Source organism: Mustelus asterias, chromosome 11, assembly GCF_964213995.1.
Source record: "Mustelus asterias chromosome 11, sMusAst1.hap1.1, whole genome shotgun sequence".
NCBI classification, from domain to species: domain Eukaryota; kingdom Metazoa; phylum Chordata; class Chondrichthyes; order Carcharhiniformes; family Triakidae; genus Mustelus; species Mustelus asterias.
The window spans coordinates 92617962-92864205 of NC_135811.1; the positions used below are offsets into that span (position 1 = coordinate 92617962).

The window sequence follows — 246244 nt, forward strand, 5'->3', positions numbered from 1 at the left end:
ATCAGGCCATTGAGATTGGCCTATTGGAATATGAAGTCTGTGATTAAGGAGTCAATTGATGGGCCACTCGGGGAGTCTTTTCCTATTATGTAACCGGGGAGTGTCAGTTCCTCTGAAGGTAGACTGCTGACTGATAGCACTCTGTGTACTGCTGTCGGGATTGTAAATAAAGGGATTTTGGTGAAGGGACTTCTGCCTCCAGCGATTATTTCAATCTCTCATTTAGCGTCTTTTTCCTTGCCACTTAAATTCATATTAAAATTAGGAATATCAATAAAAGTGCTGGGTAGATCTTATGGTTGAGCAGGGGATTGTGATCAGAGGTTTGAATTCCAACAGAGGAACCTGATTACATATGACCGTACCAACTGGGAGCAGGAGTAGGCCACTCGGCCCCTTGAACCTACTCTGCCATTCAACAAGATCATGGCTGATCTGCTTGTAACTTCAACCCTACATTTATATCTATCCCCAATAACCTTCCAGCTGCTTTTAAATCAAGAATCTATCCAGTCCAGCCTTAAAAATATTCAAAGATTCTGCTTCCACTGCCTTTTGAGGAAGAGAGTTCCAGAGACCCACCACCCTCTGAGGGAAATAATATTCTCTTAAAGGAGTGACCCCTTATTTTTCAAACATTATCCCTAGTTCTAGATTCACCAACAAGAGGAAACATCTTCTCCACATCCACCCTGTCAGTAGCCCTCAGGGTTGCCTCTTACTCTTCTAAACTCTAACAGATACAAACCTAACCTCTCCAACCTTTTCTCAGAAGGTAATCTACCCATTCCTGGTATTAGTCCAGTAAACCTTCTTTGAACAGCTTCTAATGCATTTACATCTTTCCTTAAATAAGGAGACCAATGCTGTACGCAGGCGGCACAGTGGTTAGCACTGCTGCCTCACAGTTCCAGGGACCTTGGTTCGATTCCCGGCTTGGGTCACTGTCTGTGCAGAGTTTGCACATTCTCCCCGTGTCTACATGGGTTTTCTCCAGGTGCTCCAGTTTCCTCCCACAGTCTGAAAGAAGTGCTGGTTAGGTGCATTGGCCTTGCTAAATTCTCCCTCGGTGTACTCGAACAGGCGCCAGAGTGTGACAAGTAGGGGGTTGTCACAGTAACTTCATTGCAGTGTTCATGTAAGCCTACTTGTGACTAATAAATAAACTTTACTTTAAAAGTACTCCAGATGCATAGAATCATAGAAATCCTACAGTGCAAAAGGAGGCCATTTGCTCCATCGAGTTTGCACCAACCACAATTTCACCCAGGCTCTATCCCTGTAACCCCACATATTTAGAAATCATAGAAACCCTACAGTGCAGAAGGAGGCCATTCGGCCCATCGAGTCTGCACCGACCACAATCCCACCCAGGCCCTACCCCCACATTTACCTGCTAATCCCTCTAACCTACGTATCTCAGGACTCTAAGGGGCAATTGTTAACCTGGCCAATCAACCTAACCCACACATCTTTGGACTGTGGGAGGAAACCGGAGCACCCGGAGGAAACCCATGCAGACACGAGGAGAATGTGCAAACTCCACACAGACAGTGACCCAAGCTGGGAATCGAACCCAGGTCCCTGGAGCTGTGAAGCAGCAGTGCTAACCACTGTGTTACCCTACTAATCACCCTGACACAAAGGGGCAATTTAACATGGCCAATCCACCTAACCCACACATCTTTAGACTGCGTGAGGACACCGGAACACCTGGAGGAAACCCACACAGAGACAGGGAGAACATGCAAACTCCACACAACCACCCGAGGCCAGAATTGAACCTGGGTTCCTGACGCTGTGAGGCAGCAGTGCTAACCACTGCGCCACCGTGTCACCCCCAGAGCAGCCTGCTTCAAGGTGTATCGAGTAAATGCACATTTTAGTATGTGTACTCAACAAATTGTAAGGAGTTCCCTTGTCACAATATCACAAGTAGCGCATAGTAAAAGGAGACATCAACATTGCCTCCTGCTAATATATGATGGTGACAAGTTGAGGCTTGCACATCGAATGGATTGTCATTCTTCTCTCAATAGAAGAATGATTTATAAATTGTGTTTCTCCACCTTCAATTTTATTTTGTCAGATTAGAATTGTATTTTAGTTTCCCGAGGGAACTAAATAGCCACGGGTTAGATTATGAAGTAAAGTGAAATGTCAAGTCCCCAGTACAATCACTGCTCAAAAAATAAGTAATCATAGAGAAATAGTAGGAATTCAATTATCACAATCAACAACTTTCACCTAAAGAAGTTGGAGCATGCGAATATATAATGTCTCATTACATCCTCTGGACATCCCAAATGCTTCAGCCAATTAATTATTTTTAATATTGTTATGGTTCAGGTTGGAAACTCCAAAGTGTTTCATGAAGCCCGCCTGAATCATAAGTTTTACATTTTGAATTTGGCTAGGATAAGCATGAAATGTTTCACTTCAGGTATGATTCAAGTGACCCACTAGGGAGCTTTTTATCAAACAAAATTTATTTAAGAATATAGTTAACACGTATAGTAAGAAAATTAGCAAGAACTTTTATCAATTACAAACAATTATGATAATGCATAACCCTCAACAAAGATCTCTACAATGTTCCAATCAAACCAATCCCATAGACAAAAGACCCTTTAAACAGGTTCAATACAGCAAAGTCTACTGCTCATATGATAATCTTCTCCTCCCAACAGTGACATCACCTAAGGCTGAGAGCATGAATTTAAAACAACTCTTAGAGGTACATCAACACCACAATATGAAGTCCTTGTGTCGGCATTCACAGCAGTACAGCAGCTTCAGAAAAACAATGTGTTACTACCACACCTACAAATGGCAGACTGCTCTGTTGATGTAGGGTGGAATTCTCCCCAAAAAATTTTAAGTGCTGAATTCACGTAAAAACTGGAGTAAATCCCACGTTTTTCAAGCGGGATTTTCAAAATGAATCTCCCACACTCTGTGCACTGCAAAGTGCGCTAGCGTGAATCGCAATGAAAAGCTGGAGGCAGTGCCTATTCCCGCTGGAGAGGCCAGCAGCATAGCGCTGAGCGGGCCACAGCGCATGTGGTGCTCTGTCAGCACTGAGATCGGCGCATGTGCAGTAGCCTCGCACTGACAGCCTTCCAATTGCTGGCCAGCACAATTGCAGCCCTGCATCACTGGCCGTGCAACCCCCCATGCCCCAATCGCTGGCATGCTGGCCAGCCCTGACCCCCCCTCCCACCCACCTCGATCTCACCCCCACCCCGGCAGTCCCAATCTCTCGATTCACTCCCCCTCCCCCCCACAGCAGTTCCAACCCCCCTGGCAGGTCAACCCCCCAGCCCCCACCCCAATGGCCAGCATCGATCAGTCTCCTCCCTCCCTCTGCTCGTGATTCCAACTGCAGAATGGCAATAGGCCCCCCCGCCAAGCTCACCCCATAGACCCCATCCCCCCAAAAGGCCCTGTCCTCTCTAGCCCCAGTCCCTTGGCACTGCCCAATCCCTGGTGGGTAGTGCCAAGGTGCCCCCTGGGCATTGCCACTTTGCCCCTTGGGCAGTGCTAATGGGCTAGGCTGTCACTGCCAGGCTGGCAATACCCAAGGGGCACCCCCCCCTTACTCCTAACCTCCAAGTGGGCCTCCATGGCCCCTCTTCACTCCAACGGGGTCTGGTCACCAGTTCCCCATTAGTGGGGAGCTATTGTAAACCCCGCTGGAGTGAACCATTCCTGGCGGGGTTGGTAGAGGTGGCAGGGAGGCTAGCAGATCAGGAGACTTCCCTGAAACCACCAGATTACTGCTAAAACTGTTAAAACCTTACTCAACCTATCAATTTAGTGCACTTCTGTTAAAGAAAGTTGTGTCTAAAGTACTGCAATGTCCTGGGGTTCACTTATACCACTGCACCTCTCTGTCCCTGTTTCCTAAGTTGCTCCTTATAACCCACCTCTTTGACTCAAGGTGGGATTTTCCGGCCCTTTCCAGTCTCGCCAAAGCTGACCCCCCTGTGGTGGGTTCCCCGGCGATGGAGCAGGCGAGCCGTACAAAATGCTAGACCTCAGCAGGACTGGAATATCCCATCAGTGGCCAACGGCAAGCCACCTCCACCAGAAAACATGCCTCAGGGGCCGGAAAATCCCGTCCTATGTTTTGGTTATATCTGTCCGAATATCTTCCTGTGCAGCTCAGTGTCAAATCTTCATCGAATCATAGAATCCCTGCAGTGCAGAAGGAGTGATGATGTGGAGATGCCGGCATTGGACTGGGGTGGGCACAGTAAGAAGTCTCACAACACTAGGTTAAAGTCCAAAAGGCTTATTTGGTAGCAAGAGCTTTCGGAGCGCTGCCCCTTCAACAGGAGAATGGAGGATTGGGTTCACAAACAGGACATATATAGACACAGACTCAAGTTACAAGATAATGGTTGGAATGCGAGTAATCAATTCTTTACAGGTGCAGACAATGCGAGTGGAGAGAGGGTTAAGCACAGGTTAAAGAGATATGGATTGTCTCAAGCCAGGACAGTTAGTGAGATTTTGCAAGCCCAGGCAAGCCGTGGGGGTTACAGATAGTGTGACATGAACCCAAGATCCCGGTTGAGGCCGTCCTTATGCATGCTAACTTGGCTATCAGTTTCTGCTCGTCGATTCTGCATTGTTGTGTGTCTTGAAGGCCGCCTTGGAGAACGCTTACCTGAAGATCAGAGGCTGAATGCCCGTGACTGCTGGAGTGTTCCCCGACAGGAAGAGAACACTCCTGCCTGGTGATTGTCAATCGGTGTTCATTCATCCGTTGTCATAGCGTTTGCATGGCCTCATCAATGTACCATGCCTCGGGACTTCCTTTCCTGCAGCTTGTCAGGTAGAGAACATTGGCCGAGTCACAAGAGTACACACCATGTACCTGGTGGATGGTGTTCTCACATGAGATGATGGCATCCGTGTCGAGGGTCCAGCATGTCTTGCAGAGGTTGCTGTGGCAGGGTTGTGTGGTGTCGTGGTGTCGTGGTCACTGTTCTCCTTGAAAATTGGGTAGTTTGTTGCGGACAATGGTCTGTTTGAGGTTGCACAGTTGTTTGAAGGCAAGTAGTCAGGGTGTGGGGATGGAACTTATTGATGTCATCATATAGTTGTTTCAGTGATTTTTCGCTGTGAGTCCAAAGGAAGAAAATGTCATCGATGTATCTAGTGTATAGTGTCAGTTGAAAGTCCTGTGCGGTGAAGAAGTCTTGTTTGAACCTGTGCATGAAGATATTGGCATATTAAGGTGCAAATTTGGTCACCATGGCTGTTCTATGTGTCTGGATGAACAACTGGTTGTTGAAGATGAAGACGTTGTGGTCCAGGATGAAGCGGATGAGTTGTAGAATTGCATCAGGAGATTGGCAGTTGTCGGAGTTGAGTACTGAGGCAGTTGCAGCACTGCTGAGATCGTGGGGGATGCTGGTGTAGAGTGGCGAGTCATCCATTGCGAAGAGGAGTGCTCCTGGTACAACTGCTCCATGGGTGCTGAGTTTCTGGAAGAAGTAGTGTTGCGACAGATGCCAACATCTCACCATAGACTACTCTCCAGAATCAGTTGCCTTCTTTGACACACGCAGCTCCATCAAGAACGGCCACCTCAGCACTTCACTGTACCGCAAGCCTCATGATGCTCCACTTCTCCAGCTTCCACCCTAAACACGTTAAAGAAGTCATCCCCCACGGACAAACCCTCCGCATAACACAGGATCTGCTCAGATGACGAGGATCGCAACAAACATCTCAGACGCTGAAAGATGTCCTCATAAGAACAGGATGTCGCACTCGACTCATCGATCGACAGTTCCGACGCGCCACAGCGAAAAACTGCACTGACTTCCTCAGAAGACAAACACAGGACACGACTGACAGAGTACCCTTCGTTGTCCAGTGCTTCCCCGGAGCAGAGAAGCTATGACATCTTCTCCAGAGCCTTCAACATGTCATCGATGAAGACGAACATCTCACCAAGGCCATCCCCACACCCCCATTACTTGCCTACTTGACTTCTGGTCAAAACAGAATCACAGAATCACAGAATGCTACAGTGCAGAAGCAGCCCTTCAGCCCATCAAATCCTCACTGATGTGTGAAAGCTCCTGACCTGCCCACCTAATCCCACTTGCCAGCACTTGGCCCATAGCCTTGAATGCTATGGCGTGCCAAGTACTCATCCAGGCACTTTTTAAAGGATGTGAGGCAACCCGCCTCCACCACCCTCCCAGGCAGCGCATTCCAGACTCCCACCATCCTCTGGGCAAAACGTTTTTCCTCAAATCCCCCCTAAACCTCCATCCTTCACTTTTAACTTGTGTCCCCTCATAACTGACCATTGAACTAAAGGGAACAGGTGCTCCCTGTCCACCCTGTCCATGCCCCTCATAATCTTGTGCAGTTCCATCAGGTCGCCTCTCAGTCTTCTCTGCTCCCAACGAAAACAACCCAAGCCTACGCAACCTCCCTTCATAACTTAAATGTTCCCTCCCAGGTTTTAAAGAGCAACTTCTAGATACAAGGAAATAATGATGAAGCTTTACCTTTGTTTATCTTCAGTCAAAGTCAAACTGTTCTATGTAACCTACACGCATTGGTATTTTTGGCCACCTTTAAATAAAATGAAACCTATTTCTTTTTTGAATCAGACTAAAACAGTGTGAATATTATGCAGCTTTTGGCTTATACTTCGTAGCATTCACATGCATAATGAAAGATAACATAATGCCAATAAGATGGCTGCAACATCAGCCAAAATAATTGAAAGAACAATCGCGACTTTGCAGGCAATCATCCACACTGTTCTAATCTTTCCTGTATTCTCTTTGATGCTGGGCCACCGTTTGGACCCATCTGTCAATTGGCACAAATATTGCTTTTCACTACACGTGTAGGCAACAGCTGGACAATGCTACTCGCTGAGAAAAAAGAGATGGTATGCTCTGGAGACTTAAGGCTGTTGGAAAATAGTGACATGCCCTGCTATGATCTCTGAAAATGTGAGTGGACTAGATAAGTGCACATTTTCTTTTCTTTGTTCTTTCATGCTATGTGAGTGTCACCGGCAAAGCCAGCATTTGTTACCCATCCCTAATTGCCCTTGAACTGGATATTTCAGACTCAAACACCTTGGTGTGGCCCACAGTCACATGTAGGCCAGACCAGGGAAAGACAGCAGATTTCCGAACAAGCCTCCCATCCGTTGACTCTGTCTACACTTCCCGCTGCCTCGGCAAAGCAGCCGGCATAATTAAGGACCCGACGCACCCCCGTCATTCTCTCTTCCACCTTCTTCCTTCGGGAAAAATATACAAGAACAGTTTTTTCCCTGCTGCTGTCAGACTTTTGAATGGACTTACCTTGCGTTAAGTTGATCTTTCTCCACACTCTAGCTATGACTGTAACACTACATTCTGCACTCTCTCGTTTCCTTCTCTATGAACAGTATGTTTTGTCTGTATAGCGCGCAAGAAACAATACTTTTCACTGTCTGATAATACATGTGACAATAATAAATCAAATCAAATCAAAATCAAAAACATTGGCAGAACAGGTGGTTCTTTACGACAATTGTGAGCCCAGCTTTACATTTCAGACTTATGAATTGAATTAAAATTCTACCAACTGCTATGGTGGGATTTGAATCCATATTCCCAGAGCTTTAGCCTGGGCTTCTGATTACTAGTTCAGTGAAATCGCCACTATTCCAACATCTCCCCTATAAGTATTACAAGGATTCATCCTGGATTGAACAGACAGGCCAGGTCACCACCCATTGAATATAATTTTGTTTTTAATTCACCAGGATGATTTTTTTTCCATTATTTATTATTTCATTGAATGTGGATGTAGTTGACTAGGCCAGGATTTATTGCCCATCCCTTGTTGCCCTTGAGGTGATGAGCTGCCTTCTTGAACCGCAGCTGTCCATCTGGTGTAGGTACAACCACAGTGCTGGTAGAAATCCCATGTGATCAGGTGGAAAGTATAATTGGGCAGGGTGTAGAACTAACACTGCACCAGATGGGTGAGTCAGACTAAACTGGGGATAGTAGTGAGTTAAAATACAGGTGGGAGAATAATACTCTGTTAGAACTCCACCAGAATCTTTCTTGGGACCTTCCACTGGGTAATCGAGGCACTCAATTGGATCAGGGAAAGCCTCAATTCTGTAGGCAAACCTTTTTTATTCATTTGTGGGACATGTGTGTCTTTGGCTGGCTAGCATTTATTGCCCATCCCTAGTTGCTCTTGGCTAGGCATAGAGGACATGACATTTTGACTACATACTGGGTCCTGCCTTATACATTCCAGTTAATGAAACCTATCATAGAATAGAATCATAGAATCCCTACAGTGCAGAAGGAGGCCATTCGACCCATCGAGTCTGCACTGACCACAATTCCGCCCAGGCCTTATTCCCATAACCCCACACATTTACCCTGTTAATCCCCTGACACTATGGGGGCAATTTAGCATGGCCAACCAACCTAACCCGCACATCTTTGGACTATGGGAGGAAACCGGAGCACCCGGAGGAAACCCACGCAGACACGACGAGAATGTGCAAACTCCACACAGACAGTGACCCAATCCAGGAACTGAACCCGGGTTCCTGGCGCTGTGTGGCAGCAGTGCTGACCACTGTGCCACCGTGCCGTCCCACCTGGTCGGACAATCTTTCAAAATGAGTGAAAGGAAGAAGTAAAAAAAGAGACATGCTGTTGAAGATTTTCATTTTGCACTCATCAGAACAGACACAAAAATGGCAAATTTCAAAGAGGAGCAATAACTTATACTGCATGAGAAAGGGATGCTGATTGGTTAGCACATCAACTCTGACTAGTCGAGGCATTGCCATGGAGAATACGCCAGGTGTAAGATTTTGATAATACTGCTATTTTGTAGGGGTCATTGTTGGTCTGAAGTAACATCTGTGGATTTTATTTTTAGCAGCTAGTTAAATAGTTCAGTTTGAATTTCTGCTAGTTGGGACACGTTACAGGATGCCAGCTGTTGCTTCTGAGAAATTACAGTAAATGAACTTATGACTTTATATTACCCAGAAATCTGGGTTCAAGCAGTACCATGTTGTTTGAATGATATTGTGGGAAATTAAGAGTCTTTTTGTCAGCTTTGAATCAATAGCTGAAAAGTAACTTACTTCAGATGACAATTTCATTTTCCGATTGGTGAGATTTTGCGCACTGTGTTCACAGCAGATGAGGGAACAAAATTGTCCCCATTGTTTGTGTCTAAAGGAAATGTGTAATTTGTTCATGGTGGAATGTAAACTCTGACAGCCCAGGGAACAAGGGGTAGACCTTTTTTCAGTCCATAGGACTCTAGTTACAGAAATGGGGTAAAACCAGATCAACTGCACCCTAAGACAATGGAAGGGGTGAAGTTGGGCTATTTCCAAAGAAGGGATTCTGGAAGAAAAAGAAATGGGGCTAAAAGTTGGAAGATCAGAGTCTTTGTTGTCACGGTTTTACCATGGCATCTGCACTGTGATTCTTCTGACACCGTTCAACATCACTTCAGAGACAGAGGCCGGACTTTTACCGCCTCGCCCGCCCTGGAACTGGGGTGGGTGAAGCTCACAGAATGGAATTCTCCGTTGGCCTCAGGTGGGATTTTACAAGCCTCGCCCAAGCGAGGTCATAAAATCCCAGCCAGAAAGAGAGAAATGCACTGTCTGATGCTGGCAAAGCTTGAGGAATCCTAGGAACTTGAGGAATGAGAGACTTCCATGTTATCTTCACTGTTGCTTGTTAAGTACATGTAAATTCTTACTTAATAAATTCTATTCAATTAATAAATATTAATTACTTGTACCTTGTTGGGTCAGGCACAACTGATAACCCTCGTGTGAGAAATTAAGAATTCAGAACTTGGAGATTTCTGCCCCAATTTCCGTTATCATGACACAAGCAACTAAAAGTTAAATTCATTAAAGGTACTAAAATTACTTCTGTGGAGCCAGGAGAAGCAAGAATATTCCTCCAGCCTCAAGAAGAATAATGTGCGTTGTCTCCACCATGTCCATGATTATTGTACTGGCCTGAAGCTGGAGGGCTGCTGTGAGGCACTTATTCCTGTGCCTGCTATGTGTGTAGCAATGAGGCCTGGTCACCAAGGTGGGAAATTTTTCTCTGAGTTATTCTAAATCATTTAGTTCTTTTGACTACCTTTTTTCCCATTCATTCACAGGACGTGGCCATCGCTGGCTAGGCCAGCATTTATTGTCAATCCCTTGTTGCCCTTAATAAAGCTATTTTCTTGAACTGTTGTAGTGCATGTGTTGTATGTACACCCACAGTGCTGTTAGGGTGGAGTAATCACTCATTTTCAATATCAGTTTCTCTCATAATCTTAGCTTTCCATCGCTTTCCAATGGTTAATTTCTTCCCTCCCATCATTTTGCAATGCCAGTGGATGAGTCATTTGTGCTGCTAGTGAATTTATTATAAATATTTCCAACACTCTCGCAGTGAATAACAAAGGAATGACTAGATTTAATATATTTTCTCATAACTTTGTGTACGGCTACCCATCTTTAATAGCTCTACTATATTACAAACTCATTGCAGACTGATTAAAACTGTTTACTCTGTGGCTAGGATTCCCCAGCCTCTCCCGCAGCTGGGATTCTCCTGCCCCACTGCGGTGAATGGAGATTTTGCTGAGCATCAAAATCTCCGTTCTTGCTGGCAGCGGCTGCGGGGCGTGGACAGCTGAAGAATTCGGGCCTGTATCTCAGGGGTCGCACAATGGTGCAGTGGGTAGCTTTGATGCCTCACTGTGCCAGGGACCTGAGTTCGATTTCTGGCTTGGGTCACTGTCTGTGTGGAGTCTGCACGTTCTCCCTGTGTCTGCGTGAGTTTCCTCCGGGTGCTCTGGTTTCCTCCCACACTACAAAGATATGCGGGTTAGGTGGATTGGCCATGATAAATTGCCCCTTAGTGTCAGGAGGTCTAGCAGGGTAAATACATGGGGTAACAGGGATAGGGCTTGGGTGGGATTGTTGTCAGTGCAAGCTTGATGGGTCAAATGGCCTCCTTCTGTACTGTAGGGATTCTATGATTTCTAACCAATTGTTTAATTATGAAATGAATATAGCAATTAATAACATAGTCAAACTAACATATTAACACAGTGCGATTTGAAATAAAGGAATGCATATAAAACATTTTGATTTACAATCAATCTGTAATTTAAACATATATTTTGATTGGTGAAAATGCAGCGCCAATGCAAGTGAAATTTCGTGAAGCTGCAAAGTTGCAACTTATGCGAGAACTCGTGATTTGGATATTCTCTACTGCGTAATAGCAGCTGCAACACCAGCAAAAGCCAAGGGAAAGTCTGAACTGATACTGAACCACAGTGCAACACAATAACAGCTTATTCCACTCCATTTATTCTGAATGCTCTCTTCCAAAATGTAGAGCTCTGGGAGACTAACTTCGATAGCCCGTGAAATTTGCCTCACCATGACCAATTATTCCGCGCCCGTTTATGACAATGCAGGAAGTCTGCCAACTTCATGTTGCCAGCTGATTTGAATGATTTCAGCATTCAGGCAGCACTAACCGTGATGTCTGTGGCAGAATTTTTTTGTATTCATTTGTGGGACATGGGCGTCGGTGGCTGGCCAGTATTTATTGTCCATCTCCAGTTGCCTGAGGGCAGTTGAGAGTCAACCACATTTCTGTGGCTCTGGAGTCATGTGTAGGCCAGACCAGGTAAGGATGGCAGATTTCTTTCCCTAAAAGGCATTAGTGAACCAGATGGTCTTTCCGACAATCGGCGATGGTTTCATGGTCATCAGCAGATTCTTAATTCCAGATATTTTCCTCTTGTATTCAAATTCCACCAGCTGACGTGGCAGGATTCGAACCCCGGTCCCCAGAACATTAGCTGAGTTTCTGGATTAATAGTCTAGCGATAATGCCACTAGGCCATCATCTCCCCATGCCTTCCCACAATACATAAGACCATAAGACCATAAGATGTAGGAGCAGAATTAGACCACTCGGCCCATCGAATCTGCTCCGCCATTCAAACATGGCTGATATTTTTCTCATCCCCATTCTCCTGCCTTTTACCCATAACCCCTGATCCCCTTATTAATCAAGAACCTATCTATCTCTGTCTTAAAGACACTCAATGACCTGGCCTCCACAGCCTTCTGCGGCAAAGAGTTCCGCAGATTCATCACTCTCTGGCTGAAGAAATTCCTCCTCATTTCTGTTTTAAAGGATCGTCCCTTTAGCCTGAGGTTGTGCCCTCTGGTTCTAGTTTTTCCTACTAGTGGAAACATCCTCTCCACGTCCACTCTATCCAGGCCTCACAGTATCCTATAAGTTTCAATAAGATTCCCCCTCATCCTTCTAAACTCCAACAAGTACAGACCCACAGTGCTCAACCGTTCCTCATACGACAAGTTCTTCATTCCAGGGATCATTCTTGTGAACCTCCTCTGGACCCTTTTCAAGGCCAGCACATCCTTCCTTAGATACAGGGCCCAAAACTGCTCACAATATTCCAAATGGGGTCTGACCAGAGCCTTATACAGCCTCAGAAGTACATCCCTGCTCTTGTATTCTAGCCCTCTCGACATGAATGCTAACATTGCATTTGCCTTCCTAACTGATGACTGAACCTGCACGTTAACCTTATGAGAATCTTGAACAAGGATTCCCAAGTCTTTTTGTGTTTCTGATTTCCTAAGCATTTCCCCATTTAGAAAATAGCCTGTGCCTCCATTCCTCCTTCCAAAATGCATAACCTCACACTTTTCCACATTGTATTCCATCAACAAGTGGCCAACATCGTGAGCGATTCACACCACTTAAAGGTATCTTGCCCCATTTAAAAGAAGAGTGTATTATGGGAGGAGCAAGTACTGGTAGTTGTTGGAGGAAGTCAACCTGACTTGGGGAAACATTGAAGAATGGCACAACAGTGAGTCGGCACCAAGGTTTTCAGAGGCATCAATGATGGTCTTGATAGATTAAGTTTAAGTTTATTTATTAGTGTCACAAGTAGGCTCACATTAAAATTGCAATGCAGTTACTGTAAAAATGATAGAGGTCATGGAGAACCTCCATATTCAGTTTTAGTACTTCTTTGCAAAGAAGGAAAGGATCCCTAATGAGGTTTTAATTCTTCAGAAACAGTGGAAGCACATAGCTGTGGAGATCAATGCCAGGATTCAAACCCTAAGGATGGCACGGTGGTTAGCACTTCTGCCTCACAGCACCAGGGACCCGGATTCAATTCTAGCCTTGGGTGACTCCGAGTTGAGTTTGCACATTCTCCCCGTGTCTGCGTGGGTTTCCTCCGGGTGCTCTGGTTTCCTCCCACACTCCAAAGATGTGCAGGTTAGGTGGATTGGCCATGCTAAATTGCCCCTTAGTGTCCAAAGATGTATAGGTTAGATGGATTAACCATGGGAACTGTGTAGGGTTACGGGGATAGGATGGGGGAGAGGGCTTGTGTAAGATACTCTGTCAGAGAGTCAGTGTAGACTAGATGGGCTGAATGGCCTCTTCTGCACTGCAGCGATTCTACGATTCTATGACCTGGATGCAGTGCTGTAAGAAGTTCAATGACATCACACAATGACATCAGTGTATACATTTTCAAATAGCATAGTTAAAGGGTGGTAGAAGTGAGGAAGAATTACTTCACTCAAAGGGTCATGAATCTGTGGAATTCTCTGCCCAGATTGCTGTGGACACCGGAACACTTAACAAACTTAGAGAGGAGATAGATAGGTTTTTAATTAGTAGAGAGATGAAGGGTTATGGAAGCGGGCAGAAAGAGATCAATCATGATCGTACTGAATGCCGCAGCAGGCTCAAGGTGTTGAATTGCCTACTCCTGCTCCAGGTTCTAATGTTCTTATGTTCTTTATCCTGCCAACTGCACCATTCACTTCAGATACAGCTCAATTCACGACTTACCTGCCTATAATCTCTATTAATTGCAACTCACACCTGACGTTTGTAGTCTCCGCTGCACCCTTAAGTAATAGTGTCACCCCTACATCTTACAGCTTGTGCACAGTTAACCATTCATCCAGCCAAACAGATTCCCCAAGCTCACTGACACACCTTTCCCCCTCTTATAGAGTAAAATGAAGCACCACTGGTAGGGCCAGGAGTTACCCGGAAAGGTGCCAAGTGCCCCTCCTGGTTTTAACAAGACTAATTGCCCATTGTGGAGAGGGGAGACAGCATGCCTGGACCACAAACTTGCATCAGGCAAAAAGGTCAACACCGCTGCAGGGTCAGCAAACTGGCACCCTGGCCAGCCTTGTAATTTTCAGGCCCCGTACACCTCCATCTCCAACATCAGCGGGCCCAGAAATTCAGCCAAATGAATCTAATTTCTCTCCTTTAATGTACAACCAACTCCTTGTTCAGTAAACCTTGTCACCTCTTGTATAGTGATGAGGGAAGTAATAGATATGAGTCAAGCTACCTCGGTAGTTTGTTATGTTCACTTGTGTAAGCGAATTCAAGTCATAGAGGATCCGTCAGCAAGGGCGGCACGGTGGCACAGTGGTTAGCACTGCTGCCTCACAGCGCCAGGGACCCGGGTTCGATTCCCGGCTTGGGTCACTCTCTGTGTGGAGTTTGCATGTTCTCAACGTGTCTGTGTGGGTTTCCTTCGGGTGCTCCGGTTTCCTCCCACAGTCCAAAGATGTGCAGGTTAGATGAATTGGCCATGCTAAATTGCTGCTTAGTGTCAGGGGGACTCACTAGGGTAAATGCATGGGGTTATGGGGATAAGGCCTGGGTGGAATTGTGGTTGGTGCAGACTCAATGGGCTGAATAGCATCTTTCTGCACTGTAGGGATTCTATTCTATGATTCTATTGCATAACTTGTTCTGAAGTGAATAATGCGGGTTAATGAATTTCTTTCAGTTCTAGCACCTGTTTGTAAATAAGAAAAGGATTCCTCATGAATCCTTGTGGCGCCCTAGTTGCCACACTCCGGCACCTGTTCGGATACACTGAGGGAGAATTTAACAATGCACCTAACCAGCACGTCTTTTGGACTATGGGAGGAAACCGGAGCTCCCAGAGGAAACCCACGCAGACACGGGGACCACCCAAGCTGGGAATCGAATCCGGGTCCCCGGCATTGTGGGGCAGCAGTGCCCCATGTCAAATCAACTAATACTGATCACCAACCTGCCTCATCCAAACTGGCACCTATCACTAACTCATACCTTGATTTCTGCCTCTGGTACAATATGCTCCTTTGAACATCTCACCTTGTTCCATTCCTCTCAGCTTCTATAAATCCCACTGAAGGCCTACCCAAAGTTTCTAACTGAGGTCGTTCCTTTCTTACCTTTCTAATCTCAATCTGAATTTCCCTCCACCTCCTTTGTTCTGACATCACTGTGATCACCTGCTGAATGGGCTGTTGGATCGTGAAGTCTCCACAAGTTCTTCAAATTCATGGTTTATCTTTGCTGAATTATGGCCGTTCACACACTGATTGAAAACTGGACTGAAACTACCCATGTTCATTTAAAGGAGGACTGGAGATTGCCATAAAAACCCATCTGGTTCACCGATGTCCTTGAGGGAAGGAAATCTGTCTGGCCTGGTCTACATGTGACTCCAGACCTTCAACAGTGTGGTTAACTCTGAACTGCACCCTGAAATGTCTCAGCAAGTCTTTCAATTCAAAGGCAATTATATATGGGCAACAAATGCAAGCCATTTAATTCAAGGGCGACAAATGCCTTGTCAGTGATGCCCACATCCCAAGAAAGAATTTTAAAGAAAAGGTGGAGGACATGATCATTAAGTCACTCAGGGTTAGGGTCTATGGCGGTGGGGGGGCGGTGGGGGGGGGGGGCAGGGATAATTTCCCAACATACTGTATGGAGTCCCTCAACAAGATATATTCAGCTCTTTCCATCATATTGACATTCTAATGGTGATAAAATGGGAACGCAAGCATTTGTAAAAATAGAACAGTATAAGATTCTCCCAAAAGAACTTCGTGATGCAAAGGATAATGAGCAAACGTACACCCAAAGAGAAGGAGAGAAAGAGATCTTCTGACATACGTGAGCCTGGGGACAGTAAATGTCAGGATAAGTGGTGGTAATGATGATTGTCCTGTGCCCAGGAGAAGCAGTTCAATTCCTTTTCAATGCCTTAAATCAGGACATTTCCTCTGGAGGGGGTGGGGTGTGATTGTGAGGAAACAACTCCTGGACTTACTCTTTGTTCTGGATCCCTGCCGATAACAAGAACTGAGCTGAACAAAGATTTGTTCTATACTTTTGACGAAAGCAGGCAATGGCCGAGTGGTATTGTTGCGAGACTTTGATTCATTGTCATCACGAACTTCATGGGATTATGGATTGAAACCCTCAGCATAACATTCAAAAGCGTTGGCATGAAAACAATGAGAGCTCGATGAGTTATTTGGCAAAAAGGATTTTCTTGCAGACCCTACCTTCCCTCGTCATTCTCCAGCGTACCTCCAACCAGCAACCCCCCCACCCCACCCACCCCCCACCATTGCCTCCCAGCCCCTTCCTGGCAAATTCCAACCCAGTATTTTTATTTTCCCAATGGTTAATTATGAAATAAGTTCCCATGGCTTCCTCTCCACTAGATGTGGTCCCAACAGTGGCCAAAGCTCTCAGTGGGATGCTGAGACTTCTGAACTATCAGCCCTCTGATGGGTCAGCAGCTTCTGGGAGTTGGTTTGATTGAATGGGACAAAATGCAACCCAGAGTTTCCACTAATAGCTGAGGTGGAATTGATTGAAGTGACTCTGGAGTCACATGTAGGCCAAACCAGATAATGCAGAAACTCAGCTAATGTTCTGGGAACCCAGGTTCGAATCCCACCACGGCAGATAGTAGAATTTGAATTCATTAAAAAAAATCTGGAATTAAGAATCTACTGATGACCATGAAACCATTATCAATTGTTGGAAAAACCCATCTGGTTCACTGATATCCTTTAGGGAAGGAAATCTGCCGTCCTTACCTGATCTGGCCTACATGTGACTCCAGAGTCACTGCAATCAACTCCACTTCAGCTCTTAGTGGGAACTCCGAGTTGCATTTTGTTCCATTCATTCAAAGGGCAAGTACCAAGAACCCAGGAGCTTCTGACCAATCAGAGGGCTGCTAGTTCAGAAGTCTCAGCATCCCACTGAGAGCTTTGGCCACTGTTGGGACCACATCTGGAGGAGAGGAAGCCATGGGAACTTATTTCATAATTACCCATTGGGAAAATAAAAATACTGGGCTGGATTTTGCCAGTCCTCTGGAAGGGAGTGGAAGGCAATGGGGGGTTGGGAGGGAGGTACGCTGGAGAATGACAAGGGAAGGTAGGGTCTAGAGTTCCAGAGTGGCATGGTAACACAGTGTTAGCACTGCTGCCTCACAGCGCCAGGGATCCGGTTTCGATTCCCGGCTTGGGTCACTGTCTGTGCGGCGTTTGTATGTTCTCCCTGTGTCTGCATGAGTTTCCTCTGGGTGCTCTGGTTTCCTCCCACAGTCCAAAAGATGTGCTGGTTAGGTGCATTAGCCCTGCTAAATTCCCCCTCAGTGAAACTGAACAGGCGCCAGAGTGTGGCGACTAGGGGGATTTTCACAGTAACTTCAATGTAAGCCTATTTGTGAATGAACTTAAACTAGTTTATTCAAAATACATGTAAAATTCCAATATACATTGGTTGCTCTGAAGCTCCTTATTTGCCTGAATCTCGGCATCAGAAAGTTAGAGTGTAAAATGTATGGTGTAAGCGGAATTAAGGTAGCTGGAAATAAATCTGTTTAACTCGGCCCTTTGTTTATTTATGGAGCTGCCATTTTTAATGTAATTTTATGCATGAAGTAGTGTATCAAACTTGAAATGATGGTAAATAAAATCCGACAGTCCTTGTTTCCTGAGACCCTGGAAGAGTAACCTTCAGGCTATGGAAGATAATGAGTTTACCACCCAGCTGTAATCACAGAAGTGTCGGAGTTGTTCACATCTTTCACTCTTTGGCAGAAAGAAGCGAGCAGAGAACCATGCTTATTTTTGTCAAGGTTCCCTCAGGTTTGAACTCAAACTGTGAAACACTCAGCCAGCCAGAGAGTTCAACTGCAAGAAAATTCTTCCACTTTGCCAAATAACTCATCGCACTCATTGTTTCCGTGCCAACGCTTTAGTCTTTTGAATGTTATGCTGAGGGTTTCAATCCATAATCTCATGAAGTTCGTGATGACAATTAATCAAAATGACCTTTCCCTCTGGAGATTGCTGTAAACAAAAGAAAAAGCAAGTCATCCTTTCGGGAATTACACTTATCAGAAAAATTCCGGGTTTTTTTGCCTATCTAACTGACTGGACCTCGAGGTACTTTATGGGGATATATTTCATGGAAACCATGTGATTAAATGGACATAAAGTAATGAATCACAACAGGGGAGGCAATGGCCCAGTGGTATTATCGCTAGGTTATTAATCCGGAAACTCAGCTAACGTTCTGGGGACCTGGGTTCGAATCCTGCCACAGCAGATGGTGGAATTTGAATTCAATTAAATGAAATCTGAAATTAAGAATCTACTGATGACCATGAAACCATTGTCGATTGTCGGAAAAACCCATCTGGTTCACTAATGACCTTCAGGGAAGGAAATCTGCCATCCTTACCTGGTCTGGCCTACATGTGACTCCAGAGCTGCAGCAATGTGGTTGGCTCAATGGCTTTCTGAAATGGCAATTCAAGGGCAATTAAGGATGGTCAATAAATGCTGGCCAACCAACGACGCCCATGTCCCATGAATGAATAAAAAGGGTGACCTTGTAAAAGGGCAGCAAAATGTGTTTCTTATTTGGCAGTGATCTCAGTCTCCTTAAAGAAAGTCCTCAGGGCAGCGGAACGACTTTCCCCATATGTGGTGTAATCAGAAACCTTGGGCAGGATTCGAGAAACCCATGGTGGTGATTTGGCACCGATGGAGGATTTCGCCCAGTGGTTAAGTTTCTTCCTGCCGGCAGAAACTTCCAGTCCCGCTGACAGTGCACCCCTACGTGGGTTCCCCGGGGGTGGGGGGGGGGGGGGTGGTTTCAATGGGAAATCCTATTGACAGCGGCGGGACCAGAAGATCCCATCTCTGGCCAATGACTGCTTCCCACCGCCGAGAAACACGCTGCAGTGGGGGTGGGGTGGCGGAGGGGGAAGGGGGTGGTGAGGGGGGGGGTTGGCGAGGGGGGGGGTGGCGAGGGGGGGGGTGGCGAGGGGGGGGGGAGCGCAGAAAATCCTGCGCAGGGAAACTAGGAGCAGGAGTAGGCCATTCGGCCCATTAAGCATGCTCCACTATTCAATGTGTTTATGGCTGATCCTATATGTTAGCGTCATCTCTCCCCATACCTCGTCATGCCTTTTGTGTCTAGAAATCTATTTATTTATCTCTTAAACACATCCGGTGATTTGGCTTCCACAGCATTATGTGGTAGCAAATTCCTCAGGTTCACCAGCCTCTGAGTGAAGAGGTGTTTCCTCATCTCAGTCCTAAATGGCCTACCCCATATCCTGAGCCCATGGCTCTTTGTTCTGGAGTCCCCCAGCCAGAGAAACAGCATCCTTGCATCCATCCAGATAGATTGGGGAATGTTAATATAAAGGGTCCTGGGTGTCCTTGTCCACTGGCCATTGAAAGCCAAGCTGCAGGTGCATCCAGCCATGTCAGAATTTTATATGTTTCAATGAGATCCTCTCTCATTCTTCTAAACTCCTGTGAATACCGACCTAGTTGACCCAATCTCTCCTCATACAACAATCCTGCCAGGAGTCAGTCTGGGGTGCATTTGCTGCACTCACTCTCTAGAAAGTATATATTTTCCTATGTAAGGAGACCAAAACTGCACATAATACTCCAGGTGTGGTCTCGCCAAGGCCCTGTACAGCTGCAGTAAGACATCCTTGATCCAATGCTCAAATCTTCTTGCACTGAAAGCCAACATACCATTTGACTTCCTCACTGCTTGCTGCACCTGCAGGTTGACTTTCAATGGCCAATGTACAAGGACACCCAGGACCGTGTAAATATTAACATTCCCCAATCTATCACCATTTAAACAATACTCTGCCATTCTGTTTTTGCCATGTAATTAATCATACCATTTAAAAAGGAAAATTGACTAAACCCTTGACATATTAGAAGGTTCACCATGACTAATCCATCTAACCTACACATCTTGGGACACTGAGGGCCAATTTACCATGGCCAATCCACTTAACCTGCACATCTTTGGGAGGAAACTGAAGCACCTAGAGGAAACCCATTCAGACATGGGGAGAATGTGCAAACTCCACACAGACAGTCACCTGAGGCCAGAATTGAATCAGGGTCCCTGGAGTTGTGAGGCAGCAGTGCTAACCACTGTGCCACCCACTGTGCCACCATTCTGCCCATCACTAATAGGTTTGTAATCATGATGTTTTCTTGCCAGAGTCCTTCGACTTTCAGATGTAGAATTAGCTGTTTTAACTAAAACAATTTAATAGAGTCAGAAAAAGGCAGTTATTCCAGAAGTGTTTCCCCCCAAAAAACACTTGTATGACCAGGTGACATTGTATACCAGATCATACTCAAAATGCGTGCATTTTCCATTAAAAGTTACACAAGATTACAAATGATGATCTTACCCGACTCCTTATTCAGTGGCATACCATGCATGTACAAGGACATGTTCAAAAGATCAAAGCTTGATTTTCCAGTAAGTTCTCTTTTATTATTGGCTGATTATTTACCCACTGTCGCAAAGTTGCTGCCATGCATTAATATATTAGAGAGCAACACTTTCACTAAACTTGCTGTGCAACGTGGATTATTGAAGAGTTGGTGATATTATCATTTTAGGTGTGATATAATCCAATTTCGACGAAGTTCTGTCATCAGTTCTTGAAAGATTACTGATCATTTCTCATTTTGTCCATCTATTTGCCTTATTACAACACAAGACAACTTATCACTTCCAGCATCAATATCACTGAAGATTGTGTTTTTCTGAGGAGCAAGGCTGATTCTGCCAACTCCTTCTTTCCGTTGAGATAAAAATAGTTGAAGGTGATTTTTTTTGTAAAATGAGATGAAGACTAACTAAATAACATATAAACAACTAAAACACAGGTGTAACAGGGACAGCAGGTTGTTAAAAAGAGTATGGTACACTGGCATTCATTGGCTACGTTATTCACCTAATTAAACTGCTTAGAACTATTAAACCTGTGTGGATATTTAATTTTAGTCCCATTCCAACAAACATTCCAGTGGACTATCTTTATTTCCAGATAGCCCATGGTGCTGTTTTGACTATGGGCCAATTTAATAGTGAAAGAACTTCATTGCTGTTGTCTGCTTCCACATTTAATGAATCTTTGAAAACATGGGATCCCTTGGTCTTCTTCTCTAGTTTTCTTCTGAGTTGTATTTTTAAAGTTATTTATAAATAACATCAGGGCAGCCATCTTTGTTGCATTTCTGTGTAAAGGTGTTGAGAGAAGACGTTTTGTCTTGTAGACTTGTTTCCCAATATACTCTCTGCTTATCATTTTCAAAAGCTTTAAACATATCTTTTTAAATATTACTTTAAAGTGTTATATTTTTCCAATAAATTTCAAAGTGTAAAACTAATTTTTTGTTCCCCTGTAACAACTTTGTCAAGAATGAAGGAACAATGCTCACACATCGAAGGCGATGGCCTAGTGGTATTATCACTCGACTATTAATCGAGAAACTCAGCTTATGTTCTGGGGACCCAGGTTCAAATCCTGCCAAGGCAGATGGTGGAATTTGAATTCAATTAAGAATATTTGGAATTAAGAATCAACTGATGACTATGAAATCAGTGTCAAAGAATAAAGAAAATTACAGCACAGGAACAGGCCCTCCAAGCCTCCACCGACCATGCTGCCCAACTGAACTAAAACCCCCTATCCTTCCGGCGTCCATATCCTTCTATTCCCATCCTATCCATGTATTTGTCCAGATGCCCTTCAAAAATCATAATTGTCAGTAAAACCAGCCTGGTTCACTAATGTCCATTAGGGAAGGAAATCTGCCATCCTTACCTGATCTGGTCTGCATGTGACTCCAGAGCCACAGCAATGTGGTTGACTCTCAACTGCCCTCCAAAGGCAACGAGGGCTGTGCAATAAATGCTGGCCAGCCAGCGATGCCCAAGTCCCACAATAAAATAAATAAATAACTCTACATCAGCGAAGGATGGGAATTAATCTTGTGACTCTCAATATTGGAATACAGGTAAGTGCCTATTTTACTCGAATACAAAAAATACTGAGGTTAGAGGATGCCTTATTAAGCAAAGATTTTATAATTCTTTCTGACCACTGCAAGAAACTTATATATAAATGAAATAAAGCTGTGATAAATAAAGTCACAAGTAAATTCATTGGAATATATTGATTTACCTTTCTTAAAGGTATCTAATTTGTTTTTATTAATTCGTGGGACATGGGCGTTGCTGGCTGGCCAGTATTTATTGCCCATCCCCAGTTGCCCGAGGGCACTTCAGCCCTTTTGTTTCGAGTGAAATTAATTGCTGCCTAAACATGTACATACTCAATGATGCAGTGAGGCATCTCTTGAGATATAACATCAGCCACCAACTCTCTTCCACTTCTAATTTTTCATACCAGCCCTGTTCAAGCGAATGTTTCTGATGAATTTATTCAAATATCTATCCATTTTGCTAAAGGGGCCATCTGCTTTCTTCTCTAAGCCTTTCGAAAATCTGTTCCAGGGACTGATCTTGATGTTTGATGCACTGCCAAATTTCTCTTTCAGTTTTAACCAGAGGCAGGAATATTAAATTAAGGCTAGGTTTACCTTGTATCGCCTTCTTATTCTTCACTGGAGAGGCGATGGCTTAGTGACATTATCACTAGACTATTAATCCAGAAACTCAGTTAATGTTCTGAGGACCCAGGTTCGAATCCTGCCACGGCAGCTGGTGGAATTTGAATTCAATAAAAAATATCTGGGGTTAAGAGTCTATTGATGACCGTGAAACCATTGTCAATTGTTGGACAAACCCATCTGGTTCACGAATGTCCTTTAGGGAACAAAATCTGCCGTTCTTACCTGGTCTGGCCTCTATGTGACTCCAGACCCACAGCAATGTGGTTGGCTTTCAACTACCATCGGGCAACTAGGGATGGGCAATAACTGCTGGTCTGCCAGCGACACCCAGGTCCCACAAATTAATTTTTAAAAATCATAGCATCATAGGAAGCTGGCTAGCTATAAACATGCCCTTTTCAACCCTCCTAATCCTACATGAATAGGGGGAGGCATGGTGGCACAACTCCGGGGACCTGGGTTCAATTCCAGCCTTGGGTGACTGTCTGTGTGGAGTTTGCACGTTCTCCCTGTGTCTGCGTCGGTTTCATCCGGGTGCTCCGGTTTCCTCCCGCAGTCCAAAGATGAGCAGGCTAGGTTGATTGGCCATGCTAAATTGCCCCTTACTGTCATGGAGATTAGCAGGGTAAATACTTGGAGTTACATGGATAGAGCCTGGGTGGGATGGTTGTCAGTGCAGGCTGGATGGACCGATTGGCCTCTTCCTGCATCATAGAAATCATAGAAACCCTACAGTGCAGAAGGAGGCCATTCGGCCCATTGAGTCTGCACCGACCACAATCCCACCCAGGCTCCACCCCCACATATTTACCCGCTAATCACTCTAACCTACGCATCTCAGGACTCTAAGGGGCAATTTTTAACCTGGCCAATCAACCTAACCCGCACATCTTTGGACTGTGGGAGGAAACCGGAGCACCCGGAGAAAACCCACGCAGACACGAGGAGAATGTGCAAACTCCACACAGACAGTGACCCGAGCCGGGAATCGAACCCAGGACCCTGGAGCTGTGAAGCAGCAGTGCTAACCACTGTGCTACCTGTGCATCGTAGGGATTCTATGATTCTAACCTTCAATGGGCTGTTTGACTATTATAGCAAGCGTCAATGTTTTATTAGATTTCAGTGTGAAATATAAATGTTTCCTTATCAATTCATTTCTGACAATGTTTCAATTGGCTAATTGGTTTCAATCAAGTGCAGTACATAGAACCACAGGATGGAGTTTGTTATTAGATGCTGAACTCTGCAGTGACATTGATTTAAAAGTTAACATGGACACTTCTTTTCATTCTATCGGAGACCATAATGAACGAGACTAGTTAAATTAAGCACATCACCATAAACAATATGGCCTGGTTATGAAAAGACACTGGGCTGTACATTGCTACCATTATTGCAAACAGAGTTTGGTGCTACCTGCATCACCACAAATGTGTGCAGGTTATACCATCTTCCACGTGCCTTATCTAATCTTTTGCCCCTAAGGATTTGAATATGGAGAGTGACAGAAGTTGGGAGAGAGAGAGAAGCTGAAGTGATGGGAGGAGATAAACATAGAAACATAGAAACTAGAAGCAGGTGTAGGCCATTTGGCCCTTCGAGCCTGCTCCGCCGTTCATTTTGATCATAGCTGATCATCAAATTCAATATCCTGATCCCCCTTCCCTCCCATATCCCTTGATCCCTTTAGCCCCAAGAGTATTATCTAATTTCTTCTTGAAATCAGTCAATGATTTGGCCTCAATTACTTTCTGTGGTGACAAATTCCACAGATTCACCACGCTCTGGGTGAAGAAATTTCTCCTCATCTCATTTCTAAAAGGTTTATCCCTTATCCTTAAATTATGACCCCTAATTCTTGACTCCCCCTCCATCAGGAACATTTTTTCTGAATCTATCCTGTTTAATCCTGTTAGAATTGTATAAGTTTCTATGAGATCCCCTCTCACTCTTCTAAACTCCAGTGAATATAATCCTAATAGCCTTAGTCTCTCCTCATATGACAGACCTGCCATCCCAGGAATCAGACAGCATGAAGAACAAGAGATTCACCAGAAAATGTAGACAGAAATGAGACAGACAATAGGGAAGGAATCATAAATGACGGAATGCAAGCATTCCAGATTGAGGGTTGGACTTTGCGTTCATCTTGTTTCTAAAGGCAATTTGATCAGATGTGGGTCACTTACCCGTTGATGAAAGGATCGAAACCATTGCACTAAAGAATTGTGCCACCCCCCACCCCAGTAAATGTCCGCCAAGATCAAAGTTGACCCAGAAATGGCCACACTACTCCAGCTGGGACCTAACCAACACTTTACAAAAGTTCAGAATAGCCTTCATGACATCAGTATTTACAGATGTTTTGTTTACAGTCCAGTGATGTGCAAGTTAGGTGAATTGACCATGCTAGATTGCCTCTTAGTGTCCCAAGATGTGTAAGTTGGGGGGATTAGCCGGGTAAATACATGCGGTTACAGGGATAGCACCTGGGTAAGATGTTCTGTAGGAGAGTCGGTGCAGATCTGATGAGCCAAATGGCTTCCCTCTGCACTATAGGGATTCGATGATTCCATGATACATCAGTGAGTGTGTCAATACTTCATATGGGGTGCCATTCTCTGGCTTCGCCTCACTGTTCTCCGGCGTGGATCCTCTGGTTCTGCTGCTGTCAAAGGGAATTCTCATTGGTGCCTCCCACGCCATTGAGAAACCCATGGTGGGGGTGCACTGTCGACAGGATCAGAGAATCCTGCCGTTGTGAACAGCCAGAGAATTCTGGCCATGGTTTCAATACAAAAGTTAGATGGCTGGTGTTGCTAGGAGATCAGGTGATTAGGCTTCATGACTTTTCAGAGATCATAGCTACAAACAAAGCACACTTAACGTTATCAGAAAGGAGGCTACATACATAGAAATCATAGAAATCCTACAGTGCAGAAGGAGGCCATTCGGCCCATCGAGTCTGCACCGACCACAATCCCACCCAGGCCCTACTCCCACATATTTACCCACTAATCCCTCTAACCTACGCATCTCAGGACTCTAAGGGGCAATTTTTAACCTGGCCAATCAACCTAACCCGCACATCTTTGGACTGTGGGAGGAAACCGGAGCACCCGGAGGGGACCCACGCAGACACGAGGAGAATGTGCAAACTCCACACAGACAGTGACCCGAGCCGGGAATTGAACCCGGGACCCTGGAGCTGTGAAGCAGCAGTGCTAACCACTGTGCTACCGTGCTGTGGAATTCTAAAGTAATGGATTCATTATTTTGTAGCCAAAATGCACAGCGGGATTCCTAATTCAGGTTGCCTGATTTCACCAAGGACAGTCATTCATGTCAGAAAAATTATTTTCCTCTCACTTTCTCTACCTGCGGCACGGTGGCACGGTGGTTAGCACCGCTGCCTCACAGTGCCAGGGACCCGGATTCGATTCCCGACTTGGGTAACTCTCTGTGCGGGATCTGCATGTTCTCCCCGTGTCTGCGTGGGTTTCCTCCGGGTGCTCCGGTCTCCTCCCACAGTGCGAAAGACATGCTGGTTAGATGCATTGGCTATGCTAAATTCTCCCTCAGTGTACTCGAACAGGTGCCCGAGTGTGGCGACTAGGGGATTTTCACAGTAACTTCACTGCAGCGTTAATGTAAGCCTACTTGTGGCACTAATAAATAAAGTTGAAACTTGCAGTGCAGGATCAGAGTTCACTGCATTTGCGACTCTCTTCTCCAACTTGCAGATAGACGGCCTTCCCTATGGAAAACCTGAGGCTGAATTTTCTGGCCCCTCCCGCCGGTGGGATCTTCTGGTCCCACCAATGGCAAGCCCCCTGTGGGGGTTTCCCTGGCAACGTGGCCAGTGAACATCACAAAGCTCCATTTCCTAAAGTTTATTTATTAGTCACACATAGGCTTACATTAACGCTGCGATTAAGTTACTGTGAAAATCCCTGAGTCACCACATTCCGACACCTGTTCAGGTACACTGAGGCAGAATTTAGCAAGGCCAATGCACCTAACCTGCACATCTTTCAGACTCTGGGAGGAAACTGGAGGCCCCGGAGGTAACCCAAGCAGATACGGGGAGAATGTGCAAACTCCACACAGAGAGTGACCCAAGCCAGGAATTGAACCTGGATCCCTAGCGCTGTGAGGCAGCAGTGCTAATCACTGTGCCATCGTGCTGCCCCCATGTCGGTGGGACTGGAAGATCCCGCCTCCGGCCAACAATGGCGAGCTGCCTCCACTGCCGGAAAAGATGCCACGGGGGGTGGGGGGGCAGGGGGGGTAAAGATGCCACGGGGGGTGGTGGGGGGGGGGGTGGCGGGGGGGGGAATGGGGGATCGGGGGGAGAATCACACCTTAGACAGTGAATATTTTTCAGCTGTTTGTTTACCGTGTGCATCACAGCTGAACCTAATCTGACTTGCATCCACACAAATGTCTTGGAGAATGGTACAGAAAACAGAAGGCGGCTATTCTGCCCACATTACCAGTGTCAGTTCTTTGAAACTAGAACAAGGTGGTATAGCCTCAAAATAAGGGGGGGGGGGGCAGATTTAGGACTGAGTTGAGGAGGAACTTCTTCACACAAAGGGTTGTGAATCTGTGGAATTCCGTGCCTAGTGAAGCAGTTGAGGCTACCACCTGTGGTGGTGAGTGGGAAAGTGAATTGCGTGGAGGATGCGGAAAGTCTGCAGAGAGATTTGGATAGGCTAAGTGAGTGGGCGAGGATCTGGCAAATGGAGTATAACGTTGACAAGTGTGAGGTTATCCACTTTGGAAGGAATAATAGTAAAATGGACTATTATTTAAATGGTGAAAAATTACAACATGCTACTGTGCAGAGGGACCTGGGGGTCCTTGTGCATGAATCGTAAAAACTCAGTTTGCAGGTGCAGCAGGTGATCAAGAAGGCAAATGGAACGTTGGCCTTTATCGCGAGAGGGATGGAGTATAAAAGCAGGAAGGTCATGCTGCAATTGTACAAGGTACTGGTGAGGCCGCAACTGGAGTACTGTGTGCAATTTTGGTCCCCTTATTTGCGGAAGAATGTATTGGCCTTGGAGGGAGTACAGAGAAGGTTCACCAGGTTGATACTGGAGATGAGGGGGTTAGCATATGAGGAGAGATTGAGTAGATTGGGCCTGTACTCGTTGGAGTTTAGAAGGCTGAGGGGAGATCTTACAGAGATATATAAGATAATGAAGGGGCTAGACAGGGTAGAGGCAGATTCTTTCCACTTAGAAAGGAAACAAGAACTAGAGGACACAACCTCAAAATAAGGGGGAGTCAGTTTAGGACAGAGTTGAGGAGGAACTTCTTCTCTCAGAGGGTAGTGAATCTCTGGAATTCTCTGCCCATTGAAGCAGTGGAGGCTACCTCGTTAAATATGTTTAAGTCACAGGTAGATAGATTTCTGATCAATAAGGGAATTAAAGGTTATGGGGAGTGGGCGGGTAAGTGGAACTAAACCACTATCAGATCAGCCATGATCTTATTGAATAGGGGGGCAGGCTCGAGGAGCGAGATGGCCTACTCCTGCTCCTAGTTCTTATGTACCTCATTGAATGTTTTTAAGGCAAGGATAGATCAATTTTTGAACAGTAAAGGAATTAAGGGTTATGGCAAGCGGGCGGGTAAGTGGAGCTGAGTCCACGAAAAGATCAGCCATGATCTTATTGAATGGCGGAGCAGGCTCAAGGGGCCAGATGGCCTACTCCTGCTCCTGGTTCTTATGTTTTTATGAAAGAGCTATCCAATTAATCCGTCTTGCCTGCTCCTTCCAAATTCTCCCTTTCAAGTAATTATCCAATTCTCTTTTGACCATTATTTAATCTGCTTCCACCATACTTACAGACACTGCCTGCATGATCATAACAACTCATTCCTTAAAAACCATTATCCTCATGTCACCTCTGGTTCTTACTTATAACCAGAGTCCTCTTCTTACTGACCATCCTACCCCTGAAAACTGTCCCTCCTTTGTTATTCAAAACCCTTCCTGATTTTGCAAACCACCATCAAATCTCTCCTTAACCTTCTCTGCATTACTGCTTCTTTTCCACAGAGACTCAAAGTGCGGAATTTTCCCGTCCCACCCGCCACGGGAATCGTAGCGGGTTGGACAGGACCATGCAAATGTCCATTGACCTCAGGCAGGATTTTCCGGTTTTGGGGGCGAGCGCAGCCGGAAAATCCCACCCAAAGTCTTTCATCTCCGGTGCCATTTAAATAACTCACCTCTCTAAGAATCTGACATCCTTCATAAAGTGTGGAGCCCAGAAATAGCCATAATGCCCCAACTGGAGCCAAACCAGAGCTTTCCAAAAGTTCAGAATAACCTTCATGGATATTTGGTTATTACAGCAAGCATCAATGTTTTATTAGATTTCAGTGTGAAATATAGATGTTCCCTTATCAATCATTACTGATAATGTTTCAATTAGCTGATTGGGTTAAGCCAAAGTGCCGTAGCAAGACCCACAAGATGGAGTTTGTTATTAGAGGCTAAGCTCTTGATTTTAAACCTTAACATAGACATTTCCTTTCATTCCATAAAGAGTCTTGGACATTACCTTAAACAATATGGCCTGAACATTAAAAAGGTGGAGTTTTGCACTGGAAATCAGAAGTTTTAATTCCACAACCTATCTCTTTTATAGCCATGATGTGGAGATGCCGGCGTTGGACTGGGCTGGGCACAGTAAGAAGTCTCACAACACCAGGTTAAAGTCCAACAGGTTTCACTCACCTGATGAAGGAGCAGCGCTCCAAAAGCTCGTGATTCCAAATAAACCTGTTGGACTTTAACCTGGTGTTGTGAGATTTCTTACAGTGTCTTTTGTGGTTGACCATTTTCTCAGCCACAAGGCAGCTTTGTTAACAGCCTGGCTTGCAAGTTGAGTGGGGAAGACTCCAAAGCAGGTCACCGGACTGGATAGGTCAGATTCATGGTTCGCGTTGGGGGCTGCGAGGGAAGGGTACTACTGGAGCTGAGGGTGGGAAACCCATTCGCAATGAAGGGGGGTCACTTCTCTGTCCCAATAAATCTTTGCATGGGAGTGAAGGGGGGTGTATCTGATGGAATGGGAGTCACTTGTCAGGCCACGAGCTGGGGGTGGAAAACACTCTTGCTAATCCTAGCCCATAAGCAACCCTCGAACATGCCCTCACCTCCTTTTAGTTGTGCAGTTCCCAAGTTCAGCCATAGAGTCATAGAGGTTTATAGCATGGAAACAGGGGCTTCAGTCCAACTTGTCCATGCCACCCAGTTTTTACCACTAAGCTAGTCCCAATTGCCCATGTTTGGCGCATATCCCTCTATATCCATCTTACCCACGTAACTGTCTAAATGCTTTTTAAAAGACAAAATTGTACCCGCCTTTACTACTGCCTCTGTCAACTCGTTTCAGACACTCACCACCCTCTGTGTGAAAAGAATTGTCCCTCTGGACCCTTTTGTATCTCTCCCCTCTCACCTTAAACCTATGCCCTCTAGTTTTAGACCCCCTCCCTTTGGTGGCCAAGCCAACCTGCCTCATGGGACCACCCCTTCCACCCCACCATGCTTGCATTCTGTTGAAACTGGAATGGGGCAGGTTTGAGGCTGTATTTGCTTGGGTTTCACATTTATATTAACTGATATGGCTTCAACACATCCATTTTTGGATGTTAAACATCACCCCTAGGAGTTATTGTGCAGAGACTGGTTGTTTTATTTTCTCCTCCTTAGCCCAGCTGCACTAATGTCAACTTGATGCTCTGACTGCTACCCAGTTGATGGACTAACTCATTCCAGAATACATACTGATCCTAGCCCCTCCCTGGTCAGTACAACTGACTGATAATAGACTGTGAATGAATCAATGGAGTACACAAGGAGCTCCAGCAAGGGGCTTTACTCAGGTCTTTCAAAAGTTAATATGAAGCTAAATTGCTTCATGTGAGTTTAACTGGGCCTTTCTAGAAACACAAGAAATGCCCTTTCTGTTTTTATTTTGAGGTGATCTGAGTAATCCAACATGTTCAACACGTGTCTTTACATTTACCCTTCAACTAAGTAACCAAAACATTATAGTCACCTAGTTATGCAAATCAAAGTCCGCATTAATTGAGAATTTATACCCTTAAACAGTCCATTGTGGTTAAGGTCTTAAGTCTCTGATTTTTACAGATATTTAAAAAGAAACATGCTGCTTTTGATATTGTCTGCTTCTAAGTGAAGCGCCCTGAATTCATTTTCCTCAGTTTGGCAGGCAAATTGTCCACTATTCGTGTTCCTGTGGGTTGCAGGCCTTGTTCCCTCTGTGGCAGGTCTCCTGTTGACTGAGTGATGGATTCCGAATTGACTTTGAAACTCTTCAATGGGAGTCTTTCCTCAACACCAAAATTGCTGGGGTTAGAACTTAACTTCTGCAGTTTTAGAGGGAGATCTCCAGTGCTGCAGGTTTTCTCTCCTATATCGGCGGTCATCCTCAGGACTTTCCTCTGCAGTTCTTCTTTGCCTGTGTTCATCTTCTGATACTTGGCTGGTAACTTGCTGCCCTTTTCCTCCAGGGAGTCGAGGCAGTCCAAGGAGAAGATTCTTTCCCGTCTGTTCTTGCTGTTGCTAATGCAGGGTGTGGCGCAGAAGGATGTAAGTGACAGCTTCTCATCCTGTTCCTTCACACTGTAGGGAGACGTGGGCACCTCAAACGTGGAATGGAATTGGGAATAATCAACACGGAAAAAGCCTTCTTCGAGTGACATGACTGGAAGGAACCGATGGCCCCAAAGAACTTCATCTTCTGTGTATGAGGTCCTGGCTTGACATGTCATTCCTGCAAGGCAAAGTAACAGAATTAAAGCCTTTTAAAGATATATAAAGTTTGCAAAATTAGCTCATTATTTCAATTATAATAATTAGAAAAAATGCTAATGTAAAATGCATTTGAAAATCATAAGTGTCAAGATAATTATTTTAGTTGAACATAAATGAATGAAATTGTCTTGTTTTTGCGTCCATTATCAGAACAAATTTTTGACAAAAACTTTTTTTATTTGTTCATGGGCTGGGTCAACATTTATTGCCCATCCCTGAGAGCATTTAAGAGTCAACTACATTGCTGTGGCTCTGGAGTCACAGGCAGGCCAGACTGGGTCAGGACGGCAGATTTCCTTCCCTAAAGGACATTAGTGAACCAGATGGGTTTTGCCGACAATCGATAATGGTTTCATGGTCATCTTAGACTTATTTAACTCCAAACTTTTTTTATTGAATTCAATTTTTACCATCTGCCCTGGTGGGATTCAAATCCGTGTCCCCAGAGCATTATCCTGGGTCCCTGGATTACTAGTCCAGCAATTAGGACGGCATGGTGGCACAATGGTTAGCACTGCCGCCTCATAGTGCCAGGGACCTGGACTCAATTTTGGCCTTGGGTCATTGTCTGTGTGGAGTTTGCATTTTCTCCCCGTGTCTGCGTGGGTTTCCTCCGGGTGCTCAGGGTTCCTCCCACAGTCCAAAGAGAGCACTACTACACAAATGTTAGATGGATTGGCCATGCTAAATTGCTGCTTAGTGTCAGTGGCATTAGCAGGGTAAATACATGGGGGTTAGTTGAGATTGCTGTCGGTGCAGACTCAATGGGCCAAATGGCTTCCTTCTGTACTGTTAGGACGCTATGCTCATACAATGCCACCATGCTACCGCCAGCCTGTGCCTGTGAAGAAGTTAATTCTTCAAACATAATAAATGATCAGATGCAGTTCTTAACTTATAAATATATCTTAATTTGCAAGAGGATACCATGCTTTAACTTCAATTCTGCTTGAATTAAGTATTTTACAGATTACATATAAGACAACTGATGAGAGACTTGTAAGTGCATGCACTATATTCACTGGAGAACAAATCCAAATGGAATGGTTGAAATTATGAAGGGATTTGAGGGAGTAAATAGCAAACTGATGATAACTGCCTGCAGATATTTCAGTAATAGTGAGGCATAAACTCAGGATTAGAACTAAAAGCGTAGGAGGGAGATTTAAAGCCACTTTTACAACGTTGAATAGAATATGGAATGCAAGACCACAATGTACTATTGAAACCAATTCAATCATAATACTTAAAAGGAAATTGGATAGATGCTTGAAGAAGGAAAAAGGTTCAGGAAAAGAGCAAAATAAACACTAAACAAACATCTATTTTTTAGCTCATCATTAACACTGAGTAAAGCGTGCTGATCAATGCTATTTATTTCTTTGTGACACAAATAAGATCATAAGATATAGGAGCAGAATTAGGCCATTCGGCCCATTGAGTCTGCTCTGCCATTTAATCAGGGCTGTTAAGTTTCTCAACCCCATTCTCCCGCTTTTTCCCCGCAACCCTTGATCCCCTGACCAATCAAGAACCTATCTATCTCTCTCTTAAATACACTCAATGACCTGGCCTCCACAGCCTTCTGTGGCAATGAATTCCATAGATTCACCATCCTCTGGCTAAAAAAAATTCTCCTCATCTTGGTTCTAAAGGATCATCCCTTTACTCTGAGGCTGTGCCCTTTTCTAGTCTCACCCACTAATGGAAACATCTTCCCCACATCCACTCTATCCAGGCCTTTTAATGTTCTGTAAGTTTCAATGAGATCCCCGCTCATCCTTCTAAACTCCATTGAATACAGACCCAGAGTCCACAGATTCAAATATGAGATTTGGCCACAATTTCACATTTCCTTTGGGGCAAGCTTTCCATTTGGGTGAGGCCATTGAAGGGAAATGACTCTTAGGGGGTGGAATCAGTCATCAAAGGAATCCAACCATTCCTTGGCTAATCATTTGATTGAGTCCAATTGTTGAAGAGAGGTGCACCCCCAAAGTGAATGCTTATGAAAAGTTTTCAACTCGGAAGATATTCAGGAGTTCAATCCTTGCCATCCTGACTTAAAATGAATCGCTGCTCCTTCACTGTCAGTGGGTCAAACTCCTGGAATTCCCTCCCTAACAGCACTTCAGGCACTGCAGCAGTTCAAGAAGCAAATTGTGGGACATGGGCATCGCTGGCTGGCCAGCAGTTATTACCCATCCCTAGTTGTCCTTGAACTGGGTGGCTTGCTAGGCCATTTCCGAGGGCAGCTGAGAGTCAACCACGTTGCTGTGGCTCTGGAGTCACATGTAGGTCAGACTAGGTGAGGACAAGAGATTTCCTTCCCAATAGGACATTATATCATAGAATCCTGCAGTGCAGGAGTAGGCTAATTGGCCCATCGAGTCTGCATGTTCCACAATCCCACCCAGTCCCTATTCCCATAACCCCATGCATTTACCCTACCCCCTAAGGGCTAACACTAAGGGGCAATTGAGCATGGCCAATCCACCTAACCCGCACATCTTTGGACTGTGGGAGAAAACCGGAGCACCCGGAGGAAACCCACACAGATGTGGGGAGAATGTGCAAACTCCACACAGACAGTGACCCAAGCCAGGAATCGAACCCACTTTGAGGCAGCAATGCTAACCATTCTGCCACTGTGCCACTGAACCAGGTGGGTTTTTCCAAAAGTCGACAATGGTTTCATGGTCACCAGTAGATTCTTAATTCCAGATTCTTTTTTATTGAATTCAATTTCCACCATCCGCTGTGGCAGGATTTGAACCCGGGTCCCCAGAACATTAGCTGAGTTTCTGGATTAATAGTCCAGCGAAAATACCACTAGGCCATTGCCTCCTTCAAGTGAATCTAGGGATGGCAGTAAATATGCATATCCAGCCAGCAATGCCCACATCCAGAAAATGAAATCAGTAAATCATTTGCGCATCAGGTATCAGCCATCACTCAATAGATTCACGCTTGCGTGAGTCAGAAGGTTGTGAGTTCAAGACATACATGAGCACACAACTCTGCCACTCTACTACAGTACTGAGGTAGTGTGGAATGGTCAGAGGATGATCTTTTGGATGGGACTCATTTGTACTCAGAATTATTTTTATTCATTCATGGGGTGTGGGTGTCGCTGGCTAGACCAGCGTTTATTGCCCATCCTTGAGAGCATTTAAGAGTCAACCAGATTGCTGTAGGTCTGGGGTCACATGTAGGCCGGACCATGTAAGGACAGCAGATTTCCTTCCCTAAAGGACATTAGTGAACCAGATGGGTTTTGACAATGGTTTCATGGTCATCATTAGACTTGAAACTCCAGATTTTTTGTTTATTGAACCCAAATTTCAGCATCTGCCATGGTGGGATTCGAACTTGCGTCCCCAGAGCATTACCCCAGGTCTCTGGATTACTAGTCCAATAACAATACCACTACGGCACTGCCTCTCCTAAAGTAGGTCTAACTTAGTAAAACATCCCAAGGTGTTAGGCATTAAGGCAGCACGGTGGCACAGTGGTGCCTCACAGCTCCAGGGACCTGGGTTCAATTCCCGGCTTGGGTCACTATCTGTGTGGAGTTTGCGCATTCTCCCCATATCTGGGTGGGTTTCCTCCCACACTCCAAAGAAGTTTTCCGGTTAGGGTGATTGGCCATGCTAAATTGCCCCTTAGCATCCCGGGATGTGTAGGTTAGAGGGATTAGCGAGATGTGGGGTTACGGGAATAGGCCCTGTGTGGGATTGTTGTCGATGCAGGCTCGATGGGCCGAATGGCCTCCTTCTGCACTGTAGGGATCCTACGATTGCATAGGAGCATTATCAAACAAAACTTGACACTGTCACTTACATCTGTCAAAAGATCCCCCGACACTACTTCAAGAGACAGCAGGCAAGTTTTTCCCAGTGCCCAGGTCAATATGTCTCTCTCAACCAACATCATAAAACAAATGTAGGTTTTCTGGCCATCATCACGCTGCTGTCCTCACCTCCCCTGTCCTCAAATTGGCTGCAGCACTTCAGACACACAACTGTGATTTTACTTCAGCGATATAGTGCTTTGCAATGTTCTATGGTCATGAAGGGCATGGCATGAATAAGCTGAGGAAAAAAAATAAACTGACAAGTGGGGGGAAAAGAACTGCAGTGGTGAAAAGTGGATTGAGAGTTCTTTCCGAGTACAACCGCACAGAACATGGATAAGTCTCGGACATAGTTTCAAAGGCGTAATAAGATTATTACTCTCAGCTCTGTTGATGGTTTAACATGTCGTTCGCCTTTTCAGATGCTGAGGCCTGCTGTGCATTTGTCTTCTGTTTGTATTCAGGGAGATTACCTTTCCAGTGTGAATTACAGTATGAGTCAAACCTCTCTAGAAATGCACAATGAAGCAGTTATTTGCGGATTCTTTCCATAAAGCGTTTGACAAGGCTATCAGTAACTATTTATAAGCTTTCCATTTGTACATAAAGTATGCATGGGGAAGCCAGAACAAACAGCAGGAGAACAAGCAAAATCAGAAAGAAAGCTTTAACAAAGTTGGGTGGCACAGTGGTTAGTTAGCACTGCTGCCTCACAGCTCCAGGGACCTGGGTTCGATTCCCGGCTTGGGTCACTGTCTGTGGGGAGTCTGCAAGCTCTCCCCGTGTCTGTGTGGGTTTCCTCCAAGCGCTCCTGTTTCCTCACACAGTCCGAACGATGTGCTGCTTAGGTGCATTGGCCATGCTAAATTCTCCCGAACAGGCGCCGGAGTGTGGCGACTAGGGGATTTTCACAGTAACTTCATTGCAGTGTTAATGTAAGCCTACTTGTGACAAATGAATAAAATAAATGGAGGTGCCTTATCTCCAATGTTGTTAAAATTTAAATTAAAATATGTGTTTTGCAGTCAAGCAATCACTGCGTGTTTGAATACATGCACGTACATGTGTGTGCATATGTGCGTGTGTGTGCATGTGGTGGTGGTGGGAGGACAGGGGTGAGAGGCGGTGGTAATAGTGGAGTTGGGGAGGGGAGGATTCTCTATAGGGCAGCCTGAGACTTCTGCAGCACCCAGGCAGACATTATCTTCAATTTGCCTGGAGCGCTTAACCCCTGGTCTGCCACTGGAAGGCCACTGAAAGGCACCCAGACAGGTCACCACCAATCAGGACATAGGAACAGAGGGATTAGGCAGAAATATCCCTTCGAGCCTGCTCTGCCATTCAATCAGATCATGACTGATCTCTCCCTGGTCTCAAATCCACCTCCCCACTTGTTCCCCATATCCCTCTTTCCCTTTTTATATTAGAAATATATCTATCTCCTTCTTGAAATCATTCAACGATTCATACTCCACCGCGCTATGGGGCAGCGAGTTCCACAAATTCACCACCCTCTGCGAGAAGTAGTTCCTTCTCATCTCAGTTTTAAATCTACCGCCTCTCAACCTATACCTGTGACCTCTTTTTCTAGATTTCCCCATCAGAGGAAACATTTGGTCTACATTTATTTTATCAATCCCTTTTAAAATTTTATATACCTGAATCAGATCCCCACTCATCCTTCTAAACTCCAGCGAGTACAAGCCTGGAACCTGGAGGCCAACTGGAAACTTCAAGACATGGCCATATAAGGGTGGCATGGTGGCACAGTAGTTAGCATTGCTGTCTCACAGTGCCAGGGACCCGGGTTCAATTCCAGCCTCGGGTCACTGTCTGTGTGGAGTTTGCACGTTCTCCCCATGTCTGTGTGGGTTTTCTCCAGGTGCTCCAGTTTCCTCCGACAGTCCAAAGATGTGCGGGTTAGGTTGATTGGCCATGCTAAATTGACCGTAGTGTCAGGGGGATTAGCAGGGTAAATATGTGCGATTACGGGAATAGGGCCTGGGTGGGATTGTGCTCAGTGCAGACTCGATGGGCCAAATGGCCTCCTTCAGCACTGTAAGGATTCTATGGTTCTATCATAATGAACTAAGAAATGGGGTGAAGCCCTGTTATGCATCCAATCCGCACCCCTCCCCTCGCAACCAGCCCCAACTTCCCTCAAAATAGTTTCGGTGTGAGATGGAGCTGGGGAACTGGTACTCCAGCCAGTGGGGCTATTTTTGTAGCTCCTCTCCACCTTGGATCCTGGTCCTGTTGGGAACCACAAATCAAGTCCATGGAGTAATACAGCACGGAAGCTGGTTTGACCCATTGTTCCTTGAGTTGGCTACTCTATTAATCTCACTTCACTGCACTTGCCCTCAACCCTCCATTATGTTCTCACAATATCAATCCAACATTTCTTTGAAAATTACATTCTGCATCCACACCTTTTCAAACAGCTCGTTCCAGATTGTGACAACTCACTGAGTAAAGAAAATCCGCTTCTCTCCTCTGATATTTTTGCCAATGATGTTAAATTTGTCTCTTCTAGTTACCAACCCAGTGGAAACAGTTTCTCAGTGTCTACTTGATCAAAACCCCTCGTAATTTTGAATACCTCTAATAAACCTCCTGTTAATCTTCTCTGCTCCAAGGAGAACAATCCCAGTTTTTATAGACTCTCTGGATAACTGAAATCGCGCAAACCCGGTCATTCAATAAACCTCCTCTGCATCTTCCCCCAAGCCCTGGGTAGCTGATCAAAGTTCCACAGTAGCTGACTGGTCTCCTCTACCTTGCTCAAGTCCTTGTGCAGTTGAGTTTGTAGGCTGTTCCATCAAGTGGAGCATCATAGTTGAGTGTGAATGGTGTTGTACGTACACCTTCCGCCAGGACAGTAGGCTCTTGGCTCAATCCCATAAACCAACACCTCCCCCCCCCACCCCCCAGCCACTGCCCCCCCCCCCCACCCTTTAATCCAACACCAATGTATGCAGTACATCCATTCTTGACCAACTGCGGTCAGTGATTTCTATGGTCCGGTAGGATGGCAGATAGTGCATTGGGCACGCACACTGGGCGCCATTGATTTGAGGGTGGCATGGTGGCACAGCGGTTAGCACTGCTGCCTCTCAACGCCAGTGACCCAGGTTCAATTCCGGCCTCGGGTGACTGTGTGGAGTCTGCACGTTCTCCTCGTATCTGCGTGGGTTTCCTCCAGGTGCTCCGGTTTCCTCCCACAGTCCAAAGGTGTGTGGGTTCGGTTGATTGTTGATAAAATTGCCCCTTAGTGTCAGGGGAATTAGCAGGGTAATGGTTACAGGGATAGGGCCTGGGTGGGATTGTTGGCAATGTTGGCATTGTTGGCAGTGCAGGCTCGATGGGCTGATTGGCCTCCTTCTGCACTGTGGGAATTCTATGATTCTATGAAAGTGTAGAGTACGGAACTGGACAGTTTACTCCAACTCAGGCCTAATCTTGAATTATAAAGGTTTAGTACAACTTCCTTGCCTTCTCTTAGAGTTGTCCAGAGTCAGATATCTGGATAATATTCACTCAGGTGGAGGGCAAGTCGATGCAAGAACACATTGAGTGGCTTTTACCGGCCGTTCACGCTGATGGGGTTCTCTGGTCCTGTTGCACTGAACGGGGATTTGGCAGAGCGCCAAATTCTCCGTTCTTGCTTGGAATGGTAGTGGGGCGTGAACGGTTGGTAAGATCGTGCCCATGATGTATAAGTTGCCATGGAAGCTAAGTAAAGTGAGGCATTTGAAAATTGTATTGGACATAAGCTGCTAAAAGGGTTAAAATAAACCACAGGGAAAAAAAGCTCTTACGTGTAGTTAAAATTTGAATGTATTCTCTATTCATGTACAAATCTATTGTTAAAGATCCAAAAGATAGCTTTGAACTGAACAAAATTATGCTAACGTTTGCAAACAGCCAGATTTTGCAGAGAGGTGGTAATCAAAATCGCTGCTGTGCTCATGGTGCAATCAAAATTAATGACAGCAGGATCACCCAAAACCAAATTAAAATCCTCGTAATTGGAGCAGCTTCAACCTGGCTTCATCGTCGAACTTTGTTAAAATACTGTAGCACACATTTCCAGATTGGACCTCCTCACCCAACACTAATCACCCCCTTTCCTGTCAACTCAAATCTGCACTTAATTCTCGTCCTGCCCGAGACCTCCCAATGTAGGTATGTATGTATACACATACATCATCTTTAACGCTACCCACCAACTTCCTACTGCTGAAGCAGTGGACGTTCTAACGCTGCAGCTTCCTCCATAAGCTGCATCAGTGGTCAATTTACTGTCAGCAGCTGCCTCACGGACTGGTCATGACAGCTTTGAGATGAAGCGCTCTGCTGTGACCAGTGAAATGGCAAATAATTGATTAAATCAGTCCAGAGAGAATGGGAACTTGCAAATGATAAAACTGCCCGCAATAATCATTAATTCACATCTCGCCACTAAAAGAAGCACATTTGCTGCTCACTGGTCATAATATGGAGACCAGGAATGTCCATGGGCATCTTTCAGTGTACTCAGCAACTGAGTCACAAGGAAAGATTAAAAATCTTCCGCTCTTCAGCCTGGAAAGGAGGTGAATGATAGAGCATCTTTTCGAGCTACCTGAGATACTAAACGGAATTGATACTTGAGTGTTGCTGAAAAAGAGACATGCTATCAAATTATTTCATCTTGTACTCATCAGGATAGCTCATCAGAAATTGTCTGCTGTAACAGGGGAACAACAATTTATACTGCATGAGAAGAGAGTGTTGATTGGTTGGTGTGGTGTCTGGCCCCTTAAAGGGGCGATCTCCTGAAAAGGTCACGTGACCCAGGTTGACCAATCGGGAACCGAGTCGGGGCTTCACTCCCACTTGTCTGGGCTTGTCCCAGCAATTAGATCCCAGAGTCATGTCCGGAAATATTGGATCTACATCACCCTGTAAATAGTTGTTGTTTGTTAATGACCATCTGTAGTCTGTTCTTAACCGGTGGAGCCTAGTTATTACGATTGGCAAGTGGACTGTGGTGGAGGTGTTACCATGGAGAATGCAGCGTGGACTAATTAATTTCCCAGCTTTGTTCAAATTCAAACTGGTCAGGTTGACTCTGATTGGGGAAAGCATTGCTCTGGGGGATGATAGTTCCCTAAGCTTTTAAATAAACAGAGCAAAGGGAAATTATGAACGAAATCTCGCGCAAACTATAAAAATGGATAGCAAAAGGATTATGTACATGTATAAAAAGGTAGAGAGTAGCTAAAGTCAATGTTGGTCCCTTAGAAGATGAGACTGGGGAACACAGAAATGGCAGAGACACTATTTTGCCTTGGTTTTCACGATGGAGGACACTAGAATCATCCCAATAGGAAGAGATAATGCAGAGATTGTTAAAAAGGAGGATCAATCGTCATCACAAGGAATGACGTACTGAGCAAACAATTGGGAATAAAGGCAGACATGTCCCGAAGGTCTGACGGCCTACATCCTAGGATGTAAAGGAAGTGGCAGCAAAGATAATGGAGGCATTGGTTATAATATTCCAATATTCCCTGGATTCTGGAGATTGGAGAGTTTAAATGTTCCCTTTTTTGGACCGGAAAGGTTGAATGGTATTGTATTAATAATTAACTTGCTGTTAAAAATGTACTTATGCTGTTAAAGTCCAACTCTAATTTTCTGCAGCAATTTTGCCCATTAAAATTTGCCCAATTTTAATGGGCAAATATTGCACAAGTCTAACAAGGTGGTGGCACAGTGGCTAGCACTGCTGCCTCACAGCGCCAGGGACTCAGGTTCAATTCCGTGGCTTGGGTCACTGTCTGTGTGGAGTTTGCATGTTCTCCCTGTGTCAGCGTGGGTTTCCTCCGGGTGGTCTGGTTTCCTCCCACAGTCCAAAGACGTGCTGGTTAGGTGCATTGGCCATGTTAAATTCTCCCTCAGTGTACCCGAATAGGTGCCGGAGTGTGACGACGAGGGGATTTTCACAATAACTTCATTGCAGTGTTAATGTAAACCTACTTGTGACATGAATAAATAAAATAGAAATAAATAAAATAAGTTCTTAAAAATAATGGAGGGACTAAGGGCAAGATGCAGTTTGTGTCATGCAAACTGCATAAATCGATCATGAGCTATGGCTCAGAAGGTAACAATCTTGCCAGGGCCAGAATGTTTAGTGTCCAAGTCCTACTCCAGAGCTTGAGCACAAAAGTAAAGGCTGATACCCCAACGCAATACTGAGGGAGTGCTGCATTGTCGGAGGTGCTATATTTCAGATGGGACATTAAATCTGCCTGCTCAGGTGGATGTAAAAGATCCCATGGCACTATTTTGAAGAAGAGTATGGGTGTTATCCCTCGTGTCCATGCCATTTTAAAGAAGAGTATGGGTGTTATCCCTCGTGTCCATGCTAATACTTATCCCTTGACATCAGAAAGGGGTCATTTATCGCATTCCTGTTTACTGTGCTCAAATTGGCTACCGCATTTCTACATTACAACTGTACTCCAAAAGTATTTCACTAGCAGTATTGTGCTTTCGAACCTCTGGACATTGTGGAAACGTTATATAAATGGAAGTCTTCGTTTCTTAATCACTGAATTTTCTGGCTGATTTGCGCATGAAAACAAACTGTCTGAATAATATTGAAAGAATGCAGAGTGGTGGAAGCTTGCATTCAAATCACAGAGTCTTTGCAGTGCAGAAGGAGGCCATTCAGCCCATCCAGTCTGCAATGAAAGACACCTCCAATTGTGAGCTCTTGTGCATTTTTGATTTACATTGCTTCACAGTCGGTTGCGCCTTCAATGCCTCGGGCTAAACTCGAATTTCCTCTGCCTCTCTACTTCTTTAAGGCGCTCCATAAAAGCTTTTCCTCATTTGTCCTATTTTTTCATGTGGATCAGCATCAAAGTTTGTTGGATACCAGCTCTGTGAAACACCTTGAGACCTTTTGACTACGTTAAACATGTTAAATAAATGCAAGTCCTTCTTGTTGCAAATGCATACATATTCCAATAATACTTTCTTTGAACTGACTGCAAAATCTGATGGGATGAAAAGTGAAAATAGTTTGATTACCCACAACCAAGTTTAGTTGGAGACTTGTACAATCTGTTGGCAGCACAATACCACTGGGCATAAAATTGCCTCTGACCTAAGTTATAAAGATATTAGTCGGGATTCTCCCAAAAAAGAACTAAGTGCCCAACGGGTGGGCAAACGGAAGATTTTCCCACTTGTTTTTTGGGCATACTTAGCTGAATAAATCTCCGGCACTCTGTGAACCACAGAGTGCCTCAGGGAGATTCACGCTGGTAAGTGGGGGCCGGGACCTCATCCTGCTGGAAAGGCCAAAATCAGCGCGTGCATTGCAGAGTGTGCAGCATGTTCTCCCCCAACCATCACTGATCAGCCTCCCAGTAGGTTCTGCCCCAAGTAGATCCCGCCCCCTCTGGCCCTGCCCACTTGGCATTGCCCATTGGGCAGGCTGCCAGGCTGGCAGTGCCAGGGTGCCCAATGGGCAGTGCCAGGGTGTCAGGCTGGCAGTGCAGGGTTTCCATTGGGCAGTGCCAGGGTGCCTAGTGGGCAATGCCAGGGTGCCAGGTTGGCAGTGCCAGTGTGCCCACCGGGCACTGCTAGGCTGTCATACTTGCAGTGCCAGGGTGCCCAGTGGGCAGTGCTAGGGTGCCAGGTTCACACAGCCAGGCTGGCACTGTCCAAGAGGCACCTCCTGCCTCCGACCCCCGGGGGGCTTCAATGCCCTGTCATTGAGGCCCCCTTTGGTGGGGGCCAGTTGTAAACCCCGGCCCAGGACAGTAATCATATGGAAATGATAATTTCCATATGGTAATCAGCCCTGAGCCGATTTCTAGTGCGGGGCTTATTATGTGAAAAAGAAAATGTCTGAGAGATTAATGTTTGGCCGGATGCCAGTCCTGAGTCCCGCTATAGGCCGCTGCTGATGTCTGCCGGCCCGCTGGGCTACTCAAGCAACGCAGTGGGTTTGGAGAATCCCAGCCATTGGGTGTTGGAAATGAAAGTGAAAATGTATCACTGAGGCAACATGGGAACCTATTCTGATGCTAATATAAAATCTATTTGTTGAGTTTTCTTCTCTTTATTGTGTTAGGCCTGATACGCTCAATGGGAAGTCCAAATATATTGAAAAATATTCTAATTCCCAGCAACACACTATATCTCCATGAGCACAATTCATTCCAAATAAATTACTTTGTGGCACTCCAATCTGTACCTATATTTAATTTAACCATTGTTATTACTTATGCTGCATGCAGGTAAAAGAGCATTACAGGTTCAAAAGACATATTTCAGGGATAAGAGGCCATGTAGGCCATCTAAACATCCAGGACATTATCTTCAATCACAGGATCTAATTGTATTCCGAATTAGCCAATTATTTTGTCTTTATTAAATTACTTGGTCGATTATTCATGGAGGAGAGAAGTATTTCTGGATATCTATTCTAACTATATATGTTTCACTAATTTCCAGTAAAGTTCTCCAATCCTGATTTCTTGGTGTATTTTGTGTCATGCCCAGTAAAGTCGGGCCACATTCAAAACCTTAAACATGGACTGTGATCAGTACAGAATTTTCAGGAACTACCTGTTCCTTCAGAAATGAACATCAAAAGGTTGCTAAGATGGCTATCAAGGTTCTTTGCATTGATTCGGAAATATCTCAAGTTTCCAGAAAGTTCCAAACTGAATGACCATGGGTGAAATGTCACCCTAGTATGAACAAAAATTAAGACAAAACCCACTTGTGGAATTTGCACTTCCCATTGTTTGTGGACTTATCCAAAATTCAAAATTTATGGGGTCCTGGAATAACTGTCTCCGAGCTCAATACTTAACAAAAGATAACTGCAGAAACCAGTTAATCACACGTAGTCATGAACGGCCTCCATCCAGCTCTCACTTTGTAGCAATGGCTAATTATTTCAATTCATTATGGGTGGGCAATAGACGTATTGATCAAGTGGTCAACTGATTGAAACTGTCTTCAAAAAACCAATCTTATTTACTTCAAGCAGCAGGGAGAAACCAATCAGTCTGCAAAGCTGACAGCAAGGAACAGCAGCAAAGGCAGCAACATATACGCCTTAAAATTGGAGACTGCAATAATGTAAGAGCTCCCAGCTTGTTCCTTTTCAAGTCCACTTACAATGGAACCAACTTATCAATAAGAGGACAAGTAACTAACTTCGTGACGAACCGAAAACCCATCTCTTTTCAAGCAAATCTTACAATAATCTTGATATATGACTCTGACTATTGATTAGACTAGACTACCTTTCAAATGTCAAAACACCTTCTTCACCTGGCTTACAACACATGCTTTTTCCTAAGACAAGCCAAACACATGAATTATGAATTATTTTGTTTATAGCTTGTAAAAGCACATCGTTCTCTTTAACTGTATTTTGTCTGGTGCTGGGTCTGTGTGTGTGTGTGTGTGTGTATATATGTGTGTTTGTGTATGTGTCTGCGTGTGTGTTTTGTGTGCTTGTGTGTTCGTGTGTGTGTGTGTGCCAAGCGAATGACGTGGCATTGCACTTCCAGGGTGAATGTATGAATAAATAATCCTCTGCATTTCAACCCACAAAAGCCTGCTGCTGGTTCTTCAAATTGACCACACACTCAGGAGTTAAGAAACACACATTTTCACTTTCCAAAACAAACTGATTACGGACAAGGAAAGGGAATTGGGGTTTTCAGTTCTCTCTCATTTCTGTCTGTAACATTTGAAACATTGAGGGGAATTTTCCCATCCTGCCCACCATGGGAATCGCAGCAGGCAGGGGGCAGACCATGCAAAGATCTGTTGACCTCTGGCGGGATTTTCCAGTTTTGGGGTGAGCGTGGGTGGAAAATCCCGCCCATTGTGTTTACTTTATATATACCGTTTGTATGGTTAAATACGTTCTTTCTAGACTGTAAAGTTTAAGGATCTATGTATGGATGATATTGGAATAGTGTAGATTAGAGGGGCTTTAGATTGGTACCACTGGTCGGCACAACATCGAGGGCCGAAGGACCTGTACTGCGCTGTAATGTTCTATGTTCTAATAAATAACCTGTCCTCTATTATATGATAGTACCAGGTACATCAGATCTCATGCTGCGTGACATTAGTGAATGACAGCTTAATGCATTCCTTTGAACTCATAATTTCCGCTATTTAAGTCATAATTACAAGGCTGGCTTCTGACTAAATGTAAGATTTTAGCACAGTACTCTACGAATCATTGAGAATACAATTTGCTTCTGATGTGTAAAAATAATGCATCAGTTAGGTGTCAGGGTTTTAGACTGAGTGCATCATCTTCAACTCCATTACAGACCTACAGCTAACGTTTATTAAGTGCCCGAGTACATGTTGTACCATTTATCACTGCCATATTTCAGAATAAAAAGTTCCCACCATTAACTTCTGGAGCTGTCATACAACGTGATAAATGAGATTTACACCAAGCTGGTGGGAAAGCATAAGAAAAAGAAAATCCCACCTCAAGCATCAGAGTGATTTGTTTTAATAGCGCTCAGTGCCGGAGACTAATCTGGGCAGCCGACACTACACAATTTCTGGGAAACTGTGTTCATATTAAAACTTTATAAGCCTTTGCAGACTGTGTGAACTAATGGGCTGAATTTTAATATTTTTAAATGCTTGCAGCAGGAGGAGGCTGGCAGTGTGTCGGGAGCCGTCAGCTTTTCCCTGACTTTTTAAACTGAGCAACAACATTAGTATTCCACTTCTGGCTTCCTGGCCGATTAAAGTGCGCAGGAGTGATCATGACCTGCCCCCAGCCGTTGAAGCTTCACTATTTACGAGCATTCTGCAAGGATCGGAATGCTACCATCGTGAAGAGCGACACAGCCACTTTGAGTGATTGAGCCTCCACAAAGGAAAAGCTACTTTAAGATTAGGGTGGCACGGTGGCACAGTGGGTAACATTGCTGCCTCACAGCACCAGGGACCAATTCCGGCCTCGGGTGACTGTCTGTGTGGAGTTTGCACGTCCTCCCCGTGTCTGCGTGGGTTTTCTCCGGCTGCTCCGGTTTCCTCCCACACTCCAAAGATGTGCAGGTTAGGTGGATTAGCCATGCTAAATTGCCCCTTAGGGCCCGATTTTACCAAAAATTCAAAAGTCAGGCGTTGGGCCTTTAACGCGATCTGCACCTGAATCCGAGCAGAAAATATTTCAAAATATATATTTCCCCCATCCATATTTTGAAATATTTTCCCAAATTTTTGACTGTCAGGTTTTTAGTTCCTGTGATTATAATTTTGGCATTATCTTCCAAAGGGAATTCCTCTAATTTTGTGCAATGTTCAGATGAAAACAAGGTGAAAGAAAGGATCCAAGGCTGCTCCAGAGGCAGATTAGCTGCACCCAATGTTGCCCATACAAATCACATTCATAAGTAGGGGCACATCTGCCATGGAATGTGAGAGAAGAATTGCCAATACAAACTTCTTTTCACTATGGTTGATTTCCCAGATTTAGCAATCTCCTTGAATCTTATTTCCAACCAAGTTCCACCACGGGGACAATTCTTCCAAGTTCACCACATGCTTCTGAACATTTGAGCACCTGGCTCATGGCAACAGGGACATCAACAATCCAGTTACAGATCACAAATGTATTATACAGGTCACTAATTGATCACTAGGACACTGTAGTTTAATTACCTTTCCCATAGATAATTAGGCAGCACAAAGAAGATGCTACATTATTTTCAGTTTGCAAGATTCTCCCAAGTCCATCCTCCTCCTCCATCCACCCCCCCTCTCTGCTCTCTCTGCTGTTTTTCTCTTTTGCGCCCGGGCGCGCTGCTTCAGATTTTTTTCGAACTGCGCATGTGCAGTGCAGAGCTCCAATCGTTCCGGCAGCGCTAAGCCCCGTCCACTGCGCGGATCGGACTGGAGCCAGCAAAAAGCGTATGGGCGCACTGCAAAGAGGATTCCGGGCTCGGATCTGCATTACGCCCGGATCCGGCCCTTAGACTCCAAATTTTAAAATCGGACCCTTAGTGTCAGGGAGATTAGCAGGGCAAATAGGTGGGGTTACAGGGATAGGGCCTGGATGGGATTGTTGTCAGTACAGGCTCGATGGCGGCACGGTAGCACAGTGGTTAGCACTGCTGCTTCACAGCTCCAGGGTCCCGAGTTCGATTCCCGGCTCGGGTCACTGTCTGTGTGGAGTTTGCACATTCTCCTCGTGTTTGCGTGGGTTTCCTCCGGGTGCTCCGGTTTCCTCCCACAGTCCAAAGTCCAAAGATGTGCGGGTTAGGTTGATTGGCCGGGTTAAAATTGCCCCTGAGATGCATAGGTTAGAGGGATTAGCGGGTAAATATGTGGGGGTAGGGCCTGGGTGGGATTGTGGTCGGTGCAGACTCGATGGGCCGAATGGCCTCCTTCTGCACTGTAGGGTTTCTATGATTTCTTCTATGATGGGTCAAATGGCCCCCTTCTGCTCTGTAGGAATTCTATAATCCTCAGGTGTATCCCTGTTTCCAGCAGACAGGAAGAAGAAGCTGCCTCAATGGTTAGAAGTGGCAGACGAAGTGAGAAACAGGAGCGTGGTGCCCCACTCCTTACACAGTGCCACTAGGGGTTCATTGACCTCATAAGATCAAAATTGCTGCACTCATTGTGTTTACTTTTTTAGAGTCATTTATGACACAAAAGGAGGCCATTCATCCATTGAGTCTATGCCAGCTCCCTGTAGAGCAATCCAATCATTCCATAAGACCATAAGACATAGGAGCAGGAGTAGGCCACTCGGCCCATCGAGTCTGCTCCGTCATTCAATCATGGCTGTTATTTTTCTCATCCCTATTCTCCTGCCTTTTACCCATAACCCTTGATCCCCTTATTAATCAAGAACCTATCCATCTCTGTCTTAAAGACCTGGCCTCCACAGCCTTCTGCGGCAAAGAGTTCTGCAGATTCATCACTCTCTGGCTGAAGAAGTTCCTCCTCATCTCTGTTTTAAAGGATCATCTCTTTAGCCTGAGATTGTGCCCAACTTCCTTGGACAGGAAAAGTGACAACACTTGCCACATTCAATTGCCAACTAACACGCTTTGACATCCCCAGCTCTCTGCTGTACAACTCTCCTCAGACAAACACCTTACAGGGGCACCCAAGCTTCAGAAAGTATCTTCTCTTATCCCCATCTGACCAGCCATCACATCCATCACTCACAGTGATTCTCCATGACTGCATCCTTTCATCCTCTCAACACATTCCATTTGTCATACGCATAACTAAAGAGATCATTGACTACCAGAGAGAGGAAGGGAACCAGCTGTGACCCTTTAGTCATCAGGACCATGACAACTGCAAGGTTGTCCGTAATCAGTTTGTTTTGGAAAATGAAGATGTGTTTTTCTGACTATGCCAGCAAGTCCATGTGTTTGCACTGATGGTCTGCGCCACCCATCTGTATGACTGGACAGCTCGAACTGATTTTATTTAGGTTGGAAACGAGTATTGATACGCTTATGTTGTATTTAACATGTGTTCAGACTTGCAAAAGTTCAAGATTAAACAAGCAATTGACAACAATCGATGGCTTCATTATATCCCTCATATTAAGCAAGGAACTTGTGCTCATCCATGCAGGCATCAACAGTTACCTCACTGACTTGATAAGGCAAGAATTTATCCCTGCCAGGCACCCCATGAGTGACTTAGTTCAGGAACCAATACTCCCATTACCTCCTATTGTTCCAATAGGATAATCATTTCTGACATATGACATTTTGACTAACAGAATGGAATTTTACCAGCACGTCCGCCCGAGGTTCGTACGATTCCGCCCGAGGCCAACGGAGAATGCTGTTCTCTGATCCTCTGTGCCGGTAAACTTTGGTCACAGTGTAGTTTTCAGGAACCAATTTCAAATATACAAATTACGAGGCAGCACGGTAACACAGTGGTTAGCACTGCTGCTTCACAGCGCCAGGGACCCGGGTTCGATTACCGGCTTGGGTCACTGTCTGTGTGGAGTTTGCACGTTCTGCCCGTGTCTGTGTGGGTCCCCTCCGGGTGCTCGGGTTTCCTCCCACATTCTGAAAGACGTGCTGGTTAGGGTGAATTCACCCGAACAGGTGCCGGAGTGTGGCGACTAGGGGAATTTCACAGTAACTTCATTGCAGTGTTAATGTAAGCCTTACTTGTGACTAATATATAAACTTTTAGGAGCAAGAGTAGGCCTGGTGACCCCCCCCTTGAACCTGCTCCGCTATTCAACAAGATCATGGCTAATCTGATCGTAACTTCAACCCCACATTCTTGCCCACCCCCAATCACCTTTCAACCTCCTGTCAATCCAGAATCTATCTCACTCTGCCTTAAAAATATTCAAAGAATCTGCTTAAACTGCCTTTGGAGAAAGAGTTCCAGGATGCAAAATCCTCTAAGGAAGAAAATTCTCTTCATTTGCATCTTAAATGGGTGACCCCTTGTTTTTAAACAGTGACCCCTACTTCTAGGTTCTCCCACAAGAGGAAACATTCTTTCCACATCCACCCTGTCAATACCCCTCAGGGTCTTCAAGTTTTTGATCAAGCCGCCTCTTATTCTTCTAAACTCTAATGGGTACCAAACTAACCACTCCATCCTTTCCTCACAATACAATGTACCCATTCCTGGGATTACTCTAGTAAACCTTCTCTAAATTTACATAAGGAGATCAATATTGTCCACAGTACTCCAGATATGGGGGCGGGGGAGGGCGATTCTCCCAGTGCAACGGGCCAGAGACTCAAGCGGAAGCCATTTAGCAGGCCCCCCATTGGGCGCTATGGTCTCCACAAGTCTCCGGCTGCCGGATTTCCAGCGCCGTCAGCTCCATGCCAGAAATCGGCATGGAGCTGTATACTTTATTCTAATGGGCATTAGCATATAATTAGCGGGCCCAGGGCTGAAGTCTCCGGACCCGCTAGCATCTCCCCCCCGCCAGGTGTGTTTCACTCCAGTGGGGTTTACAATAGCTTCCCACTTGCGGGGAGCTGGTGGCCCAACCCTGCTGGAGTGAAGTGGGGGGGGGGGCCATCGAGGCCCCCCAGAGGGTTGGAGGCAAGAGGCTGCCCCCAGGACATAGACAGCCTGGCAGCACCAGCCTGGTCCCCGGCACTGCACAAGGGGCAAAGTGGCAATGCCCAGGGGGCATTTTGGCACTGCTCAATGGACATTGGGCAGTGCAAAGGAGGTGGGGCCTAATGGGGATGGGGCTTAATGAGGGCCTGGCATCTGGTGGGTGATCAGTGGGTCGGGTGGTTCCGCTGCCACTCACTCTGCACTCAGCAGTGACAGAGGGAGGGAGGACAGCGATTGTGGCTGATCAACAGGGTTGGGGGGTAGCCTGTCCGGGAGGGGAGGGGGGGGCGCTGCAGGGAAGGGGGGGACATTGAGGTTGCAGGTGGAATCGGGAGAGTGGGACTGCCCGGGGGGGGGGTGATCGAGACGAGCCAGGGTAGGGGATGGTGTGTGGGAGAGCGAGGCTGATCCAGAGGAGCCAGTGACCATGCTGTGGGGTGGGTCAGAGCGATCGAGCTGGCCAGCAATCAGGAGGCCAGCAGTGTAGGCTACTGTACATATGCCGATCTCGGCGCTGACAGATCGGTGCATGCACAATGGCCTGCTCAGCGCTATTCTGCCGGTCTCTCCAGCAGGAATAAGCCCCGCCCAATGATTTTTCACGAGCTTCGCGCTAGTGCACTCTGCAGTGCAGAGTGTGAGAGATTCATTTTGAAAATCCCGTGATAAAACCAACGGGATTTACTCCAGTTTTTACATGAATTTCACACTTAGAATTTTTTTGGGAGAATTCGTCCCATGGTCTCACCAATGTCCTGTACAACTGAAGCTACTTTTGTACTCAGTTCCCCTCACAATAAGCAAAAACATTCTCTGAGCTATCCTGATTACTTGCTGCAGCTGTATACTAGCCTTTTGTGACCCATGCACTAGGACACCCAGATCCCTCTGCACCGTAGAGCTTTGCAATCTCTCGCCATTTAGATAATAAGCTTCTTTTTATTCTTCCTGCCAAAATGGACAAATTCACATTTGCCCACATTATACACCATTTGCCAGAGTTTTGCCCACTAACTTAATCTATCTGTGTCCCTTTGTAGCCTTCTTATGTCCTCTTCAGAATTTACTTTCCTACCTATTTTTGTCTCATCAGTAAATTTAACAACCAAATCTTCAGCCCCTTCATCCAAGTCATTTATATAAATTGTATAAAGTTGAGGCCCCAGCATTGATCCCTGTGGTGCACCACTCATTACGTCCTGCCAACCAGAAAAATGCCAATTCTGTTTACTGTTAGCTCGCCAATTTCCTAATTACTTGCTGCACCTGTATCCCAGCCTTTTGTGACCCATGCACGAGGGCACCCAGATCCCTCTGCACCTCAGAGCTTTGCAATCTCTTGCCATTTAGATAATAAATTTCTTTTAATCCACACTAGTATGTTATCCCCTGCACCTTGAGCCATTGTTTTCCGCAATAACCTTTGATGTGGCACCTTATCAAATGCCTCCTGGAAATCTAAGACAGTGCACCCACCAGTTTCCCTTCATCCACAGCATGTGTGATTCCTCTAAAGAACTCCTATAAATTGGTTAGATGTGATTTTGTGCCATAAGTTCAAGGACTGCCTGGATGCAATTATCCAAACTGCTGAAGTCTGTGCTTCAATTGCTTGTGATTCAATCGCTGTGAACATCTTGGAGAAAGTATATTCCAGGGTTGCGGTTGTTTGTTCAGTATTTACCTATCAGGCAGGCCGCAGATCATCAGTGAATGTGGATTCTTACTCCATCTCAGCTCCTTGCTGAGTGGCACAAACTAATCCATTTTGATCAAGTGTGTATGTTAGGTTTGAACGCACCCTTTGTAAAACAATACATCTCAACCCTTGCCAGCGACCTTTATGAAGCATTTAACAAAGCCTTTCTTCAATTATCATAGGAAGCATTCTTTCTGGATGTATCACAGCTTGGTATGGCTCCTGTTCTGCCCAAAATAGGATAAACTACAAAAGGTCGTGCATGAAGTCCAATCCATCACGCAAACCAGCCTCCCATCCATTGACTCTGTCTACATTTCTCGCTGCCAGCATAATTAAGGACCCCACATGTCCCACACATACTATCTTCCACCTTCTTCCGTCGGGAAAAATTTACAAAAGTCTGAGGTCACGTACTAACTGACTCAAGAACAGCTTCTTCCCTGCTGCCATGAGACTTTTGAATGGACCTACCTCGCACTAAGTTCATCTTTCTCTACATCCTAGCTATGACTGTAACACTACATTCTGCACTCTCTCCTTTCCTTCTCTATGTACGGTATGGTGTGTCTGAATAGCATGCAAGAAACAGTACTTTTCATTGTATACTAATACATGTGACAATAATAAATCAAATTAAATCCATTCCATTGCTGAAATCATAGAATCCTACAGTGCAGAAGGAGGCCATTCGGCCCATCAAATCGCACCGACCACCATCCCACCATCCCACCCAGGCCCTATCCCCATAACCCCATGCATTTACCCTAGCTAGCCCCCCCAGACACTAAGGGGCAATTTAGCATGGCCAATCCACCTAACCCGCACATCTTTGGACTGTGAGAAACCCATGCAGACACGGGAAGAATGTGCAAACTCCACACAGACAGTGACCAGGAATCGAACCTGGGTCCCTGACACTGTGAGGCAATAGTGCTAATCTCTGTGCCACCGTGCTGCCCAATGGAAGCTACTTTTCAATCTCTGAGCCATCTTTGGCAATACACTAAATGTTGCAGACATCCTTTATTTCAAAAGTCTCTCTCAGTAATGTCAATTTTACAATAAAATAAATAATTGTTTTGTTCACAACAGACATTGAGAAATACTCAGACCAGAAGAAAGATATCACTCCAGAGTAAAAGGTCAGCACTCCTCAATAAAAAATGTTCAGCCAGTACAATGGGTCCACTCTGCTGTTGTAAACTTCTCAAAATACCGACCACAATACATGAAAATAAGGTGGATAAAAGATCTCCTGTGATATTACTAATAAGAAGTCAGAGACTATTGTGATGATAGTAGTACAATTGGAATTATTTCTTTTATATGTTTAAGGAGAATGTTTAAAATTCAGCTTTATTCTGCAGGCAATCGGTATATCTGGACAACATTTAGCTCAGATGAGAAGCACACTTTTGGGTTCATGTTCTCTTCAGAGGCAATGGCATTGAAGATAATGGGGCCAAAAATAAAAAGTTGCTGGTGGAATTGCAAATGGCAATCAGATTTTTCACTAAAAAACTAAAAACTTTGTGATCGGGAGCAATGTTCCTTCACCTTCACCCACATCATCCGGATGATTGTTCATGCAACAAGCGAAAATGGCTTGTGTCATCTGAACAATTAAATTATCTATATTTTGACCAGAACAAATTCCTAATTAGATACAGATATCTCATCAATGCCCATTCAGATGATTAGTCTGGATTTTGAGTTTAATGTGTTTTCAATTGCAGTGTAAACCTTGATTAATAACCTGTCAGCTTGGAATTAATTTTTTAAAATCAATAATTGAAATCAATCATTTTATCAGGAGTGCTTTGAAATCACTGGCCAAATTCTATGGGCGGCACGGTGGCACAGTGGTTAGCACTACTGCCTCACAGCGCCAGAGACTGGGTTCGATTCTCAGCTTGGGTCACTGTCTATGCGGAGTCTTCCCATGTCTGCGTGGGTTTCCTCCGGGTGCTCCGGTTTCCTCCCACAGTCCAAAGATGTGCGAGTTAGGTTGATCAGCCATAAAAAATTAACCCTAGTGTCAGGGCAATCAGCAAGGTAAATATGAGGGGTTCCAGGAATAGGGCCTGGGTGGGATTGTGGTCAGTGCAGACTTGATGGGTCAAATGGCCTCTTTCTGCACTGTAGAGGTTCTATGGATTCTATAAAAATTGGAGTTGGCTTAAAAAAAGTCAGATGTTTTCTTCCGAATAGGCCTTTAAATCTACCCCAACATGGGAGGACCCAAGACTCTCTGGGTACATCAAACACCGTTTGGTTATCAAAGACTGTATTGTAATTATGTCATTCTCATGCGGTTTCAACATGTAATTTACATGAGAGCAGACAGCGGGAACGAAATGTATGATTTTAAAGATAGATAGAATTCAGAGACCCATGAGGTTTGCTCTTCTAATCATTTTGAATGGGCATTCATAATTGATTTACTTTTGTACCAACATAAAATCTTTGAATAAGATCTCAAACTGCTGTTTAAGTTGAAGCATCGGTTAAATTTGAGATAAGCAGATTTGATACAATCATTGCGCACCACCTCCAATGTTTTGACTCACAGCTGTGGGTGAACCAAAGCAGAAAAATGGGTCAGATTCTCTGACCTCGCCCGCAGCTGAGATTCTCCAGTCCTGCTGCAGTGAACGGAGATTTGGTTGAATGCCAAATTCCCTTTTGAAATCCACAGCTGAATCTTCTTCCTTCACACTCTCTGGCAGTGCATTCCAGGTCCTAACCACTCACTGCGTTAAAAGGATTCTCCTCATGTCGTCGTTGCTTCCTTTATCAATCACTTTGAGCCTAGTCCTCAACCCTTCCATCAATGGCAACTCTACCTCCTTCCTTCATCTGCTCCAAACTACTGATCTCCCCAAATTAGTATCTGGGACGTGCTGCACCAGAAGCTATTTTGGAATCAAAATGGCATCCATAATGCCAAAACCATAGCTGCATCAAAGCCAAATCTTGCTGTCGGGTGCAATGAGGAATGTGCAAGAGACTCTTCCACCTTACTATTGAGAATACCCTAACCCCCACCCATACTTAGTGAAAACTTTGATCTTGGGGGCGATTCTACCAGCCTGCTGCACTGCTCTAGCAGCGTAGTGGGCCAGGAGGCATAAGCAGAGGCCGTTTAGTGGGCTTCCCAATGGGCGCCACAGCCTCTGCGCATCTCCGAGCCCCGGATTTCCAACGGCATCAGCTCTGCACTGGAAATCGGCACACTGTCAAATTGTCATTTTTTGTTTTAAAAATGGACAAGGCTTTGCTCTGACTAGCCATGACTCATACCAGTACAATTTCCAACCTTCAGACTAACCAGCAGAATCCCGTTATCAGTCGGTAATGCCCCTTCCTGGAGCTGCACAAACCCTCTTTGCATTTGTAAAGAAGAGTTCATATCCACTCCATCTGAAGAAGGAGCAGCGCTCCGAAGGCTAATGGCATTTGCTACCAAATAAACATGTTGGACTTTACCCTGGTGTTGTTAAAACTCTTACTGTCCAAGAACAAAGGCAGTTGTTTGTGACTCCTAATATCCAATGTGCTGGATAATGGCCTGCCCATTACCTGCTCCCAAACACAATGGGTTCAACCAGGGGCCTCATTCGTTAATCTACAACTACACTGTCACATGACCAAGACTTTAGCTGTCTAAATTCCTTTAATTAGTAATTAATTAATCTCCCCCCCCCCCCGCCCCCCCATCTTCTCCATATGGGCTGAATATTATGGCCCCCGTCATGGAGGGGATGGCGCTGGAAAATGTTGTGAGCCATTCAAAAATCCACTGACATTGGAAGAAGTGGAAAATCACGCTCACGGAAAATTCCACTCATCATATTTAATAAATAACAATGTTAGCTTGCTTGATCATGAATTCATGTAATCACTTTGAATTGCTACATTTTCAAAAGCAGTTGAGTAAAGTGCAAAGCAGGTGGGATTGGTGTGTCACATTTTAAGAGCACTTTATTTGTATTGTATTTTGCACCATTCTAATTTTACGATGCCTTCTATAAATGTAGTTGGGTTTAGAATCATAGAATCCATACAGTGCAGAAGGAGGCCATTTGGCCCATCGAGCCTGCACCGGCAACAATCCCACCCAGGCCCTATCCCCGCAACACCACGTATTTACCCTGCTAATCCCTCTGACACTAAGGGGCAATTTAGCATGACTAATCCACCTAAATTTCACGTCTTTTGGATTGTGAGAGAAAACCTGAGGAAACCCACGCAGACATGGGCAGAATGTGCAAACCCCACACAGACAGTCACCCGAGGTTGGAGCTGAACCCGGGTCCCTGGTGCTGCCAGGCAGCAGTGCTAACCACTGTGCCACCGTGCCAACCCCTTGAGCCTCTCTCTGCCTGTGATGAGACAGGCTTAGGCCTGATTTTAACCCATTCAAAACCCATCCACTTAAAGAGCGTTAAAATGAGGCCAGGGCTAAGGCGTCACCCAAGCAACTGCAAATTGTGGGATGTCTGCTGTGATGTGAATCTGGGCAGTAATCTTTTTAACTCAGAAAATAACTGAGTTACAGAAAGTGTGACTGAACAGTAAATAACAGCCGGTCCTGTGCTGGCGAAATAGAGGAAAGGAATCTCATCCTTCAAATCGATCGTCAGTCCCTGAAATGATGGATTACTTTACTTGAGGTTTGATATTTGGTTACCTTGGCCACAGGATGGATGGGAGCAAAACTGCAAAGCTGCAGTTTGATTTTCAGAAAAGATTAATTTCCTGGTGAATCAAGAACTGGCTTTTGGCAACTGCTCCACCAGTGTTGTGTGAGATTCACACAGGCATTGGCAGATCTGGTGAGACTCACACCAGCTTCTGTGCCCAAAATGGCTGCAGGCTGAAGCACTCTGGTACAGAGCAGCAGTCAGACTGATTGAGAAATAAACATCAAAGCACAAAATCCGATTTAATTGAATATTTTAAAGAGGGCCCAACCATCAGCTTCATACAATGTCCCTGGAGATCCATTGTCTTTCTCAGGTATTTCATCTTCCAGCCTCAGAGTGCTTCCAAAGAACCATCTTCATTTTCAGGAGGTCTACCTTCTTTCTTCTGGCAGGTCAGTGATGTTTTCAATATGGCACCCATATGTGTGCCGGTGGACTGCTCGTCATCAGGCCTGCCCCACCATGGAATATGGCACAAAACATCCGGTTGTATTAATGAGGTGAGGGCCGCCAATTTGGCATGTTTTCCTGCCAGACTCCACGGTAGAAAACACCCCATGCCCCTCCACAGGACGCACTCCCAAAATGGGAGAAATCTGCCTTAAGTGTCTATTGCAGACTTTACTATAGAGTCATAGAGGTTTACAGCATGGAAACAGGCCCTTCGGCCCAACTTGTCCATGCTGCCCTTATTTTTTTTTAAACCCCTAAACTAATCCCAATTGCCCACATTTGGCCATTATCCCTCTATACCCATCGTACCCATGCAACTATCTAAATGCTTTTTAAAAGATAAAATTGTACCCGCCTCTACTACTACCTCTGGCAGCTTGTTCCAGACACTCACCACCCTCTGTGTGAAAAAATTGCCCCTCTGGACACTTTTGTATCTCTCCCCTCTCACCTTAAACCTATGCCCTCTAGTTTTAGACTCCCCTACCTTTGGGAAAAGATACTGACTATCTACCTTGTCTATGCCCCTCATTATTTTGTAGACCGCTGTAAGGTGTCCCCTCAGCCTCCTACGCTCCAGAGAAAAAAGTCCCTGTCTATTCAGCCTCTCCTTATAACTCAATCCATCAAGTCCCGGTAGCAGCCTAGGAAATCTTTTCTGCACTCTTTCTAGTTTAATAATATACTTTCTATAATAGGGTGACCAGAATTGCACACAGTATTCTAAGTGTGGCCTTACCAATGTCTTGTACAACTTCAACAAGACGTCCCAACTCCTGTATTCAATGTTCTGACCGATGAAACCAAGCATGTCGAATGCCTTCTTCACCACTCTGTCCACCTGTGACTCCACTTTCAAGGAGCTATGAACGTGTACCCCTAGATCTCTTTGTTCTGTAACTCTCCCCAATGCCCTACCATTAACTGAGTAAGTCCTGGCCTGGTTCAATCTACCATAGAAATCAAAGAAATCATAGAAACCCTACAGTGCAGAAGGAGGCCATTCGGCCCATCGAGTCTACACCGACCACAATCCCACCCAGGCCCTACCCCCACATATTTACCCACTAATCCCTCTAACCTACGCATTTTTTAGGATTCTAAGGGGCAATTTTTAACCTGGCCAATCAACCTAACCCGCACATCTTTGGACTGTGGGAGGAAACCGGAGCACCCGGAGGAAACCCACGCAGACACGAGGAGAATGTGCAAACTCCACACAGACAGTGACCTGAGCCGGAATCGAACCCGGGACCCTGGAGCTATGAAGCAGCAGTGCTAACCACTGCGCTATCGCGCTACCAAAATGCATTACCTCGCATTTGTCTAAATTAAACTCCATCTGCCATTCATCAGCCCACTGGCCCAATTGATTAAGATCCCGTTGCAATTGGAGATAACCTTCCTCACTGTCCACCATGCCACCAATCTTGGTGTCATCTGCAAACTTACTAACCATGCCCCCTATATTCTCATCCAAATCATTAATATAAATGACAAATAACAGTGGACCCAGCACTGATCCCTGAGGCACACCGCTGGTCACAGGTCTCCAGTTTGAAAAACAACTCTCTACAACCACCCTCTGGCTTCTGTCAAGAAGCCAATTTTGTATCCATTTCGATATCTCACCCTGGATCCCGTGAGATTTAACCTTATGCAACAACCTACTATGCGGTACCTTGTCAAAGGCCTTGCTAAAGTCCATGTAGACAACATCAACTGCACGGCCCTCATCTACCTTCTTGGTTACCCCTTCAAAAAACTCAATTAAATTTGTGATACATGATTTTCCACTCACAAAGCCATGCTGACTGTCCCTAATCAGTCCTTGCATCTCTAAATGCCTGTTGATCCTGTCTCTCAAAATACCTTCCACCAATTTACCCACCACAGATGTGAGGCTCACTGGCCTGTAGTTCCCAGGCTTTTCCCTGCAGCCCTTTTTAAACAAAGGCACAACATTTGCTATTCTCCAATCTTCAGGCACCTCACCCGGGACTATATTGAAAAAAAAACACTTTTTCATAAAAATCATTTACTATATATACATTCCTTCAACTAAAGTCTCATAACAATAAACAAGTGCATAATCCTTATTACAATAAGTAATGGAATTCATAGTCCCACATCAAATGATATATAACCACTTTACCTGTCAATCAAATTGTGAAATAGTAAGTACCCTACTGTGATAATAGATGGTTGTAAAATCTGTTATGAAGCACTAAGCCAGTAATGAAAGTCTTCAGGCCTATGTCAACAAAACAATAATTTTGGTTAAACATTTCAATTGTATTTTTTTCAGATTTAAACAGCTGGACTTTTAACTGTCTTAACAGCTTGACAAGTCCTTTTGACAGTTTTGTTTGACAGGTGCTTCTTTTGGAAGTTGATTTTGACAGGTCTGTTGGCAATTGCAAGGAGCTTGACAGTAATGTATTTATGCAGGTTTTTGCCTATTATTAACAATTCCAAAGTGCACCTGACCTACCCTAGAGGGCACCTGACCTCCACCAGAAGACATCATACCTCCTCCAAAGATGTCCTGGGACCAGATCCAAAGGAGTAACTTATGTCTCCAATCTTTCTGGCTATCCAAATAAGTGCAGAAAGTTTGGGGCTGCTCTTACGTGGTCCAATCCGCACACTTCAGTTTCCAAACCTCTGGCCTATCAAAAATGGCACTTCAGTGAAGGTAGCTGGTGACTTAAATGGCCAGCTGCCTCCGTAAAAAGCGTACACGGGAAATGTCCCACCTCCCATACTCATCAACTCGAAGATGGGAATGAGAGAGGCTCATCATCATGGCAAAAATCTGGGCCTTTGTCTCGTTAGAGATTAGAGCAGCCTGTTAGAAATAACTAATTATTACTAATTATTTAAAATTACAGAAGAAATCCAGCCAGACATAAGTGAATACAGACTTACCAGTAGTCTCCACAATTCCCTCCAGGATCACTACAATTTCAAACTGGTCACTTCTTAGGGATCGTTGCGATAGGTCAAAGAAGGGACTTTTAGGATTTATTTCATGACAAATAGTCAGAGGCGAAACGAGAAACAGCTGGTCTGCACCAGTTCCAAATCCAACATCCAACTCACACTGATCCAGGGGCAGGAACTCTCCTTCTGGGGTCTGCCTGGACTGAACACAAGAGAGAATAGACACAATTAGGTTAGAAGCCAGATTTTGTATTGTTCCTGTTTGTTCATTAAGCATCTTCAAATGCTGGAATTTTACCACTTCGCCCGCCCGAGGCTGTAGAATCCCGCCTGAGGCCAACGGACACTGCCGCTCTGCGAGCCTTGCCTGCCCCGATCCTCGGGCGGGCGAGGCAATAAAATTCCGGTCATAGAGTTTCACATACGACATCAATCATAGAATCATAGAAATCATAGAAACCCTACAGTACAGAAAGAGGCCATTCGGCCCATCGAGTCTGCACCGACCACAATCCCACCCAGGCCCCACCCCCATATCCCGACACATTTTACCCATTAATCCCTCTAATCGACGCATCCCAGGACACTAAGGGGCAATTTTAGCATGGCCAATCAACCTAACCCGCACATCTTTGGACTGTGGGAGGAAACCGGAGCACCCGGAGGAAACCCACACAGACACGAGGAGAATGTGCAAACTCCACACGGACAGTGACCCAAGCCGGGAATCGAACCCAGGTCCCTGGAGCTGTGAAGCAACAGTGCTAACCACTGTGCTACCGTGCCGCCCCAAGTTGATATATTTCTAACATATATATTCAGATCTTTTAATACCTTCCAAAAGTATCTTCGGCTGTTTGCAACAGGCAAAGTACTGACTTACTAAGCCAGCCCACGTTTACAAAACTCAAAGCGTAAGACAGGTTTTTCCCATCTGGGACTAAGTCCCATGGCAGGGGCGAGGACAAAGGAACATAGGAATAAAGGAATTAGAAGCAGAATTAGGCAATTCACAGGATTCAATTCCCAGCTTGGATCACTGTCTGCGCGGAGTTTCCCCGTGTCTGCGCGGAGTTTCCCCGTGTCTGCGCAGAGTTTCCCCGTGTCTGCGTGGGTTTCCTCCGGGTGCTCCGCTTTCCTCCCACAATCCAAAAGATGTGCTGGTTAAGTGCACTGGCCGTGCTAATTTCTCCCTCAGTGTACCCGAACAGGCAGCGGAGTGTGGCGACTAGGGGATTTTCACAGTAAGTCTACTTGTGACTAACAAATAAATAAAATAAATCCTTCCACCAAATATTCATCTTCCATTTCTTCCTTGCTTTCTTATTCCTTCATTTGTCCTTCTCCTTTGTGCCTTTATAAAAAAAAATTCTGAATGCTTTTTGTTATTCTTTTTATTTCCTTTCCATTTGTTCGGTTTACTTTTCATTTCAGTAGATTTCATTTTGCCCTTTTATTTCCTTTGTGTTTTCTATCTCTCTCAGTCTCTCATTTCCCCCTGTATTTTATTCTTCTCTAGGTACTTAAACATACAATGTATCGGCACTGCAGTATCTGATTGCATCAAGCTGTAATACATTAATGGGATTCAGGACAACAGTCTTACCATAATAAAATGAAAAGTTGATAATGGCAAACTACCCAGTCAGTATTCAATCCCTTGATGCTAATGATTTAAACCCAGTGCGACCATTTAATTCTGGACACACTTCATCACTGTGTCCACTTTAAATAAAAACATCAAATTAGTACCGTGTTTGAAGACTCTCCTACGTTCTATCAAATTATCTGCTAACAATTAAGGAGTTATTTCCCTCTGGATGTCAATTTCAGCTTTAAAAAATGATGTACAGAAAGTAAACAGGTTAGCTAGACTGATGGGAAGAAATAGCAAACATTTTGCCCACTGTTATCGGTACTCTGAAACTTGCTCATTAATTCAAATTGGCTTTAGAAAGATGCAAAGCAAGATATGTTTCCAAGGGATTTATAAAGGTCATTCAAGACAGAATTATACAGCCATGCATCAGGGTTGAGTGGGGTATCATTGGGAAAAGACAATCTCACACTAAAGCAATAATGGAGAAAATGGAAGACATCAGGAGCAGACGGCTCAGATACGAAATAGACTTATTGTTAGGAAGCAAAAAGGCAGGGCATCCAAAGTTAACGTGTTCTGAATGACAAAGGAAATGAAAGTTAAAGTGCAAGAAATCGATTTATGGAAATGTCAGGCACAAGATTCACTTAATAACCAGGAACAATGCTGGAGAGAAGTGGAAAAAGTCTGTATAGGAGGCAAAGGGGGATAACAAGAAAAGATTACCAAGCAACATTAAATCATAAAATATTTTATAAATGTACAAAATGCCAGCATTCAAGGAGGGATGAAGTTAGACACATTCGCCACCCAAATAGGAAATCTTCATGTAGGGGATTATGGCATAAAGCGATTGACGAGCAGGTTACACTGAAAGAGGAGGGGAAAGTAAAGATGCACTAAAATATTAGCACTACTAACAGTTGGTCAGTAACCTGGTCTAGATTGAAGACATCCTGGTTTGTTGGAAGAGGCAAAGGTAGAAATAGCAGAAGAACTACTGGTCACTATCTTTCAATCTTGATTGTATAGGGGAGTGGCGCTGGAAGACCGGAACGTTGTTAACATTATATCATGACTGGAGAAAAAGGAGAGAAATAAACCAGGAAACTGTACACCTGTCAGCCAAACATCAGTAGTCAAAATGTTATTGGAAACCATTATCTGGGACAATATAACCTTTCATTCAAAAAGCTATGAGCTATTGATAGACAGCCAGCATATATTTGTTAAAAGTAAATAATGTGTGATTAGCTCGATTGAATTCTCTGATATGGAAATAAGATTGATCAAGGTAGTGTGGTAGATGCTACACATTTGGACTTATAAAAGGCATTTTGCAAACTATCACATGGAACATTTATTGAGATGGAAGCCCAGGGACTTACAATATTTGGGGGTGGCACAGTGGTTAGCATTGCTGCCTTACAGTGTCAGGGACCTGGGTTTGATTCCAGCCTTGGGTGACTGTCTGTGTGGAGTTTGCCCCTTCTCCTTGTGTCTGCGTTGGTGTCCTCTGGTGCTCCGCTTTCCTTCCATAGTCCAAAGATGTGCAGGTTAGGTGGATTGGCCATGCTAAATTCTCCCTCAGTGTCCAAAGATGTGTAGGTTAGGTGGATTGGCCATGCCAAATTCTCCCTCAGTGTCCAAAGATGTGTAGGTTAGGGGGATTAGCCATAGTAAAATGTGCAGGATTACGGGGATAGGGTGGGGAGTGGACCTGGATGGATGCTCTTTCAGAGAGTCATTACAGATTCAATGGGCCAAATGGCCTCCTTCTGCACTGCAGGGATTCTATGATTTTCTGATTTGCTCAGAGACAGTTAGCAAAGAGGGGTGATAGGTATATATGGTTCCAATGGATCAGTTTTGGGTCCATTACAATTCTTCTCAATGACTTAAAGTTAAAGGTTATTTATTAGTGTCACAAGTAGGCTTACATTAACACTGCAATGAAGTTACTGTGAAATCCCCTAGTTGCCACACTCTGGTGCCTGTTCGGGTACATTGGGGGAGGATTTAGCATGGCCAATGCGCCTAACCAGCATGTCTTTCAGACTGTGGGAGGAAATCAGAGCACCCAGAGGAAACCCATGCAGACACGGGGAGAACGAGCAAACTCCACACAGACAGTGACCCAAGCCGGGAATCGAACCCAGATTCCTGGCACTGTGGGGCAGTGTGCCACCATGTCACCATGTACTTAGAGTCGGGTGCATGGTTATAAAGTTTTCTGATTATACAAAACTTGACAAAGTAGCAGATCATGATAAGGATAATTATAGGCTTCAGGATAATATGGACAGAATGGTGAAATGAGCAGAAGTACAGCAGATTGAGTTCAGAGAAGAGGTATTATCATAGCAATGGATTATAGCCCAAATTACCTATGGATAATTGAACTTTTAAGTAAGACATGACATTTTAAAAAAGAGCAAAGCAAGGAAAACCTGGCTGAGACTGTAAAGTGACCACTTGCTGGAAAATTCCAATTTGGATTACACCTGACCAACTAAAACAGAATGGTGCACTTTTGCATTCAGAGACGCTTTAAAGGAAGCAATGCAAAAACTGAACTGTAATCTCCTGTGGTTGCAGAGATAATGGAGGCTGATTAGCATTTCAGCAGAAATCATTATATCCCAGAACGTGGACATGAGTTGAAAAATGTTTCTGGGCAAAAGGCATGTTTGTATTTTCCTCTTTCAGGAATACACAGGAAAGGGAGTTAAAACCAACTACAACACTGGTCTCTTTGTGTGCTAGCCTGGTGTTCTGGTTCTAATGTGCTCTGACAGTCACAGCTGAAGAACATCCACTCGACATCCCTAAGCTTGCAGGTAAAAAAAATCTATCTCTCTCCCTCTGATTGCTGGAAGCAAGCCACGAGTCAGAAAAGGCACAGTCGGAAAGGACACCAGACAACTACTTTCAGCTAACTTGCAGAACTAAGGATCTCCAAACCAACTGCTCAATTGCCAAATTCAGCGCGACTGGAATCAACCAACTTACTGGCCACAACATTTCACTACTTATTCCTACATCAAGCCAAATTCTCATTTCTAATTGATGTTGCATGCATGTTGTGTTTTTTGTTATTTTTGTGTCACATTTTAGTACCTAATAAACTCACTCCTTTAACTCCTTTTAGGTGGTACGGTGGCACAGTGGTTAGCACTGCAGCCTCACAGTGCCAGAGACCTGGGTTCGATTCCAGCCTTGGATGACTATCTGTACGTTCTCCTCCAGGTGCTCCTGTTTCCTCCCACAGTCCAAAGATGTGCGGGTCAGGTTGATTGGCCATGCTAAATTGCTCCTTTGTGTCAAATATGTGAGGATATGGGGATAGGGCTTGGGAGGGATTGTTGTCGGTGCAGGCTCGATGGGCCGGATGCCTTTCTTCTGCACTGTAGGGATTCTATGACTCTACCTCAAGAAAGTGTAGTTGCATTGGCTCCTTTTAAAGCATTTGGACTGGGAAAAGGTATCCGCAAGAAAAGGGATCCTTTTTAACTTAACCTTGTTACAACCAACCAAGAGGGTTGAGTAAAGAAGGGGAGCCAGTTCGTCCTTCCTCACCTGGGAGCATAACAATCTGGGGGTATCACGTCCAGAGTCGTAACACATTTGAGAGGTTGGAGAATTTGGCACCCGGACAAATCTCCGTTCACTGCAGCGGGCTAGAAAAATCCTGCCGCTGTGAATGGCCGTAACATTCCGGCTTTTGACATCCCTTTTTGAAGATAAAGGGATCTTTAAAGTTAGCTTGGCGAATTGATAAAGTGCTTAAGAATCAAATGGCTCGCTGCTACACTTATGTTATTCAAAAATAATTAGAAATTATATTGTTATGCACCTGGGTAGATAAGTATCCAGGATGCCACATCACTCACTACTTCACTGCAGTCTGTGCACCCAACTAACAATGTATCATTCTGCAACACATGGTGATATCTGAGAAATACAGCACGGTGGCACAGTGGTTAGCATTGCTGCCTCACAGCGCCAGGGATCCGGGTTTGATTCCCGGCTTAGGTCACTGTCTGTGTGGAGTCTGCACATTCTCCCCGTGTCTGCATGGGTTTCCTCCAGGTGCTTCGGTTTCCTCTCACAGTCCAAAGATGTGCTGGTTAGGTACATTGGCCATGTGAAATTCTCCCTCAGTGTACCCGAACAGGCGCCGGAGTGTGGCGACTAGGGGATTTTCACAGTAACTTCATTGCAGTGTAAATGTAAGCCTATTTATGACTAATAAATAAACTTTACTTTACATTTAATGCTCGCTCTTACATCTGTGCAAAATAGTGTGATTATTTCAAAGGTCTAGGAAATAAATGGAAGAATATAATACATCAGGAGAGAAATGGGGCAGCCTGGTTGTTAGCGCTGCTGCCTCACAGCGCCAGGGACCCGGGTTCAATTCCCGGCTCGGATGACTGTCTGTGTGGAGTTTGCACATTCTTCCCGTGTCTGTCTGGGTTTCCTCTGGGTGCTCTGGTTTCCTGCCACAGTCCTAAGATGCGTGGGTAAAACAAAAACCAAGTCTGTGGTGAACACAACTGGCCCCAACCAGGACAGAAGGAATAATGGACCCACTCAGGGTCTTGCTTTATACAAGGTTCAGTATACAGTATACCACCTGATTGGTTAATTACCAATCCCCAGGGAGGTTTTATTCAACAAGTCCTACAAGGAGGTCAATCAGTGATTTCCCCATGCACATCCTGGGGGTTATCACACTTACAACCTGAGCATGGAAATGGTTATTGTTCCCAAATTTCTGCTTTACCCTATGCGACTAAATTCACATTGGAATCAATGGTTTAGCAAGAATAACATGGCTGAGTAAGGCAGGAATACACCTCGCGGTAGAAATTGGTCATCACTTTCTTCATTTTATGGATAGGAAATACAAAGGTGGGGGTGGCATAAATGACTCCATTTCTGGCGTTATGTCCAGTGCCCCAGGGGAAGACTGAACAAAAAAAATGGAATGCCTTGTTGGCCTCTGACACTTTTTAGGCACAGTAAGAAGTCTCACAACACCAGATTCAAGTCCAATAGGTTTATTTGGTAGCACAAGCCACAAGCTTTCGGAGCGCTGCTCCTTCATACTCACCTGATGAAGGAGCAGCGCTCCGAACACTTGTGGCTTGTGCTACCAAATAAACCTGTTGGACTTTAACCTGGTGTTGTGAGACTTCTTACTGTGCTTACCCCAGTCCAACGCCAGCATCTCCACACCATGACTTTTTAGGCATCCAAGGCAGCGCTGCCACTTAAAAGGAGCATTAGACCCATCACTTGTGTTTAACAGCAGTCTAACAATTATTTTGAGGTTCCTCAGAGAAATTGAGCTGTCTAGTTATGGGTCTGCTCCACTCAGGCCGTTTGTTGCCGCCATCAAAAAGCCAGATCAAAATTCTTTCAGGCGAACGTTCAAGTGGAACGTTATGAATGATTGACAATTCTGACTTGAGACTTCTGGAGTTTTTTGCGTCACTGAGAAATTTTCCCTGAGACTCGTGGGGTTCCAGGTTTGAACCTCTGGCCTGAAGCCCCATGATGAAAAACCTAGCAATGTGTGCGATTCTCCCAAAATTACCCAGCAGCTTGTTCTTCCTCTCTCTGCCTTTATTGTCCAAGGGTTGCTCATCATGACGGCACTCTCTGGGAAGGCAAGGAGGTAGGCTCCAAAACCGACTTCAGCCAGGACGAAACCTGTGATTCTTGCTGTTATTCTAACATAGAAACATAGAAACCAGAAGCACAAGTAGGCCATTCAGCCCTTTGAGCCTGCTCTACCATTTATCTTGATCATGGCTGATCATTGAATTCAATATCCTGATTCCCCCCCCACCCCCCCTTCCTTACATATCCCTTGATACCTTTTGCCCCAAGAGCTATATCTAATTTCTTCTTGAAATCAGACAACATTTTGGCCTCAACTACATTCGGTAGTGAATTCCACACATTCACTGCCCTCTGGGTGAAGAAATTTCTCCTCATCTCAGTCCTTAAAGGTTTACCCCTTATCCTCAAACTATGCCCCCTAGTTCTGGACTTCCCCACCATTGGGAACATTCTTTCTGAATCTACCCTGTCTAATCCTGTTAGAATTTTATAAGTTTCTAAAGTTTCTACACCACAATCTAGCCATCTGAGCTAATTGCCACTTCTGCCCACCCACCCCACCCCTCCACTCTTCTTGCTGTGGCCCCTTCCACTCATAAACTCAGAATTTGGAGGTTACCTATCTACCAATATATGGCCGTTTGATCCACTTCCAAAAACTCAATGGGTCAAAGCATCAGAAACACACCAGGCAATGCAACCAGATGTATTTTGTGGTTCACAACATCAGAATGTCAATGATTGAACTTTTCTTCTTCAAGATTCTTCCACTCCCATCCTTCATTGGACATATGCAAGTTTCTTTTCTTCAACAAAACAGTCATACAACAGACTGGTCACATACTAATATGACATTATACCAATTGGAATCAGATTTTTCCAAGGCAGAGACAAACAATTTTCTCACAAGGCTATCAGTCGTGATCTAATGTTTAATTCAAAACATCACTTACGGATGGCAGTTTTTTGAGCAAAGTTCTGCAAATGTGCAGCAAAATTATGGACAATGATAAAATGGAGCTGTATACATGCGCCCACATTCAGACACTGAGAGACATCCTGTCCCTCTTTCACATTCATTATTGCGTTGGAAAAGTGGAGCTGAACACTAAGTACCACAATGAGTATGTTCAGTAAATGGTCCGCAACTAGGATGATTTAAATCACTTTTGTCAGCCTTAGCTCAGTGATAGCACTCACAATCTAGTCAGCTTCAAGCCCCACTGCAGAGATCTCAGTGCACAGTCTTGGCTCTGCCGGCACTGTCAGAGATGCAATTTTGGGTGCTACAAAGCCATTTATCACCAAAATCCTGGGGCTGTACAATATTTGTACATTGTATCAAATGGCGAGTGTGCAGGACAGCACAGTTAAACCGAAGGCATCCTTTACTGACTATTGGTCCATTTTGGTCCATTGGTCTATTGGTCCATTTTTGGAACAAGCATTTTCAATTATTTGCTTGCTACATGCTTGCTGAATCGCTAAAAGTAGAAACAAAATACTACGGATGCTGGAAATCTGAAAAAATGCTGGAATGACTCAGAAGGTCTGGCAGCATCTATGAATTAAAAGCTTAAAAATAAAAAACCTTTTCAGAGAAACTCTTTCACAATACTAAGTATGAGAGAGAATATCAAAATATCGTGTTACACTTTTCAATATTTATTATCATAGAATATCATAGAATACTATCACAGTGCAGAAGGAGGCTATTCGACCCATTGAGCCTGCATCGACAACAATCCCACCCAGGCCATATCCCTGTAACCTCACATATTTACTAGGTGATGACCTAGTGGTATTATTGCTAGAATATTAATCTAGAAACTCAGCTAATGTACTGGGGACCCGGGTTTGAATCCCGCCATGGCAGACGGTGGAATTTGAATTCAATAAAAAATATCTGGAATTAAGAATCTACTGATGACCATGAAACCAGTGTCAATTGTCGGAAAAACCCATCTGGTTCAGAAATGTTCTTTAGGGAATGAAATCTGCCGTGCTTACGCAGCCTGGTCTACATGTGACTCCAGATCCACAGCAATGTGGTTGACTCTCAACTGCCCTCGGGCAACAAGGGATGGGCAATAAATGCCGGGCAGCCAGCGACACCCATGTCCCATGAATGAATTTTTAAAAATCATAAAATAGGCATTTACTACACCCTGTACTCACACATGCCAGGTATCACAACATCTGAACTGTCAGGCGGCCAGCGCACATCCCCATTTGTGTTCGTGGAATCATAGAATCCCTGCAGAGCAAAGGGAGGCCATTCGGCCCATCGAGTCTGCATCAACAACAATCCCACCTAGGATTTGTCCCTGTATCCTCACGTGTTTACCCCAGTAATCCCCCTGACACTAAGGAGCAATTTAGCATGGCCAATCAACCCAACCTGCACATCTTTGGACTGTGGGAGATAACCGGAGCCCACTCAGAGGAAACCCTCGCAGACACAAGGAGAATGTGCAGACTGCACACAGACAGTGACCCAAGCCGGGAATCGAACCCGGGGTCCCTGGCGCTGTGAGGCAGTAGTGCTAACCGCTGCTATATTTAACAAACATCACTGATGAAAAGCTGTTTCTTCAAATCCTTGGAATGGTGATTGTTACTAATTGAAAAAAGGAAAATGTTTATTGCTGTACTCAATGCTTTTGTTTAAAATACAGGAATGATACTAGTTTGAAACCTTGATCATATTTGTATCCTTAGAGACTGAACACATTAGGAGTCTGAGGAATATCTTCATGCACACATGTTTAGAGATATGGAAATGACCCAATTGACAAGGCGTCAGAAAATAATAGGAAAAGCCATATTTGATTCGTGGACAAGAATACTGAAGTAGACTTCAAAAACATCAAAGGGGAATAATCTTGGCAATAGAAAGGCTAGTGTCTGTTAGCTGCAAATATGGGGTCAATTCTGAAGTAATTGACATGTTGGCAAACAATGACTTTCACTGTGATTTTTACAATAAGCAAAGCTTTGAATTTGAAGTAAAATCTCACTAATTGTTCAAAAATTAATAACCACTTAAGGACCTCATCTCACCGCTGCAGGTATTAACACAATGGGAGGTGGGCCGACCGCAATATGGCGTGCATAGCAACTAAAACTATGCACCAGCTTGTCACCTCCTTGGGGTTGAATGGGGTTTCCTCGATCAAAGGCACTCATAGTCATAGAGGTTGACAGCATGGAAACAGTCCCTTCAGCCCAACTTGTCCATGCAGCCCTTCTTTTAACCACTAAGCTAGTCCCAATTGCCCACGTTTGGCCCATATCTCTCTTTCCCCATGTATCTGTCTTTTTAAAAGACAAAATTGTACCCGCCTCTACTAATATCTCTGGCAGCTTGTTCCAGACGCTCACCACTCACTGTGTGAAATAATTGCCCCTCTGGACCCTTTTGTATCTCTCCCCTCTCACCTTAAACCTATGCCCTCTAGTTTTAGACTCCCCTACCTTTGGGAAAAGATGTTGACTATCTAGCTGATCTAAGCCCCTCATTATTTTATAGACCTCTATAAGATCACCCTAAGCCTCAGGCCCTCAGTTGAGTGACTGAACATCAAGAAGGTGGAGGAGCACTGAGAGCTAACTGCAGGGTCGTGATTTAAGGGGAAGGCCCATCTCCGGCCTCATTACTGCTGATTGGCTTGTGGTTTGGTGTGTTTCTTCGACTAAAGTCACTCAGGCCCTCAGTTGAGGGACTTGAGGGACTGGACGATGGAAAGGGGGAAGGGCTCTGAGAGCTACCTCCCCCTGCCCTTGCTGCCAACCTTCATGCAAGCTTCTCCCTAAGGACTCCTAATGTGCAAAATCACTAGCCCCGCCTCCCCCAATTGATCAACTGTCAATAGGTGAGATGTCCATCCCCAGGGTCTTGATTTCAGGAGGAGGTCCATCACTGGCCTCATACTGCATGATTGGCTTATTGTTTGGTGGGCCTTCCTAAAAAGAGACAACTCAGGGGTAGGATTTTCTGGTCACCCTCACCCCAAGACTGGAAAATCCTGCCTGAGGCATGGTCCTGTCCTGCCCACTATTATTCCCGTGGTAGGCAAGATGAGGAAGTTCTGCCCCTGGTCTCACTTGTCCGCCAGCTGAACCCCCAATGCCTCAACAAGATTCTGCCATACAATCCAGGTTGTGCACATTCCAAAACAAAGATCTGGAGCTGAAATTACAATACATTACAAAGCAGATATGTGGGCGGCACAGTGGTTAGCACTGCTGCCTCACAGCACCAAAGACCATGGTTCGATTCCCAGCTTGGGTCACTGTCTGTGTGGAGTCTGCACATTCTCCCTGTGTCTGTGTGGGTTTCCTCTGGGTGCTCCAGTTTCCTCCCACAGTCTTAAAGACATGCTGGTTAGGTGCATTGGCCATGCTAAATTCTCCCTCAGTGTATCCGAACAGGCGGCGGAGTGTGACGATTAGAGGATTTTCACAGTAACTTCATTGCAATGTTAATGTAAGCCTACTTGTGACAGCAATAAATAAACTTTAACTGATATATTTTCACAATACTATAACTGAAGTGACGTTCAATAAAAAAAAGATTATATACATTACATCTAGAATTCAGCACATTCGCATTTACAAAAGAAAGATGCAATCCATTAAATGACTGCTTTAAAAACTCATTTTAACTGAAATGCTGTGGAACATGGAGGCTGAATATCAGATGTGTATTTTTTTGAGTTGCCAAGTTGATTGCTGTAAATTGGAAAAAAGCTTCTTTAATGTGGTTAACAGTGCTACAGTGCTAACCTATAGCGAGATTGGATTCTTACCCTACAGATTTACACAAATTCATTTCAAGTCAATTATTTATCCATTTTAAATGCATTCATCAGTTTTGCTGCTTTTGATTAATGCACTTACAAAAACCCATTAGAGATTTTTACACCCCCGGAACATCTTGATACATGAAAAGTGTTACAAAAGCTGTAAAAAAAATCATAAGGATTATTTTATGATAAGAATGGGTTATGGAAAAATAGGGAATTTGACTTTTAGCAATTTTGGGATAACGGGACCGATTCTCCCATCACGACCCGCACCTTTTCTGGCGGGTCCAGTCGGGAGAATAGCGTCATCTGCCTTTTTCCGGGATTTGCGCATGCGCCGGGAACGCATGCGCATCTCCCAGAGCCGGAGAACAGTTGGAGACCAGACCACGCTGGGAACCGGCGGGAAGACAGGTAAGTCTTTTTTAAATGTAGTTTAAATATGTTTTGCATTTCATTATCGGGAACTTACCAGTCCCGACTGTATCTCCCACCCCGCCAGGAGTACTTCATTCCAGCGGGGTTTAGAGTAGCTCCCCACATTTGGGGAACTAGTAGGAGGCCTCGTCGGAATGAAGGGTGGGGCAATCGGGGCCCCCGAGGGGGGTCGGGCGGCGAGGGTTGGTGCCCCCTGGGCATGGTTACGCTGGGAATGCCAGCCTGTGCCTCCGGCACTGCCCAAGGGGGAAAGTGCCCATGCCCAGGGGGCACCTTGGCACTGCCTCTCAGGCATCCGGCAGTGCCAATGGGGGCGGGGCCTATTGTGGGCAGGGCCTAGGGGCAATCGGTGTGGGTGGAGGGTCCCGCTGCCACTCTGCATGGCGATCGGTCTGAGCTGGAGGGAGGCCAGCGATTGGGGCGGGCTGTGGGGGTGTGATGGTCTGCCGGGGAGGGGCCTGTCTCCTGGGGGGTGGTCAGACCCCACGTGAGGGTCTGACCACCCCCCGGATCTGCCAGGGTCGGGGGGGGGGGGGGGGGGATCACCACTGCCGGGAAAGTGGGCTGGACATCAGGGCGCTCCGGGGTGGGGGGTCAGGACTGGCCCAGGAGTTGTTGTGAGGGCTGCGATCGGGCCATGGTGGGGGCTGGAGGGGCAGCACTGTGGAGGTCCCAGGCTGGCCAGCAAACGGGGGGACTGACAGATTGGGACCACTGCGCAAGCGCAGAGTTCCTGAGCTGTCAGACTCCGGCGCGAATAGGCCCCCACCACCACCCCCACCTCCCCCCTGGGTTTTTAATGAGATTCTCTGTTTAAGAAAGGGAATAGAAATGACCCTGGTAATTATAGACCGGTTAGTCTTACTTCAGTGGTTGGTAAATTGATGGAAAAAGTCCTTAGGGATGGGATTTACAACCATTTAGAAAGATGCGGATTAATCCGGGATAGTCAGCACGGATTCGTGAAGGGCAAGTCTTGCCTCACAAATTTGATTGAATTTTTTGAGGAGGTAACACAGTGTGTTGATGAAGGTAGGGCAGTTGATGTCATATACATGGATTTTAGTAAGGCGTTTGATAAGGTCCCCCATGGTCGGCTTATGATGAAAGTGAGGAGGTGTGGGATAGAGGGAAAGTTGGCCGATTGGATAGGTAACTGGTTGTCTGATCGAAGACAGAGGGTGGTGGCGGATGGAAAATTTTCGGATTGGAGGCAGGTTGATAGCGGAGTGCCACAGGGATCAGTGCTTGGTCCTCTGCTCTTTGTGATTTTTATTAATGACTTAGAGGAGGGGGCTGAAGGGTGGATCAGTAAATTTGCTAATGACACCAAGATTGGTGGAGTAGTGGATGAGGTGGAGGGCTGTTGTAGGCTGCAAAGAGACATAGATAGGATGCAAAGCTGGGCTGAAAAATGGCAAATGGAGTTTAACCCTGATAAATGTGAGGTGATTCATTTTGGTAGGACTAATTTAAATGTGGATTACAGGGTCAAAGGTAGGGTTCTGAAGACTGTGGAGGAACAGAGAGATCTTGGGGTCCACATCCACAGATCTCTAAAGGTTGCCACTCAAGTGGATAGAACTGTGAAGAAGGCCTATAGTGTGTTAGCTTTTATTAACAGGGGGTTGGAGTTTAAGAGCCGTGGGGTTATGCTGCAACTATACAGGACCTTGGTGAGACCACATTTGGAATATTGTGTGCAGTTCTGGTCACCTCACTATAAGAAGGATGTGGAAGCGCTGGAAAGAGTGCAGAGGAGATTTACCAGGATGCTGCCTGGTTTGGAGGGTAGGTCTTATGAAGAAAGGTTGAGGGAGCTAGGGCTGTCCTCTCAGGAGCGGAGGAGGCTGAGGGGAGACTTAATAGAGGTTTATAAAATGATGAAGGGGATAGATAAAGTGAACGTTCAAAGACTATTTCCTCGGGTGGATGGAGCTATTACAAGGGGGCATGACTATAGGGTTCGTGGTGGGAGATACAGGAAGGATATCAGAGGTAGGTTCTTTACGCAGAGAGTGGTTAGGGTGTGGAATGGACTGCCTGCAGTGATAGTGGAGTCAGACACTTTAGAAACATTTAAGCGGTTATTGGATAGGCACATGGAGCACACCAGGATGATAGGGAGTGGGATAGCTTGATCTTGGTTTCAGATAAAGCTCGGCACAACATAGTGGGCCGAAGGGCCTGTTCTGTGCTGTACTGTTCTATGTTCTATTCACGATTGTGACCTCTGCAGTGCACAGAGTGCGGAGATTCAGGTCTGAAGCTGCACTGAAAAAACAGTCGTGATCTAGAACAGTTTTCCCGCCAATTCAGCACTTTTGGGAGAATCGCCCCCAATGTTTCAGTCATTGTTTTATTTTTAGATTCTAATTGTTAAGGTACCCATTAACCATTTAAATCATTTCTACAGTGCAGAAGGAGGCCATTCGGCCAATCGAGTCTGCACCAACTCTCTGACAGAGCATTTTACCCAGGCCCTACCCCTGTAACTCCACGTACCTACCCTGCTAATTCCCGTAACCTATATATCTTGGACACTAAGGGGCAACTTAGCAGAGCCAATCCACCCAACCTGCACATCTTTGGACTGTGGGAGGAAACCGGAGCACCCGGCAGACACGGGGGAAAATGTGCAAACTCCACACAGACAGTCACGCAAGCCGGGAATCAAACCCAGGTCGCTGGTGCTGTGAGGAAGTAGTGCTAACCACTGTGCCACTGTGTTGCTTTTAATGCATTATGCTGACTTCTCATTAAAACATTAATAGAATATGGGGGCTTCAAAAAAATTCTAATTGCCGAATTTGTGTGAAAACTGGAGTAACTCCCGCCAATTTTTTTAGCGTGATTTTGCGAATGTATCTCCCACACTCTGAACACCGCAGAGTGCCCGAGCAGGGTTGATTCTGAGAATCAGGAGGCGGGTCCTATTCCCGCCTGAGAAGCCGGCAGCGTAGCGTGGAGCGGGCCACTGCACATGCATCGATCTGTCAGCGCTGAGATCGGCGCATGCGCACTGGCCCCATACTGCTGGCCTCCCATTTCTGGCTAGCTCGATCGCTGGCCAAGCTCATGACCCTGCATCGCTGCCCCCTCCGACATTCCCAAGCCCCCCCTATCGCTGCCCCCCCCTCCCCCCCCACCCCACCCACCGGCAGTCCCGAACCTCACCCTGGCTAGGCAGTCCCGACACCGCCTCCCCACTTCCCTAGGCACCCCGACCCCCATGGCAGCCCCAACTCCCTCCCCAACCGGATGGTCAGCCCCAAACACCCCCTTCCCTCCCCCTCCCAGTGATCCTCTGGCAGAATGGCAGTGGGACCCCTCACCACCCCCCCACCAATTGCCCCACCTATAGGCCCCACCTCCCAATAGGCCTTCCCCAATAGGCCCTGCCCTCTTGCCACTGCCCGATGCACAGTGGGCATGCCAAGGTGCCCCTTGGACATTGCCAGTTTATCCCTTGGGCAGGGACAGGTCGACCGCCAGTTCCCCATTAGTGGGGAGCAGTTGTAAACCCCGCTGGAGTGAACAACTCCAGGTTGAGGAGGGGGAGACGTTAGCGGGCCTGGAGACTTCAGCCATAAATCTTGGTTTGGAGAGCAGTGCTGCAGGCTGGGAGAATCACCCCCTATATATTAGATATTTGTATCACATTACTCGTATTTAAGTGTAATTGATAATTCTGTGTTTCTGTCATCTATAATATTTCTATACTTTGGAAATATGTCTTCATCCTCGAGTTGTACTCAAGTGATTTAATTTTCAATTTTTCTACAATAGCAATCACTTGAAAAAAACAATTAACCTGTTGACACTGTATTACTTATCAGCATGTTTCCAAACCCATCATTGGCTTCGAGGGCACAATCTTTTTCTCTGCAATTCTGGTAAATAACTTTGCATCCTAAAGGAGTGACTCATACAAAATGGGAATTGCACAGAAGCTTGCATGATCCTGTTGGGAGATAAATCAGCTAAAATGTACTTTCGAATTCAGTGACCCAAAAATTCCCTGGGGATTCCACCATGTTTCCCATTGGATTTTCGGCAGAGCTTCCTAGGAGATTGGCAGCCGGATTTACTGGCTCTCAGATGTTTCTGTGAGTTTCACCACTGCCTTTTAAAACACAGAGTATAAGATATGAAGGATGACAGAACGATCATAGGATCCCTACAGTGCTGAAGAAGGCCATTCAGGCCGTCGAGCCTGTACTGACAACAGTCCCACCCAGGCCCTATCCCCGTAACCCCACATATTTACCCTGCTAATCCCCCTGACACTAAGGGGCAATTTACCAAGCCCAATCAACCTAACCCGCACCTCTTTGGACTGTGGGAAGAAACCGGAGCACCTGGAGGAAACCCACGCAGACACGGGGAGAACATGCAAACTCCACACAGTGTCCCAAGGCCGGCATCGAACCCGGCTCCCTGGAGCTGTGAGGCAGCAGTGCTAACCACTGTGCCAATTGGCGTTCACCCTTCTGAGAGTTAGCACCTAACGCACAGGTGTCAACTCTTGAATTCGTTGTGCCATTTTTCTTTTTTTTAATGCATGGGACATGGGCGTCGCTGGCTGGGCCAGCCTTTATTGCCCATCCCAAGCTGCCCTTGAATTGAGGGGCTTGCCAGGCCATTTCAGTAGGCAGTTGAGAGTCAACCATATTGCTGTGGCTCTGGCCAGACCAGGTAAGGATGACAGGTTGCCTTCCCTAAAGGACATTAGTGAACCAGACGGGTTTTTCCGACAATTGACAATGGTTTCATGGTCATCAGCAGATTCTTAATTCCAGATATTTGTTAATGAATTCAAATTCCACCATCTACCATGGTGGGATCCGAACCCAGAACATTAGCTGAGTTTCTGGATTAATAGTCCAGTGATAACACCATTAGGCCATCGCCTCCCCACCTTGGGTGGAAGGGGGGTAAAATTGTGCCCAGAATTTTGATTTGTCCTTACCGAGGTAAATGAGGGACTAGGCAGGGTAGGAAACTCTCTAGGTCAGGTGTTCCTGCTCCTGATCCTCATTTGTAGATTCAGTGCTACGTGGTGGATGGCATGCCAAGTGATTGCAGGTACCCTGGTGCCAGCTGTCAATTTTGCTTCAGAGGTAACAAGCTGGTCTCTGCAATTTATTCATGGGTTCAAATCCTGTTCCAAAGACTTTGGCCAGCATTTTCATCAAGGGCACAGCAGAACTGGAAATGCGCATTGCTTCTGTTCTCTCTATTTTTGTTGGTTCCCACGTGATTCTACCAGAGTGGCTAGCTCTGCTGCCTCACAGCGCCAGGGACCCAGATTCGATTCTGGCCTTGGGTGACTGTCTTGTGAAGTTTGCACATTCACCCCGTGTCTGCTTGGGTTTCCTCCAGGTTCTCCGGTTTCTTCCCACACTCCAAAGATGTGCGGGTTAGGTTGATTGGCCATGCTACATTGCGTCTTGGAGTCCCAATATGTGTAACGGGGGGATTAGCAGGTTAGAAAGATGGGCAAATACGTGGGGTTGCAGGATTAGGGCCTGGGTAAGATGCTCTATCAGAGAATCGGTGTAGATTCGATGGGTTGAATGGCCCCCTTCTGCACTGTAGGATTCTGTGGATTCTATGGATTCTAATTAAAATTTAAAGTGTGAAGATGTGCATGGGAAGCAGGTAAGATGAGGAGGTGACCCCCCCAAATATACAAGTAGGTCATAAAACATCATAGAATCATAGAACCATGCAGCGCAGAAGAGGCCCTTTGGCCCATCGAGTCTGCACTGGCACATTAGGCACATAAAGGAGTCTCCTGGTCAAATACAGGCTCTTTATCATGATCAGAACTTTCTTGCCCAACTCCACTGCTATCAGTATAAGATTTATTGAGAATGCAAATGCGTTTTTCATGTTTAAATTTCACTTGTAAATAATTCATATTACACTGATTTCACTTTATTCATGTGTACATCATCATTATATGTTCAGACTCGCTTAGTCAGAGATGTAAATACACTGACATATTGGGCATGCATTGATAGTTACAGGTGAGTTAGGGACAATTTTGTTCCTGTGGAAGAAGCAATGTTGTGGGGGGGGGGGTTTTTATTCATTCTGTATTGGACCACAATCACAGAATTGTTACGGTGCAAAAGGAGCCCATTCGGCCCATCATGTCTGCACTGGATCTCCAAATGAGCATTATGACTTAGTGTCATTCTCCTGGACTTAGTGCCACTCTTCTGGCTTTTCCCCGTACTCTTGCGCATTGTTTCTTTTCAAATAATCATCTAATGTCCTAATTGAATGTTCATGCTCGAGTCCAGTATGGTACTAATCACTCAATGGGATATGGTTGAATTTGCAGACTCAGCTGGCCTTTGCATTGTAAGAAGACATTAGGAACATAGGACTTAAGAACAGGAGTAGACCATTCAGCCTTCAAGAATGCTCTGCTGTTCAATAAGGTCAATGCTGATCTGGTTATGGTCTCGACTCCACTTTCTTATCTACCCTCCCCCCCACTTCCTCCCACCCTACACCCACCCCACCCACGACTCTTGTCTATCAAAAGTCCATCTAATTCGTATCAAACAAATTCAATGACTCAACATTCACTACTTTTTTGGGAAAGAATCACATTGTCCAAGATCATTCGCAGGTAGAATAACAGAAATGTTGTTGGTGACTCAAAACCCTGTAAGGATCCTGCCAGCCTGAGATTGATCCACACTTGGACAGGACTGACACTGTCCTTTAAGCCCTTCATTTTCTTGCCTTGACTGACTGTCCTCAGCAATCCTCCCCACCACACCCAGAGTGTCAGGCCCCACCCACTTGACTCCTCCAGGCCTCCCACACCACCCTGCCTCCTCCCTTGGATCCCTCTTCCATTTTACTATGCCTACCAAACCAACTCCACAGGGTGCAACCTTACGAGCCTCAGGCGGGCGTGCCAGTAAAATTCAGGCCAACGTCTCTTAACCCACCATCAGGAAGTCAAAATTTAATTTGCACAATACCTGATTCAGTCACTCAGCAACACCTCCGGTTCTCCTGACTGCCATAAAATCCCCCCTTTGGCACATTATCTCAATTGACATGTTGGAGCAGTATAGAAGGAGGGATGCCCCTTTGAAGGTGTCATCTTCCGAATGAGACAGTAAACCCAGATTCTGTCCACTCTTCCAGTTGGGTGTTTAAGGTTCTACGGCACCATTAGAAAAAGTGGATCTTGTCCTGGCCAACAATTATTGCTCGACAAACACTGCCAAAAATGCTGTGCGGAAACTGGCTCTCATATTTTCCTACAACAGTGAGTACACTTCCAAAACACTGTGAGATGCTAGGCTGCTGTATGAATGCACCTTCTTACTTTATATGGACTCCATCAAGGACTCCAGGCAAGACAAATGGCTCAATTCTCCAAACATCTCCTGACCAATATTTTCTTTTAGATAGTTGAAGATCTGACCCCTTGCCGAGGAATTCATATGGAGACATGGATAACCTACATCCTCACTCCCACTCCCCAACATTTGCTCCAACAACGTCATCGGCCAGAACTCTACCACCTTGTCCGCCACGGAATCGGAGTGGGTGAGGGTCCAACAACAGTCATCTCCATTGACCTCGGGCGGGAATTTCCGGATGAGGTCAATGGAGGCCGTAAAATCCCGCCCATAGTGTCATAGAGTCATACAATGCAGCAAAGGCTCTTCAGCCCATCGAGTCTGTGCCGACAATATCTACCACTAAACATGCACTAATCCCATTTTCTGCACTTGTCTTGAATATTATGAGATTTAAAATGCTCATCCAAATATTTTTTAAGGATTGTAAGATTTCCAGCCTCAGCTACCTTCCCAGGCAGTGCATTGCAGATTCCCACTACCCTCTGGGTGAAAAAGCTTTCTCTCAAATCCCCTCTGAATCTCCTGCCCCTTACCCTAAAACTATGACCCCTCGTGATTGACCTCTCAACCAAGAGGAACAGCTGCTCCCTACTCACCCTGTCCATACTCCTCATAACCTTTTACACCTCAATCATGGCCAGATGCCAGCATTGCCGGAAGACATGTATGAAACATATACCCCAAAGGGCATTGTATTCCTCCATGGAACTAAGATGTTCACTCACCCTATAAATTCCAGCCGGCAGGATTTACACCTGTTGAATTTTTGGTCCATCGTTTTTATTTGATGAATAATTCAAATTACGAATCAATCATATAGACACAAGCAACTTACAGAAATTACAGATTTTAACACACTGAATAGCATCTCCAGTAGGATAGAGGAATTACAAATGTCTTACTGCTGTGTTAAACATTAGCTGTTCATATTGGCAACATAAATTCTAGCTTGCTATCTGGCCCCTGTCATTTCAACATCAACCTAGACATCAGAGTAGAGAATATTCGTATTAGTTGAGCATATTCTGATGAATTCTGTTTCGGAAGCTAAGTTTGAATGAGACACGAGTATTGGAATACACTTTCAGCTCCTTTACTGACTTTCTTAACTCTTTTACTGCTGGATTCTCCTAAGAGCAATATTTCTTCTACTTAAATGTCTCAGTCACTACATACTACTTACAATCTCTATATACTGCTTTAAAATTAAATTTGCAACAGATTGCAACCCTTACAGATTGTAACAGAATCTTTCAATAAAACACCTGTTTAAGATTTATATCAGTTTCGTCTAACAAATTATCCAGAGAGTAAAAGCTAGTTAAGCATCTCTGTCTTTATTTGAACACATTGCAGTGGCTTTTATTGGCAAATTAGTTTGTTTGTGCTTACCTTTATCACTTTGCATCTCATCTGAGCAGAAACCATATGGCTGTTTCTAAGGTTCCCCACTCGAAACATCAGGCACATTTTGCCGTCGCGCTGAGAGATGACTGCGCTGTGGCTAAACATCAAAGTCTCTGCCCTCTTCTTTGGCTGGGACATTTTGATGAACATGCACCCGATCAAAAAGGCGTCCACGATGGAACCAAGCAAGGACTGAAACAAAAAGAGGATGATGCCCTCGGGGCACTTCTCCGTGATGTATCTGAAACCGTAACCGATAGTGGCCTCAGTTTCTATGAAGAAAAGGAAAGCGGATGGAAAATTGTAGACATTGGCCACGCATGGGGTATAGTCCTCGCCATGGGTCTGGCTTATATCTCCTCGGATGTAGGCTATGATCCACCACATTGAAGCCATCACCAGCCAGGCGATTGTGTAAGTCAGGATGAAGATTAAGAGGTTCCACCTCCACTTTAGATCCACTAAAGTAGTGAACAAATCCGAAATGTACCTACTTGTCTCACCGCCTAAGTTCCCATGCTGTACATTGCAACGGCCATTCTTGTCCACGAACCTTTGCCTTTTCTTTTTGACGGGAGCGTTGTAGGTGGAAACTCGGGAAGTATTCACAACTTGATAGTCTTCACCGAATTTTCTGCGGAGTGCAGACATCCTTTCAGCAGCGCAGCGGGACCATCAATACTTGTCTAGTGTTGTTTTATTCTTCAGGCAGCCCTAGTCTTTGTGTTAGGAGACAGGTCCCCTTTCGCGTCTGGAAGTTGGAGAGGTACTAAACAACATTGTTCAGTTGCTAGGTAGCCCGGGATTTCACTTCGAAAGGTGTTTCACTGTTGCTAGGAAGCTCAGTGCTTCCAGATATTGTAGGAAAACTGGGGGTGGGCTGTCCTTGCTTCAGCTGCTCCCGTGCTGTGCTGCGAAGGTGAGAAGGCTCAGGAGCAAGTGCAGCATTGTTGCAAGGATGCTGCTGCTTGTCTTGGAGACACCCTGGGAACTGTACCCAGCATCGCCGTGATTCTGGAGATAGGAGCTGCACACGGCAGCTGGCTGACCAATTGGAGCAGACTGCTGCCTTGCAATGGTCCCTCAGGGAAGAGACAAACAGAATGAGTGAACAACAAGGAGAGAGAAAAAACAGAGGCGGACGCATAAAGAAAGATAAAGTGAAATGAAAAAGGGACAGAATCATGAGGCAGAATAACAAAAAGGGAGAGCAAGTAACAACTAATTTAAGTGAAGATTGCAGATCATTTTCTGAATGCCAAGTTCAAACATTCCAGAATACTATCAAGCAGCATCACCACGATTATCGGTTCAAATTAAATAGTCATAGAGTTTACAGCATGGAAACAGGCCCTTCGGCCCAACTTGTCCATGCCGCCCTTTTTTTTAAACCCCTAAACTAATCCCAATTGCCCGCATTTGGCCCATATCCCTCTATACCAATCTTACCCATGTAACTGTCTAAATGCTTTTTAAAAGACAAAATTGTATCTGCCTCTACTACTACCTCTGGCAGCTTGTTCCAGACACTCACCACCCTCGGTATGAAAAAAAATTGCTCCTCTGGACCCTTTTGTATCTCTCCCCTTAAAACTATACCCTCTAGTTTTAGACTCCCCTATCATAGAATCCTACAGTGCAGAAAGAGGCCATTCGGCCCATCGAGTCTGCACCAACCACGATCCCACCCAGGCCCTATCCACATATCCCTACATATTTACCCACTAACCTATGCATCCCAGGACACTAAGGGGCAATTTAGAATGGCCAATCAACCTAGCCCGCACATCTTTGGACTGTGGGAGGAAACCCGAACCCCCCCCCTCGCAGACACAGGGAGAATGTGCAAACTCCACACAGACAGCAACCCGAGCCGGGATTCGAACCCAGGTACCTAGAGCTGTGAAGCAGCAGTGCTAACCACTGTGCTACCGTGCCGCCCATGTCAATATCCTTGGGAAAAGATATTGACTATCTAGCTGATCTATGTCCCTCATTATTTTATAGACCTCTATAAGATCACCCTCAGCCTTCTACGCTCCAGAGAAAAAAGTCCCATTCTATCCAGCCTCTCCTTATAACACATCACCAAGTCCCGGTAGCATCCCAGTAAATCTCTTTTGCACTCTTTCCAGTTTAATAATACCGTGTCTATAATAGGGTGACCAGAACTGTACACAGTATTCGAAGTGTGGCCTTACCAATGTCTTGTACAACTTCAACAAGACGTCCCAACTTCTGTATTTAATGTTCTGAGCAATGAAACCAAGCATGCCGAATGCCTTCTTTACCACTTTGATGGATTTGTTGTTCTTGGCTTAATAATCAGTCAAACATTACAAATAACAAGTCCTCATTCCAAGAGGTAACTTGAATAAATTTAATTGAAACATGTTGGTTGAATGAAGGGGACAAAAACAATCTAACCTGTGTCATAAAACCCAGATCTTTTACAAAACAAATATCAGTCCGGAAAGCATTGGAACGAAAATGGGAATATACTATTTCAAGAAAACATAATGCTGCCCCCTACAGATAGAAGTTATCTGCAAAACTTAAAGAAACTCAAGTGTTAGTCTGAAATACTTCTGCGGAGGTTTTTAAGTGAGTTAATGCCTCCAATAAATTAGCAGAGAAAGGAATTTCACACAAGTGTCTAACATCACATAATTTCAAGACACAGACCCAGGACTTAACATTCTCCTGTTTGAGAAATCTTAGGAAATAAGTTTAAGTTTAAGTTTTAAGTTTATTTATTAATGTCACAAGTAGGCTTACATTAACACTGCAATGAAGTTACTGTGAAAATCCCCTAGTCACCACACTCCGGCATCTGTTCGGGTACACTGAGGGAGAATTTAGCATGGCCAATGCCCCTAACCAGCACATCTTTCAGACTGTGGGAGGAAACCGGAGCACCCGGAGGAAACTCAGGCAGACACGGGGAGAACGTGCAGACTGCGCACAGACAGTGACCCAAGCTGGGAATCGAAGCTGGGTCCCTGGCACTGTGAGAACAAAGAACAAAGAACAGTACAGCACAGGAAACAGGCCCTTCGGCCCTCCAAGCCTGTGCCGCTCCTTGGTCCAACTAAACCAATCGTTTGTATCCCTCCATTCCCAGGCTGCTCATGTGACTATCCAGCTAAGTCTTAAACGATGTCAGCGTGCCTGCCTCCACCACCCTACTTGGCAGTGCATTCCAGGCCCCCACCACCCTCTGTGTAAAAAACATCCCTCTAATATCTGAGTTATACTTCGTCCCTCTCACCTTGAGCCCGTGACCCCTCGTGAACGTCACTTCTGATCTGGGAAAAAGCTTCATAATCTTGTACACCTCTATTAGATCTCCCCTCATTCTCCGTCTTTCCATGGAAAACAACCCCAGTTTACCCAATCTCTCCTCATAGCTAAGACCCTCCATACCAGGCAACATCCTGGTAAACCTTCTCTGCACTCTCTCTAACGCCTCCATGTCCTTCTGGTAGTGCGGCGACCAGAACTGGACGCAGTGCTCCAAATGTGGCCTAACCAGCGTTCTATACAGCTGCATCATCAGACTCCAGCTTTTATACTCTATACCCCATCCTATAAAGGCAAGCATACCATATGCCTTCTTCACCACCTTCTCCACCTGTGTTGCCACCTTCAAGGATTTGTGGACTTGCACACCTAGGTCCCTCTGTGTTTCTATACTCCTGATGACTCTGCCATTTATTGCACAACTCCTCCCTACATTATTCCTTCCAAAATGCATCAGTGCATCAGGCAGCAGTGCCAACCACTGTGCCACCATGCTGCTCCAAATAAAGACATGTATAAAAATGGTGGATAGATCAAAACAGCAAGAGATTAAACTTCCATGCTGCAAGCATCCAAACCCACCCCGCACCCTCCCCTTGCCCATTGAGAAAGGGTGGTTAAAAATGCTTGTGAAAATTTGATTATGGATTTAAGATTGTCCTAAACTAATCCTGAATTCTGCAGGAGATACATCAATCAGTTAACAGTTACAGAAGTATAAATTTATTAGTGCCACAAGTAGGTTTACATTAACAATGAAGTTACTGTGAAAATCTCCTAGTCGCCACACTTTGGCGCTGCTCGGGTACACTGAGGGAGAATTTAGCATGGCCAATGTACCCAACCAACACGTCTTTCAGACTGTGGGAGGAAATCAAAGCACCCAGAGGAAACCCACGCAGCATGGGGAGAGCATGCAGACTCCATGCTGACAGTGACCCAAGCCGGGAATCAAACCCAGGTCCCTGGTGCTGTGAGGCAGCAGTGCTAACCACTGTGCCACCGTGCCGCCCATCTCCGAAAATGGGATAGGTGAGTTGGAAATAGTTCCAGAGGTTTCTGATATTGATCAGGAGATAGGAATTGCACATGGCAGCTGGTTGACCAATTGGAGCAGACTGCTGCCTTGCAATGGTCCCTCAGGGAAGAGACAAACAGAATGAGTGAACAACACGGAGAGAGAGAAAAAAATAGAGGCAGACGCATAAAGAAAGATAAATAGTGATAGTGATCATTTACTCTGAGCCCATGGAGATAAAGGGTGGCACGGTGGCACAGTGGTTAGCACTGCCGACTCACAATGTCAGGGACCCAGGTTCGAGTCCAGCCTTGGGTCACTGTCTCTGTGGAGTTTGCGCGTTCTCCCTGTGTCTGCGTGGGATTCCTCAGGTGCTCTGGTTTTCTCAGATGTGTCCCAAAAATGTGCAGTTAAGTTGATTGGCCATGGTAAATTACTCCTTAGTTTCAGGGAGATTAGTCGGGTAAATATGTGGGGTTGTGGGGATAGGGCCTGGGTGGGATTGTTGTTGGTGCAGGCCTGATGGGCCGAATAGCCTCATTCTGTACTTTAGGGATTCTATGGTTCTATGATTCTTCTATGATTGAATATGGACCGATAAGTCACAATCATAGCTGCTCTCCCAGGCAAAAGGTCAACCACCAGACGGTCAGTCCTAACATAGTGAGGGACAGTTCTAGAGGAAGCTCAGACTCACAAATGTTGCTGAGGGAGACTATGTGGTTCAAGAAGGCTGGCAAAGACAGTCAACTATCTGCCACGTATTTTTAAAAAATTAATTTGTGGGACATGGGCGTCACTGGCTGGCCAGCATTTATTGCCCATCCCTAGTTGCCCTTGGAGGGCAATTGAGAATCAACCACATTTCTGTGGCTCTGGAGTCACATGTACGTCAGACCGGGTAAGGATGGCAGACTTCCTTGCCTAAAGGACATCAGTGAATCAGATGGGTTTTTCCGACAATCGGCAATGGTTTCATGGTCATCAGTAGATTCTTAATTCCAGATTTTTTTTTTGTTATTGAGTTCAAATTCCACCATCTGCCTTGGCGAGATTCAAACCCGGGTCCCCAGAACATTTAGTTGAGTTTCAGAATTAATAGTCTGGTGATAATACCACGAGGCCATTGCCTCCCCTAAATATAACCACTGAAGAGCTTGATTTCCATCAGCTTTTATACAACAGGGGCATTGCAGCACCAGCCATTAGAAGTCAACTACCGCCCTCTCTCATTACACATCCCACACTACACATCCTTAGCTAGCTGTAAATTAGCTACTGGATGCTGAGAAACAGATGTAGGAGGGTTCTTTTTTGCTCAGTTTTCCAAGTGAGCTCTATAGGGGATAGACTGCAACCACATTTTTAAAGTTCATTTACAGGATCTGGGCATCGCTGGCTGGGGCAGCGATTATTGTCCACCCCTAACTGCCCTCCATTTCAGAGTCAATTACATTGCTGTGGGTCTGGAGTCACATGTAAGCCAGACCAGATAAGGATGGCAGATTTCCTTCCCTAATGGGCATTTTTCAACCAGGAGAAGGTTTTTACAACAATTGAGAATGATCATCACTAGACTTTTAAATTTCACCAGCTGCAGTGGTGGGATTTGAACCCGGATCCCCAGATCTTGCTCACGGTCTCGAGATTACTAGTCCAGTGACAATATCACTCACTATGCCACTGCCTCCCCTAAATTGCTTGGACTTTAACTCCCTGTCTGCCTGATTCATGATGTGGAGATGCCGGCGTTGGACTGGGGTGAACACAGTAAGAGTTTTAACAACACCAGGTTAAAGTCCAACAGGTTTATTTGGTAGCAAATACCATTAGCTTTCGGAGCGCTGCTCCTTCGTCAGATGGAATGGAAATGTGCTCTCAAACAGGGCACAGAGACACAAAAATCAAGTTACAGAATACTGCATGTTTGTATCTCCACATGACTACCATCGACACCGCAAACTGCCGGCTCCAATTGGAGAGGATCTCCAAGAAGATCGCGCATATCGACACAGACATCAAGTTTCTACAAACATGCAGTATTCTGTAACTTGATTTTGTCAATCTTGCCTTCTGTAACTTGTCAATCTTGCCTTCTTGTCCTGCCCGATTTCTCACCTCTCGCAATCTTACCAGCACTGGATATCCGGCGAGATCAGCTTCGCGCCTGAAATAAAACTTAAATGTTACAAGTGAGCCCGGGACGCACTCGTCGGCCTCACTTGCCTTCGCAACCTCGCTGGTGTAGCTCCTCACCGGCGAGGGTCACGTGTGGTCCCCATCAGCGGGGATCTGTCATGATGGCCTCACCGGTAGGGCCGGAGACCATTGAGGACCCACCCGGAGGGCAGGGGCAAGGGATGCTCTTTGGACAGTGCCAGCCTGGTATCCTGGCACTGCCAGCTTGGCACATTGACAGTGCCCATCAGGTACCAGGTCGTGTCAAGGTGACAGAGCCTGAGGGGGATGTGGGACCTAGTGGGATGGGGCAGGGCCTAAGGGGATTGGGGGAAGAATGCTGTGCATGCTCTGCAACAGTGATTGACCGGGACGGGGGGTGAGCAGGCTGATTGACTGGGCCAGGATGGGGCGGGGAGGGGGAGTGCGATCAGCCGGTCTGTGCAGGAGGGATTGGCCGCAGAGGCCAGCGATAGCAGAGGGGGGGGGGAGGCAGTGTCAGATTTCTATATTCTGTGCTATTGCCCCCTCCCCCTGCTGGCAGGAAACAGATCTTGCTTCATCTCTTTGCTCAGAGTGTGGTAAGATTGGATTTTTAACTCACCCAAAAAATGGGTGCGATTCTCTGCTGTTTTCAGGCTAGTTTGGCACTTAGAAAATTTTTGGTAGGATTCCCCCCCCCCCCCCCCCCCCTCTCCCACCCCAGGTAAGAGCAGGTCTGAACTTTGATTTGATTTGATTTGATTTATTATTGTCACATGTATTAGCATCGAGTGAAATGTACTGTTTCTTGAGCGCTATACAGACAAAGCATACTATTCAGCGAGAAGGAAGCGAGAGATTGCAGAATGTAGCGTTACAGTCATAGCTCGGATGTAGAGAAAGATCAACTTAATGCAATGTAGGTCCATTCAAAAGTCTGATGGCAGCAGGGAAGAAGCTGTTCTTGAGTTGGTTGGTACGTGACCTCTGACTTTTGTATCCTTTTCCCGATGGAAGAAGGTGGGAGAGAGAATGTCTGGGGTGCGTGGGGTGTTTAATTATGCTGGCTGCCTTGCCGAGGCAGCGGGAAGTGTAGACAGAGTCAATGGGAGGGAGGCTAGTTTGCGTGATGGATTGGGCTACATTCACGACCTTTTGTAGTTTCTTGCGGTCTTGGGCAGAGCAGGAGCCATACCAAGCTGTGATACAACCAGAAAGAATGCTTTCTATGGTGCATCTGTAAAGTTAGTGAGAGTCGTAGCTGAGATGCCAAATTTCCTTAGTCTTCTGAGAAAGTCGAGGCGTTGGTGGGCTTTCTAAACTACAGTGTCGACATGGGGAGACCAGGACAGGTTGTGATCTGGACACGAAAAACCTGAAGTTCTCGACCATTTCTACTTTGTCCCCATTGATGTCGACAGGGGCATGTTCTCCACTACGCTTCCTGAAGTTGATGACAATCTCCTCCATTTCATTGACATTAAGGGAGAGATTATTGTCGCCGCCCCAGTTCACCAGATTCTCTATCTCATTCCTGTACTCCATCTCGTAATTGTTTGAGATCTGATCCACTGCAGTGGTGTCGTTAGCAAACTTGAAAATTGAGTTGGAGGGGAATATGTCCTCACAGGATTAGCCAGGTTACTCTATTTGTTAGGTAAGGTATCCCTCTGGATCTCATCCTGGGACACCTTTGATGGAAGTCAGGTGCCCTTTGAGGCAGGTCAGGTGTGCTTTGGAATTGTTAAAAGTAGGCATAAAAAGTGCTTAAATGCATTCGTGACGAGCTCATTGGAACTGTCAACTGACCTGTTATAATCAACTGCGAAAACTGTCAAGGGGACCTGTCCGAACTATCAGGAGTACTTAGCAAAACTTTCAAGAGTATCCATTAGAAGTATCAAGAGAACTTGTCAAGACTGTCAAGAGAATCTTACAAAAGCAGTTGTCAAAGAAAGCTGTCAAGCTGTCAAGGCATTTCAAAGACCCACCCTTTAAATATTTGAAAGGGAACTGTCTGGCATGTTTAAACATATTGCTTGCTATGGGCACAGGGGCATAGTTTGGCAGAGATGGTATAGCGGGTATGGGGGGCAGGTACAAAGGCATGATATGGCATGGGATGGCTAGGATGGAGCATGGGGGATGTGCATAGGGGAGGGTGAGGGTAGGAGAGATATTTGTTTCTTTCAAACATTTAACAGTGCTTGTGCTCAGAGGGAGGCCTTCCAGGTAGCCCGTCTCCACAACCGGCAGCCTCTGCACTCATTCCTGGTGCAGTGGGCCCGAATTCCTATCCAATCTGCCACATCCTTTTCCTCGGAACAAGAATCCCAACTCCCAGCCCTTCTTTCCAGGGTTAGGTTCATTTTGCCAGGAAAGGTCTTGACTCTGCACCCAACCTGAGAGGCAAATCCAGGTCATAGAAGCAGCGAATTGATTTTGTCAATTAGTTCAACTCCTCTACTGATGGGTTTTTAATGATTTTTTTTGTCATGTTTTCTGCTTACCTGTCATGAATTTCCCAAGGTAGTTGTGGATGTAGTTTGACAACTGTATGTTCCCTTCGTTGAAGGAGTGGTGGGCGGCTACATAGATAACTGGTGAACTGCAAGCACGGATACCTAATTGCAACCAACCCTGAAATCAGGCTAAAGAGTTTGTATCATCATCAGAGCTCTTTCTGAGGCAGCATCCAAACAGTGTAAGCATCTCAACAAATCAGATTTCTCTATAGGAGGGCCAATCAAAGTTTTTCCTGGCAGGCTTCTTGCAGGCCATGGGCCTCATGTCATTCTAATCGTGTCTTGTACGATGGAGCTTTCACAGTAACCAGATGGAAGGCTAGAACGGTGATTGGAGTCAAGGGTATTCCCGACATGAGAAAGCTCTTCATTCTGCACAGACTGTTACTAAATCAAGAACCAGGTTTTGGATCAAGAAGAAGTTAGATCCAACCTAGGTCCTGTCAAAACTACTAGAGAAGGAGCTCGAGATGGGCTTAGTGTTTCTTGGTCCCATTCATTTTGGCTTCCTACATATGGTCAATTTATGCTGTATTTTACTCACCTTGAAGGCTTGTGTCTCAGGCCCTAAGGAAGTTCACAGCGAATGTTTGGAATTCTTGAAGCACCTACAGGTTCTTTGTTACAAAGTCTCTGGTGCTGACTAATCTGAGATGATTGCATTCAATTTTTGTAATTCTGCAGTATTCGCAGTAAATCATGACAGAGTCCCTGGATTTTAAGGATTCCTTTACTTTGATTTAGAAATACAACTGAGAAGAACAGCATTACTGATCTGCTTTGATTGAGTTGGCAATCAAAGGAGCAATGAGTTCTTCCATCCCATTCCAATTCTCTTCCCGCACCTAGTGGGGCATTATGACAGATTTTAGTTGGTATCCATAGCAAGTAATTCCTAGAACAGATCGCTAGTCTGCCACCAGAGGCTTGTAACTTGAGAGGCGCCACTCCACATCAAGCATGGCTGACCAGGAGTCTCTCTGGCCACCCATTGACCTGTTTGGAAGGATTTACAGGTTGACATTCAACCTGTTTAGCCACATTATAAACGCACCTCCTTTGGCCATCAAGTCCTGGGTGGAACTCGAACATGGAGTTTCTGGCTCAGAGGCAGGGATGCTACCCACTGCGCCACAAGAATAAGATTTTACCCCATGACAATGAAAACAACCCTGTCACAGCGCTATTGAAATGATTGCAGACCAGCAATGTCTTGGTTACACTCTACAAAACTAGTAGTGTGTCTGGTGGCCATTGATCTGTGCAATCATAGTAAATGGACAATCAGAAGGCTTTGGAATTCCTCTGCTTATTACATGTATTACAACAGTGACTACACTTCATGAGTTGTAAAGTGCTTTGAGACATCCAGAAGTCTTAACAAGTGTTACAAGTCTTTCTTTCATCCAACATTGGTGCCTAAAACCATTCTCCAAGTGAGTCAGTTGTCACTGAGTACATAATAGGGCAATTCTCCCAAAAAAACCAAAGTTCCCAACGGGCGGGAATATTAGCCATGATCATTGAAAATGGTGGAGGTAATTCAAAGGGCCAAATGGCTTAACCCTGCTCTATTTCCTAATGGAGGTTTATCAGGCTGATTCCGGGGATGATGGGACTGATGTATGAGGAGAGACTGACTAGGTTAGAATTGTTTTCACTGGAGTTCAGACAATAAGGGGGGGATCTCATCGAGACTTATAAAATTCTAACAGGACTAGACAGGATAGATACAGGAAGGATGTTCCCGATGGTGGGGGAGTCCAGAACCAGGGGTCACAGTCTGAGGATTCAGGGTAGAGCATTTAGGACGGAGGCGAGGAGACATTTCTTCACCCAAAGAGTGGTGAGCCTGTGGAATTCATTACCACAGGAAGTGGTTGATGTCAAAACATTGAATGTATTCAAGAGGCGGCTGGATATAGCACTTGGGGTGAATGGGATCAAAGGCGATGGGGAAAAAGCCAGGATTGGGCTATTGAGTTGGACGATCAGCCATGATCATGATGAATGGTGGAGCAGACTTGAAGGGTCAAATGGCCTCCTCCTGCTCCTATCTTCTATGTTTCTATGTTTCTATGCCTGTTGTGTGTACAGTCAAGGCAATGTGTGTAAAGGTAGATGAAAGCTGTCCATCTCTAGTACAAACAAATCTGTCCTGTATACCTCTCCACCTTCAAAAAGTAGAAGTAGAGATTAGCACGCGATCCATGACAAATTTTCAGTATTTTGATTGCTGTGGTGAAATATGTAACAGAAAATGGCCACTTCCTGAAAACAGGCATCCTGACTTTCCCTTCAGTTCTTTCACCCGGGGAACAGAGCAGCTGGCCCATATCCCATAAGAGCACTGGGGCATTTTGCCAGCCTCATTTCAATGTTATTATTGTAGAATTTGATATTTAAATGAACCTTTTATACAGGAAAGAGCAGTCAAAAAATCCACAGTGTGAATTGTACTATGCCCAATGTCCCATCCGCTGTCAGCCCAGTCCAAGTATGCGTCATCCCACTGGCTAGAAAATCCTGCCATGTATATTAAGTGAGTTGGAATATTGGCAACAACCTGGATCATATATATTGGGGTATTTGTTTGTGTATAATTTCCCATAAAAAAAACGAATTTCATCATTATAAGGAACAAATAAGAAAAATCAAAATGACTCTCTACAAAATGACAGGCAAAAACCATAGAAATTAGAAGCAGGAGTAGGCCATTCGGTCCTTTGAGCCTGCTCCACCATTCATTGTGATCATGGCTGATTTTCAAATTCAATATCCTGATTCCCCCCTTCCCCCCCACATTCCTTGACCCCTTTAGTCCCAAGAGCTACATCTAATTTCTTCTTGAAATCACATGTTTTGGCCTCAACTACTTTCTGTGGTAGTGAATTCCACAGATTCATCCACCATCTGGATGAAGAAATTCCTCCTCACCTCAGTCCTAAAAGGTTGACCCCTTATCCTCAAACTGGGCTCCCCCACTATCGGGAACATTGGAGGCGATTCTCCCAAAAGTGCTGAATTGGTGGGAAAACTGTTCTAGATCACGACTTTTCTCAGTTCAACTTCACACTCGAATCTCCACACTCTGTGCACTGCAGGGGTTCCAATCGTGAATCTCATCAAAAACCCATGGGCCTATTCACGCCGGAGTCTGACAGTTCTGGAACTCTGCGCATGTGCAGTGGCCCCAATCTGTCAGTCTCCCCGTTTGCTGGCCAGCTCAATCACTGGCCAGCCCGGGACCCCCGCAGTGCTGCCCCTCCAACCCCTCCCACGGCTCAATCGCAGCTCCCACGACAATTCCCGGGCCAGCTCTGAACCCCCCTTCCCCGGAGCACCCCGATGTCCAGCCCCCCGGCACCAGCAGTGGCGATCCCCCCACCCCCTCACCCTGGCAGACCCCCCCCCCGCCGCAGCGACCACCACCCCCCCACCCCCACCCGGGGTCAGACACCCCGCTGGGAGGCAGACCCTCCCTCCCCCGGCAGACCACCCCTCCCTCCCCTGCCCACCCCTATTGCTGCCCTCACTCCATCCCAGACTGGTCCCAATGCAGAGTGGCAGCGGGACCCCCCACCCCCACCGATCACCCCTAGGCCTTGCCCACAATAGGCCCCGTCTCCTTGGCACTGCTCGATGCCCGGTGGGCAGTGTCAAGGTGCCCCCTGAGCATTGGCACTTTGCCACTTGGGCAGTGCCAGGAGGCACAGGCTGGCACTGCCAGGCTGCCCGACCCCCTGGGAGGCCCCGATTGCCCCCCGCTTCATTCCAGCGGAGTCTCCCGCTAGTTCCCTGAACATGGGGAGCTACTCTAAACCCCACCAGAATGAAGTACGCCTGGTGAATTGGGAGATTCAATCGGGACTGGCAAATACCCGATAATGAAATGCTAAATATATTTAAACTACATTAAAAAAAGACTCAAATGACTTACCTCTCCTCCCGCCGGTTTCCAGCATGGTCTGGACTCCGACTGTTCTCCGGCTCTGGAAGATGCGCATGCGTTCCTGGCGCATGAGCAAATCTCGGAAAAAGGTGATGATGTGCATCTCCAAGCCCGACCCGCCAGAAGAGTTGCAGGTCGCGATAGGAGAATCACCCCCATTCTTTCTGAATCTACCCAGCTGAATCCTGTCAGAATTTTATAAGTTTCTATGAGGTACCTCTCACTCTTCTAAACTTTAATGAATAAAATCCTAACCAACTTAGTTTCTCCTCATATGACAGACCTGCTATCCCAGGAATCAGCCTGGTAAACCTCTGCTGTACTCCCTCAGATATGACGGAGGTTCAACTCCATGGCGTGAATTTTTCAGATGGCGGGGAGATGAGTGTTGATTGGCAGCAGGCGGGACTCCTGCCCTCACTTGGAAGGAAGTCCAGCCTTGCAGAGCTGCCAGCCAATCAGATTGGTCAACAGGGCTCCAATCCATCCAGGCACAGCGCTGCAGTGGCCAGAAGCAGTACTGCAGCACTGTGCCTGGCGTTACATGTCACCTTCTCAATTAAGATGGAGGATTTTAAGATGGGCGGCACAGTAGCACAGTGGTTAGCACTGCTGCCTCACAGCTCCAGGTACCTGGGTTTGATTCCCGGCTTGGGTCACTGTCTGTGTGGAGTTTGCACATTCTCCTCGTGTCTGCGTGGGTTTCCTCCGGGTGCTCCGGTTTCCTCCCACAGTCCAAAGATGTGCGGGTTAGGTTGATTGGCCATGCTAAAATTGCCCCTTAGTGTCCTGAGATGTGTAGGTTAGAGGGATTAGCGGGTAAATATGGGGGTAGGGCCTGGGTGGGATTGTGGTCGGTGCAGACTCGGTGTGCCAAATGGCCTCTTTCTGCACTATAGGATTTCTATGATTTAAAAAAATTCTGTTTTGCACTCTGAGCTAACTGGTGCCTGCCAGCCTAAAAATTGAGGTTAGGTGGGAAACATTAGTGGACACTTAAGGGCCTTAACTGGGGCAAGGGTTGACTTCCAATCTAAAGCTCTGCCCACCCCCACTGTAAAATTGCATCTGGGTCTGGCCGGGAAGGATGGTGGAGGGAATCCTGTCAATAAACTTTCACACTACCTCCCAACTCCTCCATCCCAAAAGCCATCAGGGGTGGGGGGGGGAGTGTAAAGTTCAGGCTCATGTGACCATCATTGACCAAGGCTTGGAAATTATCAATGAGTCTACCTCGTTGTATATTACAACAGGCGGTGGGGGATGTGAGGAAACTGAAATCAAAGGTATAGACACAATCACACAAAACAAAGGTTGACTGTCCCCTCCAAGATGAGGCATATTGTGTAATAACAGAGCCATGGAATGTCAAATCCTACACAACATGATCATTACACATCTTGATCAACGCTGGCATTTAAATTCATGATACATAGTTTGAAGTTTTAAAGTTTATTCATTAGTGTCACAAGTAGGCTTACATTAACACTGCAAGAAGTTACTGTGAAAATCCCCTGTTCGCCACACTCCGGTGCCTGTTCGGGTACACTGAGGGAGAATTTAGCATGGCCAATGCACCTAACCACCATGTCTTTCGGACTGTGGGAGAAAACCAGAGCACCCGAGGGAAACTCACGCAGACACGGGGAGAACGTGCAGACTTCGCACACAGACATTGACCCAAGACAGGAATCAAAAACAGGTCCCTGGCGCTGTGCGGCAGCAATGCTAACCACTGTGCCACCATGCTACCTACATGTTACGTTTAAAAAGCAAATTGGTTCCAAGTATGACAATTGTACAGAGTTGGATATCTAATCTTTGTGGTTATTGTAATGTTAAATATGAAACACATAGAGATGGCAAAATAGTTATTGTTGCAAGAACATCTACAAACATCTACTCCCTCCACCACCAACGCTCAGTAGCAGCAGTGTGCACTATCTACCAGATGCACTGCAGCAATTCACTAAAGATCCTTAGACAGCACCTTCCAAACCCACGACCACTTCCATCTAGAAGGACAAGGGCAGCAGATAAATGGGAACACCACCACCAGCAAGTTCCCCTCCAAGCCACTCACCGTCCTGACTTGGAAATATATTGCCGTTCCTTCACAGTCGCTGGGTCAAAATCCTGGAATTCCCTCCCTAATGGCATTGTGGGTCAACCCACAGCACATGGACCACAGCGATTCAAGAAGGCAGCTCACCATCTCAAGGGAAACTAGGGATGGGCAATAAAAGCTGGCCAGCCAGTGTCGCCCATGTCCCTTGAATGAATAAAAAAAAAATTCCTTGCCATATTTTCATGTACTATCAAGTCCAAATGATATTCCTTCTGCAGTTGGTAATGACACAATAAATCCTCTTATATCCTTCATCTGTCCGACTCTCATTGACATAATGGGGTTTCCACGACAATGTATAATTTGCAGATTTATCAACAGCCTCTTCACTAGATATTTGAATTATTCATGCAATTAATATATTGCATAACAACTCTGTAAAACCTCAGGATCAGCGTTCAGCTTCATAACCATATACCACAATCCCGGCCTCACCCCGAATCTCTGTATTACACTGCAATGAATAATATTTACATCCCTGGACCCCATTACTGAAGACAAACAATCGTGAAGGAGCTGAGTGATTTTATTCCAGTACAAGTTATATATTTTCCCTCGAAAGGGCTCATGCTTTCCAGATTAAAATTCTTTTGTTGCTTACAAAAAAAATTAAAACGCAATTTAAATATATGTAAAACTTGCTTAGTCATCTTGACCAATCAGGAATTAAAGTTAAAGCTTATTTATTAGTGTCACATTAGCTTACATTAACACTGCAATGACGTTCCTGTGAAAATCCCCTAGTCGCCACACTCTGACGCCTGTTCGGGTACACTGAGGGAGAACTTAGCGTGGCCAATGCATCTAACCAGCACTCCTTTCGGGCTGTGGGAGGAAACCGGCGCATCCGGGGAAAACCCACGCAGACACAGGGAGAACATGCAGACACAGCACAAACAGTGACCCAAGCTGTGCGTCAAACCTGGGTCCCTGGCGCTGTGAGGCAGCAGTGCTCACCACTAACTATCTTCCACTTTCTGTGCCTTTTAGCTTTGACAAAGGGTCATAGAATCATAGAAACCCTACAGTACAGAAAGAGGCCATCTGGCCCATCGAGTCTGCACCGACCACAATCCCACCCAGGCCCTACCCCCATATCCCTACACATTTACCCGCTTAGCATGGCCAATCAACCTAACCCGCACATCTTTGGACTGTGGGAGGAAACCAGAGCACCCAGAGGAAACCCACGCAGACACGGGGAGAATGTGCAAACTCCACACAGACAGTGACCCAAGCCGGGAATCGAACCCAGGTCCCTGGAGCTATGAAGCAGTAGCGCTAACCACTGTGCTACCATGCCGCCCAACATCTGGACTAGAAACGTTAGCTCTTTTCTCTCCTTACCGATGCTGCCAGACCTGCTGAGATTTTCCAGCATTTTCTATTTTGGGTGCTAATCACTGTGTCATCAGGAATTAATTCCCAAATGCACCTGATCTCATTTCCCTCCAATCTTTCTGTGAGCTAGCTGGAGTGACAGATGGAACAATTAATTTATGCTACCAATCACTATCCCATGACCTCCCATGACTTGTCAGCTGGTTTGATTTGATTTGATTTATTATTGTTACATGTATTGGGATACAATGAAAAGTGTTGTTTCTTGCACTCTATACAGACAGAAACATACTGTTCATAGAGTACATAGGAGAGGGGAAAAGTGAGGTGCAGAATATGGTGTTGCAGTCATAGCTAGGGTGCGGAGAAAGTTTAGCATAATATATGGCAAGTCCATTCATAAGTCTGATGGCAGTGGCGAAGAAGCTGTTCTTGAGTCGGTTGGTATGTTTTCTCAGACTTTTGTATCTTTTTCCCGACTGAAAAAGGTGGAAGAGAGTATGCCTGGGTGCATGGGTGCATTGATTATGCTGGCTGCTTTTCTGAGGCAGCAGGAAGTATAGACAGAGTCAATGGGATGGGAGGTCGGTTTGCGTGATGGACTGGGCTACATTCACAACCCTTTGTAGTTTCTTGTGTTCTTGGTCAGAGCAGGAGTCATACCAAGCTGTGATACAACCAGAAAGGATGCTTTCTATGGTGCATCTGTAAAAATTGGTGAGAGTCGTCGCAGACATGCCGAATTTCCTTAGCTTCCTGAGAAAGTAGGGGCATTAGTAGGCTTTCTTAACTTTAGTGTCAGTGTGGAGGGATCAGGACAGGTTGTTGCTGATCTGGACACCTAGAAACTTGAAGCTTTTAACCATTTGCACTTCATGACTATTGATGTAGACAGAGGTATGTTCTCCACTATGTTTCCTGAAGTCGATGACTGTCTCCTTCCTTTTACTGACATTGAGGGAGAGATTATTGTCGTCCTTGTGTTTGTAACTATGGTCTGCTTGGCCACCCGAAAGGAAGGTGGTGACATTGGAAGGTAGCAGATGTGATATTTCAGTTAGAAATATTTTTTTTAACTGGTGGATCTGCCATGACATTACTCATGCTGCTATTATGAAAGTCTTAACAGCAGAAAATGCAGCTGGGAAATACATACATAAATGTTAATAATCTGTGCAAACTGCATGGGTTTGAACTGATTACTGAAAAGAAATGGGTTGCAGTTTTAATATCCAGTCATTAACAACGTTGATTCTTCATAAAGTATCATTGATTAATGAGATAAGGGAGTAATTTTCTGCCATTGTGTTCTGCCTCAGAGCATCCAATGCCAGGAGTGACATAGGAATATCTGGCCTGGTGGATAGTGCAGCTGTTTATGCAGCCTGTCCCACTTTGTGTCAATCGCCGCATTATAGGAAGGATGTGGAAGCATTGGAAAGGGTGCAGAGGAGATTTACCAGGATGTTGCCTGGTATGGTGGGAAGGTCTTATGAGGAAAGGCTGAGGGACTTGAGGCTGTTTTCGTTAGAGGGAAGAAGGTTAAGAGGTGACTTAATAGAGGCATACAAGATGATCAGAGGATTAGATAGGGTGGACAGTGAGAGCCTTTTTCCTCGGATGGTGATGGCTAGCATGAGGGGACATAACTTTAAATTGAGGGGTGATAGATATAGGACAGATGTCAGAGGTAGGTTCTTTACTCAGAGAGTAGTAAGGGCGTGGAATGCCCTGCCTACAACAGTAGTGGACTCGCCAACATTAAGGGCATTTAAATGGTCATTGGATAAACATATGGATGATATTGGAATAGTGTGGTTAGATGGGCTTGAGTTTGGTTTCACAGGTCGGCGCAACATTGAGGGCCGAAGGGCCTGTTCTGCGCTGTAATGTTCTATGTAATACACAGAAAATAAAGCAAGTTTCATTAATGGCCCTCTAATCTATCTTGCAGCATATTCTGGGATTTGATTTGATTTATTATTGTCACATGTATTAGTATACAGTGAAAAGTTTTGTTTCTTGTGTGCTATACAGACAAAGCATACCGTACATGGAGTAGAAAGGAGAGAGTGCAGAATGTAGTGTTACAGTCAGAGCTATGGTGTGGAGAAAGATCAACTTAATGCGAGGCAGGTCCATTCAAAAGTCTGATGGCAGCAGGGAAGAAGCTCTTCTTGAGTTCTTGATGTGCACTGGCTAAGCAATGGATTACATTTTAAAAAGTCTTTCACAGGATGTGAGCATTGCTGGCTGGGACCAGCATTTATTGCCCATCCCTAACTGCCCTTGAAAAGGTTATGGTAAGCTGCCTGCTTGAATTGCTGCAGTCCACGAAGTGTGGGTCCACTACAATGGAATGTACCTGATGGTTCAGGAGCTCCAGCATTTTGACCCATAGCAACAGTGAAAGAAGTCGGGGTGGTATGTGGTTTGGAGGGGAACTTGCAGGTAGTAGTGTTTGCATTCATCTGATGTCCTTGTCATTCGAGGTGGTAAAAACTGTGGATTTGGAACATAAGAACATAAGAACTAGAAGCAGGAGTAGGCCATCTGGCCCCTCGAGCCTGCTCCGCCATTCAATAAGATCGTGGCTGATCTTTTCATGGACTCAGCTCCACTTACCCGCCCACTCACCATAACCCTTAATTCCTTTACTGTTCAAAAATTTATCTTTCCTTGTCTTAAAAACATTCAATGAGGTAGCCTCAACTGCTTCACTGGGCAGGGAATTCCACAGATTCACAACCCTTTGTGTGAAGAAGTTCCTCCTCAAGTCAGTCCTAAATATGCTTCCCCTTATTTTGAGGTCACGCCCCCTAGTTCTAGTTTCACCCGCCAGTGGAAACAACTTCCCTGCTTCTATCTTATAATCATAATTCTTCATAATCTTATATGTTTCTATAAGATCTCCCCTCATTCTTCTGAATTCCAATGAGTATAGCCCCAGTCTACTCAGTCTCTCCTCATAAGCCAACCCTCTCAACTTCGGAATCAACCTAGTGAATCTCCTCTGCACCCCCTCCAGTGCCATTATATTCTTTCTCAAGTGAGGAGACCAAAACTATACACAGTACTCCAGGTGTGGCCTCACCAGCACCTTATACAGCTGCAACATAACCTCGCTGTTTTTAAACTCCATCCCTCAAGCAATGAAAAAAATGGAAGATGATGTCAAAGGCGCCTTGGTGAGTTGCTCAGAGAAATATGCTGCATTGGGAGCACACTTAGTCGAAAATTATTCCAAGCATTCACATAGAATCATAGAATCCCTACAGTGCAGAAGGAGGCCATTCGGCCCATCGAGCCTGCATCGACCACAATCCCACCCAGGCCCTATCCCCATAACCCCATGTATTTACCCTAGCTAGTCCCCCTGACTCTAAAGGGCATTTTCGCATGGCCAACAAACCTAACCCACACATCTTTGGAGTGCGGGAGGAAACCAGAGCACCCGGAGGAAACCCATGCAGACACAGGGAGAACATGCAAACTCCACACAGACAGTGGCCAAAGCCTGGAATCGAACCATACTAACCACTGTGCTACTGTGCCGCCCCTAGCCATGCATATATATTCAAGACTAGAAAGGTATCGATTGTGTATCAATTGGGTGCACTGAAACTCTGAAACTATGGCTCAGAACACCAAGACAATGTGATTCACTGCCCCAGTAGAATTGAGGAAAAATTTCTTCACACAGTGAGTGGTTAGAATCTAGACTGCGTAACAGTACAATGGAGGTAGGTTGAATTAAGGCATTCAAGAATGGATTGCACTGTGATCTGAAAGGAAAGAATGTGCAGGGCCATGAGGAGAAGGGATGGAGGGGTGAGGAGGGGGTGGGGGGGCAGTAGTACTAGGTAAATTGTTCCTAGGGAGAGCCAACGTAGAAATGATAAGCTGAATGGTATCCATTTGTAACAATTCTGAGGTTCTGGAAAGGAAAAAGGCAATCAGAGGACAAATCAAGATATCCCATTGTCCCATACCTCCAAGCAACCTACTATGGAATATAACTGGCAGGAGAGCCTGCGCCTGACTCTGATATAATTGCAGTATATTGCTAAGGGTAGCACAGTGGTTAGCACTGCTGCCTCACAGCACCGGCGACCCAGATTCGATTCCAGTCTCGGGTGACCGTTTTTGTGGAGTTTGCACGTTCTCCCCGTGTCTGCGTGGGTTTCCTCCAGGTGCTCCGGTTTCCTCCCAAAGATATGTAGGTTAGATGGATTAGCCATGGTAAATGTGTGGGGTATGGTAGTGGAGGAATGGGAGGAGAGGTGGGATTGGGAGTTGGGCCTGGAAACAGATGCTTCTGTTTTCCAGATTGAAGATGCTTTTTCAGGTGCTGGTGCAGACTCGATGGGCCAAATGGCCTCCTTCTGCTCTGTCGTGATTCTATGGTTACTTTAAGAATTTTCACAGATCATTATTCCCTGTCCAATCCTTAGATCAGTAATTTACATGTTTTGCTTAAACAAGAGAGAAGAGGGGGGAGAAAAAACATTGACATACTGACTGTAGGAAAGAAAATACATAATAAAAGATCAAACATTGCAACATCTGGATATGCAACATGTCTCTATAAAGGACACAGATGCACTCACATGCTCACAATCACGCACACAAATATTTGCCTATCTAACTTGGTTGGGGACCAGCATGCATCACATGTGGACCTAAAACGGGAGAGATTTTAAAAAAATGATGGCATCCTTTATCTCATTCACTCTTTGAAGAATAGGCCTCCACACATTGACCATACTACTGAGCAAAGGAGGCTGTTTGCTGTAATGAAGTTTCTCATTGCTGATAATAGTGATTCTAGGTCACCCTGACAATTATCTGCTTATTGGGGGAAGGTCATTGTTGACGATTTTGGCAATGCTGTGAATCTTAATGTGAAAATAATAATTAGTTCACTTGCAAGTATGTGAGACACATTTAAAAAGTGTTCAGAGCCCATATTATTTAGAATTATATGTTTATTTGCTCCTCGATATGAAAGAGCCCAAACCGTCCCGCCCGCCACGGGAATCGGAGCGGGCGAGGGGCGGAAAATGAGAAGGTCCATTGACCTCGGATGGGATATTACAGCTTCGGGATGAGCGAGGCTGTAAATATTGTTAAAACACGTTGGGGTGAGAAATTAGTCCTCGTTGCTTCTGTTTTCCAGATTGAAGATGGAGAAGAAAGGACCAATAACATAGTCCAGCACTCTATACCAGATCAGTCCTTGTATTACAGCCACTGTCACATTGCAAATAGAAATAGCAAGCAAACTTGTAGTGGGAGGCTTCAAACAGATGTTAGGCCCCATACTTACACATGTGTTTCATAGAATCCGTACAGTGCAGAAGGAGGCCATTCGGCCCATCGGGTCTGTACTGACCACAATCCCACCCAGGCCTTATTCCCGTAACTCCACGCATTTACCCTGCTAATCTCCCTGACACTAGGTTCAATTTCACATGGCCAATCAATCTAACCCTCACATCGTTGGACTGTGGGAGCACCCACAGGAAATTCACGCAGACACGGGAAGAAACTGCAAACTCCACGTACACATGAGCCGAGGCCGGAATTGAACCTGGGTCCCTGGCGCTGTGTAGCAGCAGTGCTAACCACTGTGCCACCGTGCCGTCCAGTTTCAAAAATGGACACCGTGCAGATTTTTTTGACTTTGTCCAATGTGGCAAGCTTCTGTCTCATATGAGTGTACACTTCCTGCCAACCATATTAGATGTGTAGGTGGCTGTTTAGCTCCCAGTGTCTGTGCCAAAGGCTTTGGGCTTCCTCCAGGCACCAGAGTTTCCAGCTGGTTTGGAGAAGGTGGACTCCAGCTCATGAACGTTTCCAACCCTGCACCCAACCCCCCCTCCCACCCCCCAAATACCCACCGTCTCCCCTCCCTCCCCCAGACATCACATTCAGATTAGATGCCATGTTACTGAACCCACAACATGAATCCAATATAACCATCGGGATTCTCATGGATTTTTGGGGCCTTTCATCCTTGGTAATTATTTTTCAGGTCCACTCATTTCATGTGCTGATTCGTGTGACTCAGACAAGGTAAAGGGTGTTACAGAGAAAACATGAGTGAACATAATTAGTGGAGAGTATAGCCACTTCCACTAATTGTGCGGTTTGATATGGAACCAAAGGAGATCTCCAGCTACAGGAATGCCAGGTGCATTTGTTATTCAGACCGATATCATTGATCCCTGTGAGAGACAGCAGGGTACCTGATTCCCACTGATTCCATTCCCTGTTTTCAGTTACCCTGTGGCAGGCAGTCTGAAAATATCAGATCCGTGAAACATCTACAAAGTTAAGATCTATAAATTTTGCTCCAGCGCTCCAGGTAGTAGCAAACAACAGAGATTTCAGGGCTAACTCAATGCGCTATTTACTGTGCAGACACTTGATTCTAATGTGGCTATCAATCATACAACAACCTCCAGGATGAAAGCTAAAGTTGCAAGCGTTCAACAGGGTTTAGCTATGGAAGGATAAGGTGCGAGGGGAAATGAACGGAGTCGAGCTACAGATCAGACACAATCTAACTGAATGGTGGAACTGAATTGATTGGCTGAATTGTTAGTTCCCATCGGTTAATACCAGCATAGATCCATCTTTGAACTGCAATAACAACATGAAACAACTGTGAGCTTTGGCATCACATGATGCTTTACTTTGCATTAAATTAGCACCTCTCATCTACTTGGAACTTTCAAATGTACAACAATTAAATATTTAAAAACTGAGAACAGTAATTACCGCTGCGTTGGCTTAAAAATACATCTCATTTGTCCTCTCTTGTGGTTTTGGAATTATACTCAAACCTGAAGAATAATTTTAAATCATTATTAAGGTCGGGAGTTTTCAAAACTTGGGAGCTTAATTTCTGGTCCTCATCCATCCAAACTGCATCTTCTCCTTCACAACTTCCTTGAACTCAGGGTTTGATAAGTTGATGAAACAGAGGATTCAAAGAATTTAGGTTTTCTCAACTTCTAAATTGAGAAATATAGGGTGAAGGGTGGTGGTGCATAGGTCAGGATTCCAAAAGGGTTGAGTATGAGAGACAAATTGAGAGGGAAGTGGCAGCGAGGTAACATTTAACAGCTAAGTTTCTTTTATTAAAGCTTGTAGTAAATTGCACTGTGGCAAGGGGAGTCGGAAGTTCCACTGTTTTGAGGTCTGGGGGAAGAATGACTTGTTTGAGAGATAGTGCAATGAGTTTGTTCTTGACACATTGAGGGTACAGGAATGAGGAATAGCTTACAGGAAAGCATGAGTGAGGCCTTGGGAGGAACAAGTGGCAGTGGGTGGATGACTACTAGGGTCCTGCAGGGATTAGTGCTTGAGCCCCAGCTATTCACAATTTACATCAATGATTTGCACAAGGGAACTCAAGTGTAATATTTCCAAGTTTGCTGATGACGCGGAACTTGGTAGGAATGTGAATGGTAGTGAGGAGGATGCTAAGAGGGTGATCTAAACAAGATGGGGGGAACTTTACCATCCCACCCGCCATGGGAATCGTAATGGGCGGGACACGGACCATGCAAAGGTCTGTTGACATCGGACGAGATTTTCCAGCCTTGGGGTGACCGCGGCTGTAAAATCCCGCCCGTTGAGTGAATGGGCGAATACATGGCAGATGCAGTATAACAAGGATACATGTGAAGTTATCCACTTTTGTAAGAAAAACTAAATGGTAGAGTATTATTTACATGGTGATAGACAGGGAAATGTTACTGTACAAAGGGTCCTTGTACATCAATCATTGAAAGTAAGCCTGCAGGTGCAGCAAGCAGTTAAGAAGGTAAATAGTATGTTGGCCTTCATTAATAGAGGACTCAAGGACAAGTGCAAGGATGTCTTACTACAGCTGTGTAGGACCTTGTGAGACCACGCCTGAAATATTGTGTACATTTTTGGTCTCCTTACCCAAGAAAGGATATACTTGCCATGGAAGGAGTGGAGTGAAGCTTCACTGGACTGATTCCTGGGATGGCAGAACTGTCTCACTGGAGTTTAGAAGAATGAGAAGAGATCTCACTGAAACATAAACAAGCCTGTAGAATTCTCTACCACAGAAGGGTTGTGGTGGTCAAGTCAGTGAACTTATTTATGAAGGAAATAGATAGATTTCTGGACTCAGTGGGCAGGATTTTACTGCCTCGCTCGAGCGAAACCGGAAATCCCCGCCCGAGGTCAACGGAAATTACGTTGTCCGCCCTTTGCCCGCTTCGATTCGGTGGTGGACGAGGGGGTAGAATTCCAGCGTACAGGTGTCAAGAGGTATGGGGAGAGCACGGGAATATGGCGTTGAGATAGAGGATCAGCCATGGTCATACTGAATAGATGGAGCAGGCACAAAGGGCCGAATGGCCTTCTCCTGCTCCTGTTTTCTATGTTTCTAAGCAGGATCAATTCAGCTGGGAAATATCTTTAAACTCGAGAACGATAAGAAAAATTGCAATGGGTAGACATTGTTCATGCATAAATCTTTCAGCCAATTTATTACCTGGATAACTAATACCTGGGAGTAAATGAAATCTAACAGTTCTAAGTTGTATTATAAGATAGATGGGGTTAAAACATAGAAACATAGAAACTTGAAGCAGGAATAGGCCATTAGGTCCTCCGAGACTTGCTCCGCCATTCATTTTGATCATGGCTGATCATCGAATTCAATGTCCTGATTCCCCCCTTCCCCCCATATCCTTTGATCACTTTAGCCCCAAGAGCTATATCTAATTTCTTCTTGAAATCAGACAACGTTCTGGCCTCAACTACTTTCTGTGGTAGTGAATTCCACACATTCACCACCCTCTGAGTGAAGAAATTTCTCCTCACCTCAATTCTAAATGTAAGAGAAATCTCACCACACCAGGTTAAAGTCCAACAGGTTTATTTGGAATCACGAGCTTTTGGAGCGCTGCTCCTTCATCAGGTGAGTGGAGACATAGGTTTCACAAACACGGCATATAATAGGCCAAGACACAATTGCAAGATAATGGTTGGAATGCGAGTCTTTTCAGGTAATCAAGTCTTCACAGGTCCACACAGTGCGAGAGTGGAGAGAGGGATAATCGCAGTTCTATAAGGTTTACCCCTTATCCTCAAACTATGACCCCTAAATGGGGATAACGTTTTGTCGTTGCCGCTAGTAGTTAATCCCAGCGAAGTGAGCATTAGAAAATCTGACCAATTTTCATGTGAAGCCGGAGATTTTATTCCGTCCTGGAAACCTACCCCTTCCAGTCTTTGTTATAGGTGCGTTACACAGCATTATTCATTTTTAAACACTATGTTGTGGCTGGCTGTGCAGAGCTAATTTTCCACTGAATGGCAACTTCTGTTTTTCAGCATGTCAAAGGTCCCATGCAAGTAAATTAAATTATTTCTGCTATTTGTAATTTTAATGCAAAGAGAAAGATGAAAAGGAGCCCAGACATTCTTCCTACAATGTCAGAGCCCTGTGTTGGGGGGGCAGGTTGCTATGACTTCAAAAACAGATATTAATGATCTTTGGGACAGCGTCAAATTGGGTTTATAGAGAAGTAATTTAATGTTGACTACTGGGAGCGTGGAGGTCTGGTGGCGCAGTGGGAAGTGTTATAATCCAGGTCAGAAACTCCAAGGTGATTTAAAAAGTCAGCCTAGACCATAAGTTTTGCACTCTGAATTCGGCACGGGTGACAATAAGATGTTTCACTCCAGGTGTGATTCAACTGACCCACTAGGGAGCTTTTATCAAACAAAGTTTATTTAAGAACACAGTCTACATAGGCTGTGATCTTGATTATGCCTCTCATAATCTTGATAGAAGTCTACAAGATTATGAGAGGCATGGGACAGAGTGGATAGCCAGAAGCTTTTTCCCAGGGTGGAAGAGTCAATTACTAGGGGGCACAGGTTTAAGGTGCGAGGGGCAAGGTTTAAAGGAGATGTTTGAGGCAGAGTTTTTACACAGAGGGTGGTGGGTGCCTGGAACTCGCTGCCGGGGGAGGTAGTGGAAGCAGATATGGTAGTGACTTTTAAGGGGCGTCATGAATAGGATGGGAATAGAGGGATATGGTCCCCGGGAGGGTAGGGGGTTTTAGTTCAGTCGGGCAGCATGGTCGATGCAGGCTTGTAGGGCCGAAGGGCCTGTTCCTGTGCTGTAATTTTCTTTGTTCTTTGTTTGTTTTTTGTTCTTAACATTTAATAAGAAAATCAGCATAACTTCTACCAATTACCAAAAAAGAACAACCATGATATTGCACAAATCTTAACAGCTAAATATATTGTTCTAAATCAAACAACCCCTGCAAACATACAGCCCATTCTAGACTTGGCACTGAAAGCAAGTATGTTCACGTGATGCTGGAGTTTGCAGCTTTGCAACACCTGCTGTGAATTGGTCCTTTGAAATGTTGGATCACAACTGAGATTTCCCAGCCCTGAATCTTCCAGCACACTGCGAGACACACAGAGATACTGCTCAACTCTAGCTTCTAGCTGCATCTCACAGACAGCAGAATTTTTACTCCAGAGAGAGAGAACACTGTTTTCACTCTGCAGTCCAAACAGCTTCTTAGAAAGAAACTTAGAAACCCTACAGCACAGAGAGAGGCCATTCGGCCCATTGAGTCTGCACCGACCACAATCCCACCCAGGCCCTATCCCCATATCCCTACATATTTACCCATTAATCCCTCTAACCTATGCATCCCAGGACACTAAGGGCAATTTTAGCATGGCCAATCAACCTAACCCGCACATCTTTGGACTGTGGGAGGAAACCGGAGCACCCGGAGGAAACCCACGCAGACACGAAGAGAATGTGCAAACTCCACACAGACAGTGACCCGAGCCAGGAATCGAACCCACGTCCCTGGAGCTGTGAAGCAGCAGTGCTAACCACTGTGCTACCGTGCCGCCCCTCAAATTCCATCATCTGCCGTAGCAGGATTTGAACCCAGGTCCCCAGAACATTAGTTAAATTTCTGTTTTATTATTTATTTGTTAGTCACAAGTAAGGCTTACATTAACACTGCAGTGAAGTTACTGTGAAATTCCCCTCGTCGCCACACTCCAGCGCCTGTTCGGGTCAATGCACCCTAACCAGCACATCTTTCAGACTGTGGGAGGAAACCAGAACACCCGGAGGAAACCCACGGAGACACAGGGAGAACGTGCGCACAGTGACCCAAGCTGGGAATCGAACCCGGGGTCCCCGGAGCTATGAGGCAGCAGTGCTAACCACTGTGCCACCATGCCGCCAAACCATTCTAACCAAACATAATCTATAACCTTGAATAGAAAAAAAAAGCTGTCCAAAGGCAACTGACCGGTCAATCATTCTTCACCCAACAATTCTAAAGGGTCATAAAACTCCAGGACACTCCATTAGGCCCAGGATAAAAACAAACTTTGCTTCAATTATCCTGCTTCAGCAACAATCAAAAATACTGGTACAGAGAGTATGGCATCGAAACAAAAATAGCCAGGCTTGCTTGAAAATACTGCAGAGAAACATGATTAAAATACTTTTCTTAAAGGTATTGTCACAGTCGTGTCCAGACCTCTGAGTCAGAAGCTCGGGGTTTAAGTCCTAGTCCAGGACTGTTCATAGCTTGGCCCAACAGATTGATTATAAACCTGCAATTTAAAAATAAATCTATCATGGGATGTAGGCATCGCTGGCAATGCCAGCATTTATTGCCCATCCCTAGTTGCCTGAGGGCAGTTAAGAGTCAACCACATTGCTGTGCTTCTGGAGTCACATGTAGGCCATACCAGGTCAGGATGGCAGATTTCCTTCCCTAAAGGATATTAGTGAACCAAATGGAATTTTATGACAGTCGATTCATTGTTACCATTAGGATTTTAATTCCAGATTTTTATTGAATTCAAATTTCACCATCTGCCGTGGTGGGATTCGAATCCAGGTCCCCAGAGCAGTGCCCTGGATTAAATAGTCCAGTGACAATACCACTTCGCCACCATCCTCCCCCCCTTAAATCTTTCCAGTATGGCTATGGCAGGTGGCGGAGAGACTCCTGATCAGCTGTGCTTGATGCGGAGTGATGTTCCTCAATCTATAGCCTCAGGCTACTGACCTTTTCCAGAAAAAAACAAGCTTTGGAAAGCAGATGTCTGCCTCATCTGCTCCAGGTACGGGAAGGGAATTAAGAGGACGGGGAGGGTAGATTTGTATTCGACCCTACACTTTCAATTGCTGCGAGAGTTTGTATTACAGAAGAATCTCTTTAGTTAGTCAAAGAGCGACCCCTTGTGGAAATATTTTTTAATGTTTCACATGAAACAAAACCTGTCAGGTTTAAATTGAAATGAAAGTTTATGGATTGGTAATATAAAGTGATGTCAGTAATGAGCTTTTAGTCTAACAAAAGGATTCATACATTTCTTTCAAGGACCTTGGGTCCTTCTGGTAATGATGATTGACCAGACTAATCCATAACTTATCCATTCAGTGTATATATAGAGTTGTGGTTTTGTCCTTACATTACTACTTCCTTGAATTACTGCTGGCATCAATTTCATTCTCATTCATATGACCCTGGGAAGAAAAATCTCTCTACTTTTAAAACAGAATTCATTAAGCAAATATAATCCTTGGAGGTCACAAAAATAGTTACGAAGATAATTTGGATGTTGGATGAAAATGAACAATATCAGTTTAGCCACCTGCAGCACCTCTCACCATTTATGTTTCTATTTGACTTTGACATTTAATGGTTGGCTGGGCATGTTTTATACACCCATCCAAAGTCTAAATGGAATGGGGGAAAAACAATAGCATTGTGCTGAGTAGACATACACTTCTGGTTAAAGTTGAAGCATTCATGGAATCCTATAGTGCAGAAGGAGGCCATTCGGCCCATCGTGTCTGCACCGACCACAATCCCACCTAGGCCCTATCCCCATTAGCCCATGCATTTACCCTAGCTCGTCCCCCTGATACTAAGGGGAAATCTAGCCTGGCCAATCCACCTAACCTGCCCATCTTTGGACTGTGGGAGAAAAACCGGAGCACCCGGAGGAAACCCACGCAGACATGAGGAGAAAGGGCAAACTCCACACAGACAGTGACCAAGCTGGGAATCGAACCCGGGTCCCTGGCGCTGTGAGACAGCATGTCATTCAGCAAAGGGCCTGCACCATATTCAAACTGGGGAACCCTGGAAGACAGGTTTTAGGCATGTTTTCTACTTCCCTCTATCGGTCAGTCTACCTTCTGAATAAGAAAACAAAGTCACCAAAAATATCACAATTAAAAAGGCTAAACCAGGATCCTCAGCTAACATAAAGCAACGTTCCAAGCCTGTACGTAAATCAGACTGAAAGCAAAGGTTCCACGTGATGCTGGCTAACTGCTGGACTAATGTTTGTAGTAGATTTTATAATGGCTTCATTTTTCTTCTCTGTTTTTTGCACCTCATGTATCTTCCAGCTGTTGAATAAACAGACTGGTAGTCTCCTTGGTGTCGAGTGTCACTGTCACTTTTGGAAGAATTGTTTAATGATCCAATTTAAGTTGCAGAATCAATGAATAATGTATCAACACAAATGGTTGGATTGATCTGCTTTTCAATCCATCATAAATGTTCTTCAAATGGATTCTTGGTATTGGCCATGGTACATACATCTGCAAAAAACGCTGGGCCAAAACTGTTGGTATCAACGCCATAGCAGCTGAACAATATATAATAGAAATTGGTCTTTGATCAGATTCTGCAGCAGCTGAGATTTATGATTTTGTAGAGTGAGTTGGCCGCGGTCGGAAGTAGTCATTATTCTGAAGTCAGTCTGATCTTGCCAGCTCTGGAGGAGAGTTATACGGACTCGAAACATTGGGCGGAATTTTACCGGCACGTCCACGAGGTTCGTACGATCCCACCTGTGGTCAACGGAGAATGCCGTTCTCCGAGCTGCGCCTGCCCCGGGAATTGGGGCGGGCGTGCCGGTAAAATTCCGGCTGTTAACTCTGTTTCTCTCTCCATAGATGCTGCCAGATCGGTTGAGTTTTCCCAGCATTCTCTGTTTTTATTTCAGATTTCTGGCATCCGCAGTATTTTGTTTTGATTTTGTCCTGGTCCCAGCAGGATTTCTGGTTGTGATGGGGTATCAGCCTTGGTAAGGGGGTGAGATGAGGGTGGGGGGGGGGGGGGGGGGGGTGTGTGGTGGGGGGGGGGGGGGGGGTGTGGGGGGGGTGGGGGGTGGGGGGGGGAGAGGGGAGGGAGGGTAGTGGGGAGTTGTGAGTGGCTGTAGCTGTAGTATTCATACAGTAGCTGATACAGAGTAATTCCACCACTACTGGGCAGCTGGAGCAGAAGGCAATTTTTAAAGGAGCGTCACAGTTTCTTGAGGGCGGCATGGTGGCACAGTGGTTAGCACAGCTCCCCCCACAGCACCAGGGATCCAGGTTCGAATCTGCTCCATTTTCCTCCCACAGTCCAAAGATGTGCAGGTTAGGTGGGTTGGCCATGCTAGATTGCCCCTTAGTGTCCCAAGATGTGTAGGTTAGATGGATTAGTTGTGGTAAATGCATGGGGTTGTGGAGATGGGGCGGGGGAGCGGGCCTGGGTGGGATGCTCTGTCAGAGAGTCGTGTAGACTCAATGGGCTGAATGGCCTCTCCTGCACTATCGGAATTCTATGACACAATGATAATGATCTGGACTGTGCAAAGTCACCAAGCAAATGAAAATACTTTAACCCAAGAACCAGAATTTCTTACTTATTTTATCACATAAGTTCACAGATACATCCGCAGTCTATCACCTTTTCCGATAAACAGACCTTTCAGATGAATACCTTCAGTAGATATGAAAAAAAGGAAAAAAGACAGGAAGGTAACTTGTTGCCTGATGAGTGATTATATTCTGAACATCTTCATCGCTTGTTTAACAGAAATTAGATATCTGCAGCCTGAAAGGGAAATAATCTTCATCTCAGCAGCAGAAAAGCACATTGGCCCAGACCTTCCAGCCTCCAGAAGGTGAGCATCGTACAACCCAATACCCATCTTTGGACCCACTGGAAGTCCTGACGTATTGAACTCAGTGTAATTTGCCCGAGAAGTTTAAACTGCCACAAAAGTCTCCAACTGAGTTTTGACAGTTCCCGAAGTGCCTACCTGGAAACTTACTCAGGAAATATTAATCAGCAAAGTCCTACTCAAACACCTGGATAACCTATACAACTGCTGTACATCCCAATCCCTCACATTGATCTCCTGGCTCTCACTCCCACTGGTGTCCCAGGCCCCCCTGATTACCCTCGATGATACCCTGATCTGACCCAACATCCCCCCCCAATCCCCTGACTACCCCCTGACCTTACAACCACTCCCGACCATGCTAAACACCATCCCTCACCCACAAGATGTGACCAACCCCCACCACCTGACTACTCCCTTGACCCAATCTGACTAACCCTCAAATATCCACTTACCAACACATATCTACTTGGCACCCCACCATCTTTCATGTAGGACCCTACCGACCTACCCATCTACCACCTCAATCACCTACCACCCTATCCATCTGCCCACTTACCTCACAGACACCACCCATCAACACACTTACCTCACCCACCTGCCCACCGTAGTGCCCTACCCATTCACTCACTCACCCGCTCATCATTCATCCAGTCGCTACCATTCGCCCATTCATTATCATTCACACTGTGCCTGTAAATTCACCATAGAATCCCTACAGTGCAGAAGGAGGCCATTCTGCCCATCGAGTCTGCATCGACCACAATCCCACCCAGGCCGTATCCCCATAACCCCATGCATTTACCCTAGCTGGCCATGCTAAATTGTCCCTCAGTGTCCAAAGGTGTACAGGTTAGGTGGATTGGGCATTCTAAATTGTCCCTCAGTGTCCAAAGATCGGCAGTTTAGGTGGATTGGCCATGCTAAATTGCCCCTCAGTGTCCAAAAATGTGCAGGTTAGATGGATTGGCCGTGCTAAATTGCCCCTTAGTGTCGAAAGATGTGCAGGTTAGGTGGATTGGCCATGCTAAGTTGCCACTTAATGTCCAAAGATGTGCAGGTTAGGTGGATTGGCCATGGGAAATGCACAGGTTTACGGGTGAGGGGTTGGGCCTGGATAAGATGTTCTTTCGAAGCGTCAGTGCAGACCCAATGGGCCGAATGGCCTCTTTCTGCACTTTAGGGATCCTATGGTTCTCTGGCAGATGACCAAACGTTTGATCAAAGAAGTGGATTTGAAGGAGGATTTTAAACCAGGAAAAATAAGGAGTGAGTTGGTGAGGATTAGGGAGGGAATTCCGGAGTTTTACAGCAGAAAACACAGCTACCAATGGTGGAACAATTAAAATTGGGGATCGATCAAAAACCCCGTGTTACCCTCTCTGGGGAAGGCCCACCGATTAAATGCCTCCCAGGCACTTTAGTGGCCAGCGGAGCGTCCTCCCTAGGATCAAGGACTCCGTGTGGAGTTTGCACGTTCTTCCCATGTCTGCATGGGTTTCCTCCGGACGCTCCGGTTTCCTCCCACAGACCATAGATTGATTGGCCATGTTAAATTGCCCCCTTAGTGTCAGAAGGATTAGCAGGGTGAATACGTGGGGATAGGGTGGAATTGTTTTCAGGGCAGACTCGATGGGCCAAATGGCCTCATTCTGTAGGGATGATTCTATGCTCAGGAGGACAGAATTAACAAACTCTTGGAGGCTTGAGGAGATTACAGAAGTGGGAAGGGCTTGGACATGGAGGGATTTGAAATTTTATAATTCAATAAAATGGAAAATTAAGCAACAGGCACCCAAACAACACTAGCATTTTAATACGTGACCATTAAGTTGAAAAGCTCCGAAAGCTTGTGTGGCTTTTGCTACCAAATAAACCTGTTGGACTTTAACCTGGTGTGTTAAACTTCTTACTGTGTTTACCACATAATGAACCAGCTTTAGTCCATTTAAAATAGTTGACTTAAAATCTCTGTTAAAAGAAAACTCATTATCACAGAATTGTTACCTGGCCAAAGGAGGCCATTTGGCCTATTGTGTCTGCACCGGCTCTCCAATCGAGCATCATGACAAAGTGCCGTTCCCCTGCTTTTTCCCCATACACCTGCACATTGTTTCTATTTAATCATCTAATGTCTCGATTGAACCTGTCTCCACCACACTTCCAGGCAGTGCATTCCAGACCCCAACCACTCGCTGTGTGAAAAAGCTGTTTCTCACATCACATTTGCTTCTTTTGCAAATCACTTTAAATCTGTGCCCTCTTATTCTTGATCCCTTAACGAGCGGGAACAGTTTCTCCCTCTCTACTCTGTCCAGCCCCCTCATAATTGTAAACGTCTCTATCAGATCTCCTCTCAGCCTTCTCCTCTCCAAGGAGAACAGTCCCAGATTCTCCAATCTATCCTCATAACTGAAGTTGCTCATCCCTGGACCCATTCCTGTAAACCTCTTTTTCACTCTCTCCGATGTGTTCACATCCTTCCTACAGTGTGATTATACTGAAGTTAAATATTTAGACACTAGTATTTGATGAGCCTGATGTTGTGGCTCCATCAGGCGGATAGGAGAATTAAGTTGCCATGAAACTTAAGGAGCACAACTGGAGGCGATACATTTTGGTCAAGCTGGGTTTAGGCTCAGGAAGTGACTCCCTCTTTAAGCCGGCTTTATAATCATCTGGTTCAGAACCCACATTGTCACTTGGATCTGCCTGCCATTGTTATGATTTTTGTCAGTTCTTGGCTGGACAAGAGGTGGGAATTCTTTACATAAGGGGCAAGGTTAAGCTAATATCTATGTTGATGGTATGCACCCTGTTAATATAACTGATGGATTTTCTTTATACCTTTCAGATTATGTGCTGCAAATTGCTGAAAATTCAATAAGGTAATAGCACAATGGTGCCAGCGGGGGGCATCAGGGGCCTACAGAATGTTGAGTTCAATTACGTTTAAGGAAAAGAGAGCAAATGATGGGGAAGGAAATGGGGTGAATTTTAAATCTATCAATGGCCTCACCCCTCCCTATCTCTGTAATCTCCTCCAGCCCTACAACCCCCTCATATTGCAGTTCTCATCCAATTCTGTCCCAATTTTAATCGCTCACCATTGGCAGCTGTCTCAACTTGAAGCTCTGGAACCCCCCCTTTCCAAACCTCCCCACTCTTGTCCATCCTTTAAGATTCTGTTTAAAGCCTATGGGTGGGGTTTTCCGCCTCCATACCACCCCCCCCCCCCCCACCACCCCTGTGGCATGTTTTCTGGCGATGGAGGGGTCTCATCACTGGCCACCAGCGGGATCTTCCTGTACCACTGATGACTGCGTCATTTTGCATGGCTCGCACTGTCTGACTGCTGAAAAACCCACTGCAGGTTGTCGCCCTCAGTAGCACTGGAAGATCCTGCCAGTGGAAAGGGCTGGAAAATCTAACTCTACATCTGTGATAACTGCAACAAGGTCCATGGGGAATCAGTGATTGATCTGCCTGTGGGGCTTGTTGAACTTCCCTGGTAACAGGCACTGGCCTGTCCAGCTAGAACTCATTACCTGAACCTTTTATAAGGCAGGCTCAGGACTGGGCCTGCCGAACTGTAGTCCCAGGCAGGGACTTGGCCAGTCCCAGGAGCAGGTTCACGAGAACGTCCTCCTCCTTCTCTTCCCCTCTCCACACCAAGTGTCCGTAGATCAGACTGAAGTGCAAATAAAATATTAATAAAAGGTTTTCAGATGATGAAAAAGGGAGTGCAGCCTAAGACGATTAACATAGACATGGTGAACAGACTCTGCAGGACCACAAAGAGGGCAGGTTTTTTGGGAGCTTGTGAAACGGTACAATTTTTGGTTCTATGGTACTGCTCTATGCACTAGCTTCCAGCCCAGGTCCCCGATGTAGTGGGGGAGAATCCCTCCATAGAGGGACCTCCACTGGGGCCTCAGCCGCCAGACAGCAACAAGGCCCGCCAAGATGTGTCCGGGCGACGGGACAGGTCACGGTAGTGGAAGGTACAGGTCACAGTAGTGGAAGATGTGCAGCAGCAGCCCATACAGGAAATCCCTCTTTGCCTTGGCAAAAGGCATGGAGGGCGTTTCCAGGAGACGGTTCAGATTGTGGGGCTCCAGCCCTGGGGGAGCTGGTCTGGGCTTGGGGCTAATGTGAAATTCTGTCCGAGCAGGTGTACACTCAGATGGGATTCCACCGCATGGTTCTGCCTCCTCGTGGCAATGTGTGATGTCAGGTCCAAGCACGACCATTTTGAGGTCAGAGATGGCACCGGTCACAAACTGAATGCCCAACTCAATACAGTTGGCATTGAGCCAACTTAGAGTCATTGAGTCATAGAGGTTTACAGCATGGAAACAGGCCCTTCAGCCCAACTTGTCCATACCGCCCAGTTTTTTTAACCACTAAGCTAGTCCCAATTGCCCGCATTTGGCCCATATCCTTCTATACCCATCTTACCCATGTAACTGTCTGACTGCTTTTTAAAAGACAAAATTGTACCCGCCTCTACTACTGCCTCTGGCAGCTCGTTCCAGACACTCACCACCCTCTGTGTGAAAAAATTACCCCTCTGGACCCTTTTGTATCGCTCCCCTCTCACCTTAAACCTATGCCCTCCAGTTTTGGACTCCCCTACCTTTGGGAAAATATTTTGACTATCAAGCTGATCTATGCCCCTCATTATTTTATAGACCTCTGTAAGATCACCCCTAAGCCTTCTACGCTCCAGGGAAAAAAGTCCCAGTCTATCCAACCTCTCCTTATAACTCAAACCATCAAGTACTGGTAGCATCCTAGAGGGAGAATTTTAGCATGGCCAATGCACCTAACCAGCACGTCTTTCGGACTGTGGGAGGAAGCCGGAGCACCCGAAGGAAACTCATGCAGACACTGAGAGAATGTGCAGACTCTGCACAGATAGTGACCCAAGCCGGGAATGGAACCTGGGTTCCCGGCGCGGTGAGGCAGCCATGCTGACCACTGTGCCTACTGCTCATTGCATTTCAAAATTCAGAGGATATTCTTTACATGAGAGAAAAAACGGCACTTTCTGTTTATAAGCTTCCTTCTCATTGATTTCAAGCTCTATGTAGCATCAACAATTAGACTTTGAGATGCTAAAAGGATAGAAGAGCTTATTTGGGATTCGCTTTTGCAATAAAATAATAATTACTGTCATCATGAAAAAACATCTTAGTCATCTTACCATGAGCAATGCAATGGGTGATTCTCAAAATAGTTTAAGAGTAATTCAGGCCAACTGAGCTCACTCATAACCTTTGCTGGCAGTGCAATTGGGTTGTAATTGGAAGGCCAATTGGATATTTTCACATACATGGCTGCCTGACATCTTTAGGGACTTGAACTGCAAAATGGGGAGCCAGCTAGCTAGTTTGTGGGTCAGTGTTGCGGAATTGGGTGGAGTAATTGTAGGTTGAGAGGTACAAATTTAGAATTTGGTGTTTGTAAGAATGGTAAAATTGGTAAATGCTAGGGGGGAAAGCATTGCATGGCCCCTTTAAAAGGTGGTGCTTGAAAAATAATGCAAGTACACAGAGAGCCCAAACTGAAACATTTGTATCGGAAGGCCAAGCAGCAGTTTTGACCAAGACAACAGGCTTTTGAATTTAGCCAATCAATTTGAATCAGGCACTTAGATGCCAAGAACTTATTAAATTTAAATCTGATGGTTTTGACAACCTCGGACCAATCCTATTGTGGGAAATATTGATATGTCATCACCGGTATAAAAGAAAGGGGCAGTGGGGCAAAAAAAGACAGCAACTGCCACCTGCCAGAGATAACAGCTCTCATTGTTTCATCTATGTCTTAAAGAAAGCACCATATAGATAGCAAAGCTACCAAAGAATGAAGAAGAAAGAAGAAAGAAGTTCCAGACAGAAGAATCAACAGAGAAGGCCCAGAATATTCCAGAAGGCACAAAACCTGGTTGTAATTTAGAGAGTGACTAAATTCTATTTTTGTTAATGTGGGACTTGTATTTATTGGAACAGCATACCATTAGAATCTTGTTTTATTTGGGAATAGTTAATAGAAGGAATTTATTTGGTTTGTTAATAGTTTGTTAATAGGTATATAAGATGCTTGAGAGGCATAGATTGGGTGGACTCTCAGAGGCTTTTTCCCAGGGTGGAAATGGCTGCTACGAGAGGACACAGGTTTAAGGTGCTGAGGGGTAGGTACAGGGGAAATGTTAGGGGGAAGTTTTTCACACAGAGGGTGGTGGGCGAGTGGAATCGGCTGCCGTCAGTGGTGGTGGAGGCAAACTCAATAGGGTCTTTTAAGAGACTCCTGGATGAGTACATGGGACTTAATAGGATGGAGGGTTATAGGTAGGCCTAGAAGGTAGGGATATGTTCGGCACAACTTGTGGGCCGAAGGGCCTGTTTTGTGCTGTAGTTTTTCTATGTTTCTTCTATGTTTCTATGTTTAGTTAATTTGTTCACTGTTTGAGAAATAAATTGTTATGTGTTGATTTTAGAGTGAGTGTCAGGGATTTATTTTATATTTAACCATTAGAAATTGCTGAAGAGCAGGTCGCACCACTTCACACACACTTTTTACAGATTATAGGGCGAGGTACTCCTCTTTGGGTGTTTCGGTGTCAGTTCTCAGAGAGGGGATCAACCTCTGCTTTATCATAGTCAGATTAATGTTGATGGCATGGGGTTCAATCCTTGTTCCAGCTGTAGCAGACAGGGAGCCTGCCTCCATCATCTACCTGTCATGCAAAAGATCACAGCACTTTGCGATGTTTCAGCAAGTAATTGCCATGGAGCTGCCTTCGGGCAGGGAACTGAAGTAGAAGCCATGCAAAATGGCTTGAAAGAAAGAATCATAGAATCCCTACAGTGCATAAGGAGGCCATTAGGTGCATCGAGTCTGCACCGACCAGAATCCCACCCAGGCCCTATCCCCGTAACCCCACGTATTTACCCTGCTAAACACCCCGACACTAAGAGGCAAATTAGCAAGGCCAATCAACCAAACCTGCACATGTTTGGACTGGAGGAGGAAACTGGAGGAAACCCATGCAGACACAGGAGAATGTGCAAACTCCCCACAGGCAATCACCCAAGGCTGGAATTGAACCCGGGTCCTTGGAGCTGTGAGACAACAGCGTTAAGCACTGCGCCACCGTGTTGCCCCGTGCACTGACTTATAAAAAGAATGCAATAAATATTTGCCACATACACCTTCAGTATAACCCGGGCTGGTTAAGTTAAATATACAATAAATAAGTAAGTCCTTCCACAGGCAGAACGGAAGATTTTTAATTAGGTCTTGTAGGCAATACTTGCGACTGGGAGGATTGGAGATTTACAAGGGCATCTGCTGCTAACAGGACAACAGATGGCTTTTCCTTCGTGGTTCAAAGTTCGAGGAGTTGGATGCATAAATCTCCTCAGAAGAAAATTTCCTATTTCTGAGGTGCTCTTTAGCTAAATAAATCATCTGAGGATTTTCAATTGCAGTTCTGGACGTTGCAAAGATGTGGCTAGAAGGATCTAAAGGTTGGTGTGGGCCGGGAAACAATGGTCTAAAAGTGGATTCTAACTTACTCCAAAGTATTATCATGAGGTAATGTGCAGGCATTGGAAAGTTCATCAAAAACAAATGTTGGTCATTAGAATGTGGAATCTCATTAGAATATAATTTGCATACTGCATAGCTCAGCCATTGCTGCAAACTTGTATGTTCCAGGCAAAGTTGTCCTGACAATAACTCATCATCATTTTTCAATGAAGCACAAATATCACATCACAAGCAATGGTTATGCAAATTTATACAAATGGACGTTTTAATATATTTTAAATATCATTCGCAGGACTGAAATCTCCAGGCCTGCTAGTGTCACCCCCGCGCCAGGAGTGGTTCACTCCAGCGGGGATTACTATAGCTCCCCACTTGCGGGGAGCTAATGGCTCGATCCTGCTGGCGTGAAGGCGAGCCATCGAGACCTGAGCACAGGGGGCAGGTGCCCCCCTGGGCAGTGCCTAGCCTGGGCCCCCTGGGACTGCCCAAGGGGTAAAGTGCTAATGCCCAAGGCACTGCTTGGCACTTGGCAACCTTGGCACTGCTCACCGGGCATAGGGCTGTGCCAAGGGGCCGAAACCTCATTGGGGCTGGGCCAAATGTGGGTGCAGGGCTTCTGGGAGGGGTGATTGGTCGGGGTGGGGGGGGGGGGGTTCCCGGGGGGTCCCCCCTGCCACTCTGCACTCGGGCTTAGTGACAGAGGGAGGGAGGCCAGCGACCGAGGCTGGGCATTGGGGTGGGGGGTGGTCGGCCTGCCCGAGGTGGGGAAGGGGGTCGGGACTGCAGAGAGGGGGTGTTGGAGCTGCAAGAAGTGGTTGGGGCTGCCGGTGGTGCGGGGGAGGGGGGTGGGGGCGGGTGTGGGGAGATCAGGAGATCTGGGCTGCGGGGGTAGAGTTTGATCGAAGCAGGCCGGCGGGGCGGGGTGGGGTCAGCGCTGGGTATCATGCATTGTATATCCTCCATCATTTCTAGCAGAATTCGGAGGGTCAGAGTGATGATTGGGGATCCAACAGAGTGAATCCTGGTCACGTTCCCACCCCAGTTCTGCTAAAGCTTTATGAAGCGAAGGAGGAAAACCTCTGCCATTGCGCTTGCCGCTTAATATGTAACACACAGGCTTGGAAGAGAGAACTTCAACACAGATGAACGATTGAGTGTGCAACAAATCTTGTGTGGTTTAATTCAATTAGCCTCCTGCCCCTCCCCCTCCTCCCAAAAAATCCTAACCTCATGAAAGGAGACCAATTGTAACTTCATGAATCATAAATAATTTGAAGATTTCAGGAAATAAATGATCAGCAACCAAATAGCATGGTCGCAAAGCTTTACATATCCCTGTGTGTCAGTGCATCTTTGATGATGGAGTAAAGCAGACATTCTATTCTGTGGGACTTGCAGTAAATACTTTGACACCAAAAAGGTATTCACGTGGATAATTATATCAGCACTTTCGTTTTAAATCTACTGCGTGCGTGTACATGATAGACCCTGCTTTAAATTCAGTTTCTTTCAATGGTTTCCTTGGACGTCGGACACCCGGGGGAAATCTCCCCGTGACACTATCTCCAGCTGCAGAGTCTGAAAACCAAACGCGATTCACTCGAGCCACGTTTAACATTTCATCTCCCTGCAAGCATCGCAAAACAAATACCCCAGGCAGCTTCTGGTGCACGTTTCCCTAAATCCACTGACTTCTGTTTCTCAAGGTCCTTTTTTATTTTTTTGCAAAGGTGATTAACCTTGGGCCCATCTGGCATGTGGGGGAGCCAGCCAAAAGCACGTTGCACAAGAGCCACCAACCAGTTCAGCCTTACGTCTTCAACACGTGGGATGATTGCTCAGTCAGAGGATAGGCTGCAGGGAGAGGTAGGGGAGCTGAAAAGATCTGGATAATGAAGGCTCAGCAAAGTCTCAAGTGGCAAACGGCAAGATTTAAATAACAAAATGTCTTAAAAGTAGTTGAGATGTCCAAGATAATTAAGAGCATAAAACAGGTAATATAACATGCCTGTTCGAAGATACACGTAATAAGATGTATTGTTGTTGTAGTTTTTAAACATACTTACTGCCCTATTCGACGATACAGTGCAGATATTGAAAGAATTACTATTCCACTGAAATATAAAACTGATTTATTGTGCAGTAAGATTAATTAGTGAGAATGCACTGAAGCATTCACTATTATTTTATAGTACGGTAAGATTTATTATTAAACTTTCCTATCCTGATGGGAATTATAATAATACAGTTGCATCGACATCATTATTAGTAAGGTCCACTGTTCTGGCTACAAAACATGCACTGAAATTAATTGAACATGAAGTTTCTGAGTTTCTGTTTTTAATGGTTATTCCTAATTCCTAATTTTGTCTTTTAAAAAGCATTATATGTGTAAGATGGGTATAGAGGGATAAGGGCCAAACGCGGGAAATGGGGGCTAGCTTAGTGGTTAAAAAAAAAGGCGGCATGAACAAGTTGGGCCGAAGGGCCTGTTTCCATGTTGTATGGCTCTATGGGCGCGATTCTACCATTTTTGGGTACGGTCCCGATCGCCGCCATTTTCAGCCCTTGGTAAAGGGGGAACGGCCGCGGAGGCAGTCGCGGATCGCGCCACTCGCCTCACAGCCAACTTTACCAAGTTTTCGCGCTCGGAAACGGGCGCAACGCAATGGTAAAATCAGGCCCTTTGTGTGTGGGGCAGTTTCTTAACTTCACTTTCTGGCAGACCCATTGCAAGATGTGCAAATAGCTGTATGGAAATGAGAAAAAGCACGATTGCGTTCACCAGGATAAAAAGCAAAAGTATAGCAGAAAGATACATGTTACAAAATGAGGATGAGATTAACTCTTTATATAGACCCAGCTGATCTCCCATGTTAGGATGAATCCATTTGAAATGAAACATCACCAGTTTTTATAAAGTCTGGCTGATCCACATCTTGAAATGTATAATCCAGCAGTTTACCCCCATTGCGTTGCTCCAGGCTGTTTAATAGGAAAAGGTTTCAATTAACTCAGTATGTTTTTTCTGCCTCTCTTTCTTGCTGCCTTCACTCTGTGCCATTCTTGATGTGCAAAGATAAAATCCCTACGGAGCAGAAGGAGGCCGTTCAGCCCATAGATGAGGTAGATAGTCAACATACTTTCCCAAAAGCAGGAGAGTCTAAAACTAGAGGGCATAGGTTTAAGATGAGAGCGGAGAGATACAAAAGGGTCCAGAGGATCAATTTTTTCACACAGAGGGTGGTGAGCATCTGGAACAAGCTGCCAGAGACAGTAGTAGAAGCAGTTACAATTTTGTCCTTTAAAAAGCATTTAGACAGTTACATGGGTAAGGTGGGTATAGAGGGATATGGGCCAAATGTGGGCAATTAGGACTAGCTTAGGGGTTTAAAAAGAAGGGTGGCATGGACAAGTTGGGCTAAAGGGCCTGTTTCCATGCTGTAAACTTATGAGTCTGCACCGTCTCTCTAAAAGAGCATCTTAATCTGGTCCAAACTCCATCCTATCCCTGTAACCCTACTCATTCACCATGGCTCTTCCACCTAACTTACACATCTTGGGACACTAAGGGGCAACTTAGCATGACCAATTCACCTAACCTGTACATCTTTGGACTGTAGGAGGAAACCAGAGCACCCGGAGGAAACCCACGCAGACACGAAGAGAATATGCAAACTCCACAGTCACCCAAGGCTGGTATCGAACCCAGATCCCTGTGAGGCAGTAATGCTAACCACTGTGCCACCGTGCCTTCATCACTGTGATCTTGGATGTCTATTCTTCTAGTTGTTGGGTGAGCTTCTCCCAAAAAATTCTAAGTGTCGAATTTGCGTAAAAACTGGAGTAAATCCCGTTGTTTTTTTTCAGCAGGAGTTTAAAAACGAATCTCCCACACTCTGTGCACTGCAGAGTGCACTGGCATGAATCATGTTAACATCCAGTGAGCGGGGCCTATTCCGGCTGGAGGGCCGGCACCATAGCGCTGAGCGGGCCACTGTATACATGCCGATCTGTCAGCGCCGAGATTGGCACATGCACCGTAACCACTGTCGGCCAGCCTCCCAATTGCTGGCCAGCCCGATCGCTGGCCTGCCCCGCGATCCCACAATGCCAGCTGTGCGACACCCGCATGGCTCGGTAAAACAATCATGCAAGTTCTTTATTTAAAGATATACATAGAATATTAACTGGGAGACTCTGTAGACACATCTGACCTGTAGGAATGCAGTTGTATTCCGTCTACAGGGTCATGGGATATTCCATCCCATCGTGTTTTCTAGTCATTAGTGATGGACAGCAGTTTAAGATACGCCTCCTGAAAAGTATGTGTACTTCATATCACAACACTGACGTCATTCTCAAAGGCTGATGGCAGCCATGATGGGGCTTGCGTTGCATTTGCCTTTCAGAGGGGAGAAGGCCAGATATCGGAGCATCAGCAATCTCACTGAACAGATAATTAACCAAACAGCCAACGAGAAGATACCGCGTCTGAACTCTCACAAAAGCTGCCGGCATCAAAAATCTTCCCTCGTCGAACAAAAATGACTTAATTGCTCCCCTGCACACTGGACGCAACAGCTGGGCACCAGACTGTTCAGGTTTGGTGATCTGTGCTTTGAAAATCATCCCCTGGCATTCCGCAACCCCTTAACGAAGCTTAATGGGAAGTTAATTGGAGGTGAGCAGGTTCCTGGTTCCTCCCCCACTACACACTTTGAGAATATCATTGTGTCCCACAGGCATCAGTACCCTGATACGCATTCCGGGAGCACTATTTTCAGAACACACACTCTCCTGTTCGTGCCCCCACAGGCAATTGAAAAATCCCAGCGTTAACCTCTCGCAGTTAGAAAATAAATCACTGCATATTTCAAAGCCATCACAGATAATTAATTATACCATATTTGCACTCCAATCTTAGTTCGTGAGGTACTTCCCATACATGCTGTTTCACAGCTACACAATGAACAATTTTATATAGTTATACAGTTTTATATATACTTTATAACCAGGGCTCACGGTGGCACAGTGGTTAGCACTGCTGCCTCACAGCGCCAGGGATCCGGGTTCAATTCCGGCCTCAGGTCACTGTCTGTGTGAAGTTTGCACATTCTCCCCGTGTCTGCATGGGTTTCCTCCGGGTGCCCCAGTTTCCTCCCACAGTCCAAAGATGTGCAGGTTAGGTGGATTGGCTCTGCTAAATTGACTCTAATATCAGAGAGTTTAGCAGGGTAAATATGTGGGGCTACGGGAATCGGGCCTGGGTGGGATTGTGGTTGGTGTAGACTCAATGGGCCGAATGGCCTCCTTCTTCACTATAGGGATTCTATGAATATTTTAAGGGTGGCACAGTGGTGAGCACTGCTGCCTCACAATGCCAGGGACCCAAGTTCGATTCCGGCCTCAGGTGACTGTGTGGAGTTTGCACCTTCTCCCCGTGCCTGCGTGGGTTTCCTCCGGGTGCTCCAGTTTCCTCCCACACTCCAAAGATCTGCAGTTTAGGTGGATTGGCCATGCTAAGTTGCCCCTTAGAGTCCAAAGATGTGTTGGTTAGGCAAATAGCAGGGTAAATATATGGGATTACAGGGATAGGGTCTGTGTAAGATGCGGTGTTGGAGAGTTGGTGCAGACTTGATGGGCCGAATGGCCTCCTTCTGTACTGTAGGGATTCTATGATTCAATAATATTTGTAGCCCGCTCTCAGAGAAATTATTTTTCTATACTTATGATTTTGTGACATTTTAGGTGTCATACAAACTGAAGCCCTGTGTAAAGTAGCATCTATGAGTGCCAGTCTGGGATATCAGCAAGTCAATGGGAAGATGGGTGAGGAGCAAAGCTTCCCATACAAGGGGACGTTGCCGGGATCGGGCACTGTATAACCACCATCTAACAGGTGGGAAGTTACTGAGGCTCAAAGATACTCAGGCAGGGAGGACGACGGTGTTTGGCATTCCTCCAATATTGTAAGTGGAACTTCAACTTACATTTTTATTGAACCAATGACCTCCTGACTCAGAAGCTAAAGTACCACGGATGAATCAAGTCTGTCTCAGATGTCTGTCAGATAGTGTAGTCTACAGCATATTTGCAAAATAACATCGGGCAGATTGCAGATGAAGTTATACGGAGAGCTGTGAATTGCACGGAATTCAATGGGGCTTTCTGCACGTGTGCTTAAATACATACGCACACAGTTCTACTTACCACATGGCTAACATTTATTGTTGGGAGCGAGTGGGGTTAGCCTTGTCCTGATATTAAAAACAATAAGTATAGAGGTTATAAAGACGATTTAAACACTTTAGATTGCGGTTGTAGTTAAATTGTATGAGATTAGTCTACAAGATGTTGGGAGATAGAAGTACTACCTCACAACGCCAGTAATCCAGGTTTGATTCTAGCCTTGGGTGCCCCTCTCTGTGGAGTTTGCACATTCTCCCCGTATCTGCGTGGGTTTCCTCCAGGTGCTCCGGTTTCCTCCCACGCTCCAAAGATGTGCAGGCCAGGTTGATTGCCCATGCTATATTGTCGCTTAGTGTCCCAAGATGTGTAGGTTAGGTGGATTAGCCATGGCAGAACCCCACTCCACCTGCAACCCCCTCCCCAACCCCCACCCGCCACCCGCCCCACCGGCACAGGTGAAGTTGACATCTTTTCTTTGCCAGAGGACTTCAGAGAAGTCTGCTCACACCTGCAGCTTCTGACAGGGAAAAAGATAAATCTCTGCAACAGAATGGAGTGTTGCAATGAATCAAAATCCTGCCAGGTGACCAGGGGACATGGAGATTAAAATGACCTGGCTACTTCAGAATTTTCACAGCTGACAGGCAAGAACGCAGATATTGATCCCAGGGTTGATCTTCAGTTCTGCTGGGGCCGTCCAGCCACGGCACCCCCATCACGGCAGAGAGTGGCGAGGTCAACCCTTTGCCTCAAGCCTGAGCCCACCCAACTCCCAGACCCTTGAGAGATCCTTCCCCTGCAGCCTGGGAAAGCTGAGGGTCAAATGGCAACTGGACATATCACTTTGTGTCTCCTGGGGACCCAAGACACCTGGTCAAAGTGTCGGTGCCAGGGTGCAGTGGGAGGTGGTCTAAAGGGATCCTGACTGGGGTGTCTAATAGGGGATGGGAGGCTGAGTGGATGGTTTGAGAGGAACGGTGGCTGAGCGGTGGGGGGGAGGGTTCAGGTTGGGCCAACTTCATGCCTACGTGGTGTTCAGGGACGGGAGGGCGTGGTGACCAGTGATTTGAGTGGTGGGAGGGAGGATGCCCCTCTTTTCTGAGAGGTTGGTGGTGCTCCCTGCCCCTTCGGGGTCCAGCATGCCATGTCCCCACTTGTGGGCAGCAGTGTAAAGCCTGCCCGATGCCGTGCCTGCTGGCAGGCCGGGTGTATGGGCTGTCAAACCCGCGAATGGCATTCAGGTTAGCGGGCTAACAGATAATTATCGACTTGCTGCCCTCTCTGGGCAGGAACCAATCAAGGCCGGTAGGGCGGTTCGGGTGAATTCCGAGAGCCCTCACACCCATTGGGAATCCTGATTTTCTGCCGTGCCGCATTGATCAGTTTTCCCACACGGCCGTCTGAATTGGTCGGGGAATCGACCTCCACCACCTCCCCCCCAACCCCTCCACCCCCTTAAATTTAACAGTGGAATCCTAGAGTTGAAAGAAACAGTTTGCTAAACCCCAGTCATAATACTGGATACCTTCGAGATCAAAGCAATGCGAAGCAATCAGCTTCTGGCTTCACTAGAAAGTTAGAATTCTCCGACCTCGCCCATGGCTGGGATTCTCCGGTCCCGCTGCCGTGAACGGAGATTTGACTAAGCGCCAAACCCTCCGTTCTCGGGAGCAACGGCAGTGGGTTGTGTATGGCCGGAAAATAATGGCCAATAACGACAACATTTGTCGGATTATTGTTCAAAGAGATAGCGGGATGACTGACAGAAGCAGCAGCGATTCCATCCTCGGGAAGGATTTAGTCTCGTTGCTAGGACAGCGATAAACAGCATGTGGGAAGGTTCCCTCCGGACACTAATTCCTATTCATGATTTTGCTGGATGTGCCCAATTCGAAGAGATGTACTCGTTAACGGAATTGCTGTGAACATGAAGGAAGTCAGGGTGCCTACTTCAAACAGTAAGAGCCTGAGTGCGATTAATGGGACAATAATATTGCGGCCTCTGATAAGAGAGAAAAATGGATATTGTAAATGGAATTCTATACCAAATGCTAATTAACTGCTTAACCTAAGTCTGTCGACAAGTGGCATCATTAAAAAGAAACACCCACACCCCCCCAAACGTGAACAATTCAATATTCAATAATATTTCCATGGTAATGTCTCAGTTCTCAGCGAGTAATTTTTGTAAATATTCTATTTTGTTCAGATCTGTTTTATTCTCTGGTTCTGCTATTTACTGATAAACATTGGGATGCAAAATGGTTGATTAATAATTGAGCGAAGCATATTGTTTTCATGTAAAATAGGGGCAGGGCATTTAGTTAGTACCACAGGAATATTAAAATAGCAGCGTTTAGCCCAGGACCCGCTTGTGTTCTGTGAATAAAAAAAAACAATCAAAATATTATAATGAGAGCCTCAAACCATGTATCCTGCAGCTGAGGGCAAGAGCAGTACGCTTAAAGGAAGGATTTTTTTTGCGTATTTCAGCATAAAATCCACTGCTATTTGGATCATTTATTTTAAACACGCGTTAATATCTAAGCAATGATATTCAGACAGAAATTTTAAAGCCTGATTTTATAGAGTTTAACTGCCAGACAAAGCTGGGGCTATTTGACAGCTGAGGTCCTGTGGTGATCAAAGGGTTTGAAAAAGCAGACACGTCAGGAGCTGTGGTTTTGCATCCCAGGCTCCAGTGGAAGAAGCTCCAAGGCTTTCCCGCTTTATCAGCTATGACCGGGCAAAGACACAATAAGGAGGCCCACTCCCACCACTACACGCCCCTTCCCCAGTCCCAGCAGGTCAGTCCAGCAACAGAAGCAATGAAGACATACTTCCTTCAGAATGTGAGAGGGGTGAGGTGGGGGAGGAGGCATCACTTACCAGCACTGAGGTTAATTAGAAAGGGTTTACATTTTTTTTTCCAAAGTAAAAATTCTCAAAACACTGTGGCATTTTTTGGGAATCTCGAATTATCTCTTGGAGGAGAAATATTCAGCCATTTCTGTACAGAATATAATTCAGTGTTGCAGACAGATGATCATTCAAGTCTGAGACTCCAGTGCAGTACGGAGGGAGTGCTGCACAGTTGGAGGTGGCATCTTTCAGATGAGATCTCAAACCGAGGCGTCATCTGCCTTCTCAGGTGGATATAAAAGAACCCACTGCGCTATTTCTACACAAAGCAGGGAGTTATCCCTGATGTCCTAACCATCAGTTCACATCAGATAAACAGATTATCTGCTCATTAGGCAGGTTTGTGAGAGCTGGCTGTGCTGAACTTGGCTGTAGCATTTCTTACATTACAGCAGTGACCATACATCTGTACTTCATTGCTATAAAATGCTTAGGATGTCAGTGAAAGGCACTATACACGTTGCCAGTTTGAATTCACTGAACAGGGAACAATAGAGGCCATCTTAGTTTCTATCTGCAGAATGCTATACCCAGTAAAAGGCATGCCATGTTCATGAATCCAAATTCATAGAATCCCTACAGTGCAGAAAGAGGTTATTTGGCCCATCAAGTCTGCACTGACAATAATCCCACTCAAGCCCTATAACACCACATATTTACCCTGCTTGTCCCCCTAACACTAAGGGGCAATTTATCATGGCCGATCGACCTAACCCGCACATCTTTGGACTGTGGGAGGAAACCGGAGCACCCGGAGGAATCCCACGCAGACACAGGGAGAATGTGCAAACTTCACACAGACAGTGACCCAAGGCCGGAATTGAACCCAGGTCCTTGGCACTGTGAGTCAGCAGTGCTGACCACTGTGCCACCATGCCACTTGTATGGAAGCTTCAGGAACTGCCTTTACTTATATAAATTTGACATGAATGAACTGTTAAAATAGCTGCCAAAGGGGCTAGGTGCCCTTTGCAGCTTAAAGCACAGATTATCCAGCTTCTAGAAAGTTCCAAATTGAATCATGATAGGGTGATGGGCCCCCCTTGAAAGGACATGCCTAGACACCACTCCTTTGTGGAATTCACAGCTGGCATTGTTTGAAGCCTACTCCAAAACTCAGGCCGGGACTTTCCAGCACCACCCTCCACTGGGATCTTCTGATCCTGCTAAAAATCAATGGACTATTGACTGGCCTGCAGGTTTCCCTGCTGCAGGTCCCCCTATGGTGGCACCAAAAATTCCCAACCACAGAATCAATAGGCTCCAAGATTATATGGCATGAATTTCACACTTCCCGCCAGTGAGTTTGTAAGTGGGGTGTAAATTTTCTCAGGTGGGCTTCCCACTGGGTTCCTGCCCGACCCCTCAGTAATTTTACACTGGGGTGGGCAAGGCCTTAGATGCCACCTGCCTTTACTCCAATTGAAATCCTTAAGCGATGAATTATTACCTATTTCCCATCCAGCCTCAGGTTCAGGCCTCGGGTGGGAAGGGTGGGGCTGTTGCCATCAGAAGCCCCCTTTTAACTTTGGGCACTCATCCAATAACCTCAGGACCTCCCTCCATCCCCACCCTCTCCCACTATCCAAACCCCAAGTCCTCCGCTAACCTTGCTGTCCTGAGACTCCCAAAACCTACCTCTTCCTAGAATCCTAAGACTTAGGCCGAAATTCTACCACTTCACGCACCCTGGAATCAGGGCAGGCATGGTTCCCAGAAGGGAAATCTCTGCTGGCTTTAGGCAGGATTTTACGATCACACCCAAGCGAGGCTATAAAATCCCGCTCTGGGGATTCCATTCCTCTCCACTGAAGCTTCTGGTGCTGAAGGGACTGGGGAGCTGTCAGTCAATCCGATTGAAGTCCCGCTTGTTAGAGCGTGAAATGGCTCTGGGGCTGACAGTTTCTGTGGGAATATGTTCCTCTGCTAACTCTTGGCATGGTGGGATGGGAAACACTGACATCCTAAAAATCCTGACTTATGTCTCCAGATTTGCCATGCCACAATCAAAAACTGATGAGTCCAGATATCCGCAAGTTAACTGTCAAAGAGCACAACCTACCTTCTAATGCATAGCAATGACCTTTTACCATGTGACTGAAACTCGTTCTCTGATTCTGAAATCATTATTGTCCAAAAGACCAGGCCAGACTGTAGAATAACACCAACAAGACAATAGCTGCAGATAAAGGTTGTACTATCTTTGCCTTTTAGGAATCAAGAGATTTTTAAAACATCTTTTAAAAAGACTTCCAGCCTGATTTGAAAGCTCAGAGTTCACCTGTAAAAAGATTGATACCACTAATACAAGTGCTGACTTCACAACCTGCTGAACACTCTTCTCATCAAAGAAAGCTAGCAGTGATCCTAACATCCAACGCCAGATACTTGAACTTATTGGAATTGCAACTCCATGGGTGGGATTTTATGGCCCGCTGGGGCAAGACCAGAAATTCCCACCCAAGGTCAATGCCTGTTCCAATTCCATGGAGGGGTGAGGTGGTAAAGTTCTGGCCCACATTGGGAAAAGGCTTCCTTCTTCACTGGAGTCACAGACATGTATTAACTATTCTTCTGGTTCAATACTTGTAAAAGTGCACTATCATCTTTAATTGTATCTTCCTTGGGTGTGTGACTGTAAGATATATCTTTTGGGGTGAATGTGTAAATAAATGATCCTCTCTTTATACCCATGGAAGTCTGCTGCTTGTGCTTTTCAAATTGACCACACATGAACAGGAGTTTAGAAACACACATCTATCTTTTCAACAATAAACCAGGCTAATTATGGACAGAAGGGAAGGGGATTAGGGAGAGATGGTGGTGTTGTCATAATGTCATTGGATGAGTAATTCAGAGATCCAGGCTGATGATCTCGGAACGCAAGTTCAAATCCCACCACGGCAGCTGGTGGAATTTAAATTCAATTAATAAGATCTGGAATTGAAAGCTAATCTCAGTAACAGTAACCATGAAATTATCATCAATTATGGTAAAAGCCTATCTGGTTCATTAATGCCCTTTAGGGAAGGAAATCTGCCACCCTTAGCAGCATGATGGCACAGTGGTTAACACTGATGCCTCACAGTGCCTGGGACCTGGGTTCAATTCTGGCCATTTCTCCTTTGTGGAATCTGCGTGTTCTCCCCGTGTTTGCGTGGGTTTCCTCGGGTTCTCCCATTTCCTCCCGCAGTCCAAAGATGTGTAGGTTAGGTGGACTGGCAATGCTAAATTGCCCCTTAGTGTCAGGGGAACTAGCTAGGGTAAATGCATGGAATTATGGGGATAGGGCCTGGGTGGGATTGTGGTCGGCGCAGACCCGATGGACCAAATGGCCTCCTTCTGCACTGTAGGATTCTATGATTCTATGATAAAATGCCCTTAATGTCCAAAGATGTATAGGTTAGGTGGATTAGCCATGGTAAATGTGCAGGGTTAAGGGGATAGGACAGAGGGAAGGGCCTGGGTGGGATGCTCTTAGGGTGAGTTGGTGCAGACTCAATGGGCCGAATGGCCTCTTGCTGCACTGTAGGGATTCTATGGATATCTGGTATGACCTACATGTAACTCCACACCCATGCTCTCAAGGGCAATGAATGTTGGCCTTGCCAGCGATATCAACAATCCATGATGGGATTTAAAAACATTGAGGGTTTCAATTTATCATTTCTCTCATGTCCTTAAAAGCGTGATTGTGTCAGCGCGTCATGAGTGTCAGGATTTAGGAGCCTGGAAATACACATTCGGAGAAACAGATCAATAGTTGATAAGACCCTCAGCCTGCTGAAATATTCCACATAATCAAAAATAATGTATTTTGATATCTGCTATCTTCCATAATAACGCTTCAGCAGACACATACAGTACTGCTGAAATGTCTCTCTTTCATACTGCGCATTAACAGAAACAGGATATATAGTAACATCATAGCCCCGTGGGCAACATATAAAGTTCCTATTAATTTATCTATGTCTCAAGGACAGCATGGTGGCACAGTGGTTAGCACTGCTCCCTCACATGGCCGGGGACTCGGGTTCACTTCCAGCCCTGGGTGACTGTGTTGAGTTTACACATTCTTGCCGTGTCTGCGTGGGTTTCCTCCGGGTGCTCCAGTTTCCTCTCACAGTCCAAAGGTGTGCGGGTTAGGTTGACTTGCCATGCTAAATTGCCTTAGTGTCAGGGAGATTAGCAGGGTAAATACATGGGGTTACGGGGATAGGGCCTGGATGGAATCGTTGTCAATACAGGCTCAATGGGCCGAATGCCCTCTTTCTGCACTGTAGGTATTCTATAATTCTATGAAGTATGGTTGAAGCAGAATCTTAGTGATCAGATTTATGAGTTCCCCAGTCATGATACAGCAGGACTGGAATCAACCCTTTCTGTGGCAGTCACACACACACACACACACACACACACACAAAAAAGGAGAAGAAATACAGTTAAAGAGAATAGTGCACTTTTACAAGTTGTAAACAAAGGAATTGTTCTTAGTTCACATATCCAGCTCATTGTGGGAAAACAATATTTTCAGGTTGGTGAAGGGAGATTTTTCTACACCCGTGTAAATGTAATTTGTATGAGTTCTGGTAGCTGGAGATGGATATTAGGTTTATTGCAGAGATGAAGGGACAAATATTCAGCAGCTCATGAGGTTATTCGATTTGATTTGATTTATTATTGTCACATGTATTAGCATACAGTGAAAAGTATTGTTTCTTGCGCGCTATATGAACAAAGCATACCATTCATAGAGAAGGGAAGGAGAGAGTGCAGAATGTAGTGTTATAGTCATAGCCAGGGTGTAGAGAAAGATCAACTTAGTGCGAGGTAGGTCCATTCAAATGTCTGATGGCAGCAGGGAAGAAGCTGTTCATGAGTTGGTTGGTACGTGACCTCAGACTTTTGTATCCGTTTCCTGATTGAAGAAGATGGAAGAGAGAATGTTCAGGGTGCATGGGGTGCTTAATTATGCTGGCTGCTTTGCCGAGGCAGCGGGACGTGTAGACAGAGTCAATGGATGGGAGGCTGGTTTGCGTGATGGGTTGGGCTTTGTTCACGACCCTTTGTAGTTTCTTATAGTTTTGGACAGAGCAGGAGCCATATCAAGCTATGATACATCGGGAAAGAATGCTTTCTATGGTGCATCTGTAAAAATTGGTGAGAGTTGTAACGGACATGCCAATTTTCCTTAACCTCTTGAGAAAGTGGAGGTATTGGTGGGCTTTCTTAACTATAGCGTCGGTGTGGAGGGACCAGGACAGGTTGGTGGTAACCTGGACACCTAAAAATTTGAAGCTCTCGACTACTTCCACTTTATCCCTGTTGATGTAGACAGGGCCATGCCCTCCATCCCGCTTCCTCAAGTTGACAACTATCTCCTTCATTTTGTTGACTGTGAGAGAGAGATTATTGTTATCGTACCAGTTCACAGGATTCTCTATCTCTTTCCTGTACTCTGTCTCATTATTGTTTGAGATCCAACCCACTATGGTGATGTCATCAGCAAACTTGAAAATTGAGTAGGAAGGGAATTTGGCCACACAGTCATAGGTGTATAAGGAGTATAGTAGGGGGCTGAGGACACAGCCTTGTGGGGCACTGGTGTTGAGGATGATCATGGAGGAGGATATGTTGCCTATCGTTACCGATTGCGGTCTGTAGGTTAGGAAGTCTAAGATCCAGTAGCAGAGGGAGGAACCAAGCCCCAGGCCATGGAGTTTGGAGATGAGTCTTGTAGGAATGATGGTGTTGAAAGCCGAGCTGCAGTCAATAAATAGGAGTCTAACATCTGTGTCTTTTTCATCCAGGTGTTCCAGGGTTGAGGATAGAGCTGGGGAAATGGCGTCTGCTGTGGACCTGTTGCAGCGATAGGCAAACTGTAGTGGATCCAAGCAATCTGGGAGGGCAGAATTGATTCATGCCATGACTAAGTGTTCAAAGCACTTCATAATGATGGATGTCAGAGCCACCAGACGATAGTCATTAAGGTACGTTCTTTGGCTTTTCTTTGGTACTGGGATGATGGTCGTCTTTTTGAAGCAGGTAGGGACCTCAGATTGATGTAAAGAGAGGTTAAAGAGATTGTGACTACCCCCGCCAGCTGGTCCACACAGAATCTGAGTGCTCGTCCGGATACCCCATCCGGACCAGTCGCTTTCTGTGGATTGACTTTCGAGAAGGCTACTCTGACGTCTGCAATGGGGATCTTGGATATGAGTTAGTCTGAGGCTTCCAGGGTGGAGGGCTTGCTCTCACTGACCTCTTGCTCAAAACGAGCATGGAACGCGTTGAGTTCATCAGGGTGGGGTGCATTGGCGATTCCACATGCCTTCATCTTGTAGTTATGTCTTGCAGACCTTGCCATAATTGATGAGAGTCCATGTGGCTAGCCTGGGACTCTAGCTTGGTCCAGTACAGTCTTTTGGCATATTTGATGGATCTCTGTATGTCATATCTGGATTTCTTGTATAGACAGTAAGAAGTTTAACAACACCAGGTTAAAGTCCAACAGGTTTATTTGGTAGCAAAAGCAACACCTACATCTCCACATCATTTCTTGTATAGGTCAGGGTCGCCTAACTTGAACGCCTCAGACCTGGACTTCAGCAAACAGTGGATATCCCTGTTCATCCATGGTTTCCGGTTGGGGAACACACGGATTTGCTTCTTTGGCACACAGCCATCTACACACTTACTAATGAAGTCTGTTACTGTAGTGGGGTACTCGTTCAAGTTGGTCACTGAGTTTTTAAATATTGATCAGTCCACTGACTCGTGTGCGCTAATTTCCTTAGCCCCCTGAGAAAGTAGAGACATTGGTGGGCTTTCTTAACTGTAGCGTCAGCATGGAGGGACCAGGACAGGTTGTTGGTGATCTGGACACCTAGAAACTTTAAGCTCTCGACCATTTCCACTTCATCGCCGTGGATGTAGACAGGGGCATGTCCTCCACTATTTTTCCTGAAGTCGATGACTATCTCCTTCGTTTTACTGACATCGATGTGTTGGTTGAGGGGTTAATATTTCCCGAGAGTCTGGAGAGAATCCTCCTTCTCTTCAAAAACAGTGACATGGCATCTTTCACTTTCACCTGAGGGAACTTTGATTTAATCTCTCATCCAGAAGTCAACACATCTGACAGTACAGCACTCCTTCAGCGAGGTGTCAGCATAGATTTTGAGCTGAAATCTCTGGGCCCGGCGACCGTAACCTTTTGTCTCAGTTGCGAGAACTGAGTCAAGACTGATGGCTCCTGTTTTACTCAAATGTTTGTATATGGATAGGCAGGTGGATAGAGTCACTGGTGATATCTGGAAATCAACTAAGAGAGAAGGTCAACTAATTAGCCTTAATCCAGAAAAGGAGAATGGAAGTGAGGTTTCACCCATACTGATCTTAAATGGAGTTAACACCAATGACAAAATGTAGGGAAATAATTCTTGACTGCAGACATGATAGTTCACTACATTTTTTAATTCATTTTATGGGATATGGGCATCACTAATTTAGTTCCCATCCCTAACTGCCCTCCATTTCAGAGGGCACTTGAGACTCAACCATTGCTGTGGATCTGGAGTCACATGGAAGCCAGACCAGGTAAGGACGGCAGATTTCCTTTCCTAAAGGGCATTAGTGAACCAGATAGGTTTTTATGACAATTGACAATGGTTTCATGGTCATCAATGCTAATTGATTCCAGATTTTTTATTGAATTCAAATTTCTGCCTTGGTGGGACTTGAACCTGGGTCCCCATAGCGTTACCTTGGGTCTCTGGATAACCAACCCATTGACAATACCACTACGCCACCACCTCCCCACATCATACAAAGTGCCACCAGACCAATAGACGTGGAGGTAAAAAGCAAAGCTGGAGACCTCCTCTGAGTATCACTACGACTGGTAGAAAGCAATAGCTCACCATTCTTATTGAGTTAACCATTGTTGACAAGTATATGCTTGTATTAGTGTCAAAATGAGCTTTACACACTTCACTGAATTAGATTAATGCCCTCAAAATCACAAGAGAATCACGTTGTTTCTCCAACAGGCAAGAAACACTGATGTCATTAAAAAGCTCCTGCTTGATTAATGGACCCTTGCTCTTGGAAGACCAGTGAATTTTCTTTCTTCGAACATCCTTTTATTTTGCCCCTGTTATTTTATAGTTTGGGAATGAATACACTCTGTATGAAAGATAGAGGAAATATTTTTCAAGGAAGATTCTGAAATTAGGTAGTTCCTTTGGGAATGCCTGTGCATCACAAATATTTTATACTGTGGACATTAATATTACTTCATTTTGCATTTAAAACTGCCTCGGGTCACTCAAGAGAGGCTTTTAGAGGAAAGATTGTAGAGAAAATTCTAGACCAGTGGGTCTATCCACATAAGGCATAAATTTAATTTTATGAAGAGAATATTCTACTTTACAGTTTATGGAGGCAATATAATAGAGTTTTCGTGGAGAGATACACCAGTATGGAAATGGATACGTTTATTTATTATTGTCACAAGTAGGCTTACATTAACACCACAATGAAGTTACTGTGAAAATTCTCTAGTTGCCACATTCCGGCACCTGTTCGGGTACACTGAGGGAGAATTTAGCATGGCCAATGTACCTAACCGGCACATTTTCCAGACTATGGGAGGAAACCGGAACACCTGGAAGAAACCCACGCAGACACGAGGAGAACGCGCAGACTCCACACAGACAGTGACCCAAGCTGGGAATTGAACCCAGGTCCCAGATGCTGTGAGGCAGTAGTGCTAACCACTGTGCCACCGTGCTGCCCGCAAGTTATTGTAAGATTTAATTTGATGGTTGTGATTGATAAAGTAATTCCACATATCCATGCTCTTCACTTAGACAGTGTCAGTCTATGATAAGAGTGACTTTTGCAGGCAATTATACAATATGCGGGGTGGTTCTGAAGCCTCACCTGAACAGTGAAGCTGGGCTCAGGCAAGTGGTTTAAGACACATGCGCGCACACACACACATGCACACACACATACATGCATGCACATACACACACAAACAAGCACATGCGTTTGCGCACATGCACATGCACACACACACACAAACAAGCACATGCGTTTGTGCACACACACACGCACATGCACATGCATGCACACACACACACAAACAAGTACATGCATGTGCGCACACATGCACACACACGCACATGCACATGCATGCACACACGCACGCACACACAAACATACATATCACCTTTGATATATATTACGTTGGATGGGATAATGATGTTATTAATAATATTCATTGCCTGCAGCATGAAGTTCTGTAAAGTTAATACTGTACTTTGTATATTAATGAGGGAACAACTGCCAGCGCAATAAATAAATAATTATTCCGTGAGGTATCCTGCATGGAACTGATACTTTGGAAAATAAATCAGTTCATTTCTCCTTTGGTGAACAGATGATTTTCATCTATTACCTTGGAAAATATTAGTGACCAGATCAGGGCTGGCACCCCACTTAGGAGGAGAGAAGAGAACAGGTACTCCTGGGGTTTGCTGGTCCAAAGACCTTCGCTTTCAGATATCCATTTAAATGGATGGAGTATCAGGGTTGTAAGCACATCATTTCCTGAGCAGCACTGCCTGAGAGGAACCAGGAACCTGGAACCTGCACATTAATGTCATCAGGTGACATTCTTCTGTGCAATGTTTTAGCAAAGTCACTAATTCATTGAATAGCAAAAGAATGTCACACAGAGCAAAATCTTGTGCCCCGGGTGGCGGGTTTGGTCATAGAATCATAGAAACCCTACAGTACAGAAAGAGGCCATTCGGCCCATCGAGTCTGCACCGACCACAATCCCACCCAAGCCCTACCCCCATATCCCTACATATTTAACCGCTAATCCCTCTAACCTACGCATCTCAGGACACTAAGGGCAATTTTTAGCATGGTCAATCAACCTAACCCGCACATCTTTGGACTGTGGGAGGAAACTGGAGCACCTGGAGGAAACACACGCAGACACGAGGAGAATGTGCAAACTCCACACAGACACAGACACAACTCCAAATACAGTTTGGTGTTGGGGACAGGACATTTAATCAAGCAGGGACCCAGTCACTTTCCCACCCACTGCCAATTGAGGTGATTAATGCCCACTTAAGGACTTCATCCAACCAGCACTGGTATTAACCCCGTGATGGGCTAACTAGCATTTGCTTGCCAGTTCTCGGGGTGGGGGAAGTTGGGGTGGGGGGGGGGGGAGTGGAGGGGTGCGAGGGTGGTGCCTTGTTCAGAGGCACTCAGTTCCTAATCAAGGGTCCCAACATTGGGAAATGGGTGAGGGTGTGTGGGGAACTGTCGAGCATCCTTTCTGCCGAATCCTCTTCTCCACCACGCTCCCCCCCCCCCTCCCCTCCCCACCCCAGACTCCCTTCCCTCCATCATAATTGTGTCCAGGACCTTTCTCAATCCAAGATCTCGAATGGCTGCAGAGTGGCAGCAGCCAATGCCTTCCCAGAAGCGCTGCTGAGCACAGAAAAGCTGCCTGCCTCAGACTGGTTGGTAGCTCTTGGCAGATAGGGCATTCACCCTCGGGTCCTTGAACCCAAGAGAAGGCTCGCAGCTGTCCTGTTAATGCCCGAGATGTAACAGGCCCTCTTGAAAAGAGGCAACGCGAGGGTTTCGCCGGCTCTCCAGCTGATAGCCGGGGCTCCCATCATCTCCACGAGAAATCTCCACGTATCAATCTATCATCAACTGCACTTTGTATTTGGATTGGACTGTCTGACGGTGAGCAGCAATCATTTCTAGGCTGGATGTGTCAGTTTGGGTTATCTGATCTATTCAAAGCTATTTGATTGTTCTTTTTACAGGGAGTAATTCATGGCCATAGGATTATCCAGCAATGGAAAAGATTTTAGCAGCCCGTCCCCAATATAGTGCTGTGCTTCTCAATTGCATTCTCCATCATAGGACGAATATAAAGTGGGGAATTTGAATGATAGACTTCTTAAAACGTACACCATTTCCATAAATATTATTTTTAAAATGCTGTTTTTTTTATTGGGTCTCGGTTCAATTCCAATGAATTTAATTAAGATTAATGAAAGAATTCCATATGTCATTGGGTCTATATATCTCCAAACCATGCTTGGTGCCTGATTTAGGGTTATGCGTCTCTTGATAAATATCCCCTACATCCTGCTTTCTGAACAGTGAAATTAATTCCAATCAAATACAGCGATAAGTAATGAGACAAAATCCAATCTTGATAATGCAAAGTCAGTTTTTTGCACTGGAAACATTTGAATTGTTCAATAATTGACACGAAGCAATGTAAAAAAAAATCATGATAATTTAGTACTATCACTCTGTGGCATCAAATAATTAAGCAACTTTACTTATTGGGTGGCACGGTGGCTCAGTGGTTAGAACTACTGCCTCACAGTGCTGGGGACCCAGGTTAGATTCCCGGCTTGGGTCACTACCTGTGCAGAGTCTGCATGTTCTCCCCGTGTTATGTGGGTTTCCTCCGGGTGCTCTGGATACCTCCCACAGACTCAAAGATGTGCTGATTAGGTGCATTGGCCATGCTACATTCTCCCTCGGTGTACCATACAGGTGCCGGAGTGTGGTGACTAAGGGAATTTCACAGTAACTTCATTGCAGTGATAATGTAAGCCTACTTGTGACTGATAAATAAATTATAACGCAGATGCAATAGAAAGACGATTTGAATTGATGAAAGATCATTGTAGCTGCATTTATTTTTCCTTGTTCTGCATTACTGACTGCACAATGTTAATAATTAGACCCGCTCTCTAAGACCAAAACCCATGGGATAAAGCTTCAAAGACTAAGTGGCTTTGCTGTCTACAAGTAGATATTTGTGAGCAATAATGGATTCTGAGTGAGTCCCTCTTCATCTTCTGTTCTTACAGCATACACAGGTTGAAAAATTATGCAAAAATGCGCATTTCACACAAATAGCTCTGCAACCTCTCAAAATGGCAATCCAATTGTGTAGACACAATTTAAAATATTCCTCTTTCCGAGGCTGTCATTAAATGGAGCTCTTTTTTTTTCTCTCTTGAATGATTTGAAGAAATGAAAAGAGCAGCAGAATGGAAAACCATGTCAAGCACATACATTCACTGTATGATTTCATTGAGATTCAACAAAAAACCCCTTCTTTCTGAGCAGATTCAATGGCCTGGTGTTTCAATGCACTGTATTGTGGCATATCCAATTTGTAAAAGTGCCCAAAAACAGACAACCAAATTATTTCATGAGAGGAGACAGCAGGGTTGATAGCTGAATTTAGCAACAATTTCTCCCCAGACAAAAACAGTCAAATCTGAGAACGGATAAAAAGAGGCGCCTAGTATTAAATGCTCTGAATAATCTAGATGTAACAGAGGCTGAATTTCAAACAGTTTTAAATCCATAGCTTGCGTTTTTTAGCCCTGACAGGTTCACCACATGGAAGTCAACCAAATTGACAGACTTGGCCCTTTAGTTATGTGAGGAGGAGTCTGGAGCAAGCCACAGAACCAAGTAGGTTTGACATGCCCCTGTCTACATCAATGGAGATGAAGTGGAGATGATCGAGAGCTTCAAGTTTCTAGGTGTTCAGATCACCAACAACCTGTCCTGGTCCCTCCATGCCGACACTATTGTTAAGAAAGCCCACCAGCGCCTCAGGAGGCTAAGGAAATTCGGCACGTCCACTATGACTCTCATCAATTTTTACAGATGCACCATAGAAAGCATCCTTTCTGGATGTATCTCAACTTGGTATGGCTCCTGCTCTGACCAAGACCGCAAGAAACTGCAAAGGGTTGTGAACGTAGCCCAGTCCATCACGCAAACCAGCCTCCCATCCATTGACTCTGTTTACACTTCCTGCTGCCTCGGGAAAGCAGCCAGCATAATCAAGGACCCCATGCACCCTGTACATAATCTTTTCCACCTTCTTCCATCAGGAAAAAGATACAAAAGTCTGAGATCATGTACCAACTGACTCAAGAACAGCTTCTTTCCTGTTGCCATCAGACTTTTGAATGGACCTACCTTATATTAAATTGATCTTTCTCTAGACTCTAACTATGACTGTAACATTACATTTTGCACTCTCTCCTTTTCTTCTCCCCTATGTACTCTATGAATGGTATGCTTTGTCTGTATAGCATGCAAGAAACAATACTTTTCACTGTATACCAATACATGTGATAATAATAAATAAAATCAAAAAAAAAATTTTTGGACCCAGGAGGTGCATATTCATGAGGGTGGCTGATCAACCTCCAACCCTGGGGGCCTTTGTAAGTGGGTGTCGGTTCTAAGGAGGAGGGAGGTCAGGTATGGTGTGAAATGGATGGAATCGAGTTGGTTACTCAATATACAATCCACCCAATTTTGCCTTTCCATTGAATGACACTCCTCTTTCTTCCTTTCCAACTGCAAAATGTTTTTATAGGATGTTCATTTAGTCTGAATGAGATATCATTGTGAAATGGATATTTAGTTACTGTGATGTGGAGCCAACAGACCAAAATTATGCTGTTGGGGCAAATGTGCAAGAACTGAGCAAAAAGGCCAGTGACGAAATTCGATACAAAGAATAAGTTTATTAAAGTGAATTGCATTAATATGACTAACAGTAAGCGAATGTACAAGCTGGCAATCCTGGATTTGCGAGCCCCGGGTTCAACATAATTTTAGTGAATTTTTCTTTAATGATCAGGCCCCAGTGGTAAGGCAAATGATCCGGACACCTCAAAAGCTCTCAGTGATTACGAGTCCAATTCTATATCCAAGTGCAAAGGCCTAATTGTGTACGTTCTGGGCTTGTCACTGAACAGTGGTACCATCTGGTATCTGTAGGCGTCTGATTCTTGCTGCTAATTCCTAAACAAAAAGCTGTGAGCTTAGATGGTACACCAAGAGCCAACGCTTCACTCGGATATTTTACCTTGCCACATACAGAGAGGGTCTGGAGTGGTCAACTTTCCTACAACTGGCTCTCAATTGCCCTTTGACCAGGTAAAGTGTTCAATCACACATGGCACACAAATGGCATCAAATCTGTTCTCTTTCCTCTTCTATTTTAACTTAGCCAAGATGATGCTTCAAAACCACCATCACCCCAAAACAAAATAGACATTTGCATAACCGCCGGGCTTCTAAATGCTAATTAGAAAGCAAATCATAAACAGTGATTATGGCACTAAAACTTCAATCTCCATTTTAAAACGTGCTGAAGATTTGAATGCACAGATGTGATTGAAGAGTAAATTTATCAGGATAGTTTTCTAACTTCATGCTCACAGAATAAAAGGCCTTGCCCGTGAGAGCGTGCACTGGAAAATTGTGCAAGCTGCGATTTGTATGGGTTGCCAGTGCTGTTGTGTGCTCAGCATTTGAGTGCCACAGACCAAGACAGAACTACAATTGACGTTAAATTGGAATAACCTTTACTCTCTGATTGGTCTCCAGTTTCACACTTCCCAAAACAGAACACAACGTATCCTCTACAGATTGAGATTATGGATTTTCTAAAGAACAATCGAGGATTCCAGAAAAACATAGGGCACGATCTTACTGGCTCGCCACACCGATAGACTAGTGTGGTGAGCTGGTAAGATTGCGTGAGGCCAAAAATCCAGTTCCCTCCCTGGCCCTCTTTAGCTATGGCTTGTGTGGCTTTTGCTACCAAATAAACCTGTTGGACTTTAACCTGGTGTTGTTAAACTTCTTACCCTCTTTAGCTGGCAGGATCAGCTTCATGCCCAGAGAGGCCGCAAAGCCAATTTGCATAGGACTGACTGCATTTCAATCCTATTAGAACATCCAGGGTGGCTGTTTCCTGTCTCCTGGATGCTTCCCCCTCTCACCGGTCTGACCTTACACTGGCGAGAATCACTACTGGTCTCCATGATGGGCTTGCCAGATGCCAAAGGGATTAAAGACCATTGAAGTCCCCAACTAGTTGGGAGCATGGCTAGGCAGAGCCCATCAGACAGTGCCAGCCTAGTACCCTGGCAGTGCCCATCTGCCACCCTGGCAATGCCTGGTTAGGCACCAAAAGAATGCTGGGGCAGTGCCATACTGGTTTGGCCTAAGAGGGGGTGGGGCCTAAGGGGGTGGGGCCTGAACAGGAGTGGGGCTATGATTGGCGGTGGGGGAGGGCAGAATGCACAATGATGGGAAGGTTATGCAGGGGGTTGGGGGGGAGGAGGAGATCTGCAAGGGGGGGGCGGCTATGCATGGGGTCGGCACAGCAAGGGGGTCTCTACAAGGGAGGGCTATGCAAAGTGAACGGATATTTGGCTGAGCGCCAAATGCTCCGTCCTCACTTGCAGCAGCGGTGGGGTGTGAAGGGCTGGAAAATCACGGCCTCAGAGATTTTTGGGGGAAACTCCGCCCATAATACCTGACTTTTCAAAAAAACAATAAAACAACAATCAAATAATATTTCTGTGGTTTGTGTATGCCGCGATGGCAGCAGCTGGTAAATTATGCTGTAGACTCACAATGAATAACCAAGAACACAACAGGCATCTTTTATTCCAGGAACCTATATTCATTTAGATTGCTTTTCAGTAATATGTGTATCTCTGCAGGATGGGTGATTTCACAGCCCCAGTGTGATGTATGGTGGTGTAGTTGTCTTTAATGGCGTTTTCAGCAAAACAGATACGTATGAAAAAGTACAGATAAAAGTGGCAAATGTTGGGATTCTGAAATGAGAACAAAAGAATGCAGTGAACACACTGCAGGGCAGGCAGCGTTGGAAAAGCAAAGAAAGACAAGTGGCTGCAGGTGCCACAGGCCCTGTGAAAGGTGAGAGGCATGCGGCGGGAGGAGGGGGGGTATGTTCTCAAATGGGGCGACCTAGGCAGTAGCCAACGCATGTCCAACATTGCACTCCCTCCCAGCCAGCAGCCACATCGTGCTGGGATTGAACAGGAGGCAGACGACTGTGTGGAGTCTGCACGTTCTCCCCGTGCCTGCGTGGGTTTCCTCCGGGTGTTCTGGTTTCCTCCCACACTCCAAAGGTGTGCAGGTTTGGTGGATTGCTAAATTGCCCCTGAGTGTCCCAAGACGTGTCAGTTAGGGGGATTAGCTCTGATAAGTGTGTGGCGTTATGGCCCTCCCATAAGATACTCTGTCAGAGAGTCGGTGCAGACTTGATGGGCCGAATGGCCTCTTTCTGCACTGCAGGGATCCTATGATTCTTCTATGATTCTATGACCAACCACGGTTTTCCAATTTTGTCTTGACTCACTGCGTCAAATTTAGGATGGGTTGCTGACCAACTTGGCACTGTCAGCCTCCCCACCTCCCCCCACCCTCCCTGCTCCCCCCTCCCCACCTTCCCCTTACTGACCCGCACAACTGCCATCCCAGTTGTATCATTGAGAGAACTGGTTTCGAGAATTGTCGGATCCTAACAGGAGATAGTTCAGTTAACACAGAGATTGTGGCGATGACACATTTGATAAACACCCTACACTAATGACTGCACCGAGCACGCTTAATGCAACTCCTACATATCACTCAGCTCATTAACTCCTCCAAGTTAGTGCCCATGATGATCCCATCAGCCATCAATTTTCAAAATATTTATTTTACTTTTTCTTTTAGGGGCGTGGGTATCACTGTCAAGACCAACATTTATTCCCATCCCTTGGAAGGTGGAGTTAGCCAAGTTATTCAATAAAAATACATTAAAATTAAAGGAGGATGATAAATTGAGAGATCCCTCTGTGTATAAAGTATCCAATCTTCTATGATATTTCAAATAATTAATATTTCTTAACTTAGGGGTCCTGCTGATGGCAACAAGAATTGCTTATGAAAGCCACCAGAGAGACAGACATACCATCCTGTTCAGAATTTATCTATTCCTTCAGGTTTTGAACCTGCTCCCGAAACAAGGGCCGGAATTCCCACATCTGGGACTAAGTCCCGTGATGAGGATGGGAACATGGAGTGTTTCCCATTGCAGAAGCCGACTGGAAAACATACCACATCTTCTTGGGCGGCAGGGTGGCACAGTGGTTGGCACTGCTGCCTCACAGCGCTAGGGACCCGGGTTCAATTCCAGCCCCGGGTCACCTCCTGTGTGGAGTTTGCACATTCTCCCTGTATCTGCGTGGGTTTCCTCTGGGTGCTCCCGTTTCCTCCCACAGTCTGAAAGATGTGCGGGTTAGGTTGATTGGATACGCTAAATTGCCCCTTAGTGTCAGGGGGATTAGTGGAGTCGATAAGTGGAGTTACGGGGATAGAGCCTGGGTGGGATTGGGGTTGGTACAGACTTGATGGGCCGAATGGCCTCCTTCTGCACTGCAGGATTCTATGATTCTGGTCATTAATTAAGCCACTGGGTGTTTTGTGCTGTGATGGGGCAAGCTTGATGGAGTGTAATCCACCATCGTATCTGGGTACCATATTGAAAAGGCATCTAATATCACTGACTCACTGTCAAAGAACTAAGATGGACGTCCTGAAAATGAAGATGGACCTCCTGGAACACTTGAAGTAGGAAAATGGACCTCCTCGATGACACTGAATCCAGAAGATCCACCTGTAGATGCTCTTGTCCCACCTACTCTGTGCTGTTCCAGAATCCAGGGTTGCGGCGGCCTCCATTCTGAACTCTGGAGGCAGTGGCAGGCATTGTTCAGGTGAGTCCTGACAACTGTATGACATGGGGCGGCACGGTGGCACAGTGGTGGGCGGCACGGTGGCACAGTGGTTAGCACTGCTGTGTCACAGCTCCAGGGACCTGGTTTCAATTCCCGACTTGGGTCACTGTCTGTGCGGAGTTTGCACGTTCTCCCCGTGTCTGTGCGGGTTTCCTCCGGGTGCTCCGGTTTCCTCCCACAGTCCAAAGATGTGTGTGTTAGGTTGATTGGCCATGCTAAATTGCCCCTCAGTGTCCCAGGATGTGTAGGTTAGAGGGATTAGCTGGGTAAATGTGTGGGGTTAGGGCTTGGGGTGGGATTTTGTTCGGTGCAGACTCGATGGGCCGAGTGGCCTCCTTCTGCACTGTAGGGTCTCTATGATTCTATGATGTTGTTCCAGCATGGTTTCCCGCTGGCATTGTGGAGAATCGGACGTGGCCGGAAAATTCTGGTAGGGCCTTCATCTGCATCCCATTAGTGTAGCGGGATCCCTCTTTTTAACTCCACTGGGCTTATTTTAGGTTTTGTTCTCCGTTACCCAAGCCCCACCAATGCCCGAGTGATTCTCTCTCTCGCCGATGGAACAACGGCCACCTTGCGTCTACTTCACTAGAGTAGCGCTCCCTAGAGAGAGAAAAGGAAACTGCTGCCTATCCACTACCTGGCAGCCTTTCCTGAGTGGGCGGTTTCGAAGCGCCCAGGGTACCCTCAGTTCTAGACTCCGGAATTATGGTAAGGGATATTTAATATTGTGACTTGGTCAGAGATCGTTGGTGAGAAATTGAAAAGATCAAAACGGACTCCAATGGTAGTCAAAGATATATATATATTTGTTAAAACATCAAGGTCAAGATCACCAAACACCAGGAAAACAACACACAATGCCTTATGCTCTATAAGACTATAGCTATGGAAGGAATACTAAAACGGACACAATGAGAATGCTTACTTTACACAAGTTTACCAGTGTCTTAAACTATGAAAGGTGCATGCAAAAGCCCCCCCCCACTTTCCCCAAAGCCTCATCCACTATGATGATCTCGGGAACTTCGCGAATTACCGGAGGATACTCACAATCCTAGTTTAAATTGCTCAGTGGGCTTCGGGCTGCGTGCTGGAGACGAACGAGAGGCAGCCAGGAACAGGAGAAGAGAGTGGAGAGAGGAGAGCCAGAGCTTGCTTGTCCCTTTTTAAAACCTGAACCAGTGATTCTCTCACACAAAACAGTCTCTGATCATTGATAGTTTCGATTGACTGGGACAAAAAGGGCCGGAAATGTCGGGACCGCCCTTAATTGACATTTTAATGTCTTTTAAATGTTCTCTGAGTCATCCTGATTGGAATCCCATCAGCGAGCTGAGTCATTGATGTTGTCTGTGGATGGAATGATCTCTGTTCTCATTGTCTTGCTGCTGGGCTATTTACTCCTTGTCTGCTGGCCATGGTTTCTCCTTTATTTCCTGTTGATTAGATTATCCCTGTCTTGATCTTCTCGTTATTCCCAGCCTCTTGCATATTCATGTGGCTGTAAAGGTTCCTGGCAGCCAGTCAGCCATTTTCCTTATCCCTGGGTTTTTTAATCATGGAGGATTTGCCCTAAAACTTACATTAGCGGGATGCAAATCAGTATCAGGCCGGGCTTCAGCTGGTTTCCTGATCCACCGCGGCGGGCAGCAGCAGAAGGTACGACAGAAAATTCACACCAGCGTGAATTTTCCCCCCCACCACCCCCCCCCCCCCCCCCCCCCCCCACCCCGCCAGCCTTTGAATCTGCCAGCCAGGGCATGGGAGAATTCTGCCCAAGGATTCACTCTGGTTATTGTTACAGAGTGCATCTCAGCACAGTTCTTTAGATTGATCCAGGAACCATCTCCATACTCTTGCAATAGGTTGGCATCATCGCTGGTTTCTAGATTAGTCTATGAAGATATTCTCAGAACAATCAGTAACCTGCTCCAACATGCAAGAGTCATCTCAAGATGACAGAATGTCACAGTGAAGTGAGCAGGAGTAGTGTTAGAAGTGGTGTTGGGCTTTGTTTTGTACCTTCCGGTACTTTAATCACAAAAGTCAATTCAAATTAAGTCCAATCATGGTCCCCGCATGAGGGACAAACAAGATCCAAGCTGACAAGACAAGACGTTGCATCCCATTTTGGGCTTGATCGAACAAGATCCAAACTGACTGGATGAGGCATCGCACCCCCTCCCGGGCTTGATCGAAAGCTTCATCTTAGCCAAAAGGCCAAGGTTGCTTTGAAAAATTGCATTAGGTAAAGACTTGGTTTAACTTCATTGGCTACGTTGATCCTTTACTTTAACCTAGCGTGGGCAAACCACCATCGCAGGTGTCAGCACACCCCCAGTGCAATGAGCTCGGCGTCAGCACACCCCCAATGCAGTGGACTAGGCGTCAGCATATCTCCAGTGCAATGGGCTAGCCTCACGTCCTGCCTGATCATGGTTTCACCCCTGCCAGCAATGGTTAATACCGATAAGAAGAAAACTTACATTTAATGAAAATAAAAAACTAAATAGAGGACAGACACTTCAGGTGGGATTTCCCAGCTCCACTTGCCCCGAGACCGGAAAATCCCACCTGAAGTAAATGGACCTTTGCATGATTCGCCCCCATCTGTTATGATTCCTGTGGTGGGCGGGGCGGGAAAATTCCGCCCTTCATTCCACAATTCAATATTTTACATCCTCAGGAACATACATACACACACACATTTTAAGTAATCTTAATACCAAGACTTCCTAAATTATATGGTTCTGTTTTCATGTGTCAGATATTAGTAATTAGTAAATGCAAGCATTTATTGCTTTCCAGAGTGCTTTTCCTGATGATGTCCCAAAATAACTTACAACGAAGGAAGTACTCAAACTGTGGTCTCAGCTGTGACCTAAGAAACATGGCAGCCAGTTGCTTTAAAGTTTTATTTATTAGTGTCACAAGTAGGCTAACATTAACACTGCAATGAAGTTACTGCGAAAATCCCCTGGTCACCACACGCTGGCGCCTATTCGGGTACACTGAGGGAGAATTTAACATGGCCAGTGCATCCAACCAGCACGTCTTTCGGACTGTGGAAGGAAACCGGAGCACCCGGAGGAAAGCCATGCAGACACAGGGAGAACATGCAGACTCCGCACAGACAGTGACCCAAGCCGGGAATTGAACCTGGGCCCCGAGCACTGTGAAGCAGCAATGTTAACCACTGTGCCACCATGCCACCGCATAATTAGTCCAACAAACAGCAATGCTGATAAATGACAAGATCATTAAGCGATGATAATTTAGAAATATATAATGTCCAGATCACAGGGCAAACTCTCTTGCTCTTCTTCAAAATGACGCCCCGGGACCTCTTACGTTCCCCTGAGGCAATTGGGGCCAGTCCATAGATGCAGCATAACTATGAACCAATGTTGTGAATGCTACCATGTTGAATTGTATCTATACTTCTTCATGTGGTGTGCTGTCAGTCTCGTTGCTGGGGAAGAGGGAAGGTACGTGATTAATGGCCCCAGAGAACAAAGGCAGGGGAAAACTCAGAAGCAAGCCAACCTAGTTCAGCTCTTGGCGCGACAGTTACTATTATCTGCTGCTGTTTCTGCATAAATAATTCCGATATCAGTCCGGTGTCTGTATTCATAGTTGCAGAGATACTTCTAAAAGCCAGTCTGTTGATTTGTAGTTTCACGGAAATATCTCCACACCAACAGTATGATCTTGTTAGCCAGGCATCAAATGTAGCCACGTAAAATGATGACCACTGCAAATCCAGAATGTTCCATGACTTCCCAGTGATTCCTGCACTTCCAGCACTTTTGCTATTTACAGGTACCTAAATTTCTCTCTTGAACTTTTGGAATTGGGCTGTCAGTTTCGTTTTTTAAGTTTAAGTTTATTTATTAGTGTCACAATTAGGCTTACAATAACACTGCAATGAAGTTACTGTGAAAATCCCCTCGTCGCCAAGCTCTGCCACCTGTTCGGGTACACCGAGGGAGAATTTAGCTGGGCCAATGCACCTAACTAGAACGCCTTCCGGACTATGGGAGGAAACCGGAGCACCTGAAGGAAACCCATGCAGACACGGGGAGAACGTGCAAACTCCACACAGACAGTAACCCAAGCTGGGAATCAAACTCAGGTCCCTGGCACTGGGAGGCAGCAGTGCTAACCACTGCACCACTATTCCGTCCCATTGTTTGAATATTTTGTTTGATGGGTGGCACTGTGGCATAGTGGTTAGCACTGCTGCCTCACAGCGCCAAGAACCCGGGTTCGATTCCCGGCTTGGGTCACTGTCTGTGTGGAGTCTGCACGATCTCCCTGTGTCTGCGTGGGTTTCCTCCGGGTGCTCCGGTTTCCTCCCACACTCCAAAGATGTGCCGTGCTAAATTGACCCTAGCTTCGGGGGGACGAGCAGGGTAAGTATGTGGGGTTACTGGTACAGGGTGGGATTGTTGTCAGTGCCAACTCGATGGACTGAATGGCCTCCTTCTGTATTATAGGGATTCGAATCTTTGATTCAGTGATCTTCCCCCACAGATTACAGCAGCTAGTGGGGTTGGGAGGGTGGGTGAGGTGGTCGGTACAATTCTGGAATGGTCGGGGGGGGAAGCATGGGGGATGCTCCAGCAGTCAATTCCTCCACATCAATCAAAAAAAAGCAAAGTTATAAATAGGCTGGATAATTCCTCAGTTGACCTTTTGCCGTTTTTAATGTTTAATACAAAATAAGACCATAAACGAGGGATCATTCAACTCACGTTTGGTACAGTTTTTAAAAATGGCAAACTGCCAAATGCATAAGCCCAGCCAGGTTCCCTCAGGACCCTGTCAGAGTGCAGCAGCTGGGAGTGTGACACTGGACAGCAGGAAAGCTTACTGTCCCGCAGACTTATCCTTCTCTGGGCCCAGAACCATCCATTATTGTAGGGCTTTGGAGCCAATTCTGATGTAAAGGCCGATACCAGATTGCTACCCAATCTTGCTACTTCAACTTGCTGCTGGCCCACTGTGCACAGTGGCTGCATTTTCAGATCACAGATTCCCAGCATTTGCAGACACATCTTTTGTGTATTTCTTAGTGTTCATCTATTGCAGAAAATGAGCCATAAAGCAGTGCAGGCGAATCCGAGCAGGTCACCCGCTCAGCCACTCTGAGCTGTGTGCTTGTGTTGCTCCTAAGGGAGGGACCAGATGGTCGAGGAAGCACTCAAGCTTCCACTGATGTGGTGGAGTGCTGGAGAAGCAAAGCTGGGGACTCGCAACCACCGCAGCAGGCAAGTTCAACTTATCACTATCCAGGGATGTCTGCAAGACACACACTTGCTGGTGATTGCTTCTTCTCCCCACCCCCACACCCATTCCCCATTCAAATGCTGACATTCACTCAGGAACAGGAACATACTGGAGTGCTGTCCATAGAATCATAGATTCTAGATTAGAGGTGCCACAGTGGTTAGCACTGCTGCCTCACAGCGCCAGGGACCCGGGTTCAATTCCGGTCTCGGATCACTGTCTGTGTGGAGTTTACACGTTCTCCCTGTGCCTGCGTGGGTTTCCTCCATGTGCTCCGGTTTCCTCCCACAGTCCAAAGATCTGTGGTTAGGTTGATTGGCCAGGCTAAATTGACCCTAGTGCCAGGGGATTAACAGGGTAAATATGTGGGGTTACGGGAATAGGGCCTGGGTGGGATTGTGGTCGGTGCAAACTCGATGGGCCGAACAGCCTCCTTCTGCACTGTTGGGATTATACGAATCCCTACAGTGCAGAAGAGACCATTTGGCCCATCGAGCCTGCACCTCTCTGACAGAGCATCTTACCCAGGCCCTCTCCCCTACCCTATCCCTGTAACCCCGCACATTTCCCGTGGCTAATCCATCTAACCTACACATCTATGGACACTAAGGGGTGATTTAGCATAGCCAATCCACCTAACCAGCACATCTTTGGAGTGTGGGAGGAAACTGGAGCACCCGGAGAAAACCCACGCAGACACGGGGTGAAGGTGCAAACTCCACGCAGTCACCTAAGGCTGGAATTGAACCTGGGTCCCTGGCACTGTGAGGCAGCAGCGCTCGCCACTGTGCCACCCTGCTGTGCATTAACCCACATCTGAATATCAGGAAGAGGAAAGGAAGGCAAAAGGGACAATTAGGGATGGGCAATGAATGTTGGCGCAGTCAACCAAACCCACATCCCTTTGAATAAATTGTTAAAATATTTTGAATTAAAAAGAATTATTACAAGCAAAACATTGGCTTTAAAACAAATTCCCATTCCAGTTTGCAAAATAACTATTAAGGGAGCATGTACGTTAGCGGCATTTAAGCGGCAACTTGATGAATACATGAATAGGATGGGAATGGAAGGATACGGACTCTAAGTGCATATGGTTTCAGTTGAGGCAGACATCATGTTCAGCGCAGGCCAGGGTGGGGGGGACCATAGGGCCTGTTCCTATGCTGTGCTGTACTGTTCTTTGTTCTATTAAACATATTCCCAGAAAAAGTGATTCCTGTAAATCTGTAATTGAGAAATTAATTATTATTTATGAATTAGTGTCACAAGTCGGCTTACATTAACACTGCAATGAAGTTACTGTGAAAATCCCCTAATCGCCATACTCCAGCGCCTGTTCGGGTACACTGAGGGAGAATTTAACACGGACAACACGGACACGTCTTTCGGACTGTGGGAGGAAACTGGAGCACCCGGAGGAAACCCACGCAGACACGGGGAGAACGTGCAGACTCCACACAGACAGTAGCTCATGCCGAGAATTGAACCCGGGCCTCTGGTCCTGTGAGGCAGCAGTGCTAACCACTGTGCCACCGTGCCGCCCCAGATTCAGATTCGTAACAAAATTCAGATGCAAAATAGTCACTGAAAAAATATGCGTGAGCCTGTCTGTAGTGAAACAGTTAATTGGCCTTTTCCATGTATTACAGGCAGGTTCAATATAGAAGTACTGTGGGCCTCAAATGGTTAACACTGGCTGTGAGAGTGCTAAACCTTCTACAGTAAGCAGCAGACAGTAGCAATGTTACATTAGGCTCCGGCACAATAAGTCAAATTGTGTGGTTGCTAGCTGTCCTCACACCCACATCCCCTGTCAATGAGACCAGCGGCTGCCTTGCTGTAGGAAAACAGAGAGATTCCACTAATTACCCAGAATGGATCCACAGGAGGATTTATTTCACTCGTGTTGTGGCTGTACGATGCACGTAGCTTATTGAAACCTCAGACCGATTACAGCTGAAGCTACCACAGGGTCCTGTGAGTATCACAATCTCCTCCTGCTTTCATTTTGGGGGGATTTCTTAGCAAGGCAGAATGCCACTAGAAATCTAGCAACCTGTGTTTTGATGTTGGCCGGTCCTAAGTGCTACATCTCCGATGATCAATTATGCAGTGGCATTGTTAAATGCTCGCCGAACCTATTTGGGCTGAGGCTTGCGTTGCAGCGCATCAATTTCTATTGGGGTGGAAGAGGGAGAGTGAGGACTGTAATGCAGCCGTGGTGGCTGTTTGAATTCCTTCGGCGTTAAATCCTGCAATAAGTAATGAATTCAAGGAAGAAATAAAATCAGCCCGTGAGTTGAAGTGGAAGTGGGAGCAGGCCCCAGTTCAAAATGTGCAGTAATTTCCTCAGCTGCATCTCTGTTGCTCTCATCAAAATGCTGTAATTGATTCTACTCTGGTAAATATTGTGATCCTTGTTTTATTCCTTGATGTTTGTGACAGATGGCATCATTTACAAGATTATAAAAGTTCTGCTGTCGGCCCTTCTGCTGTGTGATTCTGTCAACTGTCAGCGATATTGCTTTTTTTCCAAACGGAAAATTCCTGTGCTTTTGGTTGAGCAGGTATATTTTCGAAAGGTAAAGGGAAACGGCTGAAAAACACTGGCACGCAAGGTGTGGGGAGCTTTCCTCAAGGAATAACGTGAATGGGAATGATTGACTGAGATGTTCCTTTAATTCAGCTTTTAGTGCAGTCGGTATTATCAATTTAAAGAGCAGATGTTTCAGAATGGGAAATGTACAGGAGGGTAAACTCAGCCGTAATAGCATTTAAAAAAGCAGCATTTTCAAAGATTTGAATTCTCGGCAGAGCTGTTAGCTTGTGAACATGACGGAACGCATTAAGCTCACACAACAACTTGAACTGCGAGAGGGTGGCAATTTTTCCAGGTCAGATTATTGCTGTGAAATTCAAATCATATCTAATATTATATTTAATATATCATGGAGGCTTTGGAGAGAGTGCAGAAAAGATTTACCAAAAGATTGCCTGGTATGGAGGGTATTAGTTATGGGGAGAGATTGAATAAACTTGAATTGTTCTCCCTGGAAAGACAGAGGCTGAGGGGTGACCGGATAGAAGTTTATAAAATTGTGAGATTTATAGAAAGGGTGAACAGTTGCCCAGGACAGAAATGACAATTACAAGGGGGCACAAGTTCAAGATAAGGGGAGAAAGGTTCAGTGGAGATGTGCAAGGGAAGTTTTTTTACACAGAAGGCTGGTGGGGGCCTGGAATGCACTGCCAAGTGAGGTGGTTGAGGCAGTTACATTAGCCAGATTTAAGATTTATCTTGATAGGATATGAACAACGGGGAATAGAGGGATATAAACAGTTGGTTAGATAGGTAAGCGTGATCGGCACAGGCTTGGAGGGCCGAAGGGCCTGTTCCTGAGCTGTACTGTTCTTTGTTCTTGTTCTTGGGTCTGGTTTAGCTTGTTAAATTTGTCTACCAATTATTGTGGGTGCGCTTCATGTTTCAAGACAACAGTCGGTAACTTGTCATGTTTCCTGTGTTGGTCTCTGCTTGATAATAAAGAGGGGATTCATAAGCTGAAGTTAGATAGAAGTACATATTATTCCATAATTGTATGAACCTCCTGCAGTAAACAGAGGGAAAAGATCCCTAGCGCTCCGCCACCTGATACAGTATTGGGTGATACAGATAAGTCTGGTCTTCAGTTTAATTTCTGGCTGATCCAAAGCTTGGCAGCAAAATAAGCTTCCAGCCACAAATCTACTTCATCGCCAGGATGCCTGACCCAACTCTGTGAGATGGCCCAACTAATCTTTCCTCAGCTCATTTGCTGCTCAAATCCTCATCAGTGGGTGAGAGTTAACGAGCCCTTTCCCCAGGGTGATACCCATTGTGGCTGCTAAGTTTCGCAAGAGGGCCGTATGAGGATTTGTGCTGGTGAGATTTTGGTTTGCGATCTTCTCTGTCCACTCCAGCAATGTAATCAGAAAAGACGTGGACCTGATTTGTATAATTTAAATATTTTGTCCCATTTTACACCGTAATGTCCGGCCCTGTGGAATGCTCCCCCCCCCCCGGGCGGTGTGACGTCACGCCGATGGGATTCACTACCGGTTTTCAAAACCAGTCCAGCTGGACACGCCAGGGATGTGGAGTGGCCTGGAGGCTCTGGTGGTTGAGGGCCAAGGCTGGGCATTGTCCCCATGTACCCTGGCTGTGCCCCCAGGCAGGGTGCACTGGAGTGGGCACTGCCAGGAGGGGGTTACCTTCCACCATTGGGGGATTTCCCCATATTTGTGGACGGGAGGGGATTGTGTGGAAGAGGGTTGTATGCTGACATCAACACGGGTTTTGGAGATAGATAAGATTGCCCCCCCCAATACTTCCATAGTATGGGGAGGGATCACCCCTGAAGGTTGTGGTGCAGGGGGGTGTTCCATGGCCTTGCGGGGGTGGGGGAGTCTGTTATTTTCACTGATAAGGGCACCTTGATCTGAGGAGCTGGCCTTGGCAGCTCTATCAGGCTCTGCCCTGCCAGAGTGTTGGCATAAACCACGACCCCCGATATTTTAGTGTCATAAGATCTGGGGCAGAATTTCCGCAAAAAATAACAATGAGATCCCGGGCAGGAAATCTGATGCCATTCCCGTTGGCTCAAGTGGCGCAATCCCAATCGCTAGCTTCCAACACTTTTTTTGTGGGGGTGGGGCTAGTTTTGTGCCCTCACTGAGAGAGGCGTGGCCTAAGGACACCAGCAAGTCAAACTCCTCAGATCAACCCAACTCAAGTCAATGCTGAAGAATGCCCCCCCGCCTCCCCCGCCATACACATCGTCAGCATCACTGGCACCCCCACCACATGAACAAACTCCCATTATGGGGTCACCTATAAGCCCTGCCTCCACCAGGCCCTGTTCTCTGGCAGTAATAATGAGGCACCGCCACATTGGCACTGCCAGGATAACAGATTGGCACTGCCAGTGCCAGGACACTACTCTGCCATCTCCCTGACCACCTGGGTGCTACACTGGCCTCCGAGCCCCAGGCATGGTCACCACATCTGATCTCTGTTTTTGAAGACCAGTCGTGATTCCCGCCAGTGTGATGTCACGCCGGCAAGTGGGAACATCTGATGCTCTCGGAAGATATGGTAAAAAGGTGATTTTGAATATGTAAGTGTATTCAGATATATGGTAATCAGGTCCACACCCTCACTGGACATGACAAGGATGTGAACCTGATGACGCCACCGGCCAGGGGTGGGAAAGATCTCATTCTGAGGTCTCCCTGTCGGAAATCCCAGTATGGCCCTCGCTCAAGAGTTTCCGGTCACAGCGGCATTTGCGTGTTCATCGGACGGGACCAGAAAATCGTGCCTCACCCTGCCACCGCTCTGTAAACCTGGCCATGTTTCTGGACTGGTTTTCAGTCAGAACGTGACACTTTGCCACTTTTGTGGAAAATTCCACCCAATGCCTTTAGTACCTCTAGACTTACCAATGCTCTCCTGTCCAGCCTTCCATCTCCCTCCCTTCATTAACTAGAGTTCATCCAAAACTCTGTTATAGGTATCCTTCTTCGTGCCTGGGGTGGCACAGTGGTTAGCACTGCTGCCTCACAGCGCTAGGGACCCGGGTTCGATTCCCAGCTTCGGTCACTCTCTGTGTGGAGTTTGCACATTCTCCCCGTGTCTGCGTGGGTTTCCTCCGGGTGCTCTGGTTTCCTCCCACAGTCTGAAAGATGTGCTGGCAAGGTGCTTTGGCCATGTTAAATTCTCCCTCAGTGTGCCCGAACAGGAATTGGAGTGTGGCGACTAGAGGATTTTCACAGTAACTTCATTACACTGTGAACGTAAGCCGACTTGTGACACTAATAAATAAACTTTACTTTACTCTTCACCCCCATTCCTATTTACCTTTATCCCTGTGGCTCGCTGACCTGTGCCGGCCTTTTCCGCTCCCTATCTCTGTCACCTCCTCCAGCCCTGGAAACCTTGGCAATCACTTGCGCTCCACCAATTCTGGCCTCTATCCATAATTGAAAAATCACTCCAGCATTAGCAGCCATGCCTCCAGCCGGCTAAACCTACCTTTCACTTCCTAAAAATTTTGGTGTCTCGTACACTCTTTACAGCTTTAAAATGAACCTTTAAAACCTTCCTCTTCTCCCCTTTGGTCATCTGTCCTAATATCTCATCATGTCGCTGTCCCATTTTGTTTGATGTCGCTGTTGTGAAGCACCTCGAGATAGTTTACAAGTTGAAGGCAGTATATAAATGCAATTGTTATCTTTGCTTTCCCTACATGAGGAAACAAAACCAAGCAGCAAAGGTAATGAATGTGCAGCATGGCAAAACATTAGGGTTCACACTCCTGGATGCTATCCAGTGACTTTGGATTGAAGATGAGCATGTGTGGGCAATGACAGAGATGGATTCAGTGGGAAGGCTTGGTAACACAATGGGCAAAATTTCTCCGTTCCGCCTACCAGTTGTAGTGGGCAGGACAGGACCATGCAAAGGTCCGTTGACCTCAGGTGGGATTTTCCGGTCTTGGGATGAGTGCTGCCGGAAATTCCCGCCCTATCTGTCTCGCTTTGCTGATGAAGAGGGGGGATTTGCCCGTGCACCAATTGGCACCAAAACGGAGTAAGGGCAGATGGGTTTTTTTTTAGTTTAGTTAGGGCATCATGATTGACACAGGCTTGGAGGGCCGAAGGGCCTGTTCCTGTGCTGTCCTTTTCTCCCTGTTCATTGCAGTGTTAATGTAAGCCTACTTGGTGACTCTAACAAATAAACTTGAAACTTTAAATAGTTTTAACATGGACCTGTCGGACTGAGTAGCTTGTTTCCATGTTGTTATTTCTATGTGAAGTGCGTGATGATCCATTCCCTGGAACGAGATATTATTTAGCTTCTCTGAATGAGTTTGCCCAATTTAGCACCAAATTAGAGGCAGCTTTGTGGTGTGGGCCTGAACCTCATGAGGAACTGGGTCAAGTCTCCCCCAGATTCACCTTATGCAGAAATCGAAGAATCAGATGAGACTTTCAAGGCATTAGTGCCTTCTCTTCTCTTCTCTTAATCTTAATTCAATCTTAACTCAAGCTCAGATTCCAGAGATAAATCTGTTAACCCACATCATCTCGCTTTATATAAAAAAATGTATGAAATGTTGTCTGATAATCCGGTACAATGCCTTCTTGTTTTGGTAGCCCTTCATCTTTCTGTCTTCCAGATTCTTTCAATGATAGGATGATTTCCCCGACCCACTCAGATAAAGCTAATGATGAATAATACTACATTTTCAGTTTGCGGCAAGGCTGCAAGTTCTTCCTGTAATGCCCAAGGCTGCCTCACACACAGAGGCTTCCTTCCTGAGCCTCGATAAACATACAAATTGGATCACCACACATTATCCTCCGAGATCTTGTCTTCTCCACTCAATTGCAGCAACTAAACTTAAACACAAAGAATTCTGACCAGAACTATAGAATCATAGAATCCCTACAGTGCAGAAGGAGGCAATTCGGCCCATCACACCTGCATTGACAACAATTCCACCCAGGCCCTATCCCTGTAACCCCACATATTTGCCCTGCAAATCCCCCTGACACTAAGGGGGCAATTTACCATGGCCAGTCAACCGAACCCACCCATCTTCAGACTGTGGGAGGAAACCGGAGCACCCGGAGGAAACCCACGCAGACACGGGGAGAAGGTGCAGACTTCACACAGACAGTCACCCAAGGCTCGAATTGAACCTGGGTCCCTGGCTCTGTTAGGCAGCAGTGCTAACCACTGTGTCACTATTCTACCCACTCCTAATTCTCCGGCCGTTCATGCCCCACAGCCGCCGCCAGTGAGAACGAAGAACTTGGCACTCAGCCAAATCTCCATTGAGCATATTACCCTGTAGTTTGAAGTAGTGCTGCTATTCTCTCGAGCAATAATGTGTTTAATGTCTACAGCACACTCCCTTTGGTGTTCGATGTATGTCAGTTCATTCAGTTCACCGAACAAGAGTTTAAAATTATACTATTGATTGGGTTTTACATGGAGATCATTGGATCTTATTTGATAGATCTGTTATGAAGCAAACATTGCTTTGCAGAAATGGACTTTTTGGCTGTGGAACCATTGTTAACTTTCCATTTTCTGAGCACCACATTCACAAAATGCAGTTGGAATTCTCTGTATGTGAAACTCTTTAAGATCACCACATAATTGTCACTGTCTGTGTGGAGTTTGCATATTCTCCTTAGGTCTGCGTGGGTTTCCTCCGGGTGCTCCGGTTTCCTCCCACAGTCCAAAGATGTGCGGGTTAGGTTGATTGGTTGATTGGTCATGCTAAAATTAGTGTCCTGAGATGCATAGGTTAGAGGGATTAGTGGGCAAATATGTACGGATATGGGAGGTAGGGCCTGGGTGGGATTGTGGTCGGTACAGACTCGATGGGCCCAATGGCCTCTTTCTGCACTGTAGGGTTTCTATGATGCCAAATAGATCTGTTGGATTTTAACCTGGTGTTGTGAGACTTCTTACTGGGCCCACCCCAGTCCAACGCTGGTATCACCACATTATTATGGGAAAGAACACCATTTTACCAGGTTATCGTGACAGTAGAATGATTAATCTAATCAGCGTGATTTAATTGATGTCACTGCCTTATAAAGTGGACTCTCAGTGCCCAATAAGGGGATCAAGGGTTACGGGGCAGGAGAAAGGGGATGAGAATCATATCAGCCATGATTGAATGGCAGAGCAGACTCAATGGGCCGGATGGCCTAATTCTGCTCCTATATCTTATGGTCTTATCATTGAGTGTCTTTAAGACAGAGATAGATAAGTTCTTGTTCATTTACTTGTTGCTTCCGGGTAATCCTTAACTCCTTTGCGACAGGGCTGGCGGACTGAAGATGGATATCAAACGGCCAATATTCTTGCTACACAGCAGATAGCTTTGGCAAGTTTACCTGTGCCATAAATAGCATAAAACATTTGGAACCATATTTAACATTGCAAAAATCATTAAATTGTTCCTTTGGGAAAACTGCATGCAGTGTTTTAATATCATTGATTACATTTTTTTTTTTACGTTTTACTCCAAGTCTGCAACATCATAATTTTTGATTTGATTTGATTTATTATTGTCACGTGTATTAACATAAAGTGAAAAGTATTGTTTCTTGCACGTTATACAGACAAATAATTTCAAGCATATCATATAGTTAAGTCTGTAATTCAACAAAATACAGGTTATTAAAGACAGCAGGGAGAGAGGGAAGGGTGGCCTCTTGTAGAATGAAATGCTGCGTCACACGGTGGCTAAACCAAGGGTTAACTGCTGTGATCTCTTCAGAAATGCACAGCTCCTTGGGTCAGTTGAGTGAATCACCAGAGACAGACGGCTTCCTGGAGAGCTAGAGACAGAGTCGGCAACATCTGTCTGTCCCATCCTCACCAATCTTAACAGTTGATTTAAGGATTGTGTGGATTATTCTTCAGGGATGTGCTTGTCTGCCCATTCGCTGATAACAAGGGAAGAAGGCAATGCACATGAGACATCCAAAGAGTGAGATGAATAAATATTAAGAGAGAAAAATAAATGAACCATTCAAGCATGCTGTTCTCATTTTGAAAAAAAACAATTTATCCAAAGCCCTTCATGGTCCCCAGACATCCCAAAGCACTTTCAAACCAATGACGTACTGCTGAATAATCGCAGTCTCAGTGTAGGAAATATAGAATCACTACAGTGCAGAAAGAGGCCATTCGGCCCATTGAGTCTGCACCAACTCGCCGAAAGAGCGTCCTATCAGACCCTCTCCTCTGCCCCAACCCCATAACCCTCCTCATTTACCCCGCTAATCCATCAAACCTACACATCTTTGGATACTAAGGGGCAATTTAGCATGGCCAACCCACCTAACCTACACATCTTTGGACTGTAGGAGGAAACTGGATCAACCGGAGGAAACCCACGCAGACACAGGGAATACTCCATGTGATCACCCAAGGCAGGAATCGAACCCAAGTTCCTGGTGCTGTGAGGCAGCAGTGCTAACCACTATGCCACCGTGCCACCCTTTGGCACCAATTTGCACACAGCAAGCTCCCACAAACAGCAATAATGACCGGATCATTCATTTCAGTGCCAAATTGCCCCTTAGTGTCCAGTGATGTGTAGGCTGGGAGGATTGGCCATGCTAAATGCGTGGAGTTACAGGGATAGGGTGGGAGTTGGTGTTGGGCCTATGCAAGATGCTCTTTTGGAGGGTTGGGGCAGACCCAATGGGCCAAATGGCCTCCTTCTGCATTGTAGGGATTCTATGGATACTATGATTGAGGATAAATATTAGTCAGGACACCCAGCACACTCCCCAAGTCTTCTTTGAAACAGGGCAATGGGATCTTTTCCATCCACCACAGCAGACAAGAGAGGCTTCCGTTTATCTGGAATATCAATCTGAACTTTTGTGCTCAAATGACTGGAGTGGGAACTGAACCCACAGCATTCTTGTTAATAACAACCAGCTGAGCGACAGCTGACATTTTGTGGTTGCAATGGGAATAATTCACAGCATCATTGTACCGATGAAGTTTACTTCACATGAATGCTGAAAATGGTGTTTTCACATGCAGGGCTATTTATTGATACTGCGGGCTTCAATCTATGATTGAACATCTCAGACATTTAATTCCTCTCATTTAGCTCAAATGCATTTAACGTCATCAATAACACTAATTACATGGTCACCAGCCTCGCATCTGTCCAGTCAGTTTTCTCCATGGTAACAGAGGGGCTTTCGTCTCTGGCCAGGCAACCACTCAAGCACATAATATTTTCTGAGGCAATGTTAACAATTATGGGTGGTGGTAGCACGGTGGTTAGCACTGCTGCCCCACAGAGTCAAGGACCCGGGTTCAATTCCGGCCTTGGATGACTGTGAGGAGTTTGCACGTTCTCCCAGTGTCTGCGTGGGTTTCCTCCGGGTGCTCTGGTTTCCTCCCACAGTCAAAGATGTGCGGGTTAGCTGGATTAGCCATGGTAAATTACCCCTTAGTGTCGGGGGATTAGTGTGGTAAATACGACGGGTTATGGGGATAGGGCCTGGATGGAATTATTGTCGGTGCAGACTTGATGGGCCGAATGGCCTCCTTCTGCACTGTAGGGACTCTAAGAATGGATTAAGTAAAGCAGAAGAAATGGGAATAAAGGGATATGGACCCTGGTACATGGGATTTGGATTCCAGTTTGTGCGGAGTATAAGCACCGGGGATTGTTTAGATGGAACAGCCCCTCTCAACATTGCATTTTAAAAATCTAATTAACTATCTCCAGATAAAGTCAGAGTTGCTAATCCGAATCAGAACATCCGGTAAAAGCTTAGGGATACATACACCCACAGATGTTAGTGTACAAATTGACCTGTGAAGCCTTGAAAATTCCCTCCAAAAAGAGAGGTCAATTTACACTTTGTAGATCAATCTGTCGCTGACTGTTGTTGTAATCAATGAACAGAAATTGTCCTAAGACACCTGTTGCATTTTTCTATCTTTTCCCAAAGGTAAGGGAGTCTAAAACTATAGAGGGCATAGGTTTAAGGTGAAAGGGGAGAGATCCAAAAAGGTCCAGAGGGACAATTTTCTCACTCAGAGGATGGTGAGTGTCTGGAACGGGCTGCCAGAGGTAGTAGTAGAGGTGGGTACAATTTTGTCTTTTAAAAAGCATTTAGACAGTTACGTGGGTAAGATGGGTAATGAGGGATATGGACCAAACACAGGCAATTGAGACTAACTTAGTGGTAAAAACTGGCCGACATGGACAGGTTGGACCGAAGGGCCTGTTTCCATGCTGTAAACTTCTATGACTCTATGACTCTTCTGAATTTCTTTCTTTCTCCCCCTTGGGTTAACCAGGCCTGTGCTGGTGATATATTACAGATTACTCAGGGAATCCAAGTAGCTGTGGCAACATGGACATTTTTAACATGCATGCTGTAACCTGGAGTTATGGGTAGTGATGGTTGGCTCCAACATTCTTTCCATCACGTAAGGCTGACCAAGAACCTCTCCCAATCTAAATGCCTGCCGTTGCCATGAGGTGGAAGGATTTGCAGTTTGATAGTCAACCTGCTCGTTTGCCTTACAAACGAACCTTCCTTGGCCATCAATTCCTGTGGTGGGACTCGAACCTGAAACTTCTGGTTCAGAGCCAAGGATGCTTACCCATTGTATTATTGTGAATTTGAGAATCAGAAAATATACACTGGGAACTAATCTGGCACGTCCTGTGGATTTATATGATGAATGGTTGTAGGTGGCTGTTTTCAAACCTATTTTCTTATGATCTGTATCCTCTTCTGCAGGACTGCCAGTGATTGAAGCAATAGCACCCTCAAAACGTGAAACGTGGACACCATGCCAGTTCTGTCAACAGCAGCAGGTACATTACGACAGACGCCTTTGTACTCGAGATGTTTGAAATAAATTTAAACAGAATTCAATTACAATTCTCTGAATTACTTCCTTGCTTAATTCTCAAAAAACAAGCATTTTTTCACTACGGCAAAATCCTCGGTTTTTAACCAGATTTTGAATTGTGCCTTGATACATGGGAACTTAATTTTTGTTGAAAAACCACCTTAAAGCCAACCATCATACTTTCAGTTGCTTATTAGTTTGATGACCTTAATCCTTGGCATAGCTATCATAGAAACATAGAAAGATAGAAACTAGAAGCAGGAGTAGGCCATTCAGCCCTTCAAACCATGTCCACCATTCATTATGATCATGGCTGATTATCAAATTCAATATCCTGATTCTCCCCTTCCCCCCCCCCCATATCCCTTGATCCCTTTAGCCCCAAGAGCTATATCTAATTTCTTCTCGAAATCAGACAATGTTTTGGCCTCAACTACTTTCTGTGATCGTGAATTCCACACATTCACCACTCTCTGGGTGAAGAAGTTTCTCCTCACCTCAGTTCCCTTATCCTCAAACTATGATCCCTATTTCTGGACTCCCCCACCCTCAGGACATTCTTTCTGAATCCTGGGAAGGGTGCGAGGTTAATTTCCAGCCTCTGGAAAGTAAATCTGGTGTTATGGGTTGAATGTCTGTTCATTTTTCTCCGTCTACTGGCGGTTTTATTACCACTACCAGACCCACATCAACAAGGGTGGCACAGTGGTTAGCACTGCTGCCTCACAGTGCCAGGGACCCAGGATCAATTCCAGCCTTGGTTGACTGTCTGTGTGGAGTTTGCACTTTCTTCCCTTGCCTGCGTGGGTTTCCTCTGGGTGCTCCGGTTTCTTCCCACAGTGCAAAGATGTGCGGGTTAGATTGATTGGCCATGCTGAATTGACCCAAGTGTCAGGGGAATTAGCAGGGTAAATGAGGGTTACAGGAATAGGGCCTGGGTGGGATTGCGGTCGGTACAAAGTCGATGGGCCGAATGGCCTCCTTCTGTACTGTAGGGATTCTATGGATTCAACAGCTTTACTCGAGATGTAAGTTGATAATTACAACTAGATGTTGAGCGATTATTTGACCATTGGACAGTGTAGCCAAAATTAATCTGGTCCTCATCCAATATCCCCTTACACGCTGCTCGATAAAGGGGTAAGGTATCCTCCTCAGCCCAAGGACATCCAGCTCAATTTTGGCACCTCCACACCAACACTTGGACCTCACTGGTACCCAAACCACACAGTGCATTGTCCATTGGGCACAAAAACAGCTTGAAGAACAACATTGCAGCAGGGTTGCCTGGTCCTTCCTGCTGGTGGGATCTGCCAAAGGTGACCCTTCACAGCGGCTTCTCTAGGGGCAGGGTCACACAAAATGCCGTAGACTTCGGCAGGACCGGTAGACCAGCAGCACAGGGTGGCACGGTGGCCTCACAGCGCCAGGGACCAGGGTTCGATTCCTACCTCGGATGATTGTGTCAAGTTTGCACATTCACCCTGTGTCTGTGTGGGTTCCCTCCGGGTGCTCCAGTTTCCTCCCACAGTCCAAAGATGTGCAGATTAGGTGGATTGGCTGTGGTAAATTGCCCCTTGATGTCCTAAGATGTGTAGGTTAGATGGATTAGGCATGGGAAATGTGTGGGGTTACGGGGATAGGGTTGGGGAGAGGGCTTGGGTAAAATACTCTGTCAAAGAGTCGATGCAGACTCGATGGGCCAAATGGCCACTTCTGCTCTAAAAAAATTGTATGATCCTATAAGATTCTGCCAACGGCCAATGGCAAGGCACCTCCACCACTGGAAAACATGTCGCAGGGGAGCTGGAAAATCTCATCCATTATTTGGAAGAATCTTCATTTATATATCTCCTTTCACAATGCAGCAATGTGCATTACAACCAATAGATCACTTCTGAACTGCCACCAATGTTGTCGAGGCCAGTTAATGCAGAGCAATATACCACAAATAGGCAAATGGCTAAATAATCCGTTTTTGGTTAAAACACTAGGAGAGCTTTCTGTTGTAGGGCATCAAGCCTACTTGTGTGGACATGAGCAGGTGGGGTCGGAGTTTGAAGTATCTTCAAGCAATTATTAGTTCATTAGTGTAGAATATGTACTGAGGTCCACAGTGGACATGCTCACAGACTTTGGACTCAGAAACAAGCCTGCTACCACTGAGACAAGTTGACATTAATGGAGAACAATGAGCAAAAAAACCCCACAAAAACCATCAGAAATAGAAAGAATCAAACAATTAACAAAGTTAAAAGGTCATTGCTTCATATATTAAAACAGGTGTTCAAAATTTTAAAAAATCTAACTGCAGAAAAAATAAAAGAAAAACCTTAACTTTCGATGCATGAAAGCTACTGAAAGGCACGGTGGCACAGTGGTTAGCACTGCTGCCTCACAGTGGTTAGCACTGCCGCCTCACAGTGCTAGGGACCTGGGTTCAATTCCTGGCTTAGGTCACTGTCTGTGTGGAGTTTGCACATTCTCCCCGTGCCTGCGTGGGTTTCCTTCGGCTACTCCGGTTTCCTCCCACAGTCTGAAAGACATGCTGGTTAGGTACGTTGATCCAAACAGGCACCAGAGTGTGGCGACTAGGGGAATTTCACAGTAACTTCATTGCAGTGTTAATGTAAGCCTTACTTGTGACTAATAAATAAACTTTACTTTTACATTGGGATGGCATCCTCGAGGAGTTTGGAGGTGAGAGTAATTAAATCAGCCAATTACCAAAGTACAAGAGGAAAGGTCAGGTGATAATGACTGCAACAGTTCCAAATGATTAATGCAGTTTTCAACACCAATATGGTCTCATTGGATGAATGCAGGAGCCTCAGATTTTTGACTGTTAGAACCAGGAGTTATTAACTCTTCAACCGCAGAATGTTGGTCATTTCAAAGTTGGAGACATGTTCTGCGGAAGGGGTTAATGTAAATAATTATAGAATCCCTACAGTGCAGAAGGCAGCCATTCGAGCGTGCACTGACAGCCAGGCCTTATCGCACATATTTAACCTGCTAATCCCCCCAACAAGGGTGGTACATTGGAACAGTGGTTAGCACTGCTACCTCACAGCACTAGGGACCTGGGTTTAATTCCAGGTTCGGGTCACTGTCTGTATGGAGTTTGCACTTTCTCCCTGTGTCTGTGTGAGTTTCCTCTGGGTGCTCCAGGTTCCCCCCACAGGTTGATTGGCCATGCTAAATTGACCGTAGTGTCAGGGGGATTAGCAGGGTAAATGTGCGGGGTTATGGGAATAAGGCCTGGGTGGGATTGTGGCCGGTACACACTCGATAGGCCGAATGGCCCCCTTCTGTACAGTAGGGATTCTGTGACAGTAAGGGGCAATTTAGCATGGCCAATCCACTCAGCCTGCACATTTTTTAAAGTGTGGGGGTGAAACCGGAGCACCCGGCGGAAACCCACTTAGACACACAGAGAACGCAGTCACCCGAGGCTGGAATCGAACCCGGGTCCCTGGCGCTGTAGGCAGCAGTGCTAACCATTGTGCCACCATGCCACCCTAATCTTTCATAATATCAGGAGACTTTAATCTTAGAACAAATTTTAATATTCTTGATGCAGAAGTGTAGGTTTGCCTCAAAACTATTTAGTTACTAACTTTAATTATACCTTGAGTTTGAACTAATAACTAAAGTCCACTTCAGTTACCAGATCAGCACTACAAAGGACATTTATCAGAATAAATCTTTCCATTATGATGGGATTTCCCATTTATTCTTCACTATCTGCAAGTGATAGATGCCAGCATTAGATCTCGGTGGTTGAGCTCAGCTGGAGAGCATCAAGGAGCACTACATTACCTGAAATAATGAATCCATTACAGCCTAATGTGTGTGTATTTCCAAATTACCGGTTACACTGAGATAGAACAGTGCATTCTGTTATAAATTTGTAGCTGACATTCTGCCCGGTATTTAATCTCCACTGTGCAGTTAGTTACACAAAAGAAACTCTCCCATTGACTGCCTTCAACATGCTTGAATGTTGAATGTCATCTTCACACAGCACGGATAAATAATTGGGTGCAAATCACAGAGTAGCTCTAAGCAAAAGATCTGTCAGTCTGTGTCAGGCAATTAATGTAACACCATGCAAATTTTCCCAAGGGCCGCATTCATTACGGCCAGAATTCTCCAATGTCGTTCACCCCTCCACCGCTGCCAGCAAGAATGGAGAACTGGCCAAATCTCCATTCACTGCAGCGAGACTGGAGAATTTCAACCGTGGGAGAGGTAGAAGAATTCCAGTCTGTCAGTATGATGGCACGGATGGGCTCAATCGAAAATGCTTCTATAAATACCACAAAACAATTTTAGGAATGTAATTCTATGAGGGACTTTTCAACTCCTTAGCTTTCCTTTGTGGTTTATAATACCCCATGTCAGCCTTGGTTCTTACCTCTGTGTTAGAAGGTCATGGCATCAACCCAACTGCAGACAATTGAGCAAACAATCTTGGTTGGCACAGCAGGGTGGAACTGCCAGAGGTGCTGCCTTTTAGATCATAGAGTCATAGAATCTCTACAGTGCAGAAGGAGGCCATTTGGCCCATCGAGCCTGCACCGACAACAATCCCATCCAGGCCCTATCCCCCTAACCCCATGTATTTACCCTGTTAATCCCCCTGACACAAAGAGGCAAATTGACGTGGCTAATTAACCTATAGGTGCATTGGCCATGCTAAATTCTCCCTCAGTGTACCTGAACAGGCACCAGAGTGTGGTGACTAGGGGATTTTCACAGTAACTTCATTGCAGTGAGAATATAAACCTACTTGTGACTAATAAATAAACTTTAATAATTCGCACATCTTTGGACTGAGAGGAAACTGGAGCACACAAAGGAAACCCCTGTATACGGGGAGGGAGCTTGCAAACTCCAGACAGTGACCTAAGGCAGGCATTGAACCCAGGTCCCTGGCACTGTGAGGCAGCAGTGCTAACCACTGAGCTATTAAGCCAAGGCCCATTTTTGGTTAATAAAGGATCCTTGTCACTACTTGATAAGGAGGAGGGGATTTCTCCCTCAACCAACATCACTAAAACAGTTTCATTGGTCAGTTTATCTACCTCATTGCTGTTTGTGGAACCTTGCTGGTTGCTATATTACAATGGCTGTATCTTAAAAGTACTTCACTGGCTGTGAAGTGCCTGGGGTATTCCAAGGTTGTTGAGGGTGCTATATAAATGTACATTTGTTGCTCTAATGTGTTTTCATATATTAACAGAAATAAACACCTCAGCAATAAATTTGCTCATGTTCCAAAGCAGTTGTATTCAATGGGTATTGAGGTGTGCTGAGCAGTAGACACAGGACTTTTGATACACTTCAGTAATTTTCTTCCCATTGACTAAGCTGGAGTTCATTGCTAATAGCTTGAGGGACTTAAGTGATCTAATTAGTGTGCAGAGTACCACTGATTGCCTTTACCATGAAAGGTCAGTTATCCCACTGGGGATGATGTGGAGGTATGCAATTAAGCAGCCACCCCAACTACAACCCACTGCAATGTCACCATGCACAATGAGCACAGCCAGGGTAGCAGCCTCAGTACCACTGCTATGTATAATGGGTTTATCCAGTGTAATGTTTATATACACTTAAAAGAGCTGCCACAAATTTTTATGTCATATCTTGTTCGCTGAAGCTAAGTTTCACTGATACCAAAACAATGTTACTAAGCCCTGAATGTAATAAAGTGGAGTAAGTCCTCGGAGGCGGAAGTCCTTTCACCAGAATTCCTTTATTTACAATATCCAACAACACTATACAGAGTGCTCTCATTATGCCATCTACATCTGGAGTGCCAGAGGAATTGACACTCCTATTAAGTACAGAGCATGGGGCTCCCTGAATGGACCATCAATTTGACCCTTAATCAGGGATCTCATATTCATCCAGGCCAACCTCAATTGCCTGATTAAAATCATAACATAAAGGAAGAAGTAAATTCCAGTTCAGTTAAGTTAAACATTAAGTTTAACAGAAAATTGATGCATTATTTGATTCAAAGAGTGATTTCAAGTATATCCAATCCTTTGAATTGCAGTGTTTTGGTTTGAGAACTCAATCGAAAATTAATGACATATTTAACAAGTGTTCAGTTCTCTGCCAAAGGCAGGTCTGACGCACAGCATCACAACCTCCACTGCAGGTAGGACAAGGAAACAGATCCCCAATCCATCCTAGTCGGACGGGGAATCAAACCCTGTGCAGTTGGCACCAATCTGATCCACACCAGCCATCCGGCCAGCTAAGCCAAACTGATCTCCAAGGAGTCTGAGTTGCTTTTACATGCATGATGTGGTCTGTAGCTAGGAACAGTGATGGTTGAGACTCCAATTTTCTTTCCATCGCATGGCTGACCAGGAGTCTCTCCCATTCTTACTGTCTGCCACTGGTGTGTGTTGGAAGGATTTGCAGGTTAACACTCAACCTGTTTGGCTGCATTATGAATGCGCCTTCCATGCTCATCAAACTTAGTCTAGAATTTTCCAGTCCCACCATAGCGGGGACCGTCACCGGCTGGATGGAAAACTTGACAGACCAGCCAAATTAATGTTGAAGTTTATTTATTAGTCACAAGTAGGCTTACATTCACACTATAATGAAGTTGCTGTGAAAGTCCCCTCGTCGCCACACTCCGGCACCTCTTCGGTTACACTGAGGGAGAATTTAGCATGGCCAATCCACCTAACCCGCACATTTTTGTACTGTGGGAGGAAACCGGAGCACCCGGAGAAAACCCACGCAGACACGGGGAGAATGTGCAAACTCCGCACAGACAGTGGCCCAAGCCAGGAATCAAACTCGGGGCCCTGGCGCTGTGAGGTAGCAGTGCTAACCACTGTGCCACCATGCCGCCCCAAGTCAGAGACCAGAGTAATGTTCTGAAATTAGTTCAGGCGAAAATTTCCGATTGTGCCCCACGGGGATAGGGCCTGGGTGGGATTGTTGGCGGTACAGGCTCGATGGGCCGAATGGCCTTCTTCTGCACTGTAGGGCTTCGATGATTCTATGATTTCTATGATTCCCACCCTTGGAGTGGGACTTGAACCTGGAACTTCTGGCTCAGAGACAGACTCCTGAACGAGCAACAAGATCTCCAACACTTAATAGATAACAAAAAAAGTGCAACATTACCAAAAGCTCCCTGTAACTAAACTGAAATGAATGCATTCAAAATAAAGAACTTATAAATGCAATGTTATTTCATTTAGTTGCATACTTTAGGAGTTAAAACATTAGAATAGATCCTTTCTTTAATTCATGTCAGTCAATTGTTCTCCTTACAACAAAGGAGACTAAGAGGACATTTGATCGGAGTGTTTAAAATCAGGAAAGTTTAAGGTAAGAATAAATAAAAAGAAACTGTTTCCATTGGCTGAAGGGTTGATAAGCAAGCGGTGCAGTTTGAAAGTGATTGACAAAAGAACCAAAGATAATAAAAGGAAATACTCTTTTATATAACAAATAATTAGAATTTGGAATGTGGTGAGTAGTGGGGTGGTGGAAACAGATTTAATAGTAATGTCCAAAAGGGAATTTGATAACCTTGTTAAGAAAAAATATTGTAAGAATAAGTTGTGGGGTGAATTAAATAGAATAGAATCCCGACACTGCAGAAGGAGGCCATTCAGCCCATTGGGTCTGCACTGACCACAATCCCACCCAGGCCCTATTCCCGTAACCCCACATATTTATCCTGCTAATCTCCTGACACTAGAATCAATTTAGCATGGCCAATCAGCCCAACCTGCACATCTTTGGATTGTGGGAGGAAACTGGAGCACCCGGAGGAAACCCACACAGACACGGGGAGAATGTGCAAACTCCACACAGACAGTGACCCAAGGCCGGAATTGAACGCGGGTCTCTGGCGCTGTGAGGCAGCCGTGCTAACTACTATGCCACCGTGCCACCCACATGTCACTGTGCCATTCATCAACTGGAGCAGTGCAGACTTGATAAGTCAAATAACCTCCTCCTGAGCGCTTTCCATTTATTACTCTGTCATTACATGCAGTGATGTGGAGACACCGGCGTTGGGCTGGGGTAAGCACGATAAGAAGTCTCAGAAGAGATGTACATCTCTTTAATCTGTGCTTCACCCTCTCTCCACTCACATTGTCTGTACCTTTTGTGGTAAACCACTGTTGTGCCTTCGGCACGGTTCAGCTGTATATATTGTTGCCACTACTGTTCATATATGAGACACTCCCTGACACCTTTAATTCGGCTGCACCTTTAACTGGAGACTCCGCCCTCAGGGTATAAAGGCTGCAGCCCTCCCCCTCCGGCCTTCAGTCGGGAGGTCCACATGCTCAGTATTGTCTGTTTATTGTCTGTTCCACATCGTTCCTTTTTTAGCGAATAAAAGCCTTCTGTTTCTGGCAACATCAGCTTTGTCTATTTACCAGACGCGCATCACCTTTAAGACTTGATTACCTGTAAAGACTCGCATTCCAAACATTATCTTGTAAATTGAGTTTGTGTCTTTATATGCCCTGTTTGTGAACACAAGTCCTCACTCACTTGAAGAAGGAGCTTGAGGCACCGAAAGCTAGTGCTGCCAAATAAACCTGTTGGACTTTAACCTGGTGTTGTGAGACTTCTTACTGTGATTACATGCAGTAGCAGTGGTGTAGTGATATTGTCACTGGGCTAACAATCCGAAGACCAGAGTAATGTTCTGGGAACCTGGGTTCAAATCTCACCACAACAGATGCCTGAAGTAGGTTGTCCAAGCCTCTGAGGCATGGGAGCATAGAGATCACTGGTGCTGGATCACTACCACATGGTAACATGATTTTAGTCTCTTGCATTTGTGATCCTGGCTGTCAAATATTCTTTTCCCAGTCAGCTGAAGATGGAATTAGCACGTTGGAGGCAATTACGAATTCTGTCATCCATGTATGTTCTGACCAAGAAGAAGCTCGAAGACACAAAAAATAGCCCATGTTTTCTAGCATCCTGGCATAACTCCAATAGAACCTGCTGGAAAAGAGAGGATTCAGTTACTCCGGGACCATTGATTCTAGGAGTTTCTAACTGGACTCCTGTAGGTGGGAGCTTCCACATTTTCCTGACAAGGCTGATGTTGCCTGGGGGACAGGAACTCCCGACATGTCGAGATTTTATTTCCCAGCTAATTCAAGACTCGGCGAGGTAGATTATGAGTAAGGTGGCAACCGATGGGCGTACCAGGGCCTCTGGATCATTAGGTGGTGAGGATTTGAGGATGGGCAGAGTCCAGGCTAGAAAAGAAGTCTAGAACTGAACAGAAGAAATAATGGTTTTCAAATCCTTTGCATGGATGGTTCCAGGAATGTGCATCCCCAACTGGCAGTGGGTGCCTGAATTTCTGGTCACACAGAGGAGGCAAACTCCAGAGTTATGGGCTCGATTCAGTGGGCCCGTTAGCCGTGGGCACAAAGTGTCCAGAAATGGGATTTTCACTAGCAAGCTCTCAGTTTGAGATCTCCCCCCCCCTCCCCCGCCCCCCCCCCCCCCCCCCACCCACCCCCCCCAACTGCAGCGTCTGCCCGTGATGCATCCTCCCCCCTGGTGGCATGACGTCATGCCAGTGCGAGTCTCTACTGGTTTTCAAAAGTGAAAACCAGTTTTGATGACCATGCTGGGGACGTGAAGGTGTCTGTAGACCCCGAAAGTTGAGGGAAAAGGCTGGGCTTAGACCCTGGCACCCTGGCACTGTGCCCTTGCATGACAAGGGGGCACATGAAGGGGCAATGCCAAGGGGCCTCTGGCATAAGGCTCTGGCAAGGGGAGGTTACCCTTATGTGTGTGGTGGGGTAGTGGAGGAGGAGCGAGGTGCACCCTGACGTCTGCGGAGGGGGGGAGCAGGGCTAGAGATCCCGATGCCTGTAAGCGGGAGGTGGAGGGTGTGGTGCCCAATCTCCAAGGGGGGGTGTCCCAATCTCTGTTAGGGGGAGAGGGGGGTCCTTAAATTTAACTTTGAAATTGGCGCCCCAATCTCAGAATCCTGGCTTTGTCGGCATGTTTAGGCCCCACCCCTCCAGCTGGCTGTGTGACTCTTGCCAGCACTCAGAAATTGCTGTTAAATCAGATGAAAAAAGGCACTGTGAAGCCAGCAAGTTTCACACTGCCTTTCTTGGCTGATCCAGCACTCTGTGCAATTTTGGGAAAATTGTACCCAAAGTCTACAATGGTAGGGCTGCTCTCTGCCATTCAATTTCACACTTGCCAATCATACAAAGCCTGGCAGGAGGGAATTAAGGGACACAAGTGTAACCACATGGATTGTGATCTATGGATTTTTAAGGCCAAAATGTCTGTTGACACGCAACGTCCTAACCAGTAAAACATATGTTGAGTCAAGTTGTTGGGTAAATATGCAAACATATAAAACATTTTCAATTACAGGGAAAGAAAATTGTGCCAAATTCTTCACTCAGTCTACCAAATAACAAAACTTCCATAATTATGCACAACCATCAAGAAACTGAAGATAAGTACTCGACTCCCCCATAGGGTACCATTGCGATGTTTTCTGTAACAGTCCCATGGGAATCATTGTGTTGTTTTCATTAACAGTCCCATGGGTACTTTGTGGTGTTTTCTGTACAGGATTGCATGAGATACTGGCTCTACTGACAGCACAACTAAGACCAGATGCCAATCTCACCGCAGAAATTGGCTTCCTGACAGAGGTCTTCAGCGAACATAGTTTCAACTCGCTCATGAAGGTATAGTATTGCGAATGGTGTAGTACAGTCTCTAGTGCTATAACTTAACTATGTTATACTGTAACATAAAATACGCTGCTCGCCCTGACTTCAGGGAGAGCTAGTTTAGATTTGATTTGTGTGAATAATGGAGACCAGATTGAATAACCTCACATTCATTTCACATAAACTTGACTGAAGTTTTAATACAGAGTAATATTGAGTGCAACAAACCTGTGAATTGATCTACAGTAACCATTAGATTTAATGACTTCTGTTCCTCTGTAATTTTGATCTGTCTGTTTCAATTACAAGTCATCTTTTTTTGCATACCCTTACCGAGATATGCACTTCATCACTGAATCCCAGTCCCTTATCTGAGCAGCAACCCCAGACGCCTGGCTATTTCTGTGCAATTCGCTTAATCATAGTGAATGGAGTAGGAGTTGGGTTAATGAGTCTCTGTTTCCATTACAGATTCATCAGAAGCTCCAGCAGTTTGTCAGGCAAGGACCATCTCCTGCCCTACACAGTGCAGCAGCTTTAGCGGAGAATGTAAGTAGCTACAAAGAGCCATAGCCAGCCATTGGTCATCAGGGAAACATTGTGTACATGATCGCATTGAGAAATGAATCCGCTATAGGAAAGAGGCCCCTTTTTTCATTAATTCATGGGGCTTTGGCATCGCTGGCTGGGCCAGCATTTATTGCCCATCCCTAGCTGCCCTTGAACTGAGTGGCTTGCTAGGCCATTTCAGAAGGCAGCTGAGAGTCAACCACATTGTTGTGGCTCTGGGGTCACATGTAGACCAGACCAGGTAAGGACGGCAGATTTCCTTCCCTAAAGGACATGAGTGAACCAGATTGGGTTTTTCTGACAATCGACAATGGTTTCCTGGCCATCAGTAGATTCTTAATACCACATTTTCTTTTTTACTGAATTCAAATACCACCATCTGCCGTGGCGGGATTCGAACCCAGCACATCAGCTGAGTTTGTGGACTAATAGTCTAGCGGTAATATCACTAGGCCATTGCCTCCCCTAACAAAAACAGAAAATGCACTCACCTGATGCAGGAGCAGCACTCCGAAAGCTCGTGCTACCAAATAAACCTGTTGGACTTTAACCTGGTGTTGAGACTACTGACAAAAACAGAAAATGCTGGAAAATCTCAGCAGGTCTGACAGCATCTGTGGAGAGAGAATAGAGCCAACGTTTCGAGTCTGGATGCTCTCTCCACAGATGCTGTCGGACCTTCTGAGATTTTCCAGCATTTTCTGTTTTCGTTTCAGACTCCAGCATCCACAGTAATTTGCCTTTAATAAAGGAACAATCCCCTATTTGCGAGTGACAATCCCCTGCACTGCATTTGCCATTGGTCAATGGGATGTGACATCATCAGTAGGCGACCAGACAAATAAAGTAAAAGTAAAGTTTATTTATTACTGCCACAAGTAGGCTAACATTAACACTGCAATGAAGTTACTGTGAAAATCCCCTCGTCGCCACACTCCGTTCGGGTACACTGAGGGAGAATTTAGCATGGCCGATCCACCGAATCCATACATCTTTGGACTGTGGGAGGAAACCGGAGCACCCGGAGGAAACCCACGCAGACACGGGGAGAACGTGCAGACTCCGCACAGACAGTGACCCAAGCCGGGAATCAAACCCAGGTCCCTGGCGCTGTGAGGCAGCAGTGCTAACCACTGTGCCACCATGCCACCCTATGTATACAACATAAATACAATGTCCTGTTGAGAATGCTGGAATTATACCTGCAAAATTAAGCAACCAGGACCACCCTTGCTGCTTAATACTTTTAGGAAATTACAAGATCTATTTTTTAATACACTTTAAAGTACAGCAACCATATTTTTGTGCCACAGATTAAAGGTAGAAAATTGATCATATCAGCAGTAAATTATACAGCATTGCAGCAAAACCCCCTTAAAATAAAATTTAATTTGTCCTAAATAACGTACCTGCGGCAGGAGGTCCATTAAGTCAGGAAGTGAACACTGGCTGGTGCGGGGATTTGAAATGAAATTAGAGACAGATCTAGGACGAAGCTGAATCAACGCTCAGATCACACAGTTCTCAAGGCAGCTGAAAAGAAAACAAAATGAGATTGTTTTCTCTGGCCCCAGAAACGTCGCCTAATAAGAAAAGATGGAGGAGGAGGGAGAACATTGTGAAAATCATTCAGAAATGAGCAGAAGTACAAAAGACCCAGACAGAAATAGCCAGCTGAGACTGGGTTGCAATGAGGGTTAACCTCTTCTTGGAACTAAATCTGTGGAGAGCACTTTCATAGAATCATAGAATCCCTACAGTGCAGAAGGAGGCCATTTGACCCATCAAGTCTGCACTGACCACAATCCCAGATGTAGTAAATAGCAAGCTGAATGGAGTACTTCATGACTGAATGCATTGGTTCGATTGATCTGAGGTTTTATTCCATGGATTCTAGTAAGCTACAAAGGGTAAGGTTGCCATATTTGCACTATAACTGCACATTTCAGATTGCAACCACATTTCTGTGAGTTTGGTTACACACCTAGACCAGACAGGGTAAGGACAACCGATTTCCTTCCCTGTTAGTGAACTGGATGGTGTTTTACTTCAATCCAGGAACATCACAGCCCAGGAGGGACTTACACTTTTGGGGGCCCCATGCTCTCTCTCTCTTTGCAGGACGACATCACGCCCCACCCCTGATGACATGGCAGCCTGCCCAGAAGTGAAGGCCTCGCCTTTGTCTGCCCAGCCCTTCTCGTCCCTGGCCTGGGGGCCGGGTCGCCCCTGCAGCCTCTCCCCTTGGCGACCTAAGCTCGCAGGTGCCCTGGTGGCTCACTGGCTACTGCTGGCTATCTGGCCTAGCCTCTGTTCTCACCCTCACCACCCCGGTTATCCAGCCCTCTTCACTCTCAGCCCCGGATGAGTCACCGCACTGCGCCCTGAAATCCATGCCGCCGCCTGCCTGGCCCTCGCCCCTTCTGGCTTCTCAGTGCTCACCCCTCACTGAGGTGGCCGGGCCTCGGGTCTTGATGATCGCACGTGCTCCTGGCTGGCTGGCTGGCTGCTGCTGGCTTTAGGGGGCCTGCCTTGGCCTCTTCTCCCTCCCTTGGTCAGCCACCTCACTCTTACCAGTCCGGGTGCCACCAAACCATCTCACTCTCAATCCTGGCCCCTGGTAGAGTCACCCAAAAACCGTGCAAATTTAGAGTCACCAGGCTCTGATTGGTACTCTCACAGCCACTTCTCAGTATGGCACCCCTCCATTGGCTGAGCCCCACACTGCAGCGCTGTGTTTTATTGCATATCTGCCTGTGTTGTGATCGCTGTTACTGATTCTAGTTTTTACACACTACATGAACTTAAATTTCTCAGCTGTCATGGTGAGGTGTTTCTGTGTCATTAACCGAGGCCACTGAATAACTAATCCATTAACATCACCATTATGCTGCCATTCCCTTAAATTGTCCCCAATCAATGGGTTATGGAGAGCTAGGATTTGATGGAAAAAGTAGTGAAGGACATATTTTTAGAGAAATAATTTGGGAAATGTAATAATCTTACTGAAGCCAGTCTTCCGTCACTATCGCCGTTTATTTACAGCACGCTCAAAGTGCCATTCAGCAACTGTGGTGTACAGATCAACTCCGAAGTCTTTCCACTGCCATCCTGAGTGGAACCACCTAGATTTAACCCCCCTCTCGCCCCACTGCTCCTTCCCTGTTGGGTGAGCCTCCCTTCTCCTAATCGGGGAGCTCGTACTCTATGAGGCCCATGGGGAGATGCATTGACGATTCCCTCGTGGCCTTTATAACAGGTGACTGTGCTCTTCTCCACAGTTTGCCTTGACTTTGTGTGAACATTGGCCTATAGAGTTGGCAAGAAGCAGTAAACTTCAGTGATGACAGCCGTTGTCAAGACAAGAATCATAGAATCATAAAATCTTTACGGTGCAGAAGGAGGCCATTCGGCCCATTGAGTCTACACTGACCACAATCCCACCCAGGCCCTATCCCCGTAACCCTTCATATTTACCCTGCTAATCCCCCTGACAATAGAGGCAATTTAGCATGGCCAATCAACCTAAACTGCACATCTTTGAGGAAACCGGAGCACCCGGAGGAAACCCACGCAGGCACGGGGAGAATGTGCAAACTCCACACAGACAGTGACCCAAGGCCGGAACTGAACCCGGGTCCCTGGTGCTGTGAGGCAGCAGTGCTAACCACTGTGCCACAGGGCAGAAATCTGAAAATTGTTATTGTGGGCAAACGTGCTATTTTTACCCAAGAGATTGCTCATTTTTCAGGTGGCCTTTTTGTTTTTTGACAGCTCTCAATTTTTCTCTTTGTTACCTTCATATTGATGAAAATTCTGGCAGAGATTACATTGAAGCTAAATTCAGAAACATAGTAAATAAACCTATCAAAAATACTGAGCTTCGATCTGTCATAAGAAGACATGACTGATGTCCTTTTTCTCCACTTCCTGCGCCCATATTGTGGAATACAGCTTTGGGGGAGTTCATATCAAACATCATAGAAACCCTACAGTACAGAAAGAGGCCATTCGGCCCATCGAGTCTGCACCGACCACAATCCCACCCAGGCTCTACCCCCATATCCCTACATATTTTACACACTAATCCCTCTAATCTATGCATCCCAGGACACTAAGGGGCAATTTTAACATGGCCAATCAACCTAACCCGCACATCTTTGGACTGTGGGAGGAAACCGGAGCACCCGGAGGAAACCCACGCAGACACGAGGAGAATGTGCAAACTCCACACAGACAGTGACCCAAGCCGGGAATCGAACCCAGGTCCCTGGAGCTGTGAAGTAGCAGTGCTAACCACTGTGCTACCGTGCCGCCCCACATGAAGACAAAGTAATATTCTGTCAACATTCCAAACTGGCTTCCTCATAAGGTGATGTGCTAGCCCATTACACTTGTCGAGAGTGTCAGCCATCTTCTGCTCCTGATAGTAGCTCTCAATCTAAACTTTTTGACAAGTGTATAAGAAACACAATCTTAGTAAACTAGCCTTGTTATTACGACCTGTTATACCAACAGAACCATAGTACCTCTGGGAATGATGTTGCTAGGAATGTAGGAAAGTATCTCTGGGAATGATGGGGCGGCACGGTGGCACAGCGGTTAGCACTGCTGCCTCACAGCGCCAGGGACCCGGTTCGATTCCCAGCTTGAGTTACTGCCTGTGCAGAGTCTGCATGTTCTCCCCGTGTCTGCGTGAGTTTCTTCCGGATTCGTCGGTTCCCTCCCACAGTCTGAAAGACATGCTGGCTGAGTGCATTGGCCATGCTAAATTCTCCCTCAGTGTGCCCGAACAGGCGCCGGAGGCGACAAGGGGATTTTCACAGTAACTTCATTGCCGTGTTAATGCAAGCCTACTTGTGACACTAATAAATAAATAAACTTTGAAGCTAAACTGGCATAGATGGGGAGGTGAGAAGTTAAAGCAAGTAGTAGTGATTAGGCACCATTCAGAACTGTAAAAATGTATTTTTCAGTTACAATTTTGGAAAACCTCAGCAAGCATTTTTGTAGCACAGGATCAGTACTTGTCCCGCTATGTGGGTCAATGGGCGGAATTCTCCGGATGCGCTGGTCTAAAAGCCAGAAATTCCTACCCGACCATCAATGGGGTTTCACATTGTCCACAACCCACCCACTAAAATTCCAGCGGCGGGCAGGATGGGAGAATTCCGGCCAATGTATTTCTAGTTTACTATATGTCAAGCATTTCATAGAATCATACAATCCAAGAGTGCAGAAGGAGGCCATTCGGCCCATTGAGTCTGCACCGACCACAATCTCACCTAGCCCTTTCCCCATGCATTTCCCCTTGCTAGTACCCCTGACACTAAGGGGCAATTTACCATGGCCAATCTACCTAACCCGCACATCTTTGGACTGTGGGAGGAAACCGGAGCACCCGGAGGAAACCCACGCAAACACGGGGAGAACGTGCAAACTTCACACAGACAACCACTCAAGCCGGGAATCGAACCCAGGTCCCTGGCGCTATGAGGCAGGGACCTGGGCCATCATGCCACCCCATTGAGATATATCTAAGAGTTGGGCTAAGGTGAAGCATAAAAATATGTCTTTTTTTTAACCTCTTGTAGATCTCAGAAGAGTTGCAAAGTGGACAAAACAATAGTGACATAAGGGAACTGATGCAGTTATTGGCCAAACCACACCTCCAGGTAAGAAAGTTATGCAACGCAATAACATAATTTCATTCAAATGTAGGCAAAGAACTACCATTTTTAGTTTTAGATTATTTGATTAATCTTATGGGAATGTGAAGAATTCCTAGTAGAATCCACCCATATCATTGGTCAACACAGATGATGTGTTTGTGTTTTTTTTATTCATTTGTGGGACATGGGCGTCACTGGCTAGGTCAGCATTTATTGCCCACCGCTAGTTGCCCTTGAGAAGGTGGTGGTGAGCTGCCTTCTTGAATCGCTGCAGTCCGTGTCATGTGGGTTGGCCCACAATAACAACATACTATAACAAAGCTTCAAAATGCAGAGAGCCAAACTAGCTCCTAGATCTTGAGCAAGCTCTCAGCCTTAGCCCAGTGATCGCACTCTCTTGCCTGAGTCCAAAAATCATAGGTTCAAGTCCCACTCTTGCACATAATCCAGGCTGACACATAATGCAATGCTGTGGGAATGCCATGCTGTAAAAAGTGTTGCTTTTCAGATGAGACATTAATCAAGGCATTGTCCACCCTCTGAGATAGGTATGAAGATCCCATGGCACTATTCAAATGCAGCAGGGGTGATGCCCATCCAACATTTATCTTTCAACCAGCTTTATTTAGACAGAGGGTGGAATTCTCCCAATCCCACACCAGTGGTGAGAATTTGGTGATGATAAAAACTGTTTTTATGCCTGCGTGAAATTATAATGGGATATTCTGATGTTGGCCGCCACGGCGGATCAGGAATCCCACTAGAAAGCATCAACGTGGTATGCAAAAGTCGGGACTTATTTGAAGAAGGCCTGGGGCTGCCTTTGGAGTTGGGAATGGAACTGCCAGTGACACTGGAACACCACAGCAGTGTGTGGTTGAGAATCTATCAGATGAATCTTCCAGCTTCAGGGTCTACAGGGAGGTCCATTTTCTTTCTTTAATGGTGGGTCAGTGATATCAGGCACCTTTTCAATGTTCCACCTGGATATAACAGGGGGATGTCCACCATCAAGCTGCATCCTCAACACAAAACACAAAGCATAATAATTACTCTGGGGACAGAAAATATGGCATAGTTTCCTGTCGGCCCCCACAGCGGGAAAGACTCCCCGTCCCCACCACAGGACTACTCCCAGATGGGAGAATTCTGCCCAGATTGATTGGTTGTTTCTGACAAAGGGTCATCCAGACTCGAAACGCTGGCTCTATTCTCTCTCCACAGGTGCTGTCAGACCTGCTGAAATTTTCCAGCATTTTCTGTTTCTGTTTCAGATTCCAGCATCCGCAGTTATTTGCTTTTATATTTGATAGGTTGTTTCTCTCAGTGAAGTTTTTGGAACCAGGTTATGCATAAATTAATTGCTGCATTAACATTACACAGTAACAACACTTCAGAATACTTCATTGGCACAGGTGCACATTCGAACACAACTGCGATCGTGAAAAGCTATTTATAAGTTCACGGTCTTTCTTTTCTTCTTAGCACGATAAGGCTTAAAACCACAAGAAGTTTCATGCAATGAACATCAGATCGAGATATTGGAGTAGAATTAACATTAATAACATTTACACCCCCCCCTCCCCTCCTCTCCCCTCCCCTCTCCTCCCCTCCCCCCCACCTCCCCTCCCCCCCACCTCCCCTCCCCCCCACCTCCCCTACCCCCACCTCCCCTCCACCCCCCCACCTCCCCTCCCCCACCTCACCTCCCACCACCTCCCCTCCCCCACCTCCCCTCCCCCCTCCCCTCCCTCCTCCCCCCCCTCTCCCCCCCCCTCCTCCCCCCCTCTCCCCCCTCACCTATTTCCCCAAATGAAGTTATTAAAAGGTATCAACAACAAAAGGAGATGTCATAGAATCCTACAGTGTAGAAGGAGGCCATTCGGCCCATCAAGCCTGCACCGACAACAATCCCACCCAGGCCCTATCGTCGTAACCCCACATATTTTACCCTACTAACCCCCCTGACATCCCCCTAACACTAAGGAGCAATTTAGCATGGCCAATCAACTTAACCCATACTTTTTTGGACTGTGGGAGGAAACCGGAGCACCCAAAGGAAACCCATGCAGACATGGGGAGAATGTACAAACTCCACACAGTCACCCAAGCCGGGAATCAAGCCCGGGGTCCCTGGCGCTGTGAGGCAGCAGTGCGAACCACTGTGAGCCACCATGATTCCGTGCCATTCTTTATTTCTGAACCTTATCAGTCGAACGATTGCTGGTTGAATGTAGCATCATTACAGTGTTAATGTAAACCCTACTTGTGACACTAATAAATAACCTTGAACTTCAAAGGTTCATGTCCATTTAACCAAATACATTAGTACACCAAAGCAATAAAGGGCGACCATTGAGAAAACCCATTAAAGCTGGTAGAAGCATCATATGAACTTGTATACTTTATTGACCGCAAATTTTCACTCCCATCATTTCTGGAAATATGGGCAATTGTTTGCATTCAGTTTTGTTGTTTAGTGTTTTTCACAACCTCTGAACACTAGAATAACTTCATCCAAATCTATTGCACAATACAGCGATATTTCTTGCTGCTCTGCACCACCAATTCTTCTGGGAATCTATCAGTAACCTCACTGGACTGGAAACTAACGCAACAAATATATTAACAAGCAACAATATTTGGAGTTCATCTGGGGCCCAGCAATGCCAGATGTATGCATGCAATTGTACACCGTTCATGGTATATAGATATAGACCAAGGAATGCAGTGATCAGAATTTTGCAAAGGCTTTGGGAGCAAGCACGGTGGTAAGTGGATCTGGAATTTCCTGCCGCCAGCCAGTATGCCAGTTCTCTGGCATCTTCTTGCTGGGGAGCCATTTTTATACATGCCTGTTGGCAGGGACGGGATGAGGACTGGTGGGGGAGGTAATGACAGCTACCTTTTTCACAAGTGCAGCTAGCCAATTAAACCCCATAATGAGCTTCTTATTAGTCAGTGTCTGATGCCAACTGGAATTTCCGAGTTGGCAGTTGGGCCTTCTGTTCAGGCTGGGGGAGAGTTACCAGCAACTCTGGCCAATGAATGGTGGCGGCCTCCAGGCAGAAGTCCAGGATGGGGTTGGTGGGGGGGGGGGGGGGGGGGGGGGGTGGGGGGGGGGGGGGGGGGGGTGGGATTGGGAGGGGAGGGCTACTCCATCTACCATTTTTAACTCCCCTCCTGTAGCCACTGCTGCCACAGCCCTTCCACTGAGGGAGTTCTCCCTCCATGGCAATGGTCTCTGAACTGTGGCCTCTCTTTATTCTTCTATGTTTATAAGTCTTCCAAGGTGCTTTATTCTTCAGCGGCGGCCATTTCACAGGCTTTCCACTGGGTGCATTGCCTCCACGCATCTCCGAGGCTAAGATATTTGACAAAATCAGGATCCGTGCCTGAAATCAGCGTGGAGCTGATTATCATGTGGAAATCTCCATTTCCATATGATTAGCGGGCCCGGGACTGAATTCTCCGGGCCCGCTAGCATTTCCCCCCTCCCCCATCCCAACCGGGAGTGGTTCCATCCAGCGGGTTTACTACTGCTCCGCACTAATGGGGAACAGGTGGCCTGACCCCGCTGGAGGGAAGAGAGGCCATTGAGGCCCCCCCCCCCCCCCCCCCCCCCCCCCCCCCCGTGAGGTCGGTGGTAAGGGCCAGCCTGGCACCCTGGCATTGCCCAAGGGGAAACTGGCACTGCTCATCGGGCACCTTGGCACTTCGCACTGGGTGGTGCCAAGGGGGTGGGGCCAAAGGGGGAGGTGTTTACTTTGGAAGGCAATCAGTGGGGAGGCGCCCACTGCCACTATGCCAGAGGATCAGTGGGGGAGGGAGCGAGGAGGTGATCGGGACTGGCCATCAAGGGGAGAGGGTCGGGGCTGTGGTGGGGGGTGGGGGGGGGGGGTTGGGACTGTCGGAGGGAAGATCGGGGTTAACTGGGAGGGTGGGGAGACATCCGAGCTGGTCATCGGGATCTGGGGGGGGTGGGTGTTGGGACTGTCTGGTGGGAGGGTGTAAGGGATTGGGAATGGCCAGGGGGTGGGCAGACTTAGAAGCTGGCCCGGGGAGGTCGGGGAGGCCAACAATTGGGACGGTGGGGAGGTTGGAAGGCCAGAGATGGGGTGTTGTGGGGCTGGCCAGCGATCTGGAGGCCGGCAATGGTGGGGGACAATGTGCACGCACCAATCTCTGCGCTGACAGATCGGCGCATGCGCAATGGCCCACTCAGCGATATGCTGGCGGCCTCTCGGGTGGGAATAGGCCCCATCCACCAGTTTCCAGAGTGAACCTCGCTGAGGCACTTTGTGATGCACAGAGTGTTGGAGATTCATTATGGAAATCACGCGAAAAAAACAGCAGGATTTACTCCCATTTTCCCCGCACATTTGGAACTTTAGATCAAAATCCTTAAACACAGTTGCTGGTAACTCTCCCCCTGTACCGTTTGTATCCACATTTCCATTCCTATTGTTTTCTCTTTTCCTCTGTGTATAAATCCTCTTAGCTTCTCCTGTCTCTGATTTCTTATTCCCTTATTAATATATATACCTCTACCCTTATTTATTTTGTTTATTAGTGTTACAAGTAAGCTTAAATTAACACTGTAATGAAGTTACTGTGAAAATCCCCTAGTCGCCACATTCCGGCGCCTGTTCGGGTACACTGAGGGAAAATTTAGCATGGCCAATGCACCTAACCAGCATGTTTTTCTGACTGTGGGAGGAAACACAATTTTCCATTTAATCCCCAGCATACTGACCTGGTGCGGCCCAGATTATTACAATGAAAGCATCTAACTTTCCTCACATCTCTTATTCTATCTGTACTATCATTTTTATTTTGAGGTAAAGTCTCCTTGGAATTTTGAACCACTCCCTCTATTGCCCGACCATCCTTTCTTGCCCCTTCCCATTTTCTATCTTCCTCAGACTTAAAAGAGTGTCAAAAGAAAGTTTTGACCTATGAACTAACTCATAATCGTCAGCATGTTCTACTGCATGTCTTGTTTCAACTCTTAGTTCCTCCACGAGTCCGTATCATTATAGGTAACAAGTCTTTAAATTCTTACAACAAAATAACTTCTCTAAAAGCCTCATAGGTTTCTTCTGTTTATAATGCCCTCACCCACCTATCCAAAAAAACTTTGTTTAACCCTTTCAAATTCAGTATAAGTCTGAACAGACTGTTTTCTTGTATTTCAAAACTTTTGTCTATAAGCCTCCAGTACTAGCTCATAAGTATTCGCTATAGCTCTCTTCGCTGTCTCATATTCTGCAGACTTTTCATCTGACAAAGACAGCAAACATCAATAGCCCTACCTGCAAGTTTAGTTTGTAAGAGCAGGGTCCAAATACCTTGTGGCCATTACATCTGTTTAGCTATTTTCTCAAAGGCAACAAAAAATGCCTTGGCATCTCTTTCATCAAATTTGGCAAGTGCCAGTACAAATCTAAACATTTCCCCACTAGGTTCATGCCTACACCTACTTTCTTCCTTATCCAGCTCTGTTGTGCCTGCTGCAATTAATTGTATTTTAATTTGATGTTCTCTCTCTTTATCCTTATCTCTTTCTACCATTGCTAACTTCTGCATTTCCAATTCCCTTTAGAAAGCTCTCTCTTTCTCGCATTTCTAATTTCTTCATTTCCATTTCTCTTTGCAATTGATTTTTTACTAAGCCAATTTCTCCACTTCTCAAAACACTGGGTCTGCCTGGCACTGCTTGTAGATTTAAATGTGTTGCTGTGCTTTCAACTACCTTAGCACCTGTAGATAAACCTAATTCCAATTTATCTGCCAATTCTATCAATTTAGCCTGAGCTGCACTTTTCAAATTTGCCAAGGTTACATTCTCTACTTGCAAATACACCTGGGCTCGAACAAGAGCCACTTTTGTGGTCTCCATATTGTAAGGAACACATTCTCGTTTGGTTCTTTGTGTTCTTTACTCTTGTTATGTTTTAAAAGTCACAAATTCCCTACAACCAAAGGAATTATGCTTTTTATAATCCCGGCCAAGAGCCTCGATTTTTGTAAAGAATCCCGTTGATGTTACCTGAGAGTGGATGAGATTTTATTGCCTCGGTTGTCCCAAAACCGTGAAATCCCACCGGAGGTCAACGAACCTTCTCATTGTCCGTCCCTCACCCGTTTCGATTCCCATGGCGGGCGGGGCAGTAAAATTCCAGCCAGTATCTCAAAAGCACAAAGGATGACTTGAAACACAAGGGGCCCGATTTTACCATTTTCATTCTAAGTGCTGAATCTGGGCGCAATTCAGATCCAACTTGGAAATCTGCTTACAGGCGCCCTCAGACTCACTTAGCCTGAAAAAAAAAATCGCTGGTCTGAATTGCGCTGTGGGCGGGGCTTAGCGCGCCTGAAACGATCGGAGTTTTGAACTACGCATGCGCAGTTTAGAAAAAGAATTTGAAAACCGCTCTGCTATCCGCATCGCTCCCGGGGGAAAAAAACAACATTCATGGCAAGAGAAGTATAATCTAAGTAGCATTTATAACAGGAATTATCAGAATTAGAAATGTGATGTGATAGAATTAACTCCCCCCCCCCCCCCCCCCCCCCGACCCAGAGAATGGTCAGGCCTCCCCCGCCCCCCCCAGAGAATGATGGGGCCTCCCTCCCCTCCCCACCCCAGAGAATGGTCTGGCCGCCCCCACTACCTCCCCAGAGAAAGTTTGGGCCTCCCCCCGCGCCCCCCCCCCCCCCCCCCCCCACCAGACAATGATCTGGCCTCCCTCCTCCCTCACCCCGATCCACCAGAGATACATCTGACCCGCCTCACCCCCCCCCCGCCTCCCCCCTCCCATCAGAAAATGATCAGGCCTCCCTTCTCCTGCCCACCCCCCCTCACCAGAGAATGATCTGACCCGCCTCCCCCTCCCCTCTCCACCACCGATCTGAGTCAGAGAGCCGTTGGAAGTTCTGAACTTACTTCTTCAGAAGCTGGAGTGCCCGAAATAGACCTTTGCTGAGCATGTCCGTTTCGCGCTGAATCTGGACGTGCGAACGCGATGGTAAAGGGGGAAATGCTGATAAAGTTGGGCGGGCAGTTCATTAATTCAATTTAAATGCATCCAAATGCATTTAAATCACCGTTGCGCCCGTTTCGGGTGCGAATCAGACCGCGGCCATTTGTGGGCCTCGGTAAAGTGGGCATCTGCGCGGACACGGCCGCGGATCTCGTTAATGGCCTCACGCCCGACTTTACCATGTTTTCGCGCCCGAAAACGGGCGCAACGCAGTGGTAAAATCGGGCCAACAGTGTATATTTATTAGGAATAATGTGAGGGGCCATGTGCAGTCCAATGTGGAACCAATCCAGTTATTGTGTGAACAATTAATAAAGAATATTTAATAATTTGGAAGAAGAGAAAAACACATGACTGGAAAGATTAATATGCATTATGATACTTAAGTATATTAATAAATAGACACACCATTTTATCTGAAATTACCTCTTGTTTCTAAAATATATCCATTTATTTATTTCCCAAACAACATCCACTTTAGTAACTCTACCAGTCAAATCTAGCTGATAGTTACCAGTCAATACAGCTTGGATAACCAAGTTTGGGAAAAGTCTTGCACTCGTTCAGCGAAGGTATAAAACTGCCTCATTTAGAGGAGAATATCTGCAATCTGCCATGGCTCTTAATAATAAATGGATCAGGGATCCCTAGCCCTGATCAGAGGTTGCACCTCAACATCTCTCGATGCCTGCTAATCCTGTTACTGGGCAACTCACATGTCAGGATTCCTCTAAACGCCTGCTAATCATTTTACTTGTCTGTTATTTTTGTTTAATCTCATTTTCACTGTTAACCTCATTAACAATGTGATGTTGAACGAGTGTTGGCAAACTTTTTCTTCACTCCCTTCCATCAGATTCTTCTTTAAATAGCTGCAGCAATGTCAGACACCTTGCCCCTTAAATAGTCAGCTAGTAATCGCGGATTTCTTGTTCTGAATGCTTAATGAGGCAGGGTCAGCCATTTGAGATACACGCATACCACAATGTCCCCACCATCTCCATGCTTGTGTCATCAATTCTAACCCCATGCGCCAATATCAGACAATGAATAACCATCAAACAAATTCAGAGATGAGGTCACAACCTCAGAGTCTATCTATTATTTTCATAATAGGTGGAATATTCTAATTAACCAATGGATTTTTTTACAGCAATTATCACGATGAGTGCCAGAAAGCTCGGTGATATCACTGTCACTGAATCATAGTATCATGGAATCCCTACAGTACAGAGAGAAGCCATTCGGCCCATCGAGCCTGCACCAACAACAATCCAACCCAGGCCCTATCCCCTTAACCCCACATATTTACTCTGCTAATCCCCCTGACACCAAGGGGCAATTTAGCATGGCCAATCAACCTAACCCGCACAACTTTGGGTTGTGAGGGGAAACTGGAGCACCCGGAGGAAAGTTTTAATGGTTGTAATGGCTGTAATGCACTATCACTTTATTAACTTAGAATCAATAATTAATGACTTTAAACTACAAATTACTCTCCCTCTATGAATATTATATATAAGATTTTAAAGATTTTAAAATGCTCATTTAGGTAGTGACCCTCCCATAGCACACACACAGAGTGGATTGGCCATGCTAAATTGCCCCTTAGTTTCCCGAGAGGTCTAGGTTAGATGGACTAGATGGTAAATGTGTGGGTTTACAGGGATAGGACGGGAGAAGAGGGCCTGGGTAAGATGCTCTGTCGGAGAGTCAGTGCAGACTCGATGGGCCGAATAGCCTCTTGCGCACTGTAGGGACTCTAGGATTCTATGAGGGAGAAGCAATATTTAAAATTTATAAAGTTTATTTATTAGTGTCACAAGTAGGCTTACATTAACACTACAATGCAGTTATTGTGAAAATCCGCTAGTCGTCACACTCCGGCACCTGTTCGGGTCCACTGAGGGTCAATTTAGCATGGCCAATGCACCCAACCAGCATGTCATTCGGACTGTGGGAGGAAACCCACGCAGACAAGGGGAGAATGTGCAGACACCGCACAGACGGTGACCCAAGCCGGGAATCGAACCCGGGTCCCTGGCGCTGTGAGGCAGCAGTGCTAACCCACTGTGCCGAAATGCATGAACATAAAGATGTAGGAATGCTATATCATCTATTAAGAAATTCAATTTTGCTTTGACAATCACAGGCTGTGCTGTCAGCCCATGACACAGTCGCACGCAAGGCCTTTGATCCTGTGCTGCCACCAATGCCCGATGACCTGGAAGTTGAGGAGGAGGAGGAGTCTATGAAGATCGTCCGTCTGGTGAAGAATAAAGAGCCATTGGTATTCCTTCTTTCTATTTACATTTGTGCTTGGAATCTTAATTTTGGCTTCGTTAACAGAACATATCACATTTGAGCATGCTCATTTGAATACAGTCATGCATTTAATTGTTTCACGATGTGATTCAAAGTTTTCTGTAATTTTGAACCTGGGGCCTTAATAAGTAATTTTCGGGAGGGCTGACACAAGCCCCACACCAGCCATAGGCCTGACTTGCATCTTATTAACGACATCTTGCTCCTTTGTCTCCTGGCCACAATTGTTCTCCTTTTGTTCTTCAGTGAATCAGGAAAAAAAAGATCATACTGAATAATTAAGTGTGGTTAATAATTCAACTGTAAAAAGTTATAACCATATAAATGTTTAATGCATCTGGAGGTGCCAAAGTAAGATGAAAGCAGCGAGTGCGGTGGGGATTGGGTGGTGTACAAAGAAATTGGCCTTTTTTTCAGTTTGTGAAAGGCTTTAAGAAAAATCCTAACTGAAATGAACTGGAGCAGTTTTAATTTAAGTCATATGTCGAAGGTCTCCGGTGTAAACAGTCTTCACCTTTAACACCCTCGGCTTTAATTCAGCAAGCTGGCTCAGAAAGTAACATAGAAGAGAATCATCGAATCCCAACAGTGCAGAAGCAGGCCATTCAGCCCATCAGGTCTGCACCAACTCATCTTACCCAATCCCTATCCCCATAACCCCCCCTCCCCCCCAACCTACACACCTTGAGACACTAAGAGACAATTTAGCATGGCCAATCCACCTAATCTGCACATCTTTGGACTGTGGGAGGAAACCGGAGCACCCGGAGGAAACCCATGCAGACATGGGGAGAATGTGCAAACTCCACATAGACAGTGACCCAAGGCTGGAATTGAACCCGGGTCCCTGGAGCTGGAGAAGAATAAAGAGCCATTGGTATTCTTCATTTCTATTTACATTTGTGCTTGGAATCTTAATTTTGGCTTCCTTAATAGAACATATCACATTTGGGCATGCTCATTTGAATACAGTCATGCATTTAACTGTTTCACAATGTGAGTTTGTGAGGCAGCAGTGCTAACCACTGTGCCACCATGGCACCCTAACAGAAGGCAGGGGAATTGGATGGGCCATAATACTACCGGAAGTGAAAGCTTCTCTCCTATATAAGATAAAGCACAAAGTGTTCAGAACAATTTTTATTCCTCGAGGGAAGTCAACTGCATAACTCATTCCTAGCAGAGTGGAATAAACATGAAATTAACGCCTTCAACATCCAATATACAATACAATTTCTTATTTCAAACTGCTTTCATTGTAGATTTTATACAACCATTAAATGCATTTAATTAGACTGGGGGCAGATGAAATGCTTCTGCTGATAGCAGGGTAATATCTCAGGATAGAATCAAATTCAGATCCAACTGATCATTTCTTGATGACAATGTACTTGCGAAGCATAAAAGGTCATCTTGATAAATATAGTTATTGCTGTTTGGAGGGATTTTGAAATTGCGTCAGAATCTGACCTTAAAGTGCGATTTGACATTGGTGGAATTACAATGAAATATAAAATGGAAGACATTTTAATATACAGTCCTGTCATTCTTTAGCTTAATAACCAAATGAGTTTACCCAGAAGCACCAAAAGCCTTTTATACTTGTCGGGTTGTGATTAAAGCACAGTTTGATTAATTGATGGAAAGAAATATGGGTGACAGATTCATAAGAAAATTGAAATGCCAAGACAAACATCAATCCTCACAACTGCAGCTATTCATACTCTTGCCTCTGAATGACAAGGTTCCGGGTTCATGGCCCACAGCAGAGACCGAGGCTGATACTTCAGTGCTCTACTGAAAGAGTTTTGATTTGATTTGATTTATTATTGTCACATGTATTAGTGTACAGTGAAAAGTATTGTTTCTTGCAGGGGTTATACAGACAAAGCATACCGCACATAGAGAAGGAAAGGAGAGAGTGCAGAATGTAGTGTTACAGTCATAGCTAGGGTGTAGAGAAAGATCAACTTAATATAAGATAGCTCCATTCAAAAGTCTGATGGCAACAGGGAAGAAGCTGTTCTTGTGTCGGTTGGTACGTGTTGTCAGACTTTTGTCTCTTTTTCCCAATGGAAGTGGAAGAGAGTATGTCCGGGTGTGTGAGGTCCTTGATTATGCTGGCTGCTTTCCCACAGCAGTGGGAAGTCTAGAGAGTGTCAATGGATGGGAGGCTGGTTTGAGTGATGGACTGGGCTTCATTCATGACTTTTGTAGTTTCTTGAGGTCTTGGACAGAGCAGGAGCCATACCAAGCTGCGATACAACCAGAAAGAATGCTGCAATGTCAGAGCTGTCAGCTTTCAGATGAGAAGTTAAATGGAAGCTACATCTTGCCTGGCTGAATGAACATAAAAAGTTCCATGGCACAATTTAAAAGATCAGAGTGCATAGTGGCACAATGAGTAGCACTGGCGCCTCACAACGCTAGGGACCCGGGTTCTTTCCTGGCCTTGGGTGACTGACTGTGTGCAGTTTGCACATTCTCCCTGTGTCTGCATGGGTTTCCTCCGGCTGCTCCAGTTTTAGAACATAGAAACATAGAACATAGAAAAAATACAGCACAAACAGACCCTTCAGCCCGGTCATGTCCCTACCTACCTAGGCTTATATATAGGCTTACCTATAACCCTCAATCCTATTAAGTTCCATGTACTCATCCAGAAGTCTCTTAAAAGATCCTATTGAGTTTGCCTCCACCACCACTGACGGCAGCCGATTCCACTCACCCACCACCCTCTGAGTGAAAAACTTACCCCTGACATCTCCTCTGTACCTACTCCTCAGCACCTTAAACCTGGTGTCCTCTCGTAGCAGCCATTTCAGCCCTGGGAAAAAGCCTCCGAGAATCCACCCGATCTATACCTCTCAACATTTTGTACACCTCTATCAGGTCACCTCTCATCCTTCATCTCTCCAAGGAGAAAAGACCGAGATCCCTCAACCTATCCTCATAAGGCATTCCAACCAATCCAGGCAACATCCTTGTAAATCTTCTCTGCGCCCTTTCAATAATTTCCACATCCCTCCTGTAATGAGGCGACCAGAACTGAGCACAGTACTCTAAGTGGGTCTGACGAGGGTCTTATAAAGCTGCATCATTATCTCCCGACTCCTAAACTCAATCCCTCGATTGATGAAGGCCAGCACACCATACGCCTTCTTAACCACCTCCTCTACCTGCGAGGCCGATTTAAGAGTCCTATGGACCTGGACCCCAAGGTCCTTCTGATCCTCTACACTGCTAAGAGTCTTACCCTTGATATTATACTCCTTCATCCCACTTCAATGGACCACTACACATTTATCCGGGTTGAAGTCCATCTGCCACTTCTCCGCCCACTCTTGCATCCTATCTATGTCACGCTGCAGCTTCTGACATCCCTCCAAACTATCCACAACACCACCAACCTTCGTGTCGTCGGTAAACTTACCAACCCATCCCTCCACTTCCTCATCCAGGTCATTTATGAAAATGACAAACATCAAGGGTCCCAGAACAGATCCCTGGAGCACTCCACTGGTGACCGACCTCCATTCAGAAAAAGACCCCTCTACAACCACTCTCTGCCTTCTGCAGGCAAGCCAGTTCTGGATCCACAAGGCAACAGCCCCTTGGATCCCATGCCCTCTCACTTTCTCGAACACTCCCACACTCCCAAGCTGTGCTGGTTAGGTGGATTGGCCATGCTAAATTGTCATTTAGTGCAAGAGGGATTAGCAGGGTAAATATGTGGGGTTATGGGGATAGGGCCTGGATGGGATTGTTGTCAGCGCAGGCTCAATGGGCCAAATGGCCTCCTTCTGCACTGTAAGGATTCTTTGAGGGAATCCTAGGGACAGTTGTACCTAGGATTCTTGTCAATATTTATACCTGAGTCAACATCACAAAAATCAGATCATTATCGTACTGCTGTTTGTGGACAAACTAGCTTGCAACAAGAACTACGCTTCAAAAGTACTTCATTAGCTGTAAAGCACTTTGAGAAATCCACTGGTGCTATATAAATGCAAGTCTTCTTTCTTTCACAATAGGGAGCTACAATCAGGCTGGATGAACAAACAGGCACAGTTGTTGTTGCAAGGATCATGCGGGGTGGGGCCGCAGATCGGAGTGGTAAGTGCCCTTTATGCTGATATGGTGACTACTTTTCTCCCTGAGAAAGCATGCTTGTTACGGAATCACAGAAATAGTACTGAAGGTGGCTATTCGGCCCATCTTGCCTCTGCCAGGCCTTTGAAAGAGCTATCCCATTAGTTTCACTTGATTTTACAGTCATAGGCCTGAACCCTACCACCTCGTCTGCCCCGGAATTGGAAATCTCTATTGGCCTTGGGCGGGATTTTACAATCTCGCCCGAGCGATGCTGTAAAATCCCGCCCATAGAATCATAGAAGTCTACAGCACAGTAAAAGGCCCTTTGGCCCATTGCGTCTGTGCCAGTCAAAGTCAGGCCAACTAAGTATTCTGGATGAACATTTTCCAGCACTCGGCCTGTCACCTTGTCTGCCTTGGCATCACAAGTGCCCATCTAAATGCTTCTTACATATTATGAGGATCTCTGCCTCCACCACTCTTTCAAGCAGTGAGTTCCAAACTCCAACCACCCTCTGTTTTTCCTCACATCCCTTCTAAACCTCCTGCCTCTTACTTTAAATCTATGCTCCCGTCATTGATCCCTCCACAAAGGGAAGAAGTTTCTTCCTATCCACTCTATCTGTGTCCCTCATAATTTTATACATCTTGATCATGCCCTCTTCAGTCTCCTCCGCTCCAAGGAAAACAACCCCAGTCTATGCAATTTCTCTTCGTAACTTAACCTCTCCAGCCAGGCAACATCCTGGCAAATCTCCTCTGCACCCTTTCCAGTGCTATTGCATCCCTTCTATAGTGTAGATTCCAGAACTGCACTCTGGCTGCAGCCTAACCAACATTTGATATAATTCCAACATAACCTCCCTGCCCTTAAACCCAACGCCTTGGCAAATAAGAGCAAGTATACCATATGCCTTCTTAACCACTTTATCCAGATGGCCTGCTACCTTAAGGAACTGGTGGCACGGTGGCACAGTGGTTAGCACTGCTGCCTCACAGCGCCAGGCACCCCGGGTTCGATTCCCAGCTTGGGTTACTGTTTATGTGGAGTCTGCACGTTCTCCCTGTGTCTGCATGGGTTTCCTCCGGGTGCTCCGGTTTCCTCCCACAGTCCAAAAGACGTGCTGGTTAGGGGAAGTTGGCCATGCTAAATTCTCTCTCAGTGTACCCGAACAGGTGCCGGAGTGTGGTGACTAGGGGATTTTCACAGTGACTTCATTGCAGTGTAAATGTAAGCCTACTTGTGACACTAATAAATAAAGTTTAAACTTTGGTGTACATGCACACCAGGGTCCCTCTGATCTTTGGTGATTCCCAGGATCCTGTCATTCCCTTGTCTTGTTTGTGCTGCCCAAGTGCATCACCAGATACGTATCCGGATTGAATTCCATTTGCCACTGATCAGCCTATCTGACCAGCCCATCTATATCCTCCTGTAATCTAAGGTTATCCTCCTCACTATTTACCACCCAACCAATTTTCATATCATCCTGACACTCAGCCAATTCTGGATCCAATCTGCCAATTTCCTTGGATCCCATGGGCTCTTGCCTTCTTTTTCAGTCTCCCATGTGGGTCCTTGTCGAGAGCCTTGCCGAAGTCCAAGAAGACTACGTCAAATGCATTGCCCTCATCTACACGCCTGGTCACCTCTTCAAAAAATTCAATCAAGTTGGTCAGACCTGACCTCGCTTAACAAATACCACACTGACTGTTCTTGATTAATCCCTGCCTCTCCAAATGCAGATTAATTCTGTTTCTCAGAATTGCTTCCAATAGTTTTTCCACCACTGAAGTTAGACTGACTGGCTTGCAGTTTCATGGTTTATCCCTTCCTCCCTTCTTGAATAATGGTACCACGCTGGCTGTCCTCCAGTCCTCCAGCATCTCTCCTGTCACCAGAGAAGAATTGAACATTATTGCCATCGCCCCTCTATTTTCTCCCTTGCCTCACTCAACAGCCTGGGATATATTTCATCCGGTCCTGGAGATTTATCTACTTTTAAGCATGCCAGATCCTCCTCCCTGTCTCATTTCTTTAATTGTATCACAGTCCTTCTCCCTATCCTTTCCCCATAGCTTTGCAAATTTTTTCCCTTCAAATATTTATTCAATTTTAAACATTCCAGTTGAGTGCTTTGTGTGACATTGGCAGCGCTGCTCTGTGATATTTTAATGGAAGATCTTGATTCTTTTATCCCCCATCGCCTCCCAGCATGAACTCTTCAGCCCTCAAGCAACTGCATGGCTTTCTCCACTGTAATTATACTACACCCTTGGTATAACTACAAAGAATGGAAGAAAAAGATTATTTGAGAGCTATTTCACCAGCTCCCTACTCATTTCTGCTACTTGTAGCAGCACCTAGGGGCAGCATGGTGACACAGTGATTCGCACTGCTGCCTCATAGCTCGAGGGAGCCAGGTTCAATTCCCGGCTTGGTTCACTCTCTGTGTGGAGTCTGCACGCTCTCCCCGTGTCTGTGTGGTTTTCCTCCGGGTGCTCCGATTTCCTCCCTCAGTCCGAAAGACGTGCTGGTTAGGTGCATTGGCCAATGCTAAATTCTCCCTCCCGAACAGGCACCAGAGTGTGGCGGCTAGGGGATTTTCACAGTAACTTCATTGCAGTGTTGATATAATCCTACTTGTGACAAGTAAATAAACTTTAACTTAAAACTTGTAAGCTTTCTGACAGAAATGACAAGAGACATAAAATATGTCCACTCTCTTGAGGCCACTTGTATTCTAATAACATGCAAATCAAGGGAAATCTTCATCCAAAGTATTCACATCCGAGAAACATTGGACCTTAGGTACATGTGTGTGTTTCTGGGGGTTTCTATAACATGAGGCAGGGTTAGGGAAAAGGAGGGAGCTTTTTGAATTTAAAGGGCTCCATTGGCACACCAATTGGCATTCTTGCCAGCATGGGATTGGAGATGGTTTGCGTTTCATACATGCACAGTTTATGGAAGCAACTGGGCAGTCAAATCAACAGTTGCCTTCATTCAGATCAAATTTTGGTAGCCCAGTGGTGTGAAACTCAAAGGGTGCAGATTAGATCTGCTAAGGACAGGTCTGAACATTATGCAGGTGATGCACCCCTTTGCCTATGGTTCTGGGACACCTCCAGAGGTCCTTTTGAGGGAGGTAATGTGCCTTTTGGTGGAGGGCAAGTACCCTTTGGCTTTGTCAAAATTAGGTATGAATGTGCATAAAAAGTGCACAAACTCATTATTGTCAAGCTCATTGGCCCTGTCAAAATCAAATTTCAAAACTTTCCAAGCACCTGTAAAGAGGATCAGTCAAAAGTGTCAAGAGGAACTGTCAAACACAGCTGTCAAAGGGAACTGTTACAATGTCAAGGCATTTAAAAGTGCTGCTCTTTAAATCTTTGGAAAAAAAATCTGGAATGTTAAAAAAACATATCATTGCTTGCTATTTCACTGTTAACATAAGCCTGAGGGCTTCTATTACTGAATTAGTGCTGCATGGCAGATTTCACAACCATCATTTAGCACATTAGGGTGCCTACTCATCATTTGATTGACAGCGACAAGTGGTTACATACTCTTTGATATGTGACTATGAATTCCAATGCCTGAATGAAATGTTTGTTGTTATAAGTCTTTTTGTAGTTGATGGAATGTAAATGTAGCAAATGGCTGTTAATGAATGAGAGCACTTTTTTCAATACAATGAAGTCTACAATAAACACTTGGAACTTTGTCCCATCTCTGCATGGATCCCGAGTTCTGTCCATGTTGGATATTGGGTGAGTTGGCATGGGGTAGCTGTAAGGGCAAATCGTGGATGAATTGGCATGAGTTGGCATAGGGGATATAAAGGACTATGGGGCTTGGCACAGGCGATGGGTTGGCATGGAGGGTATGAGTAGCCATAGGGGCGGGACTTCTCCTGATTCAATGCACCTGACCTATGGACAAAAGTCCAGGGTTTAATTTCCTTTTGCAGTGCAGCATTTATCCATGTTTGGTTATAAGACCTGGGCTTTGGAAAACTAGTTAATTTTTGCAGCCCTTTAAATTCAAAAAGCTCCCTCCTTTTCCCTAACCGTGCCTCATGTTATAGAAACCCCCAGAAATACACACACATACCTAAGGTCCAATGTTTCTAGGATGTGAATACTTTGGATGAAGATTTCCCTTGATTTGAATGTTATTAGGTGACACTGTAATATTTGAAAGAGTATTTTTAGATCCAAAACTGCAAAATTTCAAAGGTTTATGTTCCTCCAAGGTTCATGTGCCTTCCTGAGGTGCTTACACTTGCAGGGGTAATCTCCAAATCAATGGCCCTATTTTACCATTTTGATTCGAAGTGCTGAGTGGACATGAATCTAGGAGTGTTTCGGATCCGACTTTTAGACCCATTCTCAGGCGCCCCCATACGCACTCTGCCTGAAAACAATATCAGCAATTCTGAATCGCGCTACAGAAGCCGGTGGACGGGGCTTATCGTGCCCAAAACCCCGCAGCTCCGATCGGCGCCTCCAATTGCGCATGCGCAGGAAGAAACAAGATAGAATGCGGCTCCCCTGCTACATCACTTCCAGGTCGGATAATGCCTCCCACTGGATCCCACAGACATTGCCCACCCCCACAACATTACTGACCCCCTTACCCCCCACCCCACCGCCACCCAGACCGATCGCGGGACCGTCCTCCCCTTTCCCCTCACTGATCACAGACAGAGTGGCAGCGGACACCCCCTTACCCCCCCCTTACCCCCCCCCCCACCCCACCAATCTCAAGCAGAGAGCCATTGAACCCACCACCCCCCTCCCACCGCCCCACCACCGATCTCAAGCAGAGAGCTGTCGGACACTCAGCCCTTATCTTCTCACTAACTGGAGCACCCGAATCGGACTTTTGTGGGACATGTCTGTTTAGCGTCGGCTCTGGATGGGCAAACGTGGTGGTAAAGGGGGAAGTGCCGGTAAGATTGGGCATGCAGCCCATTAAGTCAATTTAAATGAATGCAAATGGCCATCGCACCCGTTTCGGGCGCGGTCCCGATCTTAGCCATTTTTGGGTCTTGGTAAAGGGGGAACGGGCGCGGAGGTGGGCGCAAATCGTGTTACTCACCTCACGCCCGACTTTACCAGGTTTTGGCACCCGAAAACGGACGCAACATGATGGTAAAATCGGGCCCAATATTAAGGTGGCCATTTGTCTCTGTGAGGCCAGAGAACCAGTGCTGTTAAACTGTCTGACTGTAGAGTTGGGCCTAGCACTATCCTCACTTGATACTTACACACTGACAGCCACCCCAGCAATCATCTGATCGTAAGCATGACTGGAAACATAACTAGTTTCCTCCTCACTTGTCCAAGGCCATTGGAGCCCCATAACTTCTACCCCAAATAAGAACTCAGCAAAGGCCAAGGATTGAACTTTAACCTTTCTAGCTTGTGTTGCTCAGTTATATTTTCCTTCCAGAACTAAGCTACTCATGGGCAGCACAGCGATTAGCACTGCTGCCTCATAGCGCAAAGGATCGAGATTCGATTCCAGCCTTGGATTACTGTCTGTGCGGAGCTTGCACATTTTCCCCGTGTCTGCGTGGGTTTCTTCCGAGTGCTCCGGTTTCCTCCCACTGTCCAAAGATGTGCAGATTAGGTGGATTTCCCATGCTAAATTGCCCCTTGGTGTCCCAATATGTATAGATTGTCCCTTAGTGTCCCAAGATGTGTAGGTTAGGGAGATTAGTGGGGTAAATACGTGGGGTTACGGGAATGGGTGGCACGGTGGCACAATGGTTAGCACTGCTGTCTCACAGGACCAGGGACCCAAATTCAATTCCGGCCTCGGGTCACTGACTGTGTGGAGTTTGCACTTTCTTCCCGTGTCTGCATGGGTTTCCTCTGGCTGCTCCGGTTTCCTCCCACAGTCTAAAGATGTGCGGGTTAGGTTGATTGGCCATATTAAATTGACCCTAGAGTCAAGGGGATTCGCAGGGTAAATGTGCAGGGATGCGCGAATAGGGCCTGGGTGGGATTGTGGTCGGTACAGACTCGATGGGCCAAATGGCCTCCTTCTGTACTATAGGGATTCTATGAAACTATATACCAGATAGGGCCCGGCTGGGCTTCTCTGTCAGAGAGTCAGTGCAGACTTGATGGGCCAACTGGCCTCCTTCTGCATTGTAGGGATTCAATGATTTTATGGTGACCAAGTTATCACTCCTTTTAATTAGGCATTCCTTTATTAAGACGTGCAATTGTTTTGTCTGTGTTTCTGCAGGTTTAGTTCATGTCGGCGATGAACTAAGAGAGGTCAATGAAATCCCAGTTGAGCACAAGACACCAGAGGAGATCAGTCAGATTCTGGTATATAATTTATCTTTGTATACAAGCCTTTAATTAAGGTTTTGTTTTTGGATGTGATTTTTTTTTCTTTTGAGTAAGCATTAAGGAAAGGCGGTGGCATTATGCTATTATCACTGGACTAGTAGCCCAGAGACCCAAGGTAATGTTTTGGGGACCTGGGTTCAAATCCCACCAAGGCAGATGGTGAAATTTGAATTCAATACAAAATCTGGAATTAAAAGTCTAATGATGATCATGTCGACCATTGGTCAATTGTTGTCAAAATCCATCTGGTTCACGAATGTCCTTCAGGGAAGTCAATCTGTGGTCTTTGCTGGTCTGCCCTACATGTGACGCCAGACCCACAGCAATGTGGTTGATTCTTCACTGCCCTCTGCAAGTCACTCAGTTGAAGGGCAATTCTTAAATTATTTTATTAATTAAATACAGAACCAAGAAAGGTCGAGGGGCAGGATTTTCCAGCCTTTCCCGCTGATGGGATTTTCCAGACCCAGAAAAAGCGACCACCCACTGCGACAGGTTGCCCAGCAGTGGGATGGATGAGCCACGCAAAATGCCACAGACGTCGGCGGGAGCGGAAGATCACGCTGGTGCCCAATGGGCGAGCCATCGGGAAAAATGCCATGCAGAGGCCAGAAAACCCTGTCCCATGTTTGTGTAGCAATTGCCAACATGGACCCTATGATTACTATGAGGTGTTTTAACCTTTCTAATAGCTACTTAGCTAGAGATTCAGACCTCAAATTTGACCAACTTTTATTCACAGTCATGCATGTATTGACTTCCTTAACTGTTAGGTCGATACTCAATGAAGAAGCTTGACAATCTTAAACTTTTCTCTTTGAACTAATAGCCCAAGAAATATAGTCCTTTTATCAGATTATGAGGAACTGCGATCAATCGATTGAGAGAGTGCATGTGGAGAAAACCAGTTGTGCTGCTTTTCCCTGATTGGCACTGCAGAGCAAAGCAATTGCACAACAGCCAGGCAGAAGAATGATAAACCAGCTGTACGAAGCTTTAACATGTAAATCTGACATGAAAAGATTTCAAAGCTTAAATGAAAGACTAGAATTGAATATACAAATTTACGTGATAGATTACTTACCAATAACATTGAAAATTACTGTAGCTATGAATATTTAAATTCCTTATTGCAAATTCCTTTTCCATCAAATTGACAGAGGCTTCAGTATATTTTTATGTGCTAATCTCTTCACCTGAATTTACAAAGATAAGAATTTGGTGTTGATGAAATAACTGTTAATAATGTCACATTCATAAGAGTAGAATGTTATAAATTATAGAACCGTAGGATGGTTACAGCATAGAAGGAGGCTGTTCGGTCCATCATGTCTATGCCAGTTCTCTGCAAGACAATCTCATCTGGTTCCACTCTCCTGCCTTTTCCCATAATCTTGAATTTTTTTTCTCTTCAGATGATTATCCAATTCCTTCTTGAAATCCACAATTGAATCTTCCTCCACCACATCCTCCGTGCATTCCAGATCCTAACCATGCGCTGTATAAAAAAAAGCTTTTCCTCGTGTTGTCTTTGCTTCTTTTGCCCATTATCTTAAATCAATCTCCTTTGCCTCTCAACCTTTCTGCCAACGGGAAGAATTTCTTCCTATCTAATCTGTCTAGACCACCTCATGATTTTGAACATCTCCATCAAATCTCCTTTTGATCTTAATTCCCTTCTCCAAGAAGAACAGTCCTGTTTCTCCAATCCATTAACGTAACTGAAGTTCGTCTGACCCGGGACCATTCTTATGCATCTTTTCTGTACCTTCTCTCGTGCCCTCACATCAGCAAGTGTCAGGTGGATTCATGGTAAATGCATGGAGTCACGGGAGTAGGGCCTGGGATTGTGGTCGACCTTATGGGCCGAATGGTCTCCTTCTGTACTGTAGGATTCTATGATTCTATATTGTCTTATTTCTAACAGCATCAAAAAAGAGAAGCTGGAGTCCTTTGTAAAATCTTGAATGAGACCTAACTTTAACCCCAAATGGATGAGACATTTACCAAAGCTGTGAGCTCCATCTATGAGTAAAGAAAAGTTTCCACCGGTACAGTAATGGTTTGACATTTTTGCATTGTACCTGCGCAGGCTCAGTGCCAGGGTTCAATAACCTTAAAGCTAATCCCAGGAGTGAAAGAAGAAGATCAACTTAATGAAAGCAAGGTAAGGAGAGTTTGTGATTCATACACTTGCTGAAGTAGAAATAACAGATACTGTGTTTATTAATCTGGTAGGTAATGCTGCAGTGTCAATAGCTGGACCAAAGCTTTTGAAAAAGATAATTGGAGCAGTGAAATGTCGCAAACACTCACCTTGAATGGGTGAATCATTGACTATTTGTCCAATGGCGAGAGGGGAAGGAAAAGTAAAAAAGATGATTTAATGGTGGTTTTCTAGATAAGAAAGGGGATTTACAAAGTTGATCCGGATACATTGTTAGCCGTGAGGAGTGATAATTCAAATACCAAGTGATAGAAGTGAAATATCGGTAACTATGTCATCAAAAGGGCAATAAATATGGAATATGTTACCTGGAAAGAAGTGGATTATTTTTAAGGTGATGTAATGGTTTATTGGAGAAATGAGGTTTGAGCGGTGTGGTCAGAAGGAGAGCAAATAGGGTTTAAATTATCGAAAGTGGATGGTATCTGTTGGGCCTAATATTTCCTTTAAAAAAGTTCTTATTAGGCTAGGTGGATTGGCCGTGCAAAATTGCTTCTTAGTGTCCAAAGATGTGTAGGTTAGGGGCATTAGCAGGGTAAATAAAGTGGGGTTACGGGGATTGGGCCTGGGTGGGATTGTTGACAGTGCAGGCTCAATGGGCTGAATGGCCTCCTTCTGCACTGTAGGGATTCTGTGATTCTATGATTATGTTCTCAGAATAATTGGTGCCTTTCAAAAAATGTCGCTAAGATACTTGGCACCTTCCTCTAGCAAAAGAATTGGCCCAACCATTGGCCTTAGTCTTGGAATCCTATTCTTAACGTTCATCAACCTGCACCCTTGATGTATTCCACCTGGCCTGGCAGGTCGAATCCTGATTCATCCCTTTCTGACAGAGATAATACTGCATCCCGCTTTCAATTTGCTCGCTGTTCTTCAAAAATTCTTCACAGTCTCACTTAGCCTTCTGACAGTCCAAAACACTCGAACGCAATTTGATTTCTAATCATACGGCATGAAATTCTATCATTAACGCTGATAAGTGCATCTTTAGAAAGTGGAGCTCCATACGTTCTTTCTGTCTCCTCACTCCACCTCCCGCTGAAGATCAAGCTTAGAATTTTGATGAATATCTTTCCCATGTATTTTCCATTCTGATGTGCAGTTGCGAGTATTTTTCCAAAGATCGGGGCTGGAATTCTCTCCAAAAAATTCTAAGTGTCGAATTCACATGAAAACTGCAGTAATTCACTTTGGTATTTTTCAGTGGGAGTTCAGAGAAGAATCTCCCACACTCCGTGCACAGCAGAGATCATTAGTGGTACATCATTAAAAAGCAGCGAGCGGGGTCTATTCCTGTTGGAGAGGCCGGCAGCACAGTGCTGAGTGGGCCACTGTGCAAGCGCTGATCTGTCAGTGCTGAGATCGGCGCATGCGCAGTAGCCCCGCACTGCCGGCCTCCTGATTGCTGGCTAGCTCAATCGCTGGCCAGCCCCGCGATCTCGCAATGCCTGCCCTCCCCCACCACCCCCCCACCTCCTCCCCCACCCCCACAGCCGAATCGCTGGCCCCCCCGACCATTCCCGGGCCAGCACTGAACCCCCACATCCCAGCCCACACCAATTTCCAGCCACCCCACCCCTCCTCCCCCCTGATTCCCCCCCTGTAGCCCCAACTCACCCAGTAGGCTGACCCCCTCACCACCTCCCCCCCCCAATCCGCCCTGATCGCTGGCCTCCCTCCGTCCCCCACCAATCCTGTCTGCAGAGTGGCAGCGGGACCCCGCCACGCCCATCGAGTGGCCCACGAGACCCTCACCCCCCACCCAGACCCCGCCACCCCATTGGCAGTGCCATGGTGACCCCTGGGTATTGGCACTTTGCCCCTTGGGCAGTGCCAGGGGGCCCAGGCTGGTACTGTCAAGGTGCCAATGCCCTGGGGGCATCCCCTCCTCTGCCGCCCGATCCTCTGGGGGGCCCCAATTGCCCCCCCCCCCTTCATTCCAGCCGTGTCGGATCGCTCATTCCCCGTTAGTGGGGAGCTATTGTAATCCCCACTGGAGTGAATTACCCTGGCGGGGTGGGAGATGCTAGCGGGCCCGGAGGCTTCAGTCCCGGGCCCACTAATTGTATTTAAATTATATTAAAATGACCATTTAAATGACCTTTGCGCTTCCCCGCTGACTTCCAGTGCGGATGTGACTCTGCCAGAAATCCGGAGCCGGGAAACACTATCGGGGTGGGAACACATGCATGAACCCCGCAAACCAGTCAATGCAAGAATCTCCCAGCCTGCTGCACTAAAAAGTTTACAAAGTGGGATGGGAGAATCGCCCACTGGGTTTTTGGGGTCCCACTGCTTTCCTCCCAGGAATTTTGGTGATTATCTCTCTGTTGTACCATAACTACTCCGTGACTGATATCAAGTTTTATCTCCACTGGCCTGTTGAAAACTTGGCTTTCTGGGCCACAGTAAGATCGCTGCTCCTGATCGCATCTCTCTTTGTCTCAAAATGTATGCTTCTGATATCATCCCAGTTCTACACCATCTCTTCAGTCTCTTACTGTCACGCCTAGCTTTCCTATAGTATCCATTTTGTGGTTGGCAACTCATCCTGAGATTCTTTTTCCATTAACCCAGGAGTGTCGTCACTTTCATTTTATTCCTTAGACCGTAAGACATAGGAGCAAAAGTAAGCCATTCAGCCCATCGCGTCTGCTCCACCATTCAATGAAATCATGACTGACCTGATGTGATAATCTCCATTCCACTTTCCCATTTTATCTCCATAACCCTCAGTTCCCTTGCTGGTTAAAAAATCTGTCTATCTCAGTCTTCAACATCCTTAATATAGCCCACTAGAATCATAAATTCCTACAGTGCAGAAGGTGGCCATTTGGCCCATCGAGCCTGCAGCGACAAGCCAGGACCTATCCATATAACCCCACGTATTTACCCTGCTAATCCAACTGACACTAGGGTCAATTTAGCATGGCCAATCAACCTAGCCCACACATCTTTGGAGATTCACTATCTTCTGAGAAAATAAATTCCTCCTCATTCCTATCTTAAATGGGCGACCCCCTTACTCTGAGATTATGCCCTCTGGTCCTAGACTCTCCCACAATGGGGAATAAAGACTGGAATTTTCCCGTTTCGCCCTCCACGGGAATTGGAGCAGGTGGACAATGGAAAGGTCCAGTGACCACATAGAAACATAGAAGATAGGAGCAGGAGGAGGCGATTCAGCCCCTCGAGCCTGCTCCGCCATTCATCACGATCATGGCTGATCGTTCAACTCAATAGCCTAATCCTGCTTTTTCCCCATAGCCTTTGATCCCATTCGCCCTAAGTGCTAGATCCAGCCGCCTCTTGAATACATTCAATGTTTTGGCATCAACTACTTCCTGTGGTAATGAATTCCACAGGCTCACCACTCTTTAGGTGAAGAAATGTCTCCACCTCAGGTGGGATTTTACAATTTCAGGATGAGCGAGGCTGTATAATCCCTCCCCAACCTCTCAGCATCTACCCTACCTCCTTCATTGAAATGAGCAATTCAACTCACAACTCAAGCGTATCTATTTTCTTTGCAGTTAATTCCAGTCACCAGCTTTCTCTAGACTGAACACACTGAAGGTGTACAATCAGTAATCGTTTTCTCGGTGCAGTGGCCAATGTCTCAGTAACTCAATTTTGAACTCCTCTGTGCTTTTAAAAGGGATGATGATTTTTTAATTTCTCTCAAGCCTACATAGATTCTTCATGTCTCAAATAAGTCCAACCAGAAGTTTAAAGCTCTTATTTACGTTGTTCTCACCTTTAGCTTCTATTATCATTGTTGATCTTATTCACCTCCCCCCGATCACACATGGTATTTTCCTATCTCCTCCTTTGCTAAGGCTGGCTTCAAAAGAAGTTTGATTGCTCTTTCACGCTATACATTTTTTTTCCTCCGCTAATCTGAACTTTCAATTGACCTCATCTCTTCAAGGCATGTAACATGCATTCATGTCTGAGGAAGCTGTTCTAAAGGCCTGCTAACCCTCCTGGGTTAGACTGCAAGAAAAATGCTTGTTATCTGATTGATGATCCCTTTCTTACCTTTTAGCCGCCAACCTCTCTCTCCATTTCAATCTCTTGTCTTTCTCCTATTCATTATTACGTTTAAAGGGCAACATGGAGGCACAGTGGTTAGCACTGCTGCCTCACAGTGCCGGGGACTCAGGTTCAATTCCAGCCTTGGGTAGCTGTCTGTATGGAATTTGTACCTTCTCCCTGTGTCTGCATGAGTTTCCTCCGGGTGCTCCAGTTTCCTTAGAAAATCCAAAGATGTGAGGGTTAGGTGGATTGGCCATGCTAAATTGCCCCCTCATGTCAGGGGGACCAGCAGGGTAAATGGCGTTATGGGGATAGGGCCTGGGTGGGATTATGGTGGGTGCAGATGTGATGGGCCAAATGGCCTCCTTCTGCACTGTAGGATTCTATAATTCTATATTTATGGTGACCCGGGTTCAATTCCAGCCTTGGGTAACTATCTATATTTCCTCCGGGTGCTCCGGTTTCCTCCCACAGTCCAAAGATGTACAGGTTAGGTGGATTGGCCATGCTAAATTGCCCCTTAGCATCCCAAAATGTGTAGATTGTGGGGATTAGGGTAAATAGCTGGAATTACGGGGATAGGGCCTGGGTGGGATGATCTGTCAGAGAGTCAGTGAAGACTCAATGGGCTGAATGGCCTCCTTCTGCACTGGGATTCTATGATTATGGCCCATACCCTGCCCAAATATTCCACTCTACACATAAACATGTGAAAATGATGGACAGAAGATCAGTAGATTCACTGAACCCATCCAACACTCACGAAGGCTGGAGCATCATACATCGACACTTCTTAATGTTTCCCCTCTCCAGCCCTGCAACCAAGAGGCAACTATAAAGAAATCAATAAGGGAAGAAAATAACCCAACACTTTTTCTCAGACTCTGTCAAGCAATTGGAGCCAAACCAGAACTTATTAACTGTTGATCTAATTACTTTTTCGATGATTCTATGCTTCCCTCAATTAAAAACTGCTCAATTTCCCTCTTGAAAGCAGTCAGAGATTCGGCACAAACTGTGTAAACCTGTAATGCACTTCAGAGGATCACCACTCTGTAGGAAATGAAAAACAGCCAAACGTTGAACCTGCTCTTCGTGTTCCAGACCATCAATCTTCATTATGTTCTCACTGCGTTGAAGCCAGGATGTAGTGCAGTCCCTAAGATTAGCACACTCTTTTCCACAACTTTAAAACTGTGGAATTTCTGACATTATTTTCTTCCTCCTTTAATCGTTAGGATTTTAAAACTCGAGCTTGAATTACTGCTTCTCGATTTGCTTTAGTTTTTTTTCAATATTGATGGTGTCCTGTGCTGCGGGCTTTGATACTTTACCTTAGTTTCTCAGTTAAATAAATGTCAATCTAGTACAGGCTGATGCTTATCTCTCCTTATCAGTCCATTCTAGCATTACAAATCTAATTGTTGACGAGCAACAAACCAATGGCAAGTAGTTGCGATCGTCCAAATTTTACTTATTTATTTATTAGTGTCACAAGTAGACTTACATTAACACTGCAATGAAGTTACTGTGAAAATTCCCTAGTCGCCACACTCCGGCACCTGCTCGGGTACACTGAGGGAGAATTTAGCGTGGCCAATGCACCCTAACCAGCATGTCTTTCCGGCTGTGGGAGGAAACCGGAGCACCCGGAGAAAACCCAGGCAGACACGGGGAGAACGTGCAAACTCCACACAGAAAGTGACCCAAGCCAGGAATTGAACTGGCGTTGTGAGGCAGCAGTGCTAGCCACCGTGCCACCCAAATTACTGCTTCTCGATTTGCTTTAGTTTTCTTTTTCAATATAGACGGTGTCCTGTGCTGCGGGCCGTGATACTTTACCTTAGTTTCTCAGTAAAATAAATGTCAATCTCATACAGGCTGATGCTTACCTCTCATTATCAGTAAGTGGAACGGTGGCACAGTGGTTAGCACTGCTGCTTCACGGTGCCAGGGATCTGGGTTCAATTCCCAGTTTGGGCCACTCTCTGTGTGGAGTTTGTACATTCTCCCTGTGTCTGTGTGGGTTTCCTCCGGGTGCTCCGGTTTCCTCCCACAGTCCAAAGATGTGTGGGTTAGGTTGATTGGCCATGCTAAATTGTCCCTTAGTGTCAGGGGGACTAACAGGGTAAATGGGGTTACGGGAATAGGGCCTGGATGGGATTGTGGCCAGTGCAGACTCGATGGGCCAAATGGCCTCCTTCTGCATTGTAGGGATTCTATGATTATCAGTCCATTCTAGCATTACAATTCTAATTGTTCACATGCTACACATCAAAGACAAGTAGTTGCAATTGTCTAAATGCTATCAAATCTAGTTTCTTTCAATCTATGAAGGTTTATCATGTATAGAACAAATGTGTTCAGGACCATGCAGCACTTGTAAGTTATTTTGCTTCTATCATCTTCAGATATAGGAGGACCATCTGCTTATTTGATAATTAACTGGAATGCAGAAGGAGTTTGTTATTATAATAATACACATTGCATGTTAATAATATTCATTAATGTCATTTTAAAACATTGCTGCCAGGATTTTGTATTCTGCTGAGTATCTCCATCATGCTCCATTATGGTCCTTGTTTCCGATTCCAGCATCCTTGATATTTTGCCTTTATCTATATACAAGCTATTTGGTTTTGTGCCCTGGGGTGAGTGGCCAGGAGAACAAGGGCTCTGATTAGCTTCATTCTTGTGTGAGACCAGACAGATTTTCTGTTGAAGTTAATCGCTAGTGTATATTTTCTAACATTATTAGTTGGGTGGCGTTCCACAAACTCTGTTTTGATTCTTGGTACCACTTGGTGGTTGTCCAACTGGGAAGGGGCTGACCAGTCCCAAAATGTCAAATTTTATGCTACGGCATTGTATTGTTGTCATAGCTACGAATGACCTAGCTGGTTCTGCAGTGTACAGCGAGCTCAGGCCTTGCTGTACCATGTTGAATGCTTCTGCTCTCTTGTATCTTGAACGTACGGCGGAAGGGAAGAGGTCAAATTCAGGCCATGGAAAGCAAACAGTGGTAAAAGACGTAGAGAAGGTGCAGGAAGTGAAAAACCAGAAGTCGATCCGTGTGTCAGTAATTCCTTAAATCGTTAGCTGTGGAGCTGAATTCTGCATTCGGTGAATTCAGTGGACTGAGCTTAAGTTTTGACTGGGGGTCAGATGTGTTCCTCGGCGAAAGGAGTTAGTTGAAAGCATCTGCATGAGGCTACGCAAGATAAAATTAATGCGAACCGAATTTATATCAAATAACATTAAAGTCGTAAGATAACTCTCTTGATTGTGAACAGAGATGTAAGAAGATTCAAGTATAGCAGCATTATAAGTTGATATTTTATACTTGGATTTTCAGAAAGCTTTTCACAAGGCTCCACGGCGACGATTAAGGGCTAAGGTAAGGAGGCACGGAATAGGAGGTAAAGTATGCTGCTGATTAAACAATAGGCTGAAAATTAGGATTATAAGACAGCCTTAAATGGGGGTCTTCAGGCTGGAAAGAGATTATTAATGAGACAACCCAGGGTTTGAGTCGGAGGCCTTACTTTTCTTAAACCTTTTAGGAAACAGGGCCAGTTGGTGGCGTATGCAGTTTAATACGGTTAACTGGCATGGGACAAGGAACCAAAAAATGATAGTAGGGGTTAAATGAAACAGTGGTGAGTCACGACACTCAGCAAAATGATCAAGGATTCATAGCATATAAGCATGAAAAACTGTCAACGGGGGGGGGAATAGTAAACAAATGTTGGATTCCTGTTGCTGAGTGGAAATTAAAATAGGTGATATTGTTTTTATAGGGTGTTAGATCCATCTAGGGCATTGTATGTTGTTCTGGTCACCTAATCATAGGAAGGACGTTACTCTTGACAGGGTACAAAGGTGAGAAATGAGTATCACTTCAGGTATCATAAAGTTAAGTAATCATTAAGGAACATGGGCTTCTTTGGCAAAATAAAACTCACTGAGGTGCCCTAATGGAAGTTTCCAAGGTCACAGTGCCTTGAATACCAGAGAACACAAGTTGAAAATGAATAAATAATGAAGTCAGACAACTCTTTTTCACTAAAAAGAATGACAGCTTTGCAGAATAGGTTACCTGGGAAAGCCACCGCAGTACTATTAGACAATTGGTTCTAAATTAGTCATTTCTTCCGTAGGTTCACGTGAGAGCCTTGTTTGACTATGACCCAAGTGAGGATAAAGCGATTCCCTGTAAGGAAGCAGGGTTACCTTTCAGGAAGGGGGACATACTTCAAGTCGTGAGCCAGGATGATTCCGTGTGGTGGCAAGCGAAGCGCGTGGGAGATGCAAACCTCCGGGCAGGCCTTATTCCATCAAAGAAATTTCAAGAAAAGTAAGTATTTGTTCTTACTAGCTTATAGGTCAAGGATGAGTTAGAAACCACCAATAGTAATCATAGAATCCTCCAATGAAGAAGGAGGCCATTTTGGCCCATCGAGTCTGCACTGACTACAATCTCACCCAGGTCCTATCCTCGTAACCCCATGTATTTACCCTCTTGATCCCCCTCTCATTAAGGGGCAATTTATCTTGGCCAATCCACCTAACCCACACATCTTTGGACTGTCGGAGGAAACCAGAGCACCCGGAGGAAACCCACGCAGACACGGGGAGAATGTGCAAACTCCACACAGACAGTGACCCAAGGCGGGATTTGAACCCGGGTCCCTGGCGCAGTGAGGCAGCAGTGCTAACCACTGTGCCACCGTGCCGCCTGTTAATGTCCAACTTACATTTCAAGTTAAGTGGCTAAGCAATAGAAATCCAGTGAAATGGCAAGTTGAAGAGTGAAGGCTGATTATCTCTCAATCTTAACTGCCTAAATTTGGTTTATTCTCGAATGACGAAAGTCCTGCTTCACCAACAATACAATGCAGATATTATCCAACTCACCTCAATTGTTCCTTCTCTTAACTAATACTGCACTGGAATTAAAGTTGAACATGCTCCAGGTAGCTTTAATTTACTTCATCTGGTGAATAATAAACGGAAATGATTCGCCTATAAAACATTGACATGTTAAATTTGTAACTGAAATTGATGTCTCAGGGCAATTGTAAATCTTAGATATTGTTTTTTCCACTCAGGCCTCACTTGTAAGATTATATTATAAGTGAATTATTTGGAAATACTGCGCAATTCTATATGCCTTTAGGATCAAAGAATGCAAAGGAGGCCATTCGGCCCATCAAGTCTGCACCAATTCCCGACGTGGCATCTTAACCAGGCCCAGTCTCCACACAATCCCCTTAACCCCACACATTTACCCTGCTAATCCCCTTAACCTGCACATCTTGGGATTGTGCCGAATTCGCGTAAAAATGGGAGTAACACCTGCTAGGTTTTTTTTAGCGAGATTTTCAAAATGAATCTCCCGCACTCTGAGAACTGTAGAGTGCCCGAGCGAGATTCATGTGAAAATTCGGGGGCAGGGCCTATTCTTGCTGAAGAGGCCGGCAGCATTGCGCTGAGTGAGCCACTGCGCATGCGCTGCTCGGTGAACACTGAGATCGCAGTGGCCCCGCACTGCCAACTTCCCGATCGCTAGCCAGCCCCGCGAACCCACATTGCTGGCCATGTGACCCCCCCCCCCCCCCCCCACCCCCTGATCGTTGGCCTCCTGGACCTTTCCCAATGTCCCTCACCCCACCCTCACCTGGATAGTCCCGATGTCCTCTATACCACCCCCCCAACCCCCAGCAGTCCCTACTTCCCCGGCAGCCCCATCCCCCACCACAATGGCCAGCGCTGATCAGCCCCTTCCATCCCTCTGCCACTGGTCCCAAGGGAAGAATGGCAGTGGGACCTCCCCCATCCCCACCGATCACCCCCCTGCATAGGCCCCGTCCCCCTCTGGCCTCACCCCTCTCTGGTCCCCGCCCGATGCCCAGTGGGCAGTGTCAAGATGCCCCCTGGACATTGTCACTTTGCCCCAGGCTGCTAATGCCCAGGGGTTGCCCCCCCTTATCCCTGACCTCCTGGGGGAGCCTTCATGGCCCCCCTTTCATTCTAGCAGGGTCAGGCCACCAGCTCCCCATTAGTGGGGAGCTATTGTAAACCCCGCTTGAGTGAACCACTCCTGGCGGGGGTGACGGGAAGGTTAGCGGGCCTGGAGACTTCAGTCCCGGACCTGCCAATGATATTAAAATCACGATTTAGATACTTGAATCAGCTCCGCACCAATTTCCAGTGCAAAGCTGACGATGCCAGAAGTGCGGGGCCTGGAGACACCTGGAGGTAATGGTGCACAGCGGGGAGCCCACTAAATGGCCTCTGCTGATGTCTCCCGGCCCGTTGCACTAGAATTGCCCCCTTTATGTTTAAAGTCTTTTCTTCGGAAATTCATTTGAGGGGCCTGTAAGTTCACAGTTTGATTAACTGCTCTGAGAGTTTACAAGACTGTCACGGGCATTAGGCCTCTGATCTTCGAGTAAGCGTTCTCCAAGGCGGCCTTCACGACACACGACAGCGCAGAGTCGCTGAGCAGAGAGTGATAGCCAAGTTCCGCACACATGAGGACGGCCTCAACCGGGATCTTGGGTTCATGTCACACTATCTGTAACCCCCACGACTTGCCTGGGCTTGCAAAATCTCACTAACTGTCCCGGCTGGAGACATTACACATCTCTTTAACCTGTGCTTAACCCTCTCTCCACTCACATTGTCTGTACCTTTAAGACTTGATTACCTGTAAAGACTCGCATTCCAACCATTATCTTGTAAATTGAGTTTGTGACTTTATATGCCCTGTTTGTGAACAGAACTCCCACTCACCTGACAAAGGAGCAGTGCTCCAAAAGCTAGTGGCTTTTGCTACCAAATAAACCTGTTGGACTTTAATCTGGTGTTGTGAGACTTCTTACTGTGCCTTGGCACAGGCTAGCACTCCCAGATTGACAGCCAGGTTGACGCCCCATGGGAGGGGTTCCCCTTATGTGTGTTAGGGAGGGCTGATGTCTGTGAGGGGGGAAGTGTGCCCTCTGGACTGCAGTGGTGGGTGGGGGGGCGGGGAGGGGTGCGGGGTGCTGCTCCAATGTTGCTGTTATTAGGGGGGGAGCTTGTGCTGTGGCAGGGGAGAGCACCCGGGCTTGTGAGAGAGGGGGGGGGGGAGTTAACATGTGCATGGTAGGGGTTATGGGTGAGCTGGGACCTTTCTATTTCTGTGCTGCTTGGGGCACCCTTTAAGGATGGCGCCCCGATCTCTGTGGAGTTGGCCTTGCCGGCTGTATCAGCACCGGCTCCACCCGAGTGATGGCGAAAACCATGCTGACTGATTTTTATTTCCCTCTGAGAGGCTTCTGATCTGGAGTAAAAGCTCAGCAGCGCAGCTCGAGAGTTACACACCGGGTTTCTGTCAGAACCTGACACTTTGAAAGAATATGGGAAAATTCCACCTTATGTTAACATGGAAGGTAAGAGGGGAGCCATTCAGGGTAGAGGGGCAGAGGCTGGCATGGAGGGTATGTGAGATCGTGAGGGTGGATGGGGAAATGAGGTCGAATGGGTTGGCAACAATGGGGTATAAGGGGTGTATGGGGGTGAGGGGATATAAGGTGTGAGGGCTTTTTTTTGCTTTACTGTCCTTTTTTTTAGACCAGGGACAAAGTTGTTGAGCACCAAGTGGGCCTTTCAAACAGCCTGCTTCGATAACCGGCAGCCCTGTGGCTGGCTCGGAACCTCGTTCCAACCGTGACAGGCTCGGCTCCACAGAATGAAAACCCGACTGTCCGGGGCGCTTTTTCCCCTCCCCCGAGTTGGGTTTGTGGGGGTCTGGAAGTTTCCTGACCCTGCGCTTCTGACTCCAAGAACAGAAGTTCAACCCCCATGTCATCCTGAGCTGTCTGACTCAATACCACACAGGAGGGTGTATTTCCAAATAAGCAATTGGAGAGTCCACACGTACATTTTATAGATAGACAATCACTGAACAGTAGATACACTGCTTCAGATATCTGAGCGCTTACAAACCCCAGTACTCAAAGATACCTTTCTTGTCGGTATAATTTGACAATCTTGGTAAAATGCCTTCTCTTTAAAAATCCTCTCTTTTACTTTCAGACGACTTGCCTACAGGCAGAAGAACGCTGTCTTGGAACAAGAGAAAAGCAGCAAAAGGTCTTCCTGTAAGGAGGCAGCAATTTACTTCTGTTTTGTTTTCTGCTGGGTATACTTACAATATCTAACACAGTCCAAAGAGCTATCTTGTGCAGGGCTGAGATGCTGTGGTTCCAGTACATCAATCCCAGCTGCTGACGCACGGTGGCACAGTGGTTAACTCCAGCAACCCGGGTTCGATTCCGGCCTCCGGTGACTGTTTGTGTGGAGTTTGCACGTTCTCCCCGTGTCTGCGTGGGTTTCCTCCGGGTGCTCCGGTTTCCTCCCACAGTCCAAAGATGTGCAGGTTAGGTGGGTTAGCCATGGGAAATGTGTGGGGTTACAGTGATAGGGCCTGGGTAAGATACTCTGTCGGAGAGTCGATGCAGACTTGATGGGCTGAATGGCCTCTATCTGTACTATAGAACATAGAACATAGAAAGCCACAGCACAAACAGGCCCTTCGGCCCACAAGTTGCGCCGATCACATCCCCACCTCTAGGCCTATCTATAGCCCTCAATCCCATTAAATCCCATGTACTCATCCAGAAGTCTCTTAAAAGACCCCAACGAGTGTGCCTCCACCACCACCGACGTCAGCCGATTCCACTCACCCACCACCCTCTGAGTGAAAAACTTACCCCTGACATCTCCTCTGTACCTACCCCCCAGCACCTTAAACCTGTGTCCTCTCGTAGCAACCATTTCAGCCCTTGGAAATAGCCTCTGGGAGTCTACCCTATCCAGACCTCTCAACATCTTGTAAACCTCTATCAGGTCACCTCTCATCCTTCGTCTCTCCAGGGAGAAGAGACCAAGCTCCCTCAACCTATCCTCATAAGGCATGCCCCCCAATCCAGGCAACATCCTTGTAAATCTCCTCTGCACCCTTTCAATGGCTTCAACATCTTTCCTGTAATGAGGTGACCAGAACTGCGCGCAGTACTCCAAGTGGGGTCTAACCAGGGTCCTATAAAGCTGCAGCATTATCTCCCGACTCCTAAACTCAATCCCTCGATTAATGAAGGCCAGTACGCCGTACGCCTTCTTGACCGCATCCTCCACTTGCGAGGCCGATTTAAGAGTCCTATGGACCCGGACAATAGATATTCTATTGTTCTAAGCAGCTGAATTGTCACGTTTGAGTCCCGGCAATGTCTTTGATGTAAGCACGTTTGCCTCATTTGGTCGAGCTCTTTGGGTCTCAGCTGGTCTGCTGGATGGGAATTAGTTGTTCCACTTGAGCGCCATTTTCTGAATTTTATGAGAATGGCAGAGTAGCAGTGATGCTGCTCCTGAGATCTACTTACCTCAGCGTGCTTACCTCAACACGTTGCTGCACATATCCTGTAAGGATGATAAAGGTAAGAACATAATCAAAACATTGTCAGAATTTTTATTTCAGAAAAGTTATACAAGACAAACATTAGTTTAAACTTGTTTTTAAAATCATAGAATCCCTGCAGTGCAGAAAGAGGCCATTTGGCCCATCAAGCCTGCACCGACACAATGCCACCCAGGCCCTATCCCCGTAACGCCAGGTATTTACCCTGCTAATCCCAATGACACTAAGGGACAATTTAGCATGGCCAATCCAGCCTAGCCCGCACATCTTTGGAGTGTGGGAGGAAACCAGAGCACCGGGAGGAAACCCACGAAAGACACGGAGAGAATGTACAAACTCCACACAGACAGTGAGCCGAGACCGGAATTGAACCTGAGTCCCTGGCGCTTTGAGGCAACAGTGCTTACCACTGTGCCACCGTGCCGCCTGTAAAAATATGGATGGAAACTACAAAGTTCCAAATAACCCTTATTTAGTACAAAGGCATTTTTCTAATATCTACCCAAACTTATTTATCCAGTTTCAAGATGAAAGTATTCCATTTATTCATAGCAGCCACCAGTTGACGCAATTCCAAATTTGATCAATCTATATTGTCAAGTTATTTTGCTGTAACTGCTGTCCAGAGTACACAGATATGGGAAATCTAAGGGCAATGACCTCCATCTCATTAGTGGCTGGGATTCTCCGGTGCCGCTGAATGGAATTTTGGATGAAACGCTAAATTCTCTGTTCTCACTTGCAGTGGGAGGTCACAGGTGAGATCAGAGATTCTCGCCCTAAATCATTGCATAGGATTGATTTCACAAACACAATATGAACAAACAAATTAGGAGCAGAAGTAGGCCATTTGGCCCTTCAAGCCTGATCCGCCATTCAATAAGACTATGGCTGATCTATTTGTGTTGAGTTCCACATACCCCATCTACCCTCGATAACCTTTGCTTCCCATGCCCAACAAGAATCTATCAACTCTGCCTTAAAAATATTCAGTGATCCCGCCTTCGGAGGTAGAGAGTTCCAAAGTCACACAACCCTCTGAGAGAAACAAATTCTCATCTTTGTCCCATGAGGGTGATTGAAGATTAATATAAAAGCTAACCTAGAAAGATTAAAAATACCGACAGTACCTCCACTGATTAAATGGTGAGCAGCCTAGACCAAGTCTCAATCCCGAGCTTCTGTTGAATTAGTCGATCTCAGTCAGTGGCAACTGAGAAACACAATTGATGCCATTGTCCTCAATTTAGGAATAAAAATACAACCAAGTCTGCCACTACTGTTACCCACCATTGCCCGAAGGGATTGGTTGTGGGCTTCAGGTGAGGACGGAATTGGATTCAGTTATGATAATTGCCATTGCTCATTCATAGAATCATCGAATCCCTACAGTACAGAAGGAATCCATTCGATTTATTGAGTCTGCACCAACTCTCTGACACATAATACCACCCAGGCACTATCCCCGTAGCCCCACTTATTTACCCTGCTAGCCCACACCTTGGTATACTAAAGGACAATTTAGCATTGCCTATCCACCTAACCTGTACATCTTTGGAGTGTGGGAGGAAACTGGAGAACCCGGAAGAAACCCATGCAGACACGGGGAGAATATGCAAACTCCACACGGACAGTCACCCGAGGCCGGAATCGAACCCGGGTCACTGGCGCTGTGAGGCAGCAGTGCTAGCCACTGTGCCACCATTGTTTCAGTGAGAATAGATCACTCATAAATATGATCAGCATTGGCAGCACCAAAACATAGTCCAGGTTTCTGTCTCCTCACTGATGGAGAATCGTCAGATTCATGTTGGAGGTCTGTAGAAATCAAGTGACTTTCAAGCGCTTAAAGTGGCCACTGTTGAGCCTTCATCACAATTCTGTTAGTGGAAGTCCCACCAGAAAAATTGCCGGCCAGAGGCCAGCAGCTACTCAGCCACCAGTGCCAGCTGGGGTGGTGGTAGCAGCTGGCAATGCACCCACTGAAGGTCCAGGAACATGGTGAGGCCCCAAACCAAAGCTGCGTGAGGTGGATTGGGTATCATAGATTGGGATCAGCGGGAAGTGGGGTGGTGGGATGGGGAGGGTGATGCAAGAGGTTCTAAGCATTCCCTCCTCTTTCCGCTGCCAGGACCCTCAATCAAACACTAAGTGCCCAACCGTGAGGAATCCCCCCACTGACAAATCCGACAGAACCTTCTGAGGGCATGGGAAAAGCATGTGGTCCTCGCCCCCTTCTAATCCCTGAGCAACCATTAACTAGCAGTGGGCTCAAGGATAATAGATTCCAGTTGCCTTATTAATGATCTGAAGTGACATCCCACCCACAGGGGCTGTAGATCCTTTGTTTTCTGCCCCTTCCATCCCTCAATTAATCAGGGGTTTGCTGCTAGCAGCAGACTCAAGTGGGGCAGGTTCAATAGTGACATTTAAAAAGCAATTGGATAAGTACATGGATGGGAAAGGATTAGAGGGATAGGGGCCGAATGCAAGCAATTGAGACTAGCTGAGAGGGCACCATGGTCGGCATGGACCGGTTGGGCTGAAGGGCCTGTTTCCGTGCTGTATTGCTCTGTGACTCTATTTTCTTCTTTTCCTATTAATGCTATCCTCAGATGACCAAAGCTGTGAGAAAGGTGGGCGATATATTGTCTTCTAAATCACCTGCAAATTCATACAAAAATACAATAATGGTTGTAAATCATCAACATTGTTAATATTTGGACACCTTCAAATACTAATATTTAACATTTCTATGTAACTCAAGAAGGTTACAAGTGGATTAAACCACAAAAATTAAAGCATGAACTATAATATTTTAATTTACAATTCGTGTGCTATAACAGAATTGTATTAAATATTGAGTAACTTTTTCTACCATATGCAAACAGGAAATGGGCATGGGTTATATAAAACTTTAATTTCTGACTTGCAAATAAAAAATGTAGTACTTTAAATGTCTCCCAACAAATGTATGTTACTGAGAAAGCAACCAGATCACTGCTGATAAGTCAGAGCTGAATTCCTTCATCTAAGCGGTTTTAAAATCTATCCCATAGACGGTTGTTAGTTCATTCTCATGTTTGAGCTAATGAAAAGGATATGTATTATAAGAATCACAATAGCAGTCTTTGATTTCATTGAACTGCATAACTCTCTCTGAAGCGAAGGCATTTTGCCATTTGTAGATTCAGAATATTGATTTACAAGCCAAAAATTGTTAATGAGCCCGGATTTTTGAATCAATTTTTATACAGTCGAGTCTCCTCCAGGCGTTATATTGCAATGGAGATGGATGATTCGTGCAGAAGGAGGGAACTGGCTGTTTGAGGTCCTTTATTTTGTGACAGATCCTATTGAAAGCTCTGATTTTGGCATTAATACATCAATGTTCCCAAATCCTGATGAGGTTGCAATTCCCTGGTACTATTTACTTTAACACTCAAATAGTGGTGCGTCAAAAATGGCAGTCATTAAACAGTTGCGATATTATAACACAAAATCAATTATAAGAATGAGCAAGAGATCAGTTATGCACAGCACATGCAAACCATACTTTTATATATGCAACATTTTAATTTGCATTGCTTCCCTATCTCTTCTTCTTGATATTCTTCTCCTTTTGCTTTGTTTATTTTCCACTGTGCCTTTTCTTTTTTTTTGCTTCCTCCCTCACCATCCCGACCACCACATTGAGGCAAATTTTACCATCCCATCACAGGAATCAGAGGGGCGAGGGGCAGACCATGGAAAGGTCCGTTGACCCCAGGTGGAATTTTCCGCTTTCGGGGTGAGCACGGCGAGAAAATCCCATCCAACGTCTCTATTCTTAAAGTTCCAAAGCCAATGCTCGGAACGGACCGGGCAAACCCAAATCCATTCCTTTCTTGCTCCAAAAACCAAAGTCAAAATCCGATGGAATCCAATTCAAGGTCCCCACAAGGGAATCAAACAAGATCCAAGCTGACAAGATGAGGCATTGCATCGCATCATCTCCATGTGGCCCTTGTCACTGTTCTCTCCAACCCAGTCAACTCACTGCCTTGCTCTTCTCCCATTTGAAATTCTGGATCTAGTCTAACCACCCAGCACTCATAATAGCTCTGATAAGAGGTTCACAGAATCTTAGAATGAGATGCACTGTATGGCCAAGATTTTCAGGATGATGAGCGTGCGGTACCCACCATCCTGAGAGTGAGTGGGGAATGCCCATCCCTGCCGACTGACATGTCCATTGCCATTTCACTCACTGAGTATTGAGTGGCAGCGGGTGGGCCTTCTGTCTGCCATTGGTCGGACGTCTCACCTTAGAGAGCTGTTGGCCTATCAAATTCTGGCTTATGTGTCTGTGCAAAACCATCCAATTTTTCAGCTCCCTCTGCTGTTTCCCCATTGGTTGTAACTTTTTTTCTCTTAAAGTCTTTATCCAGTTACTTTTGAATGCTATATTTGCTTCTCCCACCCTCTCAACCAGTGCATTCCTGATCAAAGCAGTTTGCTAAGTGACATAAAAGAGCATTAATGTCTTGCCAGTATTATCTAAGACAAAGAGTAAGCCTGTGCAAGCCAACAGATCACAATGCTTATTAATTAAGAGATGTGGTTGCTGCTCCTATCTGAAATAAATTATGTTTAAAAAGAGAATTTTCCTATATCTTGGAATTGTGACAAATTAATCTCACAAAGAACTGTTTTTAAAAATTGAATTGTATTGAGAATTAATATCGATTCAAGTAGGTTGAAAATTCCAATACTAACCCTGATAATGTATTAACTATCCAGCAATAAAGTAGATAATGGAAAGATTAACCAGATTCAGTCACCTTAGTCCATCCTTATCATTACTCTGACTGTGAAATCATGATGAGACGCATTAAATTACTCAAAGATTTACTGTTAGAACCATAGAAACCATAGAAAATTACAGCTCAGAAACTGTTCTGTTCAAGGCTGAACAACTCCAGGAAATATGAGTTGTGACTTATTCACCCTGAAGTGTTTTTTTCCTATTTTCGTCCCTTGTATATGATTAATGTGTAATTGTTATTGACTTACTGTTGTCAAACACTGATAGATTTTCATGAGCAAACCTTTCTGCTTTCTGACCTTTATCATTCCTTCTCCTTCTATTAACTGCTTCCCTGTCTCTTCAGAGGACTGTGATTGTGATGGGTACTTGAATGGGCAGTACATAGGTGAGAATCTCGATTCTGCTAAACCATTTCATGCGTCTTTTCAAGGCCACAGATTTATGATTCACATAGGGAGACCATCAAATTTAATCTCCAAATAGGGGAGGTGATGGCCTACTGTATTGTCACCAGACTATTAATCCAGATTATGGTTGGACCCGAGGCAGATCTGCCAAGGCAGATGGTGGAATTTGAATTCAATAATATCTGGAATTAAGAATCTACCATGAAACCATTATCGATTGTTGGAAAAACCCATCTGGTTCACTAAGATCCTCTAGGGAAAGAAATCTGCCAATCCTTACCTGATCTGGTCTACCTGTGACTCCAGAGCCACAGCAATGCGGTTGACTCTCAAGTGCCCTCTGAGGGCAATTAGGGATGGGCAATATCAATTAGAAGAATTGGATTTAAATAGTGAGATTGTCCTAGATAGGCTATCATGGCGGAGCTCAATCCTGATCAATAACTAACGCTAAAGGCGTGCTAACCCCATTTTTCTGCAGTTCACAGGTTCATGTTTCCAGAGGCTTTTAAGTGACTGTAATTGGAAATTGAATATTCACATCCCTGAGTTCTGGAGCACCCTTTAGCACTTTGTTGCTGAACATTTTTCAAAGATCAGACTGGAGGTTGTGGTCATTTCGGTTACATCCCCCTGATAAACTGACTCCAAAAACACAGTTACTTTGGAATTTTTGGTGATACATTTGCCAGTGGTCTACATTTTAAAGCTTTTGTGAAAGAATACAGGAAAATGAAATTGAAATGTTGCTAAGCTAAGGCCCAAGTACCATTCATAAGGATTAATATTTCTAATGATATGCGCTGAATCTGATTTACATTTATACTGTGCAGTTGTAAAACTTTTTTTCTATTCATTCGTGGGACATGGGTGTCGCTGGCTGGGCCAGCATTTATTGCCCGTCCATAGTTGCCCTTGAACTGAGTGGCTGTCTGGGCACATTTCATAGGTAGTTGAGAGTCAATCACATTGCTGTGGCTCTGGAGTCACATGTAAGCCAGACCAGGTAAGGATGGCAGATTTCCTTCCTGAAAGGATGTTAACCAGATTGGTTTTTATGACAATCGACAATGGTTTTGTAGTCACTTTTAATTCCAGATTTTTATTGAATTCAAATTTCACCATCTGCCATGGTGGGATTCGAACCTGGGTCCCCAGAGCATTACCCTGGGTCTCTGGATTATACGTTCAGCAGCAATACCTCTACCCCACTGCCTCCTCTATCGAATATGTAAGAATTTTTAAATGTAAGAATAATTTAATATATTTCCGCTATCAACAGCAGCAAGTACTTACGTAGTATCTTTAACATAATGAAATGTCCCAAGGCATTTCACATGAACATCATAAATGAGAATTTGACATTGAATTACTCAAGGAGATATTACAGCAGTTGTCCATAAACTTAAAGGCAGGTCTTACGGAGCATTTTAAATGAGGAAAGAGAGGTCGAGAGGCAGTGACATATGAGGGAGAATTACTGAGTTTAGAACCTAATCAGATGAAGGCAATGTAATAAGTTCACAGACAGAAGTCCCTTCACCAGAATCCCTTTATTTACAATTCCAACAGCAGTACACAGAGTGCTATCGGTCAGCAGTCTACCTTCAGAAGTGGCAGAGGAATGGTTATATACAAAGTAAAGTCTCCCTGACTGGCCCATCAATTGACCCCTTAATCAAGGGCATCTTTCAGTGTCCAACCAAATAAACAAAATCAAATTAACTTAGGGGCAACTCAAAAGGGGCAGCTCCCTACAAGGAGGAGGCCCCTTAATCAGGGAGTTTGGATTCCAATGGCCAACTTCAATGGCCTGATTGAAGTCATTACAGGCACCACTGATGGAGCAATGAAAATTGGGGATGCACAGGAGCCCAGAATCGAGGAGTGCAGACACCACAGAGGATTGTGGGGTTGAAGGAGATTACAGAGATAGGGAGGGGCAAGGGATTTGCAAACAACTGTGGGAACAACATGAAAACACCATTTGTGGAAGGATTGGTGACATTAGCTAACTGGGCTCTCTCAGCTCAATGGATCTCTGTGGTCTATCCAGTGGACTCACATCACTTACTTTTAACAGAAATCTTTCATTGTAGTTTACATTGCTTACACAGTACTTCATCCTGCGGTGTGTCGTATTAAGTGTGGTGTTAAGGTTGGACATACTGGGCCGCACTGTGCCAACGCTCCTTTCTAAGTTGTTCTTGATGTCACCTTTCAGCGGGTTTACGGAGAAGTTTTCGGCTCAGTAGGAAAGACCGACAAGCAAATCAAAATGAAGAGAAACAGACTGAGCAGAAGGACATAGAATATCTAACCTACGAGGAAGTGGTGGCCTATCACCGCCGCCCTAATGACGTGCACAGATTGGTGGTCCTCGTTGGTAAGTTTCACCATCAATAATTAATTACATGAATACTTTCAGAATTAGGCAACTCCATATAATTGGTGGCAGAGATGGAGGGTGCTACGAGGAGAAAAAAAATATGATTGCATCAAGCTCATTGCTATTACAGCTCGTTGTTGCACTAGTATATGATTTTAATGGGCTAAAGTGGTTAAAAACAGAGCTCTTGAGTACTAATCAAAATCTAAAGTTACATTAAGAGCACATAGCAATGTCATGATCAGACCTAATAGGAACCATCACATTGTATCTCCTACCTTTTGTGCATATTTGCAGGTTCTATAGGAGCAAAGGTTAATGAGATGAGACAAAGAATAGTAGCAGAGAATCCAAACCGCTACAATGTCGCTGTTCCTTGTAAGTATCCATTTCATGGAATTCTACAGTACAGAAGGAGGCCATTTGGCCCATTGAGTCTGCACTGACTCTGACAGTGCATCTTACGCAAGCCCTTTCCCCCACCTTATCCCCGTAACCCCAAGCATTTACCATGGCTAATCCCACTAATCTACACATCTTGGGACACTAAGGGGCAATTTACCATAGTGTTGCTATTCAGAGGGGACGATCTTACCAAGAAAGTTTTAAGTGTCGAATGAGTGTGAAAACAGGAGAGAATCATGCCCACTTTCTGGGCAAGATCCCAGATGCAATTGTACACACTTAGAGAAAAGAGTCCAGATGTGATTCTCGCCAGCAGGGGGAGTGGGCGGGGCCTATTCACACCAGGAAGCCGGCTGCTGAGCTCTAGGGGCACCCGGTTTATCGTCTCTGACCTGATCTGAGCAGCTTGCCACGCCGATCAACCGGCGTGACGAGCCAGTACGATCGCCCCCAAAGTGTTTGTGGACAGATACTGGGACAATGTGACTTTCACAGTGTTTAAGTTTATTTATTAATGTCACAAGTAGCTTTACATTAACACTGCAATGAAGTTACTGTGAAAATCCCCCAGTCACCACACCGGCGCTTGTTCGGATACTGAGAGAGAGAGTTTAGCATGGCCAGTGCACCTGACCAGCACGTCTTTTGGACTGTGGGAGGAAACCAGAGCACTCAGAGAAAACCCTGGTAGACACGGGGAGAACCTGCAGACTCCGCATAGACAGTGACCCAAACCGAGAACTGAACCCAGGTCCCTGGCTCTGTGAGGCAGCAGTGCTAACCACTGTGCCACAGGTGTGTGCAGTTACCTGTTCCACATCCTTTAATGTATTCACTCTATTCATCACAAAAACAAAAACGGATGAGTGAATCCTGATGGGATTTGAACCCTAAACCTCCTGCTTCTGAGTGTGAATACCCACATCTTATTTGTTCACAGATTGCGATTGCCATGGGCAAGTGACATTGTGATTTATATTCAAAGACGATTGTATTTCTAACTGTTCATTGTATTTGCATGCAGCAACAACTCGGCAAAAGAAAGTCCATGAGAGGCAAGGATTGGAATATCATTTTGTCAGTAAACTGTCGTTTGAAGCGGATATTCAAAAAAACAGGTAGGTTCACTTTAGTAATGGAATTAGCCTTCAAGCAGCAAGAAATCCACCAAGTCTTCTATATCAATTTAATTTTAGTAGAGGAGTTAAAAATGGTTAATCATGGGAATATAGGCCTTAGGAGGAGCGATAGGTCCTCTGGTCAGTCATTCGAGAAGATCACGATTGTGGTCTCAACTCCACTTCCTGTCTGTCCTTCCCATAACCCTTGACTTTCTATCGTAAGACCATAAGACCATAGGAGCAAAATTAGGCCACTCGGCCCATCGAGTCTGCTCCACCATTCAATCATGGCTGATATTATTCTCATCCCCATTCTCCTGCCTTTTACCCATAACTCCTGATCCCCAAAATGTATCCAACTCTGCCTTGAATACATTTGATGACCCCCGCCTCGTTGACTTACCGGGGAAGAGAATTCCACAAACAAATGACCCTTTGAGGGAAAAGATTTCTCCTCATCTCTGTCTTAAAAGGGAGTTATTTTTTATTTATTTATTAGTGTCATACATAGGCTTACATTAACACTGCAAAGAAGTTATTGTGAAAATCCCCTAGTCGCCACACTCCAGCGCCTGTTCAGGTACACTGAGGAAGAATTTAGCATGGCCAATGACCCCAACCTAAAAGTAAAAGTTTATTTATAGTCACAAGTAGGCTTTCATTAACACTGCAATGAAGTTACTGTGAAAATCCTCTAGTTGCCACACTCCGGCACCTGTTCGGGTACACTGAGGGAGAATTTAGCATGGCCAATGCACCTAGCCTGCATGTCTTTGGGAAAGTGGGAGGAGACCAGAGCACTCAGAGGAAACCCACGCAGACATGGAGAGAACATGCAGATTCCGCACAGACAGTGACCCAAGCCGAGAATCGAACCCGGGTCCCTGGCGCTGTGAGGCAGCAGTGCTAACCACTGTGCCATCGCGCGAGATCACTTGTTGTTAAACTGTAGCCAAAATTCTAAGGTCCCGTATGCCCCGCTGCCACTGCCAGTGGGAATGGAGAATTTGACGCTCAGCCAAATCTCCATTCACTGCTGTGGGGCTGGAGACTTCCAGCCACCTATGAGGTTGGAGAATTCTGGCTGATATCTCCTAGCCTCCCCCAGAAGAGAAAACATCTATCCTATCAAATCCCCTCAGGAGCTTCAATGTGTTCGATAAGACCCACCTCCCAATCTTCTAAACTCCAAAGGGAAAAGACCCAACCTGATCAACCTTTCTTCAGTAGGTAAGTACTTCATCCCAGGAATGAGATAAGATAACCTTCTTTGAACTGCTTCTAACACATTTATATCCTTTTTCAAATAAGAAGATCAAAACTGTACACGTGGGCTCACCAAGGTCCTGTATAACTGCAATAAAACTTCCCTACTTTTATATTCCATTCTCCTTCTTAATCATTGCTGTATCTGCATACTGATGTTTTGTGATTCAAGGCACCTACATCCTTCTGTACCAGAGTTCTACAATCAGTCTCCATTTAAATAGAATGCTACTTTTCTATTTTCCTGCCAAATCGGAGAAGTTTACATTTTCCCACATTGTATTCCACCTGCCAATTTATTTTGCCACTCATATTGCCCATCTATTTCCCTTTGTAGACACTTTACTTCCACTCGACAACTTACTGCCCTACCTATCTTGGTGCTACAGGCAAATTTAGCTACCATACATTCAGACCCTTCATCCAAATCATCGATAAAGATTGTAAATAGTTGAAGCCCCAACGCTCATCCCTCTGGACTCCACTGGTTATAGTTTGCCAACCTGAAAATGACCCATTTTTCACTACTCTCTGCTTCCAGTTAGCTAACTAGTTCTCTGTCCAAGCTAATATGTTGCTCCCTAATATATTGCCCCCTACACCGTGAGCTCTTATTTTATGTAGCAATCTTTGGTGTGGCACCTTATCAAATGTCTTTTGAAAATCCAAGGACACCACATCTACATGCTAGCTTTTATCCAGACTGCTTATTACTTCCTCAGGAACTATAATTCATTAGTTAAACATGATTTCCCTTTCAGAAAACCATGCTGACTCTACCTGATCCCTTTTTGATTTTCTATATATCCTGTTATAACCTCCTTAATAATGAATTCCAGCAAAATGGATTTCAATCTTAAGTGGGACTTTCCGTTAACCAATCCACAGCAATAGTGAATATTTCATTGTTTCTATTAGTTAGCAACTCCACTATTGCTGGATCACGTGGCGGCCATGACAGTAGGTATTGCTCTTTTTATCATCCAGCAATTCTTATTTTCCTAAAGAATCAGCTTAAAGCCAACATATTGATAGCAATTTTATTGGTTTATGCCCCTTGAGCATTTACTCCCTCTCTGCTAGACTTGCTAACCTAGGTTACAGCTCCTGTCATTAAAGAGCATCTTGTAATAGGTTAAAATGTGGTCTTAATTTCTTACCTTGCATCTAATTTAGAACCAATCATCGAATCCCTTTATGCAGAAGGAGGCCATTTGACCCATCAAGTTTGCACCAATTCTCCGACAGAGCATCTTACCTAGGCCTACCCACCCGCCCCATTCCCTTAACCCCATGCATTTACCCTACTAATCCTCTTAACCTACACATCTTGGGAGACTAAGAGACAATTTATCATGGCCAATCCACCTTACCTGCACATCTTTGGACTGTGGGAGGAAACCTGGAGGAAACCCAGGCAGACACGGGGAGAACGTACAAACTCCACAGTCACCCGAGGCCAGAATCAAACCTGAGTCCCTGGCGCTGCGAGGCAGCAGTGCTAACCGCTGTGCCACCATGCTTCTATTTAGCAGAAATAATGCAACATTTGTGCTGCATTAGAGAAATTTATTGGTTTTAATGCTGCACAATCTGCTCTGTACCATTTCTGGGCTGATTCTGTCGCATTGTGACAACACACAAACACTGCACTTGCCCACTGAATGAGGAAGGCTACGACAATATAGAAAGAGAGAGCCACCCCACCTGCTGGCAGCTCAAGAACATGGCAATGTCTGAAAGTACGAGATACCTGCCGACTGTCGCTGGAGGAAGATACAAATTTCAATCACATCATAAAGCTTCTGGAGGCAAAAGCATTCACTCAATTGCTTCTCTGCAATTTTGTTGAAAGCACAACTGGTATCTGTGCCCATGCTTTAAGCTACAACTCAGGAAAAAAAATTACCTTCAACTCTAAGAGCAGCACGTGCCTGGAATCATACAATTATAGAATCCTTGCAGTGCAAAAGAAGCCATTCAATCCATCGAGCTGACGGAGTATGTTATCCAGGCCCTCTGCCCAACCCTGTCCCCGTAACCCCACACATGGCCAGTCCATCTGACCTAGACACCTTTAAAGTTTATTTATTAGTGTCACAAGTAGGCTTACATTAACACTGCAATGAAGTTACTGTGAAAATCCCCCAGTCGCCACACTCTGGCAGCTGTTTGGCTACACTGAGGGAGAATTTAGCAGGGCCAATGCACCTAACCAACATGTCTTTCAGATTGTGGGAGGAAACTGGAGCACCCGGAGGAAACCCACGCAGACACGGGGAGAATGTGCAAACTCTGCAGACAGTGACCCAAGCCGGGAATCGAGCCCGGGTCCCTGGTGCTGTGAGGCAGCAGTGCTAACCACTGTACCGACCATACGCTCTTTCCATTTAAAACATTTGAATTTTCTCCATACTGTGGGAGGAAACTGGAGCAAACCCACAGAGACACGGGGAGAATGTGCAAACTCCACACAGACTGTGACCCACAGCTGGAATTGAACCCAGGTCCCTGGATTTATGAGGCAGCAGTGCTAACCACTGTGCTACCGTGCCATCCATTAACAGCATTGTGTTCTTTTGTCTGGTGAACAAAGCTTTGTATTGCTACCTCATCTTCTCACATCTTTTAGAACATGTCAATGAACATCATAACCAGTTGATTAATTGGCGGAGTGGTTGAAGTGAGTAGTATGGACTTATTTAGGGAGAAACTAAACAAACATGTAAGTAAAAGGGTTACGCTGGTAGACTTAGATGAAAAAATATGGGAGGAGGCTCAGGTGAAGCATAAACACCAGTATACAGGTTGGGCTGAATGGCCTCTTTCTGAGCCATGTATCCTATGTATGTTGTCTAGGGAAACACAATAGCCAGGGCATGCCTAGCAAGGTCACACGAACAGTAAATGAGTTCATGTTTTGGTGCTGATGGCTCAGGGAGGAATATTGATCAGAGAATCAGAGAAACTCTCTGCCCTTCTTCAAATTTTAAACAATGAGAAGTGACAAACAGACCATGTCCAAACAGAAATGAGTTGAAGTTGAGTCTAGCAGGTTAAATTGTGACTCTTTGCTCTTTATTTTAGATTTGTTGAACACGGAGAATACAAAGACAATCTGTATGGAATAAGCGTGGATTCCATTCGTACAATTATGCTAAAAAGAAAGATTTGCTTACTGGATGCAAATCCTCAAGTAAGTTCCTTGGTGACTGTTGCTTTCCATTACAACCAAAGCCATTAGAGCAAGGCAGAATAATTCGGAATGCTCTGTGAAGATATATTTGCCTAGCCAATGAAATTTGAAGACACATTTTATTGTAAAGGAGCTTATTTACGTTGGAGAGCCACCTCTATAATGATCATGTTTCACATTCACTCCATTTACACACAGGAAGATCAAGGGCACCGCCACCAGTATTAAAGCCGTGCACCTACCTGGGAGTGAGCCTATGGACTAGCAGTAGCATTTCCATTTGAAGGTGAAGGGTTTGAGACAAGCAGGCCAACTCGCGATTAGACTATGGAGCTAAATATCTGTGGCCCCCATGAAGACATGCGTGGAGGTCAAAGATTGTGGGGTGTGGGGCAGCCAGGAAAATAGCAGGGCGTCGGGGGGAGCCATATCCTGACGGCTCCCCTGCACATTCCCATTGCTGGACAGGTTTCCCAGGGGCGGGCCAGGATATGGATTCATTGCCTGTTCCACAAACGCAAGTAGTCAATTCAAACAATTAAGACCACAGTTAGGGGCAAACTTTCAGGCTGGCTGGCATCTTGCCGATGCCAGAATGGAACCCCGCCACAGGGGAAGCTACGAGTTCAATGGAGGCCGTGATCCAGCAGCAGGCTGGGGATCCCCATCAGACCCTGAGGCCCAATGTCCCATTGAAGGAGTTGGAGGAGGGAAAGGTCAGGCCTCAAGGAGGCAGCGCTTCTGTGCGAACCCACCCCCCTCCGCCCCCACCACCTGGCAAATAGGGGCTCAAGACCCCAATTTGGTCCCAACATCAGGCCCAAAGCCCGTGGGAAAATGCTGTCAATGGTCTCTAAATACTGGGTTGATGTCCAGAGGAGGTACTCACTTCTGATCAGAGAATCACAGATTATTACAGTGCAGAACAGGCCCTTCAGCCCATCGAGTCTGCACCGATGCATGAAAGGCCCTGACCTGTCCACCTAATCCCACTTGCCAGCACTTGGCCCATAGCCTTGAATGTTATGTAATGCCAAGTACTCATCCAGGCATTTTTTAAAGGATGTGAGGCTTCCCGCCTCCACCACCCTCCCAGGCAGTGCATTCCAGACCATCACCACTGCACTGTAGGGATTCTATGATTCTAATCTGATGAGTGCAAAAACTATACCTCCCCCAAGTCCTTTCATTACAAAGTGTAGGTGGGGATTTTTACCCTGGGTTTTAGCCTCATAGAATTCCTGCAGTGCAGAAGAGGCCATTCAGCCCATCGAGTCTGTACCGCCTCTGTTGGAAGAAGATATTTTAAGGTTAAAAACCATGAAAGAAGCCAAGAGGAGATGAACTCAGCCAATCGCCTTTAGGAAGTGCCTGAAGAATCTCATGCGAGATGCGAGTTAGGACTTGCCCTGAAGCAGAACATGATAGATGGGAAAAAAATGTACCTTTAGATCGCAAGTGACCAATGTGATCTGATTATTTAAATTATACAGGAAGTTAAATCTAAGGGCAACACGGTGGCACAATGGTTAGCACTGCTGCCTCACAGTGCCAGGGAGCCAGGTTCGATTCTGCCTCGGGTGGCTGTCTGTGTGGAGTTTGCACTTTCTCCCCGTGTCTGCGTGGAGTTTCCTCCGGGTGCTCCGGTTTCCTTCCACAGTCCAAAGGTGTGCTGGTTGATTGGCCATGCTAAATTGCCCCTTAGTGTCAGGGGGAGTCGCAGCGTAAATATGTGGGGTTACGAGGATAGGGCGTCGGTCGAATTGTTGTCAGTACAGGCTCGATGGGCCGAATGGCCTCTTTCTGCACTATGGGCATTCTATGATTCTAATCTAAATGATCAGTTTTGTTAAGGAAGATTTTCTTAGTGCAGAAGCAAACTCAAATGAGAGCGGAATTTTACAGCTTCGTCACAGCAGGGAGGGACCATAAAATGCGGCAAGCCATTCGAAAATCCGTTGACCTAGGCGGGAGTGGAAAATCCCGTTGGCAGGAGGGACTGGAAAATTCCAAACCATGTGTTTCAGTCATTATCTATGTGTCATCACTGGGTATTTATAAGTATCAACTTGTCTCAGTTGGTCAGGGGGGGTTTAAGGTAAGCTAATAGACAGAGCAGGGAACAAGGCGTACCTCTGGTCTAAGTTCTGTGCGCATCCAGCTTTGATAAAGGGTCATCCAGACTCGAAACGTCAGCTCTTTTCTCTCCTTACAGATGCTGCCAGACCTGCTGAGATTTTCCAGCATTTTCTCTTTTGGTTTCAGATTCCAGCATCCGCAGTAATTTGCTTTTACTTCTGGTTTGTTGGCCAACATTATCCCCCCAATTAGTAAAAGCAAAAACAGATTATCTGTCGGTTATCTGTCTCATTGTTAACTGTGGGATCTTACTGTGTGGAAAGTAGCTGCATTATTTGATGCTGCTTAAGAGCTATTCATTGTTGAGCATTTTAATCTCATTCAGAGAGAATTGATAAGCTGCTAAATAAAGATAAGGTCCTTTTTCTTAACATCTCGGGGTAGAAGGATGTCTTGCATAGATATAATATCCAGCCCACAGTTATATCTTTTCTATAATGCTCATTTGAGTGTAAGGAAGTTGCTTTTTTTTTTTGAATTTACAGACAATCAAAAATCTCAGGACTGCAGAATTTAAACCATTCGTGATACTCATCAAGCCATTTCTTCAAGAACCAAAGGCCAACACATCAACAGCCGAAATATCAGCAAGTAACAGTGTCAAAGAATTAGAAGTAAGTCCAATCAGTTCAAAGTTCCATTTAAAGCTGTTTTTGTCAAGAATTTCACATGAACTTTCGCATGGTGGCACAGTGGTTAGTACTGCTGCCTCACAGTGCCAGGGAGCCAGCTTTGATTGGGTCACTGTGCGGAGTTTGCACGTTTTCCCCGTGTCTGCATGGGTTTGCTCTGGCTGCTCCGGTTTCCTCCTACAGTCCCCGAAAGACATGCTGGTTAGGTGCATTGGCCATGCTAAATTCTCCCTCAGTGTACCCAAACAGGCACCGGAGTGTGGCGACTAGGGGATTTTCACAGTAACTTCATTGTAGTGTTAATGTAAGCCGACTCGTGACACTAATAAATAAACTTTTTTAAAAACTTCAAAACTCATGCATAGACAGGAAAGAGAATGGGAGAGAAAAGAAACAAGAAAGTTATCTTAATTTTCATTCCATCAAAGTCAAGCATGCATTTTGCTGTAAACTCCAGAATATAAGCTTGCTGCAGGCATCATAGAAACCCTACAGTGCAGAAGGAGGCCATTCGGCCCATCGAGTCTGCACCGACCACAATCCCACCCAGGCCCTACCCCCACATATTTTACCCGCTAATCCCTCTAACCTACGCATCCCAGGACTCTAAGGGGCAATTTTTTAACCTGGCCAATCAACCTAACCCGCACATCTTTAGACTGTGGGAGGAAACTGGAGCACCCGGAGGAAACCCACGCAGACACGAGGAGCATGTGCAAACTCCACACAGACAGTGACCCGAGCCGGGAATCGAACCCAGGACCCTGGAGCTGTGAAGCAGCAGTGCTAACCACTGTGCTACCGTGCCGCCCTGTTTGTAAGATATTTGCATGTGGTCCATATGAAAGAGTGACTTCATGATTCAATTAATTTAATCTCCAGTATTCAGTCAGATTTCAAACCCAGGTGTAAAGCAATATTCTTCACTGTGTACAAATGATTCACTATCCTTTGTGGCAATGGCAAGTACTCGTGTTGCTAACAACCTGAATGAGTTCCTGAGCATGGGGGAATAGAATTAACAGAAATGTCACTAAGGTGGCAAGATTGCTGAAAACTTATTTAATTGTAGCGTTTTCATTTTTTAAAAAAGTATTGCTGAAGGTTCCCCGATAGCTTATTTTGCAAAGTCACTACCTCGGATAGCACAATGCCATGCGGGTGTGCCCATGCAGATGTCCGACAGAGCATCCTACCCTGGCCCTATCCCCAGAACCCCACACATTCACCCGCTAATTCCCCTAATCTACACATCTTTGGAGTGTGGGAGGAAACCGGAGCACCCGGAGGAAACCCACGCAGACACGGGGAGAATGCGCAAACTCCACACAGTCACCCAAAGTCGGAATTGAACCCAGGTCCCTGGTGTGTGAGGCAGCAGTGCTAATCACTGTGCCACTGTGCTAGGCCATTTCAGGGGACCCACATTGCCGTGGGTCTGGAGTCACCTGCAGGTTGGGATATGAACTTACGTCCCCAGAGATGGGCCTTGGAATTACAAGGCAAGTGATATTGCCACCATGTCTCTAAATCTTGCCCTTGGCTGGAGCACTCCAGCCAGGAGGTCCACCTCCAAAGGAGGGGCCACCACAACTGAGCTGCAATCCTCTCGTATGACAAGGTATACGTTCTGTGCACATCTCTCTGGAAAGCAGCCTACTAGACAATAAAAATCATTCTAATCATGATGAGATGTTAAAGGGGTCCTTACATTAGAATAGACAGGCCCTAAGTTTTCCTGGCAAGTTTAGTCTGTACCTACGATATTAGTACAACAACTTCATGCTGTTTAATGTATTCAAACAGGGAGGTGATGGCCTAGTGGTTTTATCGCTTGAGTATTAATCTGGAAACTCAGCTAATGTTCTGGAGACCCGGATTTGAATGCCGCCATGGCAGATAGTGGAATTTGAATTCAATAAAAATTATCTGGAATTAAGAATCTTGATGATCATGAAACCATTGTTGGAAAAACCCATCTGGTTCACTAATGTTCTTTAAGGAAGGAAATCTGCTGTCCTTACCTGGTCTGGCCTACATGTGACTCCAGAGCCACAGCAATGTGGTTGACTCTCAACTGCCCTCCAAAAGCAACTGGGGATGGGCAATAAATGCTGGCCAGCCAGCGACTCCCATATCCCACAAATGAATGAAAAAAATGCCCATTTTGGGGAAGATGTGTGGTGAGCCAAATTTGCTATCCAATTTCCACAGAATTGCTGTCAGCCTCACTGTTATTTCTATAGCAAACCCTGGCCTCCAATAACTGTCTGTGGTCCCCATATGGTTTAAGTCATTTGTACTTGCCAAAGGATTGAATGCCAAAACATTGAATGTATTCAAGAAGAAGCTACATATAGCACTTGGGGCGAATGGAATCAAAGGTTATGGGGAGAAAGCAGGATTAAGCTACTGAGTTGGACGAACTGCCATGATTGCAATGAATGGTGGAGCAGGCTCGAAGGGCCAAATGGCCTCCTCCTGCTCCTATCTTCTATGTTTCTATCTTTATTTCCAATGAGTCTCCCTATATTTTTTTAACTCAATTTCTGTATTCGAAATAGTAAAAACAGTAAACAAGATCTGTTCTCCAATTGCAGGAAGACAAGTATCAGGAAATGGTTCAGTCAGCGGCTAATATCGAACAGCAGTATGGTCACCTCATCGATAAAGTCCTGGTGAAAGGTGATCTTCAGACTGCATGCAGTGAATTGAAAATGATTCTGGAGAGCATCGAAAGGGACTCGTTCTGGGTACCTGCAAACTGGGTCCGTTCGTAGCTGTACCAGCCCAACATGAGCAACAGAATATGGCACCACCTTCTGATGTTCAAACAAGTGCAACTGGGGTGGTTTGAGATAAATTTAATTGCTGAAGTTGGCGACAGTTTATGCACGGGATGAGCACAGGTACGACAGCAGTGTACTCCACTCAAGAACTGAAAATTGAATTTCCGCATTCTTTTGCTTATTGAGATATATGCTGTAAAGGAATCTATATAAATGACAGAACCAAGAATGCAAATTAATTCATATGGCAAAAACAATAGTTCTGATGATAATGCTGAGGATTCATTTTAAGTTCAATATTAACTTTTGGGGACTTTGGTGAGAGATATTTGCTGTGTGTACCTGGAGTAGCAGAGTATATTCTTCAACAAGGACTTTGTGACCTTCACTCCACCCAGCACCCAGAGACATCTTCCCTCAGCTGAATCCTACCAAGTCAAAGACAATAGAGCGGATTTTATGAACTTGCACTACCAGCAAGTAAGGCGTCCCGTCGGGCATGTTTGATTTGGTTTATTATTGTCACATGTATTAGTATACTGTGAAAAGTATAATTTCTTGCACACTGTACAGACAAAGCATACCATTCAGAGAGAAGGAAACAAGAGAATGCAGAATGTTACAGTTGTAGCTAGGGTGTAGAGAAAAATCAACTTAGTGCGAGGTAGGTCCATTCAAAAGTCTGATTGACAGCAGGGGAGAAGCTGTTCTTGAGTCGATTGGTACGTGACTTCAGACTTTTGTATCTTTTTCCCGACGGAAGAAAGTGGAAGAGAGAATGTCAGAGCTGTGTGGGGTCCTCAAATTATGCTGGCTGCTTTGCCGAGGCAGCGGGAAGTGTAGACAGAGTCAATGATGGGAGGTTGGTTTGCGTGATGGATTGGGTGTGCACTCATAAAATTAATATTTACAAAGAGAATGTAAGTAAAACATTAAACTGCTGAAACACACACAGGCGCAACTTATCAGATAGCCACTATGCATGTCGCCAATTTTGTTAAGAAGAATCTTTGTGACAACCTAGTAATTTTTAGAAGATTAAATATTTTTAGAATTCAGTGAATCCCCTGTTTTTAACCAAATCCTGTTTGCCGCTACACCATTCCATTATATCAGGAATAGTTAGTTGCATTTTACATGTACAATCTCCCTTCATAATTAGCTGTCCCGGATTAAATGGAATTCCTCCCTGCAGCTGAAGATGAGCATCTTCACTCATGAAAAACCGTTGAGTTGAGGAGGCTTCCGAAAGAATTGCCCATATTTAATAGTTACTTCTGCAGCCAGCAAAGCTCAACAACCAGTTCTAATTCCGTGACACCCATATTTTGGCAAAAAATTCGAACTGCAATATTCGTAAGCAGATACTTTCTAATGAGGGGTCGCTAACAGTCATTCCATTCATAAAATACTTTCTATGAAAAGCAAAACCCTCTGACCACAGTCAATAGAGAACTCGGCACTGAGGGAAGACATTGCTAAAAGCATTCATCATGACGAGATAAGCTGTTTCCTTTCTAAGAGGATCGGAAAAGCGATGAGAGGTGAAGGTCTAAAATGGTGGAAAACTAAGTCTGCTGAGATTGCAGTTTTCTACATATACTTCACCTTGTTTCCAATCTGGATCTGGATCAAAGCAAAATGCCAAACCGTCACTTTGTCTTTGAAAACTCTGCTGTTACCAAGGCCAGTCATTAATGAACCTTCTTGGAAAGGTTTTCTCTGGGAGAAATGCAAACAACTTGACAGCAATTAACACACCCGTAGAATTGGAATTAATTCCACTAAAAGGGGTGGCACAGTGGTTAGCACTGCTGCCTCACAGCGCCACCTAGGTACCTGGGTTCAATTCCGGCCTCAGATGACTGTCTGTGCGGAGCTTGCCCATTCTCCCCGTGACTGCATGGGTTTCCTCCGGGTGCTCTGGTTTCCTCCCACAGTCGAGAGATGTGCAGGTTAGGCAGATTGGCAATGGTAAATTGCCTCTTAATATCTGGGGGATTAGCAGGGTAAATGTGTGCGGTTACGGTGATAGGGCCTGGGTGGGATTGTTGTCGGTGTAGGCTCGATGGGCCAAATGGCCTCCTTCTGTACTGTAGGAATTCGATGATTGTATGATTCTAGAAATATTTACCTCGTGATTGTTACAACAACTGGGTGCAGTGTCAGTGTTGTATGACAGACTGCCCAATGAAGACCACCAGCCCCCTTGGAATTAAGCACTCGTCCCCCTCCCCATCCAACCACCACCTAACAGTCAGTTTGAAATGATCAGCATTTTAATCAGTTGTGCATCATTCCATCAATAGGCAATTGAGTAGCACATTTCTTAAAACCGCTATTGCACTTTTCAACCGTAAATTTCATCCCCCCTTGTGGAAAATCACAAATGTCAGCATTTAGTTATTTGAATATATTATTAGAAGTACAATAAAGATCAAAACTAACCAAGGAATTAATGTTTTCACTGCAAACTACGCACAGAAACATGTCATCATTGCAGTTGCGTCTTTCTGATTGCATGTAAATACTTGTTTTAATGCATCTGAAATCTACAAAATCAGTCCTTCAGAATCCTGAACTGAACACATCATGTACAATCAATGAACTGCACTTAATTTTTATTTAAATTCCAGAGCTTGCCACTAAATAAAGCTGGATTTACAATCTGAGCTATTAATGGGCCTATTAATGGTGCTTAATTCTCTGAAGGGAATCAAAATGAGTATTATTTTAGGTGAGTCCTGGTTAGCCACGTTGTAAGGTTTATTCCTCCTCAACCCATGCAGCTTCCTGGCATCGATTGTCAGAGATCCTGGGTACAAACCTTAGGCACTCTTAGGGCACGATTTTACCATTGTGTCACGCCCGTTTTCGGGCGCGAAAACATGGTAAAGTCGGGCGTGAGGCCATTAACGCGATCCGCGCCCGCGTCCACACAGATACCCCTTTACCTGGGCCCAAGAATGGCCGCGATCCGATTCGCACCCAAAATGGGTGCAATGGCGATTTACAAGCATTTGCATGCATTTAAATTAAATTAATGAACTGCCCGCCCAACTTTATCAGCATTTCCCCCTTTACCGCCGCGTTCGCGTGTCCAGATTCGGGACGAAACAGACATGCTCGGCAAAGGTCTGTTTCGGGCGCTCCAGCTTCTGAAGAGGTGAGTTCAGAACTTCCAACGACTCTCTGGCTCAGATCAGTGGTGGGGGAGGGAGGCCAGATCATTCTCTGGTGTGGGGGGGAGGGGAGGCGGGCCCGATCATTCTCTGGTGTGGCGGGGGGAGGACAGATCGCTCTCTGGTGAAGGGAGGGGCGGGAGAAGGGAGGCCCGATCATTTTCTGGTGGGGGGAGGGAGGTGGATCAGATGTATCTCTGGTCGATGGGGGTGAGGGAGGAGGGAGGCCCGATCATTGTCTGGTTGGGGGTCTGGGGGGGCGGGGAGGCCCGATCATTCTTGGGGGGCGAGGCCCGATCATTCTTTGGGGTTGGGGGGGAGGCCCAATCATTCTCTGAGGGGGGGAGGCCTGATCATTCTCTGGGTCGGTGGGGGGGGGGGGGGGGGGCGGGGGAAGGCCCAATCATTTTCAGGGTGGGGGAGTTAATTCTATCCCATCACATTTCTAATTCTGATCATTCCTGATATAAGTGCTACTTAGATTATATTTCACTTGCCATGAATGTTTTCCCCCTACACCAGCAAGTTCATAAGGAGTAGAAATTATCTTATTACAATTTCCCAAATTATCTTCTAATCTTGGAAATGCAGCACTTAGAATTTACTGTAAGTTGGCTGTTGCTAAACACAATTGCAAAGGTTGTTGAATCAAGCAACGTTTATTTGTATATGTTTCATTACACAACTTCAATAAAGGCCTAGATATGTACCTCAGTGGACTTTGCAAGTACAGGCAGCAGAGAGAAGGGATTCCACAGCTATAATAGTGCACATGCACTTAATGAGTGAAACTTTCAAAGTACTCAGCTGTATGTGAAATATACTGGGAGGGAGGCCAGATGGATCTCTGGTGGGGGGAGGGTGGGAGGGAGGGAGGGAGGGGGGGTCTGCTGCCACTCTGCGGGCGATCGGTGGGGGAAAAGGGGGCAGAGGGTCATGATCGGTCTGGGTAGCGGGGGAGTGAGTGGATAAGGGGAAAGTTATGTTGTAAGGGTGGGGGTGATATCTGTGGGGGCCATCGCTCCCGGGCCACTTTATCTGCTTTTTGCGGCCCGGGAGCGATGTGACAGCGGCGCGATTTTCAATTTTTGTTTCTAACTGCGCATGCGCAATTCAGAGCTCCAATCGTTTCGGGCGCGCTAAGCCCCGCCCACAGCGCAATTCAGACTGGCGATTTTTTTTTCAGGCTAAGTGCGTATGGGGGCACCTGAAAGCAGATTTCCAAGTCGGATCTGAATTGCACCCAGATTCAGCACTTAGAATGAAAATGGTAAAATCAGGCCCTTCGTCGACTTGGATACAAACAGCGCTAGACGCCATACATAATCTGACACGAGGCCTTTAACGACTTATGCACAAGGAGAAACCAGCTTGCAGTCGGCCTGCAAGTGTTTTCTGAAGTTACAAACAAACAACTTGGCAATTACAGCAAATCAGAAACAAGCAATTTTTCTAATCCTTCATTTCCTTACATATTCGCCAATTAAATCCTGGCTTTTTGCCCTTTCTCATTCGATGAAAAACTGGCTAATCCTTCATTTGCATAGCATATCCCCATATCTCGCCTTTGGTATTTGTTATGGAAAAATCTTGTCTTGCTCACCCTCTGGTGAAGGCTGAGAAATAGAACGTTATGGGGCCTACGCAGTTGAAGATTAGCCCGTTCATGCTGAATAGCAGACACTGATCCCTTTTGAAGGTCTGATAAACACTTTACATTACTGTACAGAGAAAGCATGAAACTTTATTTGTATAGATGATCTGAAGGAGGGGACTGAGTGTAGGGTAACAAAGTTTGCAGACGACACAAAGATAAGTGGAAAAGTGAATCATGTGGAGGGCGTAGAAGGTCTGCAGAGAGATTTGGACAGGCTGAGTGAGTGGGCGAGGATCTGGCAGATGGAGTATAACGTTGACAAATGCGAGGTTATTCACTTTGGAGGAAATAATAGCAAATTGGATTATTATCTAAATGGAAAAAAATTACAACATGCTACTGTGCAAAGGGACCTGGGGGTCCTTGTGCATGACACGCATAAACCCAGTCTGCAGGTGCAACAGGTGATCAAGAAGGCAAATGGGATGTTGGCCTATATCGCAAGGGGGATAGAGTATAAAAGCAGAGATGTCTTGCTGCATCTGTACAGGGCATTGGTGAGGCCGCAGCTGGAATACTGTGTGCAGTATTGGTCCCCTTATTTGCGGAAGGATATATTGGCCTTGGAGGGAGTGCAGAGAAGGTTCACCAGGTTGATACCAGAGATGAGGGGTGTTAATTATGAGGAGAGACTGGGCAGATTGGGTTTGTACTCGTTGGAATTTAGAAGGCTGAGGGGGGATCTTATAGAGACCTATAAGATAATGAAGGGGCTTGACAGGGGAGAGGTGGAGAGATTCTTTCCACTTAGAAAGGAAGCTAGAACTAGAGGGCACAGCCTCAAAATAAAGGGGGGTCAGTTTAGGACAGAGTTGAGGAGGAACTTCTTCTCTCAGAGGGTGGTGAATCTCTGGAATTCTCTGCCCACTGAAGTGGTGGAGGCTACGTCGTTGAATATGTTTAAATCACAGATAGATGGATTCCTGATCAGTAAGGGAATTAGGGGTCATAGGGATCAGGCGGGTAAGTGGAACTGATCCACTTCAGATCAGCCATGATCTTATTGAATGGCGGGGCAGGCTCGAGGAGCTAGATGGCCTACTCCTGCTCTTATTCCTTATGTTCTTATGTCTTATGTTCTTATATTTAATTTGAACACTTTAACTTTCGCACAATTTAGCTTCCATACTATGAAACTTCAATCTGAACATTTTAACTTCCACAAGACCACTTCCATCTGGAAGGACAAGGGCAGCAGATACATGGGAACACCAATGCCTGCAAGTAAGTTCCCCTCCAAGCCACTCGCCATCCTGACTTGGAAATATATTGCTATTCCTTCGCAGTCGCTGAGTCAAAATCCTGGCATTCCCTCCCTAACAGCATTGTGGGTCAACCCACAGCATGTGCACTGCAGCGTTTCAAAAAGGTAGCTCACCACCACCTTCTCAAGGGCAACTAGAGATGGGCAATAAATGCTGGCCAGCCAGTGATGTCCATATCCCACGAATGAATTTTAAAAATCCTTCCGATAATGCGGCGACCAGAACAAGACCAGGCCGAAAATAATTAAGATGGGCAAGCTGAAATATGCAAGATACCTCCAGTGACATACATGGTAGGAAGTGATTCCAACACCAGAAACTACTAAACTGATTCAGATCTGGTATAAAAAGCACAACAACCTTTCATCTCCTCACCAGTATCTTACATTTAATCCCAGTGGAAAATTAACTTATATAAAGATCTCATCATTAAAAAAAATCCATAATGATTCAATTTGAATCAGAGGTCAAATCTGGTGCTCAATTTGATAATGAGCACAAATAATTCTTTAAAGTAGTGAGTGGTTCATGTACAATCTTCTGCACACATATTCCATCACCACCCTTTACATATAGCTGGGAGGCTTTTACTGCACAGGACAATCTGGTGTTAGGTTGAAGATTTCTACATGGTCCAATCCAGGATAGCAAATACAGTTCTCATTTTCTCTACACACCGCATGCAAGAAAATACATTCATTTTTTAAAAATGATCTGGGGTTGGAATTTTAAGCTTTAACAGTCTCTCTGGGCAAATGTGACTAATTACTATCGTCAATAATTGAATAAACTAGATATTTCAGCGGTGGTAGTGCGCTAGTGTAACTAAATCCCACACAGATGAAGCACTGCAGTAAAATATGCAGCACTAACCGCCACCATTTATGATCAATATATAAAAGCTCCCACAGTTAGCACAACATCAGGGTGATATCACAGGGCTAATCGACAATGAGTGTCGACGTTTTACAACAAACACTTGTAATCATTATATCAATGAATGGTAGGACACTAGGAAGTTCTGTAGAAGAAAGGGATCCTGCCGTGTTTGTCCATCGATCTCTGAAAGTGGAAGGGCATGTTAGTAGGGTGGTGAAAAAGGCATATGGGGCACTTGCCTTTAGTAATCGAGGCATAGATTACAAAGTAAGGAGTCTAACGCCACCAGGTTAAAGTCCAACAGGTTTATTTGGTAGCAAACGCCACTAGCTTTCGGAGCGCTGCTCCTTCGTCAGGTGAGTGGGAGCTCTGCTAACAAACAGCAAACAGGGCATATAAAGACACAATCTCAATTTACAGAATAAAGAATAATGATTGGAATGCGAGTCTTTACAACTAATCAAGTCTTAAAGGTACAGACAATGTGAGTGGAGAGAGCATTAAGCACAGGTTAAAGAGATGTGTATTGTCTCCAGACAGGACAGCCAGTGAGATTTTGCAAGTCCAGACAAGTTGTGGGGATTACAGATTGTGTGACATGAACCCAAGATCCCGGTTGAGGGCGTCCTCATGTGTGCGGAACACCGCTCGACAATCACCAGGCAAGACTGTTCTCTTCCTGTTGGGGAACACTTCAGTAGTCACGGGCATTTGGCCTCTGATATTTGGGTAAATGTTCTCCAGGGCGGCCTTCATGACACACGACAACGCAGAGTCGCTGAGCAGAAACTGATAACCAGGTTCCGCACACATGAGGACGGCCTCAACCAGGATCTTGGGTTCATGTCACACTATCTGTAACCCCCACAACTTGCCTGGACTTGCAAAATCTCACTAGCTGTCCTGTCTGGAGACAATACACATCTCTTTAACCTGTGCTTTAACCTGGGCAGAATGGCCAATATGGCAGCAGCTCACTAAATGGGCGGGATTCTCCGGTCTTGTCCGCTGCGAGCGAGAATGGAAAATTTAGCATTCTAGCCAAAACTCCATTCGCTTCCAGCAGCACCAGAAAATCCCAGCCACAAACAAGGACAGAGAATTTCAGCCTTTATTTTGAATGAACACGCTATTGCCCAATGTTAGAGTTACCCCCATTTAGTGTATAAATAGTGTACTGCAGCTTAAGTTTAAGTTTATTTATTAGCGTCACAAGTAGGCTTACATTAACACTGCAATGAAGCTACGGTGAAAATCCCCGAGTCGCCACACTCCGGTGCCTGTTTGGGTACACTGAGGGAGAATTTAGCATGGCCAATGTACCCTAACCAGCACGTCTTTCAGATTATGGGAGGAAACCGGAGCACCTGGAGGAAACCCACGCAGACACGGAGAGAACATGCAGACTCCACACAGACAGTAACCCAAGCCGGGAAGCCGGGTCCCTGGCACTGCGAGGCAGCAGTGCTAACCACTCTGCCACCTGAGAGATTAATTTTAGAAGCATGCAAAAGCCCACAGTTCACAACAATTGCAGATGTAAAAATATTTCCCATGATACAAAGAATGACTGGAAAGTTTCACAATGGAGAGATGCGCTCTTTATTATGTGGATGTTTTTTTTCAATGAAGTTGGAACATCACATCTCCCCTGCTGTTCTCCAGCATCTTCAGCGCAATCAGTGATTATCTATAGTAATAGAGATCGATATTAGTCACATAAATAAAACCAAAAAATGTGCGGACAACTTAATTCAATGAGTATTGTATCACAGATGGTGAAATGCAAATACACATCTGGTTTGAATAAAAGCTAAACATCTTATCAAATTGTTTGTATAACTACATGGTGCATCTGTCAGTGCCGAGATAGGTACGTGCGCAGTGGCTCCTGTCTGCCAGCCTCCTGATTGCTGGCCAGCTCAATCGCTGGCCAGCCTTGGGACACCACACCGCTGCCCTACTAACACTCCCCGCGGCCCATTCGCTGGCCCCCTGAACAGGTCCATGCCCAGCCCCAGCCCCAAACCCACCTCCAATCCCAACTGCAGAGTG

The 246244-nt window shown here is 45.6% G+C and overlaps 2 protein-coding genes across 2 annotated transcripts; one reads left to right on the forward strand and one right to left on the reverse strand.

Annotated features, from left to right (window-relative positions):
• Window positions 1-30659: 30659 nt before the first annotated feature.
• On the reverse strand, window positions 30660-83077 carry LOC144500970 (G protein-activated inward rectifier potassium channel 1-like). Its single transcript, XM_078224469.1, has 3 exons — window positions 81891-83077; window positions 60601-60817; window positions 30660-31761 (listed from the first exon to the last, which is right to left on the reverse strand). Exons 1-3 carry the CDS (start codon window positions 82554-82556, stop codon window positions 31157-31159), a joined length of 1488 nt encoding a protein of 495 aa, XP_078080595.1. The 5' UTR covers window positions 82557-83077; the 3' UTR covers window positions 30660-31156.
• A 42185-nt stretch (window positions 83078-125262) lies between these two features.
• LOC144500971 (MAGUK p55 subfamily member 3-like) lies at window positions 125263-239877 on the forward strand. The gene is made up of 19 exons (XM_078224470.1): window positions 125263-125603; window positions 135844-136023; window positions 165391-165467; window positions 176135-176253; window positions 176710-176787; window positions 182403-182483; window positions 191679-191816; window positions 195886-195967; window positions 202212-202297; window positions 204414-204488; window positions 211945-211986; window positions 212750-212946; window positions 216672-216736; window positions 225494-225655; window positions 225956-226036; window positions 227088-227181; window positions 231538-231646; window positions 234271-234399; window positions 237018-239877. The coding sequence occupies exons 3-19, from the start codon at window positions 165443-165445 to the stop codon at window positions 237195-237197; spliced, it is 1743 nt and encodes a 580-aa protein (XP_078080596.1). The 5' UTR covers window positions 125263-125603; window positions 135844-136023; window positions 165391-165442; the 3' UTR covers window positions 237198-239877.
• Window positions 239878-246244: the final 6367 nt, after the last annotated feature.

Coding starts and splice junctions, on each gene's coding strand:
- LOC144500970 (XM_078224469.1), bottom strand. CDS start 82,556: ATGTCTGCACTCCGCAGAAAATTCGGTGAAGACTATCAAGTTGTGAAT. Junction 60,818..81,890: donor TGAGATGCAAAGTGATAAAG/GTAAGCACAAAC, acceptor TCTTGTGTTCAG/TCCAGGCAGACCCCAGAAGG. Junction 31,762..60,600: donor GGGAATTGTGGAGACTACTG/GTAAGTCTGTAT, acceptor TTTGCCTTGCAG/GAATGACATGTCAAGCCAGG.
- LOC144500971 (XM_078224470.1), top strand. CDS start 165,443: ATGCCAGTTCTGTCAACAGCAGCAG. Junction 182,484..191,678: donor TGGCCAAACCACACCTCCAG/GTAAGAAAGTTA, acceptor TGACAATCACAG/GCTGTGCTGTCAGCCCATGA. Junction 234,400..237,017: donor ACAGTGTCAAAGAATTAGAA/GTAAGTCCAATC, acceptor CTCCAATTGCAG/GAAGACAAGTATCAGGAAAT.